Source organism: Anastrepha ludens, chromosome 2 (genome assembly GCF_028408465.1).
Source record: "Anastrepha ludens isolate Willacy chromosome 2, idAnaLude1.1, whole genome shotgun sequence".
NCBI lineage: Eukaryota > Metazoa > Arthropoda > Insecta > Diptera > Tephritidae > Anastrepha > Anastrepha ludens.
The window spans coordinates 151,939,301-152,209,288 of record NC_071498.1 but is presented as its reverse complement, the minus strand read 5'-3'; the positions used below and the strand labels follow the sequence as shown (position 1 = coordinate 152,209,288).

Below are 269,988 nucleotides of genomic sequence, written 5' to 3'. Positions count from 1 at the left end.
GAACTCCTCCTCCATTTTATGGCATGTGTCTCGATGTTGTTCCACATATGGAGGGACCTACTGTCTTGAGCCGACACCGAGCGGCCGTTTTTTTATGAGAAACTTTTTCATGGCGGAAATAAGGTCTGTTCATGAAGCAAATAATTTGTAACAATTGTTACAAATTTTCAAGTTTTGGTGTTTATGTATCCAAAAAACTTGCAATGTAGGGGAAAGTGGGAGAGCACAATGCCATTCATCTTGAGGGGAAGTTGGAAGTTTTTACTGGATAAATTTGTAGTTGGAAGAATTTGCAAGTGAGAGAAACAAGTGAGCGCAAAGTAAAAATAAACACGAAATAAAATTTGCGAATTGAGTTAAAGTTCTAAGTTTAAATAAAAATGTTTATTTAAATAAAGAATTTAAGTAAATATATTTTAGATAAAATTTATACAGTTTATTTGCAGTCATATATTGAAAAGGAATCAGCCAATGATATAGAGATATGCACTTCTGATTTACAGCCTCCAATCACTGCAGCTGCAGTTTCTTTAATACAAATCGAAAGCATTGAAGCTATTTTTTTATTTATTTTATTTTTTAAAAGCTTAAATAACAATAAATTTGTTAAATAATGAAAGAGAAAATGAAGCGCTCACAACGGAGGTTTTCAGCTGGTGAAAAATTGCTGGTTTATATACGTCGTAGAAGATCGGGGTCCTGCAGAAATTTATAGATTTTGGAAATGTTGGAATCGGAAGGGTGATAAACGGTTCACTAGACATGGCTAGTTTACTGAAGCGGCGCTGCTGCTCGGGTAAAACTCGAGTCATTCCGGTAACGTAGAACCGACTGCCATGTGAATGAGTCATTCTGGTAGAACCGGAGGGTTGATTAGTAGTGACAACTCATCTTGGCCGGCAAAATGCTGATTTCTTTGTCTATATAATCCAGGGAAAAGGCTAATAAGTGCAGTATATGTATAATTGAAGGTATATTTTGTATTTTATGCTTGTACTTTTTAATTATTAACTACTTTGGCATACCTACATGCATAGACAAGGAAGTAAAGAAAATATTAAGAAGGCTTTGATTGCCACAACAAAATAATTGCTAATGGAATGTTCTTACTCAACTGACAGCGACGATTAAGTGGAACAAATTGTTGTGGGCAAAATAAAATCATGTGATGCTAAGATTGTTATTTTGCATTTCATTTTCTTTTTTTAATTTCCTTTATTTTTTTTATAGTTTCCTTTATTTTTTTTAATTTCCTTAATTTTTTTAATTTCCTCTATTTTTTTTTAAATTTCCTTTATTTTTTTTATCTCCTTTATTTTTTTTATTCCTTTAATTTTTTTTTAAATTTCCTTTATTCTGTTTAACATCCTTTATATGTTTAAAATTTCGTTTATTAATTTTTTAGTTTCCTTTATTTATTTTAATTTCCTTTATTTTTTTGATTTCCTTTATTTTTTACTTTTTCCTTTATTTTTGTTTAGATTCCTTTATATGTTTTAAATTTCGTTTATTTTTTTTGAGTTTCCTTTATTTTGTTTTATGTTCCATTATTTTTTTATTTCCTTTATTTATTTTAATTTCCTTTTTTTTAATTTCCTTTATTTTTTACTTTTTCTTGTATTTTAGCTTAGCTTCATTTATATGTTTTAAATTGTGTGTATTTTTTTTAATTTCTTTTATTTTTTTAATTTCTTTTATTTTTTTAAGTTTCTTTATTTTTTTTAATTTCCTTTATTCTTTAATTTCCCCTTTATTTTTTTAACTTCCTTTATATGTTTTAAATTTCGTTTATTTTTTTTTTTATTTTCCTTTATTTTTTTGAATCTCCTTTTTTTAATTTCCTTTATTTTTAAATTTTTTTTTTATATTTTTAATTTCCTTTGTTATTTTTTAATCTCCTTAATTTTTTTAATTTTCCTTTATTTTTTTAACTTCTTTTATATGTTTTAAATTTCGTTTATTTTTTCTATTTTCCTTTATTTTTTTGAAAATCCTTTTTTTAATTTCCTTTATTTTTTTAAGTTTCTTAATTTTTTTTATTTTTCTTTTTTTTTTTAATTTTCCCTTTATTTTTTTAACTTCCTTTATATGTTTTAAATTTCGTTTATTTTTTTTATTTTCCTTTATTTTTTTGAATCTCCTTTTTTTAATTTCCTTTATTTTTTAATTTCTTTTATATTTTTAATTTCCTTTATTATTTTTTAATATCCTTAATTTTTTTAATTTTCCCTATATTTTTTAGCTTCCTTTATATGTTTTAAATTTCGTTTTTTTCTTTATTTTCCTTTACTTTTTTGAATCTCCTTTTTTTATTTCTTTTATTTTTTTAATTTCCTTTATTTTTTTCATTTTCCCTTGATTTTTTTAAACTTTTTTTTTTTAATTTCCTTAATTTTTTTAAATTTTCTTTAATTTCCTTCATTTATTTTTAATTTCCTTTATTTTTTAATTTCCTTTATTTTTTTTTATTTTCTTAATTTTTTAGTTTTTCTTTATTTTTTAATTTTTTTTTTATATTTTTAATTTCCTTTATTATTTTTTAATCTCCTTAATTTTTTTAATTTTCCTTTATTTTTTTAACTTCCTTTATATGTTTTAAATTTCGTTTATTTTTTCTATTTTCCTTTATTTTTTTGAAAATCCTTTTTTTAATTTCCTTTATTTTTTTAAGTTTCTTAATTTTTTTTATTTTTCTTTTTTTTTTAATTTTCCCTTTATTTTTTTAACTTCCTTTATATGTTTTAAATTTCGTTTATTTTTTTTATTTTCCTTTATTTTTTTGAATCTCCTTTTTTTAATTTCCTTTATTTTTTAATTTCTTTTATATTTTTAATTTCCTTTATTATTTTTTAATATCCTTAATTTTTTTAATTTTCCCTATATTTTTTAGCTTCCTTTATATGTTTTAAATTTCGTTTTTTTCTTTATTTTCCTTTACTTTTTTGAATCTCCTTTTTTAATTTCCTTTATTTTTTTCATTTCTTTTATATTTTTAATTTCCTTTATTTTTTATTTCTTTTATTTTTTTAATTTCCTTTATTTTTTTCATTTTCCCTTGATTTTTTTAAACTTTTTTTTTTTAATTTCCTTAATTTTTTTAAATTTTCTTTAATTTCCTTCATTTATTTTTAATTTCCTTTATTTTTTAATTTCCTTTATTTTTTTTTATTTTCTTAATTTTTTAGTTTTTCTTTATTTTTGTTTAGCTTCCTTTATATGTTTTAAATTTCGTTTATTTTTTTTTTGAGTTTCCTTTATTTTGTTTTATGTTCCATTATTTTTTTTAATTTTCTTTATTTTATACTTTTTCTTTTATTTTAGTTTAGCTTCTTTTATATTTTTTTTAATTTTCTTTATATTGTAAATATTTCCTTTATTTTATTAACTTCCTCTATATGTTTTAAATTTCGTTTATTTTTTTTAATTTCCTTTGTTTTTTTTTTCAAAACTTCATACGAGGTACATAGCTTAACTGAAATTTTAGTGATTTTTCCCGCCAACAATTTAATCAGAACTCTTTGTAAAACTTGCAAATTGTTACTGGTTTTGCATTCATCTACTTTTTTTTTTTTTTTTGATATTTTGCTCTTTGAGAGCGAATTCGCAGAAATTAAGTTACTGAATAATAGTGAATACTCAGGGGTTTTACCATTGCCGCCGAGGAGCGTCCGCTATTAGAAAAACTTTTTCTATCATTTTTAACAAACTTACCGACAAATATTTCACAATAAATAAGTGCATATTTATTTAAAACTTCTTTCAAATTTTAAGCAACAAACAACTTTTTATGTCCTACTAAATAAGCAGTATTTACAAAATTTTAATCCCAAATGTATACAATATATGTATGTACATACATACATACATGCACATTCGCGATATTACATAGCACTTCCTCATGGATTCGGGATCAAATTGAAAACGCGGGTACAAATGAAATCCTACATCGAGATGAACTGTAAAACTTGTACATGTACAAAGGCGTGACTGTAGCTGAGCAACAAACTACCTAAATAATATTAAATGTACTTAAAAAAAGCTTAAGTTAATGCTGTGAAATGTAGGTACTATTTTTGTATGGTAGCCGTTTCAATCACATATTCCAGCTGTGCTAGTTTATTTCTCATTTGCAATATTTCACGTTCTTCGGCTAGTCACTGCGCTTGTGATTTCGTTAGTTGTTGCTGTTGTGGAACAAAAGTATTTTGATCTTGCTTGTTATCCACATTTACATATGGTTTAACATCCAATTCATTGTCGGCAGACAGCAGTTCAGCCGATTGTTTTTTGCTCTTGTCTCCATCGATAAAAACACGCGTCTCTAGGAAATTCAACGCTCGATAGAGCAGGCCATCCTTTGGATCATAGTCACCATCGAAGTCTTTTACGATCGTATTAGTTTGATCTGGAGTATTTGGGTTGAAGGGCTGGTATTCGGCAATTGTTTCACGGGTCCATTTGAATATGTTTCGGGATTCTATATGGTGATAATTGGAAATGATGTGTTTAAAATGAATGAATAGAAATTATGAATATGAATGAGTAGAAATTATGAAAATAAATTATTAGTAATCTATGTATGATTGTTTCATGACAGTTTGCTAGCGATCTTATTGGGCGCTTCTGCGCTCAATGAAGAAGAAGTAGGCGAAGAAGCTGCTTTAGCATTTGCCGCTGACGCTTTATTGTCTGTTGTGTTGGGCAAAATTGGCGTACTGATAGGTTTTCCTGAAGGAAAAATTTGCAAAGAGTTCATTATAAAAGAAGCAATTTGATTCGAAAAGTCTAGGACGAAACGAAACCAAAAAACAAGAAGTTAATGTTTGACAATCAACTTTAGAGTGGCCGCACACAAATCATGAATGTATAGTTTTTGTAAACAAAAAATGATTAACGAATTTTAATAAAAAAAAAAAACAATATTGAAACACTAACGTACAACAAAGCATCATCAGCAAGCATGATATTTTTTTTAATATTATTCAAGTTACCTAAATCTGCCAGCGCCCGTGTCATTTCCCTTATTTGTGCATCTTGCCGCTCTAAACGGAAACCCATTTCGGCCAGTGTCAATGCGAGTTCAGCTTTTTCTTGCCGTAGGGTTTCTTGCTTTTTGGCTTCATTGCTAGACTGACTGAAAGAAAAAAAACACATTTAAATGTATTATTTTTCGGTGTTCTAGATTACTTTTGAAATTAATACAAACCGCGTGTATTCGAATATCAACACTCCCGCGCCTATCACAAATATAATTGCTTCACCAAGCAAATTCGCGCCCAGCTCAATAGCCATAGCCTCGTTCAGCGGCGGTACGGCGACCGGTCTGCCGAGATTCAACGCCCACATTTTCGTCTTCACCTCAACCCAGTTATATACTGTAAAATGAGAAATATAAATAATAAAGTTTATATACAAGACGAGCTCAGCAATAAAAGTCCGCCTATTTTACACTATCGGTGCGTCTACATCTGGCTCTCTTTTCTGCACTATTTTAAATGTAGTCACTTTGTCATTGAATGGCATTTAGAAGGTGTAATACAGGCTTGCTTTTTGCACAGCAAAAAGGCGCGTTTTATCACTTAATCCTTGGTATACTTACACTGAGCCGGAGGCATGCAGACATATTTGCGAAAAGTGGGACTTTGCTTGGCATTACTCTTGATTACGTTCGCTATGGGTTTGCTGATTTGTTTTATAGCCAAAACACCTAATTTGGCAGCCGGAAAGGCGCCTATCGCCATTCTACAGAAAGGATTTCTGGAATAATGTTGGTGTTATGTGAAAAAACCGCAAGGATAGATTTGCAAATGATGACCGATTTACGTAAACAGCTGACTCCATCGCTATTTTTTTCTCACTGACAGCAGCTTAACCCGAACGTACATACTCCGGGTAAGATAAGACCAAGGCGAATTCACCTTTTCTAAGGCGATGGTTGAGTCATCTAATAAAGAATTTAGATTCTATAAAAGTTACTCCTTGTAGGAAATTGGAGTAGTTTTTATTTATTGCGATTTAATCTGGGGAGTTATTTTCAATTGCAATATATTTTTAACATAGAGTAGAAATAGCCGTCATTGCGCCGGCATCAAGGCGAATCTATTAAAGGTGGCGCCAAGGCGAAGTGAATATCTATGGTGGAGCCATTGAAAAACAGTTACTCTATTTTTCGCGATTTTGACAAGCCTGAGGTCAGCTCAGTTCGCAATACAAAACAAAAGCAGGAGAAATTACATGGTAAATAAAATTCAGTAAATGGCTTGGTAGTATTATGATTTGTGAGACTTAAACTAATCAAACTAATGCAAACGAAGTGTCGTGTGCTAAAATAAAGCCTCCAAATGCAGTTTGTTTGCGTTTTTAGGCGGATGACGCCCTGGCAAGAAGGTATGTGTATATATGTGTGTGTGTGTATAATTTCTGGTGTTTGGTTATTTCCATTGCTTTCGCCTACTCTTCTTCGTCACAAACAAGTAATTTCGTTTGTTCTGTATTGCAAAGGGAGCTGACGTCAGATTTGTCAAAATCAAACCTTGGTATTCTATCATTCTTAATCAGCTTAATTGTTTTTTCTCTTTCGCTGTGGCTGTCAACACAAAATGAAACCAGGCGATTTCATTGTTTATATTCTACTTTTCCAATACTTTGCCGTGACAATCAAAAGTACAAAACATTGTTGTTGGTCTAGTGTCACCACCTTAAATGAATGCGCCTTGGCCGGCATGCACAAAATATGGCAATTTTCTATTTTGCCGTACAGCAAATCCGGCAAATCGAACTGCTTAGTGAAGAATTTTTTTGTACTGCGCAAATTTTTATTGGTGATGTTTTGTATTATATCGAATTATGTTAAAAAACTTAATAAAATTTAAATTAATTGAGTCAATTCAAATGCATCCTTGATAAAAGTTCAAAAGAGTATAGAAATAGGCCAGATTTCGCCAAGAAAATCAAAATTTGTCCTGAAAGATTAATGTGTGCTATGTTTTCTAAAAATCGCTTCCGTTTCTTATACAGGGTGGCTGATGAATTTTACTATATTAAGAAACTCAAATAACTTTTTTTTTAGTATATGGAATTCATTTATTTTTTTTTCAAGTTGAAGGTCATTAAATTTTATTAAATATAGCTTAACTAGTTTTAAAAATAATTGAATTGTTTTAGTTCATCCAAATGTGTTGGCTTTGTTTTATAAACTTCTTGTTTACATAAACCCCACAAGAAAAAGTCAGGTGCAGTAAGGTCAGGCGACCTGCGGGGCCAACGAAATTCGGAGTTTCTTGAAATCAGTTTATTGGGAAATTTTCGTCGCAACTCTGTCATAACAGTCTGGGCTATGTGAGACGTTGCCCCATCTTGTTGAAACCACACAAAGTTGAAAGGAATTCTCTTTCGGCGTAGTTCTGGATAGAAAAATTCTTTCAGCATTTTCAAATCACGGTCTTCAGTAACCGTAACGGTGTGACCATTTTCTCCAAAAAAATAAGGCCCGACACACCACACTGTCACGCGAAGAGGATGCAATTCCGTCTCGTGGAGTATCTGTGGGTTAGAAGTACTCCATATTCGACAATTTTGTTTGTTCATATTGCCGTTTAAATCGAAATGGGTCTCATCAGACATGAAAAGGCAGTTTAACATGTTTTGGTCTTCTTCCACCATTTGCAGGATCTTCTGGCGAAATTCCAAGCGAATCGGCAAGTCTGCTGCATTCAGTTTGTTAACCATTTGAATTTTGTAGGGAAATAAGTCTAAATCTTTGTGCATTATTGTTTGCAAAGACTGTCGGCTGACACCAATTTGAGCAGATAAGCTTCTTGTTGAAACCCTTGGATTGCTTTGTATAGCTCCAGCTACAGCAGCGATCGTTTCCTCCGTCCGAACTGGTGGGTTTCGATGATAAGGCCTTCTTGCGACTGTTCCTTGCTCAGCAAAATTATTCACCAGTCTCATTATGGTCCATCTGCTCTGGGGATCGCCGCCAAACATCCGCCTGTACTCTCTCTGTACCAAAACTACGGACTCCAGTGCGTGATAGCGGCGGACTATCCTAATTCTTGTTTGCGTGTCCCAGTTATCCATTTTAATAAATTTTAAAGATCAATCTGCAAATAAAAACAAAAATGGAACAGATAACTTAAAAAGAAAAAAAGTTATTAAATTTTTTTTTGGTAGCGGCTTTCATCAGCCACCCTGTATTAACGAATGTTATTTTTTAATATAGTGGCCGCCGTACCCAAAGAGGATGGTGCATGACTGCATGACAGGAGTGCGTAGTTTCGAATCTCCGTGTATGAAACAACAAAATAATAGAAAAAGTTTTTTCTAAAATCCAAGTGTATTTTTGCCATGAGAAAGGTGCTCATAAAAAACCATTTGCCATTCGGAGTCAGCTTAGAACTGTAGGTCCTTGCGTTTGTGGAACATCATCAAGACGCACGCCAACATAGATGGAGAGGCTGGGCCAAACACCTAACAGAAGTGTACACGCCAATAAATACTTATTATTTTTTTTTTAGCAACAACTTCCAAATCTTTTTCGTACATATCGAAGCATAATGTTTGGTTTCAAGTCAAGAAAATCTGTTTTGTTTCTGGAATCAAATGCCTTGCCAGAACGGACAGAAATCAGCCATCTCTCTACTTTTGCTGTGTGGCATGAACACAAATCAGATGTTTTGTATTGTATATATATAAGCGGAGAATCTACATAAGGCGATATCAATACGAAATAAATTTCTCATAGTTTTTGATTTCTATTTTCCATTAAACATATTTAATTGTCTGTCTAACATTGTTTTTTAGTCAATAATATTGTCGAATCACGAACTAAATAGATTAAATTCATCTTACAAAACAACTGATTTGTTTGTATACGGCTAAATTTTGTTAGTGACATTCCTCTGCATTTAATATGACATGTCAAGTGAATACGTTGCCGAAGAGACTCGTTTTAGTAGTACTAACGAACCCGCCATATATTCGTGCAAACGTTAATTACCAGCTGTCTGACATAAATCATTTACACTTAACAACATTACATTCCTGCTTCTTAGAACGGACTTAGGCGAATACAATAACTTTAGAGTAATATATATGGATCTGAAAAGGAAGAACTATTACGTCTTAAGCAATAATTGCAAACTACTTAGAAATAACCCAATTAATATGCGTAACAAAAGAAAAATTTTAATCAAAATATCTCCCTAGGCCTGTAATCTAAAACATATAGACGAAATACATAATTAATATATGTAATTGAAATTACTCAATTAATATCATATCAACATTTGGTAGCATATTTCTCACAGTGTTATTGCTGTCATCTGGGAACTACCGTACGAACGAAATTTGTTTGTTTACGAACAAACGAGGAAACATAAAATATTAGTGGTATTCACACCGAGCTGGTTAATTTGTTAGTCGATAGGTTTTTATGGATGTTTTTTAAGTTTTTATAAAATCAAAGAATTATCTCACTAGCTTGCAATGATCCGAGCAACCTGATAATATGCCGATACTTGACAACTCAACGTGCAGCTGAATTTTTTGAATTTGTTAGTTGTTTGGGGAAGGTAAAAGCGAAAGTAAATATTGCTAAAAAAATTTCTATTTTTCATTTCCGTTCTAAAAAAAAATTATCTTCAGTTGAGTAACCAGAGAAAAAATTAATTAAGAAAAGGCACCAATTGCTCTGATTTCTTTTAGACTGCGAAGACGATCTTCTAGTATGCCAAAAATGTGCCCAATTTTGTCGTTCGTAGTTTTGGAGAGTTGATATTGTTAAGTATTATTTATTTACTTATTCATTCATTTAATAGTCTTAAAATTCAGTCAATTCAATCAAAAATAAATTGAACTTATATTTAACTATTTTTATTGTAATAATATAAATGAAAGAAAAAGTAGCATTTCTTATAATTTTCAGAGAATGAATATTACTAAGAATTTAGTTCAAAAATTCATTTAGTAACAATTCGAAATGGTTCTTTGTTGCAGAAAAATCTAGGCCAATATAATTTCAAAGCGATTTCAATTCTCTCAAAGTTCTAGAAATCGGAGCATTGGAAGCATACTTAGCTCTAACCATCCATAACCAGGAATATCGCTAGCACCGACTTTTATACAATGGAATTGGATCAGTGAAATTCAAATAATGCAAAGTATAACGCACAATCGTTTACTGGACACTTTCAAGCCGACTAACATGGACAGCATAATAAGATCTCCAAATAAAGACGGCGTATTCCAGCATCGAAAGCACCAGAGAGGTATATAACACTTTTAAAGTATATGGATCAACAAAGTCCGAACTGAAACTTTGAATAAATGCAAATACAGAATATGACTTTTGATTGGTGTAATTTAGTTGTGAGCTCGTGCGTGAAATTGTTATAGTCGAACTTTGTAATGGTGTTATTTAAGTGTCTTTGAAAAGAGAATTAAGATAGTATTTCAGTAAGGTGTTATTACGATATTAGCCACGTCAAGCGCAGATGCATATGCACTTACAAAAAACAGCTGTTACTAAAGGAGTATGCAGAATCCCCTACAACCCATTCCTGTTCTGGAAAGTCCTCTCCTGATGTTTGTATATTGATCATTTGATTTAAACTATTCCTTTTTAATATGTGAGCTCGTGCGTGGAATTGTTATGGTCGAATTTTGGGCTTTCTTGCGGCATCTTTACTTTTCAATAAAACTGAATCAGCTGTGAAGTAATTTACCAGACTATCGGAACCAAATAAAAGGTATTTGCGCTATTAAGGGCTTTACCGAAAAACCATCTAATAGGAGTACTTACACCAATTTCGTTACTTCGGCGGTTTGCTAATTGGCAGTTCGACAAATGTGTTACACAACAACAATTAAAAAAAAACAAAAAAAACAAAAATTTATATATAGATATTAAAAAAAAGTATACAAATAATTATGACATTTTCGGTGGGTATGTACTCGTACTTTGGCATTCTTATTTTTCTTCAGGCTTCTGGTGCTTGAAAATTAGCTTCCCTCTCTCGACTGGATGAAACCATTCCTGAAGAATCAAAGTTTTGGCTAAGAATATAGGTTAAGTTGAAGCTGTTGTCCGATGTGAGACACACACAGACTCATAGCCCATTGTGATGCCGCTTGAACCAAAAATATATTATATAACTTACTTAATTGTGTTCTTCATTTATTATATTTCAGTTAACTTTTTAAATTTTAAACTTATATTTAACGCTTGAACTTCAAATGCTCTTTGCATGATTGGTATTTTTAAAATTACTGGCTAAATTTCCAACTAGCCATTTCGGCGCTGCATTTTTGAGCGCTTGTGCGTTGTCGTTAGATTTACAATAACAAAATTTACTTAAAACTGTCAAGTAACGGCAACAAAGCAATGAATTGGGTGTGTATGAAGTACCAAAGAAACGGTTCCGGTGTGAATACCACTATTGTTGACATTGCTATCATTGCGTAGTTCCTATATTTTATTTAATACTTGAAAGTAGAATTTTTGCGCTTTTATTAACTCTGGAAATACAAAAATACAATATTAAATATGTTGAAGGTGTTAATTTTTACTATAATTTGTACATTCTTACTATTTAACAGTATTTAATAGTGACGTTTACTTAACTTAACTTCACTGTCCTACACAACTGGTCAATACTAAATTGCAACACTGTTCTTTTCTCCTTTCTTTCGTTAGAAACGTCAACAATTTTCTCACTGCTCGGTTTAGTTTTACGCTGTAGAGTTTTTCGCAACCAATATTTTACTATAAAAAAGTGTTTTTAATTAATAAAAATTACTGCGTATTGTAATCTAAGTTGTAAAGTGCCACAATTAAGAAAATATTATTGAAAAATGTGAGAGATATTGGTGAAAAATGTGTTTGAAAAATATGTGATCCGAAGAAAGTCTCAAAGTGGGTGAAGAAAAAAATGTGAAAAGATTTTCGCTAGCAGTAAAAGTGGCAGTAGAAAAGAAAAACCAGCAAAAACGAGAAAGCCACGAGCAATAGCTGGTATTGTGAGTGGCAAGTGAAGTGGATACGCACCTGTCTGAAGTCAATGCCTCCAAAGGGGCTTTGCATTGCTTGCATACTACTATTCTCTATAGCCTCAATAGATGGGGTGCTCGAATGGCCAATCGAGGAATACATTTGTAACCTGTACGGAATAGTACAGCATACAGAGTATGATGAGGCAATAACAAGAGGTTGTGAGTAGTGGTAAACCCTTATTTGTAGGAACTACAAGATGTTTACGAAAAAGTCGCATGCGGATATAAAAAAGTCCACGGGAAAATTTCAAGATTGTAAAAAGGATTCAGCATCCCGCTTGCGTCACTTACGTACAATTTTAGGTAGGTGGAAAAAATATCCATTCATAATTTTAGTATATAAAGTACACTAAGTGCTGAAAACTACTGACAGCAAAACCATTGCATTGAATTTTAAAGTAGGCAAAGTAGACAGGTAACTGGGCTCATTTGCTATCGTATTCTGCATGATGAGTGGGCGAGAAATATGCTCTTATTAAACAAATAGAGTAAAATCCATGAAAACAACTTTGTCAACCTACGTTCAAGACATTCAATATATCCAACAGATGTATTCAAAGAGTCGCAATAACAATGGTAATCGTGGTTGCTAACATAACCACAACGTCGAACCGCAATTGGACAATAACAGACAGACAAAACTTATTAACAATTCACTGTGGTCATTTTAGAATACTCGTGCTTAGCCGCATATGTCTCTATTTACCACTTTCTTAGCGGCCATATTTTTAGCACATTTAGCACTTGTACTTACTTCCTTCTTTTCTCCACAGTTTACCATCAAGCGGCCAGACATTGCCGATAGACAACTACACCAAAGTTTATTCAGCGCAAATCACAGCGTAATAATAATTTATGCAAATTATGTACTACTGAAATATATTGAAATACAAACTAAGCGCGAAAAGCGTAAAAGAATATAAGTGTTAGGTAGTTGCTAGTTGTTGTTTTTACAAATGTGCTTACAAACAAGTGTACTTGATATATCTATGTATGTATAGGCATATACACTATACATACATACATACATATGATAGTACATCCAATTGGCATCTGTGCGAACGAAATGGTCATACCTATAAACTTGCTTGCGAGCCTCTGGTGGTGCACCGGCGATACAGGCATAAGCCAAAATGGTTAAGCGCCCAACGTTCGTAAAGCGGTTGGTTATAGGTATGTGTGCGTGAATGTGAGTGTCACTGGAATCATTGCCCTTGGTTACTCGGCGGTGGCCAACAAACGACGCAATGCTTCAAAGATAGAATGTTTATTAAAGCTTAGCGCTGTGCTGTTTGCTGTTTGCTTTTTGCCACTTCATGCGGCAGCTGTTCGCGTTATCGGCGTCAACGACAAACGTGGCTCTATGTCTGTCTGTCTGTTTGCCAGCCTTCATGGCCTTTTCACGCTTTCGCTATGTGTTCTATTAAACTTTTTGGTTTTGTTATGATTTCTTGGTTGAATTCGTCGTGTTGAGTTTCAGGTGCTGCGATCGTTTTTTGTACTCACACGCATATATATGCACATACATATTTATGTAGGTATATGCTTTGCGACGCTATCCCAATTCCATTAAGTTAACTGTGATTGGGTTTTATGGCAACCTAGTAGTTAATTTGTTCTGATTCTTTGTGTGCACGCCGAGAAATGACTTGGGCATAGGTATATACAAGCATACATGACAACTATGTATGTATGTGTGTTGATTTGTACTCGTATGTTGTTTCTAACTGTGATTGCATAGAAAAAACACATATCTATGAATATGCTGCTTATGATTTTTACAGGTATAGGCCCAGTTTGCGCTTCAAATTGTACTATGCGGTTTAAACATTTTTTAACAAATGTAAAACTCTACACTTTTATGCCCCGTCACTGATTTAAAAAAACATTTTTTCATGCCAGAAATGCACTCAGAGGTTTTGCCAATGCCTGACGCATGGCTTCACTTAACGTTGAAAAATAGTTTCTGCTGCTTGTGGGATCAAACTCAAAACATTCGGTATTAGTATCATAAATGCCACAAGCATACCCCTTTGCTTGGCTCGTCTTGCTTTCACAATATTGTTAATAAATTGAGATAACGTGCAGCTAAGTGGAAGCACTTCCGCCCATGCAATGGCAGCGCAATTCGCTACGGTATAAATTTACCTGTCAGCGTTTACTCAATTTGCCATATTGAAGAAATAAATATGTCTGTGTAAACTACTACGCTTTAGGTTTAAACTTGTTTATTTCTAGTTAGTCTGCAACGCATGTTTCGAACCTAGAAATTCGTGAAATTCCAACTGGCCTTAAATTATGAATCATCTGCATTATTGCAGCCTTTACTTAGACTTTCATCTTTGTTGTTTTATAGCGAGATTTGCGTGTTTTGTTGATGACGCATTTGCACCACACCTCCAATTAAATTGGTCAAATCGTCAATTTATGGTCTATCAATGAAAGGAAAAACAAATATTAATTTTTTTTTTCATTTTTAAGTGGATTGTTGTATAGAACAGAAGCTGTAGCACCAAAGTATTCATAATAAAAATGATATGACTTTCCACGGTTCTGACTCGGTTCTACGTTACCGGAATGATCCAGATTAGCTTTCCATGGAAAGTCCGCATTCTCTCTATAGTTTTTTTTCTTAGCATACTAAATGAGTACTAACAGTCTTATTGGCAAGTTATTAATTAATGCCAAAAAAAAAAACGAATTTTCCAGAATTTTTTCTGAGAAAACTTTTAAGTTTATTAATCTAAAAATGTGTGCACAAATAATGTTATCTTTTAACTGTATTTTAAAACTTAGTATTAGTAAAAATATTTATTTGATCTCTGGGAGCTCCTCTCAAAAAAATCCGTTTTGTGACCACTATATCTCTGCACTGGATCCTCTGAAATTAAAAAACCAAACAGATTTCATTAAAGTTAAATCTAGTAATTAATCGAAAGAATAAACAAAATACATTTGTTTGACAAATGGCAGTTTCTCGAAAAAAAAATCGATTTTTGACCAAAATTTCTGCCTTAAATTGTTTATAAAAAAATATTTATCGGCGAAAAAAATCTTCAATTAATTACTAAAAAACTCTTGTTAAAATTTGAGACTAACCGGTTTAGCCGTTTTCGTGTAATGTTGGTCACCGACTTTGAAAAAACCGTTATGACAAAAACGCCTTTAAAGTCCGGCCCTGGACTTTCAAGCATTTTGAAACACCTTTTCAAATTTGCGTGTAACTTCGAAAATATTCACCTGAACTAATATATATTAAATTTTCTGTGTGTATTCTTAATTAAAGGGTGATTTTTTAAGAGCTATAGGAAAGTTTTTCAAAAAAACACACGCAAAATTCAGAAAAATGCATGAAATTTTTATTTAAATCGATAGTACAGTCCATATAATTTAATGTTTGAAGATTATTTCATGCAAAGGTTGACCGCAATTTTGGCACACTCTTTCCAATCTTTCGGCTCACATATATTGAGTATTCGTAGTGGACGAAGCTACAGACTTGTCAAAACACTGACATTAAGACTGCGTCAAGATGTCTCTTGATGTCCCCACTTCAACATCTACACGACGAGGTCCATATGCTCCCTGTAAAGGAGTCCATCAAACCCACTCATCTAAAGCCCCTCTCCTTCTGGACCCAACCTGTCGAAACAGCAAGTTTCCTGGGCTTACGGTAGATGAGCTAGACGAAGACGAGCGGTGATTTATACTACATTGACTGGGCAAAGTTACTGCTACAACAACAACAATCAGCCTGGGCATGAATAACTGGAGCTATGAGATCGTGTCCAGCAGAGGCACTTAATATCATGCTCTACCTGTTACCAATAGACTTACAACTATGAAAAACAGCAACGAATACCGCCTTCAGAATAAAATAAGGTGTTTTTTGGAATGCCAGGAAGTTTGGTCATAGTGTCGTTTTAGACAGCGAAAAGCTTACTAGCAACTCATTAGATTTTATTACTGCTACCCTAGACTTTAGATTACCGTTTAAGGCAAAGCTCCACAAGCGAAAGGAATGGGATTTATATTAAGTAGACAAAGATGGACTGCGGCGTTGGCGCCGGTGTATATTCGAAAAACCTCGAGACTTTTCTCCTGGGGATTTGTAATAGTATTATTCAAGCAGAAGTTCTCGGGATAAGGAAAGCTTGCAACGCGCACTAAAGGCATCACTCTCATCTGGGTACCCGGTCATAGGAATATAGAAGGAAATGAGAAAGCTGATGAACTAGCAAGACAGGGGTCGTCCTATAACGAATTCGAAGCGGTAGAAATAGGCTGTGTCCAAGGCGTGCGCAAAAGGGATGTCTTCTCGCTATACTAGAAGCAGGCCGTTGACAGATTAAGTAACACGGATACCTGCAAAATAACTAAATAAACGTGACCCAAACGTGACCCAATTTCAACAAATCCAGAACTGACGAGTTGTTAAGAAAGCCACGGGTAGACATATTCAAAATTACGTCAACAGTAACCGGCCACTGCCAAGAAGATGGGGTGGCACTACTACGATAGATGCGAAAGAAGAGTCTAAGGAGAAGAATCTAAGAAAATAGTCTTTCACTATCTGTGTGAGTGCCCGAGTCTGGGTGCTCTGCGACATAGAATGCTGGGGAAACTCTCGTTGGTTAACTTGAAAGAAATTGTAGAAAAGAAAATAGACGACATAGGCAGATTTATAGTCAAATTAAGATGGTTCCACTTATATAAAGCCGTGGTTCTACAAGCGGTGTATCAAAATGGCATCTTTATACAAATTGGGTCTGGACTGTGTCACTCAGACAACGCCTCCACCAATCACTACAATCAGTGTTTGATATATTCCCCCCTTCTTCATAAAACTCATGCAACTACATACTTACATGCTAGTAGCATCAGAAAGAGCTGAACACGAATTTAGCTTAGATAAGATAATTTATTTGCATGCCACTCAATTTGGCTGATTCAAATTCAAATTATGAAACGCAGCCACAGCTTCCTCAGAACTTAAAATCGTGTGGACGCACAATTCTAGAAATATCGAGACATTTGTGATGTTTTAAGAAGATGATTTATAATGCACTTAGATATATTCAAAAATATGGTAACGCCAAAAATGGAACGTGGTCCTTGATCGCGAAAACCCACTCCTAGAGAGGTATGCATGCCTCATTTGCAGATCCATTTAAAAGTGCCAGAGCTACACAGAGGGAAATGCCTTCAACTGGCATTGATATATGCTCCAAAACAATTAGTAGGCGATTGAATAAACAAAAATTACGTAGGTGCATAGCGCAACCCAAGGCACTTATTACAAAAAATAGTGAATAATCCAGACTTTTGTTCGCCAAAGAGCACATTTCAAGTGCATCAACAATAAAGTGGGTAATACGAAAACTTCCTGCATATATTTGACTAACTTTCGTATATAGTTATGAAATTTATTGGCACTTTAGTTATTAGTAAACAGATTTACGAGCACCTACTTTTAAAAAGTTACTGATAAGATAACTTCTTTTATTCTTTATTCGTAAAACTCTCGCAGCTTACCGTCTGATTAGATCTGAATGCAGGTATTAATAATTAGGTATTTACAAATTCTATTGGATCTAGGTTAACTAGCAAAGCGCGTTAGTATTTTTAATAGTCTTAAAAGCGCTAATGTGACGGGGAAGTATCGATTTTCTTTCATATGCATGATAAGATAAACCTGCGTTGCTTACAAACTGTGAGTGTTAGTAGAAGCTACACTAATGAACACAGTAAAATCTCTCTTCAGCGGAGAGGGTATTTTGTACTGGTACCTAAGACTTTTTCTAGAAGAAATGCCTGCCTAAGCCAAGCCATTTAATAAATGACACCGTTAAGTGAGGTTCGATAGTATTTTATTCTTTAACAATAAAAAATACAAAACCAAATCGAAGCACTTAGTTTTTATTTCAGGAAAAATGAGTCTTACTGCTATTGTTATTATTATTGTTGCGGTTCTTGTCGCTATCTAACAAATTCTGAAGTCACAGTGTTTGACCGAATTTACAATTGGGTTGTTGTTGTTTTGTAGTAGTATAAACACTCCCCATACATATAAGGGAAATGCTGCTGAAGTGACAGTCCTTGGCCGGATATAAATCCGGGTCGTTCCGCTTACGTAAAACCGGTTGGCGTAAGAACGTATACATTTCGCCTTCTTCTTGGTCGGCACAATAACGAATCCCAGACTTTCTCCATTTGGCGTTTCCAACGTACGGTATGCTTTCCCCTGGGTCTGAAACCTGCTGTGGTCCTATGGATGTACACAGCACTTATCAGACCAATCACCCCTTACGTCCCTGTAGTCTGGTGGCGACGGAACATGGTTAAGTCCATACTCCGGGAACTATACAGGCTGCAAAGAAGTGTATGTTTATGCAGTACGGGTGCCATGAGTACAATCTCCGGCGATGCTCTAAATGCTATGCTTAAAATAAATAAATATGGCATGAAGACGGAACTTAGGGGCGCAGAGAAATCTTTAAGCTGCTATCTGAGCACTATCCACTGTTCTTGGCACCTGAAACCCATAGTTTCATTTGGAAGGAAATTTGATGTCAGATTCGATTGCATGAGCAATGGAGCAATCCAGACTGCAATCAGGGAGGTTTGACGCATATTTTCTTTACCGATGGGTCCAAGAATGAAGACCCTATTCCGGAGCCGGATGGTACTTAAACGATAGTAATAGTGGCAACTGTTTTCCAAACGGAAGTTTTTACCATCCTAAAAGAAGCCAAATGGATAATCGAGAGGAAATGGAGCGGGAAACAGATTGGGGTTTTCAATGACAGTCAGACTGCACTGAAGGCCCTGGAGAACGCGAAGTAAACCTCAAAGATTGTTCAAGAAGGTGCTTAATTCTGTCGCAAGAAGAACAGGCTTGTACTTATATGGGCTCCAGAGCACTCCGGTGCTCAAGGAAATGAAATTGCCGATGAATTGGCCAACCGTGGATCAGCGGTTCCCCCACAAGGGCCAATCAGAATCAGTTCTGCAAGAATCATGAATTGGATCAGCGATTATACAACTAACATAAAGAGCGATTGTCCGATCTACAACGCTGCAGAACTGCAAAGTGTTTTGTGGCAAGTTCGAACAGAAAACTGTCGAGCTTTCTAATATACTAAAAATTGGAATGAAAAATATTTGGTTGATGGTCGGTATTATTACGGGACACAACCCATGGGGTCAGTATATGACCACCATTGGAATCATTGAGGACCCGATGTGCCTGTGTTGTTTGGGGGAGGCGGATGTCACTGAACAGATTCTCAGTGAGTGTCCTGCCTTTGCTAGAGCAAGGCTACGCGTTTTAGGTTTCGAAGTCATGAGAGTGAGTATTATTCGTTCTCTAAAACTGAAGAATACTTACAGAGATGCTAGGACTAACTATCTTTATCTCTGTCTTTTATCTCTTTCTCTGATACTTTTCTCCTTTCCTTCTAGACTATCTACCCTCTTTCCAGAGCTCTAAATACAATGGGCTTTTTAGCCTGAGTGCCTTAGGAGCCACCAAATCTCTTGGTGCTCCTTGGCTCGACTTATTCAAATTTTAAAATTTTATGCCTTCTTCCGCCACCACCAGTAAGTACCACATCGAATGCTCTCATAGTTAACCATGACCCACGATCTGAACACTTCAAAGTTCAACAGCTGTTGTTGCTGTTTTCTTCCAAGCTTCTGCACCTAGCATTAGGACGGGCATGTTGCGGGACTTCTCATGAGGTGAGGGTCTTGTTCGTCCAGAGCAACTCTTCTGATCAACTCCCTATTCAGCTCAAAGTAGCGCTTGTTGGCAAGATATTTCCACCGTTGAGTGTGTAAATGCTGGATCCAAAGTAAACTATGAAAATACCACGGTTATCTTCGAAATCATTCTTTATCAAATATACTAATGAAAAAATAAAAATACAGCTTAAGTGGCGTTTATTTTAGCAAATTGTGTATGGTACCCTAAAAAAGAGTATCGTATTACATACTTATATGAAAACGCTGTTGAAGTGACAGCCCTTCGCTGGTTAAAAAATCAGCATCGTTCCAGTAGCGTGAACCCGGTTGTGGGTATTTGACAGATACCATAAACAAGTCTGATAAACGGCACTGAATGGAGTTATCTGAATCGATGCAATCGCAGGGATAGTCTCCGCGAAAACCATCAGACCAATCAAAGTTCGTTTTGTTCTTGGTAAAAAATTCACAGATAATGATGGTACTGTGTGCTGGTGCGTTGTCCTGGTGCAAAATTCACGAAGTATTTTCCCACAAATCCATTCTTTTTTTACGAATTGCTTCTCGTAAGCGACTCATAATGCCCAAATAATAGTCCTTATTAACTCTCTGACCTTCTGACAAAAATCTGTTGTGTAATACCTAAAAACCGTGACCATCGCTTTCTTTTTGACTGAAAACGATGTGGTTTTTTGGTCTTGGTTCGTTCAGAGCTCTCCACTCACTCGCCTGATGTCTAGATTGCGTGTCGTAATCATCAATCCCCGTCTCGTTTTCAGTAATGATGTGTTTGACGAACGTTGAATCGGATTGAGGCTTGGAAATCACGTCTGTGGCGATATCAACGCAGTCTTGTTTGTGTGAAATTCAGGCCCTTTGGGACCAACTTTGCAGCAACACAATATCCAGGACAAATCCATACGTATTGCTCAAGTCATCTGCCAGCTCTCTGCAGGTTATCATCATACAGGGTGGCTGATGAATTTTGCTACATTAAGAAACTCAAATAACTTTTTTTTTAGTGTATGGAATTTTTTTTTCAAGTTGAAGGTCATTAAATTTTATTAAATGTAAATAGCTTAACTAGTTTTAAAAATAATTGAATTTAAATGCCCCCCATGCTCGTTGACACAAGTGCGGCATCTTAGTAAAAAGTTGTTCATTGTTGCTTTGAGAGTTGCGACAGGAATAGCCGCAATTGTTGCCCGAATGGATTGTTTTAGTTCATCCAAATTTGTTGGCTTTGTTTTATAAACTTCTTGTTTACATAAACCCCACAAGAAAAAGTCAGGTGCAGTAAGGTCAGGCGACCTGGGGGGCCAACGAAATTCGGAGTTTCTTGAAATCAGTTTATTGGGAAATTTTCGTCGCAACTCTGTCATAACAGTCTGGGCTATGTGAGACGTTGCCCCATCTTGTTGAAACCACACAGAGTTGAAAGGAATTCTCTTTCGGCGTAGTTCTGGATAGAAAAATTCTTTCAGCATTTTCAAATAACGGTCTCCAGTAACCGTAACGGTGTGACCATTTTCTTCAAAAAAATAAGGCCCGACAATACAGCGTGAAGAAACCGCACACCACACTGTCACGCGAAGAGGATGCAATTGCGTCTCGTGGAGTATCTGTGGGTTAGAAGTACTCCATATTCGACAATTTTGTTTGTTCACATTGCCGTTTAAATCGAAATGGGCCTCATCAGACATGAAAAGGCAGTTTAACATGTTTTGGTCTTCTTCCACCATTTGCAGGATCTTCTGGCAAAATTCCAAGCGAATAGGCAAGTCTGCTGCATTCAGTTTGTTAACCATTTGAATTTTGTAGGGAAATAAGTCTAAATCTTTGTGCATTATTGTTTGCAAAGACTGTCGGCTGACACCAAGTTGAGCAGATAAGCTTTTTGTTGAAACCCTTGGATTGCCTTGTATAGCTGCAGCTACAGCAGCGATCGTTTCCTCCGTCCGAACTGGTGGGTTTCGATGATAAGGCCTTCTTGCGACTGTTCCTTGCTCAGCAAAATTATTCACCAGTCTCATTATGGTCCATCTGCTCTGGGGATCGCCGCCAAACATCCGCCTGTACTCTCTCTGTACCAAAACTACGGACTCCAGTGCGTGATAGCGGCGGACTATCCAAATTCTTGTTTGCGTGTCCCAGTTATCCATTTTAATAAATTTTAAAGATCAATCTGCAAATTAAAACAAAAATGGAACAGATAACTTAAAAAGAAAAAAAGTTATTCAATTTTTTTTTGGTAGCGGCTTTCATCAGCCACCCTGTAATCAGTGTTGCTTGACGGATGCCCGGTGGAATTTCTCGAAAGCTTCTGCTACCTCGGCTGCATCATCACGGCAGATGGTGGAGTAGATGAAGATGCCAACTGCAGGTTAAACAAAGCACGGGCGGCATTCTGGCGAATTCATACAGTATGGGGGAGTTTGTAAAACTCCAGGCGCACTAAACTACGAATATTCGGCTCATGCGTGAAGCCCGTATTGTTGTACGGAAGCGAAACACCATCAGGAACGACGCACTGTGGAGATTAACGAACGAGGAACCCATTCTTAGGCAAATCAAACGCAGAAAGTGGCGATGAAAAGGTCACACATTGAGAAAACCACCAGATGGCATCACGAGAATGGCACTGGGCTGGAACCCGCAAGAGAGCAAAGGTCGCGATCGACCAAAAAACCCTTGGGGAAGGTCGATGCTGCGCGAACTAGCAGATGCCGACGTCTCATGGGACGGTGCAAAAACAACAGTTCAGAACCGTGTACGATGGAAGAGTCTTGTCAAGGCCCTATGCTCCCGAGAGTAGAGAACAAGTATAAAAAATCAGCATTTATTTTACTTTATTGATGTTTTCATCAATTTTCGATGCCATCCTTGGTGCCTTCACGATCACTTCTGAAGCATTCGTGCCACTCGTCAACGGCGGTTTTTTTTTAAGTTTCAGGGTTTTCGCACCATTGAATCCGTTTCTAACGCAAAATTTAATATAAGCTCGTTTTAAATTCAAATCCTGTAAAAAATCGGAAACACATGCAGAGTTAGATTTACTCAAGACAGTATAACTTTTACAAATGTCAAGCAATGGCCATAAAATTTTGATAGTAATGTTAATCACAGATGTGGCAACCTAACAAAAAAAACAACATAACTCAAATGAGTTGACTTAGAATATCACCTCATGTTTTTCCGGAAACTTTTTAATCATCGACTTGTTGATCAATGCCAAAGAATTGACGGAATGAACATTGTGCAGAAGAATTCATTGTGTCATACCATTTTCAGATACATAGGTCAGTAATTATTATCGCATAAACATGGTAATTGACTCACGCCAACCGCTGGCACAAAGTGAGCCAGTTATCGCTCAATTTGACACTTTTTCTTAAAACTAAAGTGATTCAGATGGCAGTTCGCTGTTGTAAAAACCTTAAGTGATGGTTGTGGTAACTTTTGCATATAAAATATTTGAAAAAATCTTTATTCTTATTCTAGATTTTCCACTTGTTCTCTTTTTATTTATTTAACTTTACTGAAACAAATTAATGGTTTAATGGTTTAATTTTGATTATTTACGCTTTTCAGATAATGTTGACCAAGAAGAGGCAAAATCATTATTCGAAACGAACTATAGTCACGTTTATTTTATACTCTACGATACCTTCATACAAGCGGAGGCAAACTTAAAGCAAAAAGGTAAATTAAAAAAAAATACTATTTCAAATATTTTTCTCATTCCGAGATTCTGTAGTTTATTTTATGGTTTCGGCAAAACAAATTTAACGAGAAAAGCTAACATTTCGACTGAGCAGACGAGGAGTGGCAATTAATTTCTGGGAGATCAGTTTTAACTCGGGAACTGGCGTCGTTCGGAAACATATATTTGGATATAGAGGACGATTACTTATCGCATCCTAGGCTAAGCTAGCAGTTAATAGCACATTTGAGTTGTGTTTTTCGTATGTAACTTCTTTAGTGACGCCATGAAAATGCTTGAAATGAATGCGAAAATCGATCAGCAAGGTTTTGTTGTCTCGCATTCAGAGCGACGGCTGAGATGGGATGAGTTGGGTGATTACTGGAGATTATACTTGAATTAAAATCAGGGAAAGGGTCTTGTGGGTAGGTAAAGGGTCTTGTGGGTAGCGGCCAACGTAAACGAGAATGCCCAATGATCGTATTTTGTCGATGTCCGCAGCATCGTTCGTCGTGAATATGTAAAGGGTGATCAATTTAGAGGTATCGGATTTAAAATTGAAAACAAAAAATTCAAATAAATAAAAAATAAAAAGAAGAAAATTCAAATAAACAAAAAAAATAATTCAAATCAAAAAAATTAATTAAAAATAAAAATAATAAATTCAAAAACAAATAAAAATAAAAAAAAGAAAATTCAAACAAAAAAAAAATAAAAAGAAAAAAATATAATTCAAATAAAACAAAAATTAAATTCAAATAATAAATAAAACTTCAAATGAAAAAAAATCAAATAAAAAAAATGTTATAAAAAAAAAACGAAATTTATTCAAATTCGAATAAAACAAAAAAAAATTCAAATAAAAAAAACTTCAAAAAAAAAACTTCAAATCAAAAAACAGTCAAACAAAAAACTCCAAAAAAAAAAAAAATTTTATTAAAAAAAGGAAATTTTAATAAAAAGAGAAAAAAAAAAATTAAAATAAAAATAAAAATAAATATAAAAAAAAATTCAAATGAAAAAAAAAATAAAAAAAGAAAATTCAAATAAAAAAAAAAAATTAAAAAAGGAAAATTGAAATTGATTGGGCAATGTTTTTTTGTATTCAAACATTCATAACATTTATTTTTTAAAGATAAAAATTCAAATAAAAAAAAAATAAAATTCAAATAAAAATAAATAAAATTAAAATAAAAAAAATTAAATTCAAGTAAAAAAAAATTAATAAAAAAGAAAATTCAAATAAAACCAAAATAAAAAGATAATCCCTTTCAAATGTTGGCCGCAACTGTGCCGTCTATTTGAATGACTCGCTGGAGGACTTCGGTCGTTATCTCGTGTTGGCTTCCAACGCCTCAATTGAGGCTGGTTTATCCACAGAGTATTTAGACTTTTCATACCCCCACAAATAAAAGTCCGAAAGTGTGATATCACACGATCTTGGTGGCCAATCCACTGGTCCAAGACGAGAGATAAATTGCTTCCCGAAACGACGACACAGTAAATCCAATGTTTCACATGCTGTATGGCAAGTAGCACTGTCTTCTTAGAATCAGTTGAAGTAGAGATCAGGGGCTTCAATTTCCAGCATCAAAAGGTCGTTTATTATGGTGCGATAGCGTTCGCTATTCACTGTTACATGGACGCCGGCTTCGCCTTTGATGAAATATGGCCCAATGATTACTCCTGCTCATAGGCCGCACCAAACGGTTGTTTTCAATAGATGTAAAGGCTGTTCTTGAATGGTTTGGGGTTGCTCTTCAGCCCAAATACGGCAATTTTGCTTATTGACGTAGCCATTGCGCCTCATCACTGAACACCATAAGTTGGCCTTAGCGCGGGATTAATACTTTTCACAGAGCGTTGATTCTCGTTGTACAATTGTACGATTTGTAATCGTTGTTGAGGCGTAGGTCTTTCTATTATGAAATGTCAATGAATACTGAAAATAATTATGTATTTAGTTTGACAGTAGTCACGCGTGATCTGTCAAAAAAAACCCTATTGGAAAATGTACCTCCAATCTGATCATCCTTTACATGCCTGTACAGTAACTGGCCTGTTCTATGTTGGCTTCTTGAAGCTTCTGTTGATACGACAATGGCTGCTTCTTGCACCACGAAAACACGCCGGTTTACTTCTCGTACATTGTGCGTGATTTTTTTTTTCGAAAAACTTTTCTTATCGATCATTCCTTATTCCACAAGCTGAATTTGTAGCTCAAGAGAACTTACCGCAGCATCGTACAAGCAGCGGTGCTGCACGGATTAGCTTCCAAGGATAACTAAAGGTGTTTTCAGCCATGTGCGTAACGTGAAATTCATTGTGTAGAGTTAGAGGGAGACTTTTGTGTAGATCGGTTCTAAAATTTTGCCCATAACTTAATTTGCTTATGTTTTATTGACAAATTCCCGAAACTCAATTGCCACTCCACGTAGTTTATGTAAAATATCTGTTAGCCTCCGAACAGACGCTTAGTCGAGCTAAACTTGTGTAAATTTCATTTCAAATCGTCTAAATGTTGTGGCTAGAAGCGACTAATTTATTTATTTATTTGATTTGCGGTTATTTATTACTCCTCACCCCACGCAATGTCGTGCAGCTGTGCAACTAAAAAAATCCAACAAATGTGCGAATAAAAAAGTTAAACATTGCAAAAATAAGAAATCAAACAAAAATACACAACTAATTGTTTACAAATGCCGCAAAAGACAAACAAAACGTGCAAAAAAAAATAGTAAATTTCAATGGCTAATTAGGAGATGCATATCTTCTGTACCAAAGTACCCGGAAATTCTCATTTCAACGATTCGAATTATGTTATATATCTGTCAGTTGCTTATTTGTCACTTTTTGACTCCCTCCACCGAATTTAGTTTAACGAAAAGTGTCTGAAATTTTTAAGAAGCTTTAATAGTCAAGAAAAAATCAATCACTTTCATTTTACTGACAAACTCCGGGTACTTTTTGAACACAAGTTTCATGCATAACACCTGTGTCGTGCCGCGTGTGTTTGTGTATATTGACGTGTGCGTGTGTTTATCTTTGCATTGTTAGTTTTCGCGCACACACACACACACATACACTCCTATGTACATATTTAGATGCGTATTCGCGGTATTTGTGTTTTTTTTTTCTCCACTAAAATCTTTTTTACATAATCGAAATATTTTCTTTTTTTTCTCAATTTGTTTCTCTTTCTTCCCTGCCAAACACCATTTTTTCTGCTATGTATTCGACTTTAACACACAAACAAAACAATAAAAAATGGCAGAGCTTCCGTTTCATATTGGTAAGTTTGCGGTTAATTTTTCGCAGCATTCACTGCGGCTTTTCTTTTTCACCGAATTCTCAAGCCATTCACACTTACTTATTTGAATCGTTCATTCATCCGCTTTTAAAAAGAGAATACATTTTCGTATTATTTAAAACATTTCTTTCGACTCAATTTAAGCTCAGTTGCCTGTTTTGTTTGCATTATAGAAATACACTTTTAGTTTTCGAGCTTTCATCTGGCACTTACTTTTTTCGATTTTCTAAAATTTACAAAAAAATTATAATAATGCACTTTACACATTTATTTTAGCCTAGAACATTCATTTGCGTATTCTTACCGGAGAGATACATGTCATAATTTGATGATTTCGTGTTCTATTACCATTTCATGTACTTACTTGCATATACAGTAGATTCTGTTTTTATGCGGTAGATACGTTCCGCAAGAAACAGCATAAAAAAAAACAGCATAAAAAAAGCTACCAGCTCTATAGTAAAACTATAGATACGTTTCAAAAGTGCTAAGAACCGCATAAATCTGAAATAATGTAATAAAATCGCATAAAAAAGGGCACTAGTCCCATATTATTACTATAGATACGTTCCATAGACCGCATGAATCTGGAATAATTAAATAAAATCGCACAAAAAAAAAATATTGTATTTTTGAAAATTATATATTGTATTTATTTAAGAAACGTCAGAATCGAAAAATAAATTTACGTCAGAAATAGAATCAAACAATACCCACATGTTGCGCATTCGTTAAGGATTTGGCGTCAAATCACTTCCGTCACTTGAGGAAATGTACACGTCTGATCTAGATGGTTATGCAGGCGGTTCCATACTTGTAGGGTTAGCATTTCTGATGTAATCTGTGATGAGTTTTTGCTTAGCTGGTTTAGAATCTTGTTTATATGTACAATTCCCGATGGGTCGACATGCATTTTTTAATTAAAAAAAAACCGCACTATTTCAAAACCGCATAAAAAAAAGCCGCATAAAAACAGAACCTACTGTATAGCATTCATTATACATACAGCGCCGAGTAAACTATAAAGACAAATAAGTTAATCGCCACAGGGCAGAGCAATTGAAAGAAGGCTAAAAAATGATATTTATCGAAAAAAAGATTAGTGGGCGTTTTGTTGCATAGTTAGGGAAATCGAATATATTAGCTTGACGTTTCCGCAGAGATCTGATACCATCCACATGTGCACTGTTCTCTAGACTGCGCTCCTGTTGTCCAGACGCTTTAAGAACATTTGCTTGCCACACATTCCAGCGCTGTACTCGGTCTGGGAATCCTTCAACAATTTGTGGCTGCAATGTTATTTTCCATGGCTCCTGAGATGGTGAAGTTGAATCAGTAGCCATTGCCTCCAAAAGTCTGCCAAGCACAGCCATGTTTACTTTATTTTTGAAACTGGCACGTCCTTGCCCAACTTCACGAGAACGGTTTTGAGGTCCTCGCGTTTATCTGGCGACTGTGTTAGGCCATTCAATTTGCCCTCCAATACAAAGCGGCGCAACAAAGGAGCCTCGTCACTTTTAGCATTTTCCATTTGCTGCGCTAGTTCATCATATAATATTTTGCTGTTATATTTGGAAGCTCGTGCAATTCGTGCGCGCTCGTGGATATTCAAATACGACTTAGTGGGTATTCTATATCTACATCTGCACATATCCACATTTATAGTATGTATAAATTAAATGGAAGTGCCTACTAAAGGTTCTTAAATTAACGGGGTTTTAAGCTCATTTCATTATTTACATGCAAGCGGAAATTTGTGTTTTTCGTGTTTTAGGATAAAATATACTTTTAAACAATTTTTTTTTTAAAACTCTGCCGGGGGTGTTTTTTCACAAATGACAAACAAATTCTTTCCAAAACTTCCTAATAAAAAAAGAACGTTAGCCAGCACCTGATTCTGTCAAAGTCCACAGTGCAAAGTTTTGAGGAGAGTTTATATGTAGGCGTATGACCAAGAATGCTAGAATGCAAAACTAAATATATCTTTCCAAGGGGCGTGACGTCAGTATAGAAATAATACAAAAATTTAACAAAAAAATAAAATTTCTATTGTAATAAGAAAATAAAAAAATTTGAAAAAAAAAAAAAAATTAATTTTTAACAAAAAATAAAATTTTTAATAAAAAAATTAAATTTTTAAGAAAAGACTGGAAAAAAATTAAAATTTTTATTTAGAAGTTAAAAAAGTTTTCAAAAAAATAATAAAATTTTTAACAAAAAAAAATTTAAAAAAAAATATAAAAAATTTAACAAAAAATTAAATGCAACTTTTAACAACAAACTTTAAAAGGGGAATCATTACTTCTATCAGATTCAGCTAAATATCTAGGAGTTATTCTGATAGGAAGTTGAGTTGGAAATTGAACATTGAAAACAGATGTAAAAAAGCTTTCATAGCTCTTTATACTTGTAAGAAAGCTATAGGAAAAATCTGGGGGTTTTCACTTCGGATTAGTTATTGGATATATACCTTGATCATCAAACCGATACTCTTCTACGGTGTGGTTGTATGGTGGACAGCACTCGAAAAACGGTGTAGAGTAGCCACAATTGATCGAGTCCAAAGAACAGCCTGCCTCCTGATAACAGGACAAATCTGGGCATCCTACAATCTGAAACAGACAAAAACCCTTATAAGTGTTTCGAAACACAAACTAAGGCATATCTTATCACCTTTTGGGCACTCACGCACGTCGGCTCGGGGTTCCTCAAAACGACCTGTGCAGATACTGCGAGGACGAAGATGAGGAAGTATCGAGCAGACATTTGCTGTGCAGTTGTCCCGGCCTAGCCAGAAGTCGACTCGCTCTTCTAGGCTCTCCAACAATTGACAATCTTTCAGTACTCTCGGACCTGAAAATCGAATCTCTCATCAAATTCTCGAAACGAATTAATATCTTTGACCAAAATCTATAATAAAAAAATCTCGGTTAGGTCTCTTACAATATAATGAGCTCTAGGGCAACACAACGGACTCAACTTGCGGTCTGTGTGGCAATCCGATGCGGGGTCACCCTTAAAGCAACCAACCAACAACAAAATTAAATTTTTGCAAAAAAAAAAAAATAAATTTTGAACAAACAATAAAGCAAAAAAGTAATGATAATAAAATTAAAATAATAATAAAAAAAATAATCAAAAAATTTAATAAAAAATAAAATTTCTAATAAGAAAATAAAAACAAATTCCAAAAAAAAGTTAAATTTTTAACAAAAAAATAAAAATTTTAATAAAAAAGAAGGCAACGGGAAACCACTGAAGGTACACTCTCCCATGACAATTACATACAAACAACACACAAATAATAGGAGTAAAAATATTAGAAAACACTTAAGGAACTTAAATATTGCGACATGGAACGTACGAAGTTTATACGAATCAGGTAAATTAGACAACACAATCAGTGAATTTAATAGACTGAAACTTGACTTTCTTGGTATAAGCGAAACATGGTGGCAATCAAACGGCTGCATAAAAAAAGACGTACACTTTTACTACTCAGGAAATGATTCTTCAAGACATAGAAGAGGAGTAGGCATTATGATCGCGAAAAAGCATTGTGGGAAAGTTAGCGAATTTATTCCATACTCTGATAGGATGGCGATCCTAAAATTGAAAACAAATCCAGTTGATTTAAATATTATTCAAGTATATGCTCCCAATGCTGACTGTACTGATGATCATTAAAAAAATTCGAATGATGACTAAGAAACATGACATAAATATAATCATGGGCGACTTCAATGCAAAAGTAGGAAAAGAGGAAACAACAAATGTGACTGGAAAATTCGGTCTAGGAGACAGAAATGAAAGAGGAAATAGACTAGTGCAATTTTGTCAAGAAGAGGAATTCATAATGGTAACACGTATTATAAATTACCAGAGAGACGACTGTACACATGGAAATCACCACAAGACGGAATGGGAAATATAATACGTAATCAAATTGACTACATCTTGATTAACAAAAGATTTAAATCATCGATGATACGGGCAAAAACACTACCAGGCGCAGACGTTCCTTCTGATCACAACTTTCTGCTGGCAACGATACGATCTCGATTAACATCGCGGAAAACAAAACAGAAAAAATCCCATATCGATATACAAAAACTAGAAAACGACGATATTAGAAATGACTTCCAAAACAAGCTAAATGAATTACTGACAAGCTGCAATACTCGTGAAAATCCGATTGAATGGTGGAATAATACTGCTGACAAGATAAGAATACTGACAACTAATACACTAGGAACAAAAATTAATGTAGCAAAAGAAAAATGGATGAATGATGAAATTCTGAACTTGATGAATGAGAGAAGGAAATATCGGAACATAAACATTGACGAATATAAACGTAGAAGCAAGGAAATCAGAGACAAAATAAGAGACGCAAGAAACCAATGGATGGGCAAACAATGTGAGGATATAGAGCGATTGGAAAAATTACATGATAGTTTTAATTTACACAGAAAACTAAAGGAAATATGCAACCTGAGAAGAAACAATGCAATTAATACATTATACGATACAAACGACAAAGTTATAACAGACGAAAACGAAAAACGCAATATTTGGGTACAATATGTCCATGAATTATTCAAAGACGATTCAAGAGATGTAAATATCAGCACAAACGACTCAACAGACGATCCACTACTTAAAATAACTATGTCTGAAATAAAATATGCGATAAAATTGTCAAAACCAAAAAAAGCAACCGGCTGTGACGAAATCTCAGCTGATATTCTCAAACTTATAAATGACAGTGGAATGCCAACCCTAATGAAAGTGTTTAACCACATATAGGAAACTGCTAATTATCCAAGCTCATGGTTAAAATCCACGTTTATTGCGATACCAAAAAAGACCAATGCAAAACAATGCAAGGACTATCGGCTAATAAGTCTAATAAGCCATACTCTAAAAATTTTTCTTAAAATCATTCACAACAGAATTTATCAGAAATGCGAGGCCGCTATAGGAAGAACACAATTTGGCTTTAAGAAAGGGTTTGGGACCAGAGAAGCAATATTTAGTCTTCAAATGCTTACACAAAAATCACAGGACGCCAATCAAGATATATGCATGTGTTTTATAGACTACGAGAAAGCCTTTGACAAAATACAACATAACAAGCTATTTGAAATAATGAAAGATTTGGACATAAACAAATATGACGTCAAATGTATACAAAACTTATATTGGAATCAGACTGCAGAAATCAGATTCGGAGACAGCACCACAAGAGAGACAAAAATGTACAGAGGAGTGAGACAAGGTTGCATTCTATCGCCACTATTATTTAATGTGTACGCAGAAAAAATATTTGAAGAAGCAATAAATGACGCAGAATTAGGTATTAAAGTTAATGGAATATATATAAATAACATTCGCTACGCAGACGATACAACGTTAGTAACAAACAATTTACAGGATCTCCAAACTATTGTAAACAAAGTTGAAGAACACAGCAAAGACTTCGGGCTAAACATAAATATTAACAAAACCAAATTTATTATTGTAAATAAAAGCAGCAGAGACTATTCCTATGCGAGACTACCCATAGGTGGCAAAACAATAGAAAGAGTAAAACGTTTCAGGTATTTGGGTGTATGGCTGAATGCCCAATGGGACCATGATCAGGAGATAAGAGGGAGAATAGAAATGGCTAGAACAGCCTTCATGAAAATCAAAAAGATACTGAGACGCCGGGTCATACCAAACGGGTTAAAGACAAGATTTTTAAAATGTTATGTATGGTCAACACTCTTATATGGATGCGAGGCATGAACACTGAAAACCGTAAGCATACACCGACTAGAATCTTTCGAAATGTGGTGTTACAGAAAAATGTTGAAAATAAGCTGGAATGACAAAATATCAAATGACGTAGCGCTAAATAGAATGCAAACCGCTAGGAACATGCCTACGGACATAAAAAGAAGGAAAGTCGCTTATTTCGGACACATAACAAGAGGTGACAAGTATGATATTTTAAAACTGCTGATGCAAGGAAAAATTGAAGGACAAAGAGGAATTGGTAGGAATAAAATGACATGGCTAGACAACATCAAAGAGTGGACAGGCCTCAAAACAATCGGCGAACTAACAGCAGCAGCGAAAAACAGACAAAAATATAATGAAATCATTAATAATATGACCTGACAACCGTACGACTAAGATCACAATGACGTTTGTATGTAATCGCGAACATCCAGCATGGATACGCCTATTAAGAAGAAGAAGAAGAAGAATAAAAAATACAATTTTTAACAAAAAAATTAAAAAAGTTGAAAAAAAAAATTTGTAACAAAACGTTAAATAAAATTAAAAAAAACAACTAAAATTTTTAAACGAAAACATAAAAACTTTAACAAAAAATTAAATGAAATTTTTAACAAAAAATTAAATTTTTGCAAAAGAAAAATTAAAGTTTGAACAAACAATAAAACAAAAAAAGTAATAATAATAAAATACAAAAAAAAATAAAAATAAAAAAATAAAAAAATAATAATAATACTAAAAAATTAAAATTTTTAATACAAAAATTATAAAATTTTGAGCTAAAAAATAAAATTTTTAATAAAAAAATCTAGAAAACAATACAAATTTTTAATAAAAAAAACTCCAAAAAAATAATAAAATAAAAATATTATATATATTAATTAAAAATAAAATTTATTAGATATATATAAAAAATTTAATAAATATTAGTAAAAAATTTTACAAAAAAATCAAATTTTTAACAAAAAGTTAAATATGTTTAAAAATAAAATAAAATTTGTAACAAAAAAATAAAAAAATTTAACAAAAAATAAAATTTCTAATAAAAAAATACAAAAAAAAAATAATTTTACAAAAAAATAAAATTCTTAATAATTAATGATAATAAAATAAAAATAAACATTTTAATAAAAAAGAAATACAATTTTTAACAAAATTCTAATAAAAAAATAAAGAATGCTACAAAAAAATAAAAATTTTAACAAAAAAAAGTTATTTAAAAACAAATAAAATTTTTACCATTTTTAACAAAAATGTTTAATAAAAATCTACCAGAAAGATGGGAAAAAGTAGTAGCCAGCGATAGGCAATACTTTCAATGATTCACTTGTAACCATTTTTTCAGAATGTGAAGTTGTATTTTCGTAAAAAAACAGCGAGAACTTAGTTGCACACCTAATATTAAACATATAAAGTGAATGAATTAACTTAATAGGACTATGAATAAGTTCGTTTCGGTTTTACAACAGATGGCGTAACTTGATTATTATTCCATCGATCCACATTTCCAAACATTCATTGGAGAGCTACTGTCGTAAGGCACAAACGTCAGTATAAGTTTTTTATTTGAAGCGTAAACAACAATATTTTTACCACACTTGAAAATGTCGAATTTCGTGCCAAATAATGTGTTTTTGCGGGGAATTCTTCTTCATTATTTTAATATGAAGAAAAAAGCAGCCGAAAGTCATCGTATCTTGGTGGAAGTTTATGGTGAGCATGCTCTATCTGAGCGAACGTGCCAGAAGTGGTTTGCACGCTTTAAAAGTGGTGATTTTGGCTTGGAAGACGAAGAACGCGAGGGTGCGCCGCCAAAGTTCATGGATACCGAATTGGAGGAATTGCTCGATCAAGATCCGGCTCAAACGCAAGAAGAGGTTGCAAAAACTTTGGGAGTTGATCAATCAACCATTTCCAAACGTTTAAAAGCCATGGGAATGATCCGAAAGGTAGGCCATTGGGTGCCGTATGAATTGAAGCCAAGAGACGTTGAACGCCGTTTTATGGCATGCGAACAACTGCTTCAACGGCACAAAAGAAAGGGCTTTTTGCATCGAATTGTGACTGGCGATGAAAAGTGGGTCCATTACGACAATCCAAAACGTCGGGCAACGTATGGATACCCTGGCCATGCTTCAACATCGACGTCGGCGCAGAATATTCATGGCCTGAAGGTTATGCTGTGTATCTGGTGGGACCAGCTGGGTGTTGTGTATTATGAGCTACTGAAACCGAATGAAACGATTACGGGGGATGTCTACCGACGACAATTGATGCGTTTGAGCCGAGCACTGCGAGAAAAACGGCCGCAATACGCCGATAGACACGACAAAATTATTTTGCAACATGACAATGCTCGGCCACATGTTGCACAAGTGGTCAAAACATACTTAGAAACGCTCAAATGGGATGTCCTACCCCACCCGCCGTATAGTCCAGACCTTGCGCCATCCGATTACTATCTCTTCCGATCGATGCAACATGGCCTGGCTGACCAGCACTTCCGTAATTACGATGAAGTCAAAAAATGGATCGATTCGTGGATTGCGGCAAAACCGACCGAATTTTTCACAAAGGGAATCCGTGAATTGCCAGAAAGATGGGAAAAAGTAGTAGTAAGCGATGGACAATATTTTGAATATTAAATTTGTAACCATTTTACGTCAATAAAGTTTCAAATTTCGAAAAAAAAACCGCACGAACTTATTCATAGTCCTATTAACTCACGATTTTTTTTCATTATTTTAAATATAGGACGTAACTGCTTCGCCGAGAGGATAGATCCTCTATATCTATTGCTATGTACATTGTAAATTTAATTAATTTTAAATACACACATTTGATGAAATAAACGACACTGTCACATTATACATCTAACATATTCCAGAATTTATCTAAATTCGACTAAACTCCACATTCATATACATACCTTAAAAACACACTGGTCTTGTGTTTATTGTCACATTACATATATGTCTCACTGTAAAGCCATTACTACCCTACAAGACAATGCTAAATCTATCAGTTCTTTCCCATGGCTGGAACAAAAATGAGTCGTTTAATGAGCAGTTTTGTAATTAGTAATGATGATAATACACTTATATGATAGTCAGCTGTCTTGTAGGGTATATTCACGAATGTATGTGTTAGTACAAAAAAAAAATGTAAATAAAAAAATGTTGTGTTGTTGCTTGTAAAGTGTAATACACTTAATTCATAATTATTTATCAAACTCATTTGCCATTTCTACCTACAACTCACTCTTCCATGTACCAATCGATACCATTAACCAAAAAAAAAATGTTCTCCTATTTAGTACACAAAGCACATCGTGAGGAATTGGATGGCTCATTATGGCTGCTCGAGAAAATACTTTGCTGGCTGCCAGAGCTGCTGGCGCGCCGCTGGCAATGCCACTCGCTCAGTCGCATCATGGCCAAATTGCTGCATTTGGGAAATTCGCCAAAATTGAGGCGCGAGGGCGTGCGGTACGACTTGACTCTCTCCTTCCCATTATCGATTTTAATCTAATATTCATATTTTCTCCGCTATTTCACAGCTATTTCCTATTATGGTACCAGGCGCTGGGTGAAAATGCACCCTCCTATGTGCATTCAATGTATGCGGATCTGATACCAGGTTTGATTGTGCCGCAGAAGGGCATTATTGGCCCGGACCTGGAGTTTAGTGCGACTGATTTTCTCAATCATCCCAATATGAAAGTCGATGGCGGCACTACATCGGTTTTTCATGATACTTTTTCGCATCCTGTACAAAATTCCGAGCTTGTGGCACTACTGCCACCCTCATCGAACGAGAAGTCGGCGCCACCCGATCCACGTGATGGTCTCGAGATTCTTCTCAACAGTATGTTGCAGACGGTGGCCTGTCTGCGCTGGCGCGACAATCGTTCACAAAAGGAGCACAAAGCGTTTGCATTTTTGTTACAGCGTTTCAAGGATATTTTCCTACCAGTCTTCTGTCCAAACTTCGATTTCACTATGTCCGTGTACGAACCACGTCTCGAGTTGCCCACAATGCGTTCGGTGAATAAGAAGGAGGAGGTGATGTCCTCATGTGTAGTGGTGCTGATTAACTGGATTTCCCATTTTACGCACGAGCGCACGATGAATCATCGCCTCGATAATATGCACATCAACGAAGGACATCGCCTGCGCGCCTATCAACAGAGTTTGATTGTGCGCGACGTGTTGTATGCGACGCGTGAAAATATAAACTTTGTGCATGAGGTCTATCGGCAGGCGTTTCTGTTGAATTTTACAACGAAGTCGCAAATCGATGCGATACGCACCGCAATTGCTGTGTACCGCGATTGGATGACCGGCACCACACCGCCGCAGTTTCTGCTCGAGCCGGATGACAATAGCAATGGCAACGCGGTGCTGGCGAACAATAGCTCGGCTGGCAGCACACCGCGTAGTCAACGCTTGCGCACACCTTCCTACGTCGGTGCTATGTGCAAGGAGAATGTAGCGGTACGCGCTGGCCTGCAAAATGTGCTGCAGATATTCGTCACAAATGCAGCGAATGTATTTCTCGTCAACACCAGTCATCTGAACATTTATTTTCCGACAAAATCACGCGATTACCGCTCAACGCCGCTCCATGAGCAGACTGAGGTGTGCAAGAAGGTGTTGAATGTGTACCGCACAATGGTGATGAATACGCGCATGGAACCGAAAACTTGGGAACAGCTGTTGCTAGTCTTACTGCAGGTAACCTCGATTGTGTTGCATCAGAATCCGACTGGCTCGAAGAGTTCCAGTCTGGGCGGCATACTTGGTCAGGCCATTTTCCAAACCCTAATTGTGACTTGGATACGCGCGCACACCAATGTGCCCGTTAACGTGCAACTATGGGAAAAATTTCTCGCCGTGCTCGCTTCACTAACGTACCGCGATGAGTTGATTATCGAGTGGGATAAAACAATACAAACGCTCACGCGTGTGTTTTCGCGTTACGTGTATGCGTTGAACCTGCAGGATCTTCCGTTGGACCGGCTGGCCGAAAGCAAAGGCAAGCGTCGTCGTATCGGCAGCGTATGGCAGCAGTCGGGCGGCTCGGCGGTGAGTACCATGAAAGAGAGTCGTGATCGTGACAATGTTGCCGAACGTGAGCGTGAATCGAACAGCAGTCGCTCCGACGAACAATCTAATGCAGGCGGCGGTGGTGGCCACTTGCACACGCATCAGCATTCGCTAAGTAGCGGCGGACACGTTATACACACGCAAGGCGGTGCGACATTGCGCTCGGGGCATGCCGCCGCTGTACTAACTCCGCTGCTGAGTCGCAGCTATAGTGAGGGCAGTTTGGCTTCGGTAGCGCGCAATTCGCGCATGCGCGGCCGACGTCAACGGAACACGCAGAAGATCGCGGGCGCAATACCAACAGCGCTGCCCACAAATGTTGAACATTCGCTGAGCGCTATGCTGTCACAACAGTCGACGACAGAGTTGTCGCTCAGCTCGGAGACATTGAGTGCGCGTCGCTTTGCTGGAGGCGCACACGCGCACACAATACAGCAACACAACGATATGCGACGCGCCATGTCGCTAGATTCGGTAGCGAATTTCGGCGCTCGGCAACGCGGCCGCAAGCGTCGCCAACGTTGCTCCACTCAGGGTGACGACGATGAAGATCTACTCGATGGCGAAGATAACGAAAGTGGTGCGGATTCGCGTAGTCCATCGCCTACGGCAAGCAGTGGCATCGAAGGTAGCTCTATTAAGGACGCCCAAATGCAAATCGATGTGTTGGCGGTGGATAGCGGCAGCTTGGAGGAGGGCAGTTCGGGTAGTTTTCTCGGCTCCGAGCGACGCTCGATAATACTTGGCGGCACGGCCACTGGCTGGTTGCCCGACTCAACGGCTATCATGTGGAAGCGCATGCTGGGCGCACTCGGTGATGTGAATCGCATACCCAAAGCTGAGTTGCACGCACAAGTGTTTAAGCATCTACTCGACATGACTACGAATCTGCTGAAGATCAAGCAAAATCAGGGCATTTCCACGGACAATCAAAGTACACCGGCGCCACCCACACTTGTGCCACCTATCGGGATAGTTGCACCTTGGTGCTATGGCGCACTCGAATTGGATAAATCATTCAAGAAGGGCAAGCTATTATCGCTACAGCTGCTCTGTTCTTTGGCCGTACACGGCGCGGTCTCGGGCATGCACCATTTGCCCATTTTCTACCACGCATTACACAAACTACTCACTGGCGAAGACCGCGATTTGATTTATGCGATTCTAAAACATCTGGAGGGACCACGTTTCCTAAGCCTGCTGCTACCCGGTCACACACTACTACTACTGGACATCGTGCACGCATCAGCGATACTACTAACCTCGCTCGAAGCGAATCGCACTACTCCGCGCGCTGAGGTGGCTTCTTTGCTTGGTTCGCTGCTCTGTTATCCACCAACACTGATACCACGTCCGGTACTGCAACCGTCACCACAAATATTCGAACTGATGGAATGTCCGGATCTACAGGACCACATCTTAAATATTGTATTGCGCTGTGCGCGCCGCGAGCCCTCCGCCAAAGCACGTTGCATAGCGCTCTCGCAGCTCGGTCAGTGGATTTTGCTGAAGCTTTCGCAACCATTGCAATCGAATGGGCGCTCGCGTGGCTATTTTCAGCAAGCCATTCCACATCCGCCTGGCGTGCAACCGCGCGACATACAGCACAATGCGCATTTTAATCCACGTGTGCGCGAAGCGCTGCAGGTGCTACTGCAAGCTTTGCAATTCAAACATCGCACCATTGCAATTGTGGCGGTAGACGCTTTGAAATTGTGCGCTGAGCGCGGACGTGAGCTGGCGGCTATTGAACGCATGCCACAACTGATTATCACCGCGATATGCAAGGCACTTGAAATACAACATGTCACGAACCCAAAGGACTCTGACAAGGTTGTGCTGACTTCGCTAATGCTCTGCCTGGGTGAATACTGTATGGCTTTCCCCGCGTCGCTGATGCTAGCGCCGCTCAATGAACGCGGCGATACGTTGATATTATTCGTGTTGCGTGTGTTGATGCAAATCGCTTCGGGCGCGCCAAGACACGAACGCGTCAAGCTGACCGCAGACGATGACTTCGATACGCACATCTCCAGCGATGACCTACAGTCGGATGGAAAACTGCCCGAGGCGAACTACCAGACATCGGAGACGATACAGACGTGTATCAGCGCGATCAAGATGTGCGCTAAGGCTATTGCCATGCATTTGGTCACACATTTGGGACACTTTCCTATGGGCATTGGTGCCTCAAGGCTAAGTTCGATGGTCGAGGAACAGGACGATGTAACAACGAATACGAGCGCTGGCGCACCAAGCGGTGGTAGCGGCGGCGGTGCTGATGCGCGCCGCGACTCTGTTGACTTACCATCGGTGTTGCATGCGCAGAATATGCAGCTATTCATGCTGAGTTCCGGCTTGGTGGCGAGTTTCATTGAACTTCCCGCGCTAAAGTTACCCGGTGGTGGGGCGACGGCTGGTCTGATAACGGCTGAGAAGCAAGTGCGTGTGTTGCTGCGCGATTTGAACGGGAAAGCGTGCTGGGATGCATCCATACTGTACAGTGAACCGCGAAAGAGCTTCAAGTACCTTACCAGCGATAGTGCAGCTTCAGCGCTAAACGCCGGTAGTATTGCAAGTGGGGAGCGCGCAGCAGATAGCATGCAACGCAGCTTCAATACAACACCGCAACATCGAAACATGTCGCAACCAATGGATTCGCTGATATCCTCCATGATTGGGTTGGATGTATTGGCGCCACGCCACACTCTGCGACACCGACCAGCGGGCGAGTTGCCGCTAGCTAAGGATCTTGCACCCGATCTCGATCAACTAGACGATGTGAGTAAAGCGAAAAATACCCGCTCAAATTGTTATAATTGCATATCTGCTTTTGTTATCTTTTTAGCTTTTGGCCTATATCGGTCACACCAGTCCCGAATGTTTAACCAATCCACTGGCACAGCTCAATATGCCCGGTCCCAGTCCGCTGGGCAGCAGCTTGGAGGCACAAACTATTTCCATCATCCTCAATCAACGCGCACTCGAACAGGAGTATGTCTCTAATTTGAATCAGCAAGCGCTACAAAGCGGCTCTAGTAACGCTTCGTTGCTACACCACCATCACGATCAGCGATCTATTCATTCAGCCGAACAAGCTTCACATGCCTCATTCGAGTCGTACAACACAACCAGTCTCACAGGCCGCACTGAGATACCCTTCCAATATTGTCGTTTACTATTCTCTCACCTCGGCATGGCTGGCTGGGAGCGACGCTCGCGCACACATCTACTGCAGCGCACCGAAAAACTATTGCGCGAACTGCGCAATGTCGATCAGCAGCGTTGTCGCGAGACACACAAAATGGCAGTGATTTATGTGGCTTCTGGCCAAGAAGACAAAAGTAGCATACTGAGCAATGGCAGCGGCAGCAGCACCTATGAGATGTTCGTTTCGGCGCTTGGCTGGGAAATCGATTTGGAAACACACATCGGCTTTCTCGGCGGTTTGCCGCGTCAAGGTTGTGGCGCCACTGCGCCCTACTATGCAACACCCTTCCTGGAGGTGATCTATCATGTGGCCACACGAATGCCTTCCGATTCGCCCGAAAACTTGCTGCTAAAAACACGTCACTTGGGCAATGATGAGGTGCATATCGTATGGAGCGAACATTACCGCGATTATCGACGCGATATATTGCCGACAGAGTTTTGTGATGTACTGATTGTGGTGTATCCGCTGAAGAATGGCTTGTTCCGTGTGACGGTGAATCGCAAACCGGAGGTGCCGTGGTTCGGCCCACTGGCCAACGAAAGTGTTGTAAGTGGCGCTTGTCTAGCCACGCTGATACGTACCACAGCAATCAATGCGAGTCGTGCCAAACGCGCTGCTATGCCGCTCTTCCAACAATAGTGAATATAATTAGCAGACTTTAAGCTGTGTTCGGTTTTAATGAACTTTTTATTTTTTGCTTATTACAGTTACGAAGAACGTAATCGCTCTTTAGAGAGTGTTTCGTCGCGCTACAAGGAGAGCACCACGTTTGAAGATTTTGCCAATCGCATCTACAATCCGATGCCATTGTCAACGTATGCCACACTGCGTGATAGCGGCGCTGCTGCGCCATTGGCTGCTGCATTGATCGATCACCACCGCTCGTCTATTAAAGGTGAGTCGTGAAGTGAAGGTTTTGCGTTGCCGCCTAGGGGTACCGAGAGAAGAAGCAAAAAAAGGATAGTCGCAAAATATGGAAAATTCGTTTAATAGCTGTACTAATGCGTAATTGAAATACAGTAGAGTGCCATATAGGAAAGCTTTCAAATAAATACAATATACATATACAGTATAAAATAAATAAAATAAATAATTGGCGCGTACACTTCCGTTAGGTGTTTGGCCGAGCTCCTCCTCCTATTTGTGGTGTGCGTCTTGATGTTGTTCCACAAATGGAGGGACCTACAGTTTCAAGCCGACTCCGAACGGCAGATATTTTTATGAGGAGCTTTTTCATGGCAGAAATACACTCGGAGGTTTGCCATTGCCTGCCGAGGGGCGACCGCTATTAGAAAAATGTTTTTATTAATTTTGCCTTCACCGAGATTCGAACTAACGACCTCTCGGTGAATTCCGAATGGTAATCACGCACCAACCCATTCGGCTACGGCGGCCGACATATACAGTATACCCGCGAAAAAGTGAACTAATTACAGCCAAGATTGTTCACGTTCTCGAATAGTGATATTTAATGGAAAATAGTGTAACATATTTTTACAAATTTTTATTTGCTAGTTTTACAACAAAAACGAATTTTTAGGAGCACATTTTTTTTATTATTATTTAGGAGAGAATATTTATTTGAAAAAGAAAAAAAAACATTTTCAAGCCCAAAATTTGGCATTTTATTAATAATAACGGGTGTTTGAATTAGTTATTAAAAAGGCAGTAATCTTTTTCTGCTGGTTTTTCTTTTCTACTAACTGGAAAACAGCTTTCTTCCTTAAATTGAAGTACATTTACAACACTCTGTTGAACATCTTCATTTCCAGCCTATTCAATTCCTTTATTAATAAGTTCGGTCGCATCGTTGCCACTTATTCTTTTTATAGGAACTTCAGTGATAGAGTCATTGCGATCGGTAGCTGCTTCTGGTTCAATTCTTTATTCTCTGTTGAGTCATCTACATAGCGATCTTCATTCCAAACTTGAACAGTTGATAGTATGCACTTAATCTACAAACAAAAATATAAAGCTTGCTTTTGATATTTACAAAAAATGTCTTAGCTCTGCATGGTTGAAAAAAAAAACAAACGTAGGAACCAAGATAGGAAGCAGATCGACTGAGTGTTCCATCAAAAAATTAATTTCGCCATTCAACTTTTCTTTTAGTAAATTTAATAGAATATTATCTTCAGGATCTTTTTGAAATCCAACAACAATCAACAAACACTTCTGTGCTTACTCTATTCCAGACAGCATCCTGCATATCAATGGTGTCCTCCAGAGTTAAACTTTTCATAGCCTTTGTGGTCATTAGCTTTTTTTACCGCGACAGAAGCTAAACGATTATTTCTCTAATACATTTTTGTAATTTTGATTGTGTTTTGGTCCATTGGCTGTATGAGGGGAGTGACATTTGGTAGGTAGGTTTGGCAGCCGCATCGCACATAGAGACAACGATGCCACTTAGACCACGGAATGGGTCCGTTGTGAGCCGCGGGGGCTGGGCTACATTTCCCTTTCCATATTGAACCATCCTGAGCTTTTGACAAAGCGTAAAAGGTTGTTGATACCTAAAGTGTATAGATTATCTATGTTCGTTAAGAAGTAGGATTTTAAAAATCGGTTTCTGCTTCTGGATAGAGCCGGGCATGTGCAAAAAAGGTGTTGAATTGTTTCCAATTCCTCCTCATTTCTGCAGCTACGACAGAAATCATGCGTGTATACGCCTAATCTCCTTGCATGATTTCCTATGAGACAATGTCCTGTGAGGGCCCCTACTAAGGTCCTGATTTGAAGTCTACTCAGTTTTATAATACTCTTGGACAGACGTAAATTAAGCCTTGGCCATGTTTGCCTAGCAATTTCGCAGGTGTTAGCGCTAATCCATCTCTGATTTGCAGAATTGATTAGTGCGTCCTTAATGAGAAGCTTACAAGTTGCGAGAGGTATCTCCATAAAATTACTTATGTCTGGCATACAGGTACCTTCTCTTGCAAGTTGGTCTGCCCTACAGTTCCCTGGTATATCTCTGTGGCCTGGGACCCAGCATAATATTATACGATATTGTTTGGCCATCTCATTGAGAGATTGGCGACAACGTAAGACACTCCTTGATGTTGTTTGGAATGCATCCAGGGCTCGTAGGGCAGCTTGCCTGTCTGATAGAAGCAGATATCCGTTGATGACATTCTGTTTATCTTTAACCATTTTAAGGCTTCATGAATAGCGTTTATTTCCGCTTGAAAAACGCTACAGTGATCCGGTAGTTTAAAGGATTCATTAATAGAAAGCTCTTCGCAAAATAACCCTGATCCTACACCGGTGTCCATTTTGGATCCGTCCGTGTAGATCTTAACGGGTGTGTTGGGTGTTGGATCTTCTTCAAGCCATTCCAGTCTAGAAGGGATTTTCATTAGGAAATTCCTTTCGAAGCAAAGAATGGGAGGGTGATAATCACAGTCACTGGGTATATCCGTGTAGGAGTCTAAAATGGTTGAATGTCCATGTGTGACAGTTCTCCATTGTGAGCTCGCTTTGAGACTTAAAGCGGCGCAGGCCGCTGAGTATTTGCAGAAGAGATCTAGGGGTGGCAGTTGTAGCATGATGTCCAAAGCCATGGATGGCGTGGTTTTCATGGCGCCACATATTGCTAGTTCCGCTGATCTCTGCACCTTATTCAATAAATTAGAATAGGTTTTTTTCTGCATAGCACGCCACCAGACAACATTTCCATATAGAAGAATGGGTCTGACGACAGCAGTGTAGAGCCAATGAGCAACCTTAGGTTTAATTCCCCAGGTCTTCCCTAAAGCTCTCTTACAGGCATAAAAAGCTAGGTTCGCTTTCCTGACCCTTTCTAAGGTGTTTGACTTCCAAGTCAGTTTCCTGTCTATGTTTAGTCCCAAGTACTTGGTTTCTTCCGAAATCACAAGAGCTTCCCCTTTGAACGTAATTGGACTTAGCTGAGGGATTCTGTGTTTCCTAGTGATCAACATGAGTTGTGTTTTGTCTGGGTTGACTCCTAGACCACACTTTCCTGCCCACCTAGAAAGTATATCTAGAGCATTTTGTATTAGGTCTCTTAATGTAGATACAAATTTACCAGAGACAGCAATAACAACATCGTCGGCGTAAGCTATCACCTTACAGCCCACCGATTCCAGTATTAACAGAAGTTTATTTACAACTGCGTTCCATAAAAACGGTGAAAGGACTCCACCTTGCGGTGTACCTCTACTTACCGATCTCCTGAGCACCGATTCTCCTAGTTCCGCTTCAATGGTAGCTGAAACATAGCCATGATGTTACCATATTTTGTTTTCAATCCATTCACTTGGAGGAATATGGTCGTTGTCTATTAAAATAAGTGCTTTTAACGGCAACTCTTTATTTTCGAAAAACACTTTAACCTAAATATTAGAATAAATTGCAATTCTAATGCATTATTACCTTAAACATGTTTTAAGTCATCCAGGCGGTTTAGCAGCTTTTATAATCAATCGGACCGTTAAAATTGTTAAAACAACAACGTGGTTTTTGAGACTTTCCAATAACCAGCAGCCTCAGCTAATGCATAAGAAAGTGATTCGTTTTTTTTTTTTTTGACGATAACTTTTATTACATTAAACTTTATATTCATACGTTTTCCAAAGACATTTAGCCTTAATGACACTATTTATACGTCTTGGCATGCGCTCGACCAGTTTTGCAATAGTTCAGTGTGGAATGTCACATTTCTTCTGAACTCTTAACCATAGTTCGTTGATGTTCTTTAGGACTATTTCGTTAGATGCTAACCGTTTCTTTAGAATAGTTAATTTTCAATCACAACTTTGTGATGGTCATTCAAAAAGCTGGAAGGCCTAATATTTTATTCACTTTTTTTTTCAATCTTAGCGGTATGTTTTGGGTCCTGTCTTGCTGAAATATAACCTCTGCCGTTGGATATGCGCTTAGACTAACAAAATCCGCAAATAGTCAAATAGTCTTATTTTTTTCATTATCCCGAATATTCGTACCAATTAACCACTATACCACCACGTGAAGCAGCGCCAATATTTTGTTGAAGTCCCAAGTGGAATAATAAAGGAATAAAAAATGAAGCAGCTCCACACCATAAGGCTACCACCGCGATGCTGCATCGTTTGTTTACTAGATGCTTTTGCAGCTTTTCATACGGTCGGCGCTAGTAATACTGCTTTCCATCCGACTGAAAATCGTCTCATCAGTCCAAATCACACTTTTTTAGTCGTCAGTACTGCAGGGTTTGTACTTTTTGCAGAATCTTAGCCTCGCTTTCAGGTTTTTGTCGGATAATGCGGCTCGATGGCGGCCTTCAACCCAATTTTTTTTCAACGCTCTGCGTTCTATCCAATCACTGGCGGGCTTTTTAATCTTTTGTGTGACTTCTTTTGGGCATTTAGCTACTTGATGAGTCAATAATCGCTACATTGCTCACGCATCTCTGTCCGAAAGTAGATTGGGCCGCCTTTTTGTAACCTGTGGACTTTTTTTTTCATTTCGTCGTTTAAAACATTAAATACAGTTTGATGGCAAATATTCAAACGTTGCGCTATTTCCCTTTATGAGCGACCACTTCTAGTGAATGAAAGGATGTTCAACCTTTTTAGTAATCTTCTTCTTTTCGATTAATACTTATATGAAGCGAGTGCACTCCATTTTCTTGGTTCGGGCTGCTTTTTGAACGATGACCAATTTCTGCTCAGGGTTGGAACAAGGTGTAATACGATCCGTGCCGAGGTTTAGCATAGCTAGTAACCTGGATCAAATATAGCCTAGTCGGGAACGGAGTGCTCCGGATACCTGGCGACCTCCGGTTCTGTCTAACTTTACCTATGCACATGGACCTCTGTACAGGTGGACCTCCCTTGTTCAAAACTCGTGGGACCAAAAATGGATTCGAAATTAAAGAAAAATATTTCTAACAAGGAGGTCAGTCCTCCCTAAAAACCGACAGAAGGACTCGGATTACTGCTACAACAACAACAACGAAGCGTTTAAACTCAACTAAATACCTTTTTTTTGCTTATCGCACGATAAGAAACAGTAGATTTAGCCAGTTCTGCTCGCCACTGTATATATACAGGGTGGCTGATGAAAGCCGCTACCAAAAAAAAATTGAATAACTTTTTTTCTTTTTAAGTTATCTGTTCCATTTTTGTTTTAATTTGCAGATTGATCTTTAAAATTTATTAAAATGGATAACTGGGACACGCAAACAAGAATTTGGATAGTCCGCCGCTATCACGCACTGGAGTCCGTAGTTTTGGTACAGAGAGAGTACAGGCGGATGTTTGGCGGCGATCCCCCGAGCAGATGGACCATAATGAGACTGGTGAATAATTTTGCTGAGCAAGGAACAGTCGCAAGAAGGCCTTATCATCGAAACCCACCAGTTCGGACGGAGGAAACGATCGCTGCTGTAGCTGCAGCTATACAAAGCAATCCAAGGGTTTCAACAAGAAGCTTATCTGCTCAACTTGGTGTCAGCCGACAGTCTTTGCAAACAGTAATGCACAAAGATTTGGACTTATTTCCCTACAAAATTCAAATGGTTAACAAACTGAATGCAGCAGACTTGCCGATTCGCTTAGAATTTTGCCAGAAGATCCTGCAAATGGTGGAAGAAGACCAAAACATGTTAAACTGCCTTTTCATGTCTGATGAAGCCCATTTCGATTTAAACGGCAATGTGAACAAACAAAATTGTCGAATATGGAGTACTTCTAACCTACAGATACTCCACGAGACGGAATTACATCCTCTTCGCGTGACAGTGTGGTGTGTCGGGCCTTATTTTTTTGAAGAAAATGGTCACACCGTTACGGTTACTGGAGACCGTTATTTGAAAATGCTGAAAGAATTTTTCTATCCAGAACTACGCCGAAAGAGAATTCCTTTCAACTCTGTGTGGTTTCAACAAGATGGGGCAACGTCTCACATAGCCCAGACTGTTATGACAGAGTTGCGACGAAAATTTCCCAATAAACTGATTTCAAGAAACTCCGAATTTCGTTGGCCCCCCAGGTCGCCTGACCTTACTGCACCTGACTTTTTCTTGTGGGGTTTATGTAAACAAGAAGTTTATAAAACAAAGCCAACAAATTTGGATGAACTAAAACAATCCATTCGGGCAACAATTGCGGCTATTCCTGTCGCAACTCTCAAAGCAGCAATGAACAACTTTTTACTAAGATGCCGCACTTGTGTCAACGAGCATGGAGGGCATTTAAATTCAATTATTTTTAAAACTAGTTAAGCTATTTACATTTAATAAAATTTAATGACCTTCAACTTGAAAAAAAAAATAAATGAATTCCATACACTAAAAAAAAAGTTATTTGAGTTTCTTAATGTAGCAAAATTCATCAGCCACCCTGTATTTTTTAAATTTTCTTATAAAACTTTGCTGTGAAAGTGTATTTTAATATATGAAATGTCTCGCCAACAGGTTGGGTTCAAGCTTCCATTGATTCCAATACAAAGGAGCTACTGCACACCGGACTTGCGCCTTCCGCTTCAGCCACCACCACCGCCGCTATGGAAGCGGCAACAAACAGCTCATCATCACCTCGCGGCGCACGCAAATTGGGTGCGCCCTTCAAAAATGTGAGCGTGCCGAAGAAGAGCGCATTGCAAACGAACAGCACACCACCGGAGAGTCCAACATTACCGTTGCGACGATTCAAATAATGCGTATAACTCCTTAGTTACTAATACGAACTGAGCTACAATTAAAAAAAAATTTAAAAAAAAAAAAAACGAAAAGTATGAAATGTTGAAGAGCAAGCCAAGAGAGGAGAGTGAGTGCTGCTGTAGGCCAGCGGTGACCTTGCGCTCAATTGGTAGGCTTGTTTTGTTTGTTAACTTTTGTTTTATGTAGGCGAAGCTTTTGCCTACATTTTTCCCTTGTGGTTCTTAATTGAAAAACGTAATTATATACATTTATATGGGAACGACATTGAAAAGTACGTCACAAATTAGGTGAAAATATTATTATTTTTAAATTAAATACCCGTATGCGTGTGTAAGTATTTGCTGTGGTCGACTGTGGCGCATTTCATTAACGATTAGGTACAATAGCACTTTAAATTTTAGTCGCAAAAACTAAAATAAAAAAAGAAATTCACACAAAAGTATTTTAATTGCAACTTAATTATGTTATCTTTCAGTCTCTCTTTAAAAACTATGATTATTAATTTTATGTTAATCAAATACATTTAAGTTATAAATAAACATTTATCGAACTTATTCTTGTTTACTATGTTTGCTGCATATGTATGTGTGTAATACATTTATTATGTTGCGTTAGGCACTCCAATTATTTGTGTTTTGCTTTTTAAATTTATTTTTATGAAATTCTTATTATGTATATACTGTAGTTTTTTTTATTTGTTTAAAATTAGTAGAGGCATTAAGACAACAAAATATAAATTATAAGTCAACATATTTTTTTGCATTTGGAAAAATTTCAAATTTGCTCCAAAAAATTGTTTCCGTTCTGTAATTGAAATATTCGTAGAAAAGCGAAGCGCGAAAAAATTACTATCACTGAACTTAAAATTCTTAAAATTGCCTGAAAAAGTCCCAATATACATGTTGTTGTTGTAGCAGCATAAACATTCCCCATACTTACATACATACGGTGAATGCTTCTGGAGTGACAGTCCTTGGCCGGATATAAATCCGGGTCGTTTCGGTAAGGTAGAACCGACTGTCGTGGAAACGACAATACATCATTTTCTATGGTTCCGCGAGGGAGCAAAGGACCAGAATAGTCCAAATGTCAAATTTAAAATAACTATTTTTTTTTTAATTTTCTTGCAAATTATGATAATATCTCTCATATAGAATTAAAACAAAGAATTTTTGCTAATTTCTAATTTTTTGCTAACTTATCCATATTTCGATAAAAATTTTCATTCAGAATTGTAATTTTTTTCCAATTTCTATTTTTTTCCATTTCTTTCCATATTTTCATAATATTTCTCATATAAAATTTTAACAAAATTTTTTTCTAATATAATTTCTGATTTTTGCTTTTCTTTTCCATATTTTGATATTTCTCATATAAAATTGTAACAAATCTAATTTTTTGATTTTCTCTTCGATATTTTAAATTTCTTAAAAAAAATGTTATCAATTTCTTTTTATTTTTTTTTGCTATTTTTCCATGTTTCAATCAAATTTCTCATTAAAATTTTAACAAAAATCTTTCTAATTTCAAATTTTTTTCTATTTCTCTTCAATATTTTGACAATATTTCTCATATAAATTTATAGCAATTTTTTTGCTATTTTCCACATTTTGAAAAAATTTAATTTTAAATTTCGTTTGCTATTTCTTTTCCATATTTTGCCAATATTTCTCATTTAAAATTAAAACAAAAAAAATTTGATAAAATTTCGAATTTTCTCACAAACAATTTTTTCTAATGTCTAATTTCTAATTGTTTGCTATTTCTTTTCCATATTTTGATAATATTTCTCGTATAAAATTATAACAAAAATATTTTTCTAATTTCAAATTTTTTGCTGTTTCTTTTCCATATTTTGATTATATTTCTCATATAAATTGTAAAAAACTTTTTTTTAATTTCTATTTCTTTGTTATGTATTTTGCAGATTTCGATAATATTTCTCATAACATTTCTTTCTATCTTTTGATAATTTTTATAAATTTTGTTAATATTTCCGATAAAATCATTGGTTGCAGTATTTAGTATAGAAAATTCTCTATACAAGTACACTTTTAGAACGCCAATTCGTGTACGCAGTGAAATTTGAGGTAGCGTTCCAAGAAGAATCATTCCGCGAACCCCCTAAGCGAGTAAAAAGCGGCTGTTCCCAAGGCATTGCCTTCTAGCCAAGTACATGAAACTGCACATCCTTTAAAAAAAATTTTTTTTAGTTTTTTATATTTTGTTTTTCAGTTTTTTATTTTTATTTTATTTTTTTAGTTAATTAATTAAAAAGAATTATTACTTTTTCAATTTTTTTAAATTTTTTTAAACTTTTTTTTTAATTTAAAAAAAAATTTTTTTTTTAATTTGTTTTTAGTTAAATTTTTTTTATTTTATTTATTCTTTTTTAATTTTTAGTTAAATTTTTTGATTTTTTTTTATTTTTTTTTAATTTTTTTTAATTTTAATTTTTTTTTAATTATTTAATTTTTGTTTTCAATTTAATTATTTTTTTAGTTTTAATTAATTTTTTCTATTAAACTTTTTTTTTTTAATTCTAATACAATATTTTGAATTTTAATAATATAATTTTTTTTCTAATATTTTTTTCTCTGGTTGGGGGGTTGGTTGGTTTAAGGGTGACCTCGCATCGGAGTGCCACATAGACCGCAAGTTGGGTCCGTTGTGTTGCCCTAGAGCTCATTACGTTATATGATTTCCCCACCTAACCCAGATTTTTATTGTAGATTTTGGTCAAGGATATTAATTCCTTTCGGGAATTTGATGAGAGATTCGATTTTCAGGTTCGAGAGTACTGAAAGATTGTCGATTGTTGGAGAGCCTAGAAGAGCGAGTCGACTTCTGGCTAGACCGGGACAACTGCACAGCAAATGTCTGCTCGATACTTCCTCATCTTCGTCCTCGCAGTATCTGCACAGGTCGTTTTGAGGAACCCCGAGCCGACGTGCGTGAGTGCCCAAAAGGCAGTGGCCGGCGATAAGAGATATTATATGCCTTAGTTCGTGTTTCGAAAGACTTACCTATAAGGGTTTTTGTCTGTTTCAGATTGTAGGATGGCCAGATTTGTCTGGTCGTAACGCAAGTAGTTTCCACTCGCCACCTCCGATTTCTCTAAATATTTTTTTTATTTTTTTGTCCAAATATTTTTTTTTTTAATTTTTGTCAAAATTTTTTTTTTATTTTTTTGTCAAAATATTTTGTTTTTATTTTTTTGTCAAAATATTTTGTTTTATTTTTTTGTCAAAATCATTTTTTTTATTTTTTTGTCAAAATATTTTTTTTTTTTATTTTTTTGTCAAAATATTTTTTTAATTTTTTTGTCAAATAATTTTTTTTATCTTTTTGTTCTAAATATATTTTTTTTAATCTTTTTGTCAAAATATTTTTTTTAAATTTTTTTTTCGAAACATTTTTTATTTTTTTTTTTTTCTAAATATTTTTGTTTGTAATCTTTTTGTCGAAATATTTTTTTAAAATTTTTTTTTCGAAACATTTTTATTTATTTGTTTTCTAAATATAATTTTTTTATTATTTTCCAGTTTTTTTTTTTTATTTTGGTTTTCTAAATATTTTATTATTATTATTATTTTTTCAATTTGTTTTTTTTTATATAATTTTTTATTTTTTAATATTATTTGTTTTAATAATATACTATAATATTTTTTTTTATTTTGTTTTTAATTTTTATTAAATTGTTTCCATACTACTTTCGCCGATAAAACTGCATTCAAAAATATCAACGCCTTGATATTCTGTGTTGAGTCGGTGCTGCCGCTCTACAAATTTCCAGTTCAGTGATGGTATTTTTTTCTTAGTTTTCACATTAATCGAATTCGAGTTCGTTCGATTCAATATAGGACTAAATGTGTTGGGAAAAATTGTATATTCTTTAGTAATAAAAAATAGAGAACTACGTCCATTTGCTTGTTTTTGCTTGCTAAGTACTTTTTACATTAATTTAATGTTTGTTTTTGTTTTTATTATTAAAGACCCATAAAATGCTTTTGTTGTTTTTTTTTGTTTTTATTATTAAAGACCCATAAAATGCTTTCGAAAATATTTCAATTGCTGTTTTTTCTTTAGATTCGTCCAACAACACTATGCACTGGATTTCGCAAATTTTAATTGTTTACCTTATTTGCAGCATAATTAATAAACTATGACTTAAGTTTTATTTAATTAAAAAATATGTATACACACACACATACGAAATATCTCCTCTAACTAGAAAACGAATCAAAATAGAAAACGAAATCATACATAAATCGCCTAACTTGGTATTATTAACAAAGCAAATTTGCTTCAGAGAAATGCGAAGCGAAATTATAAAGTCCAAAACGCTTCGACAAGCGCTTTCTACTGGCTATAGTATTAAACTAAAATCTACCCTAAACGTTAAGTATTATGAGAAAATAATTTAAGGAAAGAATGCAATAATTTTAAGCATGGAAAAACCAGAGATAAAGCATATAAAATATGATTCATAAAATATATTAATATTGTCAATGCTTGAAACAATCGCAAAATAGTTGTAAAAATACAGTAAATACAAAAAAAAAATAATTAAAATACATCGTAACTCTAAAATTGAAGACTCCAAAAATTAAAAACCTTAAAAAAATGCATACTTGCAGCAGAAAAGCAATTTAACTTTTTTCGCATAAATTTCGACTACCTACAGTACTCGTGCATTGAATTACGAAAGATGAGAGAAAAATCGCAAATCGTAAAGGCTCTTTCTGGCAAAAACACAACTGCTGTTAAAGGCGCTGCTAACTTTCAGAAATATGAAGGGTATTAAAGAGAGGTTAATAACTGTTTATTTTTGTTTACACTTGAAGATCTTTGTGAAAATCTAGCTACATTTTTGTGTAAAGAGGAACCTTTGTAAATTTTTTATTTTTGGTTTGTTTTTTTAGTATTTTTTATTTCCAAATGGATTCTTGTTTATTGCCGAATATATTTTTTGATATTAGAGTACTAAGTATTAGAGCTTATTATAGACTATCGTTATAGACTAACACACAAACATAAATTACCTATATCTTGCAATTTACTTGTGCAGTGACCGCTCTGGCAGCGCCTGAAATCATCTTCTAAAAATTTTTACTTTTATTTTACGCCTTCCACTGTAAACTTAGCATTTATATTCTGTTAGTGTAGCTAATTTTCGGTAACTACGTTCGGAAGAGTGTTTACGACAACAATTGCCTGGGAAATTAGGTGCAAAATGCAGTTAAAGGGCGGTGGAAATAGGAAGTTGCTTTGAAGAGCCATATAAATTTATTGTATTGCTATTTTTTTATAATTCTTTATTATTATTTTTAATTTTTTATTTTATTTTTGTTATTATTTTCATTTTTTTTTGTGATTTTTTTAATTTTTTTAATCTTTTCTTTATTTTTAAAATTTTTTTTACTATTATTTTTTATTATTGTTTGTTTGTTATTATTTTTATTATTTTTTTGGTGATAATTTTTTTATTTTTTTTTGTGATTATTTTTTTGTTTTTTTAATCTTTTTTTATTTATTTTTTAGTTTTTTTATTATTATTTTTTTGTTATTATTTTTATTATTTTTTTGTGATTATTTTTTTATTTTTTTAATCTTTTATTACTATTTTTTTATTATGGTTGGTTGGTTGGTTGGTTTAAGGGTGACCCCGCATCGGAGTGCCACATAGACCGCAAGTTGGGTCCGTTGTGTTGCCCTAGAGCTCATTATGTTACATGATTTCCCCACCTAACCGAGATTTTTATTGTGGATTTTGGTCAAAGATATTAATTCGTTTCGAGAATTTGATGAGAGATTCGATTTTCAGGCTCGAGAGTACTGAAAGATTGTCAATTGTTGGAGAGCCAAGAAGAGCGAGGCGACTTCTGGCTAGACCGGGACAACTGCACAGCAAATGTCTACTCGATACTTCTTCATCTTCGTCCTCGCAGTATCTGCACAGGTCGTTCTGAGGAACCCCGAGCCGACGTGCGTGAGTGCCCAACAGGCAGTGGCCGGTGATAAGAGATATTATATGCCTTAGTTCGTGTTTCGAAAGACTTATAAGGGTTTTCGTCTGTTTCAGATTGTAGGATGGCCAGATTTGTCTGGTCGTAACGCAAGTAGTTTCCACTCGCCACCTCCGATCAGCAATGATGTGAAATTCTCGATCAATGAGCAATTTACATGTTGAGAGCGGAATGTGGATTGTGGGTAAGTTACTAACATTTGATTGCGCAGCTCCGGCTCTTGCGAGCTCATCAGCTTTGCAGTTACCTTCGAATCCACTGTGACCCGGTATCCAGATAACTTGGACAGAATTCTGAACACTTATCTCGTTAAGAGATAAGAGACAGGATCGAACCACATCTGAGTGGGTATAAGAGGAGCTGAGTGCTCGAACGGCCGCTTGACTGTCGGTGAAAAAGCGGATATCCTCTAGTGATATTCTATTTTCTAAGAGAGTTTTCGCAGCATACCAGATAGCGCATACTTCCGCTTGGAATACGCTACAGTAGTCGGGTAATCTAAATGATAGATTGATGTGAGGGGAATTGGAAAAGATTCCAAATCCCACTTTGCCGTCTTGTTTTGAACCATCTGTATATATAGTCAGAGGGCCATTGATTTCGGTTAGATTTGTCTTCCATTCTTCCCTAGTTGGGAGTGAACAGGAGAATAGCAAGGGTGGTGATGGAAGACTTACATGATAGTCTGTGTCAGAAGAGATAACAGTGTTCCTGTTCAGTATGGCCGAATGGCCAAGATACTTATTCCATTTCGATATAGCATTCATGCGTGTCGCTGCTTTCGCTGCAATCGCTTTGCCAGCCAGATCGATAGGGAACAAGTGAAGCAACGTATTTAGAGCCTTAGTAGGTGTTGTACTTAAGCATCCTGTTATCAGGAGGCAGGCTGTTCTTTGAACTCGATCAATTGTGGCTACTCTACACCGTTTTTCGAGTGCTGTCCACCATACAACCACACCGTAGAAGAGTATCGGTTTGATGATCGAGGTATATATCCAATAAATGATCCGAGGTGAAAAACCCCAGGTTTTGCCTATAGCTTTCTTGCAAGTATAAAGAGCTATGAAAGCTTTTTTGCATCTGTTTTCGATGTTCAATTTCCAACTCAACTTCCTATCTAGAATAACTCCTAGATATTTAGCTGAATCAGATAGGAGTAATGATTCCCCTTTTAAGGTTATTGTTTGCAGTGGAGGAGATTGTTGTTTCCTATTGAAGAGAACAAGATCTGTCTTTGCTGGATTCGCATTTAGTCCGCACTCGGTGCACCATTTTGACAGAATATTGATTGAGCGTTGCATGAGCTCAGTAAGAGTATTCAGGTGTTTGCCTGACACGCAGAGAGCAATATCATCTGCATAGGCTACAACCTTGCAGCCTGCTTTTTCGAGATTTCGGAGCAAACTGTTTACAGCGAGATTCCAGAGAAGGGGTGAAAGTACTCCGCCTTGAGGAGTGCCTTTGACGGCGTACATTCTCATGCGGCTTAACCCAAGCTCTGAAGTGATTATTCTACTTTGGAGCATTTGTTCGATCATCTTACGGATGGAGTAATTAATACCCAATTTGGCAATTTCAGACAAAATAGCGTTGGGTTCAATATTATTAAAAGCACCTTCTATGTCCATAAATGCGACAAGAGAGTACTCCTTATTGTGAAGGGAAGTTTCCACTGTTTGCACCAGTGAATGAAGTGCCGTTTCAGTCGATTTCCCTTTAGTGTAGGCATGTTGTGCCTCTGAGATCAACTTAGTATCAAGTTGGGTTTTGATTTGCTCATCTAAGACTTTTTCAAAAGCCTTTAAGCAAAAAGAGGTTAGGCTAATGGGCCTGAAGTCGTTTGGTTTACAGTGTGAAGGCTTCCCCGTTTTCGGAATGAATACTACCTTCGATTTCTTCCAAATTGTCGGAAGATAAGACAGATTTAAACACTTGTTAAAGATCCTGGTTAACCAAGGCAGTAGAATTTCTAGTCCTTCTTGAAGTTCTGCTGGAATGATGTTGTCAGGACCTGGTGATTTAAATTTTTTAAAGCTTAGTATTGCTGTAGAGATGCTATTAGAGCTGATTAGATCTGATCTATTCCCATAATTACTCTGAAAAGTGCAGGGAAGTGCAGGTAAGTTGGCAACACAGCCTGGAAAGTGAGATTCTAGAAGTATTCTAAGAGTGTGGTCAGTTGAAGTAGTCCAAGTTCCATCTTGAGTCATGATAAAACTGGGAGAGACTGGGTTTGAAGCAAGAACCTTGCGTAGTCTGCTTACTTCTGAGGTGTTTTCTAATTCTTGAGTGTATGATCGCCAGGATGTGCGTTTTGCACTTCTGACAGCTTTCTTAAAGTCTTTGAGACATTGTCGATATTCTTCCCATTCGTCTGTTATTTTAGATTGGTTAAAGAGTTTCCGAGTTCGATTGCGAAGTTCTGAGATTTCTGGAGTCCACCAAAAAGGTTTATGCTTACCTCCTGTTTTTGTCAGGGGACAAGATTGTCGTGCTGCGCTTTGACACGTCTTCGTTATCATGTTGACAGCGTTTTCGATATCGTTTTTATTTGCCATTTCAAACTGCCTGATATCAGGAAGTCCATTGGCAAGATGTTCTTTATATTTGATCCAATTCATACGCTTTTTGTTAAGGTACTTCATGGGTTTTGCCGTTTCGGCTTTTAAAGTGAATGTTATATATTGGTGGTCGGAAAAAGAGTGCTGTTTATCAACGCTCCAGTCCTGCACCAGTTGTGTACATGATTCGCTAGCAAGAGTAATATCGAGTACCTCTCTTCTAGACGAGTTAAGAAACGTAGGGACATCACCTCTATTACATATATCAAGCTTATTCGCTAGAATATAATCAAAAAGTTGCTCACCTCGTGTGTTGTTGTTTGTACTGCCCCAAACAGTATTATGTGCATTAGCGTCTGCTCCAATAATGACGCGTTTCTGGATCAGATGCGCCGTATTGACGAGCCTTCTCACTGCTTCAGGAGGAGGCGCCTCCGCTGCGTCGTAAGGCATGTAAGCCGACACAATCCAAATCGGGCCGTGGACAGCTTCAACCTCTATGGCAGTGGTGTCAGCATTGCTAAAGGGAAGAAGAAAAGCATTAATATGTTTTCGAATGAGAATACAAGAGCGCGATCTAACGTTAGCCTCACCTTGAAACAAGGTGTAGTGCCTATCTTTCAGGCCGCATATCTTGTTGTTTGATATCCAAGGTTCTTGGATGAGAATGATGTCTTCTCTGAGGTCAGAGAGACGAAGAATGAGGGCTGCCGAGGCAGCCTTAGAGTGGTGCAGATTAATCTGCAGCACTTTTAGACGGACATTCGATGACTGTGGCGTTCGCGTCATCACCGCTATCTAAAAGACTATCCTCGTCCCCGAGTTGAATGTTAAATAAGTTTCCCACAAGTTCGCTGTTTGATTCCGAGTCGGACTCAATCGTCGAATCTTGTGAGAGAGGCTTATCGACATCCATCTCGGGGGCCGCCGTACTCTCTTCGCTGGGTGCGAGGAGATTTTTCGGCTGATAGGTCCAAATGGTAGTGGTAGTGAACCCGAATGCCACAATCCCCTTGCGGTCGTCCAGTGCTTGAACGCTTTCCTGGTCCAGGAGCAGCGTGACATGTCTGGAGTTTCCTGAAGGCTCTTCCACCTTAACTACCCTCCAGTTTTCGGTGGGTAGGTTCGGGTTTCCGATCTTCAGTAGCTCCAGGATGGTTTCCGGATCGGATGGCTCTACAGGTATTCTTGCTCTGCCGCGGGGTTTGTTGGGAATTTCACTCTTTTTGATGAGTTGGAGATTCGCTCCGGGCCATACCTCGCCGAGTCGGTCGAGGGCCTTGCCGTACAGGCTGACCGAACGTTGATCCGAGCACGCGATCAACTTGACCCTTGCCTGGAACCATCCCGCGTCAGAGCAGAAAGGAGGAGGCCCTGGGTTCTGCTTCAGAACGTCCAGGTATCCCAACTGGAGTTTTCTCTCCACAATCTTCCAGTTTGATGGAGAGATGAAACCGTCAGGGTGGCTCTTATCCACCACCGCCATGACCAGACTATCTCTGGCAACTTCGCAGAACTTGCGTAATTTGACCTCAGAGGAAGCTTTATGCTTCTTGGGGTCGTTGGAGCTAGAAGGATCCTCTGAAGACCGCTGCCGCTTAGCTGCACTCGGTTTCTCTTTGGACGCCTCATACTTCCGAAGAAATTCCCGGGCCCAACCGAGAGTTGACTTTTGTTGGTCGGACAGCTCCTCCTCAGGGGTTTTGCCGAACTTTTCCGTAAGGAAAGTGGCGCGTCTTCGATCTCTGTATCGACGGAGATGAGGAGGGATAGGTTTTCTGGAGACTTCTGTCCGACTTGTTTTCCCAGTTTCTGGCAAAACAGATTTGGTGATCAATGGGTTCTCCGCACCCGAGTCGGTTTTGGAGGAAGTAGAAGCCACCTGGGAGTGCGGTGGTGTCTCCTTGACGGTCTTGCTCTTAGTGAGCACTTTAGCCACCGAAGGGGTGGTTTTTGACCCCGCCATAAGTTTGGTGGAGCCAACGGGTCTTCCGCGTCGGGAAGGAATTTTTTGTTGTGTTGTTTGTTTTATGTTAGTTTTGTTCATTTTTGCGGGGCGGTCACTCAGCTGACGAGTCAGCAGTCGTAACCAGAGATATTCGTAGGGAAATAATGGGGTTCGCCACGGCAGAGCCCTATGCCGTGGTAAGTCGAATTTAAACTGGGGTGCGACAGGTGCCCCAGAGTCCGCATACTAGCGACTTAGCTCACCCTAAGCCATGCATCCCTCGGCGTATGCTGTTCCACCTTGGATTGGTAGCCTTTGATATAAGGAAGTGGCCTTCTCCCCGTGAGTCCATGTTTACTCCATTCGTATTAGCAGAGACATGACCTACTAATACGAGTGGCTTCTCGCCTTCCACCGAAGTGGATATGGGTCACTGCCAGCAATTATGGCAGTTACGGCACGCGTGCAGTAACACTGCACTACATGTTGTTCCCCCTACCATAGTTGTTGGTTGACGAGAACTAGGCTGGTTCGCGAGTAGGCTTTTACCAAGGCTATGACCTACTTAACCACAGAAGATAACTGTGGCGTACCCTATCCACCACCTGGGACGCGCCGCAATAGGTGCCCAACCAAAGGGCATTATTATTCTTTATTATTATTTTTAATTTTTTATTTTATTTTTGTTATTATTTTCATTTTTTTTTGGGATTTTTTTAATTTTTTTAATCTTCTTTTCTTTATTTTTAAAATTTGTTTTACTATTATTTCTTATTATTGTTTGTTTGTTATTATTTTTATTATTTTTTTGGTGATTATTTTTTTATTTTTTTTTTTGTGATTATTTTTTTTGTGTTTTTAATCTTTTTTTATTTATGTTTTAGTTTTTTTATTATTTTTTTTTTGTTATTATTTTTATTATTTTTTTTGTGATTATGTTTTTATTTTTTTAATCTTTTATAACTATTTTTTTATTATTCTTTATTATTATTTTCTTATTATTTTTAATTTTTTATTTTATTTTTGTTATTATTTTTGTTATTATTTTCATTATTTTTTTGTGATTTTTTTTTATTTTTTTAATCTTCCTTTCTTTATTTTTATAATTTTTTTTACTATTATTTTTTATTATTGTTTGTTTGTTATTATTTTTCTATTTTTTTTGGTGATTATTTTTTTATTTTTTTTTTGTGATTATTTTTTTGTTTTTTCATCTTTTTTATTTATTTTTTAATTTTTTTTTATTATTTTTTTTTGTTATTATTTATATTATTTTTTTTGTGATTATTTTTTTAATCTTTTTTTATTTATTTTTATTATATTTTTAATTTTTTTTATTATATAATTTTTGTTACCATTTTTTTGTTTTTTATTTTTTCGTGATTATTTTTGTTATTTTTTTCTTTGTGATTATTTGTTTTATTGTGATTATTTTTTTTAGTTTTTTATTATTTTTTTTTAGATTTTTATTATTTTTTTATTTATTTTGTGTTTTTTTTTTTAATTTTTTTTTATTATTTCTTTAATATTTTTATTTTTATTATTTTTTATATCTTTTTTTTATTATTTTTTTAATTTTTGTTTTTAACTTCTGAAAACAATATTTTTTTATATTGTATAGCACAATTTCTAAGGTCATGTTTCACTTTTCCGTGCTAGGCAGCCCTATTCAGCCTAAGTCAGCCTTATTCAGCTCTATCACTGGATCCTTCGTAAAACGATTTTCATTTACCCTACGAAAAAGACCTCACTGAGCTCGAATGGCTACGTCATAAACTCGAATTTGGTAGAGTGACATTACTGAGTTCAAACGTAGCGCCATTTACTGGATTTTTCAAAGAATTGTAAACGAATTTTTTTTTATTAGGAAAAAGTTTCGAATAAGATTCAGAAAAAATAATTACTTTTATACTAAAAATGTATAAAAATGTGGTAAATTAATAATTTTTTTTTTTTTTTTGAGAAAGTTTTTTGTGTGTAATTTTTCATTTGCGGTGAAAAAATTGTAGAATACGTTCGGAATTATTACTACACAATCTGAAATTCAGACAAAGTTTCAACAAACGCCAAAAAAAAAAGGAAGGAGGTGGACAACGTACCACCATTTCGTAGATTTCTCAAGGAATTTGTTTTATTTATTGGGGAGTTTCAAAATGCGATTCAGAAAGAATAACCATTTTTATTTCAATTTAGAAATTAAGGTAAATTAAAAAAAAATAATAGGACTATGAATAAGTTCGTGCGGTTTTTTTTCGAAATTTGAAACTTTATTGACGTAAAATGGTTACAAATTTAATATTCAAAATATTGTCCATCGCTTACTACTACTTTTTCCCATCTTTCTGGCAATTCACGGATTCCCTTTGTGAAAAATTCGGTCGGTTTTGCCGCAATCCACGAATCGATCCATTTTTTGACTTCATCGTAATTACGGAAGTGCTGGTCAGCCAGGCCATCTTGCATCGATCGGAAGAGATAGTAATCGGATGGCGCAAGGTCTGGACTATACGGCGGGTGGGGTAGGACATCCCATTTGAGCGTTTCTAAGTATGTTTTGACCACTTGTGCAACATGTGGCCGAGCATTGTCATGTTGCAAAATAACTTTGTCGTGTCTATCGGCGTATTGCGGCCGTTTTTCTCGCAGTGCTCGGCTCAAACGCATCAATTGTCGTCGGTAGACATCCCCCGTAATCGTTTCATTCGGTTTCAGTAGCTCATAATACACAACACCCAGCTGGTCCCACCAGATACACAGCATAACCTTCAGGCCATGAATATTCTGCGCCGACGTCGATGTTGAAGCATGGCCAGGGTATCCATACGTTGCCCGACGTTTTGGATTGTCGTAATGGACCCACTTTTCATCGCCAGTCACAATTCGATGCAAAAAACCCTTTCTTTTGTGCCGTTGAAGCAGTTGTTCGCATGCCATAAAACGGCGTTCAACGTCTCTTGGCTTCAATTCATACGGCACCCAATGGCCTACCTTTCGGATCATTCCCATGGCTTTTAAACGTTTGGAAATGGTTGATTGATCAACTCCCAAAGTTTTTGCAACCTCTTCTTGCGTTTGAGCCGGATCTTGATCGAGCAATTCCTCCAATTCGGTATCCATGAACTTTGGCGGCGCACCCTCGCGTTCTTCGTCTTCCAAGCCAAAATCACCACTTTTAAAGCGTGCAAACCACTTCTGGCACGTTCGCTCAGATAGAGCATGCTCACCATAAACTTCCACCAAGATACGATGACTTTCGGCTGCTTTTTTCTTCATATTAAAATAATGAAGAAGAATTCCCCGCAAAAACACATTATTTGGCACGAAATTAGACATTTTCAAGTGTGGTAAAAATATTGTTGTTTACGCTTCAAATAAAAAACTTATACTGACGTTTGTGCCTTACGACAGTAGCTCTCCAATGAATGTTTGGAAATGTGGATCGATGGAATAATAATCAAGTTACGCCATCTGTTGTAAAACCGAAACGAACTTATTCATAGTCCTATTAGTTATTTTGAGAAATTTTTTTTGTAATATAATATATAATTTTTCATTTGAGGTCAAAAAATTTTACCAATGCGTCACCAATACGATCGATTGCTAAAATTATTATAATATTAACAAAAGTCAATAAAAGGAATGATGTGGAAAGATTAAAAAAAAAATGTTGTACAGGAGTTTAACAGCTGATTTCTTCAAATTTGTTTTTTAACAAATTGTAATTTAAAACTTGTGAAATTATATATTTTATTAATAGAATTTTTCTTACAAAATATCATCACTCATTTTTAAAGAATAAAGGCATCCATAATTTTTTTCATTTGAACTATGCTAAAATTTTGCTGTCTTTCCTCATTCAAAAGTATTATTCGCAAGAAAACGAAAATAATTGCAAAATAATGCTAAAGAAATAATTTTTAAGCTAAAATTTGTTTATTTACTTCGTAGTGTTGAAAAATTAAAATTTGGAATTTAGCATTCGTGTGTGGATGTGGAGTTCATGTGTTAGCGATCATCAGTGTTAGCAAATTTCTGTTCGCAGTCGCAGCGGCGGGTCGTATACGTAACTTTTCTGCGAGCGACTCAGTAATAAGGAATCAATTCTCCACCGATCGTAATTCTTTGCACATTGATTGTACATAAGGAGTAAAAAAAAAAGAAAAACAAAGTTTGTTTCAAACCTTAAGTGCATCGTATTTTTATATAAAATAATTAATTACAATACTAAATTAAAAATGTTCAATTTAAACACCAACAAATATGCAACTACTTACAAAAACAAAATCAGAAAAAAACTAACACATGTACGTTGAACTCTGAATGAAAAATATAAAATGAAAAAAATAATTAAATAAATAAAAAATATAAAAAAAAAATTACGAACCCCCACTATTGAAGTTAAACTTAAGTCGTCCAGCAGAAAATTATCTTTTTGTAATTCGTGTTAATAATTATATTTGTAGTAATAACGATCGTGTCGTCATGTTGGTACTCTTTACGTACATTTTGTGCGCTTTTTTATGCACAAATTATTTACTACTAATAATTTACAAAGTACTATTATACAGAAAAAATTAACAAAAATCAAAGAAAAAAAAAACAACAAATAGAAAGAAATATGTATACAGCTCTTAATTTTTAATTATTTATTAAAGTAATATTTATAATTTCATTGGCGTGCATTTATGCATACTTTTGTGAAAAATGCAAAAATGGCAAACAAAATACAACAAAAAAAAAACAAAAAAATCCAAATTGCAATTTATTAATATTATTATATCGAATAATGTAATATAAAGTATTTATTTAATATAAATACAATACAGAAAATATAAATAAAACCACTAATACACAAACACACACACTTTTTTCAGATTACAAATAAAAATTTTAACTATTATCCAATGTGTGTTGGTTAGTTGTTGTTGTAGCATTAGGCATTGCTATCGAGTTATTTAAGTGTTAAAGGAAAATTGCCGCTTCGCTGGGGTGATACCAGAGGAAACCTGTGCTATATACATTCTGTGAAAAAAGTACCGGGAATTGCTTAATAAAACGCTAAATAATTATTTTATCATCAAAATTCATTTTGTCGCCTTCGAAGCAATACGAATGTCCAGTAATCAACGATTAGTCCAGCCGTTAAAGCACCTTTTAAATGCGTTTGAAGAGATCTTCTTCAGTTCCTTCAGCGAATTCTCCTTAATGACCTCTATCGACTCAAAGCGTCGTCCGCGGAGTGGCAATTTAAGTTTTGGGAAAAGGAAAAAGTCACAGGAGGCTAAATCCGGTGAATGTGGTGGTTTTTCAATGATATTTGTCGAGTTTTTGGTCAAAAAAGTGTGCGCATGAGCCTTTTGAGACGGTGCAAGATCCATGAGTTTTTTTCCACAAATTGGGCCGTTTTCTACGCACATTCTCTCTCAAACTTCGCATAACTTCCAAATAATATTCTTAATTTACCGTAGAACTATTTGAATTGAGTTCCAAGAGCACAACGCCATGATAATCAAAGAAAACGAGTTGCATGACTTTCACTTTTGGCCGGCTTTGATGTGGTTTTTTGGGTTTCGTCTCCGCCTGTTGACTGGTTTGCATGTTAAACTCATATACCCACGTCTTATCACCTGTTATGATGCGCTGGATAAATGTTGGGTCCGAATTCACTTGCTCAAGCATGTCTTCAGCCACCTTCCGATGAATTTTTGAAAGAAATTCAACTATCTTGAAACGAGTCCCGCAGCCACGCGTCTCATGCCCAATTGATGGTGTAAAATGTTGCGAATTGATTCGTGAGACACGCTAAGGTCGCGAGCTAACTCCCTCAAACTTAAATGGTGGTTTCCCAGCACCATTTCCTTGACTTTGTCTACGTTATCATCCGTTGAAGTCGTGGATGGGCGACCAGATCGGGGCAAATATTCTAAGACTTCACGGCCCTCTGCAAAAGCCTTATACCACTCGTAGATCCGTGTTTTTCACGTTTTTGATAAAGCACACTTGCCATAGGCTTTTTGCAACATTTTTAACGATTCGGCACACGAAATCCCGTGCAAAATACAAAATTTAAGAAAAATTCTTTGTTCGATATGTTTACCATAGTGAAAATCTCAGAGCACACCTGCGGTTGACTGATATAAATAAATGCCAAAAACAAGCTAATTGACAGATTCCGCTCAAACTCTGCGAGACTATAGAGGACAGTTGTACCAACATTTCAACAAAAAAAATGTAGACATAGAAGTATGTGTAACGCGCGCTTTTTAAATGAACAATTCTCGATATTTTTTTGACAGAAAGTAAGTGCTGTTTCAATAGGTTCGGCCCAGAGAGAGAGAGGTGCTAGGTGCTAGCTGAGTAGGTTTGATGGGGCATGTGAATAGGTGGTTAGTATCGTGCGGGGTGCCTTCATATGCCGGACATATATATAAGGCAAGGTTGTACCCTGTCGCCCCTTCTCTTCGCTATCGTACTTGACGTCATGAGCCAACTGACCCTGCACAAAAAGGGCATCGTATGGAGCTTCACCAGACATCTTGAGGAGTTGGACTTCTGCCTCCTATCTCACAAACTCTTTGACATGCAAGCGAAGGCGGACTAACTAGTCGCGATGGCATGCACTGTCAAGCTGGAGGTCAACATCGTCAAGTGGTCTTGAGGCTATGAGAGTTATCTACAATAACGCAAGGCAGATATTGATTGGTGGATGCTCGGTGGAGTTCGTCGAAAGCTTCTGCTACCTCGGCTGCATCATCACGGCGGAGCAGATGAAGATGTCAACTGCAGGCTAAATAAAGCAAGGGCGGCATTCGAGCGAATGCACACAGTATGGGGGAGCTCGCAAATCTCCAGGCGCACTAAACTACGAATATTCGGCTCATGCGTCAAGTTCGTATTGTTGTACGTAAGCGAAACATGGCTGGTCTCTAATAGTATCACACAGAGGTTACCATCTTTCGTCAACAAATGCCTCCGCTTCATCTACAGAATAATCTGGCCTAACACCGCGCTGTGGAGATTAACGAGGAACCCATCCTTAGAAAAATCAAACGCAGAAAGTGGCGATGGATAGGTCACACGTTGAGAAAACCACCAGATAGCATCACGAGAATGACACTGGGCTGGAACCAGCAAGGGAGAAGAGGTCACGGTCGACCAAAAAACACTTGGAGAAGGTCGATGCTGCGCGAACTTGCAGATGCCGACATCTCATGGTATGGTGCAAAAACAACAGCACCGCACTATGCACGGTGGAAGAGTCTTGTCGAGGACCTATGCTCCCGAGAGGAGTGAACAAGGGTCTCCCGATGAATGCCTAATCTATATATTGTCCGGTCCAGTAGTTATAATTGTGTTTTGCTCTGGATCTCGTCAGTTTAGTTCAAGAGATGCCCCCTGATGTGCTTGGCAGGTGGTTCAAGTTCTAGGAAATGTCTGCAGGAGTGATTCCGAGCCCTCACCCCTGGGCTGATTGGTTTCAAGAGCAGGTGGTTTCCTCATACATAGGACTTGTGTCATATGCCGTTTTCCAAAACGCCTGTTGCTTTGTGTTCGAACAAAGTAAATTGGTCCTAAATGCAACTCCAAAACCTTTGACGATGTGTCGTGTTCCCAAAACTATCGTTGGTGTTCTCGAAATGCAGCAAGAAGCAACCAAGGGATCACTAAAAGAGCTGATGCAATATGTGGACGTGTAAAAAGGTAAAAAATGGCGGACACCGAAGAAAAGTAAGTTTTAATGAAATTGTTTTTATTCTTATAAGATGTTTGTATTAATAATTTCTAATATTCTTATAATATTCAAAGCAAATAAAATGTTCCTAAACTTTAGCAGGATTACAAAGCATAACTTTACAAAGTATCATACAGTATTGATGCGATACTTTTACTTCGGAACGTTTTGAAAAATGCCCATACGGTGTTAATTTCTGCGCAAGTTGTGAAGGCATTCGGTTCCAAATTAGCCACAACTTGGAAATTAGGGATAAAAAACTATATCGTCCAGGAAGCCCATAGGTCATGGAGAGAAGCAAATACTTGTGTTACAATTAGGCTACTTTGGCCGCAAATAGATAAGAAAATGTCAGGAGAATTGCGCAATCTCTCAAGAGAAAACAACTTGAAGGTCGTGGCTTGTGTTATCGGTGATTCGACTGTTAATATAGGTAGGTACTCTTCTAGGCTAGGAGTATTTTCCCATGAATACTGCAGACGTTGTAGAGACGAGGAACAGGAAGAAACAGCAGAAAACTTCCTCTGTAATTGTCCAGCCTTAGCTGGGGGTAGAGCAAGGTTGTTGGGAAAATACAACACCATTTCGACTCTCTTACGGAACTATCCGGTATTGCGATAAAATATATCCTGCGCTTCATAAGAGTGTCTATATGGTTCCAAGATAAATAAATACTGAGGGTCCCATGTTACACAGTGGTACCACAATGGACCTACATCGTCTAAGTGATTTGGTTATTTTTAAAACCGTCTGCCATAAGCGTCTAACCTAAATTTGCCTTGATAACTGTTGACCGCCCATATTTGTTTTTCTTTGAGTGTTTGTAAACTATTGCCCAAACACTTTCAATAGGGTTGGCATCAGGTGACTGTGAAGGCCAATGCAGCATTTCAACCCGTTTGGTTGTTTCCACTCTACACACCTTCGACTTCGATGCCTGGGGTCGTTGTTTTGTTTTAAAATCCATGATTGACTAGTTCTTCCAAACATCTTCGCAGCTAAGAGCGACCGACTATTGCAGTTCCTCCTGTCACTAAGCAGAGGGTGGTTAGACTGATGACGGGCCACTTTTTATGGGCAAAGTATGATACATGGAAAAGGTTGGCATCTCAGACAGTGCACTCGGCCCATCACGTGGAGAGGAGCATGAGACGGCGAACTACTTTCTGTCCGTCTGCCTCGCCTTCACTCGAATCAGGCTTGAGGTCTTTGGCAGTGATGTGTTAAGAAGCGACCACCTCCACCACAAGATCTACTCAGATGTCTTCGGAGGTCGAGTAGATTAAAAAAAATTAAAAACGGATTCCGAGTGCAGTATAATGGTATTAATTGTGTCTGTCGCTGTACTTGCTAGTCTGTCCCGAGAAAAAAATGGTAGTAAAGCTTTTTGGTAAATTTTATTCAGTAAAACTGAATTCCGATTGGCGGTGAACTCAAATAAGCAATCAAATCCTTTTTCAGAGAAGCAGCCCGAAACATGAACCTTACATGAATGCTTAACAGTTCGTTGGAGTTATCGATTATCAGCAAACACCAGGGCCGACGTATGCAACTACTATTCGTCCAAAAGTAAGATGAATATTACGTTTACCTAATTCCCTTCTGAATTTGTCATAGTCCATGCAATTTTTTTTTTTCATTATGTGATAAGTAGAGCAGCGGTTTTTGCAATGTGAACTTTGCAAATTTGAGGTCTTCTGCACGTAAACGTCCTCGAATCGTGTTTTTCCTTACATTCACACCACTTTTCTCTCAAACTGCTTCAGCTTCACGCAACGATCGGTTCGGTTTGGGCTCCATCAAATCAATGATCTTCTGATCTTGCATTGTTGAGGCATGTTTGGGCCTCGTCCGGGATAGTCGCCAACGTCTTTAGGGTGTGTACATAGGAACACTGCTGCATATCTTTTTTCATACGCAGAACTCATTTTACAAAAACAATGTACACCTTCTAAATTCCTTTCTAATTTCTTCTAAATTTCTTAAAAAACTATCAAATAGCAGCATTTAATATTTATTTTAATAACGGAACTCTATGTTGGAATTTGGCCGGTCACACTTCGATTGGATAGATTGTATATGTACAGACGTGGATGCCGATACGGGAGTAAGTCGAGTGTTTGTTTCATGATAGGAGATACTTTGTCACACAACCAGAATCATTCGCTTTGCTTCTTTATCAAGAGTAGAAAAGGCAGAATTAACAGCGCGATTATTAAGGCTGATGATGTCCACATCATCGTCATACGCCAGCAACTGTACACTTGTGTAATAAATGGTGCCTGCGCGATTACGATCTGCAGCCCTCACAATCTTTTCCAGCGACAAGTTAAAGAAATCACGCGGGGTGTAATACTTGCCCCAGTGCTGCCCAGAATACCGTTTTGCACTTACTTCCCATCGACTTTCACCTTATTTCCATAGCAGCTTAAAGTGCAATCATCAAGGAGGTTAGCCTCTAGAAGAAATCTCTCAAGGGACATGGTGGCATTTTTGGGCGGTTAATACCATATTTATCTGAACTTCGGACAGATCTCTCTATCTGCAAACTAGAGTTTGAGGGTCGTGCTAGGGCAATCTTTCCAAATAGGCAGGATTGGATCAAGGGAAAATCTGCACCGAAGCTTGCACCTCTGTTTTCACTGATGGTTCCAAGATGGAATCTGGAATAGGAGCAAGGGTTTTCTCTAAATCAGCCAATTTATCTATTTCCGTAAAACTGCCGAATACTGCTAGTGTTTTTCAAGCAGAGGTCTTTGCGATCCTGCAGGCATGCAAAAGGCTTAGGAAACAAGGGAGCGAGGGAGATATTACATTTTCTCCGATAGTCAAGCCGCGATCAAGGCTCTGACGACGCCATGGTGCAGAACGAAATTAGTAAACTCTTGTAAGGAAGAGATCCAATCTCTTGGGTGTGCAGGTAACATTTCTCTGATCTACGTTCCAGGACATAGGAACATAGAGGGAAATGAAATTGCTGATGAGCTTGCCAGGGAGGAAGACTGAATTCGCCTCAGTGACCTCCTACCCGGTCAGCGGCACCCCCTGACAGTTGTTTAAGGGGAACTGTACAAACTATTTCTCAGAAAAGTGCAGAAAAGATGGAGCTCCTTTTCTTCATGTGTTATTTGGAAAACTCTTTGGCCCCAGTACAATATATGAAGGACTCAGTAAGTCCTTTGGACTCCTCACCATTCAATTTCCAAACTCGTAGCTGTGTTTACCGGTCACTGGACGATCGGCACACACGGGGAAAAGCTAGGCTTACCATTTAACCCTCATTGCTGAAACTGGGGGGACCTTTCAGAGAAGAAGACTGTTGAGCTTTTTCTCCGTAAAGGTCTGGGTTTGGTAGTTAGATGATTCAGGTCACTGGGTGCTCCTTTCTTCGACAGCCTGGGGTAGTGCGCCAACCTAAATCCCATCAACCTTCTCTATTATACCTATCACCAGCTCTGGCTGGCTATAGATATCTGCCTGTTGGGTGTCTCATAATGGTATAAAAACGGTGCTTCAGTGCTACTTGAGGAGTGCCAGACTGGCAATTCAACCATTTCACCTACACGGGGTCATTCAGGGTCGCCCTGTCTGCAACCTGGTTTGGTATAAAATGACTTGGAGAGGTTCTTCCCTATTCTGACGCAGCTGCTGGTATCATCCAACGTCATTTTGTACAACCGTGTTAGTTTTGCGCAAGGAATATAGGAACAGAAAATGTTAGAACCTGTCTGACAGTTTCCGCTCAAAAGCCATAAGCAAGCAATCGGCACACTGGTAGTTTGGAAACAAAACAAAATTGTGGCAATATTCTGGACACTTTCTGAACAAAAGCTATTTCTAAGAATTATTAATGAAGATATTAATTTCCGATGCTATCCTATCCATTCCAACATATTTGGATTTATTTCCTTTACACTTAACAAAACATTTTTTTTTCTCTTTCCAAGCTATTAGCAAAACTTTATTACCTCATTTTCAAGCATTTTTGTTGGCGGGTAAAAAATTATCTAATAGTTAATATCTCGTCAAGCAGTCAATTTCGCGCGCTCAAATATTTAAGGAGTGTTTACAAAAAAATTCAATTTGGATTGGTTGTATGGTGCACATACACACCATACCCACATATGTAACTGTATGCGTATACTCCTTAAAAGCGCAAATAAATATAACAACAAAGCAGTAGAATGTCCTGAGCGGATGTCCTTGCGTGCGGCACTAATTTTGTTAGTCGGTCATTTATGATTTAAAATTGAACACCTGGGACTTGTGGCCGAATGAGTAGCAGCTACTAAATATCTCTCGCAGGTGTCATTTGTATAAGCAGCATAGGCTTGAGGGTGAAAACAAGGACGATAGTGTCGATGAAGTTGGTAGTTGGTGGATAGTTTGGCGTAAAGCAAGAATGTGCTATGTCTATGAGCACTTCCAGACTTAATACCATGCATGTATGTGTGTGTGTGTGCTTGTGAGTACGCTGAGCGTTGCCTAAGGTAGTCGAGCGTGTGTGGGCACGGGGTCATTGTCATTGCGTTGTCGCGTCGTTAAGCGCCTGCAACTAAACACCTAAATACTTAGTAAGTGCATTAAGGCTGTTTTTCTCGTTTGGAGTTGAGGGGGTGAAAAAGGACGAAGGTATAAATAAAACTATGCACACGCATGGCCATTTGGAAAAGAAGGGAATACGGTTTGTTTGCTTAATAATCTTTTTACGGAAAATGTCTGCTACCGGGCCCCCTATTTCGAGCCGCTCATTGTTACTTCATCATTGTAATGCGAATTTGAATAGAAACCCGTAAAGCGGTGCGAGTTGGTTTCTTTGTATTATTTTTATTTTCGAGCCAACATTGTGTTTCAAGTTGCAACTGACGTTATTATTTGTATGAGCCATATATCCGAAATGGGAAATGACTTCAATGGCTATAATTATAATTTTATAGGCCACCCCTGCAGTGTTAAAACTATTTTTTTTGTTTTTTGTTTTACGAAAGTGCATTTGTGTTTATGGCAGAGGAAATGCAGATGACGTGGTTTGGAGTTGATATGTATACAACAACAACAAAACACATTAGCGGCAGCCGTCGTAGCCGTATATCTTTGCGGGAGGCACACCGACAGCGGTTGCTGGGTTCGATCTTCACTATGGAGATGTGCACATATGTGCATTAGGGTGCTTCGCTCTCCATACAAAAACAAAAAAAAAAATGGTACCATTTTTTCAACGCAATTATAAAATTTCGCGCAGCCACAGCCGAGTGTACCAGATTTATGCATCGAATTGCTACTAGAGACGAAACCTACTATATATAATATTAACCTGAGTTGAAGCAGGGGTCTAGTAAGAAGCGCAAAAAAGGCCTAGCAGAATATAAGAACTCCTAGTCCCCCAATCGGTTGGAGATGTACGGAACGGTTTTGGAATTTAGAAAGGGCATTTGGTAGATTTTAAAGAAAAGTGTGTCAATATTGCGGAAGAACACGAAGGAATAATTTTAGAAAAACTAAAGACATATTTACGGCGGCCGTCGTAGCCAAATGGGTTGGTGCGTGAATATCATTCGGAAGTGTGCTGCTCCGAAACCGTGGGTATGAAACACCATCGTCTCTGGACGTTTCGCATAGCATTTTTCCTTAACGGCTCCCCACAAAAAATAGTCCAACGGGATTAAGTCACAGCTCCGAGGCGGCCAATTGATATCGGAATTTCGGCTGATTATTCGGTTTTCAAAAACTGTAGCCAAAAGTTCGTATGTAACTTTGGCAGTGGCGGTGTGACAAGTTGCACCATCCTGTTGAAACCAAATGTCGTCCATGTCATCCTCTTCAATTTTTGGAAACAACTCGTTGAGCATGTCACGGTAACGCTCGCCATTTACTGTAACCGCGGCTCCTCGCTCATTTTCGAAAAAAAAAAAAATGGCCGATGATGCCGCCAGACCAAAAACCGCACCAAACAGTGACTCGTTGTGGATGCATTTGCTTCTCTACAGTAACGTGTGGATTTTCGGAGCCCCAAATCTGACAATTTTGCTTATTGACGTAGCCACCGATGTGAAAATGAGCTTCATCAGAAAAGATGATTTTTCGGTAAAAATGCTCATCTTCGATCAAACGATTTTCTGCCCATTAAGCGAACCGAAAACGCATTGGATGGTCATTAGGCTTCAGTTCTTGCGCCAGTTAAACTTTGTAAACCTTCATACCGAGGTCTTTATGCAAAATTCTCCTCAAAGAAGTGCGTGAAATGTTCAATTCTTGAGCACGATGACGAGTTGAGGTTGTTGGATGTTCACGCACATTTTCGGCTACAGCAGCAATGTTTTCGGGTGTAAGCACTGTAGGAGCACGTTCACGTGTTGTTTTATCCATTAACGATCCACTTTCACTAACACGATTAACAAATTGATCCACAAATGTCTTGTTGGCAAATCTTTTTTTAGAATTTTTTTCTTCCAAATTTCTCACAGTTTGAGTAGAAGACTCACCTCTCTGGAAATAGATTTTCAATATTTCCCAATTTTGTTCAAGCGTATAGCGTCCCATTTCGTAAATGTCAAACCTTTAAGTAAATTATGAACACATTTGACATGTCATTTGTGTTACCATTCTCAAAAAAATAGGTGGTTCAAAAAGCAAACACCATATGGCCCGCCCTGTAGAGTTTAAATGCTTTGTGGATAAGCCAGCTTTGACTGAGGCATGCAAAAGTGATTAAAAAATCAAAAAAAAATTGTTGTGATGTGGAATCAGCGGTATAAGGTGTACAAAAATGTTGATGACTCCTCCGAGCGCGGCTTGAATCGAGTGATTACCAACTTTTTAAGCGAGACCCTTCTTTGTGACTACGCCAAGCACGATCAGTTCTTGCTAAAAAGGGAACGCCATCAAATGTCGACTGAAGGAGGCAAACATATCCTACCGTCCCACATAATCAAAACCACTGCTCTGAGCAAAAACACATTGAGAAACAACAAAACAAGAAAATGGCGTCACAGTATTGAACTGGCCTTCCCAGTCCCCAGATGCCAACCACATTGAAAATGTGAAGGGAACTATGAAAACGCATCTTGGAGGAAGGCCAGTTAATTATTTAAAGCGACTCGTGCGTCAAGTTCGCAAAATCTAGTCCTGTTTGTCGACGAGCTACGCAGCAAAGCTGGTTCAAAGCATGAAGATGCCAGACTATACTCGATAACGATGAAGACTACACGGCTTACTGAGTAATTGCGACTCGTAGTTTTGTACATACAGGGTTGCCAATATTCGACGAACCCATCTGGCAACCCTGTATCTTTTGACAGAGACGTCAGATCGTTTAATGACATACCGCGTTGGAAGCGTCAGTCCAAGCAGATTTTTACCATGGAACAGCACACGCCACGCGAGCGCTTCCAAATTGTTGAAATTTGCATTCAACAAAAGAAGTCAATTGAGAAAACTCAACGTGCGTATAAAAAATTAAATAATGTGAAAAGTGCGCCTTCTAAGAACACCATTAAACGTTTGTACGAAAGGTTTCCGACTGGTGATGCTCTTTCTAATCCAAAGAGGCCAAATCAAAACCGACCAAGGCGTCGCCAAGGACATCCCACAATCGCCGTTCTCAGCAGTTGGGCATTACTCGGACCACTTTACAACGAATTATCCGCATTGATTTGCATTTATTCCCGTATAAGATTCAATTGACGCAAAGATTGTTGCCTGTGGACAAGCCTCGTCGAATGGAATGAGCCCAAAGAGTTATCGAAATCCGTCGGGTCCGTCGAATATGTACTTTCATGTAAAAACAAATTTAAATATAACATATATTTTTTATACTTCACGAATAATCGCGGTGCCTTTTTTCTGATACAGACTGTATATGTAAGTAATTTATACTTCAAAATTAAAAATAAATAGCATCAGGAAAAAAATCTACGAAAGATGATGAAGTGAAGTCGGCTGTTTGCGTTAATTTTGAAGGCCTTTGCAAAACTTTTGAATAGGCGGAATATGTTGAAGAGGAAACATAATTTCAAATTAAATTTAACACCCCTTTCTCTGCATTTCACGACCTTTTTATCAACCACTAATGCAAATGTAATGTGTCGATTGCTTGTTTGTAGGTAAACAACTAACATCATTAGACTTTACCGTTGACTGCAGTCAAAAGGCAACTTCCAGTTCGTTGGTTGGAGAAATATATAAACATATCTACATATATTATATTTACATAATTACATACGTCCACACGCAGAAGTTCATACATTTGTACTTGTACGCGTATGCCAATCCACCAATTATGAGCTCCTAGCGTAAAATTCCGAATGTCGACTTTATATATGTCTGTATGTATGTGTGTATGTATGTATGCATATGTAGCTAACAATTGTCGACCTCAACAACACCAACAGCAAGCAACCAGCAGCATAGCCACACAGCTACAGCTGATCACATATTATTTTGCCGCCGTCGCCGTACGCGTCGCCGCTTTTGTCTAGCGTCTCTGCAGCGCACGCTGACGCCATCCCCATTGGGTGTCTTTCGCAATGAAATGGAAAACAATATCACCATCGGTGGTGGCGCTGGCGTTGACTGGCAGCGAAGCTTAGCAACGGCGTCCACAGCACTATAAATAAAACAATAACAACATATGAATGTTTTTGTAAGCAGCGAAATGCCGCCAATGCGTAAAAGAAGCAGAAAAAAAACAACTGGGCACTGAAGTTTGTGAATTTATCAAACTGTAATGGCACAATTCAGTTTATAACGAATACTCGAATAGTTCAAACGTGTCCAGTCCAGCTCCCGAGTGATAAATAACGCTGAGAAATCGCGCAAAATTACGAGCTTTGAATTCATCAATTAAATCCAATTCTTTATCAATAACAACAATTAATAATACAAAAAAAATTAAAAAAAAAAAACAATGCGCACTCAAATTCTTTGTTTTTGTGTGGCACTCTTGCTCATTGTGTGCATTCTTTAATTACTCATTGCAAATGCTGGAAAAATTTACGCTCATAAATCCTTTCGTTTACTTCCACTTAAGCCACGAATGAGTTGAGCTATTGTAGTCATCACGGAATGTAAGAAAGTGATATTTATGAAAGAAAAAAAAAAACAAAAAAAGTCGTAGTCAAAAATGTAATTGCTAAAAAATCGTAAAATAGCGCGTAGTTTGTCGTACCCACCCTTAGAGTAGGTGAATCCAAAATCATCCAAATTATCCAGCACGTGAGCCATACACCAAACGTAATTTAGCTCGGCGCGTTCCGTAGACGGTTGAGAAGATGAGCGCAAAAGATGTTGAAAGCAGTGCGGAGGCGTCTTTGCAGACTAAAAAGGCGCAGCAGCAATTGGCTAAACAAGAATGTAAGTACTTGAGTAATTAAAAATAATAATTGTTTCCTTTGTTGGCTTAAACGAGTTGCGATGGACTTAAGAACTGTTGAAATTTATATAAGGTATTAATTTGAAGCCCGTGAATGTATATTTTTAGTTGAAGCAGTGGTGAGTTAATGTTTCCTGGTGCCCTGAAGCAACATGTTTTTGGCGCCATTTGAAAATTTCTCATAAAAATTGCTTAGACTTTTTTGATTTGCTTCAAAGATTCATTTCAAATATTATAAGCGAATGCAAAATTTAATACATTTTTGTGAGTACAGATTTTTTATAAATGTGATCACTAAGGGTCAATCCAATCGAAGACAGTTACTGTCCAACAGCCACTGTTTTAGTCTGAAAACGCCAGTAAGCAAAAAAAAAGTGTATTTCAAAGGCATGTAAAAAAGTTAGCTCTTTCTATCTTGATTAATCAGAAATGATTTCTGAATGTAAATTCTCAAGATATTATCTAAAGTATAGAATCTACTAAGGCTGTCAAAATCCATACAAACTGCGTTGCCGTGAAATATGCGTGAAATTTAGTATGTATTTCAGGGCAAAGTATGTAGTATTCAGTTCACGCCGTGAAAACAGCGCGCAACATGGCAACAACATGATGCTAGCAACATTTTTCACAGCTATTTAACCCTCCGTTGGGTATCCGGGTTGGGCTGACTTTTTGGGGCCAGACTTTTTCGACTTTGGACGTGAGTTTAACGTATTTCTATTGTAGCTTACGACTTGAGCTTCTTCAGCTTTAAAAATTTAATTAAAATTAAAATTATCTTCCTAAAATTCAATTTTTTATTGATTTATGAATATAACATTTAAGAGGATCCTCAAAGAGGGCGAAAAAAAGCCAGACTCGGGTGCCCAACCGAAGGTTTTAAAAAAGGTGTCCAATAGAGGGTTAAAGTGCAGATGTTTTTTAAAACTGAGCGAAAACTGACACTTCGTTTGCGAGTGAACTGCCTGAGTTCAAATACTCCGAAGGTATGATATTTTTAAGCGAAAAGTCTTTGCAAAGAGTGTAAGTAAATTTTCTTTAAATTTTTTGTGTCTGTGTATTAATTTGTTTAACCTGTTAACCGGGGAGTTAGCTATTGCTCAACTTGTTTCAGAATGGGGACTTTTTCTTCGCAGCGATAAGTAATATCACACCTCAAATAATAAAGGAATATCGTTTTTAACTTATGGTTTTTATTTATTTTGATAAAATATCTTATAATTCAAATGTATTCAATATATAATATATAACCACTTTAAGATTTAACAGATAAGAACAACGTAGAACGTAATGCGTTCAATATATTACGATTAATTTCCATGACGAAAAATTTCGCCATGCCCATTGCAGAAGGCTTTTATGTATGACGAAATATTTCGCGCGAGAAAGAAACCACTTGCGCGCTTTGTTAAACTCGGCCAAAATCGCGTAAGCGGTTATCGCGCCAATTAAGATGAGGAAGTCAGTACTAACTGTAATACTTATATACTTATAAAAATCTAGTCTCCGAAACAGCTCACCCGACATTTTTTATGAAATTTATGAAATTAAAAAAAAAATTTTTTTTTATGAAATTTTTTGTTTATATTTGGTAAGTAGGAGGATCGCCTGTTAAGTATACTGCATACCGCTGACGAGTTGCTACCTGTTTAAAAAGTTAAATTAAACTAATATGATTGGTCAAATATTGTAATGCGGGTGTCGAATGAAATGGGTCTAAAAATGGTTTTTTCAAAAATATTTTTTGGGAGTTGCCACCTTTTTTAAAATATAAATCAAAGTTTAAAAGTAATAATAATGAAATATAACAATACGGAGGTCAAAGGAAAGAGGTTTGATAAATCTTACTTTTGAAAATATTTATTAAGAGGGTTGCCGTCTATCTGAAAAACTAAAATCCTATGATTTAGTAAACGATATTATATTATATATAGGGTTGTCAAACAAAAGTAGCTCAAAACTCCTAATTCTTAAAAAAAATTTAGTATGGTTGCCACCTGTTTAAAAAGCGGCAATTCAATTTAATAAAATTTAAATGAAATATTACTACACCAATAAAATAAGACAATTTCAGTAAGATGATTGACGAGACAATTATGGAAGAGTGTTGCCACCAGTTCAAAAAAATGAAAAACTTGGGAATATAAAAAGCTATGTCCACTTTGAAGAGCTAAATGAGTTAATTCCATTCAATTCATTAATTGACTCATTAATTGGAATATTCCAGAACGAGTGTACAAGTGAAAGAGTATTAAGAAAGCCTATTCCTGAAACTATTTTTAAGATATTTGAAAACGTTATATTTTTATTAAATAAGTAAGTGTTTAAAAAAGTTTGTGTTGGGACATATTTTTTTTTGTATTATTTAAGTCATTGTGCCACCAAGTAACTTATTCGGCAAAATTTACTTTGCTTATTGGACAACTGTCCCCACATACGTCATCTACATTTAACAGTTCTAGATCCCTTTTTAGATTCCTTATTTTTTATGTTTTTATTCGGTTCCAAAGGATTCTATTAAATGTTGGTGGTCAAGTCTTATTGGCCATGATCGGACATCGACGTTTCGTAGGATAATTCTAGCTTCCTGCTCCGAGTATTTCCCATTGTTATAACGCGTAAAAAATTTGGGTGTATTACCCACATTAAAAATGTATACTTTATTACTACGGATGAGTTCGTTATGCGCATAAGCGTCGTATCCAAGTATTAGAGGCAGTATCTTCTCACAGTATTGCACCAGTTTGCAGACTAAATTGAGTTGCCGATGCCTAGGTGCTTTTATTGAAAGACTCTTTACAAAACACAAGTATAAGGATCTGAATCTGTACTCAAAATTCGGCACAGTGTGGACTGGATTAAAAAATCCCAAATCTCAATGCGATTTTTTAGCTACTTAATAACTTGGACTTTGCTATACCAAAATTGGAGAATGAACCATATTCAATATATGGAATTGCTTGTAAGCGAAACTTAAAGTGCTTTTAAGCGGGAGAAGTGCTTATCTCCCTTATAAGTATCAAATATCGTACATTCGGTAAGTTGCTTATATCCGGAAAATACTGTACTTTGTTTTCATTTCGTATGAAATAGCTAGCTGTCAAAATCTGTATAAAATTCTTGTCCATGAAATATGCGTGAAATTTCACAATAATTTCACAACAAAATTATACTCTGTTCAAACTGTGGTAAAACTCGCAACATGTTGCCAACATGATGCCAGCAACATTTTTTCACCGATGTTTAAATTGCATTTGCTATTTAAGATTTCGTGAAAAGTGGCAGTTCGGCGAATTAAAAATTGTGTTCAAAGTGAGGCTCAGCAAAAATTTTAAAAATCTGATAAACTGTGAAATAAAATGATGTTACAGCGGAATTTTATGGCGGAAAACACAATACAAGGCGTAGATTAGCCTTTTAGTCAGTGTTTAAGACACTCCCGCTCAATTTCTTTCCCGTATGTAAGTATTGGAATGTTCGTATGACATTTTGATAAACTTAAACTGTGGTTTGAAGGAATGTGTCGGAAATGAGTACGGGAAGAACTGGGTGATGCAATGAGGTGCGATTCGTGCATGAAAAGTTCTCAGTTCTCAGCGAATTCGAAAGAATCAGCTGATTGGCTGACGTCACCGACCGTTTGTTTACGAAAAACCTGAGATTGTGTTGGTGACATAAGAAAAAACCAACACAGCGTTCACTAATATTGATTCGTTGGACGAACTAATTGGACGAGTGTGTGAATACGTGTGAAATGAGTGGGGGTGGAATTCGGTCACTGAGCCTACCCGGTGACGTGACAGCCGAAGTTGCTCGCACTATTTTGTTTTTCACCATACCGAAATAGCAAACCTGCTAATCTATCATCCTGGCAATGCTTGACGGTGGTATGAATGCAAGGATCATAGAATATAAGATTACGCACATCAGAGAGTATTTTTGTGAGTAATTTTTACGTGACGTCACACTGATGCAGTTGCGAGAGAGAAATGGGAAAACGCGAATAAGGATGCAAAATTTGTAAGAAATAAGCAAGATGCAATAGTTTTAAGTACGCAGCCGTTAAGGAAAGCATGAAAAATATTGTCGTAAAAATGCTTGCAATTTCAAATAGGCCAAAAGGAACGGTGGCAGCGAAATTTCAACTCATCGAAATCCATATAAAGTGAAAAGCTATATAGATGGCACGTTTTTATTTGTGGATGAGCACCAACCACCAGCGCATTAACAAATGCACCACAATGGTGTGTTCTAGCAAATTTTGCGAGATATTACATACAAATACTTAAATAAACCCCAAAACGAGCTCACCCAGAAACTCAGTTAGAACTTCCTCTATTATCTGTTCTCCCATTTTCCCTAAGCAAACAGTCGATAATAATCATTATAGTTTAATGACTTTTCCAATAAATAAATAAATAAATGAAAGGGTATTCGAGGCGAGAACTGAAGTCGATACTGGAAGACCTACTTACATGAAAAATGCCTGATGATTTGCCTATTCATTGGTGTAAGTGTGCATATTATTTTGGAGGGGGTCTACTTTAAAAGTGTTACAATAAATTTGAATGAATAATAAACATTTTGTGTTTTATTGACCCACACGTTGTACTTTTTTGACAGAATGTATGTATATGGACTTTTGACAAAGCAACTAACTTGCATAGCGACTTAGTCCGTTTTAACAGTCAAGCATCAATTTGCTTGTTTTAATGCAGTATATAAATTATTAATAATACATAGCCTCAGCCGAGGAGGAGGAATGTTATATTGTTAGTGGGAGCATGCCCCACATACCATTGGTGTGACTAAACAAAAAAAAGCTTAGCCAAGTGCCAAGCGGATTTGACGAAAATCTTCACCGGAGTCCCAGGAGGTCTTTTTGTTAGAAAGCGCCGCGAAAGTAGTTTAAACAAGATACAATTAACTCAAGAAGTAAAGCCTTAAAACATTATGGGAAATGTTTATTAATAATTATAGATAATTGCTTATAAACTAATTTACTGAAAAAAATACACCCGAACTTCCATGCAGAATATCCTTAAGATGATTCTCTATGTCCAGCATAAAGAAGCAATGAAAGAGAAGAACAAGAAAAACTGGAGGCCACACGTTAAATTAAATGTTTTGATATTTCGGAGCAGTTTGAGAAATTGCAATTTAAATTTTTTTTGTAAATAAATAATTATTTTTTAGTATCAGGGCAGCTAACATGGGTAATATCAACATAACTAAAAGAGGGGTACTCCACATGGTGGAGAATTATCTGCACTTCTCTGGTTATGTGTTATTAGTAAAATCTTAATAAAACTTAATGAAGGTGGGATAAAAGTGGTCGCATATTCTGATGATGTGGTGCTAATGGCATCAGGACTGTGCCCTAACACGATCAGTGGGATCATTCAAAGGTCATTAGGTGAGCTCAACTTTTGGGCCACAGGCTGTGGCCTAAGTTTAAACCCACGTAAAACAGAACTCATGCTTTTTACCACCAGATATAAGATATGAATCTTTAACCCACCAAATATTAACGGGCAAACTCCCTCACTTTCATTCAGTGCAGAGTACTTAGGGGTAATTTTGAGCTCCAAACTTAGCTGAAAATTAAACATAGAAGAACGTGTAAGGAAAGCAGAAATAGTTTTATATGTCTGCAAACGTATACTTGAAAAAATATGGGGTTCAACCTAAGTATACTTTATGGCTGTATAAGGCGGTTATACGACCATTTTTATCATACAGTAGTTTGGTGAAAAACTCTAGAGAGAGATTACAATATTAAATTACTTGGTAGAATATAAAGATCAGCCTATGCAATAACGGCCGGTGTATTTAGATCATGTCCTAGGGAGGCTCTTAATGCACCGACACATGTTACTCCGATAAATCTGCATATCAAGAAGATGACGCTCATGACTGCATTTAGGTTAATTCTAGCGGGTCGCTGGTAAGGAAGAAAAACAAGTATGGTCATGACAGTCTATGATCGCGATAAACTCAGTAAACCTCGGGGAGGACTGATCACATCAGCCCTCTCATTCCATCTCAAGAGGAATGGAATGGAGTAAGAGAGTCTCATTAAACAAAACCGACAATACAGTATAAAATGGATTGAGGTGTGGGAGCTGGTATATATTCTCATAAACTTAGAATTGAAAAATCTGAACGTCTTCAGTGTCTTCCAGGTGGAAGCATTGGCTATAGGGGAAGCCTGTAGGCTACTAATCGCAGATCCCTCTTTTAAGGGCAATATCGCCATTCTTTCGGATAGTCAAGCTGCAATCCAGGTACTGGGTTTGGCTACTACAACTTCTAAGGTGGTGGAACAAAGTAGAAATAGCCTTACCACCTTGAGTGTAAATCATAACGTTGCTTTAATCTGGGTACCGGGACTTCGGAACATTGAAGGTAACAAAAAGGCAGATAAACTGCCAAGAGGGGATCTGCCTTGAATAATATTCTTGCAGAATCGGTATTCACACCATTGAATTAAGAACGCAATTTCCTCGAAATATCTACGAATCGCGGATTATAGATAGAATACCAGACCTCTTGCAAAATTAGCAGAATTAGTTATGGTCCACCTAGAACCTTAAACAAACTTGATTATTGATAAGAATGAATCCCTTTGTTTCTTGGAGACTCACGGCAGTCATACTGGATTTTCGTCTGTCGGGGACCAAGCAGACAAAATGGGCATCCTTCACAACACACCCTGTCTCAGTTGTAAGGAACCAGTGAAAAAGGAACACCACTTTTGGAGAGTCTCAAACAATTGTCTGGTTTAGACGTCAACGACCTAATAAGGTCTGCATAGACTGCATATAGTCATGCTTCAAATAACCGCTAAACAAATTCGTATTGAGGATGTGGCAACAAAATGGTGCGGAAGCGCTAGTTGGATTCTGGATGAATCCCCACTTGAACCAACCAAACAAACTCTGTAATATTCCGAAAAAAAATTCATCCGTACTTCCATGCAGACTACAATTCGTGTGTTTCGCTATGTCTGGCATTAACACAAAATAGAATTGAACGCAAAAACCTATACTGAAATATTTTATACAAAAGTAGGCGAATACTCACATTGCACGCCACACTGCAAGAGTTTTGTAAGACCAAGAGAATACGTTGTGAAGTCATATATGTAAGTCGAAAAAATCCCACGCATCTCTTGTGATTATAAATTTTGTTATTTTATTTTTTTTGTTTAATTTTGAGTAATTTTCAATAAAAATAATAATGCAGTATGGATAATGGTTACAAACTTTTTCATGAAATTGTTCAGCTTTTTACACAGAATATTTAGAAAACTTTTGAGAACCTATGCAATTTTCTAGCCCATTAAATTTTAGTATACAAAGAGATTTTTAATAATTTTTTTGCAGATGTTATTGTGTATTTTCTTCTATATGAAACACATGCGATAAAAAGGCATACTCAAAAGTTGTCTAAACATTTTGATTAAAAAGTTGGAAACTTTGATAAAAATATTTAAAAGGTTTTTGTTAAAAAATGTACGATTTATTGTATTTATTTAAAATTAGTTAAAACAAAATTAGAAAATCTAAATGCCAAAAAATTTAGAACCACAAGGGATATGTCAAGGGCTCCGATTTATGAGTCCAGTCAATTTAAGGGGGGGTAGGGTTTAGCGCTAAAAAAAAAAGCTTAAGATACTTTAATAAAATCAGTTGCATGTTATTGTACATCTTTTCAATAAGTTTTTAAAAAATATTAATAATAAAATATTGACAAATAAGCCCATGACAGAGTTTTTTTGGAGATATGTTTTTCGAGAGGTGCTCTGCGGTGCCAATCGGCATTCGTCGTAGAATCATCTGAAACTAAAAAAGTCGAATTTTTCAGTTAAAGTATGACGTAATGCTCCCCCCTACATTAATAAAAATTTTTTTTTTAATTTTTGTAGTTTTGGTGGCAAAAAAACGTAAAACGAGCATTTTTGGCGAAAAATTTCGCCATATTTGTAAGTGAAAAACAACCTTAAAAAAAAAAAAATAAAAAAACAGTGTAGGGGGGAGGTATTTTTGATTTAAAAAACGTGTGCCAAATTTGAAAAGAATCGGTTGAATAGTTTCGGAGTTGTGATTGGCACCGACTTTTAAGAAGTCGTTTCGGGAAAAACGCGTTTGAAAAAATGACTCTGAGAAATTATCGATGCTCCGCATTCGAGGTAGAGTGCCTACAAAGGCTATAACTTTGAGAGTTCTGCTCCGATCCACTTAAAATTTTGACACAACATTCTTGAAATGATTTACTATAAGATGAGTGAAGAAAAAAAATTTCGATTTTGTGACCCTAACCCCCCCCCCCCCCCCCCCCCCCCCCCTTAATATAGCTTCAAGAATAACGAATTTAAAATGTTCGCATCTAACTCAGAGTTTACACATTTTGCCCAACTTAATCCTTTGAGTTTAGTCATTTTTATGGCATTAAGTCATCTTTTAAGCAAAACAAAAGAAAAATCGCTTTTTGGAAATTTCTACAGTGGCTTAACCCCTTGAGTCAATATCAGTGGTGATTGCATCATTTTGCGTTTTTAAGCGGGGCACAGCGATTTTATAAGCACATTATACACTATACAATTTTAAAGAAATTTATAAGAATATGTAAAGTAAATTTTCGCTGTTCATGAGCCAACTCAATTAATTAAGACAGCCGCGCTTTGCTCCCCAATGCGGCTGCACAAACGAGAACAAATCTAAAATTAATAGTTTTGTGTGATCTCATAATTTAACGAGCAATTCGAGAATTGTTGTATGCACATTTGAATGTATGTATGTATGTATATACATATATACTGATGTTGGCTTATGTAAATTTAGCCATTACAGGTAGTAAAATATTAGCATACATATATACATGTATGTATGTGTATGAAAGTATGTAAATATTTCCACATCGACTGCACTCACTTTGCGAATTCTTCTTCCTCCAATTTCATCGGTCAATAAAAATATTTTATTTTCTTGTGAAAATCAATTCAGTTTATTTCTAATTTTGACATGACAGCGAAAATCTGGGCGTGAACTAAAAGGTAAACCAAAACCAACAAACAAACGGGGCCGTTCGGTTATGGAAAACTGAAAATATGCACATACATCCATAATTATGTACGAAGTGAAGCGTGTCTAAGAAAGCCACACCAAAAATGCCAGCTAATGATTGTTCTAATTTAAATAAATTCATCAAAGGCGCGCAAACGGAGGCAGCGACATAAAGGTTGCGGCAATGGCCTTAAGCGATGTTTAACCAATAGGTGTGTGCGTGACGTATAGGAGATGTTTGAGTCAGAGCTTGGTGAGGTAGCAGACAAGCAAAAACATAAATGTAAGTGTAAAAAAAAAAATAAAAAAATAAGCAAACAAAAAATAAACAATTTTTTTTTTGTTTTTTCATTGGAATTATAAAATTTATTGTACTCTAAGTTAGGTTAGGTTAGCCAGGTTGCTTGTCTAAGACAAGATATTTGGAGGCCTTAAGACCTATTGTGATACCTGAATTTGCTTTATATCTTTTTAAGACGCTAACTAGTCCCTTCAGTGAGACATTTTCCCAGGCCTTCAAAGAAATAATCGCCAAGATATTATATTTGCCACGGCTTCATTGAAGTACCTGTGGGCAAAAAGTAAGGTTGATTATAAAATGAAAAATCTTTATTTATTCTTGTAAATCAATTTCATACCCTTCAAAATAATCCCCTCTCGATGAAATACACTTATGCCAACGATTTTTCCAATCCCCGAAACATGCCAAATAGTCCATTTCCGGTATAGCCATCAGCACCTTCTTCGATTCAGCTTTTATCTCTTCAATCGACTCGAAACGCGTTCCCCAGAGTGGTCTCTTGAGTTTTAGGAATAGCCAGAAGTCTCACGGAGCCAAATCAGGCGAATACGGTGGTTGCGGAACGATATACGTGGAATTTTTGGCGAAATGGTCACGAATAACGAGTGCAGTGTGAGACGGTGCATTATCCTGATGCAAAAACCAAGAGTTGTTGGCCCATAATTCTGGTCTTTTTAGACGAATTGCTTCACGTAAACGACGAATAACGCTCAAATAATATTCCTTATAAACAGTTTGGCCAGGTGGAAGGAATTCATAGTGCACCACACCACGAAAATCGAGAAAAACTGTCATCATGACCTTTATTTTTGAACAACTTTGACGTGCTCTTTTCGGTCTGGCCTCGCCTTTAGCACGATATTCGCTTGATTGGTCGGTTGTTTCAGGGTCGTAAGCATAAACCCAAGTCTCATCTGAAAGCATTGTTTCACACAAATCAACGCGACGACTTTTTTCCAAGAAATTGAGAGTTTTCGGTACCAAACGAGATTTCACTTTTCGTAGGCCCAAATGGTCTTTCAAAATGGTTTTCACAGATCCTTCTGATATTCCGATCATATCAGTAGGGTCTTTAACAGTCAACCGACGATTTTTGAGCACTAACTCCTTCACTTTATTGACGTGTTGGTCATCTGTTGACGTCGATGGTCGTCCGGAGCGCTCCAAGTCATCAACACGTTCTCGACCCTCTTTGAAGTCTTTGTACCACTTATAAACATTTTTCTGCGACATGGTCGAATCACCAAATGCCTTCTGCAACATGCTAAACGTTTCCGCAGCCGAAATTTCATTCCGCAAACAAAATTTGATGGCACTTCTCTGCTCAATCAAATCAGACATTGTACAAATCGAAAAATGCACTCTTGGTCGTTTGGTAAACACAAGCGTAAATATATTACTGATAATGACATTCACATGAAAGTTGGCCCAGATGTTACTAACAGTGGTGCCAACTCATGAGAAAAATAACTAGAGCGAAATTTTAATCCCGCGTAGTTTGACAAATAAATTCACCTTACTTTTTGCCCACAGAGTTAGTGCTAGACATTCACAGAGGAGATGTTGCACCGACTCAGTTTCTTCTTCATCTCCTCAACTCCTGCAGAAGTCGTTTTGAGGTACACCCATTTTACTGGCTTTTGAGCGACGCCCATTCCATAGTGCAGTGACCCCGTCCTGTGAGGGCGCTGGTAGTTGATCTGTGGAATCCAAACAGACATTTTGTTCTTTTAAGATTTAGTTTTGGTCAGAGCGCTTTGAAAATCCTGCACGTAGTAGTCAGAGACCACCTTCTATTGCTTTCCGCGATTACGCTCAAGTCGTTCGCAGTGTACAGTTCGTTTAGAGGAATGCTTATGTCCCCTATCACTCGCTGAAGGTCTACCTCAGAGCCTTTCCTTGCACACTCATCCGGTTTTTCATTTCTGTCCGCTCTAGTTGGGCTGGAGACCCAACAAAGTGTGATTTTGTGTTGTTGGATAAGCGAGAGCGATCTCCTGCATTCTTTCACACATCTTGCATTGATGCGCCTTGAGGTCAGTGCCTTGATCGCTGCTTGACTATCACCAAAAATGGTAAGGTTTGCCGGAGGTATGTCTGTTAGTCTTATTGTTTTTGCTGCTTTATCTATAGCGTAGATCTCAGCTTGGAAGACACTACACTAGTCTGGGAATCTAAAGGAACAATTTAAGGGTAATTGTTCCGAGTATACTTCCGATCCAGTGCTATTGTTCGTTTTTGAACCGTCAGTATAAATATGGTGGCCATTATCATCTGATATGACTCTGGCTTGCTAATCCTTTCTGTTGCGTATTTTTATTTTATAGTCTTTGTTCAGATCTATCTTGGGAAACAGATAGACTGTTTTCAATGCGTCTTGCAAGTGTTTTATCGTTGGACTTTTATGAGATTATTAAAGACAGAGATCCGACGACAAACAGACGCCTGCGGACAAGTGGATGAAACCATGCTCAAGCTTAAACTCACCGCTGGTCAGCCGGTAGGTAAAATCACAAATGAGAAGTGGCTTCTTTTAGAAGGGAAAATATAGAGATTTATTCTCACAGATATCAAACAAGTCTCCGATAAAAACAGAGTCCTATTTGATGCTGTCCAATCACACAAGGGAGTCAAGGTGGTGAGAGAGCAACAAGCAGACCTTGGACTTCCTACAGCTTGCATACGCAGCCATGGAGAACTATAGCCTGAAGGCAAGTTAGAAGTGGTACCATTAAAGGTACACTAAGACTTCTGCTAATAGTGGGCTGTGATGCAAATTCGCAGAACATTGTATGGGGAAGTAGTAAATGCAATCCCAGAGGTCTGAAGTTACTGGATTATATCCTGTCATCTGATTTGGTCATTAAAATTACTGATAGCAAATCAATTTTTGTGGCTAAAAGGAGACAAGAGTCTCCGAAGCCAAATCTTTACCGATTTTACACTCACTAATAGGTCAGTTGGAAATCAAATCAATCGTTGGCGAGTTTTGGAAGAGGACCCTCTTTCTGATCATCGTCTTATCGAATTTCGACAGGGAATCAATACTTTCCGGTAGGAATCCTCGAAATGTGGACTGGAACAGGTATGGTGAAGCGAGCGATTTCCAAGCCTAAAAAAACTCAAATCAATAGAAAGCATTGAAGATGCTACTGAGAAATTAGAAGGTATTTTAACCAATTGCTTTGAGGAACTGTGCCCACTCAGGCAAAGTAGACATTGGAAAGCGGTTCCTTTGCGGAACCCTGAACTATCGAAGCATCGTGTACGATCCAGAAAACTTCTTTATAAGGCCTTAAAACTCAAACAGAAGAGGGCTGGACCAATCATCGACTTACACAGAGAGAATATAAGAAAAATTCTATTCAATTCTATAGAAATTTCTGTAGTAACGTCGAAGGAATGAGGGAAATAGCGAGACTTTGTAAGCTCCTTCATATAGACCGATTAGTAAGGCTGGATTCCATTCGAAAACCTGATGGTTCATACACCGGTACCAAATCGGAAACGTTTAATGCTCTACTCGAAACCTATTTTGCGGCATTGACAATAAAGGTAATAATGAGATTTGTGGTGTTATTTTTGATTTGTTTTGGAAGATAAGTTTAAGGTAAACTTGAATAACCCAGCCAAATCTTGACCGATTTAGGTTTTTAAGGTATGACTGACTGTAAAGGTTTATTTTCTCATCTCTTTCTTTTTTTTGGAAAACTAACTCACTTACGTCGTTTTGTATGCCGACTTTTTAAGCTTAAAATTGTCTGTCATCTCAGGTTATTTTTTTTTTAATATTTTTATAAACTAATTTCATTAGAAAAAAAATCGATTTTTGGAAGTATTTTCAAACTGATCCAGTTCCCGTAAGACAATCTTAATATTTTTCTGAAATATTTTGACAGAAGTTTTAAAATATAATATAAAATTTTTTTAAAATTTCGATGCTTTTGTCTAGTCATAAATTATACTCAGTTTTATGGCAAATTTCGCTCGTTAACAATGGAGTGGGGAGCTACGGAAAATTGCATTACAAAAGTGCGGTAAAAGTGCAAGTGAGATTTACGAATTGCAGAAAAAACTTCATATTTCGAGAATTTTTATTTACTGCACGATCAAAATTTTTTCCCAAACGTCCGAAGTGAAGACAGAAAAAGTAGTGCTCGTCCGTACCAGTGCAGCCATAAGAGCCGTTCGAGAGAGAATTCGCAGAAACCCTCTTAGAAAGCAGAAAACCATGTCCAAGAAGATAAATTTATCGACCAGATACATGTGAAGACTAATTAGAGATGATCTCGAGCCTTCCGTTGATCTGATCTCATGAAAGCCTTCCGTCGCTTAACTGGTCATCTTTTGACAACGCGCTTGAAGAAAATAAGACTCGACAGATGCAAGCAGCTTCTTCGGTGGCTCCCGGCCAACGACCATGGAAATATTATCACAGATGAGAAAATTTGAAAAAGTTTTTAACAAGCAAAATGGCAAAAATCTATGCTAAAACTTCTAAAGACACAAAAAATGTTTTTCCAACGGTTCAGCGTGACCACCATCCAGCCTCCATAATGGTTTGGGGAGGAGTGTCTTGTAAAAGCATTACATCTCTTCATTTCTGCGAAAAAAGGGTTAAGACGGGAGCAAAAAAGTACTAGGCGGATGTCTTAAAAGGCGTGGTGAAGCAGTTAAGCAGTCTCTTCAATAGAGAGTGTTGGATCTTCCATCAAGATTCCACATCCAGCCCATAAGGCAACAACCACCCAGCAGTGGTTAAAAAACTTTATTCCGTATATATATTGTTGTTGTATATACAGTGAGACCTCCCACAATCGGACGCTCACGGTTCCACAATTTTCGTCCGCTTATGGGGAGTGTCTGCTTATGAGGTTGAAAAAAAACTCTAAGTTAAAATTACTATCCCACCTCTTTAAATAATTTTTTTATGTTCTTTTATGGTACGTTCAGTTTTTTTCATATTTATTGAAAAATATATATGTATGTATGTACATTTTTATATTGGGAACAATGAGTATATTTACACATTTGAATATACATATTTGATTGAACATATTTATATTTTAGGCTTCAAAAATTCATATACCGTAGTCTGTCGTAGATTTTCCTGTTTATGTTTCAGAAAAAGGTTTTCAAGATGACATTCTAAAGTCTTGGCGTATTGGAATCCAGTAATATCGTCTCTTAGAAATTGTTTAATGCGACGCAGTTGTTCTAATGCTTCAGGATATGACTTGATCTGACATTCATCCTGGACACATACATGATTTGAGTCTTCGCTTTCTCCGTCAGATAATTCCTCAGTATTAATTTCGTCAATGACAACGTCAATACAGAAGACAATAGTATTAACAACTTCGTCGATTAACAAAAACTCTTCTGTATACTGACCTTGCTGATTTTCATTTAAAATCTTTATCAAAGCCGCTAGTGTCGATATGGGAATATCATTCTCTGCCTCGAAGTCAGAACATTCAAGCGGAGCTTTTTGAAACCCGGCTTTCGAAAAACAATTCTTAATTGTTTCTGCCGTTACGTTGTCCCATGAAGATATAATAAAAAAACAGCCTCCAAAATGTCAAAAGTTTTTGAAAGTCTGTCCTTTGGAATGTCTCCAAATTTTGTCAAAATATGTTTGATTATATGGCATCTGTAATGACACTTAAAATTTTGTATTATACCCTGATCGAGGGGCTGACAAAAAATAATAAAATTTTTCTCTTCTGGCAGCCCATTTTTTTATCAAGCATTTCTAGCCACTCACACATAATTTCACGAGACATCCAAGCTTTCCGGTTTGACTTCCATTCCACTGGCAAACTTCCTATATTGGCTCTTTTAAAGGCGCGTGGGCATGCTGCTTTTCCGATAACCAATGGCTTTTCTTTATCTCCAACCATATTGGCACACAATCCTCGAAATTAACCTCGGAAGATTCCCCACATATTCTTTTGAAAGTCACATTATGACGCCTACGCCATTTCTCCAACCATCCATTTGACGCAGACAAATTTTGAATACCTAATCGGCCGATTTCTTTTGCTTTTTCCTTTATAATAATACCCGATATTGGTATATTTTGGCTTCTGGCCTTAACGACGCATTCGAACCATTCGAAACCCAAATGGTCAATTTTTGAGCCATCCGCGTTTAAGAACTTTTTCTTTTTGTTGACGTTATCACCGCCCATCCATATTCTTTTAATATCTTTTATTTCAACTATTGCCTATCTATATTACTATCTTTGTTGTCCGTGGATTAGAGTATCGCGTCCGCTTATGAGAGGTTTTTATTGTTTTCTTTACACATTTGTTCAGTGATATATTTTGTTTGTCCGTTACCGAGAGGTCCGCGTCCGCTTTCGAGAGGTGATTAGAACAAAAAAAATGAGAAAAAGTGTCCGCGTCCGGTTATTAGAGTGTCCGGTTATTAGAGTGGAATTCGTTCTAAAAACCCCACATAAAGTTTGGTTCCTCAGTTTTTGTCGGGTTATGGGGAGTGTCCGCTTATTGGAGGTGTCCGCAAGGGGAGGTTTCACTGTATATATATGTAACTATATAAGCGGCAGGCTAATCCCCTACCCTGTCAAGACTGAGTCTTGTCCAGGCCCTATGCTCCCGAGAGGAGTGAACAAGGAAAAACAAAATATATATACATATATATAATATATATAAATTTATGTACACACAAGTATATTTCTATCTACATACATAGGTATTACGAGTTTACATCAGATATTGCCATACAATCGGTGACGTCATTGGCGGCTTTGTAATGCTGCTTCGAAAACTTAATTAAATGTACATACCTACAAACATATGTACACAGTGCGAATGTTTTCAGAATATGTATGAGAATATATGTATATATGTATGTATGTACATATGTATATGTATGCATATGTATATACACGTACATATGTATGCATGTATTTGAATAAAACAAAGAAGCCGCGAATGTTGTCATCAGCTTTTTATTTATAACAATATTTTGTTGTGGTTTGATACGCATATCTAAAAGTAAAGGCATACAAACGTACATACACACACACATATGTACATATGTGTCTACAAATAAACATACATAAATTATCGCGGCGCATAAATTTTAGCTAACTAAATTTTTAAATCCGGTTTTTTATGTGTTTTTACATTGATACAGTAATAAAAGCTCCAATAAGAAAAGCTAAAGAGCAAAGTTTTTCGTTACAAGAAAAGTGAACACGAATATACTTACAGTAAATTAATGTGGTTCAATTTGTGCATGAAAAAAAGTTGTATACAGTGTACACAGTGGGCCAAGTAGCCAAAACAAAAAATGTAAACATGCTTATTTGACCATTCGTTCGAATGTATTGTTTGCAAATTTTCATTAAGTGTCATTAGTTGTGACCCTAATGAAATTACTTTTTAGTTGTGGGAGTTGGGAAAACAAATATTTTGAACAAAAATAAAATAAAATTAAAAATAAATGCCACGAATATCGTTTTTTTGTGCAAAAGCATTAAGTATTAATTGCTGACGTGAAGTAAAAAATATATGTATATATTTATATATATAATTTTATTTATTTATTTTAATATAAACACACTAATTGAGTTTGACAACGTAAGCTCCTCTGTCTGGGCCTGTCTGGGCTCTGTCTGGGCCAGAGCCAATAATCGGAATCAGTTCAGCAGGAATCATGAATTGGATCAGCGATTATGTAGGCAATCTACATAAAAAGAGATGGTCCGGCCTAGAACGCTGCAGAACTACAAAGTGTTTTGTGACAAGTCCGAACAGAAAACTGTCAAACTTTCTACAAAAACTTGGATGGCAAGACGTTCGGTTGATGGTCGGTATCGTTACAGGACACAACCCATGGGTCAGCATATGATCACCAGTGGAATCATTGAGGCGTCATCAATGCCTGCCTCTCTTGCTTGGAGGAGGTGGATAGCTCTGAGCACTTTCTCTGTGAGTGTCCTGCCTTTGCTAGAGCACGGCTACGAGTTTTGGGTTCCGATGTCGTGAGAATGAGTAATATTCGTTCTCTAAAACTGAAGGATATCTACAGATTTGCCAAAGAATCTGGAAAATTCTCACTGGATTAACTATCTCTATCTCTGTCTCTATTCTTTCCTATCTCTTTCTCTGATACTTTCCTCCGTCCCTTCTTGATTATCTTCCCTCTTTCCAGAGCTCTGAATACAATGGGCTTTTTAGCCTGTGTGTTTTAGGAGCCACCAAATCTCCTGGTGATCCTTGGCTCGACCTTTTCAAATTTCAGTTTCAAGCCCCGCTGTAGAATTCAATGAATTAGATGAAATAGTCCCGCATGTGAGCAATAGCAAAATGGAAGACGGTATTGAGGTCGAGAAAAGGGCTTGAGTAGCGTCAATGAACCAAGGAGCTATGCTATCTAAGGTTCAACCATGTTGGATAGGTTCTTGGAGACTTTACAAAAACTAAAACGCAACCAATTCTCAAGTGATGGTGTGCTTGGAATCGAGCCGAGGACTGAATGGTGCAGAGATTTAAAACATGTGCATCGCTAATGGAGTTTCTCTCTCGAATACCTGACCGTCTTCGAGAGCAACTGTGACCTTACCGCGGTATGGGGCGCTGCCACGGACTATCCCATTATTCCCCTTTTGTAATCGTAGGTACACTGTAGTATTGTTCATATAATATTTTTCAGTTAAAACGTTTTTCGTTATGAGAAATGAAAACATGAGTTAGTGTTTACGTTAGGGTGGTTCACTTTGTGTGCGAAAGTTTATCTTAAAAATATAAATTGTTCGCTTAATAACATATGGGGTGAAAAGTCACGAGCCTAACATAGATGGCATGCAATAAAACTAGCATTAACCTCTTTTTCTTAGTACTAACCTTAAAGCTTTTTCGGGCAGTTAACACCGTATTTCTCTGAACTTCGAACAGATCTCTCTATCCGCAAATTGGATATTGAGGGTCGTGCTAGAGTAATCTTTCTAAATGAGCAGGATTGGATCGTGCGGAAAATCTGCACTGAAGCTTGCATCTCTGTCTTCACTGACGGTTCCAAGATGGAGTCGGGAGTCGAAGCAGTGGTTTTCTCTAAATCAGCCAATTTGTCTAATTTGTCAAATTTATCTATCTCTTTTAAACTACCGAACACTGCTAGAAGTCTTTGCGATCCTGCGGGCATGCAAAATGCTTAGGGAACGCGGGAGGGAGGGAGATATTTTACTTTCTCGGATAGTCAAGCCGCGATCAAGGCTCTGACAACGCCATGGTGCAGAACGAAATTAGTAAACTCTTGTAAGGAAGAGGTCCCATCTCCTGGGTGTGCAGGTAACATTTTTCTGATCTGGGTTCCAGGACATATGAACATAGAGGGAAATGAAATTGCTGATGAGCTACCCATGAAGGGGACTGAATTGGCCTCAGAGATCTCCTACCCGGTCATCGGCATCCCCCTGATAGTTGTTAAAGGGGAACTGTACAAATTATTTCTCAGGAAAGCGCAGAAAAGAAGGAGCTCCATTTCTTCATGTGCTATTTCGAAAACCGTTAGCTCCCAATACGATATACGAAGGACTCGGGAAGTCCTTTGAACTACTCGCCATTCAATTTCCAAACTCGTAGCTGTGTTAACCGTTCACTGCACGATTGGCACACACGCGGAAAACCTAGGGTTACCATTTAACCCCCATTGCAGAAGCTGTGAGGCCTTTCAGAGAAGGAGACTGTAGAGAATTTTCTCTGTAAAGGTCCGGGTTTGGCAGATAGATGACTAAGGTCACTGGGTGCTCTTACTTCGACAGCCTGGGGCCGTGCGCCAACCTAAACCCAATCAATCGCTAGGTTCTGGCTGGCTGTAGATATCTGCCTGTTGGAGGTCTCATAATGGTATCAAAATGGCTCTTTAGTACTACTTGAGGAGTGCCAGACTGGCACTTCAGCCATTTCACCTACGTACTTACTAACCTTAAAAAGACAGCTGCTAAAATTTTATGATATTCTATTCATTAGTTCGTCAGATATTGGCTAAGAGTGAAGCTACATTTGTTATTTTCAAAACAAACGGTCAACAAGAATTTCGTGTTTTAATTTTACACTGCTTCTTGATGAAAAAAAATACTAACTTGAAAAATGTTATTGGGATTGCTGTCCATCAGAAACAACAATAAAACGATGGTTCTCTGACGTCACAGGTGGTCGTAAAGGCTCCGATGATGCACAATGCTGTGGACGTCCAAAAAAATCCACAAATTAGTTTTGAATGATCGAAAAGTGAAGTTGCTTGAGTAAGCTGACATCGTAAAGATATCAAAAGAATGTTTGGGCTTTATATTGCATGAGCAGTTGACTATGAGAAAGCTCCAGTCAAAGTGGGAGCCCCACTGTTTTCCGTTGGCTAAACCCCCTGAATTGAACTTTGAATTGCTCCCACATCCACTGTATCTGCCGGATTTGGCTTCCAGCCTGTCTGTTCGCAGACCTGCCGGTAAGAAATTTCGCTCGAATGAAGCGGTTATCGCTGAAACTGAGTCCTATTTTGAGACAACAAATAAATCATTCTACAAAAGTGGTATTGAAATATTAGAGCTGCGCTGGGATGATTGCTTTGTTTTTGAGGGAAATTGCATTAATGAATAAAGCTAATTTTGAACAAAGAAAACGTGTTTTCTTTGCTATGCTCGGGACTTTTCAGCCCATGTGTTGTTTAGTTCACAGTTCGCAATGAAGAAAAAAAAAATACGAAAAATATTTGTAAAATATAATATGTACATTGTTTTCAATTACGAGCACTGGTGAGATCAAAGAGGACCAGCATTTTATAGTCACTCATAGATCAACACTTTTTAATGACTTTGCAAATACACCGATTTTCATGAGTCTCAGGCAAGAACACAACAAAAGATATGGAATTGTAAACAAATGATATAAATACTTAAAATTTTGGTAATAAAAATCATTGACATACATACGTACATTCGTTGTATGTATAAGTATAACGAAATAAAAATTAAATTTAGATCTGCTTATTAATAAAATCTACGGAATAATAAAATAATAATAATAAAAATAGTCTGATGCATATGTATATCCTTGAAAGGTGTCTTGTGCAAGCGTCTCTTCTAATTTGTGTTATGTATTTTGATATCACCAACTTCCTATAAATGGAGAGCTCTATAGTTTTAGGTTGGGTTAGGTTATGGTGGTAGTCGCTCCTTATGACCAACTCACTTAGGTCACAGGTCCGTTGTGATACCACTGTGCGACACGGGAACCTTGTTTATTTACTTTCATCAAAGCATTTTGAGGCTCTTATGAAGCGCAGTGGTAGTCTAATCCCCGCGCCAGATAGTTCTGTAAGAGAACTGCAAAAGTGTTTACCGAGACAACCTGCTCTGATTTTAGCTAAGGCTGGACAATTGCAAAGGACGTGCTCTACTTTTTATTCCTCCTCCTCATCTCTACATCTTTTTCAATATTCATGGGAGAATACTCCTAGTCTCAAGGAATGCCTTCCAAATAGCCAGTGGCCGGTAACACAAGTCACGACCTTCGAGATATCTTCTCTTGAGAGGCTAAGCAATTCCTTTGTCCTTTTCTTGTTTATTTGCGGCCCCTGGCTGTTACGCATGTATCTTCAGCCCTATAGTTTTACGCCACCACGATGAGTTAGCTTTCAAGTCAAGGACAGTCAAGCAGCAATAAAAGCAATAAGCTCCTATGGCATTAAGTCCAAAAATGTTCGACGGAGCAGGGAGGCCATAGAAAGGCTAGCCGCAAACAGAAGGCTGCATATCTATTGGGTATTTGTCACAAAGGCATTATGGGGAACGAAATGGTAGATGAGATAGCAAAAAGTGCTGTTAGACTACCTTTTGAACAAGAGAACGGCATACCAAAACCACTAAATACTATATACAATGAAATGGACGACTACATGAAAAGGTGAAAGCTAGGTGAACTAATCTGACCACATGCAAAACGGCAAAAGTTATGTGTGCAACTAACGACAAAATTGACTCAATTCGTACTTACGCTCTCGCGAAAGGACTGCAGAACTCTCATAGGTATGCTAACAGGTCATCATCTATTGGCTGCATATGCGCACAAGATGGGGATTGCCAACACGGACAAATGCAGGAAATGTAGAGAGGATGTTCAGGAAACTTTAGAACGCCTTCTGTGTGCTTGTCCGGCATTATTAAAAACGCATTTAAAATGCCTGGGAGCCCCACAGTTTGAGGGTCTGGAGGACGTCTCAAAAGCGGATCTCCCAGCGCCAAAAGCGCTGACCTCCTACATGATGTCTACTTCCGGTATTCATAGAAGTCGGTCTCCATCTGGTATCGCTAGGGACCAAAAGGTCTATATGTGGCTTATTGCCAACCAGGCTAACCTAACCTAACCTAATCTATAGCTCACTGTTTAACTAAAATCATACAGATATAAGTTTGAAAATTAGAAAAATACCACAAACTTTTTATCTCCATTCCACGGTTTTTAATTACACAGGCCGACAAAATTTAACCAACATTCAGACCCAGAAACCAGACTATATATTTCCGAAGGTTTATGATGCGCTGAATCCAAATCTGGCCTCAGAATTGCTCTATTAGTTTGAGTTTTCGAGATATCCTAACCTAAAAGTGCAAAAAACCCCATTTTTGCCCATATTTGAGGTTATGTAGCCTTGCAGATGTTTTCTTTCACCAAAATTAAAGGATGGCATCTTTAAATACAATCCTTCTTTTTTCAAATGGCGTTTTGTTTGCTCAAATATCATTTTTTTTTCGCAGAGATATCGCATTTTGAAATTTTCATGTTTCGAAATTTTCCTACACCTGAAAATCGATTAAGATAACATAGACATGATATATTCGATTACTAATTTTCTTGAATTGAGTCTTATTTTTCTTAAAATTTTGTCTCACACATCCCTACACTATCTAACCTTTGGGTACCGAGTCACACACAGCCCTAACCCCTAGAAACCATCCCTATCATACCGCGAGCAGGCTAACCCACATAACCGCAAGCAGGCTTTCCCACAAACTCCAAATTTACATACTATTAATCCATATATTTCAGGCCCTCAAACCCAAGAAAATTAGTAAGCGACTATATCATGTCTATGTTATCTTAATCGATTTTCAGGTGTAGGAAAATTTCGAAACATGAAAATTTCAAAATGCGATATCTCTGCGAAAAAAAATGATATTTGAGCAAACAAAACGCCATTTGAAAAAAGAAGGATTGTATTTAAAGATGCCATCCTTTAATTTTGGTGAAAGAAAACATCTGCAAGGCTACATAACCTCAAATATGGGCAAAAATGGGGTTTTTTGCACTTTTAGGTTAGGATATCTCGAAAACTCAAACTAATAAATTAATTTTAGTTATCAATCCGAATTTTGCATGGACAGAGAAGCAGATATTAGTTTAAATTATTTCGGATACTTTTCCTTGTAGACTAGTGTTATCTAATATTTTTCATATGCAGCTTACATACATAGCTTACTGAATTTTACTGTAGTAAAGTGGAACTCTGAAGTTGCTGAAAAATCTCGTTAATTTTTTATAATTATTTCCTTATAATTTTCTCGATATATTGATTACAGGACATTGTTTTATATCGAGAAAGAGCTAAGCACCATCAGGGGAAAAATTATGGAAAATCAGCAAAACTTACCAGTGACTTCAGACTTGCACTTTATGGTAGTAGTCTGGTGAAATACTCATTTTTTTATAGATAGTTTTTAGGAATTGTTTTTTAAAGAAAATAAAATGCGATCGTTTGGATTTTATAGTATGTTATTATTGACATCAAATAGTATACAAAAACATTTTGTGTTTTTAATATTTTTTTGTAGTAGTGTTCCACCAAAGTAAGCATCTTAAAAAAAAAAAAATAAGTGGCTTGTCAACAGGATTTTGGCTCTTCAGGTCATCTGAAACGAAAAAGTTAAACTGATTATTATTCTGGTTTGTCATTCTGGCAGGTGCTATTTTTTTTCAAAAATAACAAAATGGCGGACTTTTGAAAAGAAGGTATGTTTTTCGGGTGGAAATCAGACTGTAGTACTGAAAGTTAGGGCTAAAAAGAAACGAAAGTAGCACCTGCCAGAACTACTGATGTGTGAAATAACTGATAAAAATTTCAGATCAATAGGTTAAATAGAATTTGCTGTAGGTAGTTGATATATCAGAAAAACGTTGTTTTGAGAAAAACACGTTTAACGTTTTCGCTGTGACATCTGCAGTTGCCGTGCGGCTAATAAAACGCAACTACGACGTGCTCTTCAAAATGCGCTATAACTTTATTGAAATTTTGATTAACGAAAAAAATTTGGCACCACAAAAATATTAAGAAAATATTGTTAAAAGAAAAAGTGACTTAATTATGTGAGCACAAGTGTATACTATGTATATTATATATTTTTATTTCATAATTGGCGCGTACACCCTTTTTGGGTGTTTGGCCGAGCTCCTCCTCCTATTTGTTGTGTGCGTCTTGAGGTTGTTCCACAAATAGAGGGACCTACAGTTTCAAGCCGACTCCGAAAGGCAAATATTTTTATGAGGAGCTTTTTCATGGCAGAAATACCCTCGGAAGTTTGCCATTGCCTGCCGAGGGGCGACTGCTATTAGAAAAGACTTTTTCTTAATTTTGATCTTTCACCGAGATTCGAACCGACGTTCTCTCTCTGAATTCCGAATGATAGTCACGCACCAACCCATTCGGCTACGGCGGCCGAACGGCAAAAAAATTTTCTTAAATTTGCTCTATGTCCAAACAATTTCACACCTATTTTTTATGTTTTTTTATTTAGTATTTACCCGTGCCGGCAATGCGTTGAAAATTATTTACCATTGAGCTTTTTATTGCTGTTGAATGGTTGAAGACGCTTACAGCCTTCAGTTTCGCCTAAGTATTCCCTGGATTGCTTCTTGATAACAATCATGACGTGAACTAATGTGAGAAGGCGACAATGGACACCTTAAATTCCGTATTCCACCTATCCTATTATCGAACAGGCCAGTGTTCCGTCCGTAAAAATCAAGAAAGGGAAATACGCCTCGGAAATACGCATACGATGACTACTGATTTATTTGTATGATACTTCTCCGTAATGTTTTATACAATTTTTACGGGTCGATATTATTTAATCTCCCATTTTGATTTCCCTTCTTATTTACTATCTAATTGGCCGTAACAACCCGTTGCCCAGTTAAAGCTTGCCGAATAATGTCTCGCCAGGTGGCTCATACAGCGCGTGGTTCATTCGAATGCGGTAACCGTCTTATACGCGAACAGGGCCAAAAATCTTGCTAAGTACTTTCCTCTCGAAAACTCCAAGAGCGGCTGCACCTGATTGTTTGACTGTTCATATTGACTGGCGCCATACAGAAGCAACGGGATGATGAGCCTCTGTAAAGTGTTGTTTCCGTTTGTCCAGAGAGCGCTTTACCACGCAATTGCGCACTTAGTACTTGTTGGTAAATGTTAATCTTCGCTTGATTTGAAGGCTATTAATTTCAAAGCTATTGTTTATAGCGACACAGAAAAACTCCTAAAAATAAAAAAAAGTGGAAAAATAAAAAAAAGATATAAAAAAAAAAAAATAAATTATAAGAAACAAAATAATTATTCCGTACTTTATTTTGATATCACTTCCCTAAGGTGATTTCTAATTCCAAACGCAAACTTCAAAGGACAGGATATAGCTTTAAAAAAGCTATGAGCCCTAGGGACCCAGAAAATCGCCTGACCTAAAATAAAAATAAAAAAATAAATAATAAAATACTAAATGAAAATAATAAAATACTAAAAATTAAATTTTAAGAAACAAAAATATTAATCGTGGTTTTTTATTTTGGTATCAGCTCCTGAAGATGACTTCTAATTGAGAACGAAATATCGTCAAATGAATAAAAGCAATAATATAATTTGTTCTTCTAGTATTAAATCGGCCCTGAGCTCACAAAATAAAAATACGAAAACTAAATTTGGAGGCTATTAAAACAGTTTAAGTTTTCTTCTTTTGATTAGCGCGATAACCGCTTAAGCGACTTTGGCCAAGTTTAACAGTCGTTTCTTCTCGCGCTAACCGGCGTCAATTTGAAACACTAAGTGGAGCCAAGTCTTTTTCACCTGACCTTTCCAAAGCAGAGGTAACAAGGTGACAAGAAGTCAGTTTAAGTCTTTTCAAAAAATACTAATAAAAAAGTGCGTGCAGCGTAGTACACATAACAGAAGTGAAAGTTCAAGGCAGACAAAGAAAGAGGGAGAGACGCGAGAGAGAATGAGAGAGAGAGAGAAAGAGAGAGAGAGAAAGAATATATATCTAAGTAAATTCAAAACATTTGCAGATAATACAAATAGACAAAGTTTACAAAAAACGGAGAAGAGTCGACCGGTGTAGGTAAATGCCGGACACAAACCGTGGCAACAACGCGCACTACTTCGAACGTTTATCACCCGCACAAACGCAGCGATTCTAGGACCGCGGCAACGGCACAAATTACCGCTAGGCAATACCAATAAATCCGATGCCGGAATGGATAGCACTTTATAGTGCGCACAAGCACTAACCAGGAAACGGAAATAAGCGCCAAAAAGTAGGTACCACGAGAAAACACCGCAAAGAAATTGGAACCAAAAAACGCCCCAAACAGTAGGCAAGGAAATAAAACGCCAGAAAGTAGGCACCAAAAATATATTTCCCACAAGTTTGCACCAACAAACTAGCGCCAAAAAGTAGGCAGTGTTATTTCTCACTAAAAATTAGTAACCACAAGGAAAAACTCAGGAAAAATAGCCTAAAGTGTATCTAAGATATATATAATATATAGCTCTCTCTCTCTTCTTTTCTTTAACGTTATATCTTTTTTCTCCCTCGCGAAACGAAAATGCCCAAAACGTTGCATGGCCTTGAAATTTTACTCTCCATTCTTGTTCGTCCATCGGCGCCTAAGAAGTTTCACTTCACAAATAGGTGTCTTATAGACCATTGAACAAATTTAATAGATAGCATCAAGAACAAATTTTTTGAGCCGTCTAATATATGATCAGAAAGTATCGGGAATATTTAAATAAAACAAAACAGAGTTAAATTTCAGGCAAATTTATTTTATCTCCTTCAAAATATTTAGCGTCTGAAGCAACACACATGTGCCAACGTTTATCCCAGTCCTTCATGCACCCGTGGTAGGGCGACGAAGGTATGTCCTTCAGCTCCTTCGTCGCATTCTCTTTGATCTCCTCTATCGATTGAAATCTCCTTCCTCGAAGTGGTAACTACAACCTGGGAAACAAAAAGAAGTCGCACGGGGCCATATCAGGTGAATACGGTGCTTGCACGATGGTATTTACTTTGTGTTTGGTCAAATAATCCAGCACAATTTGGGCTCGGTGCGATGGCGCGTTATCATCATGCAAAATCCAAGAACTGTTTGGCCACATTTCCAGCCATTTGCGACGTACAGGCAGAAACTAATGATCCGATGGCGCTAAAAAGTGCCAGATGTGAGTCTTACAGTCCTACCAACATAAGAATAAAAAAATATGGACCGGTTCCCACGTGCGCGGTTCGTTTAAATTAAACATTCCCGGTACTTTTTGATCATAGGGTACACCCCCCGTTAAAATAATGAATAATATTTAGGTTGAATTAGTTTTAAAGGTGACACACAGATGGCGCTATTTATCACTCTATCGTGTTGGCAATACTGAATATATATTCATGACAAAGCCTCATCCCTAGGCTTTGTTTATCAGTATCTGTCATTTCGCTGAAGTATAAACAACGCAGTGTTTTCGTGCTCCGAGTATGTCAACTTTCGTGCCGTCGAAACGCAATTTGCGGGAAGCTTTGCTTTTCTGCTTCAATTTGAAAAAAAATACAGCCCAAGCCCGTGAATTGCTGCAGGAGGCCTATCCAGACCATACTCCGTCGATTTCAACATGTGAGTACTGGTTTCGACGATTCAAAAGTGGTGATTTTCACACCGAAGACAAGGAGCGTCTTGGCCAGCCCAAAAAGTTCGAGGACGCGGAATTGGGGGAATTGGTAAACGAGGACTCGTGCCAAACCCAAGAAGAGCTTGCTGAATCATTGGGCGTTGATAAATCAACCGTTTGCAAGCGTCTAAAAGCGATGGGAATGATCCAAAAGCAAGGACATTGGGTCCCGTACGAGTTGAAGCTGCGCGACGTCGAACGGCGATTTTTTACGTGCGAATTGCTGATCGAGCGACAAAATCGGAAGGGTTTTTTGCATCGGGTGGTGACTGGCGGCGAAAAATGGATCCACTACGATAACCCAAAACGCAAAAAATCATGGGGTTTGCCCGGCCACGTATCAACGTCGACGGCCAAGCAGAATATTCACGGCAAGAAAATCATGCTCTGCATTTGGTGGGATCAGGTCGGCGTCGTATATTTTGAGCTGCTCCAACCAGGCGAAACAATCACGGGGGATCGTTACCGACTGCAATTGATGCGTTTAAGCCGGGCATTGAAAGAAAAACGGCCGGAAACGGTAAAAAGGCACGACAAGGTTATTTTGCAACATGACAATGCTCGGCCGCATGTTGCTCAACCTGTCAAAAAATACCTTGGAACGCTTGGCTGGGAAGTGTTACCCCACCCGCCGTATAGTCCAGACATAGCTCCCTCCGATTATCATTTGTTCCGGGATATGAGTCTCGATTTGGCGGACCAGCGGTTCTCCTCGTACGAGGCTACCAAAATATGGGTTGAGTCATGGATAGCCAAGCAGCGGCCAGAATTTTGGAGAAACGGCATCCGGAAATTGCCCGAAAGATGGGCGAAAGTTGTAGGTAGCGATGGCCAATACTTCGAATAAAATATTTTGTACCGTTTTTTCACAACAAAGCCCCAAATCTTCGAAAAAAACCTTTAAAACTAATTCAACCTCCAATAATAAATACAGGATAATTTGATCAACTGTTGATACTTTTTTAATATAGTTGAATCTATAGCAAATACCGTATAATTCAAGGCTTTGGACTTTGTAGAGGATTTATAAAAACTCAAAAAAACATCAAAATTTCAACTTTTTAAACATAATTAAAAAAATGTGGTACGCTGTTTTTTAAGTCCATTAAGTTACTATAGTAAAGCGCAAGTTTGAAGTGGCTTACAATATTCGTTGGTTTGAGTTAATTTTTCTCCTCAACGGTATTGCGCATTTTGTCTATACAACGAATGCACGATATTTTGAATATATGTATGTATGTATATTTGAGGGCATTACCTCTTCAGCTTCTCCTTTATACAATCGCCCTCTCCTTCTACGTAACAATAACAGCTGGTTTGGAGATAAAGGCCGACATATGGGCACCCTAGCACATAATACGTCCTATTATGATCAGTTAGTGAAAAAATGTTGACATTACCCGCCATTATAAGAAGACGCCGTTCATATGTCACAAATTCCATGTGTAAAATATTATCATCTAAATAAAAAGGAGTGTTACCAGATAATTTAACTCCGAACTGACTTTAATGCTTATCCTCAAAGTTAATAAAATTTTGTGTGTGTGTGTATGTAATACAGCTAAACCGTCTAAAAAAATAACTTTGCAAGTGATAAAATACATCTCACATAACATTTCTATGCTGAGAATAGCTGGCGCTGTTGGCAACTCGTCCTTTTTCGATTGATGCGCAAGGCTGCTGTGGATGGGGGAAAGTAACATGAAGCGTAAAGTGGCGCCACTGAGATTATTTGGCTGATGTTAAAATGGAAGCGGTGGTTGAACTCTGCTACAGGAGTATAACAAAGAGATAAATATATGGACACAAGCAATAAACGCTTAAGTCAAAAATTTTGTATTTAAAAAAAAACACTTTATATATTTTCATATTTTATGGGAGGTAAAATATTTTACACAAAAAATCATTACTAGAAAGGTAGGGATTTCACGCGGCGCAAAATAAATTATCCAATTTTGTTTTTGAATGCCTTTTTTACTAAATGAAAAATAATTGCTTAGAGTAATGAAAATCTTTATTTTGACCTTTGCGGGCTCTGCTGCTTCTCAGTTTCTATACTGCAGCTGTTTAGTTTACAAATGTCAAATATAGATGGAAAAATTATAAAACTTTCTATAGGGTGAACAATTTTGCACCACCCTCTATATATATCATCTTTGTAGTTTTAGTAGTAGAATGCTATTGCGTATGTATCTCAGTTCTTTCTTAGCTAAGTCGATTTAGGTGGTTATTGTTTGTGGCCACAGAAATACGGAGACACGTGTTAGTTGCCTTGAGTTGATTGCCTTTAGTTAATGTTGCGGATTAGGGCCACAGAAGGAGTGTATATATATGTATGTTTGTAGATATTATGCGAGTGTACAATACTATTGCCGCTTAGGGTTTATAGATACCAATTTTGATTCATTTTAGTATTAAAAGGCACTACAACATGTAAATACTTCATATATGGATATTTAATTGTATATATCACACAAATAAACTCAGTTGCAAAATTATAAAAGCATCTCATTATGACTATTTTGCCTATTTATTTATTATTATTATTATTATTATTTATTAGGAAAAATGTAAATATTAAACCTAATTGCACAATAACCATCGACTCCGAATGTAAGTTCTTAGTATTAAAGTTATATTAAATGACGCAAGTTACACTCTACTAAAAATTATAATATAAATTCTCAAAATATTTACATAGGCAAACAGGCATGACCGAAATGGAACAACGGTCGATCAAAAAGCTTGTTAAGATTTAACAGAGAAACTATAAGAAAAATGATAGGTCATTGTCTGATAGGCAGCCACGCTAGAAGGTTAGGACTCCCGTACTTCGATTTCTGTAGAAGCTATCTAAATACAGAAGAAGTGGAAACAGTCAGATACCTTTTATGTGAGTGTGAAAGCTTAGCGTCAAGGAGGCTCCACACTCTTGACATGGCATTTTTTAATTGATGTAGCGAGCATATCGCATCTAAAATTAACGAAACTTTGCTCGTTTATTAAAGCTACCGGATGTTTTGAAAAGTAGCCCACAGTGTAAGGATAAGTTCCAGTGGTTTCACAATGGACCTATGAAAGGTCCAAGTGTGTCATTGCGGCAGCCACCCCACCTACGTAATGCAAAGGTAACCGATCTTGACTATTATTGTTGAGCTGTTGCGTATGTTTTCAACTGCGTCTCAGCAGGAAAAACTATCGGAAATAGTTAAAAAATTTCCTTGTTTGAAGTTATTAACGATTTCCAAAAAAAATTTGTGCAGTTTATGGACCCGATACAGTTTCCATTTCCACCGTACAACGATTTTTTCAACGTTTTCGTTCTGGTGCAGAGGTGATCGAAGATGCGCCACGGTCCGGAAGGCCTGTCGTCGAAAATTGCGATAAAATCGCTGAATTGATCGAAAGAGACCGGCATAGTAGCAGCCGTAGCATCGGCTAAGAGCTGGACATGAGTCATCAAACCGTTATAAACCATTTGAAGAAGCTTGGATTCAAAAAGAAGCTCGACTTGACGCAAAAAAACATTTTTGCCCGTATGGATGCATGCGAATCGCTTCTGAATCGCAACAAAATCGACACGTTTTTGAAGCGGATGGTGACTGGCGATGAAAAGTGGGTCACTTACGACAACGTGAAGCGCAAACGGTCGTGGTCGAAAAACGGTGAAGCTGCCCAGACGGTGGCCAAGCCTGGATTGACGGCCAGGAAGGTTCTTCTGTGTGTTTGGTGGGAATGGCAGGGAATCATCCACTATGAGCTGCTCCCCTATGGCCAAACGCTCAATTCGGACCTGTACTGCCAACAACTGGACCGCTTGAATGCAGCACTCATGCAGAAGAGGCCATATTTGATCAGCAGAGGCCGAATTGTCTTCCATCAGGACAACGCCAGGCCACACACATTTTGGTGACGCGCCAGAAGCTCCGGGAGCTCGGATGGGAGGTTCTTTTGCATCCGCCGTATAGTCCGGATCTCGCACCAAGTGATTACCACCTATTTCTGTCCATGGCGAACGAGCTTGGTAGTCGGAAGTTGTCCACAAGAGAGTCCTGTGAAAATTGGCTCTCCGAGTTTTTTGACAATAGGGAAGCGAGCTTTTATAAGAGGGGCATTATAAAGTTGGCATCTCGTTGGGAACTCGTCATCGAACAAAACGGCGCATATTTGACTTAAATCGCATCATTATAACCAATTTTATGAACAATTGAAAATTCAATAAAAATACCGCAAGACTTTTTTCACAACCTTTATATTTATATTAAAAACTGCTTACACAGTGCAGATTTACTTGAAGTGCGGACATAAGTTTATAGTTTCCTCTGTGCTTAGAAGCACTAACTATGATTATATGGAAACTTGAGTTCGGAAAATATAGTAGTTTGGATATCAGTTGGATCAGTGTATCGTATATCCTTTTCCTTAATGAAGGTAAGCCAGTTTCGCCTAATATGCATTTCACATTTATTTATTTAAATTTTTTTTATAAAAATACAATTAATTCTATAACAAATACCATATAAAGTAAATCCTAGTTGCCAACTTTTTTGCAACTTTTGCATCAAATATTAAAACCTTATAATCGCAGTTTCCAAAAAAAAAAAATATCACATTAAATTATAGTATAAAAAAAGCAAGTTTGAAGTGACTTAAAATTCGCGTTGATTTTTGATAATTTCTCCGCCTGACTGTGTTGCGCATTTTCTCCATATAAAAAGAAATGTCATGTCCTCGTTGAAAAGCATGAAAATTAGATTTATGTGATTTTATTTATAGATTGAAATAAAGTTTTGTAAAAAGAATAATTAAAATTAATTTGAAAAAATATATTTAATCAAAACTTATCAATATCCGTTGATCTCATAATTATGTCACTCACTCCAGTATAACCAAAGATTAGCTAAACAAAATGTTTACTAAAATTTAAGAAAAAATCCAAAAATCGCGCTTTTTTTATCCTTGCCCACATTTTTCGATTGACAAAGTAGAGAGTTTCACGCCCAATCAAATTAACACCTGTTGCTGTCACTCGCCCACTCACTGCAAGAATCAAAATAATAAACCAATTACATTGCGAAGGTCACTCGTAAGCAAAACCCAGTACATTAGCACGCAAAATTTCGTATTCTTCATTGAATTAAGTTTCGAAAATATAAGGTTTGTATGGAGGTAAGAGGTTGTGGAGCTTCAGGTAGCATTGAATAAATTTTAGATGTCATAATAAAGTGAGAAAATAGAGCAGTTTCAGAAGAGCAGTGTGAGGAGTGCATAGTAGATAGTCAAAGAGAATGACGATGTTACAAAAAGTCGAAGAAATACGAATGGCTGGCTGTTCAGCATTTGATGTTACTAATAAAAATTATGGAAAACAACTGTCATGGGGCCTTTAAATACGTGCTCAAATATCTTATGAATGTAAAGAGTCTAGATGTTGTTTTAAAATAATAAATAAAAAAAAAAAATTTTTTCAGTATTCACTGTTTTTATTCAAATCATCATCATCATTGTTGGCTGGACAACCCTGGTCGGGTCTTCGACTGCTGTAGCATATACTTCCAATTGTCTCGGTTTCGTGCCTGTGTCCTCCATGCTTGAAATCCCAATAAGCCTGCGTCCATTCCAAATCCGTTTTTATCCAAATACGGCGCTTAAAAATTATATGTGAAACATGACACGTGTACAGGTAAAATCCGCCAAATAGTCGATTCATGAATGCCTAATTGTTGAGAACATCTAGAACGAGATATGGATGATGAAGGCTTTTCAGCAGCACTTTGCGCTGCAGCAGCAATATTCCCTACAGAATATTCAGATTTTGGTCTGCTAGCCCTCTTTCTATCCTTCACAGAACCAGTTTCTTGAAAATTTTTCACGAAGCTTTAAATTGTCAAGTCATTCGGATGGTTATTTCCTCCAAAAAAATTACGAATTTTGCGATGTGTTGTTCTTAGAGATCGACGAACATTTTCATAATAAGTTTCAAAAATTTACCGTCTTGTTTTATCGTGCAAAATTGTGTGTTTGCCAACTTGAGAAATTACATAAAAAAAGGTCTAGGAATTTTTCACGACTAACATCGGGGTCTTTCTAGGTCTAAGTCTGTCCTTCTCTATGCTTATGAAACATAGTGTCTATTAGAAGAAACCGTTCAACTGCAAATATTTGTAATTTGCAGCCTGAGGTACATCCTATGCATTTTGTGGATATCACACCGGCAATGCCAATAAAACCCACTCGTGCATGAAATCAGAGACCGCAAGTGGAGGTGGCTCGGCCATACACTACGCATGGGAGGTACGGAGATCAGCAGACAAGCACTAGACTGGAATCCCTGGAGTCAGTGGAACGGAGGCAGATCTAGGGGCTCATAAGCCCGTTGCATGGAAAGTGAAATGAAAACTATGAGCAAAAATCTGACGTGAGAGCACGTAAAAACAAAAACAGAGAATATAATGGAGTGCAAACATTTTTCTTTGGCTCTATGCTCCGCAGCGGAGCTCGGGGAACTATAATAATGATTATGATGATATCTAGACGTTGCTTTTGAATAAACCTTTGTATATTTGCATACCCTATGACCAGAAAGTACCGGGAATGTTTAAATAAAACAAAACAGAGTTAAATTTAAGGCAAATTTATTTTATCTCCTTCAAAATATGACTCGTCTGAAGCAACCACATGTGATAAGGTAGGTATAACCCAGTCTACTAAACACCCCTGGTAGGCCGACGAAGGGATGGCCTTCAGCTCCTTCGTCGCATTCTCTTTGATCTCCTCTATCATGCAAAATCCAAGAATTGTTTGCCCACATTTCCGGCCGTTGCAATCGACGTATAGCATCTCTAACACGCTTCAAAATGGATAAATAGCGACATATATGTGACTTACAGCCCTACCAACATAAGAAAAAAATAGGGACTGGTTCCGACGTGCGCGGTTCGTTTAAATTAAACATTCCCGGTACTTTTTGATCATATACTGGGGGTATATAGCGCAAATACATACCTCCAGTTCTCAATGACAGTACTTCGGGTACCGTTTCTAGTCCTTTCTTTGGCAGACCACAAACCTTTCGCTCTCTCTTTTTTTTTACATGAGATGATCAACTTAATAAGGCCTCACACTTTCATCAACCCAGAACTCCTTCTTGAATATCTGTATTACTGTGGATTTTTAGTTATAGTAATTTAAGTAAGGGCTTAGATGGGATTAGATTTGTGGGGGGTTAGACAAGTCCAAGCACAATGGAAGACCATTGTACTACACCCGGATGGATTGCAGTGGATTGAGCAGAGAGAGAAAATATATACAGTATTGATGGTAAGACGGAGAAAGTGGTTGGTGGTCACTCTTCCGCGAATCTTTTGGATTCATTAACGAATCTTAAGAGATCCGGAAGAGGAAGAGTATGAATTTTATCCGTACTCAATGCATCGCAACTCAAGAGAAAATGCTCTGCAGTGTAAGTAAGGGCTTACAAATAATCTTACAACTAATTTGCTAACCTTTTTGGGAAGAGATATAAAAAGTTTGTCAAATTTGTAAGGAAAAGAAGAAAGATCCTCATCAAACGTAGTGATTTTTAGAATGACTCCTTCTACCAACAGGAAACTTGTAAACAATGACAAAAACATTCAAATGTTTTTAATTTATCTATAAATCTGCAATCGAAATAGGGAACAAAAAGAGCAGATACCGAAAGCACTCAATTAAATTGCAAGCAGCTCAAGGGACCTGAGGATGCGGCTGATATAAAACATGAAATGGGCTGTAGCGCTACATTTGGCTTTAAAGGAAAATGAAAATTGCAAAAATTGTGCGGTACTACCACAATTTTCCTCCAATTCTAAGGAATGGAAAAAGTCGCCGACATACACCAGCAAATTGTCTTGCCAATAAAGTCGTTCGGGCGCCAGACAAGTAGACCACTAAACGAAGTGCGTCTGAGGTGCTACCATACTCCATGTACATATGCATGTGTGTGTGTGTACAAAGCAATAGTCGAGCATTTATGGAGTATAACGCAAAAGCATTTGAATGATAACAACAAAAAATACCACTACCTTTACGAGTAACAACAAAATCAAAACAGAGCGACATCTTTGCCGCTTGAGTGGCAATTGTGCGTTGAGTGCGAGAGAAGTAGTGTGTAAAGCTAGAAATAGAAAGAAAGAGAGAACCTTTTAAGGAGAGAACGAAACAAGCAAATACAGAGTACACTAGTCTACAAGAATGATAGAAACAACATTGCGCACATCAGTGTGCCTGACTTCTTTGGTGTAGTTACGCAGTGTTGCTAACCATTTGCTCTACGCAATAAGTTTAGTGCTTTTTTTATACCCAAATTGCGACAATTTTTGAGTTTGGTATTTGTTTCGGCTTTTAATTTAAAGCTATTAAAACTGTATAATTGTAAAATTGTATTATTTAAAAAAAAGAGGTTAAAAAAGGCCACTTTTTCATTATGCTGCGAAAACTTGTAGATTCCTATAAAATTTTATGTGCAAATCTAATGTTTTGCTCTTTTTGAAGTTATGCAAGAATATTGGATTTTATTCGCTCAAATCTTTTTAACCTTTAAAACCTTTTTATAAAAAGCCTTTGAATTTACTGAATTCATTTACGATTTAAAGCCATAGGGCTTAAATAAAAAATACAAAAATAAGAATAAAAAATACCAGGTAATATAAAATATCAGGCACTACTGAAGAAACCAAAACGACCTTGTTGAAAAAGGACCTTATCTGGTTACATAACCTCAAATATAGCAAAAATATGTTTTCGTCCTGTTTTTAATTTAATTTAAGAAATTAAATTAACATAAATTTTAAATATAGGGATATATTTTTAAAACTCTGTTTTTTTTAATACGGTCTATTGTACGTAACTATAACATATTTATTTGGTAAAAAAACGGACACAGAAAAGATAATTAAAGTTCATTAATAAAATAAATAATTAATGCGTACATTTCTTTAGGTGTTTGCCGAGCTCATCCTCCTATTTGTGTTGTTCGTTGTTCTAGTTTTAAGACGACTCCGAACGGCAAATTATTTTTATGAGGAATTTTTTCATGGCAGAAATACCCTCGGAGGTTTACCATTCCTGCCGAGGGACGACCGCTATTAGAAAAAAAATTAATTTCTCACAAAGTTGTTTAAGTATTTCAATAAAAATTTGGTATTCTCTTTTCTTTAAATTGGCATTTTTTATATTCAAAATTAGGCAACACTGCAGCTGCGAGAGCAATTCAAACTCAAGTTACGAAAATGGTAATCTGGTCATACCGATCACAAATCGCGCAAGGGTGACGTCACGAAAATCAGTTTATATTGACAAATTCGCTAAGAGCAAAGTAACGGTACGACGACATTTACATTAGAGATATTAAGTTGCCAGATCGCGGTATCACTGGTCGCTTCTCAGGTTTTGACGGCATCAATTTTAGAGTAATGTTTACATTTGTTTTGCCTTCCTTTCTATGGAGAATAAATGTTTAGAGTAACCTAAGCAAAATTTTAATTTTGTGTTATAAAAGATCGCAATTTTTACACTCGTCATCCAGTTCTAAGGGATATCCTCTAAAACGAGGTCGTGCTAAAATGTTCTGCAAATGTCACGTTTTTGGGACAAATATATATGCTACATGTTTTTGAAATATATTATCAGACGGTATTTTTGAATGATGATTTTGAATGACAATTAATATATAATATAAATCTGGTTTTGTATTACAAGTTTTTAAGCACATAGTGAAAACACCTCTTCAACTAACTAGTCAAACCAGCTGCAAAGAAAATACTGATTTGTCCCACGGTTTAGATGAGCTTTGAGATTATAAAAACCGAAGACGCAAGGATGATAGCTTACCAGATTTAGCCATCCGAAGCAAAATTGAGCGAGTAACTTCTGCTACCACGTCCCCGGCGATTCGGCAGCAGATTTCTGTCTGCTCATTTCACACGTATTCACACACTTGCCAAATCAGTCGTTGTTTATGTGACATGAGCGTAGGCTGTGCTAATTTTGTTTGTATATCAGCAACGTTCTAAGTTTATCGTATACATACCGCTGTCATGACTCTGGCTATGTCAGCCAATCAGCTGATTCCTTCATAATCACTGAGAAGTGGGTAACGCTCAGATCTTGGCCACACCATAGGCGTACCACTACTTTTGGAGCCACATACACGTAGCTGACCCTCTTCTTTAATAGCTTACTGCAGTCTCCAAACGCGTTACACCACAAAAAAATGACAGGGTTTAATTATTCGAATTGAACATCTTGAAAGTAACTTCAGCTGCCATAACATGAGATTGGGAATCAGAATTCTGCCGAATTCAGCTTTACAGCTTTATATTGCCCCCGAACACGAAATGGTTTTTTTGTTGCATGCTAAGGGGCGACCTATTATTAGATAAGAAACTTTTTTATAATTTGATATAGTTATAATATGAGAATCCGGATCAATCGAAGGTAGTCATGCAAAAAACGACTCGATTTTGGTGACCGCATAGACAAAATTAAGGCGAATCTTTTAACGGTGGTGTTGGTAAATCAGCTGAGTTGTTTTTTTCTTTCGCCATGCCCATGTGGCTGTCAGCTCAGAATGAAGTAAGGCGAATTGATTATTTGTTTTCTAGTTTTTCAATACTTTGCTTTGACAATCAAACGTACGGAACAGAGCTGTTGGTCTACTGTCTCCACCTTTAATGAATGCGCATTGGAAAAAATATATGAAATAACAAACAGTATGTCAAGAATGAGTTTTGTTATTGAAAATAAATTATTTTAATAGAAAAAATAGCACTTTTTATTTATCCTTGATTGTTTTTTGTAGTGATTCATATGTATTTGTTCATAGCATTTAAACGGAACCAATAAAAAAAAAACAACAACTAAAGCAACAAAAACATATAACACACTTTTTCGACACTGTCAATAAACTGTTTCTGCCAACTGTAATCCAGGTTTTTTTATTAAGTACACAATGTGTATTTCATTTTTATTTTAGCCGACTAAGTTTTTTTTTCAATATATTTAAGGGGTTAGGGGTAGTCAGAACTTTAACGATATTGGATTTTTTCACATTTTCTTAAAGTTTAATATATTAAAAATATTGTGTGAAAATTTAAAGTGAATCAAACAAATACTTTTCGAATTATTCAACAATTAACAAAGGGCGCTCGGGTGCTCGGGCGCTCCGGAGCGTTCGAGAGCAAGCAGCTAAACTTTGAAAGCGTTTTTCTCAAAACTTAAAAACCGCTTTGTAAGATTTCAATCAAATTTTTACAGATTTTGAAAAACATAAAAAACTTGTGCCCGATCGAATGATTTTTTTTCAAAAATTTCGATTTTTTTTAAATAACCAATTGTCGGGTTTTTTCTCGAAAATCTGAAAAGTATTTCCTGAGGCCGCTATATTGTTAATTTTGAAAAAAAGCTTCGATCAGACACAAGATTATCTATTCATAAAACTAATTTTTTTGACCGCCTGATTTTAGATGAATCTCCAAGGACTTGTGATGATCACCGCAAGGGTCTTCTGGAGAAACGAACTGCACACATACAGAGATATCTTTTACAATTATATTTTTTGTTTAATTTGCTAAAGGTAGGTCGAAATATGATGTATTAATGCTATGTTTTTGTTTTTGTAAAATAAAGGAATTGACCAGCAAAAAAAAAAATTGTTGAAAATCATCATTTTTTCGGGCCTCTGGGTTGGCGTGCATTGTGTTGTCAATAAACACCTAAATAGTCTCCTACTTCTTCACTTGAAAGGCACCCCAAACCATAATAGACATTTTTCCATATTTAATCGCGGGAACTTTATCTCCATTTCGTAAAGCTTTATTTTTTTAATGGTTTGCTTATTTTTATGTAGAAGACATTTCAATCGATTTATGGAATTTCTTGGCACTCCTCCTATGGTTTTGATATTCATAATAAATATTTGGTATCCATCAACCGGTTATCGGAACATCCCTAGACCAACCGATTGGATTTCTAAAAAAATGCATAGTTGATCACTGCAAATAGAACACCGTATGACAGTTTCCAGCAGGCATAGTGAAATCGTTTGTTGAATAGTGTTGCACAAACGTTGTAGTGGTTGGGAGAAGGAGGCTGCATTGCCGCCCGCCACTATTGTTTAGCCAAAAAAGTGTGTGTACTATTTTTCTTTGAGCAGCCGACGTACAAGCGGCTCTCGGCGACTGGTTTGTATGGCGCCGGATGCTCCAAACAACACAACAACATAATTTTTATTAGTACTTTTGTTAGTACACTCGTAGACTCCATGAGGTGCTTGGCTTTGTGCAGCGTCAACAACTTGCTCAGTGGTGTAGCAACGCTGACACAATTCGGTAGTGCTTCAAAGCAATTTTTCGGTGCTTGGAAAAAGCGGCCAAATACGAACGCGCGAAACGCTAATTTTAGCGTTAGAATCAATAGAATCAAGTGGTGGCTGGAGGATGTAAAAAAAACAAGTGCAACAAAAACAAATCTGAAGTAAAGACAGCGAGCGTAAAGTGTGTGTTCATGTGTATGTAAATGTGTGTGTGGCAGTAAAAGTAAAATTTAAATTTTGAATTTTGGATTTAACAACTCGAACCTTTATAATGGGTGTATTTGTAATATCTACATGCATATGGACATACGAATGTTGTTGCTGTTGGGTGAAAAGCTTCAACAATACCGCACGCAAATTTTGCATTAAACAGTTTACATTGTTGCTACCACCTTGAGCTATGTATGGCAAACCAAAAAAGTTTCTGCAAGCCGAAAGGAAAAGTGCTTCAAGTTTGTGGCGAGATGGCTTGCGTGATTACAGATTGGCGCAATCGAGGATTTTCCGCGTTTCAATTTTAGTTTTTCTTATTTTCTTTGCTACTTTCGTACTTGTTAGTTTCCTGCTGCCTTCGTTTCAGTCAATTTACCGTTACAAGCACTTACCCGTGTACGTACACGTGTAAAGCAGATAAGCATTACGCCAAAGGTTTTCAAATAACCATCTATGTGGTTGTTGTTGCTCGCACTTCACTATGAGACACCGAAAAAAACCTACAAGAAAATTCGACTAATGGGAATTTCTAAGTTTTAAAGCGTTTAAGTTTTTGATTAGCTAATTTGTTTGTTAAATTTCTTGCTCGGCAGGGTGTGAGAGTATCAATAACAGTGAAGGCTTGTTTTGCCTTTGATGGGTTTTCAGCACCTGTCGTTTTCGCTTATTCGTTGGTTTGTTTATTTACTCTAGCGGAATGTTGATATCCTGTGTTTATATTTATTTGCTGTTTTAGTTAGTTTTAATTAATTGAATGCGGCAAGCAAACAACGTGGGGTGGAAGATATTGCCAAATTCGGTAATACAATTTTTGAATATTTTTTTTTTAATTTTGCAAAAAAAAATTTTTTTAATTTCAATGGTTTCAGTTCTGGGTGGTTAAGAAAAGCCTTGAATTGCACAAAACTTGTTTTGGATTAAGAATAAGCGCGACATATAAAAAGTGATCATCATTCTTTACGAGACGCTGCAAAGGGCATTTCCAAAGTGACGCCTAGATGTCCGTAGTGAATAATTCTTAAGCAATACCTTTTTTATATCTTTAGTTGATATTTGTCATGTAAGCAGATGTACAATTTTAGACTATAGAACCAGGCGTTAAATTTATTGAAACTTATTATGAAAATAGCCGAACGCAAATTGGTGCGTTTTTTGGTGGATGTAAATGTCCGGGCGGCCGCCGTAGCCGAATGGGTTGGTGCGGGACTGCCATTCGGATGTGCGTAGGTTCGAATCTCCGTGCACGAAACGCCAAAATGATAGAAAACTGTTTTTTGTAATAGCGGTCGCCCCTCGGTAAGCAATTACAAGCCTTCGGGTGTATTTCTGCAATGCAAAAGCTCCTCTTAAAAAAATCTGTGCTTAAAACTGCCGGCTTCTCCATTTGTTGAACAACATCAAGACGCACATGAAAATAAGAAGTGGAACTCGGCCAAATACCCAAAAGGTTGTAAGCGCTAGTTATAAAAAAATTTAAAAAATCCTGCGAATGAGTTGAAAACTCAAAAGATGGTTCAAAGTTTTGAAGAAACTGGTTCAAAGATAGATAAGAAATAAATAAATAGGATAAATTATTGGCATATCAAAAACTGGAAGTACTGTTGAGAATATCGCTGCTATAGCGCAAAGTGTTCCCTACAACTAGGCATTCATGAATCGACTGTTTGACAGGTTTTTCCTGCAGATGTGCTCATGGAGTGGCCATTTAAATTATGTAATTTTTCACATAAAATTGTCAAGCACTACATTTTCTGTATAGTGAAACCTGAAGGCATCTAAATTTTTGCGCGTCTTTTGAAAGGCCCTTTATTTCCACACTTGTGTCGATATAATTAAGTAACTTCATTTTTTTATACTTTTTTAAAAATTTTTTCCTACAAAATTTTTTTAATAATTTTTTTATAAAAATATTTCTTTTTTCCTTGTTCACTCCGCTCGGGAGCATAGGGGCTCGACAAGACTTCTGTCGAACACGGTTGTCGTTGTGATGTTGCCATCTCTTAGCTCGCGAAACATCGACTTCTCAAAGTATCAGGTCAGTCCATAAGTTCGTGCGTATTTTACCCATAATTTCACTTTTGTACGATTTTTGCATACAAAAGATTATTCGCGGAATATAACGGAACTATTGATATTTTTTTTGATATATTGAGCATTCAACAAGTGATTTTAATCGCGGATAGAAGCACGTGTTGTTAAAAAATAAAATGCGCGCTGGTCGCCCTGAAGTCTTTAACTCCGACGCCTTGCTCGAACTCGTGGAAACTGAGCCAAATTTGACAGTCGATATAATAGCTCAGAGGTTAAATTCATCGCATGGAACAGTTCACAGACACTTGGTTCAGCTGGGAAAATGAGTTCCGCATAGACTTTCCGTCGCCAACCTTCAGCAGAGAGTGAATGTGTGTTCTCAGCTACTGCAACGGCTTCAAAATTAAAGTTTTTTGAACCGTATTGTTACTGGTGATGAAAAATGGGTCCTTTACCATAATCCTGTTCGCAAACGCCAATGGTTAGAAAAAGATGAAACACCAGAACCGACCCCAAGAGATGGCCTTCACTCCAAGAAGATTCTCCTGTCGATTTGGTTCGATATGGCCGGTATTGTTTATTATGAACTAAAGCAAACTGAACCAAACCAGACGATAACTGCTAATTATATTATTCCCATTAGCTATCAAACCTGAATGAGGCACTTAACAAAAATCGACCGTCTTTAGTGATAACGCAAGACCTAATACCGCAAGGCAAACATTAGGCAAGCTGAACGAGCTCGGATGGGAGCTAATGCCGCATCCACCAAACTCTCCGGATATTGCACCTTGTGATTATCACCTTTTTCGTGGACTTCATTCCCATATGAGTAACGAGAACAAGCACTACTCCTCGAAGCGTATTTTGGCTCCAAGAACAAAAAATTTTTTGAGCAGGGAATTCAAAATTTGCCTAAACGTTGGGAAGACATTGTAAATAATGAGGAAAAATATATTATTGATTAACATCTTTTTCATTAATTTTAAAACCACTTTGAAAAAACGCACGAACTTATGGACTGAGCTGATATTCTTTGGCCGATAGCGACCTTCGCTCCCTTGCGGGTTCCAGTCCAGCGCCATTCTCGTGATAAGTCGTTTATGATGGTGCGTTAGCGTTCGCCATTCACTGTTACATTGGCGCCCGCCGTGCCTTTGAAGAAATATGGGCCGATGATTCCTCCAGTCCGTAGGCCGCACCAAACGGTTGTTTTCAATGGATGTTAGGCTGTTCTTGAATGGCTTCGGGATGCTCTTCAGCTCAAATACAGCAAATTTAGCTTATTGACGTAGCCACTAATCCAAATATGGGCCTCATCGCTGATCGCTGATCCCCATCGGCTTTTCACAGAGCGTCGATTTTCATAATACAATTGTACGAATTGAGGCGTAAGTCTTTCCATAATGAAATGCCAATGAATACCTCAAAAAGTATGTACTGTAAGGTCTCGCTTTATGAGGGATTTTTTAAGCGATTTTCAAGTTGTGCGGTTTGTATTTTTTCCAAAGATTTCTTGGACAAATATACTTATAGGCTTTTTAGGAAGTCCGTACATAGTCTCCAAAAATCGTGGAACGCAAAAAGCGCATACTATTTTTCATTTATTCGTCCATTAAACCTTCGCCTTTACTGCAAATATCTATTGCAAAGACAGTTTCTTTTGATGATGAAGATGGTTTGGAACCTGATAATGATTAAGAAATGTACAACTTTATTACTTTTCAATAAAATGAAATTAATTAAGTGTGTATCAGTTTATTTTAAGTTTTTAAATGAATTTCTTTCAGACTTTCTAAGTTATTTATTATGCAGTCTATTTCTTTTCATTTCTTCCAACTTTTTTATGCGTTTTTAAGTTAATTTTAACTCATTGCTTCGGTTTATGTGGTTTTAGAAAATTACCGAGCGCTCCCTACTTTTTCAAGGCAAGTGAAGCTTTTTTATGTAAATTTTTTATATTAATCTTTTCTGTATAACGAATCCACCACATAAAACGAGACCTTAGAGTATTTAGTTTGCCAGTAGTCAGGCGTGATCTGTCAAAAAACACTATTGGAAAAAGTATTTCCAATCTGATCACCCTTTACATAGTACTATCCAATATTGTGTTTTCAATATTGATGAGTCTCCGTGAGCGAACATTAACATTTTCAGCGCATTCTCGTATGATATTTTGTTAGAAACAAACATTTTCAGACCTTCCTTTTGCTCAACGAAATTCGGTTGGGTCTCTATTTGGTGGGTATATATTTGTTTATGTGAATAAGAAATTTCGACCTTTGTATGTTCCACCGCGCTCAATTTTTGGTCTAAATTTGAGGCCTTTTGGTGCATTTTAACACTTCCTCGCATCTCTTATTCCAAATTTTAAATGGATTAAAGGCCACGCGTGCTAAATTGTAAATGTTCTTCCAGCGAAGGCGACACTTTCACAGATAATTTTCACTGGTGTTTCATCCTTCGGCACTGCATGAGATTATTCATGGCATATGGCTTCCCCCGATACGTCATCCAGGAAACGGCGCTGATTAGACGTATTTTCAGTATTTTTTCAGTGGATAATAAAATTACTATTATTAAGGAATTAATTAAGGAATCAGCTAATTTCTGAATACTTTTCACCATACTTGTAACACATGGGCTGAAAAGTTCCGGGTCTAACAAAGAAAACACGTTTTTTTTGTTCAAAATTAGCTTTATTCATTAACGCAATTTTCATCAAGAACAACGCAATCATTCCAGCGCAGCTTTAACATTTCAATACCACTTTTGTAGAACGATTTATCTCTTGTCTCAAAATAGGCCTCAGTTTCAGCGATATTCTGATTGAGTGTTTGTGGGCCTCTTTATGCTGCTGACGAAGTTCATCAAATTTTTGTTACCAAGACCTGCTATATCAGCAGGCGCAGCAAAGAAGTGAAAACCAAGATGCTTGAATCTTAGTCCCGCGAGAGCTGGGCAGCTAAGGAGCAGGTGCTGGGATGAGTCCACCTCATCCTCCATACAGCTGACGCAAAAAGGACCGAAGTAATTCCGAGTCTCATGGCATGTATACCCCGCGGAATTGCCCCGTGAGGATGCCCACGAAATTTGAGAGATGAGATTTTGTCATCCTCAGAATATCCCTCGAACGCCTCCTATCCAAACGTGGCCAGAAGGACTTCGCGACCTTACACGTTCTTGTACTTGCCCAGCGCTTGCTGAGTTGGTGCAAAGCCCATCTTTCCAAGCGTAGAGCGCAGGTTGTCAAGGGGATCCCGATCCTCTCCTTTCGCGGGCACACTACCTCACAGGTCCCTTGTCTGGCCAGCTCGTCGGCTTCGCAGTTTCCAGCAATGTTACTGTGACCAGGTACCCAAACTATTTTTATATCGAAGAATTCTGATGAAATCGAGAGAGAGACCAGGCATTCCCTGATCAGTTACGAATGCACCATAATAGAGCCTAGGGCCCTAATTGCCGCTTGGCTATCGGAGTAAATATTTACCTTCTTAATAGTTATTACGCAAGTAAGTAGCCAGTCACCTGCTTCTTTAATTGCGGCCAGTAGTTGTTGGGAGCCAAATCTGGTGAACACGGTGGGTGTGGTGAATCTGGTGGATACACTGCTCACGTTCTTGTTTTTGGAAAACAGTGCGCAAACATGGCACCCACCTTGAACGGAGCTTTCTTATATCCAAATACTCATGCAATATAAAGCCCATACCATCTTTTGATATCTTTACGATGTCAGCTAACTCAAGCAACGTCACTTTTCGATCATTCAAAGAGATTTTTGTGGATTTTTTGATGTTTTTGGAGTTACCGCCTCATTTGCACGTCCACTGGGTTGTGCATCATCGGTGCCTCTACGGCTACCTTTGACGTCAGCAAACCATCGTTTTATTATGAAGCGAAGTCCGTATAACACTTTTAAAGCCATTGCTTCGCTTGAACGGTATTTTTGCCCATCAAGAGGCAGTGTAAAATTAAAACATGAAAGTCCTTTTGATCCACTGTTTTGAAAATAACAAAAGTAGCGTCGCTGTTAGCCCAACAACTCACGAACTAATGAATAGAATATCATGAAATTGTAACTGCTTTCTTTTCAAGTTTAGTACTAACGGAAAATAGGTGAATGCATTAAACTAGTGCCATCTATGTGTCAGACCCGGGACTTTTCAGCCCAAGTATTAATCTATCATCCACTTCTATATACCGGAGCGAAAATTTCAAAGCTTGCAAGTCGTGCCGAATTGTGAATTCCTCGTTATGATTATCCCATTTTCATTTCCCATTTCAAAAGCCATCCAACTCACTTTTGTTGGTGCCATGGAAATCAGCGTTCGCGGTTCAGTGGTTCGTTCTGAAATGGGAATTCGCCAGTCAGTTCAGGTCGCGTTCAGTTCAAGGCGCTCATTCCCTTCCCTTTTTGTTTTAATAACTTTTCGATGGAGTTTTGTTTAGATATTTTTGGCATATTTAAATTCTATTTTCCACAGCACATTCAACGTGACCTCACACATTTTCCACGCTCACTCAGCAAAAAAGTTTTATTGCCACAACCACTTTTCGCACATTTTCCTGGCCAATCGAGCTGTGAACCGCGTCATCTGCCAATTAATACGGTTGCATTAAACGCGTGCATATATATTTACCTATGCATGGATATTTTCTGCCTTATTGTATTTTTGTTTTTTATTATCTTTTTGTGTTGACATAAATTTACGAGGTGTGCAGTAATAATAAACAAAACAAACGTGTGCGGTAATGTGTGAGTAATGGAAAGTGAAGAAGTTAATAAATCAGAAATGTTCGATGACGCATAGCATAAGCAAAAAATAAAAAATATAAAAAAAATTAAAAGAAATAAATCCATAAAAAATATAAAAAAATTAAGAGAAATAAACAAAAAAAAAAAAAATGAAAAATACAAATAAAAAAAAAATAAAATATATAAATGAAAGAAGTTAAAATCATCAACAAAAATAATAACAAAAAATAGCAACAAATAAATATGTAAACAAAAATGTTAGAAAATTATAAACAAAATTGAAGAAAAATAATAAATCTGGTTAATAACGTTTTCAAAAAAAATCAACCATAAACTTTGTATAAATTTCCATACAACTATAGAGAAACTTTGCAATCCAATATAAGAAGGCGTCTTCCTTCCAATTACGTAGTAACACTAATTTGGATTTTGTGATTGGAATAGAAAAGCGAACATATCGACCCCTTGCATTCCCACGACGTTACCTGAACGACCCGAATTTATACCCGGCCAAGGAGAGTCACTCCAGCAGCATTCCCCGTACATGTATAACGGAATGTTTATGCTGCTACACCAACAATCCCTTGCGCGAAATTATGGGAAAACACAAAGAAATCCCAAATTTTACAGGAGAGCGATTTTCTATGGTTTAGCTTGCAATATTAAAACCGAATTTTCTGCTTAGATGTTTAATGAATTTAACTAAGGTAAAAGGTTTGCCTTTGAAAAGTTTACATTTTCCGAGAAAACCCAATTTTTAGGCACAAACCACAACTTCGCTCAAACCATTTTCAAAGTGCGCTAATCGAAAATGGCGCTGACGATGACATTAAAAACAGTTTAAATTGCAAATAAACTGAAACAAAAAATTATTCGTGATTTTGCAAATCATTAAAGTTTTTAGAGGATGTGCATAAAGGCCTATGGGACAATATTTCTATAAGTAAAAATGAGGTTAGGTTAGGATAAATGGCTCCCACGCGAGTGGCCCACTTAGACAAAGAATCAAATTCGTTCATTGTGATGCAATGCAGAGGAAAAACAGAGAGAGAAGAACCGAATAGGAGGAAAGAAGAAAGAAAGAAAGCGCATTGGATTGGAGGATGACGACCAAACGGTGGCTAATTACATTTGCGTTAACCACTTCGAGCTGCTAATTCACACATTCACCAAGTGTGTGATTTTTAAACCTGCTATATCAGAAGGAAACTATGAGCTGTATGAGCTTTACGGCAACATAGACATAACGCAGCGAATGAAAATCCAGCGGATACGTTCGCGGAACTTCGAACAGATCTCTCTATCCGCAAACTAGAGTTTGAGGGTCGTGATAGGACAATGTTTCCAAATAGGCAGGATTGGATTGAGGGGAAAATCTGCACCGAAGCTTGCACCTCTGTCTTCACTGACGGTTCCAAAATGGAGTCGGGAGTCGGAGCAGGGCCAATTTGTCTAATTTGTCAAATTTATCTATCTCTTTTAAACTACCGAACACTGCCAGTGTTTTTCAAGCAGAAGTCTTTGCGACCCTGCAGGCATGCAAAATGCTTAGGGAACGCGGGAGCGAGAGAGATATTAACATTTTCTCCGATGGTAAAGCCGTGGTTAAGAACGAAATTAGTAAACTCCTGGAAGGAGATCAAATCCTAAGGAGGAGATCAAATCTCTTGGGTGTGCAGGTAACATATCTCTGATCTGGTTTCCAGGACATAGGAATATAGAGGGAAATGAAATTGCTGATGATTTTGCCAGGAAGAGGACTGAATTGGCCTTAGAGACCTCCTACCAGGGAATCGGCATTCCCCTGAAAGTTGTTAAAGGGAAAATGCACAAATTATTTCTCAGGAAAGCGCAGAAAAGATGGAGCTGAATTTCTTCACGTGCTATTTCGGAAACCCTTTGGCCTCAGTACAATATACGAAGGACTCAGAATGTCCTTTGGACTTCTCGCGATTCAATTTCCAAACTCGTAACTGTGTTTACCGGTCACTAGACGATCGGAACACACGCGGAAAGGCTAGGCTTACCATTTAACCCCCATTGGGGAAGCTGTGGGGACTTTTCAGAGAAGGAGACTGTAGAGCATTTTCTCTGCAAATGTCCGAGACGACTGGGCGAGACGACTGGGCGCTTCTTTCTTTGACAGCCTGGGGCAGTGCGCCAACCTAAATCCAATCAATCTCCTCCATTATAGCTGGTGGTTGTAATGGTAATCAAAATGGCGCTTTAGTGCTACTTGAGGAGTGCCACCTACGTTGGAGGATGCTACCTACGTTGGCTGGGTCATATCGTCCGATTGGGTACAAACGCTCCGGCTCTGAAAGTATTCGATGCGGTACCAGCTGGTGGTAGCAGCGGAAAAGGAAGACCTCCTTTGCGTTGAAAATATAAGGTAGAGAAGGACTTGGTTTCACCTGCTCAACTAGCACCGATTAGCACGAGAAAGGAACGACTGGCGCGTTTTGTTAAATTCGGCCAAAACCGCGTAAGCGGTTATTGCGCCAATCAAGAAGAACATATCCGCAGGTGTAGAAAAAAAGTGAGAGCCTTATAAGAGGCCGAGAGCTCGGCAGCTGAGGAGTAGATGCTGAGATGATTCCACCTCATCCTCTAGGCAACTTCTGCAGAAAGGATTTGAAGTAGTCTGAAGCCTTATTGCATGTATCATATGCCTAACTTACAATGCCTGGCAAGGATACCCATCAAATTCGAGAGCTTCAGCTTTGTTAGCTTTAGAAGTTCCCTCGAGCGTCGTCGTTCTACTTGTGACCAGAAGGGTTTCGCAACTTTGCACTTTGCGCACTAACCCGCGGTCGCTGAGTTGACGCGATGCCTATCTTTCAAGGAGTACAGCACAGTTTTCAAGGAAGCCGGAATCCTTTTATTTCGTGGGAAAATTATCTCGGGGGTCCACTGTCTAGCCAGCTCATCAGTCAATAAAATTCAAGTTGTTTATAATTTTTTGATGGAATTTTCAGAACATTCATGGAAGAGTTGAATTGATTTTGACACAGCCTATTTCACAACGAAATTTATACAATTTTTTTTGAAGATTTTGACGGATTACTATTAGGGTAGGGTAGCTCTTTCGTTTAAAACTGATTTTAGCTGAGATTGCAATAAGACAGTCTACACGTTTTTGGTATATTCGAGTGCTATTTTCTATCACCTCTATTGTAACGCACTTTTAAGTCCTGTTTTTTGCTGATGGTTGGTGATGTTTTCTAATATTTCACGCAAGAGCACTTCATAAGATCTCAACTTCATTGAGATCGTACGAATCGGCTAGCGTTTCAATGACATGAGGACTGCTCCCGATAGGCCATGATTGAGAGATACTCGGTTTGTTTTTGCGGTCGTTATCTTGACAGAATTGAAATATGTCGCAAATACGAGTACCCAATTTTTCAGCACTTTCCAATAAATATATTTCGATAAACTTAAATTAGTAGTTTTACTTATAGTTTTATAGTTTGGCCTATGAAAGTCAAGTTTTCGAGCCCTTCTGCAGAAGTATTAAATTTGCTTTCATCAGCAAAAATAAAGTAATTCCAAGTGGTCGCGCCCTTATTAATATGATTTTTAGCAATCTGCAGTCTGGACTTTATTATCCACTCACTAACAAATTTATTAATTTTGAGCTGTTCTTCGATGAAAATCGGCAATGCGTCGAATTATTTGTATGGTTTTCGGATAACGAGAGCTGCTGCGTATCAGCAGAACTTCCTTTGTCAACGCTGAAGCACTTATGGTTGGGTCTTTCTTGCTTTTCCTCAATATCGATCTTTCGCCAGCCTCTGTAAATATTTTGTTTCAGCCTTCATGACTTGTGTCAACTAATTTGAATGCACCGACAAAGCGTTGTATTACGAGAATCGTTTGAAAAGTTTGTGCAAAAATAAAAACTGTTTCATTGTTTGAGGTAATCCTTTTTTTTGTTTTCGATATAGTTTCTCTTTAAGGCTTGTACACTTCGTCCATGTTCCAGCCTGTTGTCCTTTTCGAATAATAAGATTTGTCTAAGTCTGAAAAACATCCATTCGTTTCTGCAATCACCTTCTCGCTTGAATAAAACCTTTTTCCCGCTAGTCATTTCTTCAAATTGGGTAACAAATAGTAATCTAAGTGATCCGAAGGAGCCAAATCTGGAGAGTAAGGGGGATGTAAAACCAGTTGAAACCCTATTTCCATTAATTTTGCGACCACAATGGCTGAGGCGTGAGCGGGTGCGTCGTTGTGATGTAAAAGGAAAATCACTAGACTTTCTCGATTCAAACGAATGCCAAACACAAAGAATTTCTCCGATCTGGCTGAGACTTGTTGTGTGCTCTTTCAGGAGATGCTGTTAACTAAACGAAACCTCCGCAGTGACATCTCTCTGACTCTGCACGGACTTTTAAAACGACCCTCGTATGTATTGAACCATGGAATTCCTTAAATTCACATTTTCAGCAAGATTTTTCTCCGAATTACCAGTTTTAAAAGGTCCATCAGGGAATATTTCAATCACCCTAAGACAATAAATTGGAACGCGTAAAGATCAACATAAAGAATTCCATCACTCAACACACTTTTTTATTTAGTAAAAAAGTTATTCGAAACGATTGCTCCGCCAACAAAATGGTCTACTCGTGAAATGTGCACTTTCATATGATCGCTTTACTATTTCAAAAATTCTGCTATTCAGTGTTATGTGTAAAATTAGTTCTTAATAACTTTTTATCACATTTTAATTAAAAAAGTTGTATTGAAGTGAAGGTCTGAAACCGCATGTAATGCAGTGAAAACCAACGGAAGTGTATCAACATAAAAAAAATTGTGCTTTTTCGAATTTAGCATGCCAACATGGAACTGATAAGAAGGTATAAACAAGGAAACCTCACCACTGCCGATGTGAGAACTTTAAATAGTACGTATTCCAAATTTTATGAGTGACATAATTAAAGTTATATAAATACACAAGAACATAAAACTACACTGTGTGAGATGGAAAATATATTTTTTAAGCTATACATTCTGTCGAAAAGGTACAGGAAATTGTTCAATAAGATGTAAATAATTATTTAACCATCAAAATTTATTTTGCCGCCTTCAAAATAGGCTCCATTCGAAGCAATACACCAACGCCAAATGCCAACGATTAGTCCAGTCATCAAAACACCGTTTGAACGCGTTTGAAGAGATCTTCTTCAGCTCCTTCAGCGAATTAACTCTATCGTCTCAAAGCGGCGTCCGCGGAGTGGCAGTTTAAGTTTTGGGAAAAGGAAAAAATCACATCAATATGAGCCTTGTGAGACGGTGCCTTACCCTGGTGCAAGATCTATGAGTTTTCTGTACACAAATGGACCCGTTTCCTACGCACATTCTCTCTCAAACGTCGCATAACTTTCAAATAATATTCTTTATTTACCGTAGAACCATTTGAAACGAGTTTCGAGTACACAAAACTCCGATAATCAAAGAAAACGAGTGGTATGACTTTCACTTTTGACCGACTTTGTCGTGGTTTTTTGGGTTTCGGCTCATGTGTATAGCGCCATTCAGCCGCCTGTTAACTGTTGACTGGTTGGCATGTCAAACTCATATACCCGCGTCTCATGACCTGTTATGTGCGCGGGTTAAATGTTGGGTCCGAATTCACTTGCTCAAGCATGTCTTCAGCCACTTTCTTCCGATGAATTTTTCACCATCGCGTTTAAAACAACACTACTAACGAGGGATATGCTTTGATGGGGATTCATTAATCACTTGTAGAGGAGCTGCTGATTTCTAGGAAGTTCAGTTCCTTTTAGGGAACAATTTCGTTCCATAGTTCTTTTTAACGTATTCCTTGATTTCAAATTTAAGCTTAAGGCCACAGTAGCCATAGCTATAAGCTTTTTTGTATTTTATATATTAGTTAACTATAAACACAATTGTCAATAAAAAAAAAAAATTAAGTACAAAGACTGATGACTTCGGAGCTCCATATTTTACGGATATTGCCTTAACTGAAAGTTCCCTGGTGGAATCGTGAAAAATCTGCATTGCATCTTCGTAACCACACAACATAGAACCGACCGTTGGCTTAGCGTTCCTTAGGTTCGTTATATCGAATACAAACATTCATTAGCATCCGTAATATAGAAATCTCAGTGGGATCATTTTGGTGATTCGTTAACCGAAAATTCGTTATTCCGAAAGTGTGTTATACTGGATGATCACTGTAATTGTTTTTTTCTTCTAATAAATGGCTTTCGTTGAGATGGTATGTTCCTTGCAATGTTTCGAATATAGGTTGAAATTAAAAATACACTTGTACTCATATAATTAAGTCACTTGATCTTTTTGCAAGGTTAGGTTAGGCTAAAGTGGCCCACTTGGACAGAAATTTAAAATTGTGTTCGTTGTGATATATTATGCAGTGGAGGGGAGGGGAAAATGATTGCGGGAGGGAACTAGACAGGTGGAATAAAAGGAAGAAGGAGCTTTGGATCAGAGGATGACGACCAACACTAGCGATTTACGTTTGTATAGGGTTTTCCAATAAGAGGTGTTATTTAGATATTCAAAGAAAAATGCTATTTTTTTATATAAATGATCGGATATTTATTTCGTTACAAAGAGAAAGGTAGGCCGTTAATATTGCAAAATAACACCGGGCAAATAACCACGCTTACAGGACAACACCCTTTTCTTAAAATTTTCCATAATCGAATTGCAAAGTGGGTACCCTATGTCCTCGATAGCCTCACGAGTACCATCTTTGAGGTCTTGAATCGACTCTGGGCTGTTGGCATAAACCTTCTCTTTCACGTGGCTCCAAAGTAAAAAGTCACAAGGTGTCAGATCAATGGTTTCGTTGCTGGTGTGGCACGTAGCGCCGTCTTGTTAAATATAACATTGTCCAGTATTGATCATCCAATTCCGGCCATAAAAAAATCGTTAATCATCTCTCGATAGCGCAATCCATTCACCTATAACACCTCTTATTGGGGAACCCTTTATTAACCGCTTCCAGCTACTGATGGATTTCTCCAGATGTCTGATATTTAAACCCGTAATGTCCGCAGATGTAGCGAAAAAATGTAAGCACAGAAGTGTAAACCTCTGTCCGACGAGATCACAGCCGCTGAGAAGAAGGTGCTGAGATGATTCCACCTCGTCCTCCAGACAGCTTCTGCAGAACTGCGGCTTTGTTAGCTTTAGAAGTTGCCTCGAGCGCCCCCGATCTATAACTCATTGCATAAATCATAGTAAATCACAGTATCAAACTTTAAAAAAAAAATCACAAAAATTTAACAAATATACAATAAAAAAATTCATACCAAATATTTAAACTTTTTAATTAAAAGTTTGAAAAACTTTTGTATATGCAGTTTTATAGCCCAATAAATTTTAATAAAAAGTATTGGTTTGAGGTCACTCAAAAATCGCGTTGATTATTGACCTTTGTTTTGCATGCAGTGTTGACAATTCTCTTCCATATAAAACGCATGGGCGTAAGACTTTTGTTGTAAAAAGTGTTATTGTAAAGTGATTTAATCATGTGAGCACACGTACGAATGCAATATAATTTAATCACAGAACAGCTGAGAAGATATCTGTTTGCTGTTGATAGGCAATGAAAGAGCTTTTAGCACCAGGGTGTCAAAATCCTGCTGTGCGGTCTTAGAAAGGTTGTTAATTTGGGGCAGACGAACGCTAAACAAGGGAATTCACATGTAGTGTAGGCAAATACATGAATACATACATACATATGTAATCGTTCGTTTGGGGCAGAAAGTACTTAAGTAAAATATTTGAAATTTTGAGTTGGTAAAAGAGAATGAAGTAATATCTAAGTGCGTAATATTGCGTTTGAGTATGCGTATATTCCTATGTACTTATGTATATATGTATGTGTAATTTAATATTTTTACATTTTTTTGGCACGAAGTCTGACATATTTATGAAGGAAAACATGTTTTATTTACAATTTGGTGAAACAATTTATGTACATAGCACATCTGCATATAAAATATATACATTTTAGTTTCATTTCCGCCATATCACACATTTTCAAGTGCATTAGGATACAAAGGTTTTTGCAATAAGAGGTGTTATTCCCGAAGAAGATCAATGGTTTCGTTGCTTCTGTGGCACGTAGCGCCGTCTTGTTGAAAATAAACGTTGTCCAGATCAATACCATCCAATTTCGGCCATAAAAAAGCGTTAATCATCTCTCGATAGCGCAATCTATTCACTGTAACTGTTGCTCCAGCTTCATTTTCCAATGACTCCACCAGACCATAAACTGCACACCCATAAACAGTCACACGTTGGTGATAGAGAGGCTTTTCAACAATAACTCTTGGATTTTCTGAGTCCCAGATCAGACAATTTTGCTTGTTGACGAGGCCGCCGAGGTGGAAATGGGTCTCATCACTCAAGATGATTTTTCTATGGAATTCCGGATCATTTTCATGCATTTCAACGACCCAATCAGCAAAGACACGACGTTGTTGATGATCGGCCGGTTTGAGTTCTTGTGTTAGCTGGACTTTATAAGCCTTAAGACCCAAATCTTTATGCAAAATGCGGTGTAATAACGGTTGGGGAATGCCTAATTCCAAAGAACGATGAGGAATGGACAAACCTGGGTTTACTTTAACACTTTCGGCTACAACAGCAATATTTTTGGCTGTTCTTGAGCGACGTGCAATAATACAAGTCATTATTATATAACATGGTAAATATTTCAGGGTTTTCATTTTTTGAATATGATATTCCGCATATGTCCGCCGCGGCTACGAGTTACTTTTTCCATTCGATCAGTCCAATTTTTACCTACTTTTTCTAATAAATCTGGCCGTATGGCATCAATGGTGCCTTGAATATTGCAATAAATCGATTGTTGAGTCTGTATTGTTGGAAGCCAATGTCGTCAATGCTTAGCTGATTAATTTTTGGGAAGAGAATTTCATTCAGCTATGACCATTCACCGTAACGGCAGCTCCTTCCTCATTTCGAAAGAAATAAAAACCAATGAACCAGTAAACTTCGCGAACAGATTAATTTTTTCAAACTAAAACGCCACAACTTGGAAATGTTGTTCTGGCGTTAAATCTTAGTGAACAGAAATGACCGCACAGTTTGCCATTATCAAGTGTCAAATCACAGTTATCGATATCGATAGTTCTCATGCAGCTAAAAAAAGACACGCGTTATATTGAGGAATGATAGAATCCAAGTTTGGGTAGATTGAAATTGTGATGTCATTATAGATTTTGTTTTCATTGGGCGGAATTTTTACGTGCAGCGCACAACCAGATATCCTGAATTACTTGGCCTTCTCACATTAGCTCGCTCTCGAACGGATGTTCGGAAGCTACCCAGGGGATACTTGAGCGAAACCCAGAAGTTATGCGCTGCTTTGACCGCCTGCAGAAGAATCGTCATCACCACTCCCAATTGAATGGAGATCGGGTACTTTCTCCATTTGCGTAGACTTCTACGTATGGAACCATCCTCCGGATGGAAAATATCCATGAAAGGAGAATCGGCAGATACCATCTTATCAGATCCCATCCATCGATTTTAAAGCAGCATTCGACAGCACGCAAAAGAGTTGCCGATATGCCCCGTTGACTGAATTGGGTATCCCCGCTATGCAAGATGACGTTGGTTAATATCAGCAGCGCCTTCAGAATTGGGAAGGACCTCTCCGAGCCGTTTGATACCAAATGAGGTTTCAGACAGGGTGACTTGCTGTCGTGTGACTTCTTTAAACTGATTTTGGAGAGGATCGTGCGAGTCGCAGAACTTTATCGCTCAGGCACAATTTTTTATAAGAGCGTACAATTGTTGGCGTATGTCGATGATATTGACATCATCGACCTTAACAACCGCGCTGTTAGTTCTGCCTTCTCTAAACTGGATAAAGAGGCAAAGCGAATGGATCTGATGGTGAACGAAGGCAAAACGAAGTACCTCCTGTCATCGAATAAACAGTTGGCGCATTCGCGTATCGGCACCCACGTCACTGTTACCTGTTATAATTTCGAGGTTGTAAAAGACTTCGTTAATCTATGCCTTATTTTATGTCAGCCTTGAAATGCAACGTAGAATCTCTCTTGCCAACAAGTGCTACTTTGGACTAAGTAGACAACTAAGTAGTAAAGTCCTCTCTCGACGAACAAAACTAGCCCTCTACAAGACTCTCATCATGCCCATCCTAATAAAGGGTTTTCCAATAACAGGTGTTATCTATCGCTATCGAGAGATGATTAACGGGTTTTTATGGCCGGAATTGGATTGTATTTATCTGGACAACGTTTATTTTCAACAAGACGGCGCTACGTGCCATACCAACAACGAAACCATTGGTCTTTTAAGGGAAACGTTTTCCGGAGTGTGTTATCTCTCGAAGAGGTGATCACAATTGGGCACCGAGATCTGGTGATTTAACACCTTGTGATTTTTTTCTTTGGGGCCACGTGAAAGAGAAGGTCTACGCCAACAGCCCAGGATCGATTCAAAACCTAAAATATGGAATTCGTGAGGCTATCGAGGACACAGGGCAGCAACTTTGCAATTTGGTTATGGAAAATTTCATGAAAAGTTTATGGTCCTGTGTGAATGGTCGTGGTGGTCATTTACCTGTTGTTATTTTTCACTATTAACGTCACACCTTGCTCTTTATAATGAAATAAACATTCGTTCATTTATATTAAAAAATATCATTTTTCTTTGAATATCAAACTAACACCTCTTATTAAAAACCCAAATACGGCGTGGAAGCGTGGGCGATGACAATATCCGATGAGGCGTCCCTTAGAGTGTTTGAAAGAAAGATTCTGTGGAAGATATTTGGACCTTTGCACGTTTGTTACGGCGAGTATCGTAGGCGATGGAACGATGAGCTGTATGAGCTTTACGGCGACATAGACATAGAGCAGCATCTTCGCTAGCTGGGTTGTTGTTGGGTCTTGTTGTCCGAATGGATACAAACGCTCCGCTCTAAAAGTATTCAATGCGGTACCAGTTGATGGTAACAGAGGAGGAGGAAGGCCTCCTCTGCGTTGGAAAAATAAGGTAGAGAAGGACTTGGGTTCACTTGGTGTATCCAACTGGCGTCGGTTGTTATGAGAAAAACGACTGGTGCGCCTTGTTAAACTAGGCCAAAATCGCTTAACCGGTTATCGCCCTAATTAAGGAGAAGAAAAAGTTGAAGTACTTCTAAAAGATATAGTCTCACTTGGTACTGCATGATTCAGTAAATAAATAAATAAATAAATAAATAACTAAATAAATAAATAAATAAATATTATTCAAAATAGTAAAAAAAATGTATGGCAGCATGATTCTTTCCCAGCTCATTATTAACGTAGAATACACAACTTCGGTATCTAAAACCTACAGCTCTTTATGTTTTCTAAGTTAACTGGAGTTTAGGTCAATCAGATATATAGGAACCGGCTTCATTGTAGGTTGGCCAAAGGTTTGACTAGCAGAGCCCTGAAGCGTATCGATAGTAGATTGTGCATGACACACTGGCAGTAGGTTGAAGTCCGATTTCAAATGCGAATGTAAATTATAAAAATCATTGAACATTTTATTTTTAATACCTTGGCATGCAATTTCAAACTACTGAGTCTATTTCTGTGATGGAGAAAACTGCTCATAAAAACCATCTAAAATAAGAAAAATATCAACACGCTTGCCGCAATGGCCTATAGAAATTAAAAAAAGGTCGATTAAAAAAAAAATGTATATGTAAATTTTGCCTGAGAAGCGACACTCATACATACATACATGCATTTTATTGAGTATAATTTTCTAAATACATATTTACATACCTCTCATCTTCTTGTTGCGTGTACTATTTGTACATACAAAAGTAAAATATTTCTCAACTAAAAAAACTAAACAAAAACTATACATTTTTATGCAAATTAATTTCTAACACTGGAACGGGCGCAACTTCTACCTTACGGTGCCTAAAAAAGCACGCATATTTTAAAATAAAAAGAAGAGTGAATATTTAGAATATTTAATTAATGAGTTTTGGCATGAGATGACATCACTTGGCTGTTAATAAAATATTAGCAACGAATTACAAAGTCAAAATGTACATACATACATAGTTACATACACACATACAAATGTACAAGTGTGGATACGTGTGTATGGGCGTTTGTGTGTATAAACACAAAAAAGAAACGAATGTCGAAGAGCAACAAAAGCATGACATTCTTGATTACATAGCTACGTGTGCGCATAGAAACATGTAACCGCATATAAATGCATACCCAGCATTAAAGAGTGGGAACAGCTAACTCAAAAACTAGTTCTGGAGACTATACGTTGACTTTTGCCGAAGTAGTGTAAAATGTTGCCAGAGTGGAACAGTTAATGTTCAGCGTCGCACAGTGTAACATTCTCATAAAAGTTGCAGTCACAATTAGCCCTTCGTTGGATACCTTTTCTAAAATCTTCGGTTGGGCATCCGGGTCTGGCCATCGATAACACTGTGGAACAAATTCAGGTTAGCAAAAATTAGGTCCATTCTGAGAGTGGCGGGTGAAAATAGAGGCGAAATGAGAAGACCCGTATCGCGCCGTTTTTTTAATATATTTTAGTTCGAATTTTTTTTTAATCGGCCTTCGAAGTTTGCAGTCAAATGCCGATTCTCAGTATATTGTTTCATAAGTATCACAAAAATTTTCGAAATCAATTTTTTCAAAAATTGTAATTGTTGCACAGGTCTCTAGCAATAATTTGGCTTTTACAGATTGAAAAAATATCAATTAGTCGACGAGTTATAGCCAAAAAACCATATAAACAATTTTGCTCCGATTTCGAACTTCGAAGGCCGATTAAAAAAAAATTCGAACTAACATAAAAAAACGGCGCGATACTGGTCTTCTAATCTCGCCTCTATTTTCACCCGCCACTCTCAGAATGGACCTAATTTTTGCTAACCTGAATTTGTTGCACAGTGTAATCGTATGAATAATCCAGCCATTATACGAGTATCCCAATTCACTACTCGCTTGGCTATGTAATCATTTTTCAATAAACCAATTACCATCCGTGGGAATTTTGTAGTCAACAAATCAAGCCGATACACTCACCGATGCACTCACAGCGAAGAGAGATTGTCGTCTTTGTCTAAAAGGAGGCGAAAAACTTCGACGAAAAATTCGTTTCTTTTGTATTGCATGCAAGAATCCAGTATGTCAACAGCACTCAAAGATCTCTTATAAACGTTTCGCTTGCCTTCCACAGATTTCATAAATAAATATTATTTCATATTTTACCATAAATTTCATTGTAATCAACTTTCTTTTTCTTCAACCTCCTTTGAAATGTGTCAAAATGAAGAGCAAAACAAAAAAGTCCTTTTTTTCACAGGCCAAAATATTTTCAGCGTTTATCTCTGCTTCTGTAGGTAGTTCAATGTAGTACTTAGAAATGAATTACAAATGTGGCGCATTTGCCACATATTCCCATACAAATGCATGTAAATACATAAGGGTCTGGCCAGACACGGGAGCCCAACCGAAGGTGTATCGCTTTAAATCCTTTATTTCGTGCTGTTGAAGGATCCCTTTTCAAAGATTATATCGCTATAAATCGATAGAAAATTGAATTTTAGGAAGCTACCTGGAATCTCAAGTCGTTAGCTATAATATAAATATGTTAAATTCATGTCCAAAGTCTAAAAAGTTCTACTCAGACTTGGATGCCCAATGGAGGGTTAGTAAGCGCGCTCCGATTACGTCTAAGTTTTGTATTTACTTTATTTTCACTTAGGATAGAATGAATACGATAAAGATAGATCACCCTACGCCTTATGGGGACGGAAATATTACATTTTGAAAATAATGGCATCGGTAGAATGGCACTCGAGTAGAACCCCCAGGGTTCACGAAGGAGAGGATGGCCCAGAAGTGTATGGATAAGAATGCTGAATTTCAACAATTTGGTAGATGTCCTTATATTCGGTTAATTGCACAAAATCGTGATAAATGGAATGCGTTAGTCTACGCCCTCTGTTCCGACTTAAATTGTAATATTCGATCCATTTTTTTTGGATTCAATTTATTGCCAAGGAAAGTAAATGCAATCAGTTCAAAATGAGTTCATGGTAAGTTGTGATAAAAATAAAATAAAATTCTGGGAGCATTGACTGGAGATAGAGCGAGAACCACTACCATTCCCTGAAAACCCAGTTATGCTTTAATGCTGCACAAGTTCGATTTACTACTGGGTATCATTACATACATGTGCATGTACTGTCCACGGTATTTATTTAATATCAATCATGAATGGGTAGCAAAACACTGTAAAACAACAACACACGGCCCCTAAAGCTTAAAAATAATTACATATACAAAAAAAGCAACATCAGCATTTACGCATTTCCATAATATGGGACATTAGACGTATTTACAATTTTTGATACAATTCGAACTTTTATAGGGTCTTTCAAGTTTGAGGTTTTTAGTTTCATTTAGACAAATACATATTTGGTAGGTGTAAAAGGATTTCATCAGTATATTTGTATTACAAAATATATTGAAAGGTTATAACGGGTGATTTTTTAGCTTTTATCTTTTTAAACAGTTGGTTTAAACAGCTGACGCACGTTTCGTATTTTGTTTCACTGTCAAACATCTACAGTTTGGTCTATAATTTAACCATTAATCGTCTTACAAACGAACAATGCTTGCAAATCATTGAATTTTATTATAAAAACGCGTGTTCTGTTAAGAAAGTTTAAAGTCGAAAAATTGTGTTCAGCGACGAAGCTCATTTTTGGATCAATGGGTACGTAAATAAGCAGAATTGTTGATTTTGGAGTGAAGATCAGCCAGAAGAATTGCAAGAGCTACCAATGTATCCAGAAAAGGTCACAGTTTGGTGCGGTTTATGGGCTGGAGGTATCATTGGACCGTACTTCTTCAAAGATGCTGCGAATCGTAGCGTAACTGTGAATGGTGAGCGCTACCCTGAAATGATATCCAACTTTTTTTTGCCCAAAATGCAAGAGCTTGACTTACATGACATGTGGTTTCAGCAAGACGGTGCCACATGCCACACAGCACGCGTAACAATGGACTTGTTGAGAGGCGAGTTCGGTGAACGTTTTATTTCACGTTCGGGACCTGTCAATTGGCCACCCAGATCGTGCGATATAACGCCTTTAGATTATTTTTTGTGGGGCTATGTTAAAGCTCATGTCTATTCAGACTAGCCTGCTTCAATTGACGCATTGGAAGACAACGTTGAAGCATTTATATGTGAGATACCGGCCGAAACATTGGAAAGAGTATGCCAAAATTGGACTAAGCGGATGGACCATTCGAAGCGCAGTCGCGGCCAACATTTGCATGAAATAATCTTCAAACATTAAATTATATGGACTGTACTATCGATTTAAATAAAAATTTCATGCATTTTTCTGAATTTTACGTGTATTTTTTTCAAAAACTTTCCTATAGCTCTTAAAAAATCAAAACTTTATCTTCTAAAAACACATACTTCTTATATATTGTATACAATTATTTGGTCTCCCAAATTGATAGTGTACACCCCATATAAAAAAGTAAAAGCTAGCATAGTCGTCAAAATCTCTTAAGACTGACAAACATGTGAATTTATGACAAGCAATAACAAGTCAAGCTAATAAATAATAGAGCAACCCCACAAAGCAGCCGCGGCCATAGTACATACATAAGAACATAAACAAATTAAATTTTGAGTAAATTTGGTGCTTAACAGTACGCACTTATACGCATGTATGTATGTATGTTTGCGTATACAAATCTGTGCTGTTTGTTAAAGCTGTTTTTTATTTTATTTTTATTCCGGCTGATTTTTCATTTGCCTCCTTGTGTGCTCTTCATGTAGACATGTAAGTAAATATGTTACATACATACAATAATAAGATGATACATATACATCTATACCCTGCAGAGAAATCTATTAGTAGTGCACTGCTTCTCTTCTAGTGAATTTAAAGTAGTGGTGTACGCCGGAGTCTTACGGAGTCGCTCGGATTGTTAGCGGGAATCTAGCGAACGTTTACGATGCCGACGGCGAAGTTTACCTTTTTGCATTGATTATATGGGCTACTTTCTTTTTGAATGCGATAGAATAACAAAAAAATTTAATAAATGAATGCCAAAATTAAAAAAAATTGTGAAAATTTGATGAAAATTCGTTGAATTTTTATTTTAAGCTACACACAGTTTGAAACTGGGATTTATACATTTTTGCCGGAGAAGTATCTATATTTTCATAAAGAAATTATTAAAATTAGATCAATATAGACTAGCGTTACAACCCGGCGTGGGTTTTACCTAGCTGCCTCAGCAATTTTTTCCCATTCAACACGATCCCGCGCTAGAGATTTTCAGTTTTCGGCACCTGATTTTTTCAGGTTCTCGGTGACGTAATGCAGCGAAGTTGTTTTTGGTCTGCCACGGTGTTTGAGCATAAAGAATTGCAGTCCAGTAGAACTTTTTGTGGTCTACTGTCATCCATACGGATGATGTGACCTGCCCCTCTGATGCTCTGCGACTTGATAAATCTTACAATATCTTCGACATTGCAGATACTCGTACTTAGCAGCTCATTATTGTGCCCGATTTCGTACTTGCCATCTCCTCCGCGTATTGGGCCAAATATCAGTCCATAAGCTCGTGCGTTTTTTAAATGTGGTTTTAAAATTAATAAAAAAGATGTTTGAAGTATTTATTAATCAATAATATATTTTCCTTCATTATTTACAATGTCTTCCCAACGTTTAGACAAATCTTTAATTACCTGCTCAAACATTTTTTTGTCTTTTGAGCCAAAATACCCTTCGAAATCCCTTTTTATAGTTTCTTTTGAGGAGTAGTTCTTGTTACTCATATGACATTGAAGTCCACGGAAAGGGTGATAATCACAAGGTGCAATATCCGGAGAGTATGGTGGATGCGGCATTAGCTCCCATCCGAACTCGTTCAGCTTGCCTAAAGTTTGCCTTGCGGTATGAGGTCTTGCGTTGTCGTGGTGAAAAAATACTTTGCGTCTATTCACTAAAGACGCTCGATTTTTGTTAAGTGCCTCATTCAGGTTTGATAGCTGATGGGAATAATAATCAGTAGTTATCGTCTGGTTTGGTTCCAGAAGTTTATAATAAACAATACCGGCCATATCGAATCAAATAGACTGGAGAAACTTCTTGGGGTGAAGGCCATCTCTAGGGGTCGGTTCTGGTGTTTCATTTTTATCTAACCATTGGCGTTTGCGAACAGGATTATTGTGAGGGACCCATTTTTCATCACTAGTAACGATACGGTTCAAAAAACTTTCATTTTCAAGCCGTTGCAGCAGCTGAGAACACACATTCACTCTCTGCTGAAGGTTGGCGACGGAAAGTCAATGCGGAACACATTTTCCCAGCTTCGAAACCTTTCCCAACTGAACCAGGTTGTAGGTTGGCGACGGAAAGTCAATGCGGAACACATTTTCCCAGCTTCGAAACCTTTCCCAACTGAACCAGGTGTCTGTGAACTGTTCCATGTGCAACCCTGTAGATCCAAAAGGGTAGAGCTCTGCGCGAATAGACCGGTCAGATTTGAGTGGGTACCAGTGCACAAAGGAATAGAAAAAATGAGAGAGTTGGCGAGCTTGCTAAGCTAGGCTTCCTCTTGCCTAGGATCGGTACGTCGGCCATATATCCCTCAATCTCAGTTTTGAAGAGGGAACTAGACGAGGAGTTAACTCTGGAAGCACAGTCTATATGGGGATCCTCGACTTCCCACAGGATTGCCCAAATAATGCTACGAACTTGCAACACGAAAGCAACGAACTTTATTTTATCACTCCCAAGAAAGAAATGTAAAAGTACTGCCTGACTCCATATGACACAGCTTGGATTGGTCCAGAACGACGCGCGTAACTTATGCGAAGAAGAAAGGGGTACATTAGAATACCTCCTTTGCTACTGCCCTGCTCTAAGCAGAACTCGTTACAACTGCCTGAGATCCGTATACTTTCTATCTCTGATGGATATTGCTGACAAAAGTTGGTAAGGTTTATTAAAATTCGCCAAGACATGTATAACGAACTACATTTAACACGATTTCAACAACACTTGTAACACTACGGACCCTTGTGATCTATGTGATATCTATTCAGATCAGCCAGATATATCTAACCTAACCTTTCAAATCCGACGATAGCGACTTTACTCAAAAGCATAGTTTGATCAACATTGTCAAATGCTTTTTTAAAATTTGTATAAATAACCTCAAGTGGGCTTAACCTTCAAAATGGAGTTTTCTAATCTTGGCCTGAATAAGTTGCATGCAAAACCTGCTAGGGCAGGTACAAAAAATATATTTCGGCCTCCACACCGGAGCTTTCAAAAGAAAATTGCAGATAATGAACCCTATCTCCGCCATTACAAAATAGTTAAATTTCTTGGAATGAATTATAAGTTTTTCGATTTAAGTAAACTTTTGAAGATTTATATAAAAAATCATTCAAATTTTCCTTAAAACTTTCGGCTTCATTTAAATTAGTGATAAATGTATGTAGTACAATTTTTATTTCCTTTAATTCGATATTTACACTTTTTTGGGATCACGAAATTAATTCAAGATCATTTCATTATTTCCGGGACTTGAAAAATATTGGGATCCCGTAATCGTAGAATTCCGCGATTACCATCCCTAGTACACAAACATAAATACATTTGTTGCATCTTTGATTGCTCCTTTTTATATTTTGTTGTTGTACCAAATAATATAAAAGTAATGAGCTTAAATTTCTTTTTAATAGATTGACAGCATTCAAAATGCGATTGATAGCTAATGTAATAGAAGCGCCATGGTGTTAGGGAATATTTACTATGCATGTGTGCGTATGTACGAGCATATACTTCATATGTATGTGTGCATAAGCATAAAAACATATCGATCTACATGCTATGCACTGTTTCACCCATCAGAACACACATTTTGACCAAGTCAGTTTAGCATCCATCTAAAACCTTTTATGTTCTCGCTTTTCACGAGATTGCATATACAAATGTATGTAAGTATTTTATATAAGTACATAAGTAGGTGTTTGCATATGCCACATCAATGCGACTTTTCTAAGAAAGGGTTTCTTTACGCTTCACTCGCCTTTTTAATGCACCTCGTGAGCTTTTCTTTCTATGAGATTTGTTATGCCCTGTTGAACCAGACCTGATAGAAATAGGTGAAGGTTCAGCGCTCATTTAAAATTATATGCGTAGGCATCTTCCCGCCATTATTGCATCCTTGATGATTGAGATAGCGATTGTAAAGTGAAGGAGTGTAGTAGTGTTGATGGCGTCGGAATTCGAAGAGATTAGCAGCTTTAGCAGCTGGCATTGGATGAATTGCAGTACTTTACGCTCCAGTTGGTACTTTTCATTACTGAGAATTGGTCATTTGAAAAAGCGGATGTTTACTGATGTTGCGATATTTTATGGCGATTTTGAAAAAAAAAATAAAAAAATTTCGTTAAGATAGGGTGGAATTTTATTGGAAGGATATATGGATTTTGGTGGCATAAAGCACACACAATTGGAAAAATTACTTCTTAGTAAGATCTTAAGTTTCCTAAGCAAGCAGCAACTACAAACAAGAAACGAAAATAAGACATCAACTGTTTTGCTTTTTTTCCTTGATAAGGTAAAAAAATATATAGCAATTTTAACTAGTCATTTAAGTATGAAATTCGATTTCTTTTGCATGACCACCGCGTGCACGTTTTACGAAGTCCAATCGTTGAACCCAATTTTCGACCACTCTTTTGCATAAATCGCCCGAAATTCCAGCAATTTCGCGTTCAATATTGGCTCTGAGCTCACAAATCGTCGCCGGCTTGGTACTGTAGACCAATGACTTCACATAACCCCAAAACGGGACGGCTTGTTAAATGGACCGTAAAATGGCCGTAATGCTCTTAAAGTAGCAGCAACAGAACGATTATTTTCATAAAAAATTTGCACGATTTGCAATCGTTGCTCAAGTGTGTAGCGTTCCATGATGAAATGTATACTAATGAAGTTTACAAATGACAAGCGAAAAATAAAAAATATTGCGTCGTTCGCCCTCCCTATCGGAAAAAAGTTGAAGCGCACCTATTGAATAACCCTATATGTTACTCATGGTTACTTCGATCATAAGGCATTGAGTCGTGGAAATGCAATTTCGAACATTTGTTATATGGAGGAAAATACAAAAAATACCATCAACAAATAAAAATTATAAAAAAATCAAAGCAAACTTTTAGTCACTTTAAACTGACACAATAACTGGCCACAAAATTATAAATCCAGACATTTTCAAAAAATTCAGCCTGAAAAGTTTGAAATTTGTAAGCAATTTTTTTACTTTGTACCGAGTTAAAAAATTGTATAATTTTTTGTCATGGTATTATCAGGTCAGTCCATAAGTTCGGGCGTATTTTACCCATAATTTCATTTTTTTACCATTTTTGCATACAAAAAATTATTCGCAGAATATAACGGAACTACTTATATTTTCTTTGATATATATTTTGTATTCAAAATTCCGAAGTGGTAACTGTGACGAGGGGGATGGCCCGCGCGCTGGTCGTCCTGAAGTCTTTAACTCCGACGCCTTGCTCAAACTCGTTGAAGCTGAGCCAAATTTGACAGTCGATATGATAGCTCAGAGGTTAAATTCATCGCATGGAACAGGTCACAGTCACCTGGTTCAGTTTCAGGTACAGAAAGGTTTCCCTCGCCAACCTTCAGCAGAGAGTGAATGTGTGTTCTCAGCTGCTGCAACGGCTTGAAAATGAAAGTTTTTTGAACCGTATCGTTACTGGTGATGAAAAATGGGTCCTTTACCATAATCCTGTTCGCAAACGCCAATAGTTAGATGAAAATGAAACACCAGAACCGACCCCTAGAGATGGCCTTCACCCCAAGAAGATTCTCCCTTCTATTTGGTGCGATATGGCCGGTATTGTTTATTATGAACTAAACAAAACTGAACCAAACCAGACGATAACTACTGATTATTATTCCCATCAGCTATCAAACCTGAATGAGGCACTTAACAAAAATCGAGCGTCTTTAGTGAATAGACGCAAAGTTTTGCTTCACCACGACAACGCAAGACCTCATACCGCAAGGCAAACTTTAGGCAAGCTGAACGAGCTCGAATGGGAGCTAGTGCCGCATCCACCATACTCTCTGGATATTGCACCTTGTGATTATCACCTTTTCCGTGGACTTCAATCCCATATGAGTAACAAGAACTACTCCTCAAAAGAAGCTATAAAAAGGGATATCGAAGCGTATTTTGGCTCCAAAGACAAAAAAGTTTTTGAGCAGGGAATTAAAAATTTTCCTTAACGTTTGGAAGACATTGTAAATAATGAAGGAACATATATTATTATTGATTAATAAATACTTTAAACATCTTTTTTATTAATTTTAAAACCACCTTAAAAAACGCACGAATGAGTTGCAGCTGTTCCGTTTAGCAATCTCAGGTATGAAACACCATTTGATAGAAAAAGTTTTTTCTAATAGTCGTCGCTCCTCGGCAGCCAAAGGCAAACCTCCGAGTGTATTTCTGCCGTGAAAAAGCGGCATGAATTTGTAGGTCCCTCCACTTGGTGATACACCACAAATAGGAGGAGGAGGAGTTCGGCTAAACACCCAACAAAGGCTGTCTATTATTATTATTATTATAATATTTAGTGGTGCTATTATTTTGAACATAGATGTACCACATCCTTTTAAAATTCTGATTATCCTTAAGTATTCCTGTTTTAAGGTTGCTTTTAATTATTGCTAGATCTTATCTTTGGACTAGAACTTTTGTTTAGCAGTAGTGATTTGAACGACACCATAGACATAGTGCAGCGAATAAAGATCCAGCAGCTTCGTTGGATGGGTCATGTCATCTATTTTCCATAATTGGTGTTTTCGATTTACTCGCTAGAGAATTTCGCTGCTCGCCACGCGAAAAATTTCTATGTGAAAGCAAGAATTGTTTAGCGATGTTCAAGCGATTTTGTTTATAGCCTCTTAGCTTACAAGAGATATGCTTACGCCAGTGCCTCCAAGTATAAGTAGGGATATTTTTTTATTATATTTTGCATGCTTTCATTACTTTGAAAAGCAATGCTAGTTGTCTTCGATTCGACACATCTATGCCCGCTAGGTTTGAGCTCTGTTCGCTTGACGAAAAATTTGCATGCAAAAGCAACAACAAAGTTATCGAGCAAGATTTGTCACTAGCGAGTTTAGTTATATCTCGTAAAACTGGTAAACTCACTATATTTAATGCTGCCAACTTGAATTGGCGTTCCCTTAAGAACTTGTGGTCTACGACTGGAAAGATGGATCTCGAGTCAACTCAGCGAGCGCTGAGCTAGTGCGCAAACGTACAAGGTCGCGAGATTCTTCAGGCCACGGGCAGATCGGGGACACTCGAGGGAACTTCCAAGGCTAACAAGGCCCCAACTCTCGAGTTTGGTGGGTATCTTTCCGGGCATTGTCCGTTAGGTGTCCATGCGGTGAGTCTTGGGATTACCTCAAGTCCGTTCTGCAGAAGCTGTCTGGAGGACGAGGTGGAATAATCTCGACATCTTCTCAGCTGCCCTGCTCTCATCTGGCCAAGGTCTCGCATCTGGGTTCTCATTTTTCCGTTACCCCTTCGGATATAGCGGATTTAAATATTATACATCTGGTGAAGTTCATCAGTAGCTTCATGCGGCTCATCTCGAACGTAAATCGGCGTCGTCGTAAGTGCTTGTTCATCATCTAATTCCAAGGCTCCTTCTTCCTTCCCTTCTCTTTTCTCCTTTTCCCTGTATGGCATCACATCGGACGAATTTTGAATATTTGTCCAAATGTGCCCCAATCAAGGGCAGCCATTTAACCTAACTTAACCTAATGCTGCCAACTCTGATATTAAGCAATTTTTACTAAGCCGCGTTCATACAGCACAACTTTTGTTGCTTTATCTCGCAACTAGTGGTAGAGCTCTTACATCAACCTGCCAGTTTGCTCGCTCGTTTTTTGGGTGATAGATAATTTTATGGTGTTAACGAGTGTCTACAAGCAAAAATTGGGAATATTTATTAACTAGAGAATGGTTCTACTATATTATATTTTTTTCGTGGCTTGTTTTTGCGAATGAGGAGTTTAAAAGGCCTAATGCATCATCAAACCTGTCTCCCGAGACTAAAAAACCACTGATTTCTCGAAACCACTTATGATTTTCCACGTTTTCTCGCTGCTTATCATCTGGTCGATTATATTGTCAGTGGAACGTTCCCCAGTGTTCGACGTTCTTGTTCATAATACGAGTATATGCATTGGAAAAAGGTTGATTAGCATCATCTTCGGCTGCGTCACCGTATATGCTTGTGTGTTGTTCGCGTTTCCCTATTTTGAACAGGTATTTCTGGAAATACCCGTGTCCTGAAAGTATTGAGATTGTATAAAAATTGACTTCACCGAAGTTCCTGCTGTAGTGAGGTCTTTTATTAGCTTGACCGTCCATCTGCCGCGTGTTTGCTTACTCCTTCTTCCCTCCTCTTGTTCTTTAATGCCCACAACTTTTTCCTCTGAATAGCTAGTAAATCTATCGGTATTAAACCGCTTATCACATCTGGCCCTGATACTGTGAGATAAGCAGCCACAACTCTCAGAGCTGCCGTTCCTTTTACCGATGCTAGGAGCTTACACGGGTGGTTTGCCTTTAGCGCATTTGCCTACAGTTCAGCTCCGTATAAGAGAGCGGAGAGCGTGGTTGCCATTATTTTTTCCCATTTCCGTTGGATTGGTTTACCTATTTTTGCCATCAGTCTACTGAGTAGGGATGACATTTTGGCGGCTTCTCACAAACTGATGCTGATGATAGTGATGAGAATAGCAATACAGATAATGAGGAGGATATTTCTGATGACAGTGATGATGATTAAGTTTTAATTAATGATGATTGGAATTGTAAAGAATTATTAGTAATAATAAAAATTATTGGTAAGAATGGCAACCCAAGTTCTACTTTCTCCGCTCTTTGGTAATACCATAAAAACCTTAATAAAAAAATTAAAAACTTCTTACTAAACTATTTTCGGATTTGTCGTTTTTAGGGGTAATCGGCCTCGGTAGTCTAGCTTAAGTGCACTAGCCTGCCATCCCAGAGGTTGTGGGCTCGAATCTCATGTAAATAACGGTACTCGCACTGTTCCAAATTTACCCACTTTCCCTGTTTCTAAAACTAAAAAAAAAAATTGCATTCTTCAAACCCAAAAACTTATCCTTTCCATCCTTACTCCCGCACAATAGTCAACGCATTATTTGCATTGTGGCTGCTAAAACAAGCAAAAACAAACAGTTACACATTGCATCAGTGGCGCCAGCAATACGAAGCGGGTAACCGCGGTAATAGCGCAAGAACACCCAATTAAGCGAAGTCCTCAACCATTTGTGCGATCCTTCTGTAGAAAAATGTGAAACACAGATGGCGCTCGAAGTAGTAAGAAGGCGTTGTTCCTAAGCAACGGCAGGTGGGCATTTCCACCACTTAGGACCAGTAGCGGCCGGCTAATCACCTACCCTGTCAGAAATCAAATAGATTAACGAAACCAATGCAAGGCTGTGCCTTGACGAAGCCCTATGCTTCCGAGAGGAGTGAACAAGGGAGAGAAAAAAATTTAAAAATAAAAGTGTGAGCTTGTCTACAAAACTGTTATTTAAAATTAATACTGTGAATCCGGCAACATTGTGCCGAAATGCCATGGTCCAGTTCAAAACCGCATTCCATATTGAATTCCCTATTTTGAAATTTGCTTAGTTAAATTTAATATCGCATTTGATATGGACCATTTTCTGGATTTTACAAAAAAAGTACTTTGCGTACTTCATTCCTTTTCAGAACATTTTTCCATTAAGTCGTATGATGTAATACCGGAAACTTTCGTCCAGCAGTGTTAGTGTGCACGTGCAAATATGTGTACCAGTGTAGAAATGAATTTCCTAACGCAAAGAAATGATATCATGGAGCAATAAAAAACCACTGTAAACAATTCATTAAATTTGCACAATATTCTCATGAGCAACAACAAACAGCACCCAACTGCTTAACAACCGGCAGAACAGCGTTGGAATGAGCGTCGACATACTGTCTGTTAGTATGCCACTTATCTACATACGAGTACAAACATATGTATGTACACCTGTGGTCACAATAATAGCAGCTTGACTTATTGCAAAGTTGTGAGTAATTATTCATTTATTTATTTACTAGCTGACCCGGCTAACTTTAATTTTATTAAGTTAATTTTTTTATTAATCAAGTATTTCAATGAAGCTTTAATAGATTGCACTCTTCAGTTAAGCACCTTGTGATACATGACATTTCTTGTTTTATTATCAGGTGCAAGAACAAATAACGCAGATGGTTTTCCGACCCGTGAACATGCCACATATATAATAATTGAGGAACATTGATTTTCTAGATTCAGACCACAAACTTACAAGAATTGGCCTTGTGATTTGTTAATGGTTATAGCGAATGCAAGACGGATTGGAAATTGAAGTCTTTTAAACTCAAACGGAAGATCGGTTGGGATCATCGGGATCCTCGGAATGAGAACTTCTTCACCTTCGAATTTTCCTTTGAGTATCGTCGCGTAAATCACATTGTTCATCAATTTATTTACCACCAAACGCGTACCGTTGCAAAGTTTTGGTGGACTTATGTTTCGAAGCATGATTACTACGGAGCCAACTTTTGGGCGTGAATTGTGCGGTGGTAAGCCAGGGACATCCAAGGAGTCAAAAAATTCAATTGGATAGTTGGTGGCTTCATCTTCATTTGTTACACAGTCAATGGATTTGAATGAATGCATTGTTCCAATGATATCATTTTGAATTATGTAGTTTAATATAGGTCAACTACATCTTTATTCTTAGTCGCTAAAATTGCTCACTTACTCAACCATTCATAATTTTTGTAGTTATTAATGATGTTTGGGAATACTTTATTGATAAGTTCGTCTTTCGATGAGACAAAGTTACAGAAATTCTAAGGAAATGAAATCAATCCGCTCGATTCGTCACCTACCCTGCCAGAAAAGCAAAATAGATTTACGAAACCAAAGCAAGACAGAGTCTTGTCGAGGCCCTATGCTCCCCAGTGGAGTGAAACAAGGAAAAAAAAAGGATTTTCAGTGCCGGCCATCAAAGCCGAATAGGTTGGTGCGTGACTACTATTCGCAAGTGCGTAGGTTTGAGTCTGCTTGTATGAAATACCAAAATCAAAGTTTTTGTATTAGCGGCCACCCCTCGGCAGGCAATGGCAAGCCTCTGGGTGTAGTTCTGTTAAGAAAAAGCTATTCATAAGAAATATCTGCCGTTCGGAGTCGGCTTAAAACTGTAGGTCCCTCCATTTGTGGAGCAATGTTAAGACGCACGCCACAAATAGGAGGAGGAGATCCTATTGAAGCAGCAGCGTTTCACATAGAATTATGAGCTGTAACATTACAAATCTTTTGGAATTCCTCTCTAAGCCCATCAACATCTATTCGAAGGGGATTGAAGGAATGTCACGGGTCCACTACGTAGTTAATGGGTTATTGAGTTCACCGATTCGTGAAGTGGGGAACAATTTGCTCCGTTTGACCCGTGCCTCTACTAGCAAAACGTAAAAAAAAGAAACTACGTGTTGAAATTTAATGAATATTTAGAAAATTCGCGATGCAAAATTTTTATCAACTGCATACATTTTCAAAATTCACACATCATCTGTTGTACAGCTTTTTCTCACATGGTTGCATTAGTCCCCACGGCGTTGCCCACTGGGATCGAGTACAAATTTGAGGCCAAAGGCAAAACGATTAGTCATTAAACTAATGAGTGCACTCAAACCCATGCCACATGGAATATGCGGTAGCGAACTGAAAAAAAAAATTAATTAATCACATTTTGAGGTTTCCAATCGAACCGCTATATCTACCGATAGTATTGAAAGCCCACCGATAGATCAGAGTTGACCATGCTGCGCACCACAGCATCGTCAAAATCCCACTGATAGCAAATGGTAGCGATGGTCTTCTCTGTCTTGCTTTGCCACGCCAACATAGTCGCCATCTGAATGCGCTCGTGTATCCGCTGCCAATAGCTGATGTCAATGCCCTGCCGCGATGCAGATGCCGCTATTTGATAATTATGTTTTGAGTAGCGTGCAGCGAGCGCCGTTTCGGCCGTTATCGAACGCGGATCCATCCACTCAACCAGTAACTCTGCACCCAACGCCCACGCATTGGTTATTGAGTGCATCGCCGATATGGTACTGCGCCCGGTATGCGAACGGATGTTGTACATGTTGCAGGTGAGTGTGGTCGACGGCCGTGTTAGTTCGATGGTGGTTTGCGTTTGCAGGGGCACATTTTCGGCAGCACGTTGCATGGCAGCCTCTAGACGCAGTGCGCTGTGTGGGTAAAAAACAATGCTAAAATTTGAAGCCAGTGTTGTCGGATTGATATCGGCCTTGATAGTGGGCGTTTGCTTTGGAACACAAAAACAACAAATGGAATAGCAGGTTATCTCTTGAAAATGTGAAATATAATTTCGCACTTTTAACATACTAGAAAATCTTCGTATAGTCGTAGGGAGTAAGTGCCGCCGAAGCGAAAGCCCGAGGGACGCGTATGGCTCCACACCCAATTGGCAGTGATAATTTTGTTAGCTGCAAGCCGATGTGCATAGTCCAATTCGATGCCATCGTAATATTGTGGCTTAATGCGTTGTGCCAGTAAATGTAGTTCATGGATGTTTCCGGGATTCCTTTTGTATGTGGTACCGGGATGTCGCTGGAAACACGCTGGAAATTGTTGTGTACATTTCTTAGGGCACCAGTCACACGTCATGAATGTAGAAACGGTAGAACTTTAAACAAATATACGTTTGGTATGGATTTTTATTTGGCAAATATTGCAAATCGATAAAAAATAGATTGTGAACTTTTTATAGCGAGACGTTTTTAAAAACGTCACCGTACTTTTGAAGTTTTCTAAAAGGAAAAGAAAAAGAGAAAATTAAATTTCAAAAATTTGTGATTATTTTGTTTTTGAAAATCTCAGTTCGAGATGTGTCATAAACGAGCATTTCATAAAACATGGTAATTTTGTAATCGTGGTGAATTTACTGCGTGATTAGTAGGACCCATGGTGAAAATATTTTTAGAGGTGTACTACTCAGCAGACTGTTATTCGGCTCTGAGCGAATTTGTCAGATATGCCGACGATAATTCGTTTAGTGTTTCCCAAAATTTAGCTTTAGCTTAGAGAAATACAAAACGAATGACGTAGAATTCAAAGTTCCCCTCAACATTTTTGTTCACCATACCTAACTAGCAAACTTGGTATCTATTATCCTTGAGTAGGACCCATGATGAAGTAAAATAAGAGAGTGTGAGTTCAGCAAATGGTGGATTGTCGTAAATGTGGCTCAAAAAGGCAGATTGGTGCTTTAACAAGGATCATAGATTACCAGGTTTGCGATTTAGCTATGGTGAAAAAGAAAACTGTGAGGGGAACTTTGGCTGCCACGTCACTTGTGGATTCGGTAGCTGAATTCTACACGATCATTTCATATGTATTCCCTCATCCAGTCAGTCGGTGCTCAGACAGCAACGAAGCAACATGAGTGAAGGTTGTGTTGATTTGTTTTTGTATATTACTAATACTATTCTATTGCCAGCCAAATTCTGTACAATCATTTCACACATATTATCACACTCGTCCAATCAGTCATTGTTCAGACGGCAACGGGGTGTAATTGGTTGATTTTTTTTCGTATATTACCAAGACAATCTCAGTTTGTCTGTCAAATTCGCTCAGAGCTGAGTAACGGTCTGTTAAAGATCACTCCTTTGAAATCTGTGCAAAATCGTGCTTTAGTCGCTAGAATTATGGCCTTTTGAAAATTAAAACGGAGGATAAATGGTTTGCTGCTTCGTGCGCATGGGGATTCTTTTCTGAGCTCAAACGCAATGTACAATCATTTTTCAGAGAAAACTAAAAGTATGAAATAATTTGAAATATTAGTTTGGAGAGAAAGAAATCCATTATTTTTATTTTTAATCCTGGGCAAATAGTTTGAAAGAAGCATTTTATAGCCGATCTTTAGCTCCTGGACGATGCTACGACTACTAAAACTTCGGGCAATTTCAATTATTTTTGTGATTTTATCGATATTTTCGTCATTTCAACATTATCGACATTTTCTTTAACATCAAAAATACCTGAACGGAATCGACAAAACCAAAAATATTCGATTTAGCCAAGACAAGAAATCTAAGCAAAGAGCCAATTTAGTTAAAAGTGGATTTGTGAAGGATATCTTTTATGTTTTCCGCCCAATAATGAAAAAATCGGCAAAATAATAATGAAAATAGCTTTATTGTATTTCTAATTATTCTATTTAAAAATAATAGCAACCATTCACGAAATTCCTCCTGCAGGGCTCGACGGCCACGTTGAAACTCGTTGTACAAGCGTTTAACAGTGGCTAATTGTAGTGCTTCAACGTCAAAAGTCGAAGTAAGTTAATCAAGTCACCCCTGTCTCGTTAATCCACGTCGAAAATCGTAATAAATTATCGCACGGAAATTTTTACGAGTTAATTTCATTTTAATTTTGGGTGAGATGAATTTTTCTACTCACTAAAAAAAGATCAAATAAAACTCATAAGTGAAAAAGTTATATCTAAGTTTATGCTACAAAATACAAAACTTTTCGAAAAAAATATCAAATTAGATTTCATCACCCTTAGTATTGTAAAGACGTAGTGTTGATAAGAGGCAATCCTCGCATGTGCATCGAACAGACAGTATCGCTTTTATTGCTAATCGAAATTAGAGCTCGAAATATAATATATTTTTATCGATTGAAATTACTCCGCTACTTCCTAGTTTCCATTTTTACTCTCGCTACTACTCTGAACTTGAACAGATGAGTAGTGGAGCAGGTAGCGCAAAACGAGCGATCTATCGTTTTACTTCGTTCCAAGCTACGTTTCGTTACTGCTAGTAGATCAGAGTTCTAGTAAAAAAACAGTTTCAATACTCTCTGTAGTTGGCAGAAATAGTAGCAGAATACTTAGAATCGGCCTGAGCGCTACTTGCGAGATTATTCATGTATACTTCAGCTGGTGCTGCTATTCTCACTCCTGTTGTGCTACTATCATACTACTCCCATAGTTGCTACTTGAGCAGTGTTCGTTTTTGTTTTGCATGCGTTTTTGTGGAGGCACACAGAAAACATAAGCGACAAATTAGGTATGCCAGTACACTGTAGGTTGCAGGTATCAGTATTTCGCTAGCCTGCGTTTTCAAAATTTGCGATGGGCAATATTACACAATTTTTATCTTTATGTGCCAAAAACAATCAAACTATTCAACAATATTTCACTGTATTGAGAAAAAGAGGATGAAAGACATTGAGCGAAGGTTATGTTTACACCGAAGTGCCGTGACGTGGCTAGTTAGCTGCATGCAAAGACGTAAAATGTGCTGCCCACCTCGGTGTTTTCTCTCGATCGCACATACTGCTTTCTCCGTCGCGCTCGCGCCCCTCCACGCTGTTCGAGGTTTTTCGAGTCACCGGCAGTCAACAGCTAAACTGCCTTTGACTTTAAACAGCGTAGAGGGGTGCGGACAGTATACGTTATAGTTTTTCTCTCTGGCGTGTATCCAGATTACAGAGTCGACTATCCTGACTTCTTGTATCTTTATTTAAAACTGAAGTTCAAAATCGCCATTGAATATATGTATGTACATAGAATATACAATGTTGAGATGTCCCTTTGTGCCTCCCCTTGAGTGGTGCCCATGCCACATGCCGTGCTTGCCATACCCTAGTTACGCCACTGCTCCAACTAGAGAATGCTAATGTTCATTAACATGAGAATATTTAGTAACATCATTAACAGAGAATGTTAAAGTCGTTACGCTCATTCATGCTCATTATCATTCCCTGGTCTAACGCACCAACCCGAGTGCAGTTCGCAGGTTTCGACGTGTTTGTATTGCATACGACACATGAACGAACGTGATAGCGCATCGCTACTTCTCATTTGTTATTTTTTAAATACAACACAATAATAAAAAAATGATGATTTCGGTTAAATTTTTGTGAAATAGACCCGAGCGTGAAGTGGTTAAGAAGTTTGACTCCTAGAAACTTTTTTGTATAACTTAATTCTTTTTGATTAAAGTTTTAAAAGCATTCCCTACGAATGGATGACAATCGAATGTGACGCCGCTTAAAAACTGAGGGGACTTTGCATACATACATATGTTGCTTGAAGGATGTCTATGAGAGTAGCTGCTCTTTATCAAGTAGATGATTCAAGAAATATGGATAATACTTACTTAGATACCGATTCTCAAATTTCTTTAAGCTATTTTTAAGTTACATATGTATGTATGTATGTATGTATGTATGTATGTATGTCCTAATGCTAATTGTCGATCAACTAAAATTTTATTTTCTAATGAATGGGAGGCCATCAAATATTTCATTGCAATCCATGTACGTGTGCATATGCATGTATATATGAGAAATTTATGGTTTTGACGTCGACGAACTGAACCGACAGATCGTTGAAAATGTAATTGTTTTCTTGGCATGCGTATGCATACGCGTATGTGTGTATGCCTTTATGTACAAGCACTTGTGGTCACAATAATAGCAGCGGGACGTATTGTAAAGCTTTTACTATCTGTTTATTTCTAACTAGCAAACCCGGCCCCCTTCGCTGGGCACACTAAAATAGAATAGATATGGTTTAGAACAGAAAATATATGGTTTTCATATTATTTATTCTTTATTCAAGCGCTTTGGCATAAACAATATTTTTTGTTTTTCTATGGTCAACCATGAATTTTTCGTTTCAATTTATATGTTTTATTAAGCATTGGAGCTTTTTTAACCATTATCCATTTATATTTTTCAAAAAAAAACAAAAAAACGAAAAAAATTGTTTTTTCCACGAACGCATAATTTCATTCGGATTTCACATTAAATTCTCAAATTTCGTAAGAAATTATTCACTGTTCCAAAATCCACTCCAAAAAAATTCACAAACAATTTTTACATGTTGCACTTACGTTTTTTCCTTATGGCATCCAAATCAGAAAGAAATATTGACACATTGTAACTCACACTGTCAATTTGACAGTTCAGTTCCGCCGCAAGAGTTAAAAAAGTAAGCGACATTATGGCTGGCTCAAAAGAACGCTGTACCCGTTGCCACTGCTCCGAATTACAACCAAACTTTACGAAACCCATTTTCAATACTTACTTAACAATGTGCATAAGTTTGGTTTAATTCGGTGCAAAGACAAGGCGGGTCCACGTTTTGGCATATATTTCCAGACCCTAGTCATCAATAGGTATGAAAATTACCCCGTATTAAAGCACTTATCAACAGCTTTCATTTGATACCCATATTGTACATACACAACCAAAGGTTACCCGGGTCCACGTTTTGACCTATATCTCGAGACCCCAGTCACGGAGCGGCATGAAAAATACTCTGTACTAAAGCATTCATCAACAGCTTCAATTTGATACCCATATTGTACATACACATCCGAAGGTTACCCGGGTCCACGTTTTGACCTATATCTCGAGCCCTATCCACCAATAGGTATCCAAACTATACGGAAACCATCTTCAATACCTTCTTAACAATGTGTGTAAGTTTGGTTTAATTCGGTGCAGACACGGCCGGTTAGCGAACACACACAAAAAGTTGACTTTATTTTATATATAAGATTTTTTTCAGTTTGTGTCGGAAAAATCCAAATATCTTACGGAACCCTATTTTTTTCCAAAATAAAATGTAATCCGTGTTACTCTTGGATAATGTAGTTTTCGAATGGTGAAAGAATTTTTAAAATCGGTCCAGTAGTTTTTGAGCCTATTCGTTACAAACAAACAAACAAACAAAGTTTTCCTCTTTATAATATTAGTATAGATTACATTTTTTTTATAACATTTTATTTCATACTACAACAAAAACTATGCAACTTAAAGTTTTGAAATTAAAAAATTAGAAAAAGATTCAAAAAAAATTGCATCGAAATTTCGAACTTTCCAATTCGAATTTTTACAAAAATTTTGATTCCAATAAAACTCAGGTTAGGCTACGTAGGTTTTTGTGGCAGTCGGCTTAGGGTAGCCAACTCACTTAGGCCATGCAGGTCCGATGTGGTACCACGGGAACCTCAATATTTATTTCTCATGGAACCATTTAGACGCTCTTATGAAGCGTAGAATAGGTTTCATCCCAACACCGGATAGTTTCGTAAGATAGTCAAAAGCGTGTTCAGAGGAAGTGTTCTACTCTATTTTCCTTTTCCTCTTCCTCGTTCCTACAATACGCGCAGTATTAATGAGAAAATACTCCTTGCCTAGAAGAGTTCCTATCTAACAGCCAATGATCGGTAACACAAGCCACGAATGCCGACATGTTTTCTCTTGAGAGGTTTAGCAATTCTCTTAACCTTTTCTTATCTATTTGCGGCCAAATCAGCCTGGTTGTAACACAAGTATTTTCTTCTCTCTACGACCTATCGGCCTCTTGGGGGATATTATTTTTTATGCTTCATTTGCAAGTTGCCATTACCCTTTCTGGGTAGCTCATCGGTGGTGCAATTTCCTTCAATATTTCTGTGTCTCGGAATCCATATAAGACTAACCTTGAAGACGGTGCTAATATCATTTAGAGCTGCCAAGCATTCCTGAGCAACCTTTGATCTTAGTATAAGTGTCTCCACTGATTTGATGATCGGCTGACTATCCAAGAAGATATTTATTGTAGTTTTTGTTGCGGCGTGTGTGTTACGGTATACAGGGTTTGATTGAAAAGTAATGAGCCTTATTTTTTTAAGCAGTTTTATTAAACCTTTTGGCTTATACCACTAATATTCTTCAAAATAGGACCCTTGAGCGCCAATACACCACGGTAGCGGTCCTTCCACTGCAGGAAACGTGATGAAGGGTCCAATTGTTGACGAGATCGGGCCGAACCCGGGCGACTCGGTTTTTCAGCCGAAGGAGCACTTCTTTGTAAAATGCCGCGTTTACAGTGCTTCCTGGAGGTACAAACTCCTTGTGGACGATGCCCGGTTCACATCTTCGTCTGTTTGCGTCGTCGAAGTCCTTCCAGATCGCTGTTCGTCTTCGACGTCCTCCCGGCCTTCCTTGAATGACTTGTGCCACCGTTTTACCTGGGCACTGGACAGAGCTTGGTCCCCGAAAGTCTCCTTGAGTAGCCCAATGGTTTCGGTACTCCTTTTGTTGAGCTTAACGCAAAATTTGATTGAGTAACGTTACTCCAACGATCGCTGCATTTTCGCCACTGCAAAATTCGAAGACACTTTTAAAACAGCTTTCATGCGCGGAGTGATGTTGACTTCACCGCTGTTGCCAGCGAACTGGGACCGGTTTCTAGTGGAAGAGGAAGGTCCAACGATCATTTTCCCCCACCAGCCGATTCGGTTGATCGCTTGGCAGACGCTCCGCCCGGGAAGGCTCATTACTTTTCAATCAAACCCTGTACAGTTGCCTCCTTGATGGATAAGAGGCTATGGTAGGTGCTGCAGTAGTCTGGAAGTCGTACAGATAATTTTAATCCTAATTCTATTGAAATAACTCCATAGCCTACTTCATTTTCTAGCTTGGATTTATCCATATAAAAATTGATTTCCCCCCCATGGTTTGCCAATCTCTTCTTGACGCGATGTTAGTCTTGAAAAGCTTGTTCCGAAGACGGGTTCAGGGTAGGAGTAGTCATTTTCTTGATTATAACTACGCATAGTTTGGAGTATAGAAGTGTGGCCGAACTGTCGGGCCTTCCATAGTGCCATACTATTAAGTCTAAGCGCTGAAGCGGCGGTTACGTGTTTTCTTACCAGATTTAGACCAGGTAAGTTGACTAGCACCTCGAGCGCTTTATTAGGGGTGGTCTTTAAAGCAACGGAGATGCATACAAACGCAATTCTTTGGAACTTATTCCGCAGTTTTGTATAACTTGCCTTTTGAGTTGATGGCCACCACACAAGTATTCAATATAGTAAAATAGGCCGAACTATTGTACTGTAAAGCCAGGGTGATACGAGGTGTTAAACCCTATTTGTTTCCGACCGCTGTTGTGTATCTGTGAAGTGCAATGTTAGCCTTTTGATAATTGTCAGTTTGATCTTTGGTAATTTTTTTTGGTGCCCATGTTATGCATTTTCTTTCGTTTAACGAATGCTCGCAATTTTGTTCTATGTAGCAAATGCAGAAGACCGACAGTAAAAAAAATGTTTTCAAAAACCAGCGCAATTTTTGAGCCACTGCAAACTGGATTAAAAAGTTTGAAATTTTGATGAGAATTTGCTGAGCTTTTGAAAGTTTGGTACATTAGATTATATGGTTTTTGTTGTTTGATTCTTACGGTTGCTTTGCCTGACTATGCGTCAAGCTACACAACCTACGAGTATAAAGGAAAAGTAATGGAGTCCTCCGCGGCAGCGCCCCTTACCGCGTTAAGGCCACAGTTACTCTCGAAGGCGGCCAGGTATTCGAGAGAGAAGCCCGTTCGCGATGCACATGTTTTAAATCCCTGCACTGCATTCAGTCCTCGACACTATTCCACGCACACCTTGGCTTGGGAATGTGTTGGTGCGATACTCTCCGAATAGATGATTGGACGAACACTACACGCGCCGTTTCGCGAATGGGTGGTCAACCAATCCCCATACAGAGCTTCCCACTTAGTTCAAGGTGGGTTGAATTCTCTTCAGGAGCTGCCCTCTCAAATACCTGGCAGCCTGGGTTAATTTCCTGAAGAGAATTTAACCACAATTTAAGCCCCATCTCCGCAGCAAGGAGACCAACAATGATAGGTTTTGTGTTGTAGTTTAAGTAAATTTTTATGAACAACATAAACAAATTAAATAGAAAACAAATATTGTAATTGCAATATGTCGCGTTGCTATTATTGGGAGCATAGATGTACATATGTACTTCTGTCTGTATTTGCACACCAGAGACCTGCATGGCTCACTGCTTTCTTGAGTTGTTCATACGCTAAATTTCTTGCTCACATTCAGTCAATTGAACCAAAATATTTGGTCAAGTGCAGTCAGCTCATGCAGGCGAACGCGTAGTTCAGCTCAGTCAACACGTATGATCTAATGTCTTCGGCTCAAATCCAATCATTGAACAAGAAGCAGCATTGAATGAAATTAGCATCGGCCTTTGCGTTCAAACGATCAAACTAGCACATGTTCGAGCAAACGAGCGTTGGCGTACAATGTACGCTGTAAATTGCGTTTCGGCGGCCGCCGTAGCCGAATGGGTTGGTGCGTGATTACCATTCGGAATTCACAGAGAGGTCGTTGGTTCGAATCTCGGTGAAGGCAAAATTAATAAAAAAACATTTTTCTAATAGCGGTCGCCCCTCGGCAGGCAATGGCAAAACCTCCGAGTGTATTTCTGCCATGAAAAAGCTCCTCATAAAAATATCTGCCGTTCGGAGTCGGCTTGAAACTGTAGGACCCTCCATTTGTGGAACAACATCAAGACGCACACCACAAATAGGAGGAGGAGCTCGGCCAAACACCTAACAGAAGTGTACACGCCAATTATTTATTTTATTTGAAAGGATAGTTGGTTTCAGCCGTTGAAAAAATGAATTGCAATGTTTTCCTTATTTACATTATTTTCTTTCGTGTTTTATTATAAGTTTTAAGAAAAAAAACAATTATGAAAATATAGTGTTTTTGCTTTAAAATTTTGCTTTTACTTTGCTATCGTTAGTTACAAGCAATTTGGCTCTATAGCCCTTTTATTCTTGCTCAAAGAAATGAATGTATAGCCGAACGAGCAAATACCCGAAACGGCTGCTATGAAGATGATTGGTGATAACATCGGAGATCTAAAACGCAGCACATGATTTGATTGAGCTGAAATAAACAATGACAATAACTTATTTGAACAAGTTCGATCGTTTGAACGCAAAGGCCTGTTTTTTTGTTCAAGTGAAGCGTATGAATGTTTTACACTGAGCCGGTGCAGTTCTCTGTTGCATACATATTGAACATGTGTCGGTCAACTATGAACCTTGTGGGAAATTGTGAAGATAATCGATAAGGATAATCGAAATGACGGGTCATATTTAACCACGACTACTATTTTTTTATTGTTTTTTTTATCAAATTACATACTGAAACCTTTAATGGGACAATACCAATATACAATGACGTCGTTGCGGACATAAAAATACGGATAGAAAGGAGGTGGAGCAATCTAGCCACTTACAAAACCATGAAAATCATGTGCGCATAGAATGCAGATAAATCCGACAGATTCGCATAAAAGATAGGAATTACACACAAAGATAGCTGCAGATTTTGTAATGAACTGGACAAGAGGGAAGCGCTAGAACACCTCAATGCTCTTGCGCTGTATTAGCTAGCACCAGATTAAAATGCTTAGGAGCTCTACAATATGAGAAGTTAGAATGCCTCTCGGCGTTACAGCTTCAGGGCTTACTTAGATTCGCAAAAGATGCAGACGTATTACAAGGTGTCATTCCCATGGCAGCCGGTTCTACGTTACCGGAATGACTCCGCTTTTTTCCCAACCAAGGGCTGCCGCCCCAGTAAACTAGCCCTGTCTAGTGAACCGTTCATCATCGGTTTATCATCATTTCTACTACAAAGAACCATAAACGTCTAGCTCCATCTGGTATTACTAAGGACTAATTGGTCTTGGTGATGACTTTCACCCAGCCATGTCAACCTAACCTATCAAAATCGGGACGTTTTACTTTTGAGAATAAAAAAAATCTAATTATTGAGTTTGATAGTCTTAGCTACTGCTGCCTTTTGCAATGAAATATTTAATATTTATAATCATAGTTTTATCTCTATTTTCAATCCTAGAAGGACATTCATATTTTTAGGATGGTAAAGACAGATTGCAGACTTAAACACCAAATAATAAAAATGCCAATTTTTAACTCGGAATTTGAATGCTTGTTGATTTATTTTAATGAGTTCTTAATCTTAAAAAAATATATTATTCATATTACATTTTTCTCAATTTTTCCGTTCATAGCCTTTAAAAATATTAAATAAAAAAAGAACAAAGTTAAATAAAAAAGAAATATTAATCAAATTAATTTTCTGAGGGTACATTTTATGCTTAAGGGGGGAGCCTGGTTTAGAAGGTCAAAATAATCAATTTTTTTTTCGTTTTAAGCGATTTCTAATATATTTCAGAATATTCACACAAAGTTACAGAGCCTAATTCTCAATATTTCCGTAGATACAAAGCCAAAGGTAGGCGAGCGTTAGGTAGTTACGCTGTGACCGGACAGCTATAGTACAAACTTTATCTTCTTCGACTTTTCATTTTTATGATTTCTTTGAATTGGCGTACATGAATGAAAAAAACTAATGAACCTTTTGAAATGAATCATAGCTTGTTCCCTTCAGTATTAAATTCTCTTCTATTTAAAGTAACAAAATAGATCAAAAAATTTTTTAAGATTTTTATACCAAGTTGAAGTGAATTTTTTTTTTATAGAAAGGCATTTTTTTTCTTTAAAACCTCCAAAAAGTTGAAATTTTGGAATTTCTCTCAGTTTTCTTAGTTCATCTAGAATAAAAAATCATGATAATTAGAAATCCATTTGAATTTTTTGCTTTAGATAATAATTACGAGCTGGATCTTGTACGCCAGTTGGAAACTCCAGCGTTGCAGCGCTCTACTAATTTCTATGTTAAACATTTTTTTCAACTTATTTTAACCAGTACAAAAAATTTTTATACTTTTTAAATGTTCATTAAAAGATAGACTAAACTTTGCAGTGCTAAATTAATTTTTTCCTTAAAAAAAAAAATCGCAAAGAGATGCAATTTTTAGACCCCATAAACCAGGCTCCCCCCTTAAGACTAAAAAAAAGCTCTGTTTTATAGGTTTTGAACTTTATTTTGCACATCAGGCACAGAGATCAATTTTATATTTAGCACACAAGTTTTTTTGACATTTGGTACATGGAGATTTAGCCATACGCCATTTGGAAGCTGGACAAATCGCGCAAATTTTTCTCTTTTTATTAGTTACCAACTATACATTGTTGTCCGTACTCTCATCATGCTTAGTTATATTTGCACTTTGTATATTTTGTCGAGGTCACCTTTTTTAAAATTACCACATTAAGTATTTTATTTAAGTGTTTTTGCATGAGAACCGCGTGTATAGATGAGGAATGTACGACTAGGGTTAAGTGGTTACATACGCCCATAATTTTTACAAAAAATCGTTGTTGTTCCTTACAGATTATTATTCTTTATATGTAGTTTCAGGCGTATTTCAGTGGAAGTCGATTGTAAAAATTCCCCATAGATACAAAGTTATGGTAGAAAATGTAGCTGCCCGACGAGAGTTTGATGCGCATAGGTAGCTGTCCTTCGTTTGAGGCAGCTGGGCGTTACTTTTGGAACCGGAGAACCGACAGACTGTTCTTTTTTTATTCTAAAGTATGTTATAGGGACATCTATAAAACACTATGAGAGTATGTGTAGGGTCGATTTGCTGAGGTTTATGAAACTAAAGGTTGGTTCTTTTTGATCATTCGAAGCGAACAGTTGTGGGTCTTATTTGTGATTTTCGAAAACGAATATAACGTCGTTGTATAGATCGCAAAGGCAGTAAGAGTCAACGATGTTCACGTCCTAGAAAGAAGAAGCTTCCTCAGAGGCCAGATCAGCTGGAGAATGAAACAAAATACAATACATAGTTCGGCTGCAAAAACAATTACATGAGGTTTCATTTCACCCAACGTTCTCATTCTGTATTTTACAGTTCACTGCGGTTTTTATAGCTATTTCGGAGCGTGTGGTCTGCCGTACAGGTGGTGGCAATGTTAAATTTTTAAAAGCAAGTCTGGGTGGATTTCATTTCAAATTAAATGTTTTTTGTACAGCGTGTGACGCTAATATCAATAGTATTTTTTCATCGTCTTTGATAAACACTGCATACGAGATAAGTCGACGCTTCACACTAACTTTCCAACAGTGAGGAAAAGGTTTGAAGGCAATGCAGCTTTTTTGTAGTGTCATGGACTCAGCATCATGTATCGCACAAACAAGCTTTGATTCAATTATGAAAAATATTGAAGAAGCTTCAGCAACCGTTGCTAAAGCATCTATGAAAGTTGCTGCTGAAGAAGAACTTCAAGAATCTGCAAATCAAGATGAAATAGAAATATCTAAGGATGGAATTATTGTATCCGGAGAACGCACTTGGATGAAGAGAGGCTTTTCTTCGCTTTTCGGAGTCAGAACATTAATTGGTTATTTCTTGGGAAAAGTTGGCGACTGTTTGGTAAAAAGCAGATATTGCAAAGAGTGCGAAATTCATGAAAAGCACAAAGGTACGGCTGAGTATGAATCGTGGTTAGAAAATCATCACGAAAATTGTGCAGCAAATCACAAAGGTAGCTCTGGGGAAATGGAGCCGGATAGTGCTGTGGAAATGTTTTGGAGATCATTAGAAAACTATGGAGTTAAATATGAATATAACATAGGTGACGGTGATACAAAAATAGTTTCTAGTATCACAAATGGTCAGCCGTATCAAAACCTCGAAGTAAATAAGAAAGAATGCGTGGATTATGCCCAAAATCGTATGGATAAGCGTCTTCGCCAAGTCGTCAATGGCAGTAAAAAATCGACGTCAATCACGAAAGAAGAGAAACCAACGACTGCGAAGGAAAATTCCAATACATCGAATCAATTCAAACGAGTTGGTTTGGGAGGAAAAGGAAATTTAACTGCCAAACTAATAGACGAGCTTTTAGAACATTGGCAATTAGAAATAATATTGACTCACTGCAAAATATGAAAAATGTCATATGGGCGACATTATACCATAAATCATCAACGGACGAAAAACCTCAGCATTTTCATTGTCCACCTGGAGAAGAAAGTTGGTGTGATTGGCAGAGAGCCAAAGCCGAAGGTACGATTAATGAATAGAGGCACAAAGACCCTTTAGCTGAAATTGTATTGCAGGCAATAAAACCCATCTATGAATCATCAAGTGACGAACAATAAACTTGAAAAGTGCTTAGGTGGATTCACACAAAATATTAATGAGAGTCTTAATTCGAAGAAAGATTTGGAATATTGCATCCAAATGTAGTCCAGGTAGTCGGAAAGTAGTTGAAATAGCTACCAATGTTGCTGTATCTACTTTTAATGACGAAGCAGAGCGTTTATTAAGCAGTGGTAATTGACATTGCCTAGTAGATATGATAGATCCCTGCTTGAATGCTAAAGGCGCAGAATGCAAACATTTCGAAAGGCGTAGATTTTCCTGCAGGGATGATACATATTTATGCATACATACATACATACATTTGTTTGCTTTTAAGAAAGTGATTTGGCTATCAAATCAATAATTGCATTGTGTGTATTTTTGTGCTACCGGAAAATGCGGCTCAGGCATCTTGCATAGGAGGAAAAAACTATTGTATATATTTTTTTTATTTTGTATATTCACAAAGTAAATTTATTATTTTATGCACCCAAATTGACTACAAATTGCGGCAAGTGTGGCGGGGTTTTTAGGGGAGAACATGGAGAACATACATACATGTAGACTTTTAGAATAGAATTGTGCAAAACATATAAAGCGTTTTTCAGTAAGAGCGCTTCAACTTTTTTTTCGAATAAAACACAAACGGTTTGACTTCTTTAACTAATTTTTTTTTTATTATCGAGTTTGAACATATACATTTATTTAAGTAGGAAATTCGATTTCTTTTGCATGACCACCGCGTACACGTTTTACGAAGTCCAATCGTTGAACCCAATTTTCGACCACTCTTTTGCATAAATCGGCCGAAATTCCAGCAATTTCGCGTTCAATATTGGCTCTGAGCTCACAAATCGTCGCCGGCTTGTTACTGTAGACCAGTGACTTCACATAACCCCAAAAAAAATAGTCTAGAGGCGTCAAATCTCATGAGCGCGGCGGCCATTCGACCGGTCCATTTCTGGAAATAATGCGCTCATCGAACTTACTCTTCAACAAATCAATTGTAGCGTGTGCTGTGTGGCTTGTGGCCCCGTCCTGTTGAAACCACATGTCGTCTAAGTCCATACCATTCAATTGCGGTCAAAAATAATCGTTTATCATGTCGCGGTATCGATTTCCATTCACAGTAACGTGGCGATCATTCTCGTCAACGAAAAAATATGGGCCAATTACGCCGCCGGCATGTAAACCGCACCAAACAGTGATTTTTTCGGGATGCAACGATGCCTCATGAATCACGTGTGGATTGCTTTCTGCCCAGTAACGCATATTTTGCTTGTTGACAAAGCCATTGAGCCAAAAGTGAGCTTCATCACTGAAGATGATTTTTTGGAAAAAATCTGGATTAAAGTAGCAGCAACAGAACGATTATTTTCAAAAAAAATTTGCACGATTTGCAAGCGTTGCTCAAGTGTGTAGCGTTCCATGATGAAATGTATACTAATGAAGTTTACAAATGACAAGCGGAAAATAAAAAATATTGCGTCGTTTGCCCTCCCTATCGGAAAAAGTTGAAGCGCACCTATTGAAAAACGCCTTACATAATATACATATCTGCACGGTCAGTAAATTTAAGCAGCTGTTGACGACTGGCCAAGGTAAAAAGCAGCAAAAGTTGATGAACTTTTGTATTGACTCGCAACATATTCGCCAATAATTAACATTCATCATTTAAAAACAAAACAAAATCAAGTAAAAAAAAATTTATGTACAACGCTTCTTCAAATGGCTGGATTTGGAAAAAACGGACAAAGTAGCAACTCTTTTTTTCTAGGCTCATAGAGTTGGTCTTGCTAAGTATTGATTTTAAAATTTTAGCAATCGTTGCATAATATTTTGGCCGGTATTAAATGAGTTGTTAAACATTTTTTTTCGACACGTTTCGCAGCATCTCACGCACGTACCCACCGCTACTGGACCAGGTGACGGTTGGTTTCGTCATCCATTGGATGGCGTCTGCCGTGAGTATTAAAATCAGTCGGCATGAAATGATGAGGTCAAAATGATCCCTGGCTCCCGGACTAGTACCAGTGTCGCGGCTTTTGTTATTGCCATCAGTTCTGCCTGAAGAACACTTCAATGGTCTGTGCACCGAAAGCGGCTGAGTGCATTCCAATAGTATTTCTCTTCATGATGCCCTCTTCTTCAAAATGTGTTAAAGAACGCATTAGGTTGCTCTCGCTTATCTAATAACACAACATCACTCTTAAGGGGGGGGCGGTAGAGTCACAAAATCGAAATTTTTTTTCTTCACTCATCTTATAGTAAATCATTTCAAGAATGTTGTGTCAAAATTTTAAGTGGATCGGAGCAGAACTCTCAAAGTTATAGCCTTTGTAGGCACTCTACCTCGAATGCGGAGCATCGATAATTTCTCAGAGTCATTTTTTCAAACGCGTTTTTCCCGAAACGACTTCTTAAAAGTCGGTGCCAATCACAGCTCCGAAACTATTCAACCGATTCTTTTCAAATTTGGCACACGTTTTCTAAATCAAAAATACCTCCCCTCTACACTGTTTTTTTTTATTTTTTTTTTTTAAGGTTGTTTTTCACTTACAAATATGGCGAAATTTTTCGCCAAAAATGCTCGTTTTACGTTTTTTTGCCACCAAAACTACAAAAATGAAAAAAAAAAAAAATTTATTAATGTAGGGGGGAGCATTACGTCATACTTTAACTGAAAAATTCGACTTTTTTAGTTTCAGATGATTCTACGACGAATGCCGATTGGCACCGCAGAGCACCTCTCGAAAAACATATCTCCAAAAAAACTCTGTCATGGGCTTATTTGTCAATATTTTATTATTAATATTTTTTAAAAACTTATTGAAAAGATGTACAATAACATGCAACTGATTTTATTAAAGTATCTTAAGCCATGTTTCTGTAAAAAATTCAAAAAAAGGGTTTTTTTTTAGCGCTAAACCCTACCCCCCCCTTAAGTTCCCGGCCACTCTGGAGTGAAGGGAAATGAAAGAGCGGATGAGTGTGCAAGGAAAGGCTCTGAGCTTGACCTTCAGCGAGTGGTAGGGAATATGAGGATTTCTCTAAACGCATTGTACACTGCGATTGACTTGAGCGTAAACGCGGAAACCAATAGAAGGAGGTCGCTGACTACTAAGTGCAAGGCCACCAAAGCGCTCTGACCAAAACTGAATCTGAAAAGAACAAAATGTCTGCTTCTACATATCAATTACCAGTGTCCTCACAGGACGGGGTCACTGGACTATGGAATGGGTGTACCTCAAAAGCCAGTGGAATGGGTGTAGCTCAAAATGACTTTTGCAGGAGTTGGGGAGATGAAGAAGAAACTGAGTCGGTGCAACACTTCCTCTGTGAATGTCCTGCATTTCAAAGAAGCTATGACAAATATTTTGGCGACTATTTCTTTCAAGATCTGGGAAATTTGTAAAATGTCTTACTAGAGGGACTAATTATCTTCATAAAAAGATGTGAGTGGTTTAAGCAAAAAATCAACTACAGGTACCACAATAGGCCTTATGGCTTGTTTTAAACAAGTAATCTGGCTAACTTAACTTAACCTAATCAATACAAATTTCGAATATGAAACAAATCTGAACATAAAGACGATTTTTAGCAATAACTCGAATCCAGCGGCACCTGGCGGGCAATTTTTTTCCATATGAAACTTGCCTTTTTAATCGGAAAAAAAGGAATGCGCCAAATTGGTCCTTCCGTTCTAAAGCTTTAAGGTTACTTTCCTTCTGATTCATGAAGATTTTTATTGATAAGATTGAGCTTTAGGAATTAAGTCCAAAAATTTGTATAGTTTTTAATAGCTGCACTTATTTTCATACAATAATCATTTCCAATTATCCCTTACAGATGCTGTAATATGCCTGATGGTAGTTCTCGCTTTAACCTCCATTGTTTGGAGCATCACCATACATATAATCTCGGGCGACTTTTATCATGGCATACTTGGCGCCAAATTGGCATTTCGGGAAAGAGATTTTCCGCAAATGGATGAACATTCCAAGGAGATTTTCTTTCATGATCTGGATAAGCTAATCAACGAGACCTATAGTGATGCTGTAGTCAATGGGGAAATTGAAGAAGACGAGACCACGCCCACTCCATTGGATGCTAATGGTAAAGTGTTGATAAAACAAAAATTCAAACAATCCTTAGGCAGTTCTTAATGTCATCTAAATACATATAACTTCTCTCAGCTACCACCAAACAGCCAAAGGTGCGCAAAACTTATCACATTTTCCAAGTGGTTCACCCGGATGAAGTCGAAGTGAAACCCGAGGACGAGGCGTCGGAAGAAGTCACCACTACAGTACTGCCAGCAGTGAAATTCAATATGACGCATGATCGCCAATTTCTCTCTACAAGTAAGTACATACATATGTGTTTCGCAGGAAGTTTTAGGAATTTCTATTTTTATATCGGCCGATTTACACCAAATTACGTGTAGTTGAATGTAAATATTTACGGCATTAACTGCTTTTGTTTACATAATTTTTTCTTACACTGCTGCTGTTTATCTATTTTATATGAACTGTTTACGCGTATTTGGTTTCTTGCGATATTTTTTTAACTTTTTAAATTTCAATTAATTTTCTGCTTATTTTTGCAGTGATGCTGGATGTGCACAAAACTCGTTGGCGTCAAAGCGCCGCCGTCCAATTCATTTATAGTTTTCCATTTCTGTCGGAAATCTTTGCAATAATATGGACAGCCATGTGTTTAATCTTTCAATCAGGCGTGCAAAAGTATTGGTGAGTGTAACAATGCAAAAGGGAAAACCCTACAAGACAGTGCTGAGCACTTTTGACAAAAATTCCAACACATTTACAAGTAGTTTATTAGTCTCTAATACATGCTCATTATCAGAATAGCATATACAACATTTTTTAATGGGGAAATCAAATATTTCATTTGATATTCTTTTCCCCTGTTCGGTGTGACTTCTATCTCTCTTTTACCAATAGCAATTTTATATAAGTGAAAAATATATCTACTGTACTTTAAACGCCAAGGCATCAGAGTTGATTAATTTTAACGAAATAATGTGGCTGCTCTGAAAACAGTTCTAGTGTGAGATTTGGCTGTCTTTGTTCCATACTTGTTATAGTCGAGCGAGTAGATGCTTGGCTAAGACTTGAAAATTTGTGAGTTCGAATCTCAATGGATGAAACACCGATTGGTGTGTACAAGTTTTTTAATGTAAAAAAAAATATTGAAAATTCATGAGTTCGAATCTCAATGAAAAATATAAATTTTATAATTTCTAAATAAAACAATTTAACGAAACTCATCAGCCTGATTACTTATTAATGAGGAGTTATTGAGGAGTTTGTGCTGATTACTTTTTGATGACGAAAATGAGTAGTTTAGAGCATAGTAGATATATTTTTCAGTTATAAGAAATTGCTATTGGTAAAAGAGAGATAGAATATCACACCGACAAGGGGAAACTATCAGAACTTTCCCATGGCTAGAACAAAAATGTGTAGATGGATGAGGATAGCGATGATGATAATATGAGCGCTTATATGATCGTCAGCTGTCTTGTAGGGAAGTTACTCGTACATACTTGCATACGTACGTACGTACGTTGTTAGTGTTAATGAACTTGACTCGGAATCGCTTATGCCAGGTTGCTGCAGAGGAAGGGGAAAAGTGACTTTTTAAGTCATTTAAGCGAGCTGAAATCGAATCTGCAATCTTAATCAGGCAGATGTGAGCGTTAATCGGGATTAACGACTTAATTCCGAATTATTTGGGAATAATATGCAACTAATCCGGATCAACTACTAGACTTAATTTCCATAATTTGAGCGGATTAGGGGAATTGCGATGACAACACTGCCGAAAAATGATAGTTAATATTTATTGTGAATGAAAAATAATTAAACTTTTAAAAATAAGAACAGGAAAGGCTGGAAGCAATGCTAGTGTGCCCTAACACGTTCGAAATTATTGGCTACAGGATTAAGTTTCCGTCCTTTCTTAGCCAAAGTTCAAATTATTTTAAGAATTAAAAAATACCTGATATTATGTGAAGTATGTGCCATTGGAAGCTACAACTTTGCTTCATCTTTCAGGCAGCATACGGATTCGTCTGATGAAAAATTCGAGTTCTTTTCATTTGATCCATTCATTGAGCCAGTTTGCGATGCTCTCGTAAGAACTGAACCGCTCTTCAATAAGGGCTGACTGCATTTATTGGAACTTATGGTAATCCAAAGGTGCAATGTCTGAGGAATGCGGCGGGTGGGCCCTCTAAATATTTCTGAACCGATTTAGCAACGTGTGACCTGGCGTTGTCATGCAGAAAAATTGGTTTGTCTTTCGGTTGCTTTTCTTTGATATCTCAATCCAAATGCATTAGCTGCAGACGATAACGATCGCCACTGATGGTTTCAGATGGCTTAAGGAGTTCCTAATAGATGACCCCCTTGTGATCCCACCAGATGTACAATATAACCTTTGAAGCATGAATATTTTTTTCGCTGTCGATAGAACTGGTTTATCTGGCAGGTTCCAACATTTTCGACTTTAAGGGTTATCATAATAGATCCATTTTTCATCGCCAGTGATGATGCGATGCAGAAAACCTTTTCTTTTCTTCAAGAAGCATCTCACACGTCACCAAACGTCTCTCGATATCCCTCCCCTTCAATTGATGTGGCACCTGCTTTCTGGACCATTTCCATCGCGTGCAAACGTTTACCGACGGTTGATCTGTTTAGACATATCATCAAGGGTTCGTCATGCGTCTTCATCCAATATATGTTGTAGTTGAGTATCTTCGAATTATTTCGGTGTTCGCGAACTTTATCACTCTCGTCGAACTTGCCCCTTTGGAAGCGACGAAACCACTCTTCACAAATTGTATGTTGTGGAGATTGATTACCGTAAATATTGATCAACATACGACACGTTTCAGCTCCACTGTTCTGTGAAAGGTAATAATGAAGCATGACTTCCCGCAACTGCTGTTTTTTCGGGACGATCGTATACATTTTTGATGGCAGATAAAAAAGGATCTTTACGCTTCAAACGACTGTCAACTACTGCGATCGAGACCTCAAATCACTAGTATATTATTAGAGTGAACACAAAAATAGTATCACCATGGACACCTCTTTTACGATTACGGAAACTTATTACCATACTCAATACATTAATTGTTTTGATATTTCGGAGCGGTTTTTGAAATTGCAATTCAAGCCTTTTTCAAATAAATAATCACTTTTTAGTATCAGGACAGCTAATACCCGCAATTGTTGCCTGCGGTCCATCTTTTACTGACAAAACTAGCCAATAAACAAATTCACTCACAAAGTACACTAATCCGCGTAGCAACCGTCTGTCACACTACAATTTTAGTCCATTTAACTGCTCCGGTAAATCGGCTTAATGTCGCCGTCTGTCAATGCTTTAGTGGTGGTGGATGTGTAATCTGAGCAACACAGCCCAGATCCAATTAGCACAAAAGATACCTCAACTAAATGCACTCATGGTCGCCATCTTCTTGATATGTAGATCTACCGGAATAACATGTGTCAGTGTATTGAGAGCCTCCCTAGGACAAGGTCTGATTGCATCGACCGCTATTGCACAAGCTGATCTTTGTATTCTGCAAAGTAATTTGATATTGTAATCTCTCTCTAGAGTTTTTCATCAAATTACCGATGTATGATAAAATTGCCGCCTTATACCGCCATAAAGTATACTTAGGTTGAAGACCTCAGCTTTTTCCAAGTATAAGTTTGCAGGCATACAAAGCTATTTCTGCCTCCCTTACCCGTTCTTCAATGTTTAATTTCCAGCTAAGTTTGGAGTCCAAAATTACCCCTAAGTACTTTGCACTGGTTGAGAGTGAGAGGTTTTGCCCGTTAATATTTGGTAGGGTAAAAATTGGACTACCGTTTCTACCTACCTTGGTATGTGGACGATTCTAACAAGTTTCCAGGTATTTGGAATATAACCTAGGTTTAGACACTCTTTGAAAATTTCTCCATTAGCCATGGGAGAATATTAGCAAGAGTTTCCTGTCACGTCTTGGGTAAGATCCCGTCAGGGCCTGGAGATTTGAAAGGTGAAAATGATTTGATTGCCCATGCAGCCTTCTCTTTTGTGACTATTACATCGGCAAGATGCTGTGGGTCAGAGCAGCTCCGCCGGATTCTCCCATCATCAGTTGAGAAAGTTTTCTTGATGTTAATAAAGGGTCTCTCAAAAGGCGCGCCTAGATATTGTTTTAATAAGAAACACGTCAAAATTTAGATTCTATCAGGTTTCACTATTTTTATTCAAAATACGGCTCTTACCAATTATAAGTGACAAATTACATAATTTAAATGCCCACCTTGAGCCACGTCGTTTACAGGTAAAATCCGCCGAACAGTCGATTCTTTAATGACTAATTGTTGAGAACGTCGAGACATCGATGCTGAAGGTTGTTCAGCAAAATTCTGTGCTACAGCAGTAATCATCTCAACAAAACGTCGGGTTTTTAGCTTATCAGTCCATTTTCTATCTTAACAGAACCAATTTCTTAAAAACTTGTCACATAACCTTTTGCACCAAAAGAATTACGAATTTTGCAACTCGTTGTTCTTTAAGATCAACCATTTTCATGAGAAGTTTCAAAAATTGTACCGCCTTGTCCTATCGGACAAAACTTTGACATCTGTCAACTTGACAAATGTCAAAAATGATATAAAATAGGTACCGTCTAGAAATCAATCACGACTGACATCAAGGTGGCACTTTTGGAAGACCTTTTATTACTATATAAATAATTTTTTCACTCAATTTCAAATTCTCTTACGATATAAATATTTATCTTTGTAGGGGTCTACCGAAACCTTGGCGCATTGTCATACCTTCCATACTGGTATTTTCGCTAATGACACTGGGTACGCTCATCTACGCTATTTTGGCTAGCACCTACTTGAAGAATCTATGCAATGGATTGCGGGAAAATTTAACAAAGCCCGATGCGATTACGTAAGTAAATAAAAATATATCGCGCAATTGCCGCAAAAGTGTCATAATCCAAAACGAAAAAAAAAAATTCAAGTTAAAAATATAAAAAAAGAAAAATATTTTAAAAAATATTAAAAAAAAATATTAAAAAAAAATATTAAAACAAAAAATATTAAAAAACATAAAAATAAAAAAAATGATATAAAATAAAAAAATACAAAAACAAAAAGAAAATACTAAAAAAACAATAAAAAAATACAAAATAAAATATTAAAAAACATAAAATAAAAAAAATTATAAAAAATAAAATTAAAAAAAATTTAAGTTAAAAAAAAAATAAAAATATTAAAACAAAACATATTAAAAAACATAAAAATAAAAAAAAATGATATATAATAAAAAAATACAAAACAAAAAAAAAAAAAAATACCAAAAAATACAAAATAAAATATTAAAAAATACAAAATAAAATATTAAAAAATATAAAATAAAAAAAAATTATAAAAAATTAAATTAAAAAAATGTAAGTTAAAAAAAAAATAAAAATATTAAAACAAAACAATATTAATACAAAAAATATTAAAATAAATAAAAATAAAAAAAATGATATAAAATAAAAAAATACAAAAACAAAAAAAAAAATACTAATAAATCTATATATATATATATATATTAGAGTGGGTCGATTTAAAAATCGCTCATTGCTCTGTGAAAATCGTATTCTAGGGATCAAAATAAGAAACTTTGCCGAAGGAACCATACCTCTAAAACGAATTCTGATGTCACCCAATTTAAAAATATCACCATTTTTGGCCTTTACATGAAAAAATCAGCTAAATGACTATGTTTTTTCTTTATTTTTATTTATTTATAATAATATCTATTTCTTTCACCGATAACAATGTCAGCCTTGAAATCCAACGTAGAATCTCTCTTGCCAACAAGTGCTATTTTGGACTAAGTAGGCAACTGAGTAGTAAAGTCCTCTCTCGACGAACAAAACTAACACTCTACAAGACTCTCATCATGCCCGTCCTAACGTATGGCGCAGAAGCTTGGACGATGACAACATCCGATGAAGCGACGCTTGGAGTGTTCGAGAGAAAGATTCTGCGTAAGATTTATGGACCTTTGCACGTTGGCAACGGCGAATATCGCAGACGATGGAACGATGAGCTGTATGAGCTTTTCGACGACATAGACATAGCGCAGCGAATAAAGATCCAGCGGATTCGTTGGCTGGGTCATGTCGTCCGAATGGATACAAACGCTCCGGCTTTGAAAGTATTCGATGCAGCACCAGCTGGTGGTAGCAGAGGAAGAGGAAGGCCTCCTCTGCGTTGGAAAGATCAGGTGGAGAAGGACTTGGCTTCACTTGGTGTGTCCAATTGGCGCCGGTTAGCACAAGAAAGAAACGACTGGCGCGCTTTGTTAAACACGACCAAAATCGCGTAAGCGGTTATCGCGCCAATTAAGAAGAAGAAGATCTATTTCTTCTCTTAAGAAATTTATTTAGTCAGAACATATGTAAATGAAAAAATTAATTTAAGTGAGTTATAGAAAAGAAACTAAAAAGTTCGACCCCGATTCGGGGACATCAGAATTCGTTAAAAATAAAAAAATTGCAGAAGTAACTACAAACTCCTCTTTTACGCCGCGTAAAAGATGCATTGCTGTTAACAGCGTTCCAATGGATGACAATGTGCTTTTAGTTTTTTTTAGAAAGATATTTTAAATGGAAAACTTTAAATCCATTTTTCTCAAGATTTTGCTTTTCTGGATTACGACGCACTTGCAGCGAAAGCGCGATTCGCATATTTGATTTTTATTTCATAAATTATTTATTGTGCGTTTTATCTCCAACAGTTGCGGCCAGGCCATCGCTGTACTGCGTCCCTTCATCCGACAGCACGAATTCAAACACGACGTCTACTTGAATCTCTTTCGCTTCGCCTACATGTTCGCTCTGGTCATGTGGCTGTTGGCGCTCCTCCTAATGCTGCTGCGCTACTTCTTCGCCATCGATTTCCAACTGATGGATGTGCAGTCGTTGTATGAAAACAAGTTTGCGCGGCGTCTGAGTAAACCAGAACCCGAATTTACAGAAGTGCTGCTGGATGCGGCACAATCGCCCACACTTTTACTGCCACGCAATGAACGCAACAAGTCGGAGGATGATTTTCAAAGTGCCAAGTCAAATTTGAGCGAAGTGGCGATGCCGTTGCTCGACACCGGCAAGCAACAACTTGGGCGAGCGCAATATGCGCGTTCGCAGCAGCAGCAGCGTGTGGTTTAGTTTTGTTTATGTTTTTGTATATTTGACAAATTAGAGGCTCAAAACAAAAAAAAAAAAAAAGGAGGCGTGAAGCGGCGGAAGTGCGAAGCGAACAAAATGTTTTATCTCAGGAATCTTTAGTTGCAAATTGCACAAAATTTATCTACATACATTTTCTCTATAGCGACCACACATAGACACCCGCTCTTCCTATCTCTCTCTCTCTCTCTCACACACTCTCTCTCACTGTCTCTCCTGTGCCGTTGAATGATATTAAATGCTAAGTGTAATGCAACTGTTAAAAAAATAATTTAAATAAGCAAACTAAGAATTCCGTATGTGGACCTCTGTAATATTTAATTTTACCCATTTTTTATTTAAAATGTTTATTTATTAATTTCATACGAATATATTTCAATATTTTTAACCACTGTGTGCGTGTATTACATAAATATATTATATGATATTGAAATATACATACATACAAGTAAATGTGTAAAAAAAGCGAATCTGTCATTGGGTGGAAGCTTAGTTCAACTTCATCGTGATAGTTTTGGTCTCCAGGTAATTATCCAAGCCTTCCTTTCCTAGCTCACGGCCAATGCCGGACTGTTTGTAGCCGCCAAATGGTGTTTGCGGTAGCACGGCATCGTAGCAGTTGATCCAAATGGAGCCGGCATCCACGCTGTTGGCATATTTCATCGCCTTATTGATGTCGTTGGTGATCACGGCAGCCGCCAAGCCGTACTTTACATCATTAGCACGCTCAATCATCTCATCGAGGTTGGTGAATTTAAAAATTGACATGACAGGCCCAAAAATCTGCAAAAGAATGAAAGTTGGAAAATGTATTAGTCAAATAATAAATTACAAATGCCTGATTTATTTTTTGTTTTAAATATTAAACACAAAACAGATAATATTCTTAGGAGCTTAGACCGCTCCCGCATTTGTTGAGTATTGCTCATAGGCATTTGAGTTTGAGATGTAACAATGCACTCAACAAATTGGCCACTCATAGTCAGGTCTCACTGATTTGGGTACCAGAACATGAGGTCACGAAGGAAATGAGAAGGCAGCCTTTTATGCCAGAAAAAGGGACAGAAGGGCTATTTATTGGACCAACCCCATTTTTCGGCTTTAACAAAAATAATATAAAACAGGAAACCAAAAAAATGGATCCAAACTCAAATCCGGAAACACTGGAAAGGCACAAGCGGCCTTAATCACTCCGAAAAGTTTTTGAATTTTAATGCAAACAGAGCAAAATCTGCTCTAACCCTAGATAAAAAGGGCCTTAGATTACTCTATGGAGCACGTAGAAGTCACTTTGCCTGTCATAAACACTTTAACACAATGGGGGGTTACCTAGTACAAGATCATGTAGATTCTGTTGTGATAAAGAGGAGTCTATGGAAACCTTAATCACCAAATGTAAGGCATTAGGCCACAGGAGCCACAGAATACTTGGCTCGTACCTACTAGAGGAGGATGACCAACAATAGCTCCCTCCTAGCGAGCTGGTTCGATTCATCGGCATACTAAATAATTATAATTAAGCTCTTAAGGGCTCACAAAAGATCAATCTGGTCGCAGTGCACAAAGGCCTTATCCTAACCCGTACAACCATTATCAAGTTTGAGATCAAATTGAGTTCAGTTAGAGAACTGAAAAATTAGTTTGTGGAATAGAAATTCATTATTTTTTCGTTAGATGGCTGCAGTGATCGATACCTCGTAAAGTAGCGAACAAATAATTTAAAGTTAATGCTCGTTGTCAAGCTGACATTTCAAGTTAAAAAAATTATTTTACTTTTTTTGGTTTGTTGCATTCAGTTGTGAGTTACAGGGTGTTAACAATGGACAAAGTCAACAAAAAGAAATTTCGGTGCATTTTACAGTTTTTCTTTGATCAAGACGAAATTGCATGCCTGGCCGCTGAAATTGTGAATGGTGCAATTTTGGTTTCGTCGATTCCGTTCAGGTATTAGTGATGTTAAAAAAATGTCGATAAAATCACAGAAATAATCGAAGTTGACTGGCCCGACGAGAGGGGGGGGAGGCATCGGGGACTTTTTACCCCGGGCCCGGAGTTCTCAGAGGGGCCCGGACTCAAGATTATACGTATTTATATGAATTAGACATAATTGGAAAGGGCCCGCTTTTGCAATTTCCCCCCGGGGCCCTGATATGCTCTCTACGGCCCTGGAAGTTGACCGGGTTGTTAGTAGTCGTAGCCTCGCCCAGGCGCAACAAAATCTTACCTCCTCCTGTGCAATTTTCATGCCATCGGTAACATCGGAGAACACAGTCGGCTCGATGAAGTAGCCCACATCGCCGATGCGCTTGCCACCGCATTGCAACTTAGCACCCTGCTTCTTGCCACTTTCGATATAGCCCAACACTTTGCTCATCATTTCTTCATCGATTTGTGGACCCTGTTTCACGGACTCATCGAATGGATTACCGACCTTGCGCGCTTTAGCGGCAGCCGTAGCTTTAGCAACAAACTTATCGTAGATCTTCTCGTGCACATAGGTGCGACTACCGGCACAACAGCTCTGGCCGTGATTGGAGAAAAGCGCCTCGTGTGTGATGTCCACGGCCAAGTCAACTGCAAAAAATAAAATAATAATAATTTGTGTATAATAAAGTCAATCGTGCTTGTGTGTGCAATTGGGGCCAATAACTTACGATCAGCATCTTCAAACACCACAATCGGACTCTTGCCACCCAACTCCAGCGAAACACGTTTCAAATTCGATTGCGCTGCAGCTTGCATAACAATGCGTCCAATATCAACGGAGCCAGTGAATGCCACCTTCTGCACATCGTGATGCTTGGAGATTGCCGCACCAGCAGTGGGCCCATAACCGGTTATGATGTTGATGACGCCCGCAGGAAAACCAGCTTCCTTAGTCAAGGCGGCCATATGCAGTGCGGTGAGTGGTGTCTGCTCGGCTGGTTTCATCACAATCGTACAGCCCACAGCGAGTGCAGGTCCCCACTTCCAGGCCAACATAAGCAATGGGTAATTCCAGGGAATGATTTGACCTACCACACCGACTGGCTCCTTGCGTGTCATTGCAATGTAGCCACTAGCGGGTATGGTGTCACCGAAATACTTATCGGTCCAGCCGGCATAGTACTTCAGCGTCATAATGGAGATTTCCACATCGAACAAAGCTTCGGCATATGGTTTGCCATTGTCTTGTGTCTCAAGGCTAGCCAATGCCTGCTTGTCGCGGTCCATGAGGCTGCACAGTCTTTATATGCGTGCATGTATGATGGGTGATGGTGCAGGAGAGGGGGAAATGAAAAGATTATATTAAGGAAATGCTTATAAGCGGACAAGAGTTGGGTAGTAAACGAGCGCCTACATACTTGTTCATCAGCTCGGTGCGTTGCAGTGGACTCATTGTGCGCCATTCGGAGTTTCTATGGAATGCCTTCTTAGCGGCGGTTACGGCCAAGTCTACATCAGCCTGTGCGCGATAAGACAGAGATAGAAAATTATTTATTTACATGAAATGCACCATTGCTGAGCAAACTTACTGATTAAATTAATTAATTTACATAACGTAAATTCAGTATTTTATGGTCTCTTGCACTCACCTTATCACCTTCGGCAACTTCGACTATCAATTTGCCAGTTGCGGGATTGATGGTTGGAAACTTTTTGCCAGATACAGCGTCAACGAACTCATTGTTGATAAAAAGCTGCAAAAAGTTAAAAAATATAAATATGGAAATGGTTTGAAATATCTAAAATTGTCAGAGTGATTTGTTAACTGAACTTTTGTATGAGTGGGAGTTAGCGATAAGGTTGCAAATCTCCTCAGCGAGGCGTTAAAATTTCTAGCGAGATGCAGCGGGTAGGCCAATTTAGATGACATACATATATGCATATGTGTGTGTTTGAAGAAAAACTGTATTATCTATGCTATTAAAAGCCGCTATTGTAGAGGTTGAGGTAAGTCACAATTTGACGTGATTTGATTACAAAAAAAAAACATAAAAAAATACAGTTCCTTTGTTGTTTTTATTAGATTACGTAGGGGCTTTAAAATTATACATATGCATCTGCGGGGGTTGCTATTTATATTTCTGTTCTGGGGCACTTCTACGTCACAACCGGTGCATTTTACAAAGGCTCACTTGGATGTTAGAAAGCGTAAATGGGATTTTAGAATAGTCAGTTGGAATTTAGAAAACATAAAGTGAATTTTCGAAAGCGTAAACTGGATTTCAGAAGAGTCGATTGGATGTTAGAAAACTTAAAGAGAATTTTCGAAAGCGTAAATTTCATTTCAGAAGAGTCAAATGGATTTTAGGAAACATAAAGCGAATTTTAGAAAGCTTAAATTGGATTTCAGAAGAGTCGATGGGATGTTAAAAATGAGGTCAATTGATAAATAAATAAATACTAGAAATATAAAGTGAATTTTAGATAGCATAAGAGCGTAAAATCGATTTCAGAAAAGTCAATTGGATTTTAAAAAACATAAAGTCATTTTTAGAAAGGGTAAATTGGATTTCAGAATAGTCGACCCCTTTTACACCCTTTTTGGGTGTTTGGCCGAGCTCATCCTCCTATTTGTGGTGTGCGTCTTGATGTTGTTCCACAAATGGAGGTTCCAAGCCGACTCCGAACGGCAGATATTTTTATGAGGAGCTTTTCCACGGCAGAAATACACTCGGAGGTTTGCCATTGCCTGCCGAGGGGCGACCGCTATTAGAAAAAAGTTTTTCTTAATTTTGGTGTTTCACCGAGATTCCAACCTACGTTCTCTCTGTGAATTCTGAATGGTTATCACGCACCAACCCATTCGGCTACGGCGGCCGCCGTGGATGTTAGAAAGCATAAATATGATGTAAACTGAACATTGCAAAACATAAGGTGAATTTTAGATAGCGTAAATTGTATTTCAGAAGAATCGATTGGATGTTAAAAATTATGCAAATTGAATATTAGAAAACATAAAGTGAATTTTCGAAAGCGTAAACTGGATTTCAGAAAAGTCGATTGGATGTTAGAAAGCTTAAAGTGAATTTTAGAGTTTTCTACACACATTTTTCAGTCGCCAGTTTTTTTAAATAAATATAAAAATAAATAAAACATAGATTTTTGTTACTTATACTATTGGCTTGCTCTTCCTTTTAATCCAAGTCAAGTCTAAACATGATTAAAGTTTTTTATTGCATAACCTCACTTTAAACATTTGTTCTTCATTTCATTCACCTCATTTATTGTCAAATCGCCTTTGACGAACTGTCAGTTTTCTCGCATACGAAACAGCCAACTAACTGCGAGTGGGCCAAATTATCTGCAGGTCCCATATCGGCAGCTTGCGAGGCGTTTGGTGGTCACATCGAGCAAAAGTAAACTAATTTTTAATTTTGTATTATAGTAATTTGTATAAAAGTAATTTTCCAAACTAAATGTGTAGACTTTTTAATTGGTTGCACTTCGAGTGCCGGTTATGACTTTATGGTGCGGCACCTATAATCGTTTACAGTGATGCCCATATGTTTGATCAGAAAAGCTGATTGCTATGGCTACGGTTATGGCTAAGGTACGGCATCAATAATTGCAGTTTAAGAGGACAGATACCTGTAAAATTTAGAATTTTTTTTTTTTTAATAAAATGTTAATATAATCCTTTAAGAATATGTCGAACAATTTTTGGAACGTAAATTTAAGTATTTCTTATAAAGGGTGGGCCATATAGCGTTTGCTTTTTGAACCACCTATTTTTTTGAGAATGGTAACACAAATGACATGTCAAATGTGTTCATAATTTACTTAAAGGTTTGACATTTACGAAATGGGACGCTATACGCTGGAACAAATTTGGGAAATATTGAAAACCTATTTCCAAAGTGGTGAGCCTTCTTCTTCTTCCGCGGTTACAGTAAATGGCGAGCGTTACCATGACATGCTCACCGAGTTTTTGTTTCCAAAAATTGAAGAGGGTGACATGGGCGACATTTGATATCAACAGGACGGTGCAACTTGTCACACTGCCAAAGTTACACTCGAACTTTTGGCTACCGTTTTTGAATTCCGATATCAATTGGCCGCCTCGGAGCTGTGATTTAAGGCCGTTGGACTATTTTTTGTGGGGAGCTGTTAAGGACAAATGCTATGCGAACCATCCAGAGACGATTGATGCTTTAAAACACGAAATCGAAGTTGCCATTCATGAAATTGGAGCCTCAACAATCGAAAATGTGCTTAAAAATTGGGTTGATCGAATGGCCTACTGTAAAGCTAATCGTTGCAGTCACTTGAACGATATTATTTTTCATTCATAAATGACAATGTTCAATCTTCAAAATAAAAAAAAAGTTTGAAAAAATATTGATTAGTTTTTTTTTATAGCCGATTCAAACAGCAAATTTTACATGAGCCACCCTATATTATATATATATATGACGACCCTATTCTTTGCGTTCCAGCGCTGGGAGAGGAATTTTTCATGTATTCAAACTTTAGACACGTTTTTCTCAAGACTATATTTTTCGAATTGGCGTACACGATAACTCGAAAAGTTATTGACCGATCTCCCTGAAATTTTGCACACATCTTTTTTATGATATTACTTCCTATGTGAATTTCCAATTCGAAAATTTTCGAAAAAATAATTATTTCGAAGCAAAAATAGTAGAAAATTCGCCCCAGAATTAATTTTTTTTTTTGAAGCATTTTATTCCGCAAATTTTTTTTTTCTTTTTTTTTAATTTATATAGAAATTATGACATTAATAAACAAAAAAATTTTAGTTTTTTGTAGTCAGGTCACTGACGCCGATGCTACAATGCCCGCCGATTGAGAAGCCCCGCTGCGAACTTCTTGGAAGAATTGAGTGTACATCCGCCATTTTAAATGATTAAAATAAAAAAAATGTGTTTATATTATTTTAATGTATAAATAAACTGTATGCCAATTTTGAAAAAAAAAAATATTGACTTCTTCATTTTAAATAATTTGAATGAAAATCAGAGAAAATATGACCGTTCACAGGTATCTGTCCCCTTAAGAGACCAGAAATTTATGATCTCAAAAACAAATGAACTACCCTAATGTATAGCAAGTGCATGAAAACACGAATACTCGTTTACAGCACATCCAGTTTCGCTAAACAAACTGGGATCGTACACCTAAACCAATAACGGCAACACCAATAACCATCAACCAACAAGGAATTAAAATACAAACTTGCAACTTAAGCCCTATTAATTAAACAAATAAATATAAATATGTGTGTATGGCATGGATACGGTTAAATAAGTCACAATTGATTTACTTTACCGGCTCTTGAATAGATAAGACGAATAAATACAATAAAAGAAATAGATTGTAAACTTATCTATTCAGAAATCTAAGACTACTCGAGATATTTGTTTATTCAAATTGTGCAATATATATTGGAATTTGATACTTGCGAAATAAATTGTGGAGTGAGAAAGCTCAAATCGCTTAGAAAACGTCTGTGTATTTACTTGCCTGTGTATATTTGGGTGCTTGATTGGGATTCGCCATTTCGTTACGATATAATTTTTATATTAGCACTTTAATGTTCACAGGTATTCAAATATAATAATTTATTTTATGCAATTTGGTAATTCACTCTCGTACCGGCTGACGGGTTACAATTAACTTTTCAACAATATTGACACTGCTTCGTGAACAACTGAGGTCTCTCAGCTGTGCATGACGCTTTTTATAATTTCGCCTGCCTTTGCAAAAAGCCGAATTCGCTGCGCTTATTGTTGACAGATAAGCCGGTCGACGCTTGATTTATCTTTTTCACTTTTTGTCACATTTTCTTGGAGTTAATTTTAGCATTCGTTTGTGTTTATGTACAAATGTTCGTATGTGTGTCGATGAGCAACTGTTGATTAGTCAAATAACGGCTGATAAGCCAAGCCTCTTTGCGAAAACTGTTATATATGTACATACATACATAGAATTATTGTTAACTTGTAAGGGAGAATGGGGAGTTTTGAGACGGGTTTTGTTTTTGGACCCGTATTACTCAAAATCGTAATATTCTGCATATGTCAACGATGGAATCTTTAGTCAATGAATACTGGGAGCTATTGGTATGGCCTATTTAACAAAACTACAATTTTCCTTAAAATTAAAATTGTATATAATCATATAAAATATAATACAAAATACAAAAATGTGGAGAGTTGTGAGACACCATGGTTTAAATCAATAAAAATGACTTATTTTAGTTGTTAGTTCTTTATTAAGATGAAAAATAAAAAAGAAAAGACAATTGTTATAAAAAATGTAATGCCATCAATCTGATGATTTGCAGTGAGAACATGTATAATAATAAATTCGTAAATTGGCACACTTTAGGTGCACAGCTCGATCGCATACATTGCAATGAATGGAGTTGTTTCTGCTTAACTTAAAACAATAAAAACTCAAATTTAACCAAAAATTTCATGATATATATACAAACAATGCATGAATATTGCGAGGTACTTATGAAAGATGCGTTAAAACGTCGAAAAAAATGGTGTCTCACAACTCCCCACATTTGTTGTCTTACAACTACCCAAATCGTTTTTTTATAAATGGCCGCGTAGTCATAAACACATCGAACGTTCATGCCCAAGTGAATGTGTAAATTCGAAGCTAATAGGACAATTAATAATTTGAATATATTAACATTTGCAATTCGCTTCAACAACTGATCGAATGTATCGCAAAACAAATGATGAAAAAAACTTACCGAGAAGTTCCAAAACACAGTAACTGGAGAGACGCGTCGAATGCGTGTAAATATGACCAATGCTAGCTGAAAAGTGAGATCGCATCGAGAACACTTGTTGACACTTAAAATCGAATGTAAACAAATGAATAATGCCGAAAGGTAACAATGTCTCACAACTCCCTATGTCTCACAACTCCCCATTTTCCCCTAAATATTTTCTACTTTGTTGTTCGTACTATGAATATTCATATGTAAAGTGTTGGTCAAAATTTAAGCACTTTCTTGGTACAATTTTTTGTGTTTTTCACTACAGCTACCGAGAAAATAATGGAAAATTCATGAAAGATATGTTCAATTTCTATTGTGCATCAGATGTTAATAAGTCAACAAAACTAGGAGGCAACATCATCGATTTGTCTTTTCCAAGACACTTTACACTCGAAACACTCCCTTTCATTTCCTACTTTTTCTATCATCGTCCTATTATCAACATAGAAATGGTTCATTACCATGCAGACAGGAAGAAGGCATATGCAAATACAAGTATGTGAATTTATATACAAATGCGCATATACATACATATACATACATATATATGCTCACTCAAGTAGGAGAGAGCCAGATGTCGAACGTTGCCGAACGCGGGGGCCGATTGTGCTCTTTGTCGTTCGTTCCGCGCTTTCGCTTGCACCTCAAGCAAGGTAACGACGCATGAGTAAGACAACGACGAATGAGCAAGATAACGACACATTTTTTCGTGCGTGCAGCCGGCTAAATCGAATTATAAGGCGTCATGTCACTGACCGGCATGTCCCTCAGGTTGTCGGTACAAGCCTTTTGGATGACCTCTACGGACGCAAAATGTTTCTCTTTCATTGCCAAATGCAATTTTCTGAACAGTTTTCTGAAGTCACTGGGAGCCATATCAAGCGAATACGGTGAGTGATTGATGGTTAAAATTCGATTTATAGTCAATAAATTAGTCACAAAGTGGATCGACGAGATGGTGCATTTCCATGCAATAAGCACCAGCTTCCTCCTTCGCGGTACTCAGGACGAATTCGACGAATGCGAAGCAAAAAACGCTTCAAAACGCCAAGATAAAAAATTTCATTGACGGTTTGACCCGTTGGCACGAACTCCTTGTGGACAATTTCTTTGGAATCGTAAAAACAAATGAGCATCGACTTGATTTTTGGCTTATCCAAACGCGAGTTTTTGGGTGGTGGCTCCTCTGGGGCCTTCCATTCTTCACTTTGACTCTTAGTTTCAGGTTCATGTTGGAAACACCAAGTTTCATCACCAGTTACAATGTTGCAAAGGAAGTTTTTGTCTTTTCTCGTCTCTTTAATGAGGCCTTTCAAATATTGAATTCTGGCAATTTTTGGTTCTCAGTTAACTTGGGCGGAATGAAATGTGCACAGACGTTTCGTAAGCCCAAATTATCAGTTAAAATGCGATGCGATAAATCGATGATTTGGAGGTATTCAACTCCGATTTCATGAATTTCAACGATGATTTCGGCTCATTTTTGATAAATTTACGAATAATTCGATGGAGTTGTCGTCGTATGTTTATTGACATTTATGTATGTCCACACAACTATCTCTGAAACGTGTAACCCACTGATGAACTCAGCCACGAGATAGACAATCATCGCCATGAACTTTTTTCATCAATTCAAATGTTTCGGTAAACGTTTTACCGATTTAAAAAAAAAAATTTGATTTTAGCTCTTTGTTCGAAACTCATTTTTGTACCGATGACTCAAACATACTGACACCTTAGTCGCAATAACTTCGCTTCCACTGAATCGAATGTCACCAAGCTTTCATTGGAAGTTAGCTAGGCATGTACATAATTTCCAACGCACTAACTCATTAAGAAGATGGCGCTAAGTATATGTATATACGATTTACTGAAAAACTTAGTATTTCGAGAATGTTTGTTTACTGCACGATAAATCGTTTTCCCCAAACGTCTGAGGTGACAGACAAAAAAATTCGCTTGGAAAGCAGAAAATCATGCCCAGGGAAATGAATGTATCGATCAGATCCATGTTAGACCCAATTTACACGAGGAGACATCTGGAAGGGAAACATTTTGTTCAAGGACGAAAGACGGTCGGGGAAGAAAGAAGGGATTTTGTCTCCCGTACTCGGCGACACGCTTTGCTCTTCTATTCGTAATTCCAATCTTAAAGCAATTTTTGACAGTTGCTTCATTCGTTTTCTTCTTTTGTGGAAGAAAGTTCTAAGTTATGAGTTGGTTTTCAATCAAACGGAAGATAACAACGATGACAAACATACGAACGCTGCTTGGGAAATGCACGATTATTTTTGCTAGTTTAAGTAACTAATTTAAAACAGTTATGGGACATGTTTATGTTGATTCCTAATTTTTCCCTGCATTTCTAGATACTCAAGTTAATTATAAGTTAATTATTTACTTATGAAGTATTTTTAATTTAATTTTTTTTATTCAAGTATAAGAATTTATAAATAATATATATTTCAATAAAAAAAAAATACCAGTCTAACAGTTAGACGCGATAGAAGTAAAAACTTCCGTAAAACAAACTAAGAGAGAATGAGACGAAAGCAGCATTAGGAGCGGGATAATTTTAGGTTCATTATAATATTGCTATCAAATTCATATTTTATTTTCTTTATTTTATTATTATTCATCCTCAATGTTTTCAATTTCAACAAATGATACGAGTGGCTTATGATAGCTAAAATATGATACAAATGCTTTGGTTTCGATGTTGTCAACATATCTTTGAAATACCGCGTCAATTGTTGTTTTTGATCGTGTTGTCGATTCAGTGCGATTGTTACACATTTTTAAATTGAATGTTGTATTGAGAAAGTCAATTAAAGGAACCGCTGTGTCCAATGCAAAATCTACGTTAAAATCGCCACTTAAAATCATTGGAACTTTATCGTAATCTTTTCTAAGTATCCGCGAGACTTCTGGTGTATACTTTATTAAATTTTCGTGAATGAATTCCGTGATGCTATTATTGATTTTTTTTCTGTCGATATTCACGACACTTCTCTGCATTATTTTTCGGCATATTGCGGTAAATATTTAAAAATGAAAATATTTACGAATATAAAAGTACGGACGCAATACAGCACACTCGGTTGCTATTATGAGCGTCGTAACGCGTATATTACACAGACGTACTAACATACACACAAACATTCGTAGGACGCTTGGTCTAAGCAGGTATACATAATGCCTTCTCGCTCACCGTGGCTCCGTAATACGCAGGCGCGCACACATACGTACTAGCATACATACAAACATACATACGTATGACGCTTGAACTAAACACCAAAGCAAGTAATAGGCAGTGTAGTATACATACTAGAATACTCATTATACTAGCGTGGCTCAGCAGTACGTAGCCACACACATATACGTATATCAACATATAACGCTTCGTAGCCAAGAGTGTCGCTTTTTCGTTTCATCGAGTCTCAAATCACTCACAACGATTCTAAAGAAGTTTTCACTTCAAAAACAACAAATTATTTATTATTTAACCAGTTTGCATTTTTCATTCATATATTTAAGAAACTGTTGTCGAACGCTCTCTGCTTTACATGTAAGCGCGTGCTAGAATACATCCGAACCAGACGATGCTAAAGTATTAAATGTCAAAATGTCGCGGAAACATTTTTGTCCGTGTGTACGCGAATGAAACATCAAAAGAGAATTTCCAGTGTCTCCTTTCCAGATGTCTCCTCGTGTAAATCGGGACTTAAGAGTAATTAGAGATGATCTGACGTCTGCCTTCAATGTGATCTCATGAAAGTCTTCCTTCGCTCAACTGGTCATCTTTTGACAACGCGCTTGAAGAAAATTAGACTCGACAGATGCAAGCAGCTTCTTCGGTGGCTCGCGGTCAACCGCCATGAAAATGTTATTTTTACAGATGAGAAAATTTATACTGTTGAAGAAGTTTTTAATAAGCTAAAGGGCAAAATCCATGCTAAAACTTCTAAAGACGCAACAAATGTTGTTCCAAGAGTTCAGTGTGGCCACCATCCAGATTCCGTAAGGGTTTGATGGGGAGTGTGTTGTAAAGGCATTACATCTTTTCATTTTTGGTGAAAAGGGGGCAAATTTGTACCAAGATGGATTAAGGTAGAAGGCATGGTGAAGCAGTTGAGCACTACTCTCTTCAATGGAGTGTGTTGGGTCATGCATCAAGATACCGCTCCAGCCCATAAGGCAAAAACCACCCAGCAGTGGCTAAAAAACAATATTCCTGGGTTCATAGCCGCAGAAGATTGGCCGTCTGGAAGTCCAGATCTGAATCCATCGGACTACAGTTTTAGGTCAGAATTGGAGAACATGGCCTATCGAAGATCTCACAAATATTTGGAGAGTCTCAAACAATCTTTGGTTTGAGCAACGACGTCAATATCCATGGGAACCGTGCGTGCTACAAGAGCTGAATGACCTTATCGTTTGAAGGGTTGAAAAACAACAAATGATGACCATTTCGAATGAAAATTAATTTTTTTGTTTTTAATAAGGGATTTTCCAATAAGAGGTGTTATTTTGATATTTAAAGAAAAATGCTATTTTTTAAATTAATATATAAATATATATAAAATATAAATAAATGATCGGATGTTTATTTTATTATAAAGAGGAAGGTATACCGTTAATAGTGGAAAATAAGAACAGGTAAATGACCGCCACGACCACGATTACAGGACAATATCCTTTTCATGAAATTTTCCATAACCGAATTGCAAAGTGGCTGCCCTATGTCCTCGATAGCCTCACGAACTCCATCTTTGAGGTCTTGAATCGACCCTGGGCTATTGGCGTAGACCTTCTTTTTCACGTGGCCCCAAATAAAAAAAACTAGGGTCTGTCAGACTCACGCACGGTAGAAGTGAAAGTTCTAAGTTGGTTGTTCCATGCATGGGAGCTCCGGTTTAGATCTCTCCTCCCTCTCTCGTGTTAAATTCAGGTTTTCATTTTTTTTTTTTTTCTATATCACTCCACATAAATTTGTACTATTTATTTTTGTCCTTATTACCTTCAAATTTGACACTTGGGTGCAGTGTTGCACTGGACGCTGACATTTCTTTGCACTTCCAATGGTATTTTTTGCCTACTTTTGGCGCATTAATCAATTTGCTTTGATCACCGAAACGGTTGAAATGTCATTTTACAACCTTCTACTTCAACTATCGTCACTCGTTTGGCAAACGCACTCATTGTATCGCTTCGTTTCCTTCATACCTACCATCTATTTACTTCACAGCAGTTTCTTATTGCTTTCCCGCTTACACACATTCAATCGGCGCTTTATCTGATACTCACACACAGCACTCATTTGCACGGGCTATGGCTATCTATAATACCCGTTGTCGGTTGTCGATTGTCGGTTACCTGCATGTCGCCAGTCTACTTCAATGCTTACTTGTGTGCTATATACATTTCAGTTCATATTATTTCGAAATTATTCGCTACAGGGTGTGCTAGAGACGTTTGCATTTTTGCACTGGTTTATCTTCTAGAAGAAGAAGGCCAGGCGAAGTATTTCGTTGTGTAACTAAGTATTCTTCAATAGAAATTTGTTCAAATACCAGTGTCAAACTAATTTTTAAAGCGAAAATCCTCTATTATAGTCTCCACACGCTATTTACTTGTATATAAAAGAGATAATTGCGGAACATAACATGCATATACAAATTAATGAGAGAGAGCGAATAGGCGAGAGTGGGAAGGAGCAGCTGCTCCGTGGCCCCGCCCATTTGACGGATTTTGGTAACGCTCCGAACTTACCGTTTCACTCGCCTTGGGGCCCCCGACGCGCATAAAGAAGTTTCACTTCAAAAAGTCACAAGGTGTTAAATCACAAGATCTCGGTGGCCAATTGTGATCACCCCTTCGAGAGATAACACGGTCCGGAAACTTTTCCCGTAAAAGATCAATGGTTTCGTTGCTTGTGTGGCACGTGGCGCCGTCTTGTTGAAAATAAACGTTGTCCAGATAAATACCATCCGACCGATAGCGCAATCCTATTCAAAATAACGCCTGTTATTGGAAAACCCTTTATTTACATGATTAAATAAAACTAACTTCATTAAAAAGGTATTTTAATTTCATATTTAGAACGAACTTAACTTGTAACAGAACTTATGGCAAGACTAAGTCTAAACTCAAACAAGCAACAAGAAGCTGCCGTAATAACGGTGCAGACGAGTACAGTTTTACAGTGTCCAAAATACAATTCGATCTCACAGTCGCACTATGGTCTGAAATTCAAATTTTTTGGCATAAATTAGAAGGAGTGGTACTAGGCCATTGAAATTTCGCATACAGGTTATATATGACTTAGTTAAGAAAAATTCCAAAAATGGATGAAATCGGTCATTCCCCAGGGGTACCTCCCTTGGACCTATAGTAAAAATTTTTGAATTTCAGCTCCAAAAATTGCGATATCTTAACGAAAATTGGTAAATATGTTATTCTCGTAATACGTATCGACGATACCAAAAATAGTTGAAATCGGCCAGTCCCTAGGAGTACCTCCCTTGGACCTATAGTAAAAATTTGGTTTCATAAAATGAAAAACTTGCATATGATAGGCAAAAGTGGTCAAATAATTTTATTATCCAAATATTTATACATATGTTTTTACTGAAACAATTATTTTTATAATAACATTAACTGTACATCTGAAATGAGAGAGAAGTTACAGAATTATTAAATTCACTTGAATATAATATAAAAAGTTATATGTACCAAACAAATCATTCGAAATCACAGTCTTCCATATCTAAAACTAAAGCGTTCTCCACAACGTCTGCTTCCGATATATCGGAATCAGAATTATCCGAATCGTATTCAGATCCCCCTGGCAAGTGGTTGAAAATTTGAAGCTCACTTGGAGGTGCAAGCAATTGTATTACTTCTTCTGGTAGCTTCTCTCTTTTCCGATATTTTTCTCTAGCGGATAAAGACAAGCTGGATAGAAGGGGGTCTGAAGAATCCATTGTTCTATTGAAAACATCAGTCATATTATTTTTTCTTGTATTTTTTCTTGCGTGCGCGATGCGATCTCTCTTGTATAATTTATTTCGAGCTTCTGACGCATTTTCACCAAAACAACCAACAGGAATTACGCAATTTTTTATAATCTGTGAGCCGTGAACTAATATAATATTTTATGAACTGTTGCTGACATTGGAAACCAAAAATATTTTTCCATGTACAAGAAGGCAGTTCTTTTGCAAAAATCTTCAAACTTTGTGGTATCTATAGGATACTCGCAGGAAATAGCAATTAATATAATTCTAAAGTTATTCAAAATTTCTATATCAATATTTGTAATTAAAGAAAAGAGTTCCAAATTTTTAAATGCTTTCCTGGCAGTATAGCCGTCATTTAATGTTCCACTACCATTTGCTTTAGGCTTATCTACATGAAGGCCCATTTCTTCCCAAAACCTCTTTTGTACTTCTCGTTTTCGAAGTTGGAATGTTTTTTTAACTGAAGCTTCCCTTATTTGCCACCTTTTTAATTCGATTCTATAAGCAATATGTACAACGAATTCAAATACTCGAATCCATGCATGTAGTGGGCTAATACCATATTTAAAGGATGTAAGTTTGGGTTTAAAAACATCAGAATTGAAATTTTTAGTTGTTACGAATTGTTTTGGTGTAGCACCACATATTGGGAATTTTTGATTAGAATTGGTGTTTGTTATAACATTTAGTACTTTTCCATCAATCAAAGTCATATGCAAATCATAATTGACAATAATATTTTTTCCGTTATCAAGGTAATATTCAAATGGATTTAAATAAGATATTTGCATATCTAGCTGACTATTTTCTGATAGAATTAGAGCTGTAGATTCTTTTGCTAATTGCATTTTTAATGGCCTGCAAAACCGCACTGATTGCGTACAGTGATTCCTCCAAATAATTTTGCCAGAATTGTCCAACATTTGTAAAGGTATAATGGTAGTTACAAACAGTGATTGGTCAAAAAGTTGAGGTGTACTTGTCTCAAACCTTTGTTTAAACATACTTTGTCCCGTTGTACCGTCAAACCCATAGCTAGCAATTAAAACAACATTCAACAAAGAGGTTGTCTGTAAAGTCGGTTTACTGACGATAGTTTAACGTGATAACGTCATAAGAAAATACTGATTGAATGGTTGCATTTTTCAAAAGAAAATTTTAATTTTATTTGTTTGATAGATATTTTGTATGGATATAGAGAATGAGTTAACATTAAGGGGGTAGTACGGTATTTTTTTTTTTTTAATTTTTTTTTTTTTTTTTTAATTATTCTATAACATCTTAAGATTATTGTGTGAAAGTTTGAAGTGCATTAGAGTAAAATTGACAAAGACACAAAGGATTAAGTATCTACCTCTCCAACCGGATTTCACGCTGCCGAAAATCTTTAAACGCGTTTTTCTCACACTTGCCTTTTTTACGGTCGGTGTCCACTGTAGATTCATATCTACTGCACCGATTCTTTTCAAATTTGGTTTTTTTTGTTTCTTTACTTTATTCACGAGGTAATGACGTCGAGTTTTGTTTTTTTTTTAAATTTTGTCATATTTTAAAACAACAAAGTTTTCAAGTTTTTTTTATGAAAAATCGGTGTTTTGACTTCAAAGCGCTTTAAAAAATTTAAAAAAAAAAAAAAAAAAAAAAAAAAATTCGACGTTGTTACCTGCGAAACTTTATTAGCTGATGAAATCAATTTGGTTTTTTGATTTTAGTTGATCCAGTAATGAGTTCTGAGGGACACCGCAATAAAACTTTTTTATGAGACGTCCGCGAAGATTCGCTGCCACCAACTCATTTCTTCATAAAAATCAATGAAAATTTCACACAATATTCTTTAAATATGACTTTATAATGAAGTAATTTTAAAATTTTGAATAAATCAACTGTGTCGACAAAAAAAATTTCGAAAAATATGCTTGTTTTACACCGAATTAACCATACTACCCCCTTAACATAACATAATATACTTTAACATAACATAACATAACATAACATAACATAACATAACATACCATAACATAGCATAACATAACATAATATAACATAACATAGCATAACATAACATAACATAACAAAACATAACATAACATAACATAACATGCTGTTCAAGCAAGGTAACGACGCATGAGCAAGATAACGACACATTTTTTGGTGCGTGCAGCCGGCTACATAGAATTATAAGACGTTATCACGTCAAAAAATAATAATAACATTACAACAACAGGTATTATTAACAAACTTGGTTTTATTTTAAATTTTTCAAGTGAATCAAATTAATAATATTCAATAAGAAGGCATATGCAAATACAAATACGTGAATTTATATATGTACATATGCGCATATACATACACATATACGCTCACTTAAGTAGGAGAAAGCAAGATGTCGAACGTTGCCGTTCGTTTGCTTTGTTTGCTTTGTCGTTCGTCCCGCGCTTTCGCTTGCAGTTCATTCAAGGTAACGGCAATGAGCAAGGTAACGACATATGAGCAAGGTAACGGCAATGAGCAAGGTAACACTAATGAGCAAGGTAACGACACATTTTTTCGTGCGTGCAGCCTGTTAAATCGAATTATAAGACGTTATCACGTCAATAATGCGTTGTGCGGTATGGGTTAAGAGATTTTGCAGTGATACTTCTGCTGAAGACTCCGCCACAGATATCTCCTTAGGCCGCCAAAGTAGCTTGCATTTAATTACTTCCTCATAGCTTGGATATATATTGCAATTCCTTTCTTTATTTAACAACCTCATGCTGATATATTGTCTTTTGCTTAAATCATTTTCAAGTAAAAATGCGAGTGCTTCTTCCGGAGTTAGTGGAACTGCTTCGGGTTTTTTGGAGGTAACAGCTTTTCTTATTTCGCTTTGTTCTGCTTGATGCGCAGTTTTCTTTAAAATAAATGCTAAATCACTTTGTTTTGATTTTTTTGCCGCAACAGTAGTTGCATGAATCAAAAAATCAACATCGTCATTGTTTTCACAAGAAAGATCACTTGCCAGCTTCCTCTTAAGGCGATCTTTTGCATCTGTGTAGCTAACCTTTGGTCGTCCAGCTTTACTTGAACAGGGTTTTTCAAAATCATTCTCAGAAATTTCAATAATAGTTGTTGCGGAAACCCACTGGGGGTATTTCTCTTTAAATCTATTAACCATACGATTACATTTTGATAATTTTTCGCTAACATATGCTAATAAATTTTGTATTTTTTTTCTTATTTCATCTTTTTTCTTTAAACTTAACTCATTAGTATTAATTTTTTCCATAATCCAAAACAACATTAGTTTTGCGATCGCCCTCTATCCAAACTCCAAGCATTTCTTCGTGTTGGAATTCAAAGGTTGCTAAAAATTACAAATATACTTAAATGGGGCAAAAACGGGCAAATGTTACATATGTACATGATTTTAAAGAACATACCTCAAACTTCCACCGAACATAAAAATCTGGAACAATACGGGACAATACACACAACTTTCACTCCACAGAACACAGGTTAATACGAAATTTTCGGTTAAAAAAGCTATTAAACAAAACTCCACACTATACAGATATGACACAATAAACCACATTTTTTTTCATTAAGTTAAAAAATATATACCTTTCTTATATTCTTCCATTATAAATTTATTTCTTTTCTTTCCTTTTTAACTATTATCGAACAACTGTTTTCTTACAATATTTTACTGAACTGTTTACAAGTTTGTTGCTGCTTCAGAAGAATAATGTTTTACAGCTCATATTTAGAACAGGGTTGCCATATCCAAATAATTTTTTGTATATTTTAGACCACTAAAATGTCTCAATTAATACTGCGTACCAATTTTTTTTTAAATAAAAAAAAAAAAATTTTGGATTTATGCCAAAAAATTTGAATTTCAGACCATAGTGAGTCGATGGAATGCCCTGGCGTTTTGTGATTTTTCATCCCGCCATTTAAATTAAAATTAAACAAAAAATTTTACTGATCGTATGAACCATGCAACTCGTAGCACCGCGCCGTAGCAAAAAATAATGTTGACTGTTTTCTTCGATTGCCAAGGCGTAGTGCACCATGAGTACCTTCAATCGGGCCAGACAGTCAATAAAGAATATTATTAATCCATTTTGAAGCGTTTGTGACATGCTTTACGTCTTAAACGGCTGGAAATGTGGGCAAACAATTCGAGGATTTTGCATGATGATAACGGGCCATCGCACCGAGCCCAAAATGTGCTGGATTCTGTGACCAAACACCAAGTAAATACCATCGTGCAAGCACCGTAGTCACCTGATGTGGCTCCGTGCGACTTCTTTTTGTTTCCCACGTTGAAGTTACCACTTCGTGGAAGGAGAGTTCAGTCGATAGAGGAGATCGATGAGAATGCGACGAAAGAGCTGAAGGGAATTCTTTCGTAGGCCTACCAGGTGTGCTTGGAGAACTGCGTTAAACGTTGGCACAAGTGTGTTACTTCAGACGGGTCATATTTTGAAGGAGATAAAATAAATTTACTTGAAATTTCACTCTGGTTTATTTTGTTTAAACATTCCCGGTACTTTCTGATCATAGGGTATATACCTCGAGTAGAGAAGCAAGTGTAATGCCTTTCCCATGCCTTACTGTCGCTTTGCCATATTTAAGACACGATTTTTCTCCCTCGCTCCAAATAAACGTCTTGTTTTAACCAAACTCTTCATGTTGTATTTGCATTCGTCGGTGAACAAAAACATTTTCCATTTCTGTTCAAATTAATTTAGACTTTGATGAACTCATACCTGGCTTTCTTTTTCCTTAACGAAGAGTAAGTCGTTTTTGTTGGCCGCCAAGTGGATAATTCGGTTTTTCTCGTGAACCTTCTTTCGTGAACTCCTTAATTTGAACGAGTTTTATACAGTGAGATGAGGGTGTTGGAAAATGAAGTTGTACTTCCGCTTCCTCTAGAATGTAAAGGGTGGATAAAATTCAAGGGCCGGTGTTGATTTTGAATAAAATACAATTTTTTTAAGAAACTATTCTCATTTCTCTTTATTATGATAATATTGGTATGTCTCAATTATGTCGCCGCGTCCTCGGCGGCACACCTCCATCCGATGGTTCAAATTGTCGATGACGCTGAGGCATAATTGAGGTTCTATGCCTTTAATGTGCCGAATTATCTCATCCTTTAGCTCGAATTGTTGCTGGCTTATCGACGTTCACCTTTTCTTTCAAATAACCTCAAAGAAAGAAGTCCAACGGTGTCAAATTACATGATCTAGGCGGCCAATTGACATCGCCGCGACGTGAGATTATTCGGCCATCAAATTTTTCGCACAAAAGAGCCATTGCTTCATTAGCTGTGTGACAAGTGGCACCGCCCTGTTGAAACCACATATCGTCCACATCCATTTCTTTCAATTCGGGCCATAAAAGTTCGTTATCATCGCACGATAGCGAACACTATTCACAGTAACTGCTTGACCGGCCTCATTTTGGAAAAAATTCGGCCCAATGATGCCGCCAGGCCGTAAACCGCACCAAACAGTCACTCTTTGTGGGTGCATTGGTTTTTCGGCAATCACTCTTGGATTATCATTCGCTCAAATGCGGCAATTCTGCTTATTGACGAATCCACTGAGGTGAAAATGTGCCTCATCACTGGAGATGATTTTCTTCGAAAATTGGTCATTCACTGTTGCCATTTCCTGCCGCCATTCTGACCATTGACGACGACTGAAATGGTTAAGAGGCTTTAGTTGTTGAGGCAATGAGTCAATTGCACCTTGTAAGTGTGTAAATGCAAGTCTTTATGCATAATGTTCCTCAACGACGAGCGTGAGAGGTGCAATTGTTGGGCTTGACGACGAGTTGAGGTGGACGGCTCTTCAACCACACTATCGCGTACAGCAGCAATAATTTCTGCAGTACGAGCTGTACGAGTATGCACTGGGTTTTCACATCTCCTAAAGACCCGGTTTGCTCAAACTTTTGCACAATTTTTCCGATTGTACGCACATTTGGATGATTAAATTGACCGAAAAAATCTCGAAGTGCGCGATATGCAATTTGATTTGAACGCCCGTTTTCATAATAAGCCTGAATAACTTTAACGCGTTGCTCGATTGTGTATCTTTCCACGGTTCAAATTGAGTTAGTCTGAAATTGAAAAATGTTAAAATGTGGTTCACATTCAACATCGGCCCTTGAAATTTAACCACCCTTTACAAGAGATGTGCGACCTTTGTTCAAATAGGTGTCTATAATTCTATGCTTCTTTTTAAAAGGACTCATACCCTGCCATTGTGCCACTCAAGGGGAAATCATTAAAGGCGAGGCCAACAACAAGGTTTTAAATATTAGAATATCACGTCACGGTAAAAAGAATTAGAGCAGTCGTAAAATAGAACGGCTATTCGTGATTTCATTTTGTGCTGACAGACTAATGTATGGTAGGTAGGTAAAATGGCAAGAGTGTCATGCTAATGTATAAGGCGAAAAAAACAGCTGCTCCACTGATATCACCTTGAATATATTGTATATTCAGCTTGTTCCATCTGAAATTTTAAAACAATGACATTTTGACATTAAATTCTTAAATTTTTCATCTTTTTTACCTCAGCAATAGATTATAATTTGCATTTGTGTAGGGCTCCATTGTACTGATTAGTGCCGTAAAATCGGAGTAGGCAGTCAATTTATCAACAGAATCTCTTTCAATCTACAATTGTTACTGTAATGCTATTTTTCATGAAATGTTAATGCCTTAAATTTCTTGTCTGTAGGAATAAATAAAATGTGCTAACAGTAAAATTCAGTAATATTGATTTTATAAATAATTTTCTCCATGAAAATAAATTTAATCATGGGTGCTTAAGTTTTGACCAATACAGTATGTGTATGTATAGGTATGTGTGCGTATGTATTTGGAGCACATACTTGATTTGCTAGCTGTTTGCGTCTGTGATACAAAGAACTGGAGCTTTTATGATGAACACAGGGCGACACGAATGAATAAATATTCGTTTAAATTCAATGAACTTAGCTTTCTTACTTATCCACCTGCAACCCGCAGCACACGCAAACACATTAGCATTTTCACCAGTTTTGAGTATTTTTAATTTAAACCTATTATTTTTTATAAAGGTCTCAGCCTCATTGTCTAACACAAATCATATAAGTCCAAGTTTCCAACTCTATATAAAAATTAGAAAAATCCCACAAACTTTTCATCCCAATTACGTGTGTTTTAATTGGATTTTCTGGAAACATTTTTCGTAAGCAGTTTTATAGCTTATTAAATTTTAAAATAACGAGGTGTAAGTGTGAATTTCCAGAAATACAGTTGATTTTTTATACTTTTTTCCATAAAATAAATGCACGAATGTGTAAAATTTGAAATTTGGATTTATATGGTTTTTGTTATGCAGTGAACTAATCTTTGAAGAAAAAACAAAGCGCACTAAAAGTAGTTAATATTGGCTGCAAATTATTCGCTGAGGGCAGCAGTTACTGCATACCACTATGAGAATTTTTATCGTATTTTAATTTGTATCTGGCTTCAGCATTTGATGGACCACAAAGACAGTTGATCGACTGCTTAAGATTTTGAGAACCTTAGGAGAAGCATATCGATCTCTTAGCCTATATATTTCGGAACGAATAATATATTTTTGACCGAGCCGAGTTTGTTATGTCGTAATTTCTTCTTGGCCTCTGGAGGCAATCATTTCTCTGCACTTAGTACATATCTCCCTACTATCCGCAAACTAGAGTTTGAGGGTCGTGCTAAGGCAATCTTTCCAAATAGGCAGGATCGGAACGAGGGGAAAATGTGTACCTCTCTCTTCACTCACGGCCGCAATATGGAATCGGGAGACGGAGCAGGGGTTTTCTATATATCAGCCAATTTATCTATTTATGTAAAACTGTCGAATACTGGTACTGCTTTCCAGGCAGACGTCTTTTCGATGCTGCAAGAGAGAGAGATATTAACATTTTTTCCGTTAGTCAAGCCGCGATCATGGCTCTGACGATGCCATGGTGAAGATCCAAACTGGTAAACTTCTGTAAGGAGAAGAATAAATCTCTTGGGCTTGCAGGCAACATTTCTGTGATTTGGGTTCGAGGATATAGGAACATAGAGGGAAATGAAATTGCTGATGAGTTCGCTAGAAAGGGGACTGAATTGGTCTCAGAGACCTCCTACCCGGTCATCGGCATCCCACTGACTGTTATTAAAGGTGAATTGCGCAATTTATATCGCATGAAAGCGCAGCAAATATGGAGCTCCCTTTCTTCATGTGCGATTTCGAAAACCCCAATACAATACAGTATGTAGGACTCAGAAAGTCCTGGGACTCTACGCTATCCAATATCTAAACTCGTTGCTGTGTTTACAGGCCCCTGGACGATCGGCACACACGCGGAAAAGGTGTATTTAGCATTTAACCCCCATTGCAGAAGCTGTGGGAACCTTTCTGAGAAGAAGAATCTTGAGCTTTTTCTCTGTAAATGATCGGACTTGGCAGCTAGATGATTAACGTCACTGGGTGCTGCTTTCTTCGACAGCTTGGGCAGTGCGCCAACCTAAATCCCATCTTCTCTATTACATCAACAGCTCTGGCTGTCTGTACAAGGTGAAGTCCAAAATAAACAAGACTGGCGTCCTAAATATGTTTTTGATGCCGCCATCTTTAAGTGCGTTGGAAGTTACATCCCTAACTGACTTCCAGTGAAAGCTCGGCGACATTCGGTTCAGTGCATGCGAAGTTATTGCGTCTAAAGTGTTAGTATGTTTGTGTCATAGGTACAAAAATTAGTTTCGAACTAAGAGTTAATATCAAATTTTGTTTTAAAATCGGTAAAAACCGAAACGTTTGAATTGATGAACAAAGTTTATGGCGATGATTGTCTATCTCGTGCCATTGTTACTGGGGATAAAACGTGGTGAACCTGAAACTAAGCGTCAAAGTGCCGAATGGAAGGCCAATACCAGCCACCACCCAAAAAATCGCGATTCTTCTTCTTTCATAGCGTAACAACGCGGGGTGCGTCAAAGCTTCCTTCAAAATGCTCCTCCAAAGCGGTCTATCTTGAGCTGTTGCTTCGTAGTTACGTATTCCCAGCTTCTTAAGATCGTGTTCCTTGGTCGGATCCTTTGATCGGTCTGCCTTTGGCCTTCACGCCCATTAGCTTTCCTATCAAGGCTTTCTTCACGATACCGTCAAAAGGCATACGGATCCCATGACCTAGCCATCTTATGCGCTGCGCTTTAACAAAACGCACAGCTGTCTCGTTCTGGATTAGATCGTTCAGTTCCGAGTTCAATCGGTTTCTATGGGTACCATCATCTATTCTTATTGGGCTAAAGATCTTTCTTAAAATGTTTCTTTCCATGCAAGCAATCTGAGCACAATCATCAACCTCAAGAGTCTATACCTCACAACCATATGTTAGGATTGGTTGAATAAGAGTTTTCTAATTACATAGTGAACTTTGTAGCTTTAGACAAAAGTCGGGACTTGAACAAGTTAAGGTGGGCGTAATACGCTTTGTTGGCGGCGTTGATGCGATCCCTGACGGCGGAAGTTGAATCACCGCTACATGCGAACATAACTCCTAGGTACTTAAAATGCTGCACTGCTTCAAGCAGATAAAAGGGAAACTTGCTTGAAGGAGGCGCGTAGCAGAATGGTGTCGACACATTTTGTTTTTTTTAGGTACACAGGACCAATTCCAAATAAGGAAAATACAACTTTTTTGATTAAACTATTTGTTTTTAATGTAAAAATCTCCTATTGGTATACAGGCAGGTTAAATTTGTGTTTTAGAACGTGGAAAATGTTTTCAAGAAATGCTTATTACATTTATTATTCCAAAAAGAATGAGTATTTTCTTCTTCCTTCCAATGGCTCTCTACAATTCTTCGTCTGTTATGCTGCAATCTCGCTCCGGTTCTTCTTTCTGTATCAAACCGAAAGTTCGCAATTTGCTTAGTTTACCTGTGGAAAGAATTGTTTTTAGACAGAAAATAATACATTTTTTTTTTTTTTTTTTTTCAGTCACCGATTAACCTTCGTACCGAGCAGTTGTGCCCACAATCGTTCTCTCGTTGATTTTCAATTTTCGTAGTGACATTTCCAAGTGTGCTATTTTTTTATTCTCTTATTTTACTTCGCATAAGTAAGTTACTTTTCTCTTTCATTTCTTCTAATTAGAAGTTTACAAAAACAAACGTGTAGTGAGTATTTGAAATGGGGAAAGCTTCCCCGACCCCTTCGGGGAATCGGTATAGTATACTGTCCGACAGTATACCTAAGCCCCCAAAAGCTAAACGCAAAAAACCCATCATCACTGAAGACTCTTTCCCGGTATTACCGGAACCAGTGAAAACAATCAACGCAAATGATCCGAAATTTATTTTAATTAAATCAACTGATACCTCCAACCCTATTGCTAAATACAGCGTTTTTGCTAAAAAGAAGGCACTGGATAGCATTAGTACAGAATATAGCTCAGTGAGCATACTTCGCGATGGGAGCCTACTCGTACTAACTAAATCAAATAAAGTGGCGGAAAAATTTCTAAAATGCAAAAAGTTCGGTGGTTTATGTCCAGTTTCAATTGAATTACACGCATCATTAAATACATGCAAAGGTACTATCTTTGATCTAAATCTTGCGAACACAGAAGAACAAGAGATTCTTGAAGGTCTTAAATCCCAGGGTGTTGTTGCTGTATATAAATTTACAAAAATTTGTAACGGAGAAAAAGTCCCAACAGGCCGAATCGTTCTGACATTTAACCTTTACAAGGTCCCATATGACATTGATATCGCTTGGTACTCAGTAAGAGTAGAAGAATATTTCCCAACACCAATGCGATGCAGAAATTGCCAACTGCTCGGGCACACTATCAAAAGATGCAACAACAACCCCACTTGTGAGAATTGCAATATGCCCCCACACAACCCCGAATTATGTCAACGTACCATGTGTGCAAATTGTCTTGGCTCTCATTCAGCTTCTGACAAACACTGCCCTTTATATTTGCAACAAAAAGAAATATTGAAAATAAAAACACAGAACAAGTGTAATTATAAAGAAGCTAAACGTCTGTACAAAATCCATAATCCCACACCCGTTAACTCAAAGCAATCTTATGCATCGGTTGCTAACTCCACACAACCGCAATCAAGTACACTCAATTCAAACTCCATCTCTCTTTCTAACTGTTCAAACAGCTCTAACGACCCATCGATTCCATCACAAACCAATCATAACTCTTACTCTAACGGACCCAATAAATCATTCGATTTGATAAAAAATACCAATAACAACTACAACACAACAGATCTGCAAGCTCTCTTCTCTTCCTTCATTACTTCACACAACTCTCTTCCTCTTACTACTCACGGCTCTAATGTAAATTCAAACCTCTCATCTTTTTCTACTCAACAAAATATAGTTACTACACACACGGTAACTCCCCAATCTCTTTCGATACGTAACTCTATTAATTCAACACCCAACTCCTCTTTACTCAATAACGAACATAACATTGCTACCACATGCTCTTCAAATAACGCTACATCTCTTTCATCCAACCTAAATCCAACAGAAAAACAATCTCTTACAACCATCTCTTATGAGCACTTGGAATGTGTAGATTCACATCTAAGCAACAAAGTGACTAAAGAAACTTATACAGACATCCTCAACAGCGACCACGAAGAACCCGTACTATAGGTTATTTTGCTCTGAAATAATCTGAATAGTACAATAGGTAACCATTATAAATATCGTTAATGATTCTTAATATTCTTCAATGGAATATGAAGGGATATTTTAACAATTACATAGAATTAGAAACTTTGATTAAAGATCGTAGCCCCCACTTAATTTGTATCCAAGAAACACACTTGAGACATAACTCTACACCACACCCTCCTAAACAATACTCAACTTATTTTCACAACTTCTCCCACTTCAATCATGCTAAACAAGGTTGTGGACTACTAGTCCATAAAAGCATCCCACATAAATTCAAATCCATTAATTCTAATCTGTCAGTAGTGGCAGTTGAAATTAATCTAAAAACTCCTATAACTATTTTTTCTCTATATATTCCTCCAGCCCAAGCCTTTTCAGATTCAGATTTAATTCAGTTATTATCTAACATTACCACTCCTGTTATTCTCTGTGGAGATTTAAATAGCTGGAGTCCACTATGGGGCTCACCAATGGCCAATCGCAGAGGCACTATAGTCGAAGACTTCATACTACATTCCAATTTAGCAATTCTAAACAACAATAGCCCAACTCACTTTTCTACACACAAAACCTTTACGCACATAGATCTAACAATATGTTCCCCGCAACTACTTCCGCTCGCCTCATGGTTCACCTTAGATGATCTGCACAACAGCGATCATTTCCCCATAATATGCTCTATCACTCTATGTCCCACAAACTTCTCTTGCTTCAACAAAACCAAAAAATATGACACATCAAAGGCTAACTGGAATAAGTATCAAGAAATTTTGCTTACGAAGTGTCTACCAGCATTTGATGCCCAAAATATCAACAAAGAAGCAGCCACGATTCAAAAATCTTTACGCGAAGCTGCAAACTCTTCTATTCCAGTAGCTCACTCCCGCGCAGCTTCAAGGAGAGTCCCTTGGTGGACACCCGAGCTCAACGCTCTGCGAACCGAAAAAGTTTCGGCGTGGAGAACATACAAAAAGTCACCCTGTACTTTCACACTTATAACATATAAAAAATGTAATGCCAGATTCAACAAAGAAAAAAGACTTGCTAAACGTAAGAGTTTTGAAGAATTCACAAAAAATTTAAGCCCAAATTCTTCAACAGGAAGCATTTGGAAAAGAATAAAGACGCTTACAGGTACATATACGCCGAAAATCCCTAAATCCATAACTTCCAATAGCCAGATTTTTTCCGACCCATCGGACATCTCCATAGAATTCGCCAGGTACATTTCCGAGGCATCGCTCACATCGAACTTTCCGTCACAATTCATTGACCAATCAAAAAATACTTCGCACGCGCGCCCTGCCGACTACATAGACAGTTTGGCCATTCACCTTGAACATGATATTACCTTCTATGAATTAGAATCAATTCTTAAAACAATGAAAGGAACTACACCAGGACTTGATGATATAAATTATCAAATGCTGCGTTTTACTCCTGTGATTTTCAAAGAACGTTTGATTAAATTTTACAACGCTATATTGAGTTCTAGCATTATTCCCCAAAGCTTTAAAACAGCTCTCGTTGTTCCAATAGCAAAGCCTAATAAAGATCCTGGCTTAATTGCTAACTACAGGCCGATTTCCCTTATTTCGTGTGTCAGTAAAACTATGGAAAAGATAATATCGTCAAGGCTAATGTGGTTTCTGAAGGAAAAACATAAAATATCTCCATTTCAAACTGGATTTAAACCTGGAATAAGCACTCTAGATGTCTTACTCTTCCTCGACCACCACATCTCTAAAAATATATTCTCGAGAAACCACACTTCTATTCTTTCCATTGATTTCACTAAAGCTTTCGACAAAATTGGTTGTCACGTTGTACTAAAAAAGTTACAAGAATGGAAGCTTGGCCCGAAGATATTCAACTTCATTAAGTCCTTCCTCAGCAACAGAAAATTCCGGTGTAAAATTAATAATGCTTTATCACCAATATTTCCGTTAGAAAATGGCATCCCCCAGGGGTCACCTCTCTCAGTTACACTATTTCTGATAGCATTCGATGATGTAAGTCGATTGCTTAGCCAACAACATAACGTAAAGCATTGCCTATATGCCGATGACTTATACATATTTTGCAGTCACAAAGACACAACAAAAATTCAAGATGCTTTCAATAGCGCTCTAAATGCCATTGAAAGTTGGAGTGAATACTCCGGTGCTGCCATTTCATCAGAGAAATGCAAGCACCTACATATATGCAAAAAACATAGTTGTAAGACCTTTAATATAAGCTGTATAAATTTTAAAATTCCAAATGTAACTACTCTAAACATACTCGGTGTTATATTTGACAACAAACATAGTTTTAAGGCCCACTGTACTAATTTAAGATATGTACTAGCTACCAGGCTTAATATAATTAAATATCTAAGCTCAAACAAAAGCTTCGCACACACAAATACTCTTCTTAGTGTCACCAGGCTAACGTTACAGAGCAAAATCGATTACGGACTACAAATATATGGTAAATGCAGCAAAGACACCCTTAATAAGATCAAGGCGCCCTTTAACATGGCAGTAAGGCGAAGCCTTAGAGCGTTCAGGTCGACACCAGTAAAAAATCTTCTAGCTGAAGGTGGCTTTCTATCAATTGAAGACCGCATACAATATCTACGCAGTCGTATTGTCTACAAACTATTTTGCACCAGTGAACATATTCTACATCAAGAAATTCAGCTTCTTAAACAAAGGAAAACTTGCATGTCACATAAGTCAGCACTATACGAAATAAAAGAATTAGCGTCTGATTTGAATATGGACGCACACCCAATGAAGATCCCCGCCACCAAATTTCCACCATGGGCGCTTAAAAGAAACGTGTTTGTGAATGAATTAACTCTCCTGCGTAAAGAAATAACAAATAACTCTACTTACCAGTCACATTTTTATAGCGTAGCAAATCCATTGCAAGAGAATGGCTGGAATTTCATATACACGGATGGCTCAAAACAAGATGATGGAGTCTCATTTGCTGTTACAAACAGTAATGGCGACACTGTAACCTGTGGACTACTCCCGAACTATGCAACCATATTTGACGCGGAACTGCAGGGTATATTATCAGCTTTGTCTGTGACTAAAGTCACCAATAATAAAACGGTAATATGCACTGACAGTCTATCTGTCTTTAAAGCTGCAAAAAGATTTCGTATTACTGTCGATCCTCTATACCGTTTACAGCAACTACTAATTAGTCTGTCACCAAAAGTAAAACTCATGTGGGTGCCTAGCCATGCAGGTATTACAGGTAATGAATATGCTGACAAAGCAGCAAAACGTGCTTTAAAATTGTGTCTCCACTACCACATGCCGTTCGGACAAAAATCCATCAAAAATATATTCTCCAAAGCTATGGGTTCACGACAAGAACGTAGTTGGTCCAATTATAAACACCAATACAAAGAAGTGAATCTTCATGGGAATGGGATCATCTTACCAACAAACACATCAACCTGGATGAATAAATGTTTTATACGCCTAAGGTTAGGCCACTGCCTTCTAACACATGAATACCTTTTGAAGAATTCTCAACCACCTTCATGTACTTTCTGCAACAAATCCGATCTAAGTGTACGTCATATTTTGCTAAGTTGTACCGCTATTTCCCATCTACGCACGCAATATTTTGCAAATAAAAACCCAATTGAAATTCTCTCCAATGCATCAGAAACCAACGTAAAACTCATTTTCAACTTTTTAAAACATTTGAACATGGCGCATCTAATCTAAGATATTATAATAGATAGGTATAGTATGTAAATAAATATAAGTATATAATATACAATAAGTAATACTAATCATTTCACGTAATGACTTAGCCGATAGCCCTGGTAGCTAGTGCAGTAAACATATTACTTTATAATTTTAATTATAATTTAATAAATAAATAATAATAATAATAATACATTTTTTGTTAGACAAAGAAGCAGAAAAAATATTTCACGAGTTCTTACCGAAATTAAAGTTGCTAAATTTAAGCAAACTAAATAGTTTTGATGTGTTTTGGTGCTTGTATGTTTTTGTTGGCTGAGGTATTAAATTGAAATAACTACGTTGCATATCGTAATGATCGAGAAATTTCAGTTTACTAAAAGCGCTGGATATCTGCGATCTGGTGAAGAGGAATAAAATATTGGTTAGTTATGAAAATTATGCGAAATTGACCGAACTAAAAAATCTTAGCAGCATAAGAACAACTTTAGAGCATTAACCTTATTTACCTGTAGTTGTCATATTCATAATCAGCATATTCAGAAAATGGCTGCAGCTCCAGTTGATCTGGACAAATTGGATTGCCGTGTAAACTCAGATACTCAAGATTGGGAAAAATGTCAGCTAAAAGAGTGATGGTTCTTTGAAGGTCCATAAGCTAGAAAGGAGCACAAAAAAAGTTTCATTCAGTATGCTCAGCTTTCGAGAGACTTTGATGTATGTATGTAATTTTGAAAGGAGGAGATACTTAATTAGTTTGAAAAAATATCTAATTTCACTAAGTTCAAATTTTTCAAGTACAGGTGAGTAGTATGCATCGGTGGTAGCTCGAGGCACTTGTGCTCTAATAACTAGGTCACTTCATTTTTTTACAAAATTCGTTAAATTTGTTTCGTTATTTTTTTATAAAAATAAAGTTCACCGTATAGTAAACAGTTTACAAATCAAAAGCCCTAACCTTTGAAAAAATTATTAAGTGAGGCACTTTTTCATGCCTCAGTCGCATCAATTGAAGTCTACACCGACCCCCAGTGATGGTTTCGCTTGGTTTTAACAGTTCATAATAAACAACACCAGCTTGGTCCCACCAAATACATAGCATAACTTTCGCCGCGTGAATATTCGGCCAAGGCGACGAAGTAGTGGCATGACCGGGCAGTCCACATGACTTTCTTCTCTTTGTTTTCCTTGGATTGCTGTAATGAATCCATTTTTCATTACCCCTCCACGATGCGATGAAGAAAACCCGACCCCAAGTCCTTTGTTTCTAAATCATTCCCAAAGCATGCAATTGCTTGGAAATGAATTGGCGGGTGACTCCTAATACTGAAGCAAGCTCTTCTTGCGTTTGACACGAATCCTCATTGAGCAATGCCTCCAATTCAGCGTCTTCGAAAGTTTTTGGCCTTCCTTGACGTGGACAGTGGTCAATATTAAAATCAGCGTCTTTGAAACGACGGAACCAATCTCTAATGCCAAAAAGTAACCAAATTTTCGAGCGATTTCAAACTTTCAATTTTGTATTTATTATTTTAATGCTTAAATAATATCAAAGTTCCTAAATAAACAAACATGCAGCTAAACTTTTACTTTATTATACCGGAGTTGAATGGGCTACAAAACTGTACACTTAAAAACTTTCTAAAGATTCTGATCAAAAACTTTGAAATTGTGAGGAAATGTTTTTTGAAATTCGTTAAATGTTTGTGATTTTTATGCAAGGTCTGGAATTTTATAAAAAATTACTTTTATAAAAAAATTACGAAAAAATACAACAAATATTTTAAAAATATGAAGTGACTACAAAATTAAATATTAAATAATATAGCATAAATGTATGCATGTATATTCGTAGATATACTCGTACACAACTGGCTAAACAAACTTCGCATATTCGTGCATGTATTGACGACGTTCGTATTCATATTTGTCAGAACATTAACGTTCTCTGTGTTTCTACTCGCACTGATATTCTTACTCGTATTCGTGTTTGTACGCGTATTCGTATTCATTTCACAATGTTAGTCGGATTTGTTAGTATTTGTATTCGTACTCGTATGCCTATTCGTATTAATAGTTGGGTTTGAATTTGCACTCGTTCGTTCGGCCTTTGCTTTCACAGTGGTATGGCTAACAGCGTTGCACTAACAGTTTTAACACTAACAGTTTAACTATACAGTATGGCGCTGTACACCGTCATTCCGAACAGTACGCCTCTTTACAGCGTCGCTTTTAAATTTCGCTAAGCAGGTAGTCACATAAATTTGTTTCTGCTTTTGTATCACTTTATCATCGCTTTTGTTAAAGTACTACTGTAGGATTACAGTCGCTCCGAACGGAGCATCTATACCTGCTAAGGGCACTTTCATACAAATTCTCAGTACATTTTGCTAAAGAGGTAGGTATGTATATCTTTTTTTATTTTTGTAATTTTATCACTTTATCATTGAGTTGGTTCAAGTAATACCAGTAATGCTGTAAGATTACTGTAGTATGGTTAACAGCGCTGCACCTAATCGTTTAACTCTATACGTTATGCCTCTTTACATTGTCGCTTTTAATATATTTTATTTATTTATATTTTTAATTATTATCACTTTTTTTACCTCATTGCGATTTAACATGAGCAGCTTCACTTTCGGTAGCGGCGTTTTCAGTTGGTTGAAATGTGCCTCATGTAAGCGATTGTTGTCTAAAATAAGATATTTTAAATTTGTAAATTCATACAAATACGATAAGTTCATCAGCCGGTTATGACTGCAGTCCAGGTATTCGGTGCGCTCTCCAAATGCAGCTATCAGTTGTGGTGGGAATGCCTCATAATGGCAATGAGCTAAAATTAGCTGTGGATAAACAAACACCAAATTTTGTTAATAAATAGAAATCAAAACAATGGGAAGGCATTGTTTATTTTGTTATCTATGAAGGCGTTCCTTATCGCCGCACTTACCTCTCTATGCTGGGCATCGTAGCGTGTTGTTGGCTGGAACATAGCGCAGCAGGTCTGTTTAATTATTTTACTTTCTTACAAAGATTCTTACTTAACTTTACTTCACTAAGATTCTTTTTCGACTTTACTTTGCTAATTTTTTTTTTACTTTTGGATTTCTTTTATTGTTTTTCATGCAGATAAGTACATCTTTTCGATATGTTAAACGGTCACTTTTCTGCTGTAATGGGAAGCCGCAAAAATACTTATTTTCAACTGCTCTGCTCGAGATTTGCTTTACTACTGATCTGGTTTCTGACAGAAATGTTATACCTTCTGCTGGTGGATTATGAAGATGAATTTTGATGAGATAAGAAAATGGAATTCAAGTGCAGATGGCACCAAAGCATTTCACATTTGTGGAATATTTGATAAGTAGAAAATATGGAAACGTCTACTTTTATGTTATTAATCCAGATGTTGACAGATGTAAAACAGATGTTGACACTTAGTCTCAATATATTTTGAAATGGGAGCTACTTATACATAATTTTTGAATTTCAAAAAGACTGAACGAAGACTAATAACTGTTGAGTTAAAGTACGTTCGCATATGCATTAATTAGCAATAAATCCACAAAATTAATCTTCCCGTTCACATATGGCAGATTACCAGCAAAATTGACAATCAGCTGTCAAGTGGCCGCAATTGGCTGCTAATAATAAACAGTTGGAGAAAATCCGTAAACGACAAAAAATTATGGCAGCAATACGCATTCGAAATTCGATATTTCATTTTATAATAAGTAATTAGAGGACACACGCCCAAGGACACACGTTTTTTTTCTATTAAATGATTGCGTAGTTAATAATACCTCACTAACATTTTATTAGAATTATGCCTACAAACCTGTTTTCCTTCCTAGCATCCATTTTATTTAGTTTTTATTTTGATGTTTTTCTTTACACGCGTAAAAATAACCATCTATTACATAGAAAACACAGGATCGTAGGTCAAAAAGTAAGGTTATTATCTAGGATTATTTTATAATATCAGATTTGCCATCCCGAGAGTAGCCGAATGGATAATCGAGAGGAAATGGAACGCAAAACACATTGGAGTTTTCAGTCATAGTCAGGCTGCACTGAAGGCCCTAGAGAACGCGAAGCAAACCTCAAAGATTGTTCAAGAATATTAGAAGAAGCTTAATTCTGTCGCAAGATAAATCAGGCTTGTAGTTATATGGGTTCCGGGACACTCCGGTGTTCAAAGAAGCGAAATTGCCGATGAATAGGCCAACCGTGGATCAGCGGTTCCCACACAAGCGCCAGAGCCAATAATCGGAATCAGTTCCGCAGGAATCGTGAATTGGATCAGCGATTATGTAGGCAATCTAAATAAAGAGCTATTGTCCGAACAGAAGCTGTCAAACTTTTAGTAAAATTTGCCAGGAAAGACGTACGGTGATGGTCGGTATTATTACAGGGCACACACAACCCATGGGGCAAGCATATGATCACCATTGCAATCATTGAGGGGTCCTCAATGCCTGCCTGTCTTGTTTGGAGGAGGTGGATAGCACTGAGTAATTTCTCTGTGAGTGTCCTGCCTTTGCTAGAGCAAGGCTACGTGTTTTGGGTTCCGATGTCGTAGGAATGAGTAACATTCGTTCTCTAAAACTGGAAGATATTTACAGGTTTGCCAAAGAATCTGGAAAATTCTCACAGTACTAACTACCTTCGCCTCTGTCTCTATTCTTTCCTATCTCTTTCTCTGATACTTTTCTCCTTGTCTCCTTGACTATCTACCCTATTTTCAGAGCTCTAAATACAATGGGCTTTATAGCCTGAGGGTTTTAGGAGACACCAAATCACTCGGTGCTCCTTGGCTCGACCTATTCAAATTTAAATTTTTCAAGACTTTTCAAAGCTTTAATTTGATATCGGGAATTGATGCAATAACTGTATCCCAGGAGACAGAGTGCAAACGAAAATATTTTTCAAACCTTTGCAGTAACTTTGTATTCGATTATTAATTTCCACGAGAAATTTTAACTTTTCGGAAGCTAAACGTCGCATTTTTATTTTGATGGACACCAAACTGGATTTAAATTACCGAAGATAATATTTTGTTATCTTTGAAGAAAGTCGACAACTTCTGTGATAGGTTGCGTTTACTATTGCATATTTTTCAAAATATTCATATTAAAATATAAATAAATAAAATATTAAATATTCTTCCTTAAAAGTTTGGTTTTGACTTGTAGAATTTCGAGAGAGAAATAAATCAGTCTTCTCATGACACCAAGAAGTCGTGTTTTATTTCACTAGATTGGCTTGATAACATCGCTTAATTCCACCGCATATACACCAATAATCATTTTATTCAACAAACTAGTCGGCAACTAAAATTGGACTAAAAGTATTAATTCAATTGTATTCAAATACTTTTCGAGTTGTTCGAGTGCTCCGGAGCAGATAGCAAAACTTTTAAATTTTTTATGAACTAGTGATCACTGTAACTTAGAAAGCGCTTGGTAGATTTCAATAAAATTTATACTGCTTTTGAAAAAAATAAAAAACTCGTGCCCAATCGAAGGATTTTTTTTCAAAAAATTTTATTTTTTTTAACAATTAATTGCCGTTTTTTCTCGCCATTTTGTTAATTTTGAAAAAAAAAGCGCAAGATTATCTTTTAATAAAACTAATTTCTCTTGTCCGATTGAATTTAGATGCATCTCCAAGAAATTGTGATGATCACTTGAAGGGACTTCTGGAGAAACGGGCTCCATACAAACAGCGATAATTATTAATATTTTTGACGTGATAACGTCTTATAATTCGATGTAGCCGGCTGCACGCACCAAAAAATGCGGCGTTATTTTGCTCATGCGTTGTTACCTTGCTTTAACTGCAAGCGAGAGCGCGTAACGAACGACAAAGAGGCACAATCGGCCCCCGCGTTCGGCAACGTTCGACATCTGGCTCTGTCCTACTTGAATGACCATATATATGTATGTATATGTATGTATATGCGCATTTGTATATACATTCACATACTTGTATTTGCATATGCCTTCTTCTTGTGTGCGCATGGTAATGAACCATTTCTCTGTTGAGAATAAACGATGATAGGAAAAATAGGAAATGAAAGGGAGTGTTTCGAGTGTAATGTGTCTTGAAAAAGGCAAATCGATGATGGTTCCTCTTAGTGTTGACTTATTATCGTCTGATGCACAATCGAAATTGAACAAATCTTTCATGAATTTGATAAATGTTTCGTCATTTTTCACGTTTGATCAATTCCATTGCAATTCCATTTACCTCTTTCTATTTATCCATACGAGATATCTATCAAACAAATAAAATTAAAATTTTCTTTTGAAACATGCAACCATTCCATCAGTATTTTCTTATGACGTTGTCACGTTAAACTATCGTCAGTAAACCGACTTTACAGACAACCTCTTTTTTTTTGAAATTTTGCTAAAGTCAAGTAGAAACCTGATGTATTAATGCTTTGCTTTAATTTTTTTTAAATAAACCAGGGTTCAACAGCTGCTTACAGCAAAATATTTAGTTTCGAATGCAGTATCTCTGACTCCTGTAAACGAGTTACTGATTTGTCTGCATAGTTTGCTTTCGTATTTGAGATTTTTTTTTTAGTTTCGCCTGAAGTTTTTTTAAGTGTAACACCAGAACAGCGAATTGTTCTGAGATTTCACACACAATTTGAAAGACCTCTATTAAACATGTATATAATTTATTTAATGTTTTTGAATGTTTTATGAGTTTTCAAGAAGAAATGAATGAAAATGATTCACGCCCCGATCGCCGTATCACGTCAAAAGCGGATGAAGATATCAAAAATTGGTAATCTGGTTCTCTCTAATTTTTAGTTAAATATTCGCGTGATTGATGGCACTGTAGGAAATCACAATGCATGCATTATTTTCAAAGATAAAACACAGTGCATGTAATATCTATGACATAGAGATTTTTTATTAATTTTAATAGTTTTATGAAAATGTAATTTCTTCTTCAAAGAAAACAAAAAACATATAAATCTAATTTTTAAACTTTGTGCAAATTAGAAAAAAAAAACTTTTTATTTTAATAAAAATTTAAAGAATTACTAAGTATATATGTACGTGCAAATTTGAAGTGATTTAAGCATTTCGTTGATTTTTGATTTTTTTGGTTTGCTGGTGGTGATCATCGATAGTTGAAGCTTAGAGTGGTATTTTATATTTTTTTTCTTATAAGTACAACTTTATAGTGATTTTACTGTACTTTATTGTGTGATCAGTCTTCCGTTATTTACGAAGTGACTTCCGATAAAATAATTCCAATTTCTCACGTTTTTCCTTTATTGCCACATCAAATATTGCATTAAACTGCCAAATGATGATGCTAAAGCTCTTAAGACAATTGACGGGTTATTGCACCCCATTGAGAATGTCAAAAATGCCAATTCTACATGAATCAATCGAGGAATGAGGCATAAATTACTAAAATAATTGGAATAAAATAAGATGAGATGCTAAAAATTTTGTGAATAGCTGCTCGCCAGACGAATTCACATACATCCATATATATGAATAAATCAAATATTTCTTAAACCACAGCTAGTCCTTCGGCGATTGGCCTTCAGTGGTTGGTTGATCGAGTGTTAATCGGTGCATAATTTGTTACGTCAAGTATTTATGCATATGATAAATGCCATATTAATGTGTGTTTGCACGTGTGTATTTTCGCAAGTGTTACCAAATCCTACTTGAACCACTAAAATAACATAATGAAGTGTAAAAACGTCAGATTCGCTTCAAGCACAAATTCATACTCACAATTTTAAATACTGGTAGTGATGGCCGCAAACTAAGGAAAAAAACTTGGAATTTGAATGATGTGAGAAACTAACAAAGTACTTACGCCGCTGAGAGCTGCCACATTGAGACGCACCACTTCCAATGAAATGTTTCTAAAAAAATAAGTAAGGAAGGTTAAATTCGGTCACGCATTTTTTAGTCAAATTCAAGATGCTGTTAATTTTTCGCATCAGATGAACTCATAGACTATGAGAGATATAGCTTCTGACTGCAGGCGGACGGAAGCCTAGTCGTAACGTACAAAGAAGTAGACGATCTCAATTATATTTACATATGTCGGATCTGAATGAACTGCGTTCAGCATGTTGACATTTTTGCATGGATTTGGCATCTCCATATCCGTTGAGGCGGCTGCATTTTGTGTAGAAGAATTTCCGGGAATTATCCGATTACCCCATGGATTAATCCTCGATAGTAAGCTCCTCTGGAAATCACACGTTGAAACAAAGACATCCAAAGCACTGAAAGCCTTCTGGCAGTGCAGGAGTGTTTTTGGAAAAAAAACGTGGGGTCTTTCTCCTAGTAACGTCCTATGGATCTACACGGCTATGATAAGATTTATTATCACCTATGCATTAGAGGACTGGATGCGTAGACTCCCTCTCATGGGAGTCAGGAGGACCTTATCGAGACTACAACGCACTGTGGCCATCTATTGCGTCGCAGCTTTTATGATTACTTCAGGCCCGGCATTAGATGCTCTGATTAGTCTACCACCACTTGATGTTTTCATCAAGGGGAAGTCCTTGAAGGCCATCTGCAGGCTGAAACACAATAGGAATTGGTACGGCCCCTGTTCGACATTGGAGAACAGAGTGGGCATGGACTTCGATCCAACGATCCTCGCCATGCTCCTTGCCTCCATGCCATCTCGAGTCGTGCTTGACGAGAGATACAGTGTAGTTCTGCCAGAGGCTCAACTGTGGTCAAACTCAGAAAATGAGCTGTTTACGCATTTTTACGGATGGCTCCAGGACCGAGCACGACTTCGGCTCTGGGGTCCGTGTGGAATCCAGCGAGACAAAACTGCACTTTGCTCCTGGAATGCATGCATCTGTGCTTCAAGCGGAGGTGTATGCTGTTCAAGAAGCAATGAACTTTGTTGTGGAAAATAGATGGAGAGGCAGATCTATATGTGTCTGCAGCGACAGCAAAGCCGCGTGCATGACCTTAGAGAGCCCTGCAACCACTTCAAGTGGTAGTTGAGTCCTGTAAATCCAATCTGAACTATGTTGGTAGACATAATAACCTGATGCTAACATGAGTCCCGAGACACGTGGGTATCGCGGGTAACGATATATCTGACTCTTTAGCCAGAATGGGCTCTGAGGCCAACTTTCTAGGCCCGGAGTCCGTTCTGCCACTCCCTTCTGCAGCCATCAAAGCTACGGTTAGCAAAGGGGTTACTTTAACCCACAAGCGAGCTTGGCAGGCTGAGAGAGGCTGCAGATGGACAAAACCTGTCATGTCCGACCGACTGTCGCAGTTCCTCCTGTCACTAAGCAGAGGGTACTGTAGGATGCTGGTTGGCCTGATGACGGGCCACTTTCTATAGGCAAGGCACATGGAAAAGGTGGCCATCTCAGACAGTGCAGTCTCCCCAGGTTGTGAACAGGAGGATGAGAGGGCCGACCACTTTCTGTGCGTCTGGCCGGCCTTCGCTCGAATTAGGCTTGAGGTGTTTGGCACTGATGTGTTAAGAAGCGACCACCTTGGCTCATTGGCACCACAAGATCTTCTTAGATTTCTTCGGACGTCGAGTAGATTTAAAGAAAATTAAAAGAAAATTCAAGCGCAGTACAATGGACATAAGTTGTCTGAGTGCTGTACTTGGTAGTCTGTCACGAAAAAAGAAAACAAAAAAACCCATGGAGACATATTTCTATTAGGTCTTGGATCTTTGGAACTTCTAAAGCTAACAAAGCCACTGCTCACACATTGTCCAGTATATACCCATGCTGTGAAACTTGGGATTGCTTTAAGTCCTTCCTGCAGAAGCTCCCTGGAGAATGAGCTGGAATCATATCGGCACTTTCTTCTCAGCTGCCCTGCATTCGTCGGGCAAAGAGTTAGACATCTAGGCTCTCACATTTTCGCCACACCGGCGGATATTGCGGGTTTAAATATCACACATCAGTAGCTTGAAGCGGTTAATACTCTGCAAAACTATGTTAATTGTATGAGTTATTTTTTGTTTTGAGTTATTTAATTTTTTGATAGTTTTGAGGCTTAGAAATGAAATACCCAATACAATTCGGAGTGAGGCTGCCTCACGAGATTTACGAAAAGATCAACGAAAGTTGCTTTCAAATTACTTCTCAGCATCTTGCTCTTCATCGAGCGATACGCGATCATAAAGAGCTCGCTTTGTATCGAATAGTCACAGGACATGATAAATGGTGGAATATGCAATATGAAGCAAAGAAAGGACTGGATGGCTGCAGGATACATGCCAATGCCGAGAGTCAAGCCGGCTCCACATCCAAAGAAGTTCATGATATGTGTTTGGTGTGATTGGGAGGACACGGTGGACTGGGAAATGCTCGAAAAGAATGCTACAGTCAACAAGGAGCTCTACATTCCCCAGCAACACCGCGTGAATGATCCTATTCGACTGAAAAGATCTGATCGACATGTTCAAACCCTACTCCTTCACGACAACGCCAGGTCCCATGTTGCACAAGTCACCAATGCCGCACTCCAAGAGTTCGAATGGGAGGTCCTTTAGTATCCGCCGTATTCTCCTTACCTTGCACTGACCAATTACCAGCTCTGAAGGACGTTCCCTTCGATAACAAAGAGGTTCTTAAAAACTGGCTCAACAGTTTTTTTGACATTAAAACAGGCAATTTTTGGTGGAACGACATCAACAAATTGGTCGAGAGGTGGAAAGAGGTTGTAAACACCCACAGCGAATATATAATTGTTGGATCAATGTCACGACGCCTTCAAGCAGTGTTTGCTAAAGGTGGTGGACCTACTAAATACTCAAACTATTCAAAAAAGCTAGTTTTAAAATGAATAAATTGGTTTTTGTAAGCTAATTGAACCGAATGCAGATTTTTGTCATACCACTTTTTTGTTGCTTTATTAATTTTTTCGTTATAAAGCAAGTGAAATAATTTAATTTTTGTAAATTTGTGAATAAATATGAATTCCGAAAAAACTACTTGAACAGTTTTTTTCAATTATTGTAAACCTTCTGGGAAATAAGAAAATATGCTGCTGTATGTAGACTTAAGTCCTTCACCGAAGTCGACTCCGATCATCTACCTGAGCATTTTGGTATATACACACATATATGTACATACATATGTATGTATGCATATATCCATGTATCTACTGTGTCTCAGTTCCTTCATACTGGGACATACCTGTACCTTTGTTCTGTGAACAAAGTGATGATACCCTCGTGCACAGAGTGCGTAAATAAAAATAAATAGCAAGCAGCAACAAGCCGTCATTAGATAATGAAACAATTGAATATATGTATGTATTTCAACTCAGATAATTGCAATTCAGTTCGGTATTCCCATTAGATACACTTGCGCACATACACATACACATACGTACTTACTCATAAGCTGCCAGCTCTTTGAAAAATTCAAACGATAAAGAGGAAAAAATAAAGATAGGAAACAAATGATTATTTGATTTGCCAATGTTGTTCATCATGTCCAATTTGTTTAGATGCCGGTGAATGAAGAGAAGCACTTCCATGCATAGTTTGGCATAAATATTCGCATTTATCTACATTAGGGTGACCCACTTTCGAAACACAACAAAAAAAGGGTATCGTTCAAAACTTTCCGAGAAATTTCTTATTTCGTTTTCTGTTAATCTACAGGGTCCGGCACTCGAAGTGTAACAAATTAAAACGGCCATAAATTTAGTTAGGAAAATTACTTTTATTCAATTCAAAGTATAAGATGTGTGAAAATAATACAAAATTAAGAATCAATTTATTTTTGCTCCATATGACCACCTTGTCTCACGGCCATGAGACGGTCCAGAAACGAATCGCAAGCTGCCCGAATGTGGCTTGCAGGTATTTTGGCCCACTCGCAGACAATGGCTTTTTTCAGCGCCTCGAGACTGGTGAATCTTTTAGTTCACACTTTCCTCTCGAAAAGGGCCCAAAGAGAATAATCTATCGGATTCGTGTCTGGTGAATTTGAGAGCCATTGTGGGAAAGTTATGAAGTTCGAAACATTGTTTTTTAGCCATTCTTGGTTCACTCGAGCTTTGTGAGACGGTGTCGAGTCCTGTTGAAACGTCTGCCATCGAAATTTTTGTCTGTCAAAGCTACCTCCAAAATACTTTCGCGATAATATTTCGTATTTACCTTGACGCCAGGCTCGATGAAAACGATTGGAGAGCGCCCCTCTGCGGTTACAGCAGCCCAAACCATTAGCAAAGGCATTACTCCTGGTGGCCAATCGATGACTCAAATTCTCGTGTGAACAGTCGATCGAATAAACCCAATCGTTTTGGGAGTTTACGAATTGCTCAATTAGAAAAAAATGTTCGTCAGAAAACATAATGTTCGGAAATTGGCCACTTTCGGCTAAGCGAAGCAACTCCTTCGCTCTCTTCAAGTCTGACTTGTTGCTGCTTTGGTGTGAGCCCATGTGTCTTTTGGATCTTGTAAGGCTTGACTTTGAGATCATTTTTCAGTATGCCGTGGGTGCTACAGGCAGATATTTTCAGTTCTTTCGCCATTTGATGGGCATTTCGTCAGGGATTTCGCTCAAGTCGCTTCTTCACTTTTTGAACCATTTCATGTGACGTTGTAATTTTTTGATGACCCCCTCCATGATGTTTCGCGATACTACCAGAATCCTTGTAACGAGTAATGGTGCGATAAAAAAAACTTTATTTACTTTAAAGTGCTCGAGTCACGAACAATCGCTGGTTGTGACATTCCAGCCAAATATAATGAAATCGCATTATTACGTTTGAAATCCACTACTGATTTTTTTTTTTCTCGGTTGCTCTCTTCAAAATGCTTCCGCGCGCTTGTAAACAATACTCTGAACTGTCATTTAGCCAGATAGATTTCTGAAGTCCCAGATAGTTTTCCGATATATATTTTTTTCTTTAGTATGCAAAGTAAATTTCTGATATGTTTTTTTGATGTGAATACAATTCAAGGATGTTATTATATTTCATCTAATAACTTCAAAAAAAAAAAACAAAACAAAACCGAAACGTAAATAAAACCTGCAACTCTGTTTGTGGGGGGAAAAATTATGAATTGGGGTGAAGCTTACCTCAGTGTGTCTTTTACGTCGTTATGAAGCACACCACAAGATTCTGGAGGAGCTTGACCAAACAAGTCAATAAATACAACGGGTAAACGTAATCATTGGGATCATTTTCCCCTCAAGCCAAATAAAATGCAGAGGCTGCACGTGCAAGAGTGGTGTAAAGCAATCGAAAGTCTTAGTCAGTGTGAGACTTTAACGCCACTAAAAGCACCTCAAGTCCGACGGTTCAACCTAAAGGGATACTGTTTTGGTAATTACGTCTCGAGGCCGTCGTGAGCAATAAGCTCAATCGTCAGTCATATTCGTCAGCTGTTCGACTTACTGCAGTTTATCAATGCGACAGTTCTGGTTGCTGCCTGATTCATCTCGCATCATTCCTTCGCCTCCAATCAATGTTAAGAAGTTCCACGATAATTCGTGTTACTGAAGCTTGTATCGCCCTCCATTTTTCATTCGACTCACTCATTTGTGGAACTAGGTTATTGGGCATCAGAAATACACCAGTTGTTCTTGCTAGGTCATCGCGTTCCTTAACGAACCTGCTGCAATAAAAAGCCACATGTTCGAACGTCTCCTCTTCGTCCAAGCATTCTGGACAATAAGGACTACCAGCTAAGTCTAGGCGAAGCAGATATTTTTGGAAGCATTCGTGTCCACTTAATAGCTGTGTTAGGTGGAAATCAACGTTTCCGTGTTTTCGACAGATCCTCTCGTTAATCTGTGGGATCAACCTATGCGTCCATCTGCCTTTTGATGACTGATCCCATTTTGATTGCCAGTCAGCTATTGAGCTAGAACGTTCTGCTTGCTTGAGTTCCTCTAACGGCTTCGTACCTTGCGAGCAGTACAACCTCTTCTGTAAGTTTGCCCGAATGTTTATAGGCTTTTTTCTAGTTATGACGCAGATTGCATCATTCGACACAGTTCTATAGGCACATGCGGTTCTCAACGCACTTGTTCTACTGACCTGCAGTACTTCTTTAAAATGACATTTTTTTTTGCTGCAGCCTAGATTGAAGAGGCGTATAGCATCGTGGAGTCTATCACAGTGGAAAGATTTTTTCATCTGGCGCCCTTTGGTACTCCTATGCTCGGTAGCATGCCACCGTGTTATTGGCCACCAACTGATATTGACAGCTTTTCCTTCCGCTTGCTCCTGCTGATAAGCACCAGTTCTGTTTTTTGGGCAACTAGTTCCAGTCTGGCGTTATTCAAACACCTTGTTATGGCATCATTACATACATGTTGGAATCTACCTATCAAGCACTATGAGTGCGATATCGCTGGCATATCCCACTATGGTTGTATTAACAGGCATTTCGATTTTAAGAATGCCATCATACATAGCGTTCCATAGGGTTGGTCCAAGAACAGATCCTTGCGGTACATCGCCTCTTTAGGCCCTCCTCTGCGTAATACTGCAGTACTCTCTGGTTTAAGTAGCTCCGGATGATTCTAATAAAATACTTTGGTACCGAGAAGCTGCTGAGTGCATTCAAAATATCTGCCCAATTGGCCGTAGTAATTGCGTTTTTTATATCTAACGTTATTACTGCACACTTTTTCGTCGCTCTGGTGCCATTGAGTTTATTAACAACCTTTTTGACCGATTCAACAAACATCCATCCCTATTGCATCAACAGTAGATCTGGCTCTGCGAAAAACGAAGTGCTTGTCTGGGAGACCTCCTAGTCCTTCCGTATACTCCCGTAATCTTTCGCTTAATATTCTTTCGAATACCTTCCCAACGGTATCGAACATACACAGAGGTCTGTATTATGATGGCTGATCCGGCTGCTTTTCCGGTTTTAGCAATAATACTAGATGCTTCCTGTTCCACCTCTTTGGGAATGCATCTTCGGTCAGGCACAAATTATATAGGTATGTATGTATATATGTCTATATATCATATAAGTATGTACATATATATTATATCATTTTCTCTGCATACATAAGTATTTTCTCTCACACATATGTATTTTTAATATATATGCATACATACCTATACATATGCCCAAGTATGTATGTACGAGTACCTTTACAGAGTACATCCATAGCAAAGCTGTGTAAAAAATGAAGCTCTTGTTGCCATACCTACGTATGTGTGTATGTATGCATATATGTGCGTAATGTTCCACATTAAATGTCTGTTTGCTGTAGTCTGATTTGTTATTCATCAGTAATATTTATTTTCAATCCGTTCAATGTCAATTTGTGGTCTGATTAATTGGTAGTAGTAGAGGGCAGTCGAATAGTTCAATAGTCGCCTCTTCTATGCTTCGTTTGTAATCAAAGGTTGCTTGACGTTGAAGCATCTAAGCAATCAGGTGTAAGAAACATAAGGTGATACCTAAGTAGTATATCAAAGTATTTTAAAATGATGTGCACCTTAAAATAATAGGATTTTTTCCTACTTACCGAAGTTTTAATACACACTGAAAATTTTTTTCTGTGGTACCCATTTGAAGTACTAAAATGAATCCGATTTTCATGAAAGTTGTAACTAAAAGAAGAGGGTCACATAACTTCCGAGAGGTGCCACTGGTATCGCTGCTATTTAAAAGAATGTATTTCAAAAATGGACTTGATAGATGGTGCCAAGATATTAAAAGGTGACCAGGTTGGAGGTACTTTCTTCAATAGGGGTTTTCTGAGAGATTCATCGCGCGCTCTGGCCAATCCCTATTCGTCAAAGCATCGGCAAAATTCAGAATAATATTACATTAGGCCTTTTCTCTATGTTCGATTAACTTGACGAAAAATTTTCATGCGAAAGCAACAACCAAGAGCAAGATTCGCCGCTGGCGAGTATGACTAGCTTATTAGGTCGCACTGCCTAACCAGCACATGTAATTTATGGCAGTTCTCTTACTGCGTTGCGTGGAAGAGTGGACGGAGGGCTACACTGGGGTGCAGGGCCTGGTGAACTTGTTCACGGATGGATCGAAGTTGGAAGGAAAGGTTGACGGAGGAGTCTTTTGCGAGGAGCTTCCCATCAGACTCAAATTCAGGTTACCGGACTACTGCAGTGTGTTCCAGGCAGAGGTAGCCGCAATCAAGGAGGCAGCTGATTGGCTGCTCAAATGCATACTAACGGTCAAGAAAGTAAATATTTACTCCGACAGCCAAGCGGCTATAAGGGCCCTCGGGTCTATGACGGTGCATTCGGAATTGGTCAAGGAATGCTTGACCTCACTTTCGACTGCGTCTGAATTCTTTGACATCAGCCTCATCTGGGTTCTTGATCAAAGCGACATTGCTGGAAACTGTGGGGCGGATAAGCTGGCTGAAGGGAGAAAATTGGGATCCCCCTGACTACCTGCGGTCTGCTTCTGGAAAGATGGTCATCGCACCAACTCAGTGAGTGCTGGGCAAGTAAATAAACGTGTAAGGTCGCGAAATCGTTCTGGCTACGTGTGGTCCGGAGGCGCTCGGGCGAGCTTCTGAGGCTGACAATCTCGTGGGTTCTCTTACAGGACACATTGCGCGAGGAATGCATGCTGTGAGACTTGGAATCACCTCGAGTCCTTTTTGCCCTGGATGTATGGAGGGTGAGGTGGAATCATCTCAGCACCTTCTCCTTAGCTGCCCTGCTCTGGCGGGCTAAGACCTAGGCATCTTGACTCCTACTTCTTTGCCACGCCTGCTGATATAGCTGGCGCTGACATTAAAAATCTGATGAATTTCATCAGCAGCATAAAGCGGTCGACGCAAACATAGTCATCGTTCGTAATCCGCACGCGCCTAACTATCCCAGTACCACCTCTCCCCGCCCTCTCCCTGCATGCAATCGGTCTTTCTCTCTCACCTCACCCCCTTCATAATGGTATCACAAAGGCCGAATCTTTCTTCGTCCAAGTGTGCCCATTCCCTGGGCAACCATACCACCCTAACCTAACCTTACTGCGTTGCCGACATATGTTCATTTGCTTCATCTATTCACCACTTGCTAAGTCATGGCGAAAAAAGAGGCCTATTATTGGTGTACAGCCCGACTTGAAGAGAATATTTCAGTTGTAAATGATGGTTTTTTAAGACCCGGAAGGTTCCATTCTGCGCCGATCTCAACAACTATGGCTATTTTACGGCACTACTTGGGAGGTTGAGGACGCCAAGATTTTGGTTTGAAAGCATGTGAAATACAGGTAGTCCAAGATGTGAAATCGGCCGTTGTTCCAAAGCGTCATAATCTCAGTCGTTAGCAATTGGTCCAGCGATGAGTCTCGTTTTTGGCTTAATGGCTACGTCAATAAGTCAGATTGCCGTACTTGGGCTGAAGAACAACCCGAAGCCATTCAAGGGGAGCCATTACATCCAATTAAAACAACTGTTTGGTGCGGCCTATGGAGGAATCATCTGCCCATATTTTTTCAAAGACGAAGCTGGCGCTAATGCAACAGGGATTGGGGAACGTTGTCCCGCCATTATAAATGGCCTTTTGATGTGGGAAATTGAAGCCAGTGATCTTCACAACAACAACAAGTTGGTTCAAATAAGACGGCGGTAATTTCCATACCAGCCTGTGAAAGAATGGATTTACTGCGTCATCGTTTTGGTACGCAATTTATTTCTCATCTCGGACTAGTGGAAGTCTTAAGTCCAAATCCTTTGTGGATAAACCAGCTTCGATTGAGGCATTGGAATCCAATATTATTAAAGTTATTCGCGAGATACCGACAGAAGTCCTCCAGCGAGTCATTCAAAATTGATGTTGATGGATGGCCGAATTACGGCGCAGTTGCAGCCAAGATTTGAAAGGGATTATCTTGAAAAAATAAATGTCATGAATTACCATACACAAAAATACAGGGCTCTGGAGCAGTAGCGTTAAGTCTAAAACCGCTGATAAAGGGACATATTTTTTGTGTATTGTTTCCTGATTGACATTGGAGTGCCGGAGTAAGTGCTAGAGAAACGATGAGTCGAGAGCAGGACAGAAGAGATAATTGAGTGGTTTGGATACAAAAAAACGCAACCCTGGATAGACCGCGTGGCTGCTGGAAGAGAATATGTGTTTCAGCAGGACTCCGCACCTGCTCACAAGGCAAAGAAGACTCAGGCTTGGCTCCAGAACAACCAACCCTACCACTGGTCACCAGATTTTTGGCCACCTTCAAGCCCAGACTGCAATCCATTTGATTATTACGTGGGGGGCACAGTTGAAGTAAAAGTTAACGCGAAGCCTCATAACACTAAGGACGCTCTGAAGACAACCATCGAGGAAGTGATGACCATAATGGACAAAGAGGAGGTAGCTCGCGCTTGTGGGCGCTTCAGGTCCCGGCTGGAGCAGATAATTGCACGAGATGTAGGTTACATTGAATAATTTTCAACTATGATATGTGTACCCACATTATACAAAGTTAAGTGCAAATAAAATTATTTTTGAGTAAATATCCAATAGTTTTGTTTTTAAGTTCAACAATCCGGATTTACCTCGATGGCCCTGTAATAAAGTCTGCCCAATCAATTTGAGTTTTCGTTGTTTTATTTCAATTTAAAATCCCATACTCCAAAATTGGTCATCCTTTACACTCCTTTTTTATTATTGGATATTCCATGTCCGCCGCGAACCAGACTCACCGATTGTTAGTTACGCACAAACCCACTCTGACGTTTCTGAGTTGCTCTTAAAAATCGATGGGAAAAATTATTGAAATGATTGCAAAATGTACCCGCACTTTCGGCCACATGACGATCAGATTTCTTATAGGGCATATACTTACGCATGTAGATATGTATTTCTGAGCATCGATTGCTTTTTGCTAAATTTACTTTATTTGTCCTTTGTTTGCAATTCAATTTCGAATTTTAATGCACTAAAATTCGATTAGTTATTTTGCGCTTGCAATTGCTAGAGTTTTGTATGGTTTTCAAGGTGATTTGATTTACCTTGTCAAGCGTATTGTTACCTCAATATAAATGTTCAGCAATTAGGTCTTATAATCTAATAGCAACGGTAGTATTTGCACAAATGCAAAACTACATATAAAATTACGATATTTGTTCAGATCTTATATCTTAAATGTATTAAATTTCATTTGTACTAATGAGTTGCTTATCTTCATATAGGAACTTATGTATTTTGTTTTTTATTTAGTGTTGAATAAATAATTTAATTCAGCAAAATTAGAGAAATGGCAAGTCTAAGATATGATTACGCTTCAGTCGTATTGTTTCATTACTTGAGTCTAATAAGCATATAGCATTCGTATTTACATGGTTTGACAGCCGTGCAAGATATCTGTTAGAAAAGTTTGGAATTTCACTCTTTAGAAATGGGATATCTAAGTCCTTGTGTATTGCTTCATTTGTGACAAACCAAGGGGCGTTAACAAGAGCACGCAAAGTTTTTGATTGGTAGCGTTGCAGGATTTCTATATTCGATTTGCTAGCAGTTCCCCAAAGCTGTATACCGTAGGTCCATCCAGGCTTTAAAATAGCTTTATATAGTCTTATTTTGTTTTCAAAACTAAGCTGAGATTTGCGACCAAGCAGCCAGTGCATTCGCTTGGTTTTATTTTTAAGCTGCTCTTGTTTGGCCTTAATATGGGATTTCCAAGTAAGGCGTCGATCTAAATGCATTCCTAAATATGTCACCTTGGTATTCGTTGGGCAGTTATCTTTTCTTAACGTAAAGGTGACATGGGTAGACTTGTCGGAGTTAACTTTGATCCTCCATTTATCAAGCCAAATTTCTAAAATATTTAATTGGTTTTGCAGCAAAAAGGATGCTGTTGCAGGTGAATCGCTAGAAGCTATGAAGGCTGTATCGTCAGCGTAAGTAGCCACTTCCACTTCTTCTGTTATTGGCATGTCGGAAGTAAATATTGTGAATAGGACGGGGCCCAACACACTACCCTGGGGCACACCAGCGCTAATATTATATATTTCTGAAGACGCATCTCGGTGTCTAACATAAAAGTGCCTTTCACTCAGATAGGATTTAAGGATCAAATAGAAATGTGCTGGCAGGAGTTTTTTAATTTTGTATAGAAGTCCCACATGCCATACTCTGTCGAATGCCTGTTGAACATCTAAAAAAGCTGCAGAACAGTATTGCTTCCTTTCTAGCGCATCCCTAATTACATTTACAACCCTGTGGCATTGTTCTGGTGTGCCATGTCTTGCCTTGAACCCAAACTGATGTTCGGGAATGATGTTGTGGTCCCCAACTACTGGTAACATTCTCTTCAAAAATATTCGTTCGAATATTTTCGAGAACGTTACAAGCGAACTAATGGGGCGGTAAGACTTAAGAAAGTTTTCGGGTTTATTTGGTTTTGGCACCATAACAACAACAGCACATTTCCATTGAGTTGGGTAGTGATTTACATTGAGAATGGCATTGTAGATTATTGTAAGGAATTCAATAGCTTTCTCAGGTAGAGCTTTAACTACTTTACTTTTAAATCCAATTATTTTCCTAAAGCGCTGCGTAGTAGTGGTGGAACACAAATTGTGTTTTTTTGTCTCCTTTTCACTTATGATGCATTTGTTTGGTGGTAAGCGGCCAGCTCCAAATGTTAAGTGATCCAAGTATTTTGGACATTGTTGCCAATTTTCGTGAAAATGAGCTTACTCGTCGGCTTGGGTACATTAAGAAGGGAACTGAAAGAAGTGTGGGAAAATTGTAATATTTTTGAGATTTATTAAATGTTGAAAATTTTGATACAAAGTTGTTTGAAATGAAATAACTTCGGTTCATTTTAAGATTTTAATAATTTTAATGTCTTTATTTCTTATTCTCATTATTGTTATTCTTATCCACTCATTATTTCTTATTTATTATATTTTTGAAAGAAAGTTTATGGAAAAACAATAATTTTTTTGTTCAAAATTTTTGGTAAAATATATTTTGCCGTTTTAGAAAAACACTCCATCGCAGATTTTTTCTAATTTTTTATTTGTTCCTGACACTATGCTCAGTGATCCCTTAAAATTTCATAATGAAATTCCAAAAACTTTTTGAGTTATTTTTATATAGGTATAACATACAAGGTGAAGTCCAAAATAAGCAAGGCTGAGCTAAAAGAAACGACGGGAGCTTTGTTCTGATAACTTCGAGTTTATTTATTCAAAATGGGGACTATTTCCTCTGGCCTCGATACACTGTTTTGCACGATCTAAAAGCTTTTCGAAAGAGTGTTTCAGGTCATTGACCGGTATCCGGAATATTATACAGGATGTTGGTACAAGCCTTTCGGATGGCCTCTACGGACGCAAGACGTGTTCCTTTCATGGCCAAATGCAATTTTCCGAATAGGTAGAAGTCACAGTGAGATGACAATATCCTCTGCTATATCCCTGATGCTCACACAACGATCCTTGAGTAGAATTTTCATAAATGTGGCATGACAGAGGTGGGTGTAGGCGGCACTAATTATATATAGTAGGACTCTAGATTGATGCAATACAAAGTTGTGCAGATTGAAGTGGGCAAAAAGAACGTAACTTGCCGTGATTTAATTGTGGATGAGGTGTGTAAGGGAACTAAAATAGAGTTTTAATGTAGGAAAGTTTTGTAAACAAATGCAGAACGGGGAAGATAAAAGACGATAGAAAGAAACAAGTTTGTAAACAAAGCTCTAAAATGTCAGATCAACAGCTGACTTTGTTAAGTTGCGAAAGACTAGTAGTGATACTGAGATATGCGCAATCTTTTGTATTAGGATAGAAAAAAAAAAAACAGATGGTCGTTTGAAGATTTTCGTAGAGATGGTGGTAATGGCATGCATCGAAGTTATGTTAAGTTAGTAGCATCTTTTGGGGAAAAACGTACCAAGTTTCAGCCAGGCCGGTCTGTTTCTTTGTGTTTGGGATTCGTTTGAATCGAGGAAGTCGAGTAATTTTCCTTTTTCAGCACTACAACGCCTTAGCCAAAGTTCATGGAATTCATGGTTTCATATCTCCCCTATTCTATTAACTTCTACTCCCTCGTATCTCTCGGATTACTATTTGTTTCCCAATTCGAAGAAAATGGCTGGCGGGAAAAATATTTTATCCAAATTATATCAAAACATCAGTCTTATACAAACTCTATTACATACTCGGAAGGGACCAACAAACTATTGTAGAACAGCGTTGTATGAAGCTTAAGGGGGGAGTCTGCTTTAGAGGCTTCAAAAAGTCGATTTTTTCGTGGATTTTTTTGGGAAGGAAAGATATTCGATTGAAACGAAACTTTCAGGGTTTATTGTTATATACTTCAACAGCTTTTTAAAATTTTTCCATTAAAATTTACGTCATATTATGCCTGGTGCAGGCATTTTGCCGAGGCGCCTCGAGTGTGCATGTGTCGTGCGGCGGGAAAGATGCAGGTCGCAATTTTCAACTGAAACCAAAAACCCAAAAAAAATTTATTTTGGTATAGTATAGCTTCTAGTTAAACCAAGAAAATGAAACAAAAAGTGAGAAATTCAACAATTTTTCGCTAATTAAACAATAATAATTTTTTAGGAAACACAAATTCGCTTTAGATTGTTTAAAAAGTGGGTTAATCATAACTTTCTTAAGGTTTTTAGTTTCAATTAGAAGAGAATTTAATTCCGAATACAATCAATGTAATCTCGTTTCGATAGGACGTTTACCTTTTTCCCTATCTTTCCCGCCAATTAGGAAAAATCGTAAAAATAATAAACCGAGAAATCGCACTTCGAGCGATCCGGCCGCTCGTATACCTGCTCGACGCTTGCTCACAATTTCTTCTGTAACTCCGAAAATATTTTGAATTTGCTTCTGAAATTTTGAGGACACGTTCTTGGATAGTTTGGGAAGACATCTATGCAAAAAAAAAAAATCGATTTTTTGAAGCCTCTAAAGCAGGCAGGAGACTATGCTGAAAAATAAAAACAGGTTTACCCCAACCTATTTGTAGTTTTTATTTTTGCATGGACTTTTCAAACAATCCCTGTATTTGCAACCTCTGAAGCTTATTTCTGTTGAGTTACAAATTCTATTCACTTTTTGAATGGAACGTAAGAGGCCTAAACTGCCTTTTTTGGAATCAATAAATCATATCCGTAGTTACTTAGTTGTTTCATCGTTTCACTGTATAACAAATTGTTCTCCTTGCTCCTCCTACTTGATCGAAATTTCCCATTTAATTGTACATATAAATCACACATTCATTTTCGGAAACATTTGCTGTAATTACAACAATAACAAGTAACTAAGTAGTATTTATCGGTAAATAGCTGCGGCAGCGACGCTGGCAGCAAATACCGCAGTAATCTTCTGCGAAGTTAATTATCTACACACATTTGGCCATTTACGCGTATAAAAGTTCAATGCCAATTCGTTTACGTTTTCTGCGATGTTCGGTGATAGCCAGTGATATGATGACAAAAGTAGCAGAAAAGAAGAGGGAGATATCGAAGGTAAAAAGAGTGAAGAAAAGTGTCATTTGCGGCACATCTTCGCTTTAGCCTGGAGGTAATTAATGAAACATTGATACTTAATAAAAGTATATTAGTGAATGTAGCTACGATGGCCGGGTAGGTTTGTATATGAATACCATTCAACTGATGTAGAGTTCGATACCCATATAGAAAATAAAATGATAGAAAATGTTTTCAGTAGTTGTCGTTCGTAGTAAAGCTGTAGGCCACTCAATTTTTCGAAGTGTAGTTTTAACAAATCCACAATTTTTGCAGTAGATTCTTTTTAGTAAATTGTAGAATTTTATTATTATTAACAAGCGTGGAAAAAAAAGTCATCGAACTTTGACACAGCTAAAAAACTAATTCGATATTGCAATGCCCTGAGCATACAAGATTCAATACTAGAATCCACCTGTAATCTCTTTTGTAGTGAAGTAGGGAGCAGTGAAGATATACAAGATGAAGTCCAAAATAAACAAGCCTGGCGTCATAAATATGTATGTTTTTGATGGTGCCATCTTTTTAATGAGTTAGTGCGTTGGAGCTTACATCCCTAGCTGATTTCCTGACTTCCAGTGAAAACTTGGTGACATTCGGTTCAGTGGGAACGAAGTTATTGCATCTAAAGTGGCAGTATGTTTGTGTGATCGGTACAAAAATGAGTTTCGAATAAAAAGCTAAAATAAAATTTTGTTTTAAAATCAGTAAAACGTTTACCGAAACATTTGAATTGATGGAGAAAGTTTATGCCGACGATTGTCTATCTCGTGCCAGAGTTCATGAGTGGTTACACGTTTCAAAGATGATTGTGAGGGCATAAGTGACGATGAACGCACGGGCCGCCGAAAATCAGTAATCAGTAATGTATTTCCAAAACATCGATTGATCGCATTTTAATTGATTATTTGGGTTTACGAAAGGTTTGGGCACGTTTCATTCCGCACAAGCTAACCGAGGACCAAAAATTGCTCAGACTGCAACATTCGAAAGTCCTCATTAAAGAGGCGAGAAAAGACGAGAACTTGCCTAAAAACATTGTAACTGGTGATGAAATGAGATGTTTCCAACATGAACCTGAAAATAAGCGTGAAAGTGCCGAATGGAAGGCTCCAGACCTGGCATCACCCAAAACATCGCGCTTGGAGAATTGAAAAATCAAATCGATTCTCATTTGTTTTTACAATTCCAAGGGAATTGTCCACAAGGAGTTCGTGCCAACGGCCAAACCGTCAATTCAATTTTCTATTTTGGCATTTTGAAGCGTTTTTTGCATCGCATTCGTCGAATTCGTCCTGAATATTGCAAAGGCGGAAGCTGGCGCTTATTGTATTAGAATGCACCATCGCATCGATCCACTCTTGTGACTGACAACAATCGCTCACCTCATTCGCCTGATGTGGCTACCTAAGACTTCTACCTATTCGGAAAATGTGTAGAGACCAGATGGACCTATTTTGAATAAATAAACTCGAAGGCGACCGCCGTGGTCGAGTGGGTTGGTGCGCGACTACCATTCGGAATTCACACAAAATTAAGAAAAATATTTTTCTAATAGCGGTCGTCCCTCGGCAGGTAATGGCAAACCTCTGAGTGTATTTCTGCCATGAAAAAGCTCCTCATAAAAATATCTACCGTTCGGAGTCGGCTTGAAACTGTAGGTCCCTGCATTTGTGGAACGACATCAAGGCGCACACCACAAACGCGAGGGGAGCTCGGCCAAACACCCAAAAAGGGTGTACGCGCAAATTATATAATATATATATATATAAACTCGAAGTAATCAGAGCAAAGCTCCTGTTGTTTTTATTTTAGCTCAGTCTTTTTTATTTTGGTCTTCACCTTGTATATACACAATCTTGAGAGGCTCGATAAGAACTTTCTGCACCGTCGGCTCCAAGGTTGAAAATGACATTGTGGTGGGATGGAATTTGGACGGCCACTTCAGATACTTTACTGCTTTAGTTTTTCAATCGAAAGTTGTTGGCAAAAATTATCAACCTGGCGGCCACCGTAGCCGAATGGGTTGGTACGGGATTACCATTCGGAAGTTCACAAGATGAAGTGCAAAAGGAAGTCCGAAGATGAAAGCCCAAATGATAGAAGAAGATTTCTCTAAAAGCGGTCGTCCCTCTGCAGGCGATGGCAAACATCCGAGCAACTTCTATTATGAGAAATATCCTCATAAAAAACTATCTGCTGTTCGGAGTTGGCTTAAAACTGTAGGTTCTTCCATTTGTGAGACAACATCAAGACGCACCCGACAAATAAAAGGAGGAGCTCGGCCAAATACTCAAAAAGGTTGTAAGCGCCAATTATATATATATATGTATTAGGCCGGGTCGATTTGTGGGGAGGCAAAAAAATCGCCCATTGCTCTGTGAAAATCATATTCTAGGTATCAAAATAAGAAACTTTGCCGAAGGAACCATACCTCTCAAACGAATTTTGATGCCCCCCAATTTGGGTCGAACTTTTTAGTTTCTTTTCTAAAACTCACTTAAATTAATTTTTTCATTTACATATGTTCTTACTAAATAAATTTCTTAAGAGAAAACATAAATATTATATTATATTATAAATAAATAATAAATATTGTTTTACAATAATAAATAAAAATAAAGAAAAAACATAGCCATTTAGCTGATTTTTTCATGTAAAGGCCAAAAATGGTGATATTTTGAAATTGGGGGACATCAGAATTCGTTTTAGAGGTATGGTTCCTTCGGCAAAGTTTCTTATTTTGATCCCTAGAATACTATTTTCACAGAGCGTGGAGCGATTTTTAAATCGACCCGCCCTAATATGTATGTATGTATATATTTCGTCTGAATAACTGGCGAAAAGCTGCTAGGAACTAAAATCATGATCTATAGTGACAGCCTAGAAACCTTAGAATACGCTCACACCTTTTTGAAAATTGTCAAGAAATGCCTGTTGCAAGGTGGACTAAGCTTGAACTTATCCAGGTGCCGGGACACTGTGGAGCACACAGCAACGAACCAGCTGAGTGAAGTAGCGAACTGTGGAGTGTGTAATTAGATCTGAGACTATTTTAAGGCGTAGGCTTTCAATATTACAACTCATGAGAATTGTTGGTGTAGTATTGATACCCGCAAAACAAGAAAATATTTACTGAAAAGGCCTGTCAGGGTGGTAGCAAAATTCCTTCTCAGAGCGAGAAAAGGAGTGAGGTGCTAGTACTGATCGGACTAATTACGGGGAACAATCCAATCGGACGACGTACGGTCACTATGGGCATCATCGATGATCCACGCTGTAGATATTGTTTTGAGGATGAGGTTAGATAAATTATTTTCTTTGCTCTTGTCTGTTTTTTTCAGATTTTGATTAGGATAAGAATAGGGAATGAGTTGATGTGGGATGAGCTACGTTCTCTTTCACTAGACAAACTGCATAAATTCACATACAAATCTGGAACGTTTGCAGAGGAGTAACGAATTCTCATTTCTTCTGTCCCTCTCTATTATTAAAATCCTAATGGAAAATATTGCCTGAGTGCTTGGAGAAAATGTCCGGCCATCGGAAATTCCTTTCCATAATTGAAGTAAAGTCTTCCATTTTTTTCATATAATACATAATTTATATCAAACCAATTTCAACGAAATTAGAAACGGTAAGTATTAAAAAATTGCCATAAGATAGGAATTATAAAGCTTTCGGCTATTCTAGAAATCATTTCAAGACGTTCAAATAAAAGTCTCCAGTGACTGCTTGGTGGGACAGTACAAATTTTGTATGTATAATTCCCTTAGAATCGCAAAAAGGAATGAGAATTATGTTAAGTTTTCGACCACAAAGAACTTTTGAGCTCTCTGTTGGGCCAGGCTTTTTCGATTTTGAACATAAATTTGTTATATATTTCTATTATAGCTAACGACTTGAGCTTGCTAAAAATTAATTAACTATCGATTTATGGATATAATCTTCTAAAAACGATCATCGAACACTCGAAAAAAGAACAAACTTGGGTGCCCAACCGAAGGTTTTGAAAAAGGTATCCAACGGAGGGTTGAAATAACCTTCCCTTTGGTGGCCTCCACTAAGCGCTTTGCAGCTCAGTTGCGAGCTCATGTGAAAAATACCTCATCTCCTTACTTGAACGTTGCTTTATAGAAAGTTTGATTCTTACGAGCCCACTTAATCCTGTTCTTATGATGGTTAATCCGATACCTTTTTTGGATATCTGTCAACTGGTACATTAAAAAACTTGGAATTGAGCTTGCGAAGAAAAAACGCGTCAAAATGCGTTACATAATTTGTCGAAATGGCACAAAAATCTCCGATGGGGAGTGAATAAATTTTTGAGTGTATTTTTTGGGCGTCCGGTTTCATTAGAAGCAAAAAGCTGGTCAGCTAAGTGGTGCTGCAGTTGAGATATTTAGAAAAATCTTATTTATGATCCAATTTGCTTCACATTCAGATTGCATGACGTGATACATTTTCGCGAAATATTGTCGAAACAGCTCAACCTCAGTTTCATTATCGGGTCAATGAGAAGAAAAGCTATCTTTTATCTAAAGACGAGTAGTTTCACATACGGCTTCCTACTCGCTGCTCTATCACTAACCCCGATAATTTATGTATTCTAACATAGATCTATAAGTAGATGGAAAAATGTCACACATTTTTGTTTTCAGAATTTTTTAATAATTTTTCCGCCACAATCTGTAAATGATGTAAATGTAGTAAATCACGCAGATAGAGTAGCGTGAGTGAATAAATGAATATTTCTGAGGTGGCATCAACACTCAGTTTATTTGAGGTATGAGGAAATAAATGCCAAGTGGAAAGAGTTAAATTAATTTAGATGCCACTTACCTGTATGAGTTTGAGGCACATACGTACATATGTATACTCGTTCTTGTAAAAATGTCCACTGCTAATCAAATTATCGCCATGATTTTAATTAAATGTTAATTGCCACCATTCGAGTAGACAATTTGTAAACCTCATTGCTTGCAGCGGTTTTAACTGCAGCTATTCAATGGGTCAGTGTGCAGCTAATAAAATTGGAGGGCATGTGAACTAGGGTAGTCGATTGTGCCTTCGTAATCTCTGTACAATTCTGTATTGTGTTCGCTTTTTTTAACTTTATTCTTCAAATAATCAGTCACTAAGAAAAGGAGTTGTCAAATAATTAATACTGAATGCATCATTTAGCATAAACGTCTTTAGCCTGGCTAGTGGCTGTTTTGTGTTTAACTCTAAAAACTATTGCGATATATCGCCCGTTGGCTATTTGGTAGTTGTGTTGTTTCCAATCGACTAAAAAAGTCTATATGAAATTATCAAATATTTTTAGAAAAAATAATAACTTTCAAGCATGCTTTATAGTTAAAACAAGCATTACCAATTGCTTAATTCTCAATCACTTAATACTTTTATTATATTGGATTTAATTTATATTGGATTTTAGTCAATGAAAGTATTAATTTTAAAAATTTTGTTGTGTTATTATTATTTCAGACAAAATCTAGATTTGGAGTAGTATTTTAATACTCATATACTTCTAAGGCTAAATGCTTTTAAAAGTATTATGAACAAATTTAATAATTTTCCAACTCACCCCATAATAGTGGATTATGCCCCGAATTGGACTAGTTTATTAAGTACTCATTTGTAACTAGTTGATTTCAGATGCAAAAGCTGGTAATTAGCATATCATAGTACTACATCCATATCTAGGATATACAGTTATCAGCATTGAATGGGTTTTCCAATAAGAGGTGTTATTCCCGTAAAAGATTAATGGTTTCGTTGCTTGTGTGGCACGTGGGGCGTCTTGTTAAAAATAAAGGTTGTCCGGATCAATACCATCCAATTTCGGCCATAAAAAATCGTTAATCATCTTTTGATAGCGCAATCCATTCACCGTAACTGTTGCTCCAGCTTCATTTTCGAAAAAGTAAGGTCCAATGACTCCGCCGGACCATAAACCGCACACCCATAAAGTCACACGTTGAGCATAGAGAGGCTTTTCAACAATAACTCTTGGATTTTCTGAGCTCCAGATCCCACAATTTTGTTTTCTTCTTTTTTTTTTTAAATTCGTTAAATTTTATACAAATTTTGTTAATATATATTTTAAAATTTTTCCAGAAACTGGCCTATCGATAAGTGGGATGCACACTGTTTATACGGAATTTCATTATCTTTAAATTTCTATAATTTGGATTAAGATTATCTAACTGGGTCGTAAGCTATAGGAGATTAAGTGAAACAATTTTTCTGGCCGAAAGGTCAATTGCAAATATCCCGAAAATTTGTCCATAAAAAGGGTATTGGATTGTATTATGTTCAACTATTTTTATTTAAAGTATTGCATTAGAGTCACGTTGTGCTTTTGGCTGCCCGGGAGGGTTGTAACCTTAAGGATTGTATTTAGGGCGGTGAGTATAATGATGAATACGTAGAATGGTGAGTATAATGATGACGTTTACATCAATCAAGTTTTGACTCGTGCCCACAACAAAAATTTAACTCGTTTTTCGGAATCAGAGAGCTTGGATAGTGAACTCGCTTTGTAAAACTCAAACAGTTACTATGTCAACCAAGAAGAAGAAGTCGTGCTCTCAAGAGGCAATACCAAGCCTCACAGAGTATTTCCTATATGAAAATGCTTTGCATCAAAACCATACCACCTACCTAAAACCATCCCTAGTACCCACAGAGCATCCTCCGCTTGTAGGAAAAATGCAGAACGACGTTATTGATTGAACGGGAAGGCCATTGTACTATTATTAGTATTAAGCCTCGCTACTATGTTTCTTCGAAATTGTTGTTTTAATCACACATTTTTTTCCACATTAATTCATTCAATTCACATTTAAGGTTCATAGCTGGTTTACACATATTATATGTCAGTATGTATGGCAACAAGTTAAAGGAATTTTAAGTGATAAAAACAGCGAACCGATGAAGCATTTTTTTTAAACAGCCAAGTCATGGCGTTGTCGAGAATCCATTTTTTGTTTTGTTTTCGATTTCGTGGGTACGCAATGTTGCTGTTGCTGGTTGTTGGCTGGCCATTCATTGACTAGTTGTCAGCGCTTGTCAGCTTCTATAAACATGAATTGCTTGTGGCATTGTTTATAAAGGGTGGTCCAAATACATATGTTAGGAAATATCGGCTCTTTTTATATTCACTGCTATTCAAGGATTATAGATTTACCAGATTTGCTCTTTAACTATGGTGAAAAGGAAAATTGTGAGGGAAACTTCGGCTACCACGTCACTTGGGAGAGCCGGCAGCCGAATTCTGCACGAATATTCAGAATGTTCAATTTGCCGAATTCTGCACAATCGTTCAACCAGTCGTTGTTCAGTAGTGCGATTAACTAACTTTCTACGATTCGACAATTGATAGTTTTGTTTATAGTATTTGCCGTTTGCATTAACGATTTTGCTTTTCACAAACTTGTGTTAACTAACACTAAGCAGCTGTCTTGTTCTACTTCTTTAAACTGTGTATTCGAATAGATGGATTGGTGCGTGACTACCATTCGGAACTCAGAGAGAACCCAGGCTCGAATCTCGGTGAAACACCAAAATGAAGAAAAAATTTTTTCTAATAGCGGTCACCCCTCAGCAGGCAATAGCAAACATCCGAGTGTATTTCTGCCATGAAAAAGCTTCTCATAAAAAATATCTGCAGTTCGGAGACGGTTTTTATAAGCAAATTAAAATAATTCTTTTGAATTTGAATGAATAAAATAATTAATATGAATTCTCTTTGAAATTAATATTTACTTACTTCCTTTTCTTACATTGTACATATATTGCTTTAGGATATCAAAAAAGCCGCTCCACAGCCGAGCAACTCAATCGACAATTTCTTTAGCCGTTTGCCGCTCCACTTGGGTCGTAAAAAACCTCACCCTTTCGCAAAACATGGCCCGGTTGATTGCATCTAATCGGCTAACAGACGACTGACCCACGGATATTCATTATTTCTCAACTTCGGGTCTTTGATAACATAAAGTTGTAAAAAATCGCAGTGCAGCTAGACCCATGTATTATAGAACATCCCGGAGCAAACGTCGATCTCCTGTTTGAAGGTTCACTATTTCCATTCCATGCGATAAGTCAAAAATCGAATACTCAAAGGACATATTCCCGTCTTTCCGTTTTTGTTGATGTATTTTAAAAATTTTAATTCAAACTACTAATTCTTGTTTTCTCATTTGATTTAACCAGAACAAAATTATTATTGTTTAGTTTGCGATAATCGACTTGTTTACTAAACAAATGATTTTGTCTTATCGATTTTCGTTAGCAAAATCGTTAAAATTGAGGTTAAGGAAAGATAACAAAGCGTGAATTTCTTAGTGAATCGTACTATAGATGGCAAAGAAGAAACACGAGTGGAGATTGTGTTGATTTTTGTATGTTACTAACACAATCTTATCGCCAGCCGAATTCTACAAGATCATTTCGCATGTATTCACACACACGTCCAATCAGTCGTTGTTCAGATGCCAACGAAGTGTCATTGGTTGATACGTTTCGTATATAACCAATACAATCTCAGTTTTTTGTAAACACATCCCAAGTGACGTCAATCCCATCAGCTGATTTTGTCAAATTCGCTCATTTTCACCATGATTGCTGGTATTTATCGCTGGAAGCCTTAATTGCCAGTCACTATTATATACTTTTATATGTGCAAGCTTTCGCTCTCTTTGAAAAAACACTAGCCATTTTAGCTAAGCGAATTATTGAAAATACAAAGCAAAATAAATTATCGGTGGATAGCTTGTCAAAACGACTTATCCAAAATGCTGATCATGTACAAATTTGTTTGACAAGTTTTTTGATAAGTCGATAAGTTTTATGACAGGTATGAAGGGCAACACTTATCAACTTTACTTTTTGAAAAAAAATATACCTATCCAAAAATTATAAATTGATAGTCGTTGGTGCAAGAGGGCCCTGCAGTAAGTAGGCATTTGCAATGTATCGAACGACTATGAGTCAACTATTCGTTTTCGAAGTTTTTTATTCAGAGTGGCATGCAATTTTCGAATGGAAAAGAGATCTTGGCATAGCAAAATCTAGGTCACGTAGTCTGTAGATACTATTTAACTCAGTCAGATCCCTCGTAATAGTGGATGAATAGTAAAAGCATAAAGTTTTATGAGAAACATTGAAACCAAACTGTTCAAGAATTTCGGAACAATAACAGAACCACAAATAACATCAAGGACTGAACGGCACGTCTATTGTGCCTAGATTTATTAGCATGCACCGTGCACTGTAGTGTGGTAGTGGATCAGAGAAATTAAAAGGTTGAAGAGGGAATCGAATAAAATTTCGTTATATCCCTTCAAATCTATTTGAATGGGAGGTATAAAATGGATTCCAATTCAAAGATGTATACTCGAGCTTAGAACGAACTAGGGAGTTATGTACAATTTTTCTAGTATAGGGGTCTTTAAAATCCTTCGCATAATGCCACAGAAATGTTAAATTAACATCAGTCTTCGCCAATATCTGACTAGCATAATTAACGAATGTAAACCAAAATCAAATGTCACGCCTGGATCAGCAAACTCATTAACTTTAGAAAGAACAGGATTTGATAAAGTATTGTATAAGAAAATATACTAGCATTAAGAGTTTTTGAAAAGGTGACATGAAAACGTATGGTATTTTTCTTTTTTCATTTTTTTTTATTTTTTTTTAAATTATTCTATAACATCTTAAGATTATTGTGTGAAAGTTTGAAGTGCATTAGAGTAAAATTGTCAAAGACACAAAGGATTAAGTATCTACCTCTCCAACCGGATTTCACGCTGCCGAAAATCTTTAAACGCGTTTTTCTCACACTTGCCTTTTTTACGGTCGGTGTCCACTGTAGATTCATATCTACTGCACCGATTCTTTTCAAATTTGGTTTTTTTGTTTCTTTACTTTATTCGCGAGGTAATGACGTCGAGTTTTTTTTTTTTTTAATTTTGTCATATTTTAAAACAACAAAGTTTTCAAGTTTTTTTTATGAAAAATCGGTGTTTTGACTTCAAAGCGCTTTAAAAAATTAAAAAAAAAAAAAAAAAATATTCGACGTTGTTACCTGCGAAACTTTATTAGCTGATGAAATCAATTTGGTTTTTTGATTTTAGTTGATCGAGTAATGAGTTCTGAGGGACACCGCAATAAAACTTTTTTATGAGACGTCCGCGAAGATTCGCTGCCACCAACTCATTTCTTCATAAAAATCAATGAAAATTTCACACAATATTCTTTAAATATGACTTTATAATGAAGTAATTTTAAAATTTTGAATAAATCAACTGTGTCGACAAAAAAAATTTCGAAAAATATGCTTGTTTTACACCGAATTAACCATACTACCCCCTTAAGTGAAAGCTTACGAAAAGCAAGCGACAAAGTCGTTCCCACGACAGTCGGTTTTATGTTACCGGAACGATCCGGATTAAGGGGAGAAATGATTTTTGAAAAATCCCTACACAGCCCAAACAAATTCCCTACTTTTCCCTACGCTTACAAAAAATTTTCCCCTAACAATTCCCAACATTTTTTTCCTGTGTTTACACTATAATGAGGCACTTTCAACGTCAAAATTGAATTATTTGCTTAAGTTTTGGACTTGGTGCTATTTTGACACTTTATAATAAAAACAAATTTTATTTAAAATATATATGTATAAGTATACATATTTATTATATTAGAAACAAAATGTAAAGAAAAATTCAGCAAAAAGACTAAAAATTAGACTTTTTCATTACATTCAGTTCTGTTTAAAGCAAGGCAGAGTTTTTATTAAATTTAAATGGTTCACTATATTAAATGGTTCACTACTTGCAGCGCACCATTATGCTCAGCGAAGAAAATGCTAAGTCTTAATTCGAAATTTCTGGAACCATTTGGTTTACTCGGTTTTTTCTTAAAAAACTCTGTTTATTTTAGGTGTCTTTTTTATTGCCTTCATATTTTTTTGGTGCATTTCTGATTCGGCGTGCTTCTGAAAATCTGACTTGCCGCAGTTTAAAACTTTGTCGCACGCAGCGGCATTTTCATTTGAATGAATCTTTAGCCACAGCCTCCAACCAGCCACTAAAATTGTCGTCGCCAAGCCACTTGTTATTGAACTTTTGTTTCCGATACTTGCATTGTTTTTACTGGTGTTCCTCCGAAGAGTCAGTCGAAGAGGAGGAACTCATATATAAGTATATATGTAATTTAAATACAAAAAAAGCTAAAACTAAATTATTTGCAAACTTACTTCAGAGTGAAAAGCACCAGAAAACAAACAATTTTCGCGCGAAGAAAAAATAGCGTTAGCGTTAACGAAGAAAAAAACGGCAATTTTGCCGTATTAACGCTTTTAAAAGTATTCTGCCATAAAGAAAAAAAGTGTGGCATGAAACCTTACTGCGGATTTTTATTTTATATGAACTTTTCTAATTTTTCCCTCTATTTCAAATTTTTTTCTGTCCTTCTTGAAAATTGCTTACATTTACAGAATTTATCAAAATCTGTCCTTTTTTTCCCTACACCCACATTTTTCGACAAAAAGCCCTACATGTAGGGAATTTTCCCTACATTTACCATCAATGGGACAGATACCTGTAAACGGCCATATTTTCTCTGATTTTCATTAAAATTATTTAAAATGAAGAAGTCAATATATTTTTTTCAAAATTGGCATACAGTTTATTTATACATTACAATAATAAAGGGTGCCCTAGAGCCGATGTTAAATGTAAACCACACCTAAACGCCAAGCTTTTTTTTGCATTTCATTTGACATTTTTCAATTTCAGATTAATTTAATTTGAACCCTAGAAAGATACACAATTGAGCAACGCGTTAAAGTTATTCAAGTTTATTATGAAAACGGGCGTTCAAATCAAATTGCATATCGCGCACTTCGTGATTTTTTCGGTCAATTTAATCGTCCAAATGAGCGAACAATCGGAAAAATTGTGCAAAAGTTTGAGCAAACCGGGTCTGAAGACGATGTGAAAACAGCAGTGCATGCTCGTACAGCTCGTACTGCAGAAAATATTGCTGCTGTTCGCGATAGTGTGGTTGAAGAGCCGTCCACCTCAACTCGTCGTCGAGCCCAACAATTGCACCTCTCACGCTCGTCTTTAATGAACATTATGCATAAAGACTTGCAATTACACGCTTGGAAGGTGCAATTGACTCAAGAACTAAGGCCCCTTGACCATTTCAAGCGTCGTCAATGGTCGAATGGTGGCAGGAAATGGCAACAGTTTTCGAAGAAAGTCATCTTCAGTGATGAGGCACATTTTGACCTCAGTGGATTAGTCAATTCGTCAATTTGGGCGAATGATAATCCAAGAGTGATTGCCGAAAAACCAATGCACCCACAAAGAGTGCCTGTTTGGTGCGGTTTATGGGCCGGTGGCATCATTGGGCCGTATTTTTTCCGAAATGAGGCCGGTCAGGCAGTTACTGTGAATAGTGTTCGCTATCGGGAGATGATAACGAACTTTTTATGGCCCGAATTGGAAGATATGAATGTGGACAATATGTGGTTTCATCAGGACGGTGCCACTTGTCACACCGCTAACGAAGCAATGACTCTTTTGCGCGAAAAATTTGATGGCCGAATAATCTCACGTCGCGGTGATGTCAATTGGTCGCCATGATCATGTGATTTGACACCGTTGGACTTCTTTCTTTGGGGTTATTTGAAAAAAAAGGTGTACGTGAGTAAGCCAGCAATAATTCAAGAGCTAAAGGATGGGATAATTCGGCACATTAACGGCATAGAACCTCAAGTATGGAAGTGTGCCGCCGAGGCCGAATTTTCATAATATATTTTTTAAAATATAAAAATAATAATTTTTAGCTAATTTGTTTAAACAATAATTTTTTATTGTTGTTTTTTTACTCGAAATACACTGTGGAATTTTATAAAAAAATTTGTTTATCAAAGTTTGAACCCTTCTTAAAAGATACTGCAAATTATAGAGATGGGTTTTTTTTGTTCTCGAGAAATTAATTTTTGAATTTTACACTGTATGGTTCGGCCTAGTAGCCGCGCGCGGCAGCTAGCGCAGCATGCTTTATTCTTTACCAATACAGTATAAAGAACACAGTTTTACATCATATTTTTTTTTAATATTATTCCAACTTAATAAATTAATATTTTGTATTAATATTACTGTTAATTTTTATTAATAGAATCTTAGAAGTTTCCGAAATAAGAAAGGTCATATTGTTTGAATTTAGTTTGCCGTACGAGTAATAGTTTTTCATCGCCATAATGGGTAGTAATTTATGTAAGTTGAATGAATAAGTTTTTAAAATTGTCACTCCGCACTGTGTTAATGAGCTTTTAACGATAATTACATTTTTTTTTGTGAAGCGAGTGACTGTGTTTCAAATTAGTTAGATTGAATTTTACTTTTGAGTGAACAACGTCTCTTAGATTTTGTTAGTGCTCCAAGTTTAAAATTTAATTTTGCAAAGTAATCATCATGCCGAAAAAAGTTTTTTGCAATCCTTTCAAGTTACCCAGTCATTCTTGGATCGAAAAGAATGTTGTTAAATCGTCTGCATCACTGAAAGAAAAATATCCAGGTTTGGGGGAATCTATTTGCTTATCTTGCAAGATGCTGTTATCAAAGGGAAAGGAGCCGTCGGAAAATAGTTTCGTAAGCATTGATTCTAATGATAATATTAATAATATTGCTCTTAGTGAAGTTTTTGAAACTGCAAGTAGCCTAGGTTCTGTGTCGGGTAGATCTGACATCGAATTTGTAGAAGGTGATGTTGGAATAGAAATGATGAATTTAATTAAACTAAAAGTAAAATCTGCATCTAATTTTAAAGAAAAAATTCATTGGCTGACTGTTAAACCTTTAAGTTGGAACCTAAGTACTTTAAAACGTGAATTTAATCTTAATTATAGTACAGCAAAGTATGCAAAAAAAAAATACAGAATCTTTACGGTTTCGGATCATATCCCCCCGCTCCAAGTACCCGTAGAACTTTTTCTTCTGAAAATATTGAAAAAATTATAAATTTTTATACTTCCGATGAAATAAGCCGTGTGATGCCAGGGCAAAAGGATTGCCTTTCAGTTCAACAAGAAGACGGGAAAAAAATTAAGTTACAAAAACGTCTTATTTTATGTAATTTGAAAGAAGCATATGTAGCATTTAAATCTTTATATCCAGAAATAAAAGTCGGTTTTAGTAAATTTGCTTCCTTGCGACCAAAGCAATGTGTACTTGCTGATAGTAATGGAACACACACGGTTTGTGTGTGTAAAATACATCAGAATTTTAAATTAATGTTAAACGGTTTAAAAAGTATTTTTGAAGATATATCTGTAACTACTTATGAAGAAATAATAGAATGCATGATTTGTAGTAAGCCTAAAAATGAATGTTATATGAAACAATGTGATCTTTGCCCTGGCTTTCATAAAATTGCTACTGAAATAGAAGAGGCTCTCAAAAAGAGAAATATTATTAATACAGGGTGGCGCACGAATCGTGCTACAAAAATAAAACGTAATAACTTTTTTTCTAATCAATGTATTTAACTTTTTGTTTTTTTATTGTATAGATAATTCAATTTTATTTTATGTAACTAATTAGTTTTGAAAATAATAGAACGTAAATGACCTCCATGCTCATTCACGCATATGCGACACCTGATGAGAAAATTGTTCATTGCGCACTGAAGGGTTGAAGTCGGGATCGCCTCAATTATTGTTGTGATGGACTGCTTCAATTCAGTCAAATTACTTGGTTTTGTTTTATACACCTCTTGTTTGAGATAACCCCATAAAAAAAAAATCTGGTGCAGTGAGGTCAGGTGACCTTGGGGGCCAGCGGAAAGTGGAAGTGGAGCTCCTCCATAACCGGTCTGGCTATATGTGCAGTTGCTCCATCTTGCTGGAACCAAATGCTGTTAAAAGGGATACGTCTTCGCCGCAGTTCTGGATAAAAAAATCCTTCAACATGTTTAAATAACGGTCCCCATTTACAGTCGCTGTTACACCGTTTTCTTCGAAGAAGTATGGCCCGACAATGCACCTTGATGAAACTGCGCACCACACTGTGACTCGTTCTGGGTGCAGTTCCATCTCATGGAGTATTTGCGGATTTGATTGACTCCATATACGGCAATTTTGCTTGTTTACATTGCCGTTTAGATCAAAATGGGCCTCATCAGACATAAACAAGCAATTTATGAAGTTGTTGTCTTCTTCGGCCATTTCAATAATTTTTTGGTGAAATTCCAGGCGAATAGGCAAATCCAGAGGGTTTAATTTGCTTGTGATTTGAACTTTGTACGGAAACAAGTTTAAGTCATCATGAACTATCCGCTGCAATGACCGTCTGCTAACTCCAATTTGCGCCGACAAGTTACGAGTCGAAACTCTTGGATTTGCCTGAATTGACGATGCTACAGCCGCGATTGTGGCTTCGACCCGAACATGGGGATCTCGATGGTACGGTCTGCGTGCGATGCTTCCAGATTCAGCAAACATGTTCACCAGCCTCATAATGGTCCATCTGCTCGGGGGAGTGCCGCCAAACTCCCGCCTAAATTCCCTTTGGACGGAAATGATGGACTGCAAAGCATGGTACCGCTGCACTATCCAAATCCTCTTTTCGGTATCCCAAGCCTCCATTTTTTGTAAATCTAAATACTAATCTGCAAAATAAAAAAAAAAAAGACGATTACTCACACAGAAAAAAAAGTTATTACGTTTTGTTTTTGTAGCACGATTCGTGCGCCACCCTGTATAACTTATCAACTGTGGACTAACACCGATCGTTCTTCTCTAGAAACAATTACGGAGGAGGCGAAAATATTCCTCAAAACAATGAGCAAAGAAGCTGATATCCTTTTACTGCTTAATTTTGTAGCTAAAGAACAAAGTAATTTTTTAAAAAATCTAAAAACAAATTTGAAAGAAGGGGAATTAATTGTAATTGGGGATTTTTCTGAAAATTTTACATTTTTAATACAAAATGCAATACAGAGTCATCATTGGAATAACAGCCAAACAATTATTCATCCTTTTGTGATTTATCGACCTGAGCGAGATCATAATAATAGTTTGAAATTTGAAAGTTTTGTTTTAATTTCTGAAAGTACTGAGCATAGTACGGAAGCCGTTTATCTTTTTCAATCAAGATTAATTTCTTTTATTAAAGAGAATTATGGATCAGACAAAATAAAAAAAAATTATTATTTCTCCGATGGTGCAGCATCACAGTATAAAAACCGAAAAAATTTTATCAATTTAGTCTATCATTTTCAAGATTTTAATATAGAAGCAGAATGGCACTTTTTTGCAACGTCTCATGGAAAAAATGCTTGTGATGGAATTGGTGGTACAATAAAAAGGTACGTTAGGCGAGAAAGTCTACGAAGACCTGATATTGTACCAATAGCAACTCCTGGAGCATTTTTTAAAATAGTTAAAAACAAATTTGATTCAATTACATTTGACTTTTGTTCCAATGAAGCTCTTGAAGATATAAAAAAGTTCTTAAGTAAACGATTTTTAACATGCAAAACAATCAATGGCACACGTGGTTTTCATTCTTTTATTCCAGTTGAAAATGAAAAAATTAAATGTAAAAAAATTTCTAACTTCAATGACTGTTTATCTTCCGTATTTAATATTTCATAATAATTCTTATCAATTCTAAAATTCTAAATAGGACACAACAAATTTTTTTGATTATATTGAAAAAATGTATACAACTTATGTTATGTATTATTCTATTTTATAATATAGAGAAAGGGAATGGTGGATTAGGCCTACTGGGGATACCACCTTTTTTTTAAATTTTTTTTTAAAAACGCACTTGACGCACTGTACCTCCAGGGTGGTGTGGAAAACGGTATTTATTTAATAAAAAATGTTAATTTAGTAAGTTGGAATAATATTAAAAAAAAATATATGATGTAAAACTGTGTTCTTTATACTGTATTGGTAAAGAATAAAGCATGCTGCGGGAGCTGCCGCGCGAGTTACGTCACTCAACCATTCTACTCCAAAAGAAAATACAATTGAAGTGGACTGGTCATCGTAACTCGATACCCAACCAAATAAGTGCCATTGCACTAACGCATTTCGCAAGCGACACAATTAGCTTGTAAAGAAATGAGTGCAACGACACTTATGCAAATAATTTAGGAAACTTAGAATAAGCAATATTCGTATTTCGTTGATTCACCAAATATTGTATTGTAAGTGAATCAACTATTAGCAATAGGAAATATTATAAATACTAGCTGTAAGCATATCAAAATTGTAATTGAAATTTACCATTTAATCAATAAAGACGCGTTTCGACGCCAGTTGATTTTTTTTAAGCCACGACTTTCGCATTGGCTTATTTGGCGCAGTCGAAAGGGAATCAATTCCGAAGAATTGATTATAGAACGGGACGAGTCTTGAAAGACCGTCATAAGTTGTACACCGCCGTGAATAAATTCCGAAGAATTTATCATTAACCCAGTCGAATCCTTAAGGATCGTAATAAAAAAAAAAAATTTAAATCTAACTTAAGATATACACCGCCGTGAAATCAATTCCGAAGAATTGATTGAAAGAGCTAGTGAAGAATTAGAAAAAAAAAAAAAAGAACTATCGGCATCCTTAAGGACCGAAAAATAATAGTGAACAGTGATCAAAAGACACTAAAGACGTTTGTATACTCGTACAAGTGATTTAAATTGCTCCTACATATTTAAACAAAAGCAAAAGTTTACAAACTAATAGTGAACAGTGATCAAAGGACACTAAAAACGTTTGTATACTCGTACAAGTGATTTAAATTGCTCCTACATATTTAAACAAAAGCAAAAGTTTACAAAATGAACGACCAACCACAACCAGCAATAGCGGTAACCGAACTCATCAAGGAGGCGTCCCGCATTAAAGAGTTCAGAGGCGACAGATCTTATGACTTATCGGCGTTTATACGGGAAGTTGAAATCATCCTTCCGCTATTTAATCAAAATCTACCGCTGCAAGAATTCATATTCCAGCGTCACATCAGGACGAAGATCCAGGGACAGGCATTAAACACAATCAGAACACTGGGACAATCACCTACTTGGGACGATATAAAAAAAGAGCTGATCAGGAATTTCGGCGTGAAAGAAACATACCACAGTCTCTACCACCAGGCGATCACAACGAAAAATTATAATGTAAGTGATTATTTTTCTAATTTAAGAAACATTTTAGACAAACTTAACACAAAATATGAACAGGACGAAAGCAAGCCAGTAGAGTTTGCACCTGAGGTTAACGAATCAATAATTTTAAAGACATTTCTTAATGGGATAGACCCAAATTTAGCTAGTATAGTTTATAGTAGGAATAAAAAGACACTTAGGGAATCTTACTATACACTCGAAGAAACTGGCATGCTTAAGAAATATGACTATAGGAACAATAGGTCAAATAGATCGACACAAAACTATCCTCGACAAGGATCCGGACAAAACACAACGAGTTACGGACCAACTACTAGTTCCGACACATCAGGACAGTTTAAGCAGAATAAACCTGCTTCTGGACAATTTCATAGAAATTCGCAACAAAGTAGGCGATTTCCAAATAACACAACAAGTAGGGGTTCAGGACAGTACAAGTCGAATCAGACCGAACCCATGGAAGTGGATAACATAGAAACCACTAACGAAGAGAGTGAAAATTTTCGGTTTCCTGCCCATACTACAACCTACCGGTAGTTAAATTGACAATAGGAAAAGACGAAATGACGTGCCTTATTGATACAGGCTCTAACACTTCTCTTCTCGGAGAAGACAAACTCCAAAACTATAAACGACAAAGACTCACGAAGCCTCTCAATTTTAAGACATTGGACGGAAATGTAAGAGTGGATACAGAGATTATCACACCACTCCCAACTGAATTCAACGAAAAAAATTTAATGAGTTGGAAGTTGACAAACTTGAAGAACAAAAAATTCGACGGAATACTTGGACAAAACATTCTAAAGCCAATGGAGGCAATAATTAACCTAAAAGAGGGATACATGGAAATCCACAATACAAGGACGAAGTTCATAGATACATGCCCACACAGTTACGAGGACATACACACACTGGAAACTACACAAATAGACAGTACAATTTTACAAAAGCTTTCACGTGAAGATATGAACGAAGAGGTAAAAAGTCTATTACAAACAATAGTAGACGAAAATGGCGACCTATTTTTTCAGGAAGGACAAAAACTATCTCACACACATGAAATAAGACACGAAATCATCACAACTATTGACAGACCAGTATATTCTAAAATATATCGATACCCTCAAATTCATGAAGAGGAAATAAATAAGCAAATGAAGGAAATGCTAGAGCACGGCATCATTAAAGAAAGCTGTTCTCCTTATAACTCACCATTGTGGATCGTCCCCAAAAAAGTGGACAAATCAGGTAAAAAGAAATGGCGCATCGTTATAGACTATAGAGCCCTTAACGAGATCACTGTAAGCGATAAATTTCCTATACCCAACATAGAAAACATATTAGAAAAATTGGGAAGAGCCCAATATTTCACAACTTTAGATCTGGCCAAAGGTTTCCACCAGATCCTTATAAAAGAGGAAGACAGGGCGAAAACCGCATTCTCTACTCCACTAGGACACTACGAATTTGTTCGTATGCCCTTTGGACTAAAAAATGCTCCTGCCACCTTCCAAAGACTTATGAATTCAGTCTTGAGAGACTATATCAATAAAATTTGCGTTGTTTACTTAGACGACATTCTTATATTTAGCACTACAGCCCAAGAACACATGGACAGTATCAAGAAAATTTTCGATAGACTACGAAAACATAACCTACGAGTTCAAATTGATAAGAGTAATTTTTTCGCTACAACCACAGAATATTTAGGGCACATCCTGACTACAGAAGGTGCAAAACCAAACCCCACCAAAGTGGAGGCAATCCAAAAGCTCAAGCTGCCGCAAACAGCAAAACAGATTAAATCATTTCTGGGAGCAACTGGATACTATCGCAAATTCATAAAGAATTACGCTAAAATAGCTCAAGCTATGACTAAATACCTAAAAAAGGATACAAAAGTCAACGTCCACGATACACAGTACATGGACGCCTTTTATAAATTAAAGAGATTACTCATATCCCCACCGATACTTAAGTACCCGGATTTCGGAAAAAAATTTGAAATTGCTACAGACGCAAGCGATTACGCTATAGGTGCCGCATTAACGCAAGCAGGTCATCCCATATGCTACGCAAGTAGAACTTTGAATGAGCACGAAAAAAAATACTCAACCACAGAAAAGCGAACATCTTTTGGAAATAAATAAAACAAGATTCACTTTTTCAAGAAATTTATATCAAAAAAGCCTAAAAGCCTCAAAATCATGTGTAATAAAGAAAAATTGTAAGAAAATCAAAAATTATAAAGAAGAAATTATGGAAATCGAAAAAGGCTTAATAATTGTAAAAAATTCAAAAGGAATTGAAATAAAAAGTACATGTAACGAAAGAACTTTAAATTCCAGAGGAACTCAACTTATTTTATTCAATGATTGTGAACTTTATGTAAAAAACGAAACTTATAAAAATATAAATAAATCATTTACACAAAAATATGTAATACGTCACCTTGAATCAAATATAAATAACACACAACTCGAACCTACATTTGACGAATTAATTATCAACCAAATTGAAAACGCTCAAAAAATCGAAGAACTAACCTTCCACAAAAAATCATATCAAATTAATATTTGGCTAACAATTTCATTCATCGCAGTAAGCACATTAGCCTTATCTGTAATTTTTATTCATTTCACAAACAAGCACAAAGCCATTGAACTTAACGTAAATGCAAAAACCCAGGAGTGTTTTCAATCAAAGGAAAGGGGAGTTACGTCACTCAACCATTCTACTCCAAAAGAAAATACAATTGAAGTGGACTGGTCATCGTAACTCGATACCCAACCAAATAAGTGCCATTGCACTAACGCATTTCGCAAGCGACACAATTAGCTTGTAAAGAAATGAGTGCAACGACACTTATGCAAATAATTTAGGAAACTTAGAATAAGCAATATTCGTATTTCGTTGATTCACCAAATATTGTATTGTAAGTGAATCAACTATTAGCAATAGGAAATATTATAAATACTAGCTGTAAGCATATCAAAATTGTAATTGAAATTTACCATTTAATCAATAAAGACGCGTTTCGACGCCAGTTGATTTTTTTTAAGCCACGACTTTCGCATTGGCTTATTTCGCGCGGCTACTAGGCCGAGTCATGCAGTGTAAAATTCAAATATTAATTTTTCGAGAACAAAAAAAAACCCATCTCTATAATTTGCAGTATCTTTTAAGAAGGGTTCAAACTTTGATACAACATTTTTTTTTTAAAATTCCACAGTGTATTTCGAGTAAAAAAACAACAATAAAAAATTATTGTTTAAACAAATTAGCTAAAAATTATTATTTTTATTTTTTAAAAAATATATTATGAAAATTCAACTTTTTCCCTATAATTTTTAAAAACAACTTTTTTTTGTATCACTAATATATTTCAAGATAAAAATTATCGAAAAAAAATTAGCATACAAATTCAATAAACAATAACTTGCAAAATAATTGAAATTTTGCAAAACCCTTTGGCATGCTTCCAAAGAGTCACAAACACAACAAAATTCCAAAGTGTAAAGAAAATTGAAGGACCAACTGGTACTACTTTCATGGAACGCCCCACCTACTTTTTATATGACTATTGGTTTTGGCAGTTGACAAAGAAAATTTACTAATATTTAATAAAAATAATGACATCACAAAAAGGAACTACAAATACATAGTAGGTATAACAACATTTTCATGCAAATAAACAAATACGTCTTTGAAAAGTTCAGTTTCCCCCGAACTTAGACCCTTTTATATTTCTTTTATTTATTATTAAGTATTTTTTAGCTTCACAAGTATTTGGGCCACCCTTTGTTTTTCGATTAGTGGCAATTAAGCATGAAATGTGTGAAGTCGAGGTTTCTTGCCAAAATATCATAATTATTTCTTATCACAGTTTTCTTGCATAGCTTAGCTGGCGCGCCAAACTGCGAGCCAAATGTGTAGGTATGTGTGTACTAACTACATATGTATGTGTGTGTATGTCAGCCGGAATGTGGGTATTGCCAGTGCATTGATTATGTCGGTCATTTAACCCAGTTTAGATAGGTGTCTTAGCGGCTGACTACTGACCGCTGGAGGCTGACGATTTTCCGTTGTCGGTTGGTTACTGCAGCGCAAAGCTGTTAATTTGATTAATTGCTGACAGTCCGAAATGCATAGACACTTCATTTTGCCTGATTACTCACAAATATTGGTGCGCAAAGTAAAACATAATAATTAAATATTTTTGTTTCTATGTGCTTTTGTTATGAGTGTTGATTTGTTTGCTTGCATTTTTGTGATTGTTTTTGCCATCTCGCGCTGACAATTTTTTAGGTTTCGCAATTAGACGCATAAATGCATACAGATGTATGTTTATACTAGGGATGGCAATCCCGGGATACCGAAACTTTTGAAATCTTTAATCGAAAGAAACGAAAACTTTTTATTACCAAATTTGATTATAAGAAAAGGTTTTGAATTTGAAGAAGCTTATTTTACTTTACTTCAACAACATGGAGTAAATTGATTTGAATCGAAAACTGCATCGTTAATATTAGAAAAGAAATGTATCCATTCAGTCGAACTGAGTATGCTTTCGCTGTTTAATGTTAACAATAAAATCTCATTTTTGACTACAATCAAGAAACAGCTTGAAACTTTACTGATAGATTTACTAGGTTTGGCCAATAACTACGCCACTTCACTTAGGAGAGTCGCCAGCAAAATTCGGTACGATTATTTCACATGCATTCATAAATTCATATAATCAGTCGTTGTTCAGAAGCCAACAAAGCCACATAAGCATATACTGAGCTGATTTTTTTGTATATCACCAACACAATCTCAGTATTTCCATAAACACACCGCTTGGTAGCCCCAGTTACGTCAGCGCATCAGCCGATTCTGTCAAATTCGCTGAGAGACGGTTAACGGTCTGATATTGGCCACATCTATGGTGAAAATATTCCAAAGATGAGCATTTTAACAGACTCGACTCTGAGCGAATTCAAAAGTGACTTGACATTAGTCGCGAACTAGCAGATGCCGACATCTCATGGGATGGTGCAAAAACAACAGCATATAACCGTGTACGATGGAAGAGTCTTGTCGAGGCCCTATACTCCCGTGAAAGCAAGGAAAAAAAATCATAGCGTGAAACACATGGGCTTTTATAAATAAAAATTGTATGTGTTTTTGTTTGTATTTATTCCAATCTATGAAATAGAATAAAGACAATTTATAACATAGCATTTGTGTGCCTGAGCATAATCGAAAAAGGGCTGGAAACAAATCACTGTCAGAGGGATCCACTCTATGCTATCCAAAAGACTGCTTACCATGGATAGAGAAAGCGACGAAGGAGTCAGGGTTGAGGTTAAGAAGAGTTGCCCACAAGGCGGTGTACTCTCTCACCTACTTTCGTGCTTCGTGGTGAACTCTCTTCTTAATGATCTGTCTCCTCATAAAAATATCTGCCGTTCGGAGTCGGCTTGAAACTGTAGGTCCTCCATTTGTGTAACAACATCAAGGCGCACACCACTAATAGGAGGAGGAACTCGACCAGACACCCAAAAAGGGTGTACGCGCCAATTATATATATATATTATATATTGTCTATCGGAAGCAGCAACTTTTTTCCATCTTTCAGGTAATTTATGGATCCCATCTCAAAAAAACTTCTCATCCTTTGCGCCGAGAAAGTCATCAAGCCATTTTTAAATACCTTTAACATTGGTGAACCGTATTCCAGAAAGGTGAGTCTGCATCGACCGAAACAAGTGGTATTCAGAAGGAGCTATGTCTGGGCTATAAAGCGGGTGAGGTAGAATTTCTCATCTGGCATTTTCCAAATAATTTTTGATCGGTACTGCAACATGTGGCCGCGCACTGTCATGATGGAAAATCAATTTCTCGTGTCTGGTCGCCCATTTTGGCCGTTTTTCGGCTATTGCTTGCTTCAAACGTATCAATTGTTGCTGTATAGCTCTCCCGTGATCGTCTGGCCCGATTTTAACAGCTCATAGTACAGCACACCCTTCTGATCCCACCAAATACAGAGCATTACCTTCAAACCATGAATATTCGGCTTTGGTGTCTAAAACGTAATTTTATTCCATTCAGTACAGATCAAATTTATCGGACTTTATTTAGAACGCTTTACTTTCATATTCAATTTCAAAACTAGCGGGTGGGATGACTTAGTTTCTGTGTAAAATTGCCAGTCCGAAAAGTGCTAATAAATATGTGATTTTCGAAATAAGTTTATTTCACATTTTAAATTCAAATTTTTGATGAGAAACATCTATAGGCTCACTTGTAAACCGAACGCTTGCCGTGGCGACGGGTCGCCACGCTATACCAAGGTATACATATATATTATATATTTTATGTGTAGTAGTATGGGAAGTGCTAAGCCAATTTCAAAGGAACAACTCACAAATGATGTGGGTTAAAGTGTGTTAGTATGTGTGCCATGTTAGAGAGACAAATGTAGAGTTGCTAAAGAGCGGCAAGTTGGATGCTCGTAAGTGCTTAGTAAATGTTGGTACGTTATGTGTTTTCGAATGTGTTCGGTAATTTGCTATGTAGATAATAGGAATTCGATTACAGAGAATTCATGGGAAACTGGAAGGCTGGCTAGAGTGGGCACCTTTGAGGCGCGCTCTCTGTGCGAAGAAATGACGAAGGTCAGTGTTTGAGTTGAAAAATATCAAAAAGGTCACAGAAAGCACAGCCACAGCAGAAAGAAGCTTCATTACTCAATTATTTAAACCAAGTGGAACTATTTTGCAATGCCAAATTTATTGCTTTATTAATTCGAAATGAAAAGTGCAAACTTATTTAATAGCAAATTCGAGATACGCCAAAAAGTTTAAGCCTATGGAGGAAGGCATATTTTAAAGACACATTTTGATTATCATACAAAGTGACACAAAATTAATCATGCTATCGGATTATTTATATTTTTTACAAATAGTGCAGTACGTCAATCATAATTGAAATTTGTGAAGTGTAGAGCTGCTGTATAAAAACAGACAAGCAATGGCGGGCGTAAAGGTCAAAAGTCATTACTCAATATAATTTCTTTATTTATTATTTTTTTAATTTTATTTAATAATTTTCAAATAAAAATCTGGATGATTAATTTTGCGCCACCTGAAAATTCAAAAATTCCATCACTCAAAATCATTTTTTTATTTAATATTTTTTTAATTTTATTTAATAATTTTCAAATACAAAACTGGATGATTAATTTTGACCCACCTGAAAATTCAAAAAAATGTTATGACTCAGCCATTTTTTTATTTAATTTTTTTTAAATTTTATTTAATAATTTTCAAATACAAAATTGGATGATTAATTTTGCGTCGCCTGAAAATTCAAAAAATTTCAGCACTCAAAGCACACTTCAAAAAGAATTTCAATTGCAAATCAACAACAATCCAAGAGAATCTACTACCAAATATGGAACAACAATAGATGCTGTATTTGTGAGATATCTAGATAATATTTCATCCAACTCTTGTATCGTACTTTAGTTATCATCGACCAATCGTCACAGTAATACCGGCAGAGGAAACATCGAATATAACTATTACTGAAGTCACAGATGAAAATATTTGAATTGCGGCTTGATATTAATATCGAATTTTGATATCACATGTAAATAAATGTTTATTAAATAAAGTTATCATTTTCTGTAAGAAATTCGTAATACTTCATTTTTTCATTAGGCTATATTTAATTCCCGCAATAATATTATCTTTTATGCATATTACTTGTACACGCACGATGTTTCACATCTGCTAGGCGTCCCATGACGGCTCACATTTTTTTTAAAATAAAATAAATAGGTGTTTGGCCGACCTTCTCCTCCTATTTGTGGCGTACGCCTTGATGTTTTTCCACAAACGGAGGGACCTACAGCTTTAAGCCGACTCCGAACTGCAAAAGGGTTTTTATGAGTAGCTTTTTCACCGAGGAGCGACGGCTATTCGAAAAACCTTCATTTTGGTGTTTCATGTAAGCAGACTCAAACATACGCACTTCCGAATGGCAGTCACGCACCCAGCCATTTGGCTACGGCGGCCGTACTTATATTAAAAGGTCCCGAGATCCCGGAATCACTTAAAAAGTATCCCGAAATCCCGGGAGTAAAATTTTCCGCTAATATTGTCATCCCTAATACTTGGACATACATACGAGTTTGCACGCTTAATACTGACCGCTTATGTGGGTTAAGACCTTTGTAATTATTTTTCGAAAGTGTAATATTCATACGCTGATCCATTTGTCTCGCTGTTTCATATCTTTCTTGCTCTGGTTGCCTATTCACCTATTCACAATCGAGTGGGTTGTCTCACACTCACTCATGTGTGTGTGTGTGTATTTGATCAAATGCATACTACATATGTACATACATGCATAGGCACATTTATAAGTATGTAGGCGCTAAGGGTAAGCATCACTTTTTAAGTAAAAAAAAAGCAAAAATAAAAATGCAAATACTCTTTCCACTGCCATTTGCAGCGCTCTACCACATTTCATTGCGCATTCACCTATAAACCCACAAACTATTGCCCATTCTCACCTTTTTTTTTCATTTTTTCATGCCATTTATCTTCTCATCAGGCCAGCAAACGCTGTCTTCAATCGTTTTAACATTTCTTCACTGTTTTGCTTTGCTGCCTTTTAATAATTATTATTTTCATTATCGTCATCATTAGTGCTTCATTTGTATTCATTTCGTTTTCTCAAAATTCAATGTTAAGTTGCCACAAGTTGCATTTTTGGATTGATCAGTTGAATTGGCCGGCTAACCTTGAAAATACCATAGGGCTTTGAAGTGTGGCTGATTGAGGGTGTTTATGAATGCGAAGCCTATTAAAGGTGATATTGAAACTTGAGTCTTTTGTTGGGTGAATTTGTTGTCTATTCATTTTTGGCAAATACAATTTTTAATATTTCGCATTGCCCTATGTGACCTTCTCGTTTTTCTAAAAGCTGGGGTGATTTTCAAAGTGCGGAATTTCTTTCCCTTGTAACGATAAAAATAAAAATTTCTTTGAAATTTGGTGAATTCTGAATTTTGAATATTGAGCTTTTGCTTGGGAATACTGGCGTAAGACTAATGATGTACAGGGTGGTGCATACACTGCTGGTCTTAGGTTAGACGCACCATTGTTTTTTTTAAACAAAATCAATTATTTATTATCATACTTGTTCTAATTGTCCAAAATGCTTTTCTTATCAAAGTGCGAATCTTGTTCGAAAAAAAAAAATGCTGACAGCTGGTTGATTTAAATTAAAAAAATAACTGTACATTCGGAGATTATAGAAATTTCTATGGCAATCACACGCGTTTTCGTATTTCTTCGTATTTCGTAGACAAGTGTAAACTTTCATATTGAAAAAATATCAAAAATAAACAAATAAAGTGTTTTCGAGCTACATTTGAAGAAAAAAATGGGAAAAGCTGCTGTTATGAGCTTATTGGAACGTCAAAAAGTAGACTTTCTTCACTCGCAAGGACTGTCCAATCGGAACATTGCCAAACAAATAAATCGCAGCTCCAGAACTGTTGACAGATATTTGAAGGATCCAGAGGCATATGGAAATAACTTCAAAGGGAAAAAAGGCACTATCAAAACAAGCAGTACGCCAAATTGTTAGAATTGCTTCGAATTCGACTAAATCTGCTGCTAAGATCAAGGAATTGGCTGGAGTAAATGCAAGCCTATCAACTGTTCAGCGTACGATGAGAAATGCAGAACACCTGAAGCGTCTAAAAATCAAGAAAAAACCCCCTTTGAATGCAATACGCAAAGAAACCCTGCTTCAATTCGCGAAAGAATACATGACGTGGACTGTCCAATCTGACACTCGACTAAATGGTTGGCGTTCAGTTGTATTTACTGATGAAAAACGTTTTAATTTAGATGGCCCTGATAGATTTCAATATTATAATCACGATTTGCGGAAAGATGAGCTATATTTAAGTCGCCACCATAGCCGAGAAGGGGGAATAATGGTGTGGGGTGCTATCACGTTTTATGGAACAATTGACTTGATTTTTATCGATCAAAAGATGAACGGCGATCGCTTCAAAACGTTGTTGGAGTCCGTATTTCCAAAATTAAATGATCTCTTTGGACTAATTCCTTGGATTTTTCAACAAGACAATGCTCCTATTCATAGCTCTTGAGTAGTAAAATCTTTTATTTCGAGTCAAAACGTTAATATCATGACCTGGCCACCATATTCTCCAGATTTTAACGCAATTGAAAATGTTTAGGGCTGGCTAACACGGAAGGTATACGAAGGAGGAAAGCAATACGAAGATAAGGAAACATTAACAGCAGATATTAAACGTGCTCGGAGCGAGATTTCCTTGAACTACATAGATTCCTTGTATCATTCTATGAAGGGCCGGATTTCAAATAAATCAAATAGTAATTTAAGTTAAAATACAAATACTTTTCTTATAAAAATTAAAAAGCCAAAGTGCGTCTATTCTAATGACCAAGAAAAATTCGCCTTATTTTGAGTAGCTTTAAGAAAATGTTTGAAAAACACAATTTTCTTAAATATGTATAATCATTTGAATATTATATTTAAAGTATCATTAAATAAGAAATGTTTTTGCATTTCAACTTCTTTCCTATCGTCCTTTAAAAAATAAATATGAAGCAAAGTTGTATGCAACTAAACGTGCGTCTAACCTAAGACCAGCAGTGTATAGTGTTTTTAAATAAAAAAATAGCATAAATAAAATGTTTACGGTACATTATTTTTTATTCGAAAGAGCAAATATTTCCATTATTTCTCAACACTATTTCATTTATGTGGCTGCCTCGACTGGCTTCACAGTAGCGCATGCTATTTACCCAGCTTTTGAAGATCTTGATGAAGGTTTCTGGTTCTACATGAGGCTTACGCGATCCTCGCCTTAGGGATCTCAAAAAAGTCTAACGGTGTGAAATCGCAGCTCCCAAGTGGCCAATTTACATCGCCAAGATGGCTGATAACATGATTACCGAACTTAGCGAGCAAAATATTGATTGGTACATGGGGTGTGTGGCTTGACATGACATTCTTCTGAAACTAAAGATCGTCTAAGTCCATGTCTTCAAGTGCCGGCTAAAAAAATCTAAGGTAGCCGCCTTCCTGCTGTTTAAGTCATAGATGACGGACAGATGGTGGTAGAAATTGATGAAGCCCTATCGAACCACTTTGTTGCTACCTCAGGTGTTCCCCAAGGAAGTACCTTCGGGCCACTTTTTTGTTTCATTTTTATCAATACCGTAAGCAAATGTTCTTCGTTTTCAAATTTTTTGCCCTTCGCGGATGAATTAAAAATTTTCTCATCTGTTAAGGATTTAATAAATGCTCAGAAGCTTCAATTCGACTTGAACAATCTCCATCAATGAATGAATATTAAAATATGTTTTGATTAACATTTTTGAGAAATTACTTTCATTAACATTTACACTTCGAAAGTTACTTTTATTCAATTCAGAGTAAGAAATGTGTGAAAATAATATAAAATTCAATCACTTGCGATCATGGTCTTGCGACGGTCCAGAAACGAATCGCAAGTTGCCGGAAGGTGAATTTGAGCGCCATTGTGTGGACGTTATGAAGTTTAGAACGTTGGTTTTTAGCCATTCTGGGTTCACTCGAGTTTTGTGAGACGATGCCAAGTCCTGTTGAAACGTTCCTGGTCTGCCACTGAAATGTTTGTCTGTCTATGCTTTCAAAGCAACCTCCAGAATACTTTCCCGATAATAATATATTTCGCATTTATATTGACGCCAGGCTCGATTGGAGATCGCCCATCTGCGGTTACAGCGGCCCAAAACATTACCAGTGGCGGGTGCTGCCTCCTGTTGGCCAATCGATGATTCAAATTCTCGTATGAATGGTTGGCCAAATAAACCTTATCGTTTTGGAAGTTTATAAATTGCTCAATTTGAAAAATTTTCTCGTCAGAAAACACAATGTTCGGAAATTGACTGCTTCCGGCCAAGCGAAGCAACTTCTTCACTCTCTCAAGTCTGACTTGTTGCTGCTTTGGTGTGAGATCATGCGCATTTTGGATCTTGTAAGGCTTGAGATAATTTTTTAGTATGCGGTGGATGCTACGGATGCTATGGTCCGATATTTTCAGTTCTTTCGCCGTTTGATTGGGACTTCGCCGGGGATTTTGGTGAAGTCGCTTTTTCACATTTTGAACCATTTCTCGCGACGTTGCAGTCTTTTAATGACCATCTCCATGACGTTTCGCGATGCTACCAGTATCATTGTAACGAGTAACGGTGCGATAAAAAAAAACTTTATTCACTTTGAGGTACTCGAGCTCACGAACAAACGCTGGTTGTGATTTTCCAGTCAAATATAACGAAATCGCATTATTACGTTTGAAATCCACTACTGATTTTCTTTTGTCGCGTTTACTCTCGGCAAAATGCTTCCAGGCGTTTGTAAACAATACTCTGGACTGTCATTTAGCCAACTAACAGACAGTTGGTGCCTGTGCATCAGTTTCGCGAGCAGTCTGAAGTTGGTTACATTTAGGGTGTCGGACTCTGTAGAATCTCTAGAAAAAAAGAGGTTGTCTGTAAAGTCGGTTTACTGACAATAGTTTAACGTGACAACGTCATAAGAAAATATTGATGGAATGGTTGCAATTTTCAAAACAAAATTTTAATTTTATTTGTTTGATAGATATTTTGTATGGATATAGAGAAGGAGGTAAATGGAATCGCAATGGAATAGGTCAAGTTACATTTACAAAAACGTGAAAAATTAAGAAACATTTATCAAATTCATGAAAGATATCTTCAATTTCGATTTGCATCAGACGTTAATAAGTCAACAACACTAAGAGGCACCATCATCTATTTGCCTTTTTCAAGACACTTTACACTCGAAACACTCCCTTTCATTTCCTACTTTTTCTATCATCGTTTATTCTCAACAGAGAAATGGTTTATTACCATGCACACAGGAAGAAGGCATATGCAAATACAAGTTTGTGAATTTATATACAAATGCGCATATACATACATATATACGCTCACTTAAGTAGGAGAGAGCAAGATGTCGAACGTTGCCTTTCGTTTGCATTGATTGCTTTGTCGTTCGTTCCGCGCTTTCGCTTGCAGTTCATTCAAGGTAACGGCAATAAGCAAGGTAACGACAAGTGAGCAAGGTAACGGCAATGAGCAGGGTAACGGCAATGAGCAAGGTAACGACAAATGAGCAAGGTAACGACACATTTTTTCGTGCGTGCAGCCTGTTAAATCGAATTATAAGACGTTATCACGTCAAAAAGGTCCTTTAACATTCCTTCATTTTCAGTGTTGCTATTGGCATCGTTGCCTGTCCAGTTGTACTTGAGTGGATAAGCTGTAATGTTCCACAAAGAAGTCTTCGTAATTTTTACCCTTTTTATGGGGAAGACTAAATTTGTGACTGTAACTCACTTCGAGACTATAACTCATTATCCAATTCCAGCCTGCTGGTTTAAATTCAGTCGCTCAATATTGATTTATATTGATTGCTCATATTTTCGTTGCCAAATTTGATTTTTTTTTATATTTTTGTCTAGTCTGTAATGTAATTTGTACTGTAGATTATTAAAATAAATAAGTAAATAAGTAAGTTAGTGTGGTATTTATATGCCTAGCCCATTCCATTAAAAACATGTGTTGGGTATATAAGATTCAGTTGCGCTCGAACTAAGTCACTTCTTTTCTGTGTTTGCAATTTTTTGTAGTTTAAAAATTTTTTTTTTGTTACTGAAATTGGTGAAGCAAATACTTATAACGCCCACAGAAAAAAATCTGCCATAACGCGAATATTATACAATTATTGCAAAGTTGTGTGTACTTTTGGCCCGACGGTGACAGTGAAACACTGACCCGATTTCATTATTATTTATTTAAGTTATTTTAAATGCAATGATTTCATGCAAAAACTGTACCAGATGGGAAAGTAAATAATAGGGATGGCGAAATATGTAAAAAAGTTTAGCAAACAAACATGTTTTCCAAGAAAGTCGAAGTGCATAAACTACTTATAGCTATTGGCAACATACAGTGGCGGCTATACTAATGTTGGCTGGTAAGCGACAAATACAGGGTGGCGCACGAATCGTGCTACAAAAACAAAACGTAATAACTTTTTTCTGTGTGAGTAGTCGGCTTTTTTTTTTATTTTGCAGATTAGTATTTAGATTTATAAAAAATGGAGGCTTGGGATACTGAAAAGAGGATTTGGATAGTGCAGCGGTACCATGCTTTGCAGTCCATCATTTCCGTCCAAAGGGAATTTAGGCGGGAGTTTGGCGGCACTCCCCCGAGCAGATGGATCATTATGAGGCTGGTGAACATGTTTGCTGAATCTGGAAGCATCGCACGCAGACCGTACCATCGAGATCCCCATGTTCGGGTCGAAGCCACAATCGCGGCTGTAGCATCGTCAATTCAGGCAAATCCAAGAGTTTCGACTCGTAACTTGTCGGCGCAAATTGGAGTTAGCAGACAGTCATTGCAGCGGATAGTTCATGATGACTTAAACTTGTTTCCGTACAAAGTTCAAATCATAAGCAAATTAAACCCTCTGGATTTGCCTATTCGCCTGGAATTTTGCCAAAAAATTATTGAAATGGCCGAAGAAGACAACAACTTCATAAATTGCTTGTTTATGTCTGATGAGGCCCATTTTGATCTAAACGGCAATGTAAACAAGCAAAATTGCCGTATATGGAGTCAATCAAATCCGCAAATACTCCATGAGATGGAACTGCACCCAGAACGAGTCACAGTGTGGTGCGCAGTTTCATCAAGGTGCATTGTCGGGCCATACTTCTTCGAAGAAAACGGTGTAACAGCGACTGTAAATGGGGACCGTTATTTAAACATGTTGAAGGATTTTTTTATCCAGAACTGCGGCGAAGACGTATCCCTTTTAACAGCATTTGGTTCCAGCAAGATGGAGCAACTGCACATATAGCCAGACCGGTTATGGAGGAGCTCCAACGAAAATTTAGAAATAAATTGATATCCAGAAATTCCACTTTCCGCTGGCCCCCAAGGTCACCTGACCTCACTGCACCAGATTTTTTTTATGGGGTTATCTCAAACAAGAGGTGTATAAAACAAAACCAAGTAATTTGACTGAATTGAAGCAGTCCATCACAACAATAATTGAGGCGATCCCGACTTCAACCCTTCAGTGCGCAATGAACAATTTTCTCATCAGGTGTCGCATATGCGTGAATGAGCATGGAGGTCATTTACGTTCTATTATTTTCAAAACTAATTAGTTACATAAAATAAAATTGAATTATCTATACAATAAAAAAACAAAAAGTTAAATACATTGATTAGAAAAAAAGTTATTACGTTTTGTTTTTGTAGCACGATTCGTGCGCCACCCTGTATTAAGCGGGTAAAATCCAATCTACCTAATACCTTTAATGAGTTTGAATGTATGTCGTTTGCTTCGAATTAAGTTAACTAAACTTCAGATTTGTAAATATTCTAACGGTAATGAAAAAAGATGAAAATTCATTCACTACGGCGGGAAAATGCATTTTTTTTGGAGTAATAGCAGCAGAGTTGGACTTGGTAGAACTGCAATAATAAATCCTCAACAAGCTATTGTATCCACAGAAGGTGGAAAAGGTGCTTAAAGGAGTATGAAAAATAAGCATTAGTGAAGATCGTTTGCTAAAACAAAGATAAGAAAGTATTTGCGGATGAAAGTATGGTATAGTGAGGCGTAGGTATCGTTCGGTTCGACAAAGATTGTCGCTTATTTTCTCGAAGGCCTACCAAAAAGTCACTTTTCACCGAATCAGTGCACAAAAAGCATTTGAAATTGTATAACAAATTAATACAGAAGTGTAATTTGCTCCTATGAACCGAAAAATATTTTATTCGTATCTGTTGGAGTGATGTACGTGAAGCATAGAAGGTGCGAATGCTTTCGAACATTCGCTTAGCAGGTAGGCGCTTAGACACGGGCATGGCTAGGAGCAAACGAAACAGCCTGCAAAAATATTGAGGGGGAATTAATCCCCCTATCGGAAGATTTATAGTTTTTGGACGTACGTAAAAGTCAAAATAACGGTTTCTGTCACTCAAAATTAGTTTTTTTATTTAGTAAAAAGTTATGCAAATACATATGCATGAATGATTAAATTTGAGCTACTTGTTAAAGGTGATTAGATTGGAGGTACTTTCTACAATAGGGGTTTTTTGACCGATCACGGGTGACTACTGTCAAACTTAATACATACTTTTTTTCAGTACTTATTGACATTTCATCATGGAAAGACTTACGCCTCAACAATGTTTGGCCCTTGACCAGTTTCCAATGCACCGTCACTGACCCGAGGGCCCTTATTGCCGCTTCGCTGTCGGAGTAAATATTTACTTTCTTGACTGTTAGTACGCATGTGAGCAGCCAAACAGCTGCCTCCTTGATTGCGGCTACCTCTGCCTGGAACACACTGCAATGGTCCGGTAACCTGAATTTGAGTCTGATGGGGAGTTCCTCGCAAAAAGCTTCTCGGCCAACCTTTCCTTCCAACTTCGATTCATCCATGAAAAAGTTCACCAGGCCCTGTCCTCAAATGTAGCCCCCCCCGTCCACTCTTCGATTAACAATGTTTACAAATCGTACAATTGAATTACGAAAATCGACGCTCTGGCCCATTTATGGAGTACATAATCGTCCTACCGAATGCACTATTCGGCAAACCATTTTACATTATTGGATGACACTCGACCGATTAGACCACGTACAGCCCGATGGGAAAAGAATATTGCGGTTGTAAATAAGAGTTTTGCTGAAGACCCGGAAGAATCGATTCGGCGCCGATCTCAATAACTTGGCCTATTGTATGTCGCTACTTGGTCGATTTTACGCAAAGATCTTGGTTAGAAAGCATGTAAAATACAGCTAATCCAAGATTTGATGCCAACCGATCTTTCAAAGTTTAGTAATTTCAGTCGGTGGGCTTTTGAAAAACTCGCCAAAGATACGCGTTTTGGGACTCGAATTTTATTCACCGATGAGACCCGTTTTTGGCTTAATGGCTACGTCAATAAGCAAAATTGCCATACTTGGGCGGAAGAGCAACCCGAAGCCATTCAAGAGAAGCCATTACAGGCATTGAAAGCAACTGTTTGATGCGGCCTATGGGCTGGAGGAATCATTGGTCCATATTTCTCCAAAGACGAAGCTGGCGCTAACATTAGCGGTGAATGGCGAAAGCTATCGCGCTAGGATAAAAGACCTTGCAAAGCCGGAATTTGGAGCTCGTGATCTCCACAACATTTAGTCCCAACAAGACGACGCTACTTGCCATATACAGTGGCCGACTTAACTATGCATACCATACCTAAGGGAAAATTCAAACACAAATATTTGTTTCTATTATATCATTAAAATTTCAGTTAATTATTAATTTATTATTTATAGTAATATAACATTACACGAATCAATTCCAAAAACAAAATATTATTTTCATATTGTTTTTTATAAATGCCCAGAAACTTGTAGCGACAAAATTTGCATACCCTTGTACCCTACTAGTAAAAGTAAAAGTAATAACGTTATGCAAATGACTCAATACTTAGTGTTGCCCCCTTTTGCGTTAATTACAGCCAAAAGACGGCGTGGCATATTGTGAACTAATCTCTTAAGAAGCTCTTCAGGTATTTTATTCCAGGTATCTTGCAGTTTCTGAAAAAAAATCTGCTTTCTTTGAGCGGCAACTTGATCGATCGATTTTTTCGTCTAAATATTGCCATAAGTGGATAGGATTTAAGACGGGGCTTTGAGCGTGCCATTCTAAAAGCTCCATTGAGTTTTGTCTTAAGTATTTCTTTGCTACGTGACTGGTATGTTTGGGGTCGTTGTCTTGTTGTTAGATGAAATTGTGTCCAAGACCCATTCTTCGTGCCGAGGGTTCTAGGAATGTGCTTAGCATATTGACCAGATCTGATATACAATATGCTAAAAGTATATTTACTGTAAAATACAAGATAAAATAAACACCAAAAGATTGTTTTCATTACCCTTTCACTACGAATTTGGGAAATATTTAAAACGAAGGACAATATTTTAGTGGTATGCATACTTTTGTCGAATCCGAAAAGCAACTTAGACGCAATTACTGAAAATTATTCTGCCATGTGAAAAGATAACGGCACATTTTTCACGGCGCTGGTTTGCTAGGTCACACTTAGAAAAATAATGTGTGCAATTTTAATTTCGAGGAGCAGCTTACGGACTTATTTCCATAACAAAATATTTCTTCAAGGGGTATTCATAGTTATGTCGGCCACTGTATATATAAATATAATTGGCGTGTACACCCTTTCTAGGTATTTGGCCGAGCTCCTTCTCCTATTTGTAGCGTGGGGCTTGATGTTGTTCCATAAATGGAAGGACTTACAGCTTTAAGCCTACTCCGAACGGCAGATGTTTTTATGAGGAGCTTTTTCATGGCAGAAATACACTCGGAGGTTTGTCATTACTTGCCGAGGGGCGACCGCTATTATAAAAGACTTTTTCTTCATTTTGGTGTTTCACCAAGACTCGAACCTACGTTCTTTCTGAACTCTAAGTGATAGTTATGCACCAACCCATTCGGCCACTGCGGCCGCACGCTACCATGGTTTTACTACAATACATCGTTCTTTTTGGTAAGCAATTTATCTCTCTTCGGACCAGTGGAAGTCTTAAGTCCAAGTGCTTTGTGGACAAACCAGCTTCAATTAATTCATTGGAAGCGTTGGAAGCCAACATTACTAAAGTTATTCACGAGGTACCCACCGAAGTCCTCCAGCGAGCTATTAAAAATTGGTGTTAATAGATGGCCGAATTGAAACACTTGGGGTTATCTTTGAAAAATAAATACCATAAATAGTTCTACGCAAAAATAATAAAAATTGCCAAATCAATTTGAATTTTTGTTGCTTTATTTCCATTTAAATTCCGATACCTCTAAATTGATCGCCCTTTATGTAAGAAGGAATAATTTAATAAATAATACTGCTGAAATTGGTACAGATATAATGAAATAAATAATAAGATAATAAGAAAAATCCCCTCTGTTTTAGAGTTGATTCCAGTAAAAATTGTCCGCTCTACTAAGAATTTTTTTGTATACCTGTCTTACAGTAGTTACATATTTTCAATGCAAAAAATATTTTTTATTTGAAAAATAAGAAGATGCATCGTAAAATTGGATTTCCTTCATGCGTTATAATTTTTATGCCCGTCACTGTACATACGCTAAGTGGTGGCGCATAAATTTTTGGCGCTTTGCTAAATGTTTGGCCGCGCTTCTCCACCACCAACTTTTGGTTCGCTTCTTCATGTTGTGCAACAAATATTGAACGCTACAGAAGGCCGACCGCTTAAAAAAAAGAAGGTTTTTCGTACAATAACATTTCATTTATAACTAAAGTGGGCATTAAACCAGGCAACCACTGAATACACAGCAGTCACGCACGTACCCACTTCTCTGCGGCGGCTGCAATTGGTAATCAGGTTGAAAGAATAATTTGAGTTGCAGCGCGCAGATGCGCTTATGAGTGCGGCAGATGGCTGCGCATGTGCAGACAATTATGTTGAAGGGCTACGGAGTGGTGTACATATGCTTTCTTATGAATGTACGTAAGTGTATATGTATAGGATTTATGAAATATATTCAAACAGGTTGAAGAAGAGCCACGAGAGAGTAGCCTGCCAAACAAGTTGTACTGTGGCTCAATCAACACTGCTGATGTCCCCTTTGCAACAGCCACTTTTACATCATTATCCAATACCTTTTCCAGCACGAATTGGAAATGGTGCACTTAATCGCATTGACTGCAAACAAGTGGAAAGCGAATGTGATTAAGCGTGGAATATTGGCTATTAGGTCGAATATTAAGCGGGTGATTACAACTTTTGAAATATAAAACTAAAAAACTTGTTAAACTTGTTTTAAAAGGGATGTCTTTTCTAAGAGCTTTAGTGAGTGTTTTGTTACTACGAAAAAGCTGCTCATAAAAATCAGCGCCTTTCGGAGTTGGCACGAAACTGTGGGTTTCAACTGACATCTTTCAAAAGGAGTTACTCTTAGTTCAAAAATAAGTGAAAATTGAAATTATTCTCGGTGCTTAGAGTAATGCCCATTCTTCTATCATGTCTGCATTTGCTGTTTTGGTACTGATTTATATAAAATTCCATTATCATTGCTTTGAATTAGCTCAGGGGAATTGGTCAGATATCCATATAAGGTACATCTTCTTTTTGATTCACGCGACAGCCGCTTACGCGATTTTGGTCGAGTTTAGCGCTCCAATCGTTTCTTTCTCATGCTAACAGGCGCCCTCAAGTCCTTCTCCACCTGATCTTTGCAACGCAGAGGGGGCATTTATCTTCCTCTGCAATCACCAGCTGGTACCGCATCGAATACTTTCAGAGCCGGGTCATTTGTTTCCATTCGGACGACGTGTCCCAGCCAACGTAGCCGCTGGATTTTTATTCACTGTGCTATGTCTATGTCGTCGTAAAGCTTATACAGCTCATCCTTCCATCGCCGTCGCCAACGTGAAAAGGTTCAAAAATCTTACGCAGAATCTTTCTCTCAAGCACTCCAAGCGACGCTTCATGGGCTGTTGTCATCGTCCGAGCTTCTGCGTCATACGTTAGAACGCACATAATAAGAGCCTTGCAGAGTGTTAGTTTTGTTAGTCCAGAGAGGACTTTACTGCTCAGTTGCCTACTTAGTCCAAAGTAGCACTTGTTGGCAAGAGAGATTCTACGTTGGATTTCAAGGTTGACATTGTTTTCGGTGCTAATGCTGGTTTCTAAATAAACGAAGTCTTTTACAACCTCGAAATCATAACTGTCCACAGTGACGTGGGTGCCGATAAGCGAGTGCGCCGACTGTTTGTTTGAAGACAGGAGGTACTTCGTTTTATCCTCGTTCACCACCAAACCCATTCGCTTTGTCTCTTTATCCAGTTTGGAGAAGGCAGAACTAACAGCGCGGTTGTTATAGCCGATGATGTCAATATCATCGGCATACGCCAGCAATGGTACGCTCTTATAAAATATTGTGCCTGAGCGATTAAGCTCTGCGGCTCGAACGATGCTCTCCAACATCAGGTTAAAAAGTCACACGACAGCGAGTCACTCTGTCTGAAACCTCGTTTGATATCAAACGGCTCGGAGAGGTCCTTCCCTATTCTGGCATTTGTCATAGCCGTACTATTTAGTTTAGCGCGGATACCAAATTCAGACTTCGCGGCATACAAGTAACTCCTTTCCGTACTGTCGAGTGCAGCTTTAAAATCGACAAAAAGATGGTGTCAGCGAATTGGGGTTTTGGGAGAGCTGAAGTAGCCGTTATCAACAATCTAACTGTTCAATTCCTACTCTCACTTCCACGTGGTACATCCTGGTAACCTGTGCAACCATAATGAAGATGAGGTAACCAATCTGCATAGAAGGTACGGTCAGGGCTAATGAGAGAGTGAGCTTCGGGGTGGCTACTTCGTCATATATGATCCACAGGTTAGAACCGGCCTCCTTTTATAGATTATCTGGTTATCTTAGGGGTGGAGATTACCAGATCTTCCTTAGGCTTAGCACTCCGCCTTTTTCGAGCTAATCGAAATCTTAAATA

General features: G+C 37.2%; 7 protein-coding genes across 24 annotated transcripts; 2 read left to right on the top strand and 5 right to left on the bottom strand.

Moving 5' to 3' along the window:
- Positions 1-3,720: 3,720 nt before the first annotated feature.
- LOC128855615 (putative OPA3-like protein CG13603) lies at positions 3,721-5,833 on the bottom strand. 3 transcript variants are annotated; one of them, XR_008453750.1, is made up of 5 exons: positions 5,600-5,833; positions 5,207-5,375; positions 4,992-5,134; positions 4,069-4,477; positions 3,721-4,009 (listed from the first exon to the last, which is right to left on the bottom strand). XR_008453750.1 is itself a non-coding variant. In XM_054090663.1 (4 exons), the coding sequence occupies exons 1-4, from the start codon at positions 5,739-5,741 to the stop codon at positions 4,155-4,157; spliced, it is 777 nt and encodes a 258-aa protein (XP_053946638.1). In that variant the 5' UTR covers positions 5,742-5,833; the 3' UTR covers positions 3,721-4,154. The 3 variants fall into 3 exon arrangements, 2 of the variants coding, with proteins under 2 accessions (XP_053946638.1, XP_053946639.1); XM_054090663.1 differs by having other exon boundaries at positions 3,721-4,477; XM_054090664.1 differs by lacking the exons at positions 3,721-4,009; positions 4,069-4,477 and adding an exon at positions 4,498-4,728.
- A 5,872-nt stretch (positions 5,834-11,705) lies between these two features.
- On the top strand, positions 11,706-49,027 carry LOC128855613 (probable Rho GTPase-activating protein CG5521). 2 transcript variants are annotated; one of them, XM_054090659.1, is made up of 8 exons: positions 11,706-12,357; positions 23,392-23,502; positions 26,778-26,795; positions 35,917-36,088; positions 36,160-40,489; positions 40,557-41,560; positions 41,630-41,817; positions 48,340-49,027. In XM_054090659.1, the coding sequence occupies exons 1-8, from the start codon at positions 12,252-12,254 to the stop codon at positions 48,579-48,581; spliced, it is 6,171 nt and encodes a 2,056-aa protein (XP_053946634.1). In that variant the 5' UTR covers positions 11,706-12,251; the 3' UTR covers positions 48,582-49,027. The 2 variants fall into 2 exon arrangements, with proteins under 2 accessions (XP_053946634.1, XP_053946635.1); XM_054090660.1 differs by lacking the exon at positions 26,778-26,795 and having other exon boundaries at positions 11,707-12,357.
- A 7,839-nt stretch (positions 49,028-56,866) lies between these two features.
- Positions 56,867-59,761, bottom strand: LOC128855614 (uncharacterized). The gene is made up of 2 exons (XM_054090662.1): positions 57,769-59,761; positions 56,867-57,695 (listed from the first exon to the last, which is right to left on the bottom strand). The coding sequence occupies exon 1, from the start codon at positions 59,220-59,222 to the stop codon at positions 57,912-57,914; it is 1,311 nt and encodes a 436-aa protein (XP_053946637.1). The 5' UTR covers positions 59,223-59,761; the 3' UTR covers positions 56,867-57,695; positions 57,769-57,911.
- A 15,850-nt stretch (positions 59,762-75,611) lies between these two features.
- Positions 75,612-175,461, top strand: LOC128855610 (uncharacterized). Of its 15 annotated transcripts, none has more exons than XM_054090656.1 (7): positions 115,928-116,116; positions 127,792-127,864; positions 167,962-168,228; positions 168,309-168,476; positions 168,722-168,863; positions 172,951-173,106; positions 174,952-175,461. In XM_054090656.1, exons 2-7 carry the CDS (start codon positions 127,801-127,803, stop codon positions 175,379-175,381), a joined length of 1,227 nt encoding a protein of 408 aa, XP_053946631.1. In that variant the 5' UTR covers positions 115,928-116,116; positions 127,792-127,800; the 3' UTR covers positions 175,382-175,461. The 15 variants fall into 15 exon arrangements, with proteins under 15 accessions (XP_053946617.1, XP_053946631.1, XP_053946629.1 ...); XM_054090654.1 differs by having other exon boundaries at positions 127,714-127,864; XM_054090651.1 differs by having other exon boundaries at positions 127,709-127,864.
- LOC128855612 (mitochondrial import receptor subunit TOM40 homolog 1) lies at positions 149,673-151,037 on the bottom strand. Its single transcript, XM_054090658.1, has 3 exons — positions 150,592-151,037; positions 149,961-150,511; positions 149,673-149,901 (listed from the first exon to the last, which is right to left on the bottom strand). Exons 1-3 carry the CDS (start codon positions 150,871-150,873, stop codon positions 149,781-149,783), a joined length of 954 nt encoding a protein of 317 aa, XP_053946633.1. The 5' UTR covers positions 150,874-151,037; the 3' UTR covers positions 149,673-149,780.
- Positions 175,462-175,715: 254 nt separating the features above from the next.
- LOC128855608 (aldehyde dehydrogenase, mitochondrial) lies at positions 175,716-183,072 on the bottom strand. Its single transcript, XM_054090641.1, has 6 exons — positions 182,870-183,072; positions 178,975-179,079; positions 178,744-178,844; positions 178,054-178,625; positions 177,624-177,973; positions 175,716-176,182 (listed from the first exon to the last, which is right to left on the bottom strand). Exons 1-6 carry the CDS (start codon positions 182,903-182,905, stop codon positions 175,889-175,891), a joined length of 1,458 nt encoding a protein of 485 aa, XP_053946616.1. The 5' UTR covers positions 182,906-183,072; the 3' UTR covers positions 175,716-175,888.
- Positions 183,073-200,899: 17,827 nt separating this feature from the next.
- LOC128855607 (leucine-rich melanocyte differentiation-associated protein) lies at positions 200,900-209,868 on the bottom strand. The gene is made up of 5 exons (XM_054090640.1): positions 209,569-209,868; positions 209,225-209,461; positions 207,128-207,276; positions 206,861-207,018; positions 200,900-201,129 (listed from the first exon to the last, which is right to left on the bottom strand). Exons 1-5 carry the CDS (start codon positions 209,608-209,610, stop codon positions 201,044-201,046), a joined length of 672 nt encoding a protein of 223 aa, XP_053946615.1. The 5' UTR covers positions 209,611-209,868; the 3' UTR covers positions 200,900-201,043.
- Between the last annotated feature and the right edge of the window lie 60,120 nt (positions 209,869-269,988).

Coding starts and splice junctions, on each gene's coding strand:
- LOC128855615 (XM_054090663.1), bottom strand. CDS start 5,741: ATGGCGATAGGCGCCTTTCCGGCTGCCAAATTAGGTGTTTTGGCTATA. Junction 5,135..5,206: donor TTGATATTCGAATACACGCG/GTTTGTATTAAT, acceptor TTTTTCTTTCAG/TCAGTCTAGCAATGAAGCCA. Junction 4,478..4,991: donor ACGGGCGCTGGCAGATTTAG/GTAACTTGAATA, acceptor ATCACCATATAG/AATCCCGAAACATATTCAAA.
- LOC128855613 (XM_054090659.1), top strand. CDS start 12,252: ATGTTTACGAAAAAGTCGCATGCGGATATAAAAAAGTCCACGGGAAAA. Junction 12,358..23,391: donor TCACTTACGTACAATTTTAG/GTAGGTGGAAAA, acceptor TACGCTTTTCAG/ATAATGTTGACCAAGAAGAG. Junction 36,089..36,159: donor TTGAGGCGCGAGGGCGTGCG/GTACGACTTGAC, acceptor GCTATTTCACAG/CTATTTCCTATTATGGTACC.
- LOC128855614 (XM_054090662.1), bottom strand. CDS start 59,222: ATGAACAAAACTAACATAAAACAAACAACACAACAAAAAATTCCTTCC.
- LOC128855610 (XM_054090642.1), top strand. CDS start 76,125: ATGAGCGCAAAAGATGTTGAAAGCAGTGCGGAGGCGTCTTTGCAGACT. Junction 168,477..168,721: donor TCGCCAATTTCTCTCTACAA/GTAAGTACATAC, acceptor TTATTTTTGCAG/TGATGCTGGATGTGCACAAA. Junction 173,107..174,951: donor ACAAAGCCCGATGCGATTAC/GTAAGTAAATAA, acceptor TATCTCCAACAG/TTGCGGCCAGGCCATCGCTG.
- LOC128855612 (XM_054090658.1), bottom strand. CDS start 150,873: ATGACGTGTGACTGGTGCCCTAAGAAATGTACACAACAATTTCCAGCG. Junction 150,512..150,591: donor GACTATACGAAGATTTTCTA/GTATGTTAAAAG, acceptor TGTGTTCCAAAG/CAAACGCCCACTATCAAGGC. Junction 149,902..149,960: donor GTGGGCTTTCAATACTATCG/GTAGATATAGCG, acceptor TTTTTTTTTCAG/TTCGCTACCGCATATTCCAT.
- LOC128855608 (XM_054090641.1), bottom strand. CDS start 182,905: ATGGCGAATCCCAATCAAGCACCCAAATATACACAG. Junction 178,626..178,743: donor CGCACCGAGCTGATGAACAA/GTATGTAGGCGC, acceptor ACGCATATAAAG/ACTGTGCAGCCTCATGGACC. Junction 176,183..177,623: donor TGAAAATTGCACAGGAGGAG/GTAAGATTTTGT, acceptor ATTCTTTTGCAG/ATTTTTGGGCCTGTCATGTC.
- LOC128855607 (XM_054090640.1), bottom strand. CDS start 209,610: ATGTTCCAGCCAACAACACGCTACGATGCCCAGCATAGAGAG. Junction 209,462..209,568: donor ACGATGCCCAGCATAGAGAG/GTAAGTGCGGCG, acceptor GTTTATCCACAG/CTAATTTTAGCTCATTGCCA. Junction 207,019..207,127: donor TATGAATATGACAACTACAG/GTAAATAAGGTT, acceptor CCTCTTCACCAG/ATCGCAGATATCCAGCGCTT.